Source organism: Cydia pomonella, chromosome 1 (assembly GCF_033807575.1).
Source record: "Cydia pomonella isolate Wapato2018A chromosome 1, ilCydPomo1, whole genome shotgun sequence".
In the NCBI taxonomy this organism is placed as follows: domain Eukaryota; kingdom Metazoa; phylum Arthropoda; class Insecta; order Lepidoptera; family Tortricidae; genus Cydia; species Cydia pomonella.
The window spans coordinates 10,839,843-11,128,200 of NC_084703.1; the positions used below are offsets into that span (position 1 = coordinate 10,839,843).

Here is a 288,358-nt window from a genome sequence, read left to right on the forward strand (position 1 = left end):
ACTGATCAAGTAATCAGAGGAGGTAAAAATGGTTTCGCATAATACCTACACAATATATAAGTATGTTCAATTAACTACAAAACAGTCAATGTTTGAAAAAGAGTTAATATCTTAGCTGACTTTGTTGGTTCTTGTTCTTGTAGCTTAAAGATGTGCTATCATATTTATTCGACTTCTCAAATCTCATTTAGTGACCTACATCTCAACCATGTAATAAATGTTTACAGGTGTTATAATTTTCATTGATGTAATAAAAGAAAGAAATAAATAACAAATAAGTTTTATTTTTAAATGATTACCTGACAACACATCAAAATATCGTGCTTATTTCCGACTAGTAAGTCCACATTTCTAATTTTACTATAAACCCCTTAAATGTAGGAATTTGATAGTTAATATTATTTTTGAGCACCTTGATTATAATGATAACTGCTACTTCCTGCTACTGTTCCAACTAACTTTACTCAGTTGGTCTTTGCAACTATTACCGGCTTCTCTCTCGCCTTGCTCACTATTCTGAAAGTGGAGTTCAATAGAAATTGCAAATAATGTACACAAACCATTGACGTATACTCGTACCTTTCAAATCTTTGAAATAAACCAAACGTTGGGAGTACAACTTAAAATAGAAATGCCCATTTGTATTGAACTCCGCTCTTCGTTGTCACATGCGTAGCGCGACTAGAGCAATTTCATTTTCCTTTGGGACAACGCTGGCTCAGTTACGTCTGAAAACATCGAGATGAACAAAGTCCCAAAAATATATATACACGACCTTATTGCCCATAATATTAAGGTGTAAATATACATGTTTTTGGCACATTGTCGTCCGAATTTATATTTTCAGATGTAACCGTACGAGACTTCCGTAGATTCTTAAGACGTGTTATCGGCTGCCTATTTACTTATACAACTGTAAGTATACGTGCAGAATAATTCTGAAATCGCTCCCACGGCTCGGCTTATAGCTACTGCGTGTTACATCAACAAAGATCGACTTGCAACATCTGACGCCACACACAGGTACGTGTAAATTACAAGCTTTTATTTAACGAGCAATGTTTGTTTGTAATATGTCTGTTCGGGACTCTGGTCAAATCTTGCAAGCTAAATTAGACCCACTTCCCATTATTCGATTGAGCGGAAACTTCACATACCTACATATTAAGTTGTATGACATATGTAAGTTGTGTGACATGCAATATTATGGTACAATCGAGCGGACGATGATAATGATGGACAGCGGAGGTGGACATAGGAACTCTATGATAAAGTAAAGCAATCTTATTGAGGTGTCATGTGAAGGGTTTGTTAAAATTGTATTGATGAGTATAGTCGATTGTTAAAAAAAAAAGTATAGTTGGCGATAAAGCTTGATAAAGCTTGAATAAAAAATTATCAGCTATGAATAAGTTGACTAATTAGTACAATGGGCAACTTTATTTATGGAGCCTGGTCCAAAGACCAACAGAAATGAGAGTTAGGTCATTAGAGAGTAATTTCTATGTACTTGTGTAATTTCTATGTCTTCTACGCTCTATGGGCATCAAGTGGAATTCCATTGCATAGCTGAAATATTTGTATTTTAGTCAAAATGTTACCCTTATTACCCAGGTAACTAAACTAACTAACTAACTGCTTTGGCTCAGCGATCCAAAAAGAATCTTGGCCTCCGAAACGAGAGAACGCCACCTGTCCCGATCCAGCGCGGTTTCCTGCCATGAATTGGCATTCAGCCGACGCAGGTCCGCCTCCACGATATCACACCAGCGGTACCTGGTACACAAACCATTGACGTATACTCGTACCTTTCAAATCTTTGAAATAAACCAAACGTTGGGAGTACAACTTAAAATAGAAATGCCCATTTGTATTGAACTCCGCTCTTCGTTGTCACATGCGTAGCGCGACTAGAGCAATTTCATTTTCCTTTGGGACAACGCTGGCTCAGTTACGTCTGAAAACATCGAGATGAACAAAGTCCCAAAAATATATATACACGACCTTATTGCCCATAATATTAAGGTGTAAATATACATGTTTTTGGCACATTGTCGTCCGAATTTATATTTTCAGATGTAACCGTACGAGACTTCCGTAGATTCTTAAGACGTGTTATCGGCTGCCTATTTACTTATACAACTGTAAGTATACGTGCAGAATAATTCTGAAATCGCTCCCACGGCTCGGCTTATAGCTACTGCGTGTTACATCAACAAAGATCGACTTGCAACATCTGACGCCACACACAGGTACGTGTAAATTACAAGCTTTTATTTAACGAGCAATGTTTGTTTGTAATATGTCTGTTCGGGACTCTGGTCAAATCTTGCAAGCTAAATTAGACCCACTTCCCATTATTCGATTGAGCGGAAACTTCACATACCTACATATTAAGTTGTATGACATATGTAAGTTGTGTGACATGCAATATTATGGTACAATCGAGCGGACGATGATGATGATGGACAGCGGAGGTGGACATAGGAACTCTATGATAAAGTAAAGCAATCTTATTGAGGTGTCATGTGAAGGGTTTGTTAGAATTGTATTGATGAGTATAGTCGATTGTTAAAAAAAAAAGTATAGTTGGCGATAAAGCTTGATAAAGCTTGAATAAAAAATTATCAGCTATGAATAAGTTGACTAATTAGTACAATGGGCAACTTTATGTATGGAGCCTGGTCCAAAGACCAACAGAAATGAGAGTTAGGTCATTAGAGAGTAATTTCTATGTACTTGTGTAATTTCTATGTCTTCTACGCTCTATGGGCATCAAGTGGAATTCCATTGCATAGCTGAAATATTTGTATTTTAGTCAAAATGTTACCCTTATTACCCAGGTAATAGAGAATAATTAATTAATTGCTACAGGATAGATGTTCGCGCACTGCTGCGAGCGCGGCAAACCATTCGCCGCGCTTGCCCAGCGGTGGACTGTATTGCGTAATAGGGGTGATGACATATTGTCAAAAATACAAATAACTTAATTCTGCAATGGAATTGCCCTTGGTGGCCACAGAATGAAATGAAGTACATAGAAATTCCTATCTAATAACCTAATTCTCAACTCTGTTGGTTTTTGGACCATTTTAACGCATAGTCCGTTTCGCCAAATCTTGAGAACCTTTCCACCATCTCTTTCACTGTCCATTTTTCATTCCAAACAATTTTGTATACTTAAGCACTACAGTAGGACTAAGGTGGTCGGCACTTTATCATTTGTCACCATGCCTGTCACGTTCTAACAAGTATGTACGCGCGAAAGTGACAAGCATAGCGACAGGCGGTAAAAATGGAACCATGCTGCCACCACAGGATTATTTAAAGTTGTACATGTTGACTAATTAAGTGAAAGTCTAACTATAAAACTAAACAATTGAGAATTTAGGCATAAAAATTCAGTAAATTTATTACATATTTTGAATAACACATGTATTACTTACGTGAATCATATTAACAACTGTTATGATTATTATACGAATACCTGTAACATCTACCTCTTTAATTACCAAAGCTAGCTTCTTAATACCTAACTACAAATCTCTTATTTTTGTATTCAGAACTAGGAAAAGTTGGTAATCCGAGATTTTTGTAAACGTGTATTTCATGCGATTATCGCTATTATCATATTATTTTTGATGCCTGAACCTTTTTTTTTTTCAATTTTATCCCTGATTTTATTCTTCCTAGTTCTAAATACTTGTTAATTAGTTAGGTTATGTAATATGTATCTATAGATTGACCCAGGACTATCTCATTTCAAACATACTTATAGGCAGAGAGAATCATACTGTATTTGTCTTACGCTAGTACAGTCAGCATCAAAAGTAGTGGATCAAATAACGCTTCATAAGTATCTACCATTCTGTAACAGCTTAACAAAAAGTGATGTCTTTAATGTAGAAGAACTAAGACTATAAAAGATATATTTTTGAACGCGAATTTTAGAAAATTATCTACATTTGGAAAAGTTATACGGAATATCAGATATTTTTGGCGCGTTGTTTTATCCGCTACTTTTGATGCTGACTGTACTAGCACCCAAAAGAAAGGGACGAGTATAATTTTCGTGCTTCTTAGTGAATGACAAGATGTGTTTGCCAGACTATATCCTTGTAAGTGTAATTACGGCAATCAAATGTTTCACGATCTACTTGCACTTCACTTACTCGGTTACAGTCATGTGCATAAAGTTGACATCAACATCTAGCCGCGCGAGATTTTCGAACTAGCGGCACTTGGTTTTGTTTATCAATTTGAACGTTATGAGCACTAGGGACGTCACCGAGTCGACACACAGCACTCACAATGTTCGGTTTTTCAACTTGCGATACTGTAAGCGAAAACAAATATAGCGATAAACAGAATAAGTGCGGGTAGTAGAAAAACTCGCGCGGCAAGAAGATGTTGTTGTCAACTTTAGGCAGTCTTTTAGAGACCATGGACACAACGCCGTCCTCGAACCGTCGGATTTAAATTTAAAACTTAAGAGGCAACAGGAGGGAGGGTTTCCTCCAAGATTTATGAAGCTAGAGCAATGATGTTTTCAACACAGATTATTATCATTTATATCTGTGTCAGACTGTTTTGCTTTTTTTGATATTTTTGTTTATTAAGGCGCTACTGCACTTCAAATATTCGCAAAACGGCCTAATTTACTAGGCTCAAAGAGAAGCATCATATTCAAAACTGACATAAATTAGCCTAGAAAGCAAAACAGTCCGACACAGATAATTTCATTCTCATTTAGATCACAAAATTTCGCTACATTTGGTTAAGTTTTGGAAACATCGTTTTTTGAGATTTTTATGTAGGATTTTTTGCCCAACCTGGCGTTCTCCTTATCACACTAGTTCCGATAGAGCCGCTTCTATTAGTGAGACAAATAAATTCATCTAAAATATGTAAATCTCAGCTCCCGTATCCTCATAATTTTATGCAATTAAGTCCCGAGTTAGTAAATAATGAACCTTTAGTAGGTAATTGGGTTTATGGCCTGGGATGTTATCTTATGGGTCCCCAGCAAGCTCGGTTCTCCTTACATAGGTACTTAGTTACGCTCTCATTCTAAAACGAATAGCTAGATCGCTCTGAAAAAATTCAGGGCCGGATTTAGGGGAGGGCAACCGGGGCTACTGCCCCGGGCCTCCACAAAAAAGGGGCCCCCACAATAGAGAATTCGGTAAATTTACCATTTTATTTGGAAAAAAATTTGGGGCCAGGGGGCCTCCACTCCTTTATTGCCCGAGGCCTCCAGACCTCTAAATCCGGCATTGTGAAAAATTGTACTTACAATAAGATAATTCGTTTATGTAGCCTCAGATACCATATGCAGTTAAAAAAACACAGTGAATTTAGGTTTTTCTTACAAAACTTATTTTTGCTCTATTTCGTTTATTATATTAGGTGGAACAATATAAACTAATTTCAGCCCTTGATTCATTGTATTTGCAAAGTTTCATTACAATCCAACACGTAGTTTTAAACTGAGAACAAAACTCCGTTTCTATGGGAAGGTGAAATTCAGCCGAGCTTGCCGAAGACTTAAATCCTTCTACCTAATCTACTAATAACAGATTCTATGCTAAATAAAAATAGCTTATATACTATAGTTAACTTATTCATAACCTACTAAAAATTGAAATAAAAAACAATGACTTTTTTTAAACAAATAACGGTTACGTAGTGCGTCGCCTTTTTATTTCAGCATCTGTACAGCTAACCTGAAAAAGTAGAAAAAGAGTTTATTAAAATCGAAAACATGTTTAACATTAAGAACTAAGATTGAGAAGGATTTAATAAAAATATGTTTATTATTTTATGGGTTCATTATATTAATGATAAAAGCCTAAACTACTTGGAGAATAAAACGTAACAATAGAGGGCAATTAGACCAATCGTACCTATTCCACAGAATAAATAATAATAGTACTACGTACCTATTCGAGACATAACCAAATAGACGCAACAACCCCATAGTTGCATTACACCGGTTGACCCATAAAGTGACCATGCATGCATACTTAGAACTCCTTCATTCAAAAGTATATACCTAGTTCCACATAGCTCGCATTCTTGTCAAAATCCAATGAGATCCATGAGGAATTGAAGGTATTTCTCAAATATTATATGCTTAAATTAACGTTATGAACAATATATTTTATATACAATATATTTGGTACACATATTGCGTTTTTTATCCTCAAAAAACCAAGCATTTTCATCTTTTCGGGCGCGGAACTCTACATATTAGACGTTTGGTGATTTATCTTTTTCATTAAGTTTGTTAAACAGGGTGCTTAGCCAACGTGTCAATCGTTAACGCTCGTAGCGTAGCATAGTCATCCTATCTATCACTCTTCCACATTAGTACGACGGTGACAGTTGCATTTCGTTCGTTACGGAGCGTTTGCATGCATTGGCACGTTGGCTACGCACCGAGGTAAGGTTCTTAAGGTACAGTTGTATCTAGGTCGCGTCTTGATAGGAATTCTATGAGGAATTGTGAACGCCCACAGAGGAACGTATCTTGCAGAAAGCTGCGTTACTCACAACAAAATCTTGAACCTAAAAATTAGAAAATAAAATTAGCCTTTTGAAAAAAACCGGCGTTAAATAAGGATAAAATAAGATATTACCTATCCCTTTTATATGCGCAAGGTAAATTCATAAAAAGTAAGAGCGAAACACTGGTTGTTTTGAGAAAAGTGTGTCCTAAGCTAGAAAGTGAACGAGTCCCTATTCAATTAAGGACTTAGCGACTGTTAGCCGCACCTTCAAGTTTCACGCAGCAGTTACCTCAGTTCACAGCCATCGCTGCTGCAAGCCGTTAAGCTCCTGCATGAGCAGCTCCGACTCCTGCTTGAGCCGCTCGGTGGTCTCGCTCAGCCACACGCGGTCCTGCTTGACGCCCTCTTTGTTGTTCTTAAAGAAACAACAGTTACCTCCGTTCACGACCACCGCTGCTGCAAGCGCTCGCGCTCCTGCGTGAGCAGCTCCGACTCCTGCTTGAGCCGCTCGGTGGCCTCGCTCAGCCACACGCGGTCTTGCTTCACGCCCTCTTTGTTGTTCTTCATCTTCGTCAGGACGAACACCATATCTAAAATTGGTTTAATGTCATATATTTACTCTGGCACAGCAACCTTGTCAGTAGAAAGAGGTGACAAATAATAAAATTATAGGGGCAAAGAGCTGACTTCCCATACAATTGATTTTCGCGCCTTTTTCTTCTGACAAGTTGGATGTGTTTCACTACCTATATATATTTTCTTCTTTCCACGAATCAAAACATTTTTCAGTTTCTAGCAGCTTAGTTCTATTTAACTTGCTTCTAACATGATGTGGTAGAAATTGTGCGATAAAGATACAAGTATACATATATGTTATCAGAGTAGCAATACAATTATCAGTTAGGAATCATGAATTTCCACATAACTACATAGGACCCTCATAGCGCTTTTTACCATGTTTTAAATATTGGCTACTATTTTATGGTTCTTGACTACTATAACTACATAGATATGATTTTCTCAGATAGTTTTCCAATTCGTGTGAAGGATTTTATTTTATATACTTAAATGAGCAAATATTCTAAGCAATAGCAAAAGCAATAATAAAGTTTGCGTCCAATAATAGGAACCGCCATTTCGCAAAGTCGGATCATATTTCAGCTTCCCTACGTTGCAAAATGCCATTCAAAATAATGTTTAGCACTGGTTTAGCATAATCTGATAAGTTACTTGGATACTAGAAGGACCAAACCACCTAAATATGTTACAAGTTTCTCTTCGCTGGCAGCGGTATGAACACAGGTCTGTACTCGTACTTTCCAGTTAGATGAAGCATATATACTATGTTATTGCCTTTTTCTTGTTTCCTACTCATAAACGACAGAATACCACACGCCGCGAGCCGTGTCGTTGCGTCCCACACTATTTTATACAATGTAGGTACAAAATTCCCTATTCAACCTAGTTGTTCTGGCCGTCAGTGTCGGCGAGCAGCAGGGTGACATTCGTCGATTGAAAACGCCAATAAAAGTTAACCCTTAATTCGGCAACCTTCAAACTACTGAACAACGTAGTGTTTATATGCTCTTTGTACTGAACATAACCTTTGACACTCTTTATTTTATTTCTTAAACATAACCATTGCTAATATAGAGCGCCGAGGAGGTTTGAACTCACGACCTTCCGTGTTTTATGTCGATTTAAAGATGAAATATTTTGATATAGGTTAAATAATGTATGGAAAGAGTCATTTGACTTTTCTTAGCATCTGCCATCCTGGTTATTTTTTTGTTTTCGTTTGGTGTTTGTCGATTGTACGATTATCATCTTGCTCGCACAGTACCTAAAACGCAGTCACAAGAATTGAATGAATAAAATGCCCAATATTGGGGGATCTGGTGAGTACTATCTGTGGGTATAAATGAATAAGTAAGCGAGACACGCGTATCGCAGGAGCTGACTTTCGCTGGGCTAATTTTACAAATCGCTATGCAAATTTACCTGCTCACTCGCGTTGCAGGTGCATATTTAATATATCTTACTGAAATATATATATTTATAACGTACATTCGGAATGCTATATGTCTTAATTAAGCTTTACTAACCAGGTAAGGTAACGATGCTGGCAACTTTGGGAAAGCTAGACGTTCGTCAATTGACGATTAATTATAATTTATTAACGGCATTTGGCAATTTTATTGGTTACAATAAAAATTAACTCATGCAACCTTTAGACTTATAACCACATATAGTCCTCCTCATCGATTTCGATGACGGTGACCTCAGCAATTACGGATTACGCCAATTATGGGCCCTAATGTGGCTGGCCAGGCCGAAGTTGGTCTTAAAGACTCTTTTGCAGGTGTTACAATATAGTTGACCACCAAAGACATAATATTAAGTTATTCAAAAGGTACATATCTCATCAACCGTTTAATATAGTAAGCTTATTCATTTGTTAAATAAATTATTTCGAAAGTTTTTAACCGGAGCACCTGCCAGACAATCGTTCCATTTAGCAAAATTTTTATTTTCGCCTAAATCTGGGCAAAGATAGGTGAAACGAGGCGCGCATTTTTAATCGAAGTGCGTAATGTACCGCGTACGTATATTATTACGTACTGTATTAGCCTAACCGTAGTGAATAGAACACATGAATAAGTCATATGATATGAAAATCTAAAGTAGGTATCTAAATACTTAAAATTAAGATAATCACCGCTGTGGAAATAAAATGCATGTGAAAATAAAGCATGATTTTGAATTTTACCTGCAAGAGTTTAAACAAAATAAGTAAATTTTTAAAGGTGAAAACTACAAAGACAAATGTTTGTAAACACTACATTAGACCGTTAATTAGGACTGCTGCCTGCAGGCCTAATTAGCATGGTAAATGTACCTATATATGTAAATAGAACAAGTAAGCAATAATTATCTTAACGAGGTAAAATTCCAATAATACAGGTGGAAAATAAAAAGGAACAAGAATGAAATATTCAAACTGTAGTAAGCATTTCTTTTATATACATAATGAGCCACCCTCAATGTGTCAGTGTGATGAAAAAAGTTTTTGTCTAATTTAACGCTTACATCACAGAAACCTGGTTTATATTTGATTGTATCGATTTTCACACGAGCAAAAAGTAAAATTCGAAAGATTTTTTTTTCTTTTGCACCATAGCAATACTAGGACTTGCCCTGATGCCCTCCATGTGGACGAGAACTTACGGTCTAGCTCGAAATATAGTGCTTCGTGTAGCAGCAAATCTAAGTTGGAGAAGTCATCAGGCAGCAACAGCTTCTTGTTACGCAGGAAGTTGAGGATGTGCCGGAACATGCCGCCGTCGCGGTCAATGAAGTAGTGCTGCTTCAATGTGTCTAGGACTATGGGGATGGTTCCGTTGAACATCTTCCCGAGCCTCGATTCGGGGTATCTGTAATTAATTCATAAAGAAATATGTAAATATTTTAAGCTTTGAATTAAATAGTTATAAAGCAAATTTCAATTAGACAACGGTATTCCAAAAATGAAATCATGTTTATCATCCCTAGTTACTAGTATTTCTAGGTGATGCAATCGTCCGAACTGGTGTTCAGTGAAAAGTGGCCCACTTGCGTTTTTTTTTTTTTTCAAAAACCATTAACTTTTGGGTTAATTTTATTCAGAATCATGATGACTCGATTTAAAAAGTAAACAAGTTTCCGTAAAAAAATTACAGGTTTGTGACGCATTTTCACATACATTTTGTCTAGAATGTCACAAAACTGACACCCAAAATTTATGAAAAGATTGAAACACTTTTTTCTTTGTTTTAATCAATAGTAATCGTGATTCTGAGTTGAAATAACCCAAGAGTTGTAGATTTCGAAAAAAAAAGCAAATGGTTTTTTTGCTCTAAACCCCCACATACACACATCACATAGCATTACGCACATCACATAGCATTAATTTTATGGACAATTTAATTGACGTACTCGTAAAAACCACTCTTCTATTTTTTTATACATTTTTGTTTATTTCTTTATACAAGTTTCTCAATGCAACTGTATTATTGTTAAACATTGTCATAATAAGTGCTTGTTTATTGCGTAACTTGTATTGTTTTTTTTAAGTTAGCTATTTATAAGTTGTCTTTAAGTGAAATTTCTGTAATTTCTTAGACAACAATAAAGATTCTTTAAACCGAATGTTGATCCTGTGTTAATGAGCTAGATCGTTTGTTTACAAGCGAGTCGTATGTACATTGGCCAAAATACCTGTCGCTATTTTTTCATCAAACTGCTTTCGTTTGGAGTCTATCTGTTTTTGCATTCCTTTCGAAGCGAGACATATTAACACGTGTTATTCAGGTGTATGTAAAAGTTTATATAAGTACTAAGTACACATCAAGATATGTTGCATCTGTATAATATTTTACTTATTAGTTATAAGTAAAGTATTAATAACAGAGATAGCATTGCATCGATTCGACTCAACGAACCTGTTCGAACTATTGGCATCAATAGATAGCAAAACTGAAAAGCAATAATGTAGGTTACAGGCAGTTGATAAGCACAAGTAAACTGTTTTAATCAAATTCACAAGTTTTAATCTAATAACTTATTAGCACGACTATCATTGAATAACACCTCATCAACCATTAAGTAAAAGTATTACGTCCCTGTTTTGAGCTCATAAAAAAGATTATATTGACATAAAAAATATTTAATAAATCTCTTGACTACCCTTTAGATATAGCATACGTATTGTGTATTGTGTAATTTATCTAATCATTACCTAACTGATGCTTCATTACTGCAAGGGAGAGGTGATTTGGCCGTTTGGATTGTAAATTTATTGTTCGATTGATTTCGTCGAAGTGAAAACATGGGTAACGGTCTTTCACAGGTATACAATTGGCAGGATATTTATTTTTGTGCCCTCAAGTGAGTTGATTAAAAGAACCGAACGGGCGGCGGGCTGTGGGCGGCGGCACGCCGGAGCGGAGCCCAGCGCCCGCGGCAGCGCCGCTGGCTCCTCGCTCGCTCGCTCGCAGAAACAACACTCCCCGCAGATAAAACGTGCTTATTTACTACCAGACCTACCCACACACATACCTCTATATAGCAAATATACAACGGGACTTCACTTGAATCTCACAGCAATCGAAAGGAAATTACGATCAAATGCGTCTGCCAAGAGAGCGCAAAAGCGAAAAGTAAACAATTAGGTAATCAAAATCGAAGGCCATGATTATGTGGAGCTGCATAGCTAATTTGACTTCTTTTTTGACAGCTCGTGTCATGGCTAGCTCGAAGCCATTGAACTTAGTTACCTACTTATGGTTAATGTCGCGATACGGATTGCTACAAAAGTTCTTGCAATCTCACTGATATGAGGTGAATGAGTCTTAAAAACCACAATCTGTACTTTTTTATTAAATAATATATTCAAAAATAATAAATATTTGGGGACAATTTCTACCCAGATCGACCTAGCCCCAAACTAATCAAAGCTTGTAATATGGATACTAGGCGAAAATATACATACTTACATATAAAGATAATACATACTCATATACATAGAAACACCCATGACTCAGGAATTTGTTTGTTTGTGTATCCGTGCTCATCACACAAATAAATGCCCTTACCGGGGTTCAAACCCGGGACCATCGGCTTCATAGGCAGGGTCACTACCCACTAGGCCAGACAGATATTGTACCTTAAAGCTTGACTAAATCTGCCAAAGGTGACGAAGTATCACTAAAAAAGTGAAATAGCAGTGGGGGCGGTAAGTGGAGCACGTACGCGGTGAGCGTCTCCAACGACGAGGTGTAGATGGTGCCGCCCACGTCGATATGCACGGGCGCGTTGAACTTGGTGGTGGGCGCCACCCGCGGGATGCCAGCGATCGGCTTCTTGTCCATGGAGCTGCCGTCCGGCGCGGGGCTGCCTGGCTTCACGGGTAGCATCCTCGACTGGAGAACAAAACACAAATTTTGCAAAACAAGAATGAATGGCGTTTCGACTGCAGGTCGTCTAAAAGATGTAGAATAATATAGGTCCTCACTTATTTAGAATTTTCATGACTATTGATTACTGTTATCATGTGGTATAAGTACATATATTTATGTATATATTGCGATCAGATCGAACCCACTTAGGTATTAATTCGTTTGTTTAGAGTTGCATTCAAGTAGGTACGTTAAATACACGTAAACACTTCAAATAGATACAGCGGACTTGGGGAAAACACTGGAACCTGTAGTATGGCTGCGTCGACACACTTCTGGGACTTTCTAGGCGAATAATGGTTATTCGCAGTACTCATCTACAACTAACAGTCGTAATTAAATGAGAAGAAAATCTTAGGAATAAAACTTGACTTCTGTATTTTTTATAAAGCAAATAGGTTGTCGTGTTTCGTTTCTCTATTATTGAATAAATAAGAGGTTTTCTAAGAATCGTTTATACACAACGGCTAAGTACATTTAAGTTAACTATACACAGTGTTTTTTAATTTCCGTTAATTTTAAAGGTACATTCTTGAGCTTAAATGAAGTAACTTTCTCAAAGACACCGGTATTCTAATTTACTCCATTTCGGAGATAATCAATAATTTATTTTTATATAATAAGGCCCTCACGAACGAATACACTTGCCTTAGGACCTGTTTACATATTGATTAGTGTTTAGTACGAGTGTGTACATTTGCTACTAACCGTAAATACTAACTCGGACGATTGATGTTCGAAATGACATTGATATGTCATTGTTTGGTTGAATTAAATGTAATGACCGTGTTACAACAAGTCTATATCCAACATTTTATTACTTTTTATATAAAAAATAATAATTAAAAAAATATATATTTTACTCAATCAAACAATTGAAAACTATGACATATCAATGCCATTGCAAACATCAAAAGTCCGAGATAGTACTTGCGTTTACTAAAAATCTATGAACAGTAATCAATTTGTTAACTTGTCCTAAGGCAAGTATACACGCTCGAAAGGCCCTTAACACTCTTGTAAGATAAAGATAAATTATTGACTATCTTGAAATGAAGTGTATTATAATATTATATTGAAATTTGTGGAAAACATTAAAAACTTAAAAAAATATAGGGAAATGATCAACTTGCATATGAATGCTAAAAAAGCGAGATATGGAATCTTCGATACTTAGGAGTTTCATTTTTATAGTACTTTTATGTGCAGGTAAAACACACCTATAATAATAGGTAATAAATATAATAGGTGTGTTTCTATTTTTGAAATCATCGTAAATTTTAATGTGTTGTGAAACTATTTGGTGTTAACTATTACTACTAGAGTCAGACCAGGCTGAGTTTGATAGCCCAGCCTGTGCAAGTCATAATTTCATAGACGTTTCACGTTTCAAATAATGCTTGCACTGTCTCCGCTATTATAATCGCTGCCAACTTATCTTGGTCTGACTATTAGTGCGTTGTTTTATTTAACTATCGAAAAGCTATGGCGAACTTTCAGTAAAGGGATATTTTTAATAAATACAAACACACTGATACTGATAATAGCGGTAAGAGCGGGCGACTTGCAATCTGGAGGTCGCGGGTTCAAACCCCAGGTCATACCAATGAGTTTTTCGGAACTTATGTGCGAAATATCATTTGATATTTACCAGTCGCTTTTCGGTGAAGGAAAACATCGTGAGGAAACCGGACTAATGCCAACAAGGCCTAGTTTACCCTCTGGGTTGGTAGGTGAGATGGCAGTCGCTTTCGTTAAAATGCCTTATTAGTAGTGGCTACGCCAAATCTTGGGATTCGTTGTCAAGCGGACCCCAGGCTCTCATGAGCCTCGGCAAAATGCCAGGGCAACGCGAGGAAAAAGAAGACATTGATACACGCACACGATGTGGGTACTTAATTATTTTAGAAAAGATGTCATACATTTAACCGTAGAGGAATACGGTTACTTGTTTGACTTAGGTATTCCTCTATTATTTACCTAACGTAGGAATATTCATTAGGGTCTACACTAACTATCCTTTTAAATTTGTCCAAATCAACATTATCAACTATATAAAGGCTGTCTTTAAGAAACCGTTTACAGCGGAACCCAGCAGCAAGTCGCATGCAGGTTTAAATACGCGTTGAAGTCGGTAGCGGGAGGACGCACCCGTCTGGTTTCATTATAAACACGCCGCAGGCTGTGTGCCTAGCGACGTCGACTAAATACCCACCAGGAATGCCGACTCAGCCGCGACAACCACACGCAACTAGCAGATCGTGCCAGATATGCCACACGTCACTGTTAACGCTTTAATAAGCTGCTTAAGAGACAATAAACTTAAAGCCGCCCAATCCTGCCCTGGAGGATCACTAAAATTATCAAAATTAGAGGTGCCATGCAACAAATACGAATATTTGTACTGACCGAAAATCAGCGCTTTTACGAATATTCGTATAAAAAGGTATTAGGTATGTAGTCGTATTATGTATTCGTAAAATTTAAGTTTTACACGGATAATAATAGTAAGTATAGAAAGTATAGAAGTATAGTGTAGAAAAACATTACGAAATGTAATCCAAATTAAGGTTTTAAGTATTCTGTCATTCATAATCAGAATGAAAAACTCCAATCTACCAGCTAGCGTGGAAAAAAGATGTACGTAATACGTTTGCGTATTAGTACTGCCACGGCCTGTAGCCTATGGTTTTTTTATACCACGTCGGTGGCAAACAAGCATACAGCTGCCTGGTGGTAAGAAGTCACCATAGCCATTATTTTTTACACCACTTCGGTTACAAACATGCATACGGCCTGCCTGGTGGTAAACAGTCACCGTAGCCTATGTTTTCTTAATAACACGTCGGTGGTAACCAAGCATACGGCCCGCCTGATGATAAGCAGTACAAATGGCGAACTTAATGCCTTAAGGTATTCTCTACCAGTTAATCATAGGGCAAAACAGAAATTCTCAAACGCAGGTGCAGTGAGAAAAATATTACCATATGTGGCATCCGTCCAGGCCAGGGCCGCGTGTGCCGCAGTGGGGCTTCGCTTGCCACGCACGCTAGCGTGGGCATGGCCGGCATTTCAGGGTGCTTAGCCAACATGCCAATCGTTAACGTTCCATAGCGTATGCATCTCTATCACTCTTCCATATTAGTGCGAAAGTTACAGTTGCGTTTCGTTCGCAACGGAGCGTAAACGATTGTCATGTTGGCTACGCACCTAGAACAGACTACGTTAGCATTGGTGGCGTCATTTTGTTCGTAGCCCGTGCACTGCTGTGGAAGTATCTACCTACATTTTGGTTGGAAGCGTTTTTGTAAACAACCACCCACCCACCTTTGAGATCCAATATACATATATTATAATTGCTCGTTAAAAGGTATAAGATGAAAAAATTAGGCATATATTATAAAATATTACGCTTTACTTCCCGTGCGAAGCCGGGGCGGGTGGCTAGTGTCTAATAGCGCAAACGAAAGCCGAATACTGTACATTTTGTACACTTCTTTGATAAAGGTATATGGCGACAACTGTTAAGTCAGGCACTAAACGTATTCGTAAAATTATTAAGTGCTATTCGATGCATTACTATCCAAAACAGTCAAATACCATTAGCATTATTAAATTTTATAGAGAGAGAACCATTTTGTACCATTTGGCGTTGAAACTCTAGGTCCACGGGGTCCCAGCGCGCACAATTTTTTTGGAGAAATCGCGAAACGTCTGTTTGACGTAACTGGCGACTGAAGAGCTGGCGGCTTCCTCGCACAACGTACCAGTATTGCGATACAGCGAGGAAATGCCGCCAGCAACCTTGGTACAATGCCTCAAGGGCCTATTTTAGATATAAGCTAGTTATAGTAATCATCTGGATATGTCCATTCTGTATATTGTTATTGTAAATAAAGATATATGTTCATAAAAAAAAAGTTTTGCTAGGTGTACCAGACCCCTGCTATGCGAACACTCCGATGGTCGATGCTCACTTTGGCGGAGCCGATGCCCACCACCTGACACATATGTTCCAGCGTCGGAACAATTACCACCCGGCCACAAAGAACCATGGCCCATATGGAAGGCGCTGAACAGGCTCAGGTCTCAGGTCGGCCGTTGTAAACAAAACATGGCCGGATGGGGACTGCTTCGCGGCCACTCTACTCAATGCGCCTGCAACACAGCACCGCAAACCATGGCGCACCTCTTGGCATGCCCCGCGTGCCCGTACTCCTGCTCGGAATCTGACCTGAGGGACGCGACGGTCAAAGCCGTCAGCACTGCTGCTTTCTGGGCATCCACTGTTTAGGAGAACCTCAACACGAAAGAAGAAGAATAAAAAAAATTATTTAAATCATGAACTTGATATCGTGACACTGATAAATTGAACGAATGATGATTTAAAAAAACATAATTTTTCAAGGTCTTTTTAACTGTGCGTGTACGCGCTAACCAAAGACAAACATTCAATAAATAGGTAAGGCGTCATCATTAAGTAATTAGTCACATGCGATTTCATGAATTTGCGATTCCTATTCGGATAGTGACTGTAAAATAAAATAGTTTTCTACTAATATTTCAAATGGCATACCAACACTAGTTAATCTCTCCCTCCCTCTGAAAAAGCGATATGAATGTCGCAAATAAAAAAAAACAATAAAGCTGTCTATAACGATCTAGGTGGGTGCATTGCAAAGCGAATTAAGGAGATTATTAATTAATGGTCCTTGATTAACTATTTATGTAACGACGCTCTTGTCAGTTTTTGCAAAACCAATACATTTAAATGACGATTTAAAACGAACAATATTTTGTAATAACTTAATTCATTTGATAAACAATAATAATCAGTACCCAACTTCAAGTACCCCAGGCAGGAGCTGGCGCTGATATATATGAAAATATTGACACCATCTGTATCTATGTTTTGAATGCAATTTGCAGTAGTTATCACCTGCTCTAAGGTAGAATATTAATGATATCCTATCATGATCTGCTCTAGAGAGTTGAAGTTATGAGAGAATAATTTGTAAGACCATACGCTACTAAATATGACATTACATATTCTTAGTTGACAAACAGCATATAGAAGTGCCTGTTCGCCTTAAAAATGCATAAATCTACACGTGAAAAGACCTCAGGTGTGAATCTAGGGAGATAGCCCGCCGCCAGGCGGCTGCGCGGGAGATGCATTCGAGAGATAAAAAATTATTGAAGTTGGACTTCGTCCGGCAAAGGCCCTCGGGGCTAGAGGCTTGTAAGTGCAGTCCCCAACGATAAACAAGGGAGAACTGTGGCTTATTCCCTCGATATAAAGTACAAAACTATCTTTAAGGGGCTTTTTGAGAGCACCTGCAACGATGGGATGCACTACCTAGTGACATTGAGGACGAACTTCCCGCGAGAAAACATTTGCGAGGCGTTTTTGCCTGAAAATGCGTACGTAGACTTAGGTTACACGGGGGTGCATTACAGTTTATATAATAACTTTTCTTATATTTTAGTTATAACCGTTTATTTAATAATGTACTATGGTACAATGGTAATGTACTTCTGTATTTGTTCTGTATTAACTAATCAAGGGCATGCATAATGTTATTATATAATAGATATTTTTAGATTTTTAACAGTGTCTTTAACGTAACAATTATTTTTTACGTGTCAATAGGTTAGTTATCAAAATTTATAATGTTTGAAAAAAAACTGCCTGTTAGTGAAATTACGTCAATTTTGCGTCAACGGCATGAAATGTACGGGCTCTAGTCATAGGGTGTAGGTATTTACAGTTCGTCTAATACATACTGTTATAAATACTATTAAACATATCAGTTGCAACTGTAATGTTTTTTTTTAATGTTTAGCACACATACATAAAAATAAAGATATAACTCACAATAATATATAACAGACTCAGGTTCATAATAAATATAAAAATATAAACTGCCGAGTTTTTATAGTCAATAAAAAACGGAATAATGTTTTAACATCATTGGAACATTTATTTAACTAATGCCTGATAAAGTGGTAATATGTCGACTATACTAATCCACAGATAAGCTTACACTGAAATTGATGTCGCAATTTCTATGCTAGGTCTTCGATTTTTTTTTCTTGAATTGCAAGACATATATTCTGTTACTTTATAGATATATGTAGTAATTATACATACATGTAGTGTAAAGGTCCCTGGGACGCTGTGGCCTCAGGCCCGTTCATAAACTATTGATAAAACGGAAAGGGCGCTCAGCGCCGCGGGCCGTGCCGTCGGCCGCACATTGTGTTGGGCACCGTCTATTGTGCCCGCCGTAATACTAGCCTTCTACGACCGCGAACGTTTCATATTCAAAAAATCTAAATGCCAAATTTCTAGAATAAAGCACATTATGGTGATACCACCAGTTTTTACATGGGTTCTTATTCGTCTACAATTTTACTACCTACTAAGGAATTTGTTACATTAATTCAATATAAATATATTGTTTTCAAAAAGATAAAGTTAATTAACTAGTTAGTCACTTTTTTGTGTACTCGTAAATTCAGATTAATCTTGTGGGTGGTTGTCTTAAGTTTACAATTATTGTAACTATAATACTTTGAGAGTTTTTAAACATATAATTTATGACGTGTTGTTTTATTTGCGTTTTCCTCTAGAATTAAAATGTTTTTTTTAATCCCCTACGCTAAATTCTCTTCTATGGGCACACCTTCAGATGAAATTGTTAAAATTAGCCTCATAGTTAATGCGTAAGATGGCTGTGACATACAGACAGGCGGACGGACGTGATGAAGCTGTAAGTACATAAATAAGGATTCCGTCTTCGACACTTTGGCTAGGGAACCCTAAAAAAATACATTGTTGAGGACATTAACTCTCCAACAGTTTAATTGTGTAACTAAAGTGACCCATATAAATGCTAGTTACACTATGAAATAAATACATTTTGCAAGCTTTATTTTATTCCATAGAAAATGAAATTCGACCTATTAGAGTTTTGAAGTTGTTCTGAATATTAAGGAATTCAATGGGCTTTTTACAAGCTTTCCGCTTAGTTTTCAGTTTTGTGACCATCATACTTTTTGTATGGACCGTTACAAAACTGACTCCCAAAATGAATATGAAAAACTGTGGTCATTTTTTTCTTTTTTTTTTCTCGTGTCCTCGTGATTCTGAGTTGCAACAACCCAAGAGTTGTAAATTTTTCGAAAAAAGAATCGTACACTTTTATATGTGTCTCAAAGGCGACTATTAAATATGCAAACACATACCTATATAAGTATGTAACTTTGTTTTGGAACTTGTAGCTGTGGAATAAACTTCAAAATTGTGTATATATTTTTAGAGTGGAGTGTATCTGGGTGCGCTTGGCGCCCGGAGCCAGTAATTACAAATTTGAATGGATGCCTGGAAGGGTCGCGCCCGCGGCGGCGCCTCGAGCGCGGCTGTTGGAGCCGGCTCACCCGACTTTAGTTTTTGTTCCATGTACCAACGTATCTCCTCTAGCGATCGTCTATATGAACTTATGTATAAATGCAATACGTTTTTAACACTGCTGATAGATGTATTCTCAATTTGATTTTGTAGCGCTTAGCGCTGCAAGGGCTTTGGAATGAATTTATTAGTCATCAAACTGTTTTTTTTTTTAACTATCAGCTGCACCTTTCAGTGTTTTAGTATTTTAACGATATGTAAATGCGTACTAGTATCTATGAACCAGAGAGCCAATAATTAATTTGCTCTATTATGCTCGGAAATATTAATCTTACTCGTATTGTAGCAAGAATATAGCAGGTCAAACAAGTTTGTCAGTAGAAAAAGGCGCGAAATTCAAATTGTCTACCATAACCCTTCGCGCCATTTTTTTACATTCGCAATTTTTGCTACTGAAGGAAATGGCTTGACAGACAGACAGAGAATTTTTTTTATTATGGTCAAACTCAAATAAAAAAAAAACAAAATCATTGTTATACTGTTTTAGTGGACGGGAAGTTCATTACTGTATTGTTCGTTTTTTTTTTACATTTTAAAAACATCAAAGTGCAAACAGCCAATTATTTAAGCCGCGTCTACACAACCCGGTTAGCTGTGATTTTAAGCTATAGGATAGAGTGAGAAAGGAATGGAAACGACCTTATGTTCCCTTTGTGTATTTCGTTCTTACAAAACTGTCGCCCTGTCGTGATCGTCGATCATATCGTTCGAACTTTGCTTAAAAGAAATTAGAGACTTCCAAATTTCTATATTTTTTTAAGGATCTCAGGCGCTTATATTGCATAATTATATTTAATAAACGAATATTGAATGGTATTGAATGGCATATGAGTTGTATCTTTAACTTTAAAAAATAAATAAAGAAGGTTTATGACTTTTTCAATTTGAGTGATGCTTGATGCATATAATGATAATTTTACCTTATTTCCGATAACCCGTCACAAAGGAAGTAGACAGAATTAGACTTTATTACAGAGCGTTAAGGTGAATATTCTGATAATTATTTTAGACCAACCTGCGTCATAGTCATACCTACAGATATATTTATGGCAACTGTACAATGGCACAAAATCGCGCTGGCAATAAAATTTCACAATGCTAAGCCGAGCCAAGTTTTTGGATTGATTTATGTCATTCACAGAAATGGTTAGAATTGAACGTTCAAAATTGAGGAAGCTTGGTACTAACAGAATAACTGTGTGGGTACTTACATCATATGTTTGGATGCAAAAATCTAGATTGGGTTCCGTACTACATTTATTCAAACCTGAACTCTTATAGAATGTCCGTTTATAGTTGAAGAAATTATTAGTGCTTGCTATTTTAATTATACATGGTGAAGTCTATACAGATATATTGTTTGCCAACCGCGTCACCTCTCTGGGAAAACCCGTCTTTCCTTTTGATTTCTTTACGACGTCAAACTACAACTTCTTTTGTTGTCTGTGGCAGAATCAAGGCCGAGAACCGACTCGGTTTTAGTTTTAGTTTCGAGATCCTTATTACTTAGGCAGTAGAGTTCAACAAAATAATGAAGCAAGCGAGTGGTCAACTCAAACACAGCTACTCTATTTCTGAAAATGTACGCAATACTTTATTCGTAGCCGTACCACAAGTTGACACTTGACGTTAACATTAGCACCTGCGTAAACTCGATCGCAACCCATCTCGCTCACACTGATGTCAAATGCTAACTCGTGCTGATCTGACACCGTTACATTTTTGGCCAATAAAAAACCACGCCTTTTTTGCAGGAATAGCATTAGGGAAGCGGTGACGGTATCTTTGGCGGAACGAGCACAAATATAGGTAATTACGAGTAAATTACATTATCCCATGGTTAACAATCTACTATAACAATTCTATCATTCTTGAAGGTTTCTAAATGAATAAAGACAGTTTCCAAAAGCAAAGGTACTGATGATAAGAATTTAAATTATTACTGTAAAACTTAAGCTATAGAATCATTCTACAGTTTTTTTACATACATTCCGTTATAAGATTTCGAAAAAATTCCTGCTTAATACTTTAACGCAATAAATGAAGCGAAGACCATGGGCCATGTGCTACATCACGATCTTACCATCGCCGTGGGCCTCTACGGATACTGCACGGATGTACAACCGAAGTCAAATATATGTATACAAATTTCATTCTTATAACAATGGAGTAAGCAACAAACGTCTCAACATAATCTGTGACGTCAACAGTACCTTATGTAAATACATCCGAACGTTGGGAGGTCATAAATTATTATTTAGCTGCTTACACGATACAAGGTGCTCACGAGGAACCCGAAAGATTTTAACCGCGCTTTTCTGAGGCTAAAATAAAGGACAAAAATGAATATCAGCTTAGGTCAATTACGCCAAAATAGTTTTTAAGCTCTTGTACACTTAACAAGTTGTCACCTAAAATTAATTGGTACTTTTTTTTCGTAAAACCTAGTTTTTGGAAAGTATTACTTGTCGCTTTTTGTCATCGGTCAATAAAGATATTTACACCACAGAGTAAAGTAAGTATGTGACTAAGCCCCATAGTGGCAACAACGTCATTATCAAAAAGGCGTTATGCATTAAATAACAATAAAAATATGTTTTTACTTAAATTAGTATTAACTCTGAAACTAGGCGAATTCCAGAAAAGTTTACAGAACATTTTAAATATGATCAGGAATACACTGTTAAAATATTTCGGGTTCCTCGTGAGCACGTTGTATACATGCAAATACGATAAGTACATAATTATTATAAGAGTCTTGATTCAATATCGATATACCCTTCGTTTAAAATCGAAATCAGTTCGATATTCGGTATGGTTCGGTGTAACACGATCAGTACCCCTAGTGTAAATAAATTCGATTTTGAAACGTGACGTTCGCGTTTGCGTTTAGTCTCATTTTGTATGGGTTTTTGAACAGCGCGCCAAGCGGGACGTTTTGGAAAGTCAAAAATCTCATACAAAATGACACTTAACGCAAACGCGTACGTCACGTTTCGCTGTCGAAAATATTTACACTAGGGGTACTGAACGTGATGGTATAACGAACGAGTTGGGATACGATAGTAACACCTTTAATCAATTTCCTTTAAGGAATTGCCTAGGTATCGTACCTAATGCTACATTTTTCATATTTTACCTCATTTATATTCCAACATACCTATGCTTTTTTTAATTATTTAAGAGTGTGAGATCGAAAATCGTTTTTAGGTAAATGTTTCCCCTGTTAACGTCTTAAGAATAAGGGTTTCTGGTGTAGTTAAAATATTCGCGGCTTCGCCAAGAGTCAGGGAGTTTCGCTAGGTAGGTACGCAACTGGGCGCGGGCGGCGTAGCCCGCAGCGCGGCGCCGCCGCGGGCGCGCGCCGACGATATTATGGCACACCTAACGCTCGCTACCTCGGGCTACCCCACCGGGCTCTCATCTACAGAACAATCATTTCGAAAAATATTTGTTATCCCCTTAGGCAGGTAGCTTCACCTAAAACTTTACGCCGCTGCTTATCATTATTCCGTTGCCACGATATTACGAAGGTGTTTATCGGAGAAATCCGAGAAAGCATTCGATCTTCTCACGCTTGCTTCCTCAAGTAACTTACCTAAGTTAAGAGATTTTAATAAATCATTGAATTTCTTATGACGTCTGATACGATTTTGTCACAAAGTTTGAGGGGCGTGCCTAATAAACAAAGTAATCTAATAGCAACAGAAGTGGCCAAACGGGTCAGGTGTCCATAAATATCTCTACACGAAGTAATTTTTAACAAGAAAGTTGGTGTTTAGATTATTGTAACAGAACGTTTGCTTAGCAGCTTCTGATTGTATAATCAAACACATACAGTATCCTTCCTTCTTAAGAAGTCAGGTAAACCGGGTAGTATTTTGACAGCTCTTTACCGCAGCTCAAATGCTCACGAACTTAATGATTTGGCCGCCATAATATAGGTACCCAATTTTCATTCGAATTTAATCCTATGTGTACCGAGAAAACTATGACTATGTTGAACCAAGTCGTTTCATAATTTCCCTTGTGAAATTGAACAGTAAACTAGTATTTATGTGTTTTTATGACATCAGCTTCTAGTTGCATCACAGTTGTCTGCTCACCACACAGACATACATTATATCTAAAGAGGTTCCGCATTTACTACTATTATATCGGTACTCGTTAGTAGATATGTATAATGTATATGTGATATGTAACAACTTATGTTCATTCGGTATTTTCGTTTGTACAGCAGGTTGAACTCTGATTTAGATAAAAAAAAAATTTGAAAATTTACGGTACTCAATAATATTAGGAACGCTATTGGGACATAAAGTATCCTCAATATAATGAAATACTAGATGTAATTTTAAGAAACTAATTTATTTAGATGCAATAATAGTTTAACTACTTACTTCGGGAAATTGTAAAAAGTTTTTATTAGTCTGCCCCTTTCATGCAACTTCTTCTAAATGTAAAAACCCCCTGAACTAATTAAGCTTTACCGAACACCGTGGTCTGTAATCATATTTCGTGCGCTAATATGTTATTTGTACTTATCTGAGTTACGTTCATGCAATCGGCCCTAAATATTTAATGACAAAACATTACACAAAAATACCTAATCTACAATTCCTTTCAAGTTCAAATGTGCTCTTCGGGGCAATCATTCTTCGCTCACCGATTTTGAGGTCTCTAGGAAGTCAGATTGCGAGATCTACATAAACGGAATAACAAATACTCTGTCGTCAATTTAAGTTTGGCACAGTAGATATATCTATAAGGTCCTATGGTATTTGTTTAGATTAGATACTAGATATTGTGTACACTGAGGGCTCTGACTGAGGACTTCAAAATACATGTCACGAGTAAAATATATGAGGCGAGGCAGATGTAATTTAAGTTATTTGCACGTGTACACTTAGTTTATTTGAGAAGTAGCATATTAACAGAAACACTCGGTGTGTATGGGATATTGTCAGATTGCGATCAAAAGTATCTCATACAGTCTAAATTATCCTACATATAGAGACATATATTTTTTGATAAGCTATAAGAGAATTTTAGATACTTTTAACGCGTATTCTGATCCGTTACTTTTGATGCTGACTGTACCCACCCACCTAATAACATCAAACGTACTTTCCAATTGCCATCCTACATGTTTGAATGAAAACATTATTCAAATGTAAACATTACGACATCCTGCATTAAGGGAGATATAAATAAATGACAAATAAGTACAGTCGCACAGAATTATATGCATTAGCAAATTGTTAAAATTACAAGTTACAAATGTATTTGTCGCCGCTACGAATAATTTGCTTTATATACCTAATTAATATTATTGTACTTAAATTACGATCGGTGGCTGTCTAGAGGTTAGTTTGAATACTTCTGACTAAATACTAACTTTAAAATTAAAACTGTAGCAAAAAAAGTATTTTCAACAGAGTCGTCTAAAATTGGATATATAAATACAAAACGCCTTTAAGATTTGCTCAATAAGATGTTTGTACTTTTGAACTCTATCTACATAATTAAATTTTATCTCGATAATAAGCTGCCTCAATTAATTATTTTAAAAATAAAATAAACTTAAGGATAAAACAAGTTAAAATAATAATATAGTAAGCCGGTTACCTTGTTTGTGACGGTTCTTTCAAGTCCGGCAAAACGCACGACGGCAGTACAACCGGCACGGCAATCGCGCGACCACACGGCACGGAGCTGGCGAATGTACTAACTCGGGACCTTCACGACTTCGTTCGCGCCAACCCCTTCCGAGCTTTTCTATGGTGTTGCCAACGCGGACGCTATAGTTTCCGTAATGATTATCGTTTTTTCAGTTGCGTACTAAGGCTATATAATATAAAAATAATGTTACAATAAAAATTACACTCATTCAATTAGGCATGGTGGGGGTAAGTAAAGCGATCCCAACGCATAAGGTGGTAAAAATTAAAACTAACTGCGGATAGCATCTTTAACATTTCGTACAAGTTATATGGCTCGGAATGAAACTTTAATTTACGATTTCTCCTAAAATATTCATTTAAATTGCATGGTGTAAGGGACCATTGTAATCTGTATGAAATTCTTAATTTAACGAACGTATTTAATTTAATAATTATTAATAATTTAACATCGCGGACTTTCTTGTAGACCTATGAATGAAAGACAACTCCACCATACATTGTGTTGTTATAGCTCAAAAGGATTAGGCAGCGTTTTCGATTAAAGCTCCTAGCCAGCATGATTTTTTCCGACAACATCGTTATACATATTTCAACCAATTTACACAAAACCTTAACAGGTTATATACCTAAAGGCTTAGGTCCTCAAGAATCACTCTATTGATAGATGAAAGTTGTATGAAAATCCGTTCAGTAATTTTTAGTTTTAGAGTAGTTTTATAAGATGTAGTGAATTGACGTTTTCCCCTAGACTTGCGGACGCTAGGTTGCGTGACAGTCGTGCACATAGCGAATAATAAAATAGACCCTCAATGACTTATCAATTATCGGTCGCATTACGCCCTCGTTGTATAATCTACTGTTAAAGTTCAGGACCGGATTATTGAGTAGGTGGTTTTAAACGTTTTATAGATCTTATTTTTGTATGTGAATTGAAATTTTCCATTTCCAAACTGTCTTTTGTTCCCTGTGAAAATTTCCGGTTTCCGAGATCTTAGGTATCCAAGTTTTCGGATAGGTTCCACCACTTGCACATCTTTAGAAAAAAAAACTCACTAGCCATCATTTAAAAAAATACAACGCTTATTAGTTATTATTACATAGCATATCAAATAATATCAAAAAGTATTGTAGTAAAATTAGTACTCTGGGCACCTAGATACTAATTTTGCTTTGCGATATTGTTCCAAATTACAGAACAATAGTATTATCGATTATCATATTCAAATTAAGCCTTTAAGAAGGAAGTGAGTGTCCCTACGCCTTTTTCAGGTCGGCAATACACACGTTACAGCTCTAGAGTTAAAAGCGTTTCTAGAACGTTGGACTACAAGTTGTGTAATATATTCATACGGGCCGTCTCTTATTTGGACCGTACCGGTGTAAAAAAGTCCGTACCGGTACCGACATGGTGTAAAAAAGCGACAATGTTTATATTACTGGAAACTTCATAGCCAGTGCCATCTAGGCATATTTACTAAAACTATTCAAGAGTTCTTGTGTGTTGCTTATTACAATACAATTTGTTAGATGGAGGCACTATACGTATTTTACAAACATTTCATTATTTTGGAGTGCTACTTACTTTTTCCTATCTGAGTCAAAAGAACTCAAAGGTAAAAGATATCCTTCTCTTTTCAATAAACTACTACATTTAATTTTAAAAAAATCTGTTTAAAATTCTACTTTGATCCAAAGGGCGTAACGTAATAACCGGCTTCTAGCATCAGCCCTGTGACGTCACATCACATGCTGTGTTCCATTCATTAAAAAAACTCCAAAAATAATTAAATTAAGTTGATGCGTCCGTGACATTTATGTAAACAAGCAAAGCTCAAATAGAGTCTGTTCAGAAAGAGAGGAGTCGTGAAATGTATTGGGCCCCATACATTCCACGTCTCTTCTAAGCTCTTTCTGCACAGACTAACTTAATGCACGCGCTTAAATAACTTAGCGCAGTTGTCATTATGTAATTGTCACGTAAATATCAAAACATTCATAATCAAAGTTATTACTGATTTGTTTTATCAAATTATCCATTTATGGATAACAGGTTATGTTCCGTGATCACTGATCACAGACAAATAGTGTAGGTAAATATAATGCCGGCTACACACGCAACTATACATCGCAGCGATTAATCTGTGCAAACTGACTTGCACAGATTTATCGATCGTTTGTATTGTATGACAAACCGTTACAGATTATCGTTCATCGGTCGCAGCTTCAATTTATATTCAACCTTTGATTTATCTGCTCGGTCCAAAATCGCTAACAATATATAATTACGTGTGAAAGCTGCGTAAGTACTTTATAGTAAATAAATAAATAATTTCATTTCTGATACAAGGTTTTGTCGCTGGCTATAGGTACTTTTCTTTCCACAGTCAACTAATACTCATCGAGATAATTCTAACAATCTCAACCACAATAAGATTGCATTGTTTTATCACAGAGTTCCTATGGCCACCTCCTGTCTCCATTACTTATATATGTATGCACATTTTCAGCTTTATAGGAAACCGAGAAATGGGTCAAATTTAACTTGCAAGAGTTGCAAGATTAACATACAGGACAGGTGAAACTAAATAAAATCGTGTAAAAATAGGCATGCCTGTAGACAGATAATTTCATCATATTTAAATGGATTAATTAAGTTCAGTATTTAGTTCATATACTACCCTACTGCTTTTGTTCCATTTCCAAGTGGGGACTAATATTATAAATGCGATAGAATTTATTACCTCGTCACGCTTAGCCCTTTATAGGGTACAATAAGGAAAAAGTGAGCACCCTGATACTCGTACAACGACATCTTTCTATATTTTTTTCTGCGGTTTGGTGCGGGAATTATTTCGTGTATTTATAACTTTGTTTATTGTAAAATAATTATGAAACTATGAATTAAACATAGGTAGTAATAGTAAGCTCCTAAAGTGCTTAAAAATGTTAAAATAGTATCGGTTTTTACAGTTTTTCTCTATTTTTTGACTAGTGTAAAACATTCCCGTACTGAAAACCCCGATGTTTATGACTTAAGGCATTGACTTTAAGGTGGTCATCAGGGTTAAACTGAGGATTTCTTTTAATCTCGACTGTGAAAAGGTTAAACCACTGAACCGATTTGGATGAAATTTGGTATGGAGATGGTTATAGGCCCGAGGAAGGGCAGAGTAAAGTTTTTATCAATCATCATCATCATCCCAAGCATACGAAGTTGCGTTTAGAAGCTAGTTCTGTAATAAAATGGCAGATTGGATGGAAACATAAAGATACAATTAAATAGTATAGAGATGAAAGCCGAGAGTAGCAGGGAAAGCGCTAATATTGTTTGTCCTTGTCACAGTCTCACATTTTTTTTATTCCCCATCGTGAATTTAGTATGATGGGCAAATGGTGGGTAAGGGTAACAAATAACCTGACCAAATTACGTAGGTTGTTTTTGGTGTTGTCAGGAATGTTAAAACGTGTTTTTAATTTTGTCGCATTAGTGTTCTGTTCCTCATGGGCGCACGTGTATAGCTCATCTGTAGGATCCTACCATCTATGGTTGGAAAATATAAGGCAAATGTCACTTTCCTACAACAGGAGCAATAAATTAAACTGTAGGCTGTACTCCTCAAACTAACCAACATTTGTACAGCGATTGCTTATGTTTAGATTTTTATTACACTTTAAAGTTTATTCCACGACGCAATGTATTGTGAATTTTATTATGTGACAAGTAACGTCAATTACAACGATGATGGTGTTAATTGAAGACAATATTTATTTTGTATGATAAATAAGAAATCTAAAGACTTCATAATTTTTTAAAGTTATTGAACAAATGTGTTTTCGTTCAAAGAGTACAATATATGTTTTAATTATTTTCTCTTGTTACAGGAAACACCCGGTAAACAAGGTTCAGTGTAGAGCTGTCTTCACAGTGGCATATAGTTCGTGTCATCCAGGATGACGCGCAGATTTGTCAAATCTAGCCTTTAATACCATGACAATACGAGTCAAGGCGCGCGTCGTCGTGAATAACACGATAATATATAGAAAGAGGAATAAGTAAGCTTAGAGTGCTCACTCCATACATCGATATTTAATAAGTTAGAAGCGAGTTTCTCGAAAATTAATTTGTAATAAAATGTAAGCTTGTATTCAGATTTAAGCGAATTTAAAACTTATTAATAATACGTTTTACGTACTCGTACCTCCCATATATCTTATTATTTAATAAGTAAGGAAACTGATGTATGAAGTGAGCACTCTAATGATAGTGGTTAGGAACACAAACGAAATAAAATGAAAATATTTCTAATGTTTTTTTTAACTCTTTTACAACATATTATCATAATAATTACTTTATTTACAGTACACTCACAGTTCAGAATGCCTTTCTAATAACAGCAATAGGCGGCCGGTAACTCACTCTTGGTTTTATTTCTAAAATGGAAGTATAAATATATCTAATTTCAGACTCGGTTATTTAAGACGAAAATGGAGGACCCTTGCGAATTGGCTTTTTCATATAAAGGTAGTCTTCTTTTTCCACTCTTTGAATATGTATTTACACTTTTTTTTTATAGTTATGCCTCTATGTTTTGTTTTTTCAAATTTTTGATTATTATAAGATATAGGACTGAGCATTTAAAAATTTGTATGAAATCTGTTTTACGCTCCTTATTTTTACAGTAATCACAAAATCGAAAAAAGTCCACCATAGATATGGTTATAATATATCAAAATATGTAAAAATATGTTCCATAACGTCAGTACCCACGAAGGAAAATGGGAACTACGTTTGTATGTAGAAGCGGCCGTCCCCTTACCTCTTAAACGTGCTTAGAAGCTTATTTGAATAAATTAAGTTAACGCGTTTGTAAAACTATACCGAGACCGGGGTGTTACGTATGAAGCTGCATGTAGCATTTGTAGGTGACGCTTTATTTAAAAACAGCGTGTCAGTAGTTTTGCTATGTGTCGTTTTTACAAAACACCCATTTTGTTTAAAAAAATATAAACTAATAGATTCAAATATATCCTGACCAGATTCTATTAGGCATTTGCCATGTTACGGATTTTACAACATATTATCATAATAATTACTTTATTTAGTGGTACTATTTTATTATACTGACAAGGAGATTCTCTGATAACAGGCGGCCACCGAGGTAAAAATGAAAAAAAAAATGTTTGTGAAAAAAAGATCAAAGATGCAAGAAAAAATATTTTGGATACAATAAAAAGACGAACGATTCCAATAAACAATGTTTTAAAATGTATTAGTCTTTGACGTGACCGGTACTGACATTGTATTTGACTATAATACATGACGTACGCACATAAAGGATGACTCATGCTAGACCGGGCTGGGGCCGGTCCGGAGCTTCCGGCGCATCATTTTCTATGGAAAGCACCAAGATGTGATCACCGATCAGCCACCGGACACCTCGGCCCGGGCACGGCCCGTGAGTCATCCTTTATTGCCATATAAAGGATGACTCATGCTAAACCAAGCCGGGGCCGGGCCGGAGCCGATCAATCACCGATCAGCCGTCATAAGCCTGTCGGACGCCTCGGCCCGGGCCCAGGCCGATCTAGCGTGAGTCATCCGGTACGTATTGTAAGCTGATTGTAGAGAAACTATCTCAGGGCCAAATATAATCTTGCATCAGGAGCATTACGTCTAATGGGATGTTTGTACGAATGGATCATTATGTGACCTAGACAATCTATGGTTCGTAACCAATGGAGTGATATACATACTATCTTAAATAATAAACTATAAATTAAATAATAAACTTAATGTACTCTCAGCAGCTGTAGAATCTGGAACAAATAAAAAAGCTCATAAATTATCAATTTATCATCTACGAGATTGAGAACATTGTTAATGGAATATTTTATACAAATACTTATGAACAAAGGATTTTTTCACAGCTGAACCTTAACATACTGAAGATGTATACATAGTTATGTGTCTGTAAGAGTGTAAGTCAAATTAAAACAACAATACCATGAGTGACTTACGAGTAGGCTACATTTTACTATTTAATAAGAAGAAAGAATAAGAAGGCCAAGGTTAAAATTGGTCGTTTTCACGACCTTTGTAATGTCAGACCGAGACAAGTCTTTAACGATGCATACGCAGTGCAAGTGTTATTTTAAACGTCAAACTTCTATATTTTTTAGAGTGAGTGAGTTTTCAGTACCCCTAGTGTAACTTTGATCGACATCATAACGTGACGAACGCGTTTGCGTTAAGTGTCATTTTGTATAGGATTTTGAGTTTCCAAAACGTCCCGCTTGGCGCGCTCTTTCGAAATTCAATACAAAATGAGACTAAACGCAAACGCGTACGTCACGTTTGGAAATCGAATTTATTTACACTAGGGGTACTGAATATACCCAATTAGCGGAAGTTATTAAGAAAAGTTAATCACTATCAGTTTTGCAACGAAATCTTTATGGGAAGCAACTTTTTGCTTTTTTACATTGGAATATCGCTTATAGTTTATGAAATGAACACAGAAATCATTTTTTTTATTGAAACTTAATTCTTAGTTATCGTTACAAAACTAACAGTGATTAACTTTTCTTAATAATTCACGCTAATTGAGTACACTATTTGTTTTCTTAAAACTCCCATAAATAACACTTGGACTGCGTGTGCCATCAAAATCGTTGCATACTTTTGGTCTGACTTTAAGTACTTTTTGTTTAGAATTGTACTTCTATTTTATGTTTTAATACCCATAATAATAAGTAATAATAAAATGATTTTATTTCGGATATCAATCCATAGTTGTTAGTTACACTTACATTTAACTTATAAAATAGTGTAAGTGAAATTACAAACTAATTTTAACCTACATATTTATTTTGCTACAGTGTGTGTCTGTATATTTAATAATTTCAGCCAATCTTACCAAATGAAGTAACAGCATTTATAGCCAAGGTGTTGTCGATTTGGACACAGATTCGGCAGCTGTGACAAGTTGTCAGGATCGCATTCGTTGCTCGGGCGACACAGACCCCCTTGCCGGGCGCACGGTTCTTCCAGATATTCTGTCGATAAACAGTTTAAAATATTATTTTATTTATAGCTTCTGGCCACATCTTCGGCTTCATAGAATGTTGATGATGATTAATAAAATCAATCTTATATCTTTCCTAAAACTATGCCCATTACGAATTTTATCTTAATTGGCTCAGCGGTTTAAGACGAAAGTGGAGGACCCTTGCGAAAGCACCTTTTCATACAAACGTAGTCCTCATTTTTCTCTCTGGATATTAACATAATTGAAAAAAATTAGACACAATTTGTTGTATATCAACGACAGATGCCCCTAGGTTTGTTAGTTCGAATTTTTAATTTTTATAAAAGTTAGGAGCATTTAAATATTTGTATGAAATCAGTTTCTTGCACCTAATTTTTACAATAATCAAAAATCAAAAAATCAAACGTAGGGGCATAATTATGTATAAATATTTTTCATAATTTCTTTACGCTTTAAGAGAAAAATGAGGACGACGTCCCCTTTCCTCTTAAAGCGTAAAGAGGTAACAGAGAGAGTGTTATATTCGCATTAAGTAGGGATAGTTTTTAATAGTATTTATAAACAGAATAAACAACAACCACATGTAAGATGAACCTACAAAACACCATAAAATCCTTCATACTTACCACATACCTATTTAGCGTAAGCATCTACTCCTAGCTCATCTCTAGAACTAGGTAGTGGAGCTAGCAAGGAAAAATGCTCCGCGATTACTGTGCTTCGTTACTCGTCTATTAGTGGATGCTCGATGGAACAAATCGACGTAAGGTCAAAGACAAGGTTTTTAGGGTTCCGTAGCCAAATGGCAAAAAGTGGAACCCTTATAGATTCGTCATGTCCGTCTGTCTGTCTGATTATGTCACAGCCACTTTTTTCCGAAACTATAAGAGTTATACTGTTCAAACTTGGTAAGTAAATGTATTCTATGAACCGCATTAAGATTTTCACACAAAACTAGAAAAAAAACCAATAAATTTTGGGGGTTCCCCATACTTAGAACTGAAACTCAAAAAATCTTTTTTCATCAAACCCATACGTGTGGGATAGTCATACAAAATGAGACTTAACGCAAACGAATAGGGGCTCTGGTCTCGTAGGTGTTAAGACAATTGGTGTGCATGCAATATACCTTCTACGACTAATATCAAATCAAGCTAATAATTTTAAGTTCAAATGCGGCTGGTTTTTTTGCAGAAAGACCATAACGTTTAACGAACATGATATCTAATTTACTTATGTTTATTTTAACCAGTTTGTAAATAAATACGACTATTAACCTCCGTACAATGCCTCGAGAATCAATCAATTTAATATTATTTTCATCATTTTAGTTATTTGCGTATGAAACTGCGGCTGGACTTGACTGACCTCGTTATAGTTACAAAAGTAGATCTCAAGAATAATATATGTAATTCGTGTCATCCACGATGACGCGCAGATGTATCTGCTACGAGTATAATGCATTATGATTTTATAAACCCTATGAAAAGGTTTTATAATATTAAAACTAGATGGCGCCATTAAATAAGAATATGCCTAAAATGATATTCTTATGCTTTAATTTGTACTTTTATGCTTATGGCCGCAATTACATTATTAACAGATATTGGAGTCATTAAAAAATGATAAACCTATGATGGTGTTATTTAACAAAATCGACGGACAGATCATAATTGTAGGATTACTGTCAGATAGGATTCCTTATACATGATCATAAATAGCAATAGCTAGATTTTATACGTACAAAGCTTAAATGGAGACATAGTAAAAAACACACATGCGGTGTTCTGACTTGAATATTTACCAGTCTCTGTTTTGATAAACTTTGTCGTTGGTTAAATTAAATGTCATATTTGGCCCAGTGCGCAATGAACTAGTGGGGAGAAGGGCAAGAAAGAAGTTCACCCACCCAGCAGTAAAATACGTAACATGTATGATATAGTTATATGGGATAGAAATTATGATGCAATATTATTTTATTTTATTTTAGTATATGGAAAACCAACAGCGCTATATATATATCTAGAACTTATTCATTCACTTACTTATTCATTATTTGGGTGAAATTAATTTATTTACAACGAGTATACGTACTACGAGTACTGGAGAGTTGCCTACCCAGTTTACGTTTAGTTGGTAACATTAATTGAATTAATTCAATTCAATCCAACTACGTAAAAGAAGATGAAGTATGTAGAAGGTAATGTAAATATTTAGTTAAGTTATGCAGGTCTGTAACGATAACCTATCTACTTCAAATTATAGGTAATTTAAAATCATAGAAAATGGCTCAAATTTATAAATAAATATTAAATTAATTTCATAAATGTTTATGTTAACTTTAGTAAGTACAGCCGGCCTAGCTAAGGTGACAATCGCTATCGCCTCCACAACTAATCGCTTTGTCTCCCTATCACTCTTCCATATTAGTGCGACAGTTGCGTTTCGATACTTTCGACCACTACGGAGCGTAAGCGATTTGCACGTTGGACAGTTGCTAAAAACAAAAAACAATTTTTTTTTGGGAAAATTTTAATTAAACTTAAAATTTCTCACCAACTGTGGTATTTACAAGATCAAATTCATTAACAATATTGTAGCGCATTTAATTTTGCTTTTTTTTTAATTATCTTTTGGGCCTTATACTTATGACTCTAAGGGAAGCGACTATAAGCGATTTGCATGTTGTACGCGGCCTGTGTAGTATACTATCTGTTACGAATAATTGTTAATTAGATTATTTGGCGAACTTTGTTTTGATTAAATCAGAGATACTTACACATATTTTTTTTTATATTTTTTTTTAACCCCCGAACGCAAAAAGAGCGGTGTTAAGTATATGTTTGACGCCAATGTCTATCTGTGTATCTATGGCATTGTAGCTCTCCAATTTCGATGCGATGTTTTTACGTGAAAGTGAGTTTTCTTGTGGTGGTTCTTATGTTTCATAAAAATAGGTCCAGCAGTTGTTAAGTGTATCAGCTCTTTTTCCGTTCCTTTTTGGCATAATGTAGGTTTTGTTGCTACATGTATAGCGTTGGGGGTTTTAATTTTTTTTTATAGTTATTTCGCCTACAGCAGTCAAATCTGCTCATTAAGTGAATTAAAAAAAAGTACATAGTTAAGGCTACAATTAGTCAAAAGTTAATTGATTCCATTGTGTAACGACATTTAAGCCATTTCTATTTAAGTTATATGTATGCATGAAAGTGTATAAGAGTGTGCTATTGACTTATAAATAAGTGTATGAATTAATTACAATACAATACAATTTAAACAGTACATTTTCGTAACACAAATGAATCAATTAACTTAAGACTAATCACAGCTACTTAACTACGCTTAATTATAGTTTTTTTTACAATTCACCCAATTGACTATTTTTCATCTTCGTGGTTGGCACTATGACGGCCTGTTTTTACGTATTTTTAGTAGGTATTTAAATAAAAGTAATCTACTCTCAAATGGTTCCTTACGTCAGTTGAGAGTAGATAGAAAACATTACATGATCAAATAATGTAGGTTAAAGTCAGGTCGTTCAGTGACAGATCCAGGCGGTTTGTTAGTTGGTTAATTTTATAACTAGGTGCACGAAAATTTACAAATTGTTTGTTTACTTTTATTTAAAGACCTAAAGATACTGAGTATAGTGTTAAGTGCATTTGCTGCTTACATTAAGTATCGAATGCTTGTACTCACACTTAGCCAAAGTGCAAACCGGCCTTTAAGTAAAAGACCTGTCATTAATGTCTCTAATTTGATATTACTATTACATTTAATTCATTGGTGCAATGCATAACCGTCATTATTACGTAAAGCTGTATAAATAACCACTTTGATACTATTCATTATATTTCTTGTATTCTGCATTCTATCTGGTTATTCGCATTTGCGCATTCACTTTGCATTTACTTATATAACTTATATTGGACACGTTTTATTCCTAATTTATGGCATCTTAAAACAATTTATTAATCCCAATCCCAACATGTGTTATCACAGAGTCAAATTGTTAATTATTAATTATTAGTATGTTAGCGTTTAGCGTTACTCGTAGTTGAAATAAATAGTGACGCGTTAAATATGAATTTTGATGAATTAAGTGTTTTTAAGGTAATGCAGAGCAGCAGATGTTGAGGAAACTTTGCATCTACTCGTAATGAACTTCCACCCTCCTATACATTGCAGTCACATAACATGGCCAAGTTTTAAGTATATACACTGAATATATTCCTAAAGTGGAAACATAATTACTTACCAAAAATGACTACATTCCCTGGTTTCGCCACAGGTGTTGGCGTCACAGTAACCAAAAGGAGAGCACAGAGCACTAGAGCTTTCAGGTACATGTTTGCTTAACGTGTAATATCAGTATTATTGAAGTTTGTGTCCGGGTGCGATGTGACAGTACGCGGGTTCTCGTAAGATTCGACCGGAGCGGCGGGGGTCGACGCTTAAATACCAGTGCGTGATTATTGCTAAACGTACGCGGCGCGGTCACGAGTAGAAGTGCCAAGTAGAAAACAAAAACACAATTACATAATGTGGGGAATCCTACACGCTCTTAGGATTTCGGGGAATTTCAGCCCTACGGATTTAATATTACTTTACGCATCCTCGTGGTATACCATATACGTTCAGATGACAACAACAATTTGTGCAACAAGAGAGGAAAGTTAGTTTTTCTTGCGAGTGTTGGTTGAAAGATTCTAATTTAGAATCTTGAGCGTAGCGAGTGACTCAAAAACACGAGATGTAAAATAACTTTGCTCTCGTGTGACACATACCTACAATTTTTCACTTCAGTAGTGAGAACATATTAAAGGTTAAAAAAATTCAACATCAAGTAAAGTTTTTATTCCTGTATTCATGGCCTTCACTAAATTAAAAAGCTACTTTGTCTCAGTCCCTGGAGTGACGAAAGTAGGCTTGTTCGAGCTGATGAGGTGAAAATCAATTTTGCTACTTCTTAAAGCCGTTTCCTAAGTATGATTTACAAACAAAAATGTTATGTGCTATATTACTCTAATATTACTTAAATGTGCAAAGAGTAAGTAAGTAAAAGGTCTAGGTCCATTTTTTGTGAAGAGTATCCCTGGAATTAGCTATCGACGGCCTTCTCGACTTGAGCAATTGGAAACAGAATCAGAGAGCTATACTAATGGTAAACTCGGACAAAACCTACTAGTTAGCTCTATTTTATGAAACTTTCCTTCCTACTCGTACTTATACTAATCAATTAAACAGACCATAAAATGACATCAAATTCACTCGATCCATATTCGATTTTTTCGCGTAGGTTGGTATATAGTATAAGTAAATATAGAAAAAGATTGAATATCATTATTATTAAATTCAAAATCAAAGCCATGTTTCCTAAGAACAGATGAGGCTATCTCTCATAGTTTCTGACTTCTCCATACTGACCGTTTTGGATTGATCACCCTGTATAGCTAGGTCTGTTCGTGCTTAAAATCATTCCGTTATAATTACGCGTCAATTAACGTGAAATAGTTAACTCGATTTATCTCATTAAGTATGTTTCATAGGAAATTATATGTAACGAAATATATTGCCCTCCTGATCTGCGAAGGACATTACAAGTACCGCTGGCGAATTTTAAAACGTACCTACGCGATAAAACAATCGCTAAAACGTGTAAACAAATACATATGCTCGTGATTTGGTACTATCGGCGACTGTATTAACTGGCGATTTGTAAACCTAATTGAAACCAAATAAGGTCCACCAATGATTATATCTATTAAGAGTGTTGCTGTTAGTACACGCGACGCAGTTTTTATGAAGGTCGTTTATAAGGTATGTTGAAGAAAGATAGGACACACCGGAATTTTTCTCGACAAGTTGGTACACATTAAGGATATATGACGCAAGAGGGAGACACTAGAAATATAGTTGAAGTTAGTAAAGATGGTAGAGATTTCTGTTGTTTCAGGTATTCCAGACAACCTAATTATGCGTAAAGTTGACTCCCGATTATGCAAAATACATCACTAGATGTCACTACAAAAGGATATAATTTTAAGGCATGAATACAACATTAAGAAGGTTATATATACCTCGTATATCAAAACCTCCTATTGAGTATTGTATTCTTTGGTCAAAACCCATCTCTATTTATAATGTTTTTGGTTGTTACCAAAGAGTAAGTATATAGGAAAAGACAGCCGTCTTGAAACATTTTAAGGAAACTAATTTCGAAGCGCTATCTCTATTTTGTGTCCGAAACTAGCTATGTATGAGTGCGTGCACATCTACGTATGCAACTTTATGTGTAGGTACTTTCGTACTACATAATATTAGGTCTACTTGGGCGGTTTACAAGTTTATTATTTGTTTGATTTCTTGTAACTTTCATAGTTGTTTTGTTTACAAGATATCAAACGAAATACTAACTTGTAAGCCGCCCAAGTAGACCTAATATTATGTAGAAAAGTTTTAAAATAATGGAATCTAAAAATATACATACTTTATAGTACTGCAAGTATAATGTTTATTGCTTTCAATTTAGTATACAAGATAGCAATAGACTAGGTGTTGTAAGTACTTGCTTCTGATTCTGTTCGGAATTGTTCTTCTTTTTACCTTTGTTCATATTTCATTAGCTTCGTCTTCTGTGATCTGTTGACTTGAGCGTATAACTGACTGGCCTAGTTCACAACTGAGCGTTTCTTCTTTGACCTTAACATCCAACTGGACTTGAATTCAAGATATTCCGGAGGTAAAATAAGGACTGGTAAAGTGCACATTAGGAGAATTTCTGGTAATTTCGTCTTGCTCTCTATAATATATAATCGATAGATGCACTCTGCCTCGTCTAACTTAGCGGAATAAAATCTTGGCAGTGTCATCGGGCATGTTTGTAGTAAACAAAATTAAAAACTCATCGCTTGTTTTCATCGCTGCATGAGCACTAAGTAGGATAGTATTTTCTTCTTACCTTTGAAAATATATAAACCTCCCGGCATTGCTTTTAACACTGTCAAAAATTTAAGCCTCCAGGTTTTGTAACATTGGATCTATTGGGTTTGTAATTTCTAATTTCCCTATTTGAATTTGACTCTTGTTTTTGCTTGCTCCGATTTTACTCTGCTCTGCACATTAAAATTAATAGAGAAATAGTAAGTTCATATCAATCATATCTCTGTTTACATTTTTTTGTCAGTAAACAACAGTTGCTATATTCTGTTTTTTTATTTCGTAGACTAAAATAACTTTTCATGTGGTACAAAGAAATGTCATATCTTACAATATGAAACGTCATTTTAGTCTACGTAATAAAAAAACAGACCTTAGGTAACAACGTTATGAATAAAGATGGGCCTTGAAGGTATATGCAACCTTCTTAAATTTGTATTCATGCCTTTAAATTGTACCAATTTTATAGTGACATCTGGTTATATAGTTTGCACAATCGATAGTCAACTTTACGCAAAAGTAGGTGATCGGATCCCATTAATAGAAATCGCCGCCATCTTTACAAATGTTAACTTCATTTCTAAGTGTCGCCCCCTTAGTTGTTACCTAGCAAAGCAACAGTTGTTTACTGTCAGACAATAAATGTCGTCTTCTTTCGGATCCATTTTCATCAAAACTACATAACCCATTAATATTCTTAATCAAAGAGGAGATTGCGATATCCTACCGTCGGGATTGTGAAATCATGCTCGCCTGAATTCCTAGTCATTCAGGTATTCCGGGAAATGAAATTGCGGACCATACAGCTAAACCGGCCGTAGCATGTGGGGACAAAATTCCTTTCAAAAATTGTGCTTTCGACCTGCTCTCTCTTCCTAAAAAAATCTTTATAAATCTTGGAACGCCCGTTGGCATGTATCGAATAGGACTAAGGCTAAAAATTATAGGTTGTTGCAGCCGGACGTAGGGCAAAAACCCTGGTTTTATAAGTTTTTCTTGAGCAAAAGGGCGACTTCAACTATTATCCGTATGAGATTAAATCACTGCCTATCCCTAGTTCACCTATCTAAGATGCATTATCGGGACACATCCTTATGTGAGTGTGGCCTGGATGATGGAACCCTGAACCATATTTTCCTGAATTGCCCCCGTCTTAATCATTCTCATTTGTACTCTGGTCTCATTTTTCAAAAAATCCCTCTTCCGACGCATATATGCCCTCACTTTTAACTCATAATCCCTCTGTATTTCGAATCCTTTCAAATTTTATCAATATTAACAATTTAAAATTGTAACTATTACCTGCTCCTTAATCTGACCAACACTTTCGTGTTAAATTCCCAATCCCGTTTTATGGGGAAAAATTATACTATATTGACGTGATGCTGGCAAATGCCTCCGTGGCGATAGCCATTAAAAAAAATGTCGTAAACAAATATATGGGCTAATTTTTTATATATTAATTCATCAGCTACAAGAAAGACCCGAATCACGATATCATTACTCATGTGACAATTTTAAAGAGTATCTGGAGCGAACGGCAGATCGTAATGTTCCTGTGTAATGTTTTGACGGTAGTCACATTACTCGTAAACTAATAGATAGTTAGATAGGTTCATTAAGTTTCTTCTGAAGCCCGAAGGCCAACTGTACAGAAATACGAGTCCCGCGTAGCGATACAAAGATTTTCACGTTTCACAATGTGCTTAGTGACGATCTGCCTGATCTTACGATCGGCCGCCGATATCCATAACGAAGTATAGTACAGAGCCTTTGTTTTTTATTGTTCTACTCTTCGATTTTTACTTCCGTTACTACTGTGAAACCGACAATGCACATTTTAAGTGGTTAAAGCTAGGACTGAAAATTTAAGCACCTGTTCTTCAAATGTAGTACCTAGAGAGAGATCAACTGTGGAAGGATGTTTCCAAATCTATTTATTCACGTTAACGACTTCTACATGGACGAAGTCACGGTTTATCTAACAAAAATATATACGCGATCTTGTATCTAATACAAATGGCATTACGGCCATTTATGTGTAATTTGGTGTAACGGGTTAGACACGCACCAAGTACCTAGGCCCATCGGCTTCTTAGAAATTATATTGACGCAATCAATTCGACCTATGTGTGTTACGACAATGCGTCTCAATTATTTTCATGTTTGATCATGACCTTGCCACAATTTGTTTATCGCCGCTGCCTGACCCGCTGGCGACCCCACACATGTGACGACTATTTTGTATGAGGTAAGCATGATCGAGCTGTCGTTCCAAGAATACCAACTATTTTTGTGGTACTAAATTTCACTTTAACCTATTTTTTTGTGTTTACAAGAAAGTGTCCAGATACATTTTACTGATTGTGCAATATCTTACTGCGTAGTTAAGTTACCTACTTGCTTAACATTAGATAAATATAAAAGTCAAGCTCCGTTAATAACAGCACCTACCTATTTTATCTAGAATTTAGTCTACTTACCTCGTTGTGCCTTTCAAGGAAACGGTTATTACAGGAAATAAGTGAGTGCAGACAAGTCACTAAGTATGAGCTGCAATTAAGAGTCTCACGAAAGCATAAAGTTATTGGAATTAAGTAAAACTAATTACGATTATTTATCTATTCAATCAAAATATTACTATATCCAAATAGAGCGCTAGATGAAACTATACTATTTTGTCGTTAACAGAATCGTCGTCACTTCTAATCGAGTTAAAGCTAATACAGATACCAGGGTACCATCAAACTGATGTGATGATAGAGCCAGAATATCTAAATTGGAAGTTTTCGGTAGGTACTAGTACATCCCTCATTAATATGAATCGTTCTGAGAAGTCCAATTCCTTAGAATTAGGGTTTGCTACCGGGAAATACCGGAACCGAAAGTACCGAGAATTCCCGGGATTTAGAGCCAAGCAAAACCGGGATTTCAAAATTAAAATCCCGGTACTTTCGGGATTTTCGGGACTAACATTTCCGGTACAATATTAGACTTTCCTTTTTTCCTGGTAATTTCGTCTCGCTCTCTAGCTCCGTAAACAATTCGCTCCAGATATTCTTTCAAATAAACACATGAGTAATGATATCGTGGTTCGAGTTCTTTTTGTACTAATGAATTTCAGGCATAGGACGTATGTCTTGTCTACGCACGTACCTCCATAGATACTCTACCTCGTCTAACTTAGCGGAATCAAATTGCACAAATCTCGGCAGTGTCATCGGACATTGTTTGCCGTAAACCAAATTAAAATAATCATCGCTTGTCCTCATCGTTACATGAGCGCTAAGGAGGATGGTATTTTCTTCTTACCTTAGAAAATATCTAAACCTCCCGGCATTGCCTTGAACACTGATAAAATTTTAAACCTCCAGGTTTTGTAATATTGAAACGATTAGGTTTTTTAATTTCCCTATTTGAATTTGACTCGTGTTTAATGCTTGCTTCGATTTTACTCTGCTCTGCACTTTAAAATTAATAGAGAAATAACAAGTTCATATCATCATATCTGTCTACATTTTTTTGACAGTAGACAACAGTTGCTAGGTAACAACGTTAAGAATAAAGATAGGTCTTGACATACGAGGTATATGCAACCTTCTTAATGTTGTATTCATGCCTTTAAATTGTACCAACTTTATAGTGACATCTGGTGATGTAGTTTGCATAATCGGTAGTCAATTTTACGCAAATGTTATCGGATCCCATTAATATAAATCGCCGCCATCTTTACTAATGTTAACTACATTTCTAAGTGTCGCCCCCCTGATTCGTGCTCCGTGTGTGGCCCCTATATACTTACTTTACTCATTTAAAACTCTATATTTCACTATCTATGATAATTTTTAGCTGGCCGATGTGCTGTCAATTTGATGGCAGGCAAGTGGCTAATTGACATCATTCAGAATCTGTGTCACATTATTATGATTGTGAAATTAATGCCGTAATATCCTTCAGCACTCCTAAAATATTATAAAAAATATACTAACATGTAACTTTTCTTACAAACCCATATTTTGATTCTAAAGTTGGAATCATGGCAGTCATATTATTCAATAATTAGTTCTTGGTGAGCGGTTCCTTGACTTCGGATGTTCGGATGAGGAAGTTTGATACAGTGTCGTTTGGTAATTAATATTATTTGCATCGTAATTGTATGTAAATAATATTCTGGCTAAGCTTAGAAATGTAAAAAGTATTTAAAAATGACCCTTGTCGTACGGTTGTTACTATATTTTATAGAGATCATTGTGTATCTGGTGGTGACGCGTCGAAAAATGTTGTGGGGAAGCTGCAGCTAATTTTGCTTACCATAGGTAGAATGTGTCTACTTTGCTCTCCACTGGATTATTGTGCTCCAACAGTTTTTATACACGGTGTAACACGAGGAATCCGGAAGATTTATACAACGCATTTCTGAGGCAAAAAGAAGGAAAAAAGGTTATGTGAGTTTAGGTCAATTAAGCCAAAAAACTTTTTTTTAAATGTATTTGTACATAAAAATCAAATGTAAATGTCTCACATAAAATATTTTTTTTAAATTATTCATTTGTCACTTCTATAAATCTATCAATGAGGATACTTAATAGACTACGTGCCATGGTAGCAACATCGCCATCAAAAAGGCTTTTAGCACTAAGTAACAACAAACATATATCTTTTTTTATTGGCATTAACTCTGAAACTAGGCGAATATCAGAAAAGTTTAGTATAGGAAATTTTTGGCCTTTAACCTGCTGAACGCCAAGAGCACCTAAAGGCGTCGTAACTTGTCGTGCCCGCAGCGCGAAGGACAACTATAGGTGTTATGGCGGACGATGTCTAAGTAACCTTCCCACTTTCAAGTAAGATTTACATGAACTCCCTTGCGCTCGGGAGCTTGGCGTTTGAGTGATGTTTGTGTTTATAACATAAAGCGGTCAAAATGTTAAATATGATCAGGAATACACTATAGAAATCTTTCAGGTTCCTCGTGAAACACCGTGTATATCATATCTATACCACCAACTGATTTAAGTGTTACATACGTAGGTATGTACAATATAATAATCTAATAATTTAATATAAATTTAATTTTTTGGAACACAGCAGGCACATTTTACATTATTTTTGCTTCATAAGTCACAGTAAAAATACTCTATATGGATGGTTACTCTAAATAACCCTATATGGATGATTTATTTAAATCTAAAATAAATAAATGTCATATACGAAAGAAAAAGTACCCAAGGCTGGAATTGTACCAGCGTTCTCTGCAATCGCGGCAGATACCTATTAAAACCGCTCGGCCACTTGGGTCACGGCGGCATGGGTCGAACTACGCGACGTTTATGACATTTATTTCAGTTTATAATTTATATTATACACCGTGTTTTTATTGAATTCCGTTAACTTCGGGGTATGTGTAAGTTAACGTTTAAGGAAACTAAATATGTTAACGGCACCAATAATGGGACATTTAAGAGAAAATTTTGAGTATTTTTTATATTTGACCGACACCTGTAAAATGTCTACTATTCCTATTCATCCTTTATGTTTTCTTTAATGAAGCCACTGAAATTGGTTTTAATATTATTAACAAATTATTCTCTAACTAACAAATATCAATGAAAAAATAAACTGAAGCAGCCCTTTATGGTTCTTATTTATGGTAAAATGTTGCCAGCGTTTAAAAACTGATGGTAAATACTTGTTTTACGGGACTTGTCTATACCATCCCATTACTGGTGCCAGAACCATCATAGTTTACTATAGCATTGCTAACTTAATTTTTTTTTTTTTTTTTATAAAAGTAATTAAATGGTTCATGTAACACAGGCATTACATTTAACTCAACCAAACAATTGAAAACTGTGACATATCAATGTCTTTCGAACATCGATCATTCGAGATAGTACTTACGTTTAGTACCAAATATATATAAACTCGTACTAAACACTAATCAATATAAATAAATAAATAAATAAATATTATAGGACTTTATTACACAAATTGACTAAGTCCCACAGTAAGCTCAATAAGGCTTGGATATGTAAACAATGATTGATTATCTCCGAAATGCAGTCAATTAGAATACCGTTATACTTAATTTAAGCTCAGGAATTCACCCTTAAAATTAACGGAAATAAAAAACACATTAAATTATTTCCTATTATTTTATTATTTAGTGTCCTCATAGTAAATTCCGTTAACGTAAATTTTCGCAAATTTGTAGTTTTGTTTTTATTTTTCATACAAGTTTATTAAATGCCGCATGTTGAATGAGCGATGTTGTAACTTGTAACACAGGCATAAATTGAAAAAGAACTATGACATATCCATGTCATTTCAAACACCGACAATCCTGTGTAGTATAGGTAAAAAACTTAAGTAAATCACCTGTTGTATGTAGTTGTGACGTGTTCGAATAGACAAAACCTGTTTAAAAACACACACACAAACAAAACAAATGTGTATTCGAACACGTTACAACTACATATAACAGGTGACTTACTTAAGTTTTTTACCTATACTTGCGTTTAGTAGCAATGTATGAACTCGTACTTTAGAGGAAAGGGGACGGCCGCTTCTCCATACAAACGTAGTCCAGAGTTAGCACCCTGGATATTTACATTAAGAAAATTATTGTTATACAATTAACTGAATATATTAACCATAGCTATAGGAGCAAAAACAAATTTCATACAAAATTGTAATAACTAAAAATTCGAAAAAAATCTAACGAAAAGGCATAGCTGTGGTTGATATAAGTACATCAAAATTAAATTAAGTATGTCAAAATATTTTCAATAATGTTAATATCCAGAGAGGAAAATTGGGACAACGTTTGTATGTAAAGGCGATTTCGGGGCGGCGATCGTCCACTTTTGTCTATATACTTAATCAATATGTAATCAGGCCGTAAGGCAAGTGTATACGCTTGTAAACGTATTAGACAAAAAAAAAACTATTTCAAAACCGAGGTAATTTAAATAGTGGTGTATGACATAAATTAACTTACGGTGTACTTACTTGTAGGTAGGTATACCTAGTACAGGTACCTACCTACCATTGGTATGTACAGTTGTGTGCAATATAATAGCAGTACACTTTGCGACGAAGATCGTCTTATAGAAAAGTTTATTTTTTTCTGGATGACTTGGGTTTAGATGTAAAGCTTTGATTGGAAATAATAGGAAAGATTCTAAATTACAATTATAGTACACAATTGTATTTTTTTCGTAGGGTTTTACGTTTTTATAGGAATTTCCGCAACTTAGTAAAAACAGCCGATTTTCATGATATTTTTTTTTACTTTCAATATCATTTAAGTAAAGGTTACAGTTAATTTTGAAATAATATCAAGTAATGCAGAATAATTATATAAAAAGATACAATATTATTGATCTAAAGTTATAGTTTTCACTTAATTTACATTTTCTTATGTACTGCTATTATATTGCACACAACTGTACATACGAATACTACCGTTACATTCATTACGAAAATTATTTCGATGGCTTGAATATTTAAAATTCGAAAAAGCAATAAACAACAAATTATGTAATAAATGTAGTTAAGTAGTTATTTTTTTATTTACAGTATCATGCCAGAATATTCCCAATCTCGAGATGGACATTCATTTTTCAAGAATATTGATGAATCATACTCTAGAAAACTATTTTTCAATTTGAATGAAATACAACCTGTCGGGTTAGGCGTTTGTCATCCCAAAGAGATAAATTTATATAAGAAATGGAAACAAGGTCGAGAAAGCTCATCTCAAGCAGTTCACTATTCCATCGGAGGGAAGAGCAGCCACATCAAAAGGTTAAAATCTGAATCCATTCAATCGGCACCATTCACCTTGTCAACGAAGAAACGCCAACCAGTAACACACCAAAAAGGTAGAAAACAAAAACTAATCAGATGCAGAGCAGCCGAGATGGAAATTTTAAGACAGTCATTCATGTCTTCCAGCACAGTCACGTCTAGGATCTCTACAGCTGATTCGTCTTATCTGTTGGGTAATTTTGCTCCTATAAAATCATGTTCCTATTCTGTCACCGCTTTGCCAGTTTATTCACTAGCAGACAGTCGTAAACCTTATTTAATAAGTTGTGCCGGATCACTTAATTTACATGAAAATTATACAATTAAAACAGAAAAACCAAATAAAGTCTACGAACTTGTTTCACAGGAATCGATTATCAGTAACTCATTTTCAGATCAAAGTTTTCACCAAGTTTCGATAAATGATAGGGACAGTAAAAGACAGTACACCTATGGGCAACAAAGGCTTAAAAAAATACAAATAAAGAATTTACACCGAAAGCAAAACTCGAATTCTGGCTTTATAATTGATAGCCCTTATGATAACGTTACGCAGACTCATACTCCAGAAACCATGAACACACCCTACGCGAAAACAGTAGCCGTATACACTGTGTTTAACCAAAAGCCCACTAAGAGAGAGCCAAGAAGTACTTTGGGATCAAACGCTTCTTTTAATATAAAATTTTACCGTAGTATGGGTGACGGACGACAAATGTACGGAAATAATGCTCCTTATGTGCCTATACCAAGAAATTACTCGCCTACCAATATGGCAAGAATGGGACGTGATGAAGATGGTTGTATTTGTATGTATATTCCCCAGCAACCAGATTATGAACGTTACCAAATGGGTAATTATGGAGGCGGTGGATTTTTGAAAAGGTACTTTCGCATATTGCTAAAGGAACAGAAAAGATGTTTATGTGGTAAAACGCGTTCCAAGCCCAAACCATGTTCTTATGCGAGTTGCAGTGCTAACTATATTCCACCAACCCACATGGATTATCAGTATAGGTATAATAACGCCAGTAACAATTTTCGCGGAAACGATGTATCATGTCAATGCAAGTGTAAAGAAAGGCGAGACCACAGACCAGATAGAGATATTTTTTGTAAAGATAGAGGAATCACTTGTTGTGTTCCCAAGTGTCCAGGAGTACAAAATAATAACAGTAACCCTAACCCTAACCCTAATACGAACATTGCAAACGTCCCAAATGGCCAAACAAAAGGAATGCCTGACAAAGATGCAGTTAATATTGGATCAAACTTTAGTTTTCAAGTAGGTGTTTACAAAAGATGTCTCGATAACCGACCCGCGCCCTACAGTAACCCAAATCCCAGTAATAATTATTCTTATAATAATAATATCCCTACCAATTACCTCGATAACCTACCTGCGCCCTACAGTAACCCAATTCCAAATAATTATTATTCTTATAATAATAATATGCCTGCCTATGATCCGAAAATACCTTACATGCAAAGCGTGCAACCATCCATAGATAATTGTGGCTTTTGTTGTAACGAAGCTCCTTCGTACCGTGAACCCAGGTCAGCGTCCGTTTTCAGTATTCTGCTTAGAAGTCGTGAACCAAAACTTGAGTCCAAGTCTAGCGACATGCAGAGCACAGACCTCGGTGGGGAAAATGACTGTTGTTCACAGTGTAATTCTAACAAGAAAGCACCATCATCATCATGGAGTGATTTTATAAAATCGCAATTCGAAAGAAATGATATATGTTGTAATAATCAACCTATGTCATACTGTAAACCTAAAAAGAATAAAGCCGTGCGTTGCCGTTGTGATAAAAAACCAAAGTTAATAGGATGTACCGATCAACAGAACAGTGTAGGAATTATTTGTTCTCGAAGCACATCAAGTCAATCTGCATCTACGGAACAAAAACCTAACAAAGTAAAGAACTCTGGGTGTAATTGTTTTAATGAACCTGAAGGCATTCTTGCTCCGTGCACTAAAAAAAAGAAAATTTGTTGTCAATGTGATCTCTTTGGGACCAAAAAATCAATAAAAAAAAGTCGCAAATGTTTTAGAAAAAAAAGTCGCAAATGTGGGAGTAAAAAAAGTTGCGAATGTTGTAGTACAGAATGCTGCAAATCTAATATGGAATGTAGCAAATGTTGTAGTAAAGAAAGTTGCAAATGTTGTAATAATGAATGTAGCAAATGTTGTTGTAAAGGAAGTAATAGCAAATGTTGTAATAAAGAACGTAACAAATGTTGTAGTAAAAAAAGTCGAAAACGTTGTTGTAAATGTAAAATTCTTAAAAGAAAAAAATGTGGTTGTAAGAAAGATCCAACATTTTTTAAGATTCTGCGGGCAGTGAGTACGTTATTACAAAAAGAAAACGAAGGTGGTTGTTGTCGCTGTAAAACCTCTGACGCTAAGAATACATACGATAAGAGTTGCTGTTGCAATAAAACTTCTAAAACTAAATGTAGAAGTATAGTTCGACCAATGAGTATGCTTTTACAGAAAATTTGCAATAGATGTAACCTCGCCAAAGGGAGCACTTGCAAATGTTCCAATCAGAGCGGAGAATTCGATTATAAAAAAGTGTTAGACAGTATAAAGATGAATGAGCAAGCCAAATCGCAACGATGTTTATGTGGTGATTCTACTATGAAAAAGATTTTTAACTCTCAATTGGTGGCTCCCGAACCAACGCAGACTAAAGCGCAACAATGTAAATGCCTCAAAAGTTCCAATATGAAAAAAAAGTTTGGCAGGTTGTTATTATACAATACTGTACAACCAAAACCAATAAGCTGTTCAGGTGTGACGTACGATCAAAATTCAAGAAGCATTGGAACCGGCGAAGACGATTACCGTAAAGTCCCGCCTTGTCGCCGCGCCCGAGTACAGGACGGGAGCCAGGGCGATGGCTTCGCTTTGAAAAAACTTGTGTCGAAATTAATTAATCCCGAAAAATGTTGTACTAGAATGCATTACACTGCGTTTAATCCTCAGAATCAATGCGAAGCCGGTGTACAGCACATCGGAAGGGTCGGACCTGATGAAAGAGCAGGAAGAGAAACAATCTGTAGAAATCAAGGCGTCGAGTGTCCAAGATCTAAACCATTAACAAGGAAAGACTGTGAAAATGTTGCAAATGCTTGCCCTGCTTCGCAGCAGGATTCTGACCGAAGAGCTGTGCGTCTTGGATCGAGTTGTAGCTTCTGCCTTGAGTTTTACAAAGGTGCGCCCCCACCAAAGAATCTTCCAACCTGTCCTCCCACAAGGTCAGCCCCTCCAGCCCTCCCAACAAGGTCAGCTCCGTGCGAGACAGCTACGAACAGCGCATTTCCAGAGGGGGACAATACTTGCTGTCCAACAAAGACACCGTGCCCACCTCGGCAACCCATTATGAAACAGGCACTTTCATACTTAATATTGACTCAGAAAAAGCGCTTGAGAAGTAAGTTTACTACAACCTGTCAAAAATGTAATAAGTGCGTTAAGGTTCCTCTTATCAAAAAGGGTTTCGCCCAATTAATTTTGAAGGACAAAAAACCAGTAATAAACTTAAATGATAGAACCTGTCAAAGAACGAACACCCTCCAGCCGAACCGTAAACTTATAGTACGTAAACCGGCCGCCGGAGCCAAGAGAGGTAAGGGAGGCCTTGGTAATAGTCGTAATTGTGACCCTTATGTATGTTTAAAGCGAATTAATCAGCGTAAATGTTGCAATGCAAAATGAATTCAACTACTGAATACAAACTTCAAAATCCTTAGTTATTTCGATATTAGGTCAGTCAGAAAAACTATTAGCTTAGTATCTCTGCATATAAAAATGTATGTAACGGTGCTAAGCTAATACCTAGTTTTGCTGTCTGTACTTAGTCTAACTAGTGCAGTTTATAACCGGTCGATATTTGAATTTTATTTTCTATGGTTGAGTTTTGTATTCTTCACAACAGAGTGAGTGAGTACATTCAGTTAGCATAAAGCAAAAAAATTAAGGAATAAAATTAGAAAAAATACCGGTATAAAGTAAAAAAAAAAAGAAAATTAAATCGTAATAAATAAACTTCGTGTGAGTTAAAAAAGCTTCAGAAACAAAGTTTGAGAGAAGTTATCGTAGCGTGCCGTCTGTTGACTACTGTTGTGACTTGGTGTCATTGTTTTCAAATATACTTATTTGTTTATTTTGTAATAAAATTATAATATGGGTATTTTCGTTTTACTTTTTTTTATTTTTTCTAATAAGTAAATAACTCAGGTAAATCATGGACAAGGCTAGAAAGATGATGATCAATTGATCAGTGATCGGATTTCGCGGTGCAACGCGGGGTGAATGACCTCAAACATTATACTAATATGGATATACCCCGGGATTCCACAACTTATATTGTAGAATAAGTTACTGGCTATATTAAATTCAGTAAATTTTAATAACATTTTGTCGCGTAAAATAAATATTTTCATATAATAAGCATTAGTATTTTCTTTATTCATCTTAACTGTTAGGTATAGGTTTTTTATAACATGCATATAATAATAAAAAACCAGAACGTAAAAAATGCATACAAACACATTATAAAATACCTAACCTAGGATGCCGCCAGGGCGTTTATTATTATGAAATTTCGATATATGTACTTTCAACAATTACAAAAGATAGGTTGTAAAACTCTGTCTTAAGTAAACATATTTCAGTCATCCAGTCAGTTTGACTATTCACTAATATTTATTTGTTTTCTTGCTTTGCACCATAAGTAGCCAGTAACATTAAGATATCGAATGATATATTGTATACAACGTATTGAAGTATTGATAAACCGCGTATGATAAAATACTGTACGGGTTTACATTAAATTAAAGTAAAGAATATTCAATGCATTGATAAAGATTTAGTTTACGAGTATATATAACTTAAGCTGCCTATCTAAGTATACCTATCATATCGATATAATTTTTTTCAAACGAAATCCGGGAATTTTGGTCATATCCATATTACGATTTCTACTTGGTATCCCACGGTGTTGCACCGGAAAATCCGATCACTGATAATGATAAACGCTCTGCTCGATCATGGACGAATAAGACAAAATCACGTTCGTCCAGTATTCACAACCATATATTGAACAGAAGTAGAGTTGATAAAATGGGTAGGGTGACAGGTGTCATCTCCATATAATTTTGCGAAATTTGGCGTTTTTAGGTTAGATATAAATTGTATGGAGATGACTCCTAGCTGTCACCCTACTCATTGAGTTTGAAAAATCCGAAAGTGTGTGTCAGGCTGTCTGTTACCTCTTCACGCTTAAACCACTGCTGGACCGATTTAGTTGAAATTTGGTATACAGATAGTTTGAATCCCGGGAAAGGACATAGGATATATTTTATCCAAGAACTCACCCCTTATGCGGGTGGAAATTTGTATGGGGAATGAATAACCGCTGAACCGATTTAGATGAAATTTGACATGGAGATAGTTGCAGGGAAGGATATAGAATGGTTATTGCAATGCAAGTGTTATTTATATACACAATCTCATAGAAGTTTACCGTTTAAAATAACACTTGCACAGTGTGCTCGTTGCAGACTTGTCTTGGTTTGACTTTATAATCACGCGTATTTAATTTTTATAATAATTCAATTAAATGGAATAAGATATAGCAAATGACACTAACTAAATTGAAATAGGTTACTTGACTGATGAGTAATGAACTAATGACCAAAAAACACTACGAATAGGGGTCATTTTAGCTCCATATGCGTCGTTTCTAGCACAGAATCAGCGCCATCTATGTGTGTGGCACTTGCATTTCCGAGTAAATAGCTACTTTCTCTATACACTGATATCAAAACTATACAAATAGGTATTAAAGATATAAGCCCCCGCGCCATATACGTTTCGTTACCACTGGTTTTTAATCCGAGCCCCTCTATGGGTTTTTAAAGACGTTCACCTTACGTTTGACGTCAAAAGAAAATGATCCCCGAAACTGGCGAACTTAAGAGGAAAGAGGACGACCAATTCCCCATATAAACGTAGTTACCATTATCCTCTCTGGACGTTTACATTATGGAAAATATTTTTAAGTAAATTGATGTATATTAACCATAGCGTTTGAGTTTTTCGATTTTTTTATTATTTTATAAATTAGGAACGAAAAGCAGACATACAAAATTTGAAATGCTTCTAATTTCTACAATAAGAGAAAATTCTAAAAAAGTCCAACGTAGGGGCCTAGCTATAGTTGATATACAACAAATTGTGTCAAAGTATTTAGAAAAATGTTAATATCCAGAGAGGAAAATGAGGACTACGTTTGTATGAAAAGGTGATTTCATGCGGGTTCTCCACTTTCGTCTTAAGTGTTCGCGGTAGCAAAGCGGCTGTGGATATATATATAATTAATTTATTATACTCTTTGGGCTCTGGCTCCGAACATAATGGGTGGAACTGAGACCTGCTTCAAACAAACTCTACTTCCGTTCTATAGATGACGCTCGACGAATCTGAAACCACCAACATAAAATACGTAATACTCTCTTGCATATATAATAGGTTATATTACTGCAATATTCTGCCGTGCGTGCAGCACTATCATGTCTTAAACAGCCTTTTGACTAAGTTTTCACAGATTATTTGTTACCATGCCATTAAGGCGGTTTGCCTACTGTTTGTGCTAGTGGTGCCCTTTTTTTTTGCGTAATATTCCCTATTCGAGCGATAAAGAAGCGGATAAAGTATTATTTTTTTGCAGTAGGGCCTTAGATGTCTAAGCGCCGCTGAACAAAACGGAATTGATACCTGTAGGCCTAAGATGGTCGGATCTTTATCATTTGTCACCATGCCTGTCACGTTCTAACAAGTATATAAGCGCGAAAGTGATGGACATAGTGACAAGTGATAAAAATGGAACCATGCTGCCACTGCTGCTCGGTTATTGCCGCCGTCTGGCAATAATCTGAATGCATGGCTCTTGAGTATCTCTTGAGGCTTGAAAGCTTGTATTTAGCAAGATCTAAATAACTGTCGTCCTTTACACTTTAACTTATAGTAAAAGAGACAGACTTATGTCTTGGACACAGATATGGCATAGACTCGCTAATGTAAGGTTTGTTCCAATAATTATGACCTCGTTATAACATACATAATTTAATTTCAAATTTACGTCAACATACTGTCTATGGATACTGTCCTTAAAATCTCAAACATCAATCAAATGGTTATAATATGGGTATAACAAAATTTTCCTAGTATTCATTATTTAACATGTAATTCTTTCCGCGTTCTTCGCATCAGTTTAAAATAACATACCTCGATCATGTTAATAATCTACTACACCTAATAGTTTTATATCGTTTCGCCTCTCGTCAAGATGGATCTTTAATAGGATTTCCTTGTGCTGTCCGGTAAGATTATGTACATTTAGATTATGTATATGAAAACCTACGCGACGGTTTACAATATAAATAATATTTATTTAAAGGAGCATCTTTCAATTTAGGTTTCGAAAATACTCTTAAAGTTCAATGTGGCCAAAGACCGGCTTAGAGAATTTGTCGTTGGAAAAACCGTCATAGGGAAATAAATTTTGTATTAATATATAGGTACGTGTATCGCTCAGATATAATCAGAAAGGGAGAGCTTATCTCCTCCTGCTCTAGCGTAGTCCTTCTGTAAGTAGAGTAGGTATGAGTACAAACGCAAGAGTTAGAATTCAAGAAGAAGCTTGTAGGACTTATCTATCGGATCTTAAGACGGTCTTTGTCACATCAACCTTAAAGATCAGGTGATAATAGTAGCGGATTAGCCCTAAGGCCCACTAGGCCCGTTAGAGCGGCAGGCAGTCTGTCTATATGATGGGTGTTGAGAGAGGGGCAGCTAGTACTTACTACAGGGTTTGGGAGCTAGGGCGGCCAAGACTGAAAATCCACCACTGGGTGAGAATAAATTCATTTCGGACCCACAAGACCTATTTTAGACATTTACTCCCTTATTCATAAACGTGTACTAAAGTCACGATGCCGCTAATAATCGTTTATCCCTTTCCGACGTATAGGTATGATGGAAAGGGACAAACGATTATTAGCGGCATCGTAACTTTAGTACACGTTTATGAATAAGGGGGTCAAAGATTAATTGAAAGATTTCATGAAAGAGTCATGAAATAATCACCAGGATAGTAAGCCTATATTTTCAAGGGCAGACTCTAACCTAAACCTTAAAAGGGTAAAGTTGGCTTGGAGAAAAAAATCACGTCATGCCCGCGAGTTCGTACGCGTGGATTTGTAGGTTGGATGTTGTACATTTACATGAACTTATTATATAGAATATTGTGCAGCAAAAGACGGCAGTAGGCTTCAAATTATGTTAATAATTTTATTTTACAACGCATGACATTTATCTGTGCACACAATGTACTAAGTTTTATGCAGATTACTCAAAATAGTACATTTTGATGCTAATGCGGAAATTATGTCATTACTTGAAGAATGACATTTCCGCACGTGTAGCGAACGACGTTTTTTAATACAGTTGCAAAAAAATAAGAATAATAACAAGTACTTTTTTATGCATGTTCCATAAGATAGAAACAATTGTAAATATAAAATATTATACTATTATTACCTAAGTATCGTTATTTACGATTATTTGTGTATCGTATATTTAAATTGTATGAAAACGATATCGAATGTTGCCTTTGAAAACTTAAAACATTCTTGGTAAGAAAAAACGCATCTGCTTTGACAGGCGTTTCGGCAGCTATTCCGTTCCATTCAGACAACTTATTAAGAACGGTTTTTCAATATTCAATATTAAAAAATAAACGTGTTATAATACTGAAGAGGTAAGTACAGTCGAGTTCATAAATATGTATACATTTTTTCATCTTATCACGATGGATTAAGGTGAAGAAATGTATATATATATATTTATGAACTCTACTGTAATAAAATATGAAATATGCTTATATTTATTATTTTTACATTAACAGTAGGTTTATATGTTGATTTTGACTTTTAAAGGAAACTAACATTAACACTCATCAATAAGTAGTCATGAATTGGAACAAGTGGAAAAGTAAAAAGCACTAGTTCGCGAAATCCAACTTTACGCACGCTAAACAACAACGTAAAGTAGCACTTTTTGAGCAACTGTATTAAAAAAAATGTTCTTGAAGTAATCCCTCAACACTCATATTTTTTTTACACATATCTGTATAGATAATTGTTTTTCTTTTATTCATTTATTCTTTATGCATTCTATTAATATAATGCCTTATTAAAATGTTAGAAGTATCTCGTTTGAAATAGTAGTATGTTAACCAAGGGATGAAAGGCACTTATTCCTGTCGAAGTAGTGTAGCGCTCGAACGCAGTGAGACCGCCAATAGGGACCGTGCGCGTTGGAGGGTCTGCCATCTTGTGGCCTGAATCGGAACCATAAACATGCACATTTACACGTCACGTATTTTCTTGTGCATAGTAGGTTCTGCCATCTTGTGGGCTACATCGGAACAATAAACATCACATTTAGGCCTCGCGCCAAAAATCTGACGGCTCCTGTGCTGCCTCCTACAGTTCATGCACGCTCCCTATTGTCCGAGACTGAAATGGTGCCTTTAACCCGAGTTACATTCTAATTTTAATTTCGATTACGAGGAACGTAAAATACATGAAAACACATGTATAAAATAAAAAAAGAACACGACTAGTTATAATAGACTTATACAGGATGATTCAGGAGACGTGAGCAGGATCAAGCTTGAGCATTCAGTAAGTTATAAGCAACTGTTTCGTACCAGTATTTGTGAGATTAACGTTCTTTTATTTTTTACTGTTCGAAAAAAAATATTTTAATTTATTTACGCCATGTATGGTCACCCTCTTTGTTTTATCCATAACAACTGACAAATTAAATGTCTGGTTACTTTTGAAAAATCGTATCTCACTCAAGTGTGACATTTTGTTTTCTTCATAATCAAACTGCTGTCATAACGGTTAAAGAGGTTTTATCTTTCTTAATTAAGTGTTGTAGGGTGTCCATGATTGTAGATTATCAAATTTGTCCTTCCCAAAAAGTTAAATAACAGAAATAAAGCGAGATTGTTTTACTTAAATATGATGATGAACGGTTCATTAACATTTACTGATTGTGTAGGCTTAGTCCTGCTCACGTCTCATGAATCACCCTGTATAGTACCTTTTATTGTGTTTTGAATAATTACCCCTTACATTCTTAATAATTCCTACTACATACTGATTGGAAGTCCAATGTTTTTTTTTTTTATTGTTACCAATTCTAACCATATATAGCCTCTTAAGGCCCAGCCATAGAAATGAAAAATCCAAAATTTGCCACTGGAATTTGAACCTATAGTGCACGGAATACAGTAGATTTTATTTTGTTTGAAAATTGCACGAAACAAAACAAATGCAACTCTGTCCTAATTGAATATGATTTAAATTTCATCGAACTGAATAAGTCCTATAGGTAGGACCTTGGGCCTTACGAGGATATATCATGTAAATTACGACAACGCGTGTCTTGACTCGTATTGTCATGTCATTAAAGGTTATATTTGGCAAAACTGCGCGTCCTCATGGATAGCACGAACTACACGCTTCTTAAAGGTACTTTCAAACAACAATTTAGGTAAAAGTATCGTTATTTATGAAATGGAAAGTTAAATATTAGAATGGAAGTTGTCCAACAATTCTACCTATTTATAGCCAAGTTTTAATTGCTTATCGTAATAATAAAAAAAAACGTATAGAAACGTATTACTTTCTGCACACTTCATATAACACCAATGACCCCTTTTCAGAGCGTGAGAAATGAAAAATTATTTTCAACTCCATTTTAACTCCCTTAAAACATTTTATTCTTCTGTTCTAATATTATGATAATCAAGGAAATTTCAAGTCTCGAACTCAATAAAGTTTTCGTACCCAGTACAAACTTTCAACCCCTTTTTAAACCGTTTATTATCATAAATGCCGAAAATCAGCCATGAGAATATTGAGAAAAGTTAGTAATATTTTTACCAACCTTTAGCACCTTGTACCGGACAAATGGTCATCGGGCCAATATAGCAAGTATGCAGACATTAAAAGTACATACTAACACTATATTATCCCACACATTTTACTCATGAGAAAATAAGTAAGGTCTGGCGGCTCTGCCCGTGTAGCCAACGTGAATATCGTTCACGCTCCGTGGCGTACGAAACGCAACTGTCACAGTCGCACTAATATGGAAGAGTGATAAAGAGAGATGACTACGCTACGCTACGGAGAGTTAACGATTGTAACGTTGGCTACGCGGCCTGGGATCTTGGACTAACCCGCCTCTTGTATGGCGGTGGTCACGTGGGGCGGGCACAGATGGGAATACACCGTAAATGTTAGTGGTTTAAAAAAATGCCAACTAAAATAGTTATATGCAAAATTAAACAGGTTTAAAAAACAGCAAATTTAGACGTTAAAATACTTTTGTGTATATTAGAACATATTATTTTGTTTAAATAAGCATAGCAAAATTTTGAGAGCTCAAGCTGCTTTTCTGGACCACCATCTACTGTGGCACCAACTGGTGAGCACAAAAACGGAAGCCCTCAATCCTCATTGTCGCCCCCTTAGCCCCCCTAAGGGTAAAATTTTTCATAATCGCTTCTTATCTAATATAATCTATAAAAGTTTAAAACCGGTCACTTAGTTCCTTAAATTTTTCTGGCTTTACGCCCTCTAGATGATTACCTACGTACGTAGCATACCTACTCTGATACTCACACAGTTTGTGAATATGTGCGAGTCGCGCGTAAACGCTATGAAATCCGGCATGTTATGAAATCACAGTTTAGTCTTAGCGGCTCCACCTTTGTCTACCTTTCAACTATGTAGTCTTAACTTCTTCTTTTTTTACAGGTAAACTTAGGCATGTGGATTCACATGCTATCAGTATCCGGACGCACGACTAATATGATATTTGTCTGCCTTTGAATAACTTCCTAGTGCGTATTCAATCGTATAAAAAAATAAATTTTAAATCTGTTGTATGGCATACCACGAAACAGTCACAGTTTCATTATTGAGCTAGTTTACATTATACCAAATTAGTATGACCCCTAAATGAGTCGCTCAACTTCAAACTCGGATAAATCCAACTGTCAGATTTAGGGATTTTGTTATTAAGAAAAGATAATGGGGTACTTAGATATTTTTAAGAGCCTCAAATGACTTCGACAATTTAAGTCCGTGACCATTAGAGTTACTTAGAGGTCAGTTGCTATATTACACTTTACGTCATCATTGGTAATAAAGCAAAATCAATATATTACTAATCATCGTAGATTCTACTTACATCTAAGTAATATTTTTCTAGGTGTAAAAGTCCAAAGAATCAGAAACAATGCAACAAATAAATTTCGATGACCAAAAAATAGCAAGTATCGTCAAGGTAGCTGACAGGAATGTACAGGCAATCATGAAGCTTAGTGAATGCTGTATTTGGGATGGTACTGATTATAACACTTGTCAAGACATAGATCGACATGGCCTCTACCCGCGTCCCGACGAATGTGGCTACAATGCGTCACAAGTATCTACAGGGAATACAGCTCATCAGCAACGTGGAGACTTATATCCCAGTCCAGAACATTACAGGAACATTTCAAAGGTCGCACTAGGCCTTATAACCGAATTGCAACCAGAAAAATCTCAACTTAAAATAGATCCGCAAAGTAAGCAAACCCCAAAGCACATTGTTACGAAATATTTACAGACAGTCAAACGTTTTACATCAAGTCTCAAAAAAACGGCAGCTAAAATAAGTTTCTTAAAATGCACACAAAGAGAAATAAACAAGCAAACTGTATCAAGTATAATGCCAGTTTCTATAAGGGAATGTCTTTTCATAAGCAAGAAAAATAAAACAAGCAATAATTCAAATTTGCATTCACCGATAAGGAATTCCGTTAGACTTCATCGTAGCAGAATTTCTGGCCATATATCTGGGAAAAGTACAGCCATTGATATGCTTTTAAAACTAAAGCTTTCCTTTAAGTCATTTATTACCGGTTTTATTGTGAAATCTCAAATTTCGAACAAATTAAAAAGATGTAATCATATGTATTACGAACGACAGCCAGTTATTTTCAATTATATTTTTCCTTATCGATGCAGTTCATCTGAGAGTATAGAAGAAAATGATGAACAATCGGAAAATTCTTATGAGTTGAATGATAGTTCAACAATAATTTTAACATCCGATTCTTCTACTGAATTTTTCAGTGAACAAGATACTCAACACCAAGCGCAAATACGAATTGGTATCCCAATTGTCAATGATGAACCTTGTGTAAGAAATATACCTACGTATAATAACTATAATACGTACAGATCAGATGACGTTTTAATCCGTCATTTAAACCTAGATAATAAAATGAATAGTACATTACGACGAGTTACACTTAAAAGACATCATAAACGTATTACAAGTAAATCATACAGACAGAGTTTTAACAAAAAGTACCAGACATATTTCGCTGAAATTAGTTATATAAACCAGGTATTGGATCTATCCCCACAATGTCGTCAAGGAGTTGGCATTGGGTCAACCTGGGACGTTAATATTGATTTTGGAAGAAACACGACTCAAGACTTATCTGCACATGGTGGTGTAACGCCTAATCTCGGTCAAATAGACGGCGTTAAAACCGGAGCTGATCTCACATTGCCCCAATATCAATGTCCACCTGGTGTCTGCATAGCAAGTAAATGTAATCCAAAAAAATGCTATAAACGATTAAAAAAATGTACCCCTTACGGCAGTCATGCTTCATCTCAAGCGAAAAAGCATAAATTTCGTAACCAAAAGACTTTAAGAAAGAGATCAAATGGGAAACGTGTTAATGATCATATATCGCTATCATCTCGGGGACAGCCTCATCGCCATAAAATTCGTATAGGATCAAAAACTAATTTTAACATACAGTTCTATAAAGAATCTCCTCTAGGGGCGCGTTCTATCAATCGAGCACCAGAAAGAGACAGTGGTAATAAAAAACGTAAAAGAGCAAGGCCAAAGCATAAGGCGTTAAAAACATTTGAATGTCCCCCCGGTATCTGCGATCCTACAAATTGTAAGACAGGAGATTGCTACCAACGTCTTAAAGCCGCAAATATCGGTATCATTACTGACCCCTGTATATTAAGCAGTTCACACGGCGGCAGCCAAGTTGGCACTCAGTCTAGAAAAATTAAAGGACGTCACCAAAGAGCAGGAAGAGAAACGTTTTATAAGGAGGAGGGCACACTATGTATGCCTAGGCCTAAAATGCAATTAAACATGCCTAATCGGCAAGCAGTTCGTATTGGTTCTAAGTGTAGTTTCAACATTGAGTTTTACAGAAGCATGCCCCGAAACGATTTTGCGACGAATGAATATAACCAAGGTGTATTACCTTGTGGTCAGGAAAAGACGGGCTCTAAAAAAAAATGCAAGTCTATCAAAAAGTATCAATGTGAACCCGGTGTATGTGTTCCTGGTCAATGTAACGCAAACACATGTTTTCAACAATTAAAGTCTCTACACAGTCAAACCTCTCTTACTTGTAGTTCAAAAGGGACATCTCAGGGAAGCCAAGCTTCAACTAAGAAAAAAAGGCTAGAAATGGAGAACGCAACTTTCTATAAAGATAAGGGTTCATCATGTATGCCAAGGCCGAAGACGTCACTTCACATGCCAAATCGGCAAGCAGTTCGAATCGGATCGAAGTGTAGTTTTAACATTGAGTTTTACAGAAGCATGCCGCAAAATAGATACATGATGAATGGGCATGACCAGGATGATAGTGGAATAAGACGTAAGCCAAGGTTTCAATGTGAGCCTGGTACATGTATTCCTGGTAAATGTAATACAAATGACTGTTTCCAGATATTGAAAGCTAAACACAAAACTTCTGGTGTAGATAGTTCTCTAACAGGTAGTATGTCGCAAGGTAGCCAAGCATCCAATAACACCCGAAAAAAAAGACAAGCGCTTAAAGCAGAGAATGCTACTTTCTACAAAGACAAGGGATCGTCAAGCATACCAAGGCCTAGGACATCACTGCACTTACCCAATCGGCAAGCAGTTCGGATTGGATCAAAGTGCAGTTTTAACATTGAGTTTTACAGGAGCATGCCGTATAACAGATTTGGGATGAATGAATGTAATCAGGGTGATAGTGGAAAAATACACAAGCCAATTTTCCAATGTGAGCCTGGTGCATGTATTCCTGGTAAATGTAATACAAATGACTGTTTTCAAATATTGAAAGCTAAACACAATACTTCTGGTGTCGATAGTTATCTAACAGGTAGTACGTCGCAAGGTAGCCAAGCATCCACTAACACACGAAAAAAAAGACAAGCGCTTAAAGCAGAGAAAGCAACTTTCTACAAAGACAAGGGATTGTCAAGCATGCCAAGACCTAACATAACACCGCACCTACCCAATCGGCAAGCAGTTCGGATTGGATCAAAGTGCAGTTTTAACATTGAGTTTTACAGGAGCATGCCATACAACGGATTTGGGATGAATGAATATAATCAGGGTGACAGTGGACAAATACACAAGCCGAGATTGCAATGTGAACCTGGAGTATGTATTCCTGGGAAATGTAATGCAAATGATTGTTTTTTAACATTAAAAGCTAAAACAAGATTATCTGGTAGCTCACTTGGAAGTTCAAATGTTACGTCACAGAGCAGCCAAGCAGCCTCTAAATGTCGCACAAAGAAAAATCGACAGTTACAGCCTGAAAAAGCAATTTACTGCAGAGATAAAGGTGTATCTAGTAAGGCTATTCCTAAACATCCGTGTAAACCTCATCGGCAAGCAGTTCGCATTGCATCCAAGTGCAGTTTCAATATTGAATTTTACAGAAGCATGCCCCAAAACGATTTTATGACACGTGGTCCGACTGGCAATTTTTTACCAAACAGTTACCACAAGGGTGATACTTATTCGCCACCTCCACATCAGACAGGCACTGGAAATAAAATAATATCCAGAAACAAAGATGAATGCGAACCCGGTATTTGTACACCCGGTAAATGCAATGCAATTGAATGCTTAAAATTATCGCCAAACAAATTTGTATGCAAACCTAAAACTTGTGTTCCTGGTAAATGTGTTCCGCGTGATTGCTACAAAAGATTAAAGTCTACTCCTACTACTGAAATTACTACTGACCCATCATATACTGGCAGTTCAATCGGTAGCAATCCAGTTTCCACTCAGTCACGCAAATTAAAAGGACGACAGCTAAGAGCAGGGAAAGAAAAAATCTTCAAAGAAAAGGGTATGTCGAGTATTCCACGGCATAAGCAAACACTGCATTTACCAAATAGGCAAGCAGTACGCATTGGTTCAAATTGTAGTTTTAACATTGAATTTTACAAAGCCATGCCTCATAACTCTCATAAGAGCCCTGTGATGAGTGGTGGTCAAAGTTATGAACCGGTAGTAAACTTACCGAATAATTTATACACAGGTCCAAATCAAAAACAAATAAGGGGTTATCAGTACAGTGAACAATATAACCAGGGTGATATACCTGAACAGTTCAAGGCGGCCATCGAAAGAAAACGCCGAACATCAAACATGTTTCAATGTCACCCCGGTGTCTGTATTCCTGGAAAATGTGACTCCAGGGAATGCTATCAACGAATAAGAACTACAAACATTATGCCCGGTACTGAGGGCTCTTTTACTGATAGTTCATACGCCACATCGCGAGGCAGCCAATTCTCCACAAAAAAGCGTAAGAACAAAAGACCAGAACTTAGTGCAGGTAATGCAACTTTCTATAGAGACAGAGGTGCATCAAGTATGACAAATTCCAAAACACCAATGCATAAGTTGAATCGTCAAGCGGTTCGCATTGGGTCCATGTGTAGTTTTAACATCGACTTTTATAAAAACTTGCCCCAAGGGCCCGGAAAAGACATGCCTCATTTCAAACAACCATATGCCGATAACATTCAAAGTAGACAGTACCCGGAACAATATTATCCATCAAGTACTGAAACTGATGGAGATCAGTCGGTCAGTGCTGTTCAACAAATAGCTGACACAGGAAAAAAGGTCAAGACAAAAAAGAAAAAATATATTAAAGGACAATATAAGCAAGGTGATGGAACAGTACAACAAAGAAGGCAATCTCCAGCACCGGACCAACAAGACAAGACCGGGAGACAGGATAGGATCAAGAGACAGGACAGGACCAAAAAACAGGACAAGACCAAGGGACAGGACAGGACCAAAAGACAGGACAGGACCAAAAGACAGGACAGGACTAAGGGACAGGACAGGACCCAGAAACAGGACAATGACCAAGGTGATACAAAAGTAGAAAAGAAAAAAAAATCCTCAAAACAGTTTGACCTGCCACCACCGCCAACCGCTCACGAAACCACGGTAAAAAGGAAGGGAACGAAAGGAAAAACTATGCAAACTAAAAAAGCTTTGCCCAAAACAATCAATAGTCTAAAGCAAAATGAACAAGGTGATACAATTACAGAAGTTACGCCGAAAACTGAAAAAAAGCTTAAAAAAGCTAAAGAAAAGACTACACAAAAACGAAAATCTCCCATATTACAAGACCAAGGTGATACAACTGTCCAACGTGATGCAGGGACTGACATAAAAACAAAGGGTTCGAAAGAAAAAACAAAACGCATAAGACAATTAGTTAGCATTGGCCGTATTAGCGATCAAGGTGATAAAGGTTTTGAGTATGAACTTGGCGTGTGTATTCCAAATAAGTGTGACCCATATTTATGCTTTGAAAGATTGAGGAACAAAGATGAAGGCACTACCACGGACGCATCCTTAACTGCTTCCTCAAAGCACCTTAAAGCCACACCTTCAAGCAGCGGTGTGTCTAAGTCGACGAGCGTTAACTTGGACAAAGGAGAGGAAGCAGAACGACTTAAACAAGCAAGAACACTGCCTGTGTATAAAAATAAGGGTACATCCAAAATTACAATTGATAAAAATAAGGATAATATCGATATGATTCAGCCTATTGCGACACTCCAAAGTCCAGGCCAAAATAAAAATATTAGAAATGTAGTTCGAATTGGATCAAGCTGTAGTTTTAATATTCAGCTTTACAAAGAAAAGCCCCTAACTCCCTCTGAAATGAACGCCATACGGTCAGCTACTATTTCATCACAAGATTTGAGAGAAAAAGAAGTGAAGGAAGAAAGAAAGAGTTTTATATCATCATTGAAAAAATGTTGCTGTAAATTAATAGGACCTCCTAGACAAACTACAACTAGCAGCCAGGGTACAATTGCAAGACGGAGCCAGACAAAACCAGGGCTTGAATGCGTTCCCGGTCTCTGTAATTTTGACAAATGTTATCGTAACGATTGCCCAGCAAAAACGATACTTGTAGATACGGGTATCGGTACCCAACTGGGTCCGAAGTGTGCCGTGCCATGTTGCAGCGCCAACGCCGCTACTCAATCACGCAGGTACCCACTAATGCAACAAATAGCAAGATATGAAAAATCCTTAAGTTCTGCTCTATGCAAATGTTGCGGAAATTTTAGTCCTTCCAGAGCAACAACTGGCTTCCGCAATATGCCTTTATATAGTAATTATATGCCATTAGGGCCTAATGTGGGCTACGGAGACAATTTCAATGGATACCAGCCATGCCAGATAAGAGAACAAGCCATCGTAATAGGTTCCGGTTGTGGATTTAATGTAAACTTCTTTAAAAAGCCTAAAAAATGAGCCTTCTAAAGTATAAGAAACATTAACTTACTTATGGGGATTTATTTGCAATAGACTGTTGTTATTGGAAACAACTTATTGCATTATCTTTGATAAGGTTAAAGTCACTAAGCTAACTATATCGCTAACCTATGAAACGTGTAGATTCTTTATTGTAATACCACCGAAGTTCTTATTTTCTGACCTACAATGTCATAGTTTCTTGTAATGTGCCGTTTTTTTGGACTTTGAATACATGGTTATGTTTAATTTTATTTTATTGCTTTTGTATATCTTTAACTGCAACTACTACTGCTGAAGTGCTGACATTGTAGCAGTAACTTCGCATTTCTTTGTTTCGAATATATTGTAATATCGTGCCCATTAAACTTTTATTGAATTTGAGTGAGTGCCATATGAGTGTGTTTTGTCAAGGATAAAATGTACGGCGTTACGTACCCTCGGTGTACCTCACCTTTAATACAAAGCTATGAACTTTGTACCTCTCCTAAAAAGTTAGGTATAATGATAATTAATAATAGATCTATCCGCCAATCTGTGTTTATAAAGGTTTTACGTACAATAAATCCGATCATTATTCAACTTTATCTATTTTTGGTATTTTATTTGTTATTTTGTCTATTTAGGTTTATGTTCTTAGATTCTTAGATACATACAAAAAAAATTTTTGATACAAGCTATTTTATTGCTGGCTATACTATTTTTTCAACAGGCAACTAATACTCAAAACAATCCTAACGAACCCAAACACAATGAGTTTGCGTTGTTTTCAACGAGTTTCATCAAAGAGTTTCTATGTCCATCTTCTAGTTTCATCTTCACATCATCTCCATTAGATGTCATAATAATAATATTGCAAAATTTTCAGCTTCATCGGAAACCGGGAAGTAGCTCACAAGATTTGTTTGATTTGTTTAAGTATGCAATAAATTAAAACTATATACTCGGGTCCCCAAAAAAAAAACATACATTTAAGTTAACGTAAAAAAACGTTTATGCCGCAAAAAAAACCTATATGTATTTCGACACTCGAGGGCTCGAGGGATTCAAAAATTAAAGGATACTTTCCGCTAAGACGAAAGTGGAGGACCCGCGCTAAATCGCCTTTTCATACAAACGTAGTCCTCATTTTCCTCTCAGGATATTAACATAATTGAAAATATTTTGACACAATTTGTTGCATGTCAAGTATCCAAAGAGCATATAATCACTACGTTTTAAGAGACGGGACTTCCATACTAGCAAGTGGAATCAGTTTGTTTCGCAAATCATTACCAAAATCTACTACAAAGAAATGTCAAGGAACCATAATACCAACATAACCGATTTAAATAGTGTAGTACGCTACACGCTTGCGATTCTTACCGATATCGATAAAATGGGGAGGGTTGAAACATAGGCTCCTGTCTACAAATTTTGTACTCGAAATCAGGTTAGCATCGAGTCCACATTTAAGTTGTATGTTATATAGTGGATAGTTCTTTGAGTAGACTAGTATCTGGTCGGGCTTAATGTGGACCCGAATTATTTTAATACAGTTTTTAAGTCATGCTTTTTATTAAAAGCTTTATTTTCAAAATGATACATTTTTCAATAAATGTAACTTTTCTATGGGAAGATGTATCATCAGGTCTTCGTTGCCAACAAATTTGACCCACTGCCTGCATCTGAAAACATACAGCCTTGGACAAACATGACTTTATCTACAGTTTATATTCCAAGAATTTGCTAATGAGATGATCAACTGATTATTATCATGTTTTTCGGCATCCAGTTATCAACCACCCTTTATCAATGCTCTAACTTTTTATGTATTTATCATCATCATTTAAGAGCATGGCTCTTGTCGGTGGAGTAGACGCCAGTTTTCGCGGTCCTCGGCCAAGTTCTTTAGGTCCCTGTAAGACACGACATTTACTTTTCCTTTTAGTTGCTGCGTGTAACTTTATGTATTTATATGTCTGTTAATCATGAGAACCGGTCTGGTCTAGTTGGCAGTGACCCTGCCTATGAAGCCGATGGTCCCAGATTCAAATCCTGGAACGGGCATTTATCTGTGTGATGAACATGAATATTTGTTCTAGATAAAAAAAATATGTTAACTAATGACCATTAATGCATAAATTATAGATAATTTATGTATTATTAATCTTCGACGAATTAATTATGGTCATATTGCATGCAAGTTCTCAAGAAATTTCACATATTTTATTTAATTATTAAATAAAGTTATTTTATTTATTATTTACACTGATATACAAATAAATACAGTTATCGATAGTTATAGTACATCCCTAGTTCACAACGAAAAAATATAATATCTAATTTTTGATATGTTTATAGCCTGCTGACCCAAAATAAGGTCAAAGGTATCTAAAGCAATACTTACCGGTCTTCATCCAAGGGAAATTTCGCCATAAAATCCCTTTTTTCGTGATTTTGTCGAGTGGCTCGCTTGCCACATATTTCACACTTAGTAAACCGTTTTCTCGCTGGCATTGTAACAAACTCGCTCTTTACTCTGATCACGGTTGACTATTTTCGATTTCTTCACTAAATAATAAAGAAATTACACGAAATACCCGAACAAAAAATCAAAGCCTTCATAACAAACAAAACAATTAGTATGACATTTGACTCGACGTAAGCTTGACAGAATAAATAGCACTGACGTATTCTTTTTCTTCGTTGGCAATGATTTGCGAAACAAACTCCATACAAAACTTTTTTTGTTCCTAGTTGCGTCAGCTCCATGCCACAGCTACGTTTGTTTTTTTTTTTTAATTTTTAATAATTATAAATCTGTTTTTCGCTCCTAATTTTAAAACTTTGTCAAACGTAGGGGTATAGCTATGCTTAACATAACATCAAACTATGTAAAAATTATTAAAAATATTTACCATAACGTCAATGTCCAGAGAGTAAAATAGGAACTACTTTTGTAAGGAGAAGCGGCCGTCCCCTTTCCTCTCATTGCAAGTTGAAATTTATTAAGCTAAGAAGTTTGTTGAACAAACCCCGTTATCAATGTTGCAGTTCATTGAAAATAAAGGGTGGGAGAAATGTGTATACCGTAATTTTAATTGGGCAACAAAAGTTAGAAGTTAGTGTTCCCTACGGTACGGCTTAGTTTAATTGTTCGATCGGGCCCGCGTGCGGGGTGCGGTAGATTTTCATAACGCATGACATGCCCGCATTCGGCGAGTCGTTTTCATTAGTCGACAGGGCCCGCGTGCGGGGTTCGGGAGATTTCCAAAACGCATGCCATTATAAGTTTCACTAGTCGTTAAGGTGGTCCTTGCCGCTTGCGGGGAGTCACCCGATTGTTGTATGTCGACCAAACTATCAACTTATGCCTGTCACTGGTTTCACTAGGTAGTCGTTATATCGCCTTCGGGGTGTTCCCGCACGCTTTATATCGACCGAGTTATCGACCAATGAAACTGAGCTATTAGGTAGGTATATCTATCAAAACTGTCTAGTTTTGTCAACCCTTATTTTTAATGATTAACGAATTCCAACATTGATAACTGGATTCATAAAGGGGTCCACTGATTACCATTTCGCCGGACGATATCGGCCTGTCAGTTATTCGCGATTGTCAGCTTTTGCGATAAATCTAAGTAATTGTGAGTCCAAGTCTCACCCAAGACAGTATTTTTTCCATTTTTAAATTTATTCTAAGCTAGCATCGTTCGCAGACGTTTCTGCTTGTTAAAAAATAATCTAAGTAATGCCAAGTAAATTTTGCGACGTAAATTTTCTGCCATCTTTCGACACATCATTAAAACTTTAAGAACGCCATTTGACATTGATCCTTATTCTTTCACTGATATGTGTTCAATTTACAAAATATCAAAAAGTGGCGCCATCTTACCAGACACTACCTAAAGGATATGGCGCCATCGCTCGAAACGATGCTGCTATACCTTTGGCCTACTTTACTCTTTGCCTTTGATCTATTAGATGCACTAGTCATGATATAATCTATTGATTGGATGGTTTTTATTTCATATTATATTATATTCCAGCCAGCCGGCCTAGCCAAGGCCTATAATCGCTGCTCTATCGCTTTTCCGTATTAGTTCAACAGTGTCAGTTGCGTTTCGATTGCTACGGAGCAAGCGATTTGCATGTTGGGTACACCGCCCTGGAGCGGTAATTAGCACTATACGTGCGTATGTAGTGCGAAAATTAAAAGACCATATGTACTGTAAAACGTTGTACATTACACGTACGAAAAGTGAATTCGCAACTTGTTGCGATTTCCTACTTTTCGCACTTGTATTGTAATGTACTATTGAAGGCGCATGCCGATCTGTATAAAATTCCAAAATGTATAACAATATACTTACTTTACTCTTTGTATGACTACGCTATAGCGTTTTATTTCGCGCTATAGTGCGGCTTATGAGCTCCACTCACTTGCAACTAATCGCATACGATTTTTATACATTATTTGTTGCATATTTCTACTTAGTCAACTACTACTTAGACTATATGTAAAAATACTAATAAAAATCATGTTGCGAGGTCTGTGGAGCTCTTTTTACCATCCTATACATACTTTTCCCGCGTACCTTCACCATCCTATATTTCGCAAAACATGCGCAAAACCATCGCAAAACTCACTTTGACATAATGTTATTATTTCAAATTAAAGTCATTCAAAATATTTGTTAAATGTGTTTAGACCTAAGAAACCCATAATATTTAAAAATATAGACATAAAATGCCCTGTATTCAAAGTCAAGTTATAAGGGATTAGTTTTATTACACCTATATATAATATTTTAAGCTATCCCCAATTTAAATGACTGGTAACATTGATATAGTACAGTATTGGGGTTGCTTTGCGCTAGTCCGGTTGTATGACCGAAGAAAATTGCCCGGTAAGATTATTATATTTTTATTTATCATTTGGACTATCTTAGGTAGGTGGGAGAATTAACTTTTAGACTGACACTTTTCACGTCTTTTGCTTTACCAAAATATCTCTGGAGTTACCTAGAAAACACGTTTTAAATTAGGTCTGTTAGAGAGAAAATCGCGTTTAACTTAACACACAATTAAATAAGAGTAATATATTATTTATAAGCAAAATGTTTTATTGAAGTTTAAAAAATGTTTAAGGAATCGAACTAGCGAGCCCCAATGACACTAGTTCGACTCCAGCCCTGGGCACTGGAGGCCGTGGTCATTTTCCCTTTTTTTTCGTAATATTTAGTTCAGTTCCCAGCCAGTTAAAAAAGGCATCGTTATTTATTAGTTTAGTTATTTTATTGAACTGGTATATGTTATGAAAATTATGTAACAGAATATTAAATTTTTTCAGGTAAATCTCATCATGTGACGAACCTTTCTGTTGATCCGAGCGCATTTGTAGCATGCATATATCCCAGGATGGACCCACCTTAAGCCGGAGTATTTACTGTGCATCTTTAAGTGCCCCAAAAAGTAAACATTTGGTCAATGATAATTCCATACAATTTAACAATTGTTGGAATCAGTTTAATCAAACGAAACGATACCGTAAAAATGCCAAATCAGTACTCGTGCCACACTTTTCTAGTAGCACTTTATCTCTATGTTCAAATCAAAACAAGATATGTAAGCCCAACATTGCGACGGAGAGCACTTACTGTGATCGAGAAAATTGTATCCATGGATACAAGCGGCCTTGCATCAAAAATATCGGATCTTATAAATGTCAGAGAAAAGAATGTATGTGTATAAAAGATTTTCAATTATATTACGTATTCGATAAACCTTTTTATCGCCAAAAGGAAACCCCAATTGCCCAAGAAAGCGTATATAAGTGTACAGCTCTTTGTCAGGTTGATCCTTTGAAAGGTTTGAAAGATGAAAATAAAGCTTTGAAACAACTAGTTAATTTGTTCACAGAATCAGTTGAGTGCAAATGTATCGCAAATAAATTAAAACACTTAATTCCTCATTCATATGAACCCACACCCCAATGTGCATGTGCTGAAGCAGAAACTCGTGCCGTTCAGTGCAAATGCAAATGTGTTGCAAATAAACTGAAAAGATTCATTCCTCACTCAAATGAACTTAAGCCCCAGTGTGCATGTGCTGAAGCAGAAACTCAAGGACGTAATAAGTATGGAGGGCGAGTGCAAAGAGCCGGCCGAGAATCTTTCTACAGAGATAGAGGAATATCAGCTGTTTGCAAATGTCCCAAAGCGGAGAGTGCAGAAAGGGAGTTTTTTACAACAATTATTTCCGGTTTCAATGAACCTCAGGAAAATATAGCCCAAACTGGCCAAAAATGTGTTAAGTCATCAACTCGTTGTCAAGCTGATAGTATGAAAAACGAACAAGAGTCTTTGAAACGCCTTTTTCTCAGACTAATAAAAGCACCTACAACTTCAGTTACCTGTGTCGAAGCAAAGACTCAGTCTCCTTGCTATGAAGGGAGCTATCAAAGAGCCGGTAGAGAATCATTTTGTAGGGAAATAGGCACATCAGGAACCCCAAATCAAAAAATGTATTCCGAAATAGAAGAAAATCCTACAGAAGAAGTAAATTATGAACCCAACGAAGATGCCTTTTACGATAACTATAAACCAGTAACGGTAGACCGACGTATTGGTTGTAATGGTAGACAAATCACGAAATGTTCAAAAGATGTACCCCAATGTACGCGGAAGTTAGCTCAAACGTCTACCAATTGTCACTTAGATGACAAAAATAAGGAAAAGAGTGTTTTTACAGTATTTTGTAATATGATGTTACAACCTACGAATTTATTCCCTGTATCAAAAAAATGTTGCAAAAACAGAGGTACAATTTGTCAGGTAGATGATAATGAAGGTGGCGTTATTAAAAAGTTTTGTGAATTAATAGAACCAAAAAATATTACTCACACAGCTTCCCCAGGTCGTAAAAGTAGAGGTGCACTTTGTAATGTAGATGGCGATCGTGATGAAGATAGTGCTATCAAAAAGCTTTATCAGGTGCTCTTAGATCCTAAAGGCTATAAAAATAAAGTAAAATCACGTATTATCGGTGCCGAAGTGACAACTCAGTCTCGAAGTTATGGAGGACGCCAACAAAGAGCAGGAAGAGAAATATTTTGTAAAAATAGAGGAACGTCCGGAGCTCCTAAGATTAGACATCCCAATGTAGAAAAGGAAGAATATGAGGAAATTATTGAAGAGTTACCTACCTGTTTGGAAATTCAACCTGATACTAATAGAGAAGTTGGGATTGGTACAAACTGCAAGATTAGTTTAGGTTGGTACAAAGATCGTCATGCCTACGGTGAGCCAAAACCTCAATGTGATTTACAAGGGGCAATAGAACAATGGAATGAGGTTCCACTAAGACAAACAGGTACAAAAATTGGGGCTTCTTTAAAGGCTGACTCACGTTTCAATTTCTATAATACTAATGCAGCAACTCAGTCACGCAGGTGTAGAAGCCGACACTTAAGAGCAGGGAGAGAAACATTTTATAAAGATGCACAAACATCGTGTGTTTCGAAGAATAATAAAAACAAAGTGGAAGGAAATTATAATGCTTTTAATCAACCAGTGCAATGTCCAGCTTCTGACCGGAAAGCAATTCGTTTTGGTTCAGATTGTAGCTTTAGTTTTGAAATTTCCAAAGATAGAAATACTGAAAGTCCGGATAAGTTAAAACCATGCGGTGATAAAATAGACGGAAACCAAAATAAAAATCCATTTTACTCCAAATTAATTGGACAATGGCGGTCATCACAAGGGAACGAACAAAAGGCCGGCAAACCTGATAAAAGAGATACTTGTACCTGTACCGATGTTTGCGACGATGAATGTCAATGTCAAAATCTTCCAAAAGCATCTGAACGTCGACCGTTACATATTGGATCTAAAGTTAGTTATGATTTCAATTTTTCCAAAAGTATATCTCCCCCTAAGGCTACGAGCCTGGTGGCTCAAGAGCCTTGCATAAAATCAAGTAGGCAAGAACGAACAACGAAATGCGATGCGGCAATATCAGCAGAATGTGTACCTGATAGTAACAACTACGACAGTCTAAACACGTCGAGTCGAGTTACTAAACGAGTCGACTTTCCAAATCCAATACTTACCAAACTTGACAATAATAAAACAGCAAAGGAATGCTTTTTAGAATTAGTGTCAAAAAAGAACTTCTTGAGGTTAATCAAAGGAGACCAAAGTCCAGAAAGAGAAAAATTAAAAGAAAAAGAAGTATCAGGATCGCTAAAGATGCCTAAGATCGAGATTCCTCAGATTGTGTGTCCAGCGAAATGCAACAGAAAATGTGAACCGGTGGAAAAACCCGATCAGCCGTTTCGCGTGGAATCGAGTTTTAGTTTTGATTATAATATGCGTAATGTTAAGCCTAAACATGACAAAATTACCTACGAGGAAAGTTTTCCTCGAATTGAAGAGTTCTCGGGTTCCGTGACGAAACTAAATTTATTCAGATTGATTATAGGAAAAGTAAGAAAACGAATTAAGCCCTTAGTAACAACTGCATGCGATCCAGTTGAATGTCGATTACGAAAAGAACGACACAGCTCTTGGTTCACTTACATTCTAGATAGCATTAAACAGGCAAGACAAATAAGCCAGATTAAGAAAGAAGATGAAGAATCCAAAAACTTTTTCTCCGACCTCCTGTTAAAACCAAGCTCCTGTTTAAATGAATTCGACAATAATTTAAGAAAATTAAGAAGGGATAGTCGTTATTTATATCTCATGTCCAACCTTAGAGAACAGTTGAAAGAGACCGTCAGGCCTCCGGTTAAAAAATCAACTAACAGTTTCATTTCACAAATGCTAGCTAGGAGTAACGATCATTCTAGAAGACGAAGAAGAAGACGGCGAGGAAGAGGTAAAATAATTCCTAAATGGTATGAAGAAGATATTGATACCCTCAGCAGTTCTATTCTGCCGTCATCTCAAAAGTCACGTACTTCAGATGAAGATTGTAAACCTTGTCAAATTGCGTCAGACTGCTGCTTCAATTGCGATTACAAGAAATTAAATAATAGTGACATTAGTGACAATGAAACACAATCTTCTAAATCAACAATAAATACTGAAAAGTATGCAACGACTTGACTTTTATAAAAAATAATACTAATGCAACATGCCCCAAAATCTGTTAAACGTAACCTCCATGCCTTCAATATTAAATCAAATATATGTACTAAATTGAACAATGTAGTAAATAAAGTATTTTTTTAAAGCTTCAACGGCACAATAATACTAAAACATAGTAAAGTTAAAAAAGTAATAAAAGGAAAAGTTGGTAATTAATAATTATATTAATCTGAGCAGATATAATGAACAGTAAAGGGAAATCTTAAACTGTTTTCTAATTTCATAAATTTCTAAACTTCATTTCAATTTCTACTTGTTACCGCTTAATGCGTACGTTGACGGAATCAATACCTAATACGTGATTCTAGGAATTTTAGGAACTTTTGCATTCAAACGTATCAATTATGTTATGTCATATCTATATATTTATCTATGATGTTTATTGTAAATGTATACCGTGATCTGTTTTGAAATAAAGTTGTGTATTGTTATTAGAGAAATGTTTATTATTTGTGAGGATTTTTTCCCCAGTTGTTACCACTGGTAAAAGGTGGGAAAAAAAATCCCAGTTGTTACCACTGGTAACAAGTTGGTGGTAACTAGTGGAAATAGCCCGAGTTAATAGTTTATGGACTGTCGTAAAGTACCAACCACCAACTCTGTTTGCTGAAGTAACAGCTTCGTGGTAACTATTTAGTGGGAATAACCCGCTTACGCGACAGTCTCGACACCTACTTTGACGTGATTAAACATCATTATTTGATATACCATTCTGTAAGGCTAAGATGGTCGGCTCTTTATCATTTGTCACCATACCTGTCCCGTTCTAACAAGTATGTAAGTGCGAAAGTGACGGGCATAGTGACAAGTGATAAAAATGGAACCATGATGCCGCCGCTGCAGTGGTATCAAATACAGCTCGTATGATGACGATGCCCAAGAATCACAAAAAGTTTTTAAGCAATCCTACCATTCCCTGTTAATAACTTAGCGATAAGAGTGTAAACTTTTGTATATATTGTGTGTGCAATGTTGCCTACCATTAAGAGAATCTGTTACATTAGTTTAATGGCCGATAACACGGGTTTTGCAGTATATTTAATACGTTCAAGGGAGAAAAAACCTAAACAAAAAATTAATAATAAGAATAAGAATAATATTTATTTCAAGAATTTGGCATTACAAGACCAGCAGTACATTGATCCCCACACTAGGCTCAGCCTGTCACGTGGGAATCTCAGAGAAGTATCGAAATGGTGCGGTTCTCATTTTAACAGAATACATTATTGTTAAAGCTAAATTAAATAAGATTTTTTTATTATATGACTAACTATCAAACTAAGCACAAAAACAGTTAAAAAGGTCTTAGTAAGTTGTATGTAAGTGAAAGTGTTTATGTGAGGGTATGTGTGTATATATGTGAGTATGTATGTATGAATATGTGCGTGTGTATAACTACGAAATATGAGAGAAAACAAAATAAAAGAAAAGTAGCTGTAGAAGTAATAAATACAGTAAATATTTAATCACTTTAGTGTACAAACATTACCTTCTTTTACATGCGCAGTTAGGTAAATTATTCGAAGGTTTTGTCTTGGCAACATTTTACACGTAAATGTTTTTATGGAATTTTTAATGTAAAGGGTTGGGGGTGATTTACTATTAAAAATCCTGAAATACGTATCTGGGGGCATCTTTTATACCTACATTCTGCTTTTTTAACTGATTCCCCATACAAAGTTTAACCCATTTTCCCCATAACCCTACTAGGGTGTACTGAATCATCAGTACTTAAACCCGTAACCCTTCTTTCTGGTTAAGTCGCAGTCGAGTAAAATGTTAATATTGAGGTAGATCACATATACCTAAATGTATAGTTAAAATTGGAATTCATATTCCTCCGAGTTTCCTATTAAGAGAATGTCCCCTAGAAGTGTATAAGCGTTAACTTAGATTCAGCAAGTATTTTCTATAACAAGATGTATATTTTCTGCAAAGATACCCAGGACTTTTTTGTGTAGAATTTAATAAGCTTTAATGTTGCCTTACACTATATTTTAATAGAGAATGTTGATTTAGAGTAAAACGCGAATTTCTCCTGCACGGTACACATTTTCCAAGATGGCTGCGATTCCTCGAGGGAAATGTCAAATGGTGTGGTCATAAAAAAGGAGACTTTAATTTATATACATACCAAATTTCATGACTGTTCCAGGGATTTCGAGGTTGATCCTAGTCCGATTGTGCTATAAATCGATTTAGCAGTTATTGATTCTCCATACAAAATTCCATCTTCATTTTCACCCCCTTTAGGGGCAAAAAAATTCAAGTTTTTGAAATTATTTTTTGTTTGTGTACTAATACTATCCTACATATCAAATTTCAGTTTCCTAGGACTAAAAGAAGTACCCTAAGGGTTTTGATGATCATCAGTGAGTGAGTGAGTGAGTTAGTGACGAAATCGGGGTTTTATAGATATAAATAAAATCGAAAGTTTTTTTTTATACTACGTCGGTGGCAAACAAGCATACGGCCCGCCTGATGGTAAGCAGTCTCCGTAGCCTATGTACGCCTGCAACTCTAGAGGAGTTACATGCGCGTTGCCGACCCTAAACCCGCCCCCGCCCACGTTGAGACCTGGCAACCTTACTCACCGGCAGAATAAGTATGAGAGCTATGCAATTGATTTTTTTATGCTTAGTAAGTCTACTATTGACATTAAATCCTGAGAATTTATCTGGTATAATCCAAACTTGCAAACGCCACTATCGGAAGCACTTTATCGGATGTCGGATATCGGTCCTACATCCGATATCGAATCGGACAATGTGAAAACGCTCTTAGGAAGGTAGGAAAAGGCGACAAATAAAAAAAATGTAGGTAGGTGTGAAAGGTTATCGTCCCATAGAAAATTTCAATTTCGCGCCTTTTTCTACTGACAAGTTGGGTGTGTTTAAATTATATAGTTTGTCAAACAGCTTACTCAGTAGAAAAGTTGCGCTTTTTTAATGTTGTATGTATAATAGTTGTATGGAACGATAATCCTTCACGCCTAAATTTTTTTTAAATGCTGGTTTTTTATGTTATTTTTCTACTGACGGAAATGGTTTTACAGACTACAGTCCAATTACAGTCTAATTGTGGCCATAGACAAAAACAGATTTGTGAGCATAAATAAAAAGCCAGCAAGAGTTATCATACATGTCGTTGACTAACTTCATTCATAATTTCAAAATTACTGTCACAACATTATTCCTCCGCTTCTCCAATCCGTTTGTAGGGTGCAGTAAAAGTAATTGAAAACATAGAAAACTACATATCTACAGTAAAATCAAATTTCATACTTATTTACAAATATGCTGCATAACAGTTAGCAGTCATGGATCGTGAAGCGTGATCTACGTAATGTAATGAAACATATTGTACTGTTTTTCCATTCTAGTGTTCGAGCATGAGTTGACGCGACATTCTACAGTGAGCTACAAGGCGAGGTTCGTACTCTGATCTTGACATTATCCCGTCTATTTGAGCACATTCTGTGCTAGTAATCCGATAGTCGGGTGCTTTGTTCGCAGCCGCTGTTTTTACTATACGGGAATGCGAATCTTATCGGCTACGCTCGTAGCGCATAGCACGCACTGGCACTGGATGATTTGATGTATACTTACATTTTGAAAAAAATAGTTCTACTTGCACCTATATCTTCTCGGGGCTGTGTGGTAGAATTATAACCGATGGTAGTTTTATACACTCATAAGTAAGGTCACGACTAAAACTATTGATACGAAAAAAGTGCCAAAAATATGTATACACGACTTATTGCCCATATATTAGGGTAGTGTATACATATTTTTGACACATCTTTGGTATCGATATTTTCAGACGTGACTGTACAATGTAATAATATATGTTACCACTTCACGCTTAAACGCTGAACAGATTTAGATGAAATTTGGTATGGAGATAGTTTAAGGCCCGAAGAAGGACATATTAAGATTGTTTTTATCAAATACGTATTCTATATTTTCCTCTCTTGATATTAAGATTATAAATTATAAAACATGTGTTTACGCAATGTGATTGATTCTTTCGGTTTTTGTTAATTATAATATGTAGTAGAGGGCTATTAAAAAGATATATGTATGTATGTATATTTAACGCTCCTTACTCTTAAACAATAAAAAAACAAAAAAAAGTTAAACGCATAAACGAAAAATTGTGAAATATATTTTCCCGTATCTAAATATCCAGGGAGGAAAATGGAGACTACGTTTATAAGAAGAAGTGGTCATCATCTATCGTCTTGGCCGCATTGAGAAGAATTTTAGAAGAGTGCGAGGTCACCAAATGTAGGCGTGATTTTATCTGTAAAAGCGGCACTACTGAGTTGTATCCTACACTATATTATATTACAGCAACTCATGTTCAGTAAAATCAAATAGATGGTGCCTCAATATAACCATTCATCTGTGGCCAGGGGCAGGCCAATACCAGCTTCTCCCTCTGGACCACATCCAACGAAGAGTGACTCGCGTTGTCGGCGGCAAGCGTATTCGGATCGGCTTGACTCCTTGGCATTTCTATCGCATCTATAACGGGGAGTGCTCCAAGGAATTGTTCGAATTAATCCCTGCAGTTTCTTTCCGCCATCGCTCTACGCGATAGCATTTCCATCTTCGTCACTCGGATAGTTGGAAGTCCTCAACTGGGCCGTTTTTCAGACACTTTTTGCCTCGCACGGCTAAACTGGAATTACCTGTCGTCTGCGGTATTTCGGGACACATACGACTTTCAAACCTTCAAGAAAAGAGCGTACTCCCTTACTCCCATCTCAAAGGCCGGAAACACACTTACAACCCCTCTGGTGTTGCGGGTGTCTATGGGCGACGGAAATCGCTTACCATCAATCGTTTTGTCTGCTCGTTTGCCTCCTATATCATACAACATAAAAACACTTTGGCGGTCACTATCTTTTTCATTCTGACTCTACTGTACCTACTTCTAGAGCTCAACAATTTGTATTTAAATGTTTTCTCGTCAACATATATACACCGTGGGCTGGTAAAACCCGACAGATTTTAACCACGCATTCCTGATGTCATAAGGAGCAAAAAATGTGATATGAGTTTGTTTTATTTTTTTGCATTTTCTGGTCACGGCAAAGAAATACGACATTACAACTAATAAGTAAAGTTTTTATTATTTATAAGTAGAGGCAAAAATGGCAAGTTTTCTTGGAAACTTTAACGTTTGTCAGTAGGTATGTTAATGTAAGTTATTACAAAAATAAATTTTCACAAGAATTGTCATTATCTCTAAAACAAGACCGATTTCCGAAAACTTTGTATGATTTTTAGGGTTCCGTAGCCAAATGGCATAAAACGGAACCCTTATAGTTTCGCCATGTCCGTCTGTCTGTCTGTCTGTCTGTCCGAGGCTTTGCTCCGTGGTCGTTAGTGCTAGAAAGCTGAAATTTGGCATGGATATATAAATCAATAAAGCCGACAAAGTCGTACAATAAAATCTAAAAATTTAATTTTTTTTAGGGCACCTCCCCTACACGTAAAGTGGGGGTGAAATTTTTTTTTCGCTTCAACCCTAGAGTGTGGGGTATCGTTGGAAAGGTCTTTCAAAACTAATAGGGGTTTTCAAGAAACATTTTTTGATAAAGTGAATATATTCGGAGATAATCGCTCCGAAGGAAAAAAAAATGTGCCCCCCCCCCCCCTCTAACTTTTGAACCATAGGTCCAAAAAATATGAAAAAAATCGTGAAAGTAGAGCTTAAGAAAGACATTAAATGAAAACTATAGCGGACATTATCAGTTTAGCTGTTTTTGAGTTATCGCAAAAAGTTTTCCCTTCATAGTAAAAAGACTTATTTTAATTAGGTGCTGATTATGCAAATTTGCCTATTTGTTTAACTCAGGTGAAAGGTACCGTTTCATCCCTTGGTTAACAATTTACTATACTTTAAGCTCCAGTTTAGCTTATTGTGACGGAAGAGTAACTACAGAACCCTACACTGAGCGTGGCCCGACATGCTCTTGGCCGGTTATTTAGTATATAAATGCGGTCTCTATACCTTTAAAATCTGTTGGGTTTTACCAGCCCACTGTGTATGTTTGCATCAACTGAAATCATGCCGTAATACTAAATTAGTAGCATGAAGCACGTAGGTATGTGTGGTGGCCTCTTTATATTAATTTGCTTCTTCTTGTAGGAGTACAGTCAGCGTCAAATACTTTGTAGCAAGCATATATTTAGTATGGTGTACCGAACTATTTAGCCATTTTGACTGCTACAAAGTATTTGAAGCTGACTGTACAATCCCTAATTCTTGGTTTCTCGCATGAACTAAACTGCGACAGCCACACTATTTGCATTTTTTAATAACTATCACTAGTTTTGTTAATTTTTTTCTAGGTGAGCCTTGCCGTGAGATGTAGCGTTACATTTCTTCTGTCTAAACATGTACAAGTAGAAAGTTCCCATATTTAAGAAAATGTGATGTCTCTGTTAAAAGGAGTAGTACAAACAAAATGTTGTCGGCGCGAGATACCCTTGGCGGATGTTGGGTTTGTACATGCAATACGGAACTGTGCTACGAAAAAAATATCAACGAGTTTCCTGGAACGAGACGGAAAGAAAATGAACTAAGAACTTTAATTCCAGTTAATACCGTTAAACACATTGCAGGAATGCGAAATATAAGATGGTCTCCTGAAAATTTCACCAATACAAAAAAATGCAACTACCCAGGTCTTGTACAGTATAAACGGACAGCCTGGATACAGGGAAACGACCAACAATGGTACGAAATGAAACTAATCGGATCGGATCGGATCATAATGTACTTAAGAGACATGAACAGATTCCAAACAGAAAGCACACAAAACAAGATGGACGGACAAGGATTGGACAAAATGCTACTGATATATTTACAAATATTAGCACACTCGACATCAAACTTACTATTTAAAACAGCAGAAAGAAACTTAAGCCAGAACTTTCTTTTAGTATCTGGCCGGAGCGTTGTCAATGAATTATGTCCATCCGGAACATGTTTAGTGAACATGTCAACATATTCATCAATGCCAGAGAATATGTATTTCAAAACGATATCAAATACGGGATTATCACCTCTAATGGAATATTCAAAGTTCAATAAAATAAGCAAAAATTCAAACACCTATTTTAGACCTTATCTAGTTCAATCCAGTTTACTACAAAAAACTAAATCAAAAGAACAGCAAAACAGTTCCGCTAATTCAAAAACAACTAATCCTTCTTCAATAATCACTTGGGTGCAGAATTTTACACAGCCATCTATCCGTTCATATAAAAAAAAAAATGTTATTGATCGGTTTGATTTATCCGTTAAACAAAATAGTGAGAGACCAAAAAATCTGATATCCAAAAATAAAAACCTCAGTAATTTCGCATCATTCTCGACACACAAACCATCCCCATTTTTCAATCTGAAAGGCGTTTTGGGACCGTATGCGCAAATACAAATCGTGTATAATGTTATGGAGCAAGCGGCTACCGAAGTGAAAGAAAAGGGGACATCACAACAATTTAAACAGAAATCGCAAGGTATTGGCAGCGGATCCGTTAGTGGTGGAAATGACAGCTCGAGTGCATCATCCAAACGACGAACGATCAAAATTGAGTCAGGTGTTAGTTTTAGTGTAGAATTTATTGATAAAGGAAAAAGCGGTACTGAGAGTACTGTATCCAGCCCGGAACCAGAGACAGGCAAAAAGAAACGAGGTAAAGAAGGTAAGAAATCGCTGCATCGATGTCTTTGTACCACATCATTTCCAACAGATGATAAAAAACTAAAAAATAGACCATGTGATTCCGGCGTATGTGTACCAGGCGAATGCAGTCCAAGTGAATGTTTTAAACGACTTCAACAAAAGTATGGAAGCAAAAAGAAACAAAGTGACAGTGATGTGTCTTCCAGTCAGGCATCACAAACACGCAAAAAAAAAGAAAAAGAAGGAAAAATACTTAAAGAAAAAGGTTCATCAAGCATTTCAAAATATAAGGAGAGTGTCGAAGAAAAACCTCCCCCAAAGCCAGAAAAATCTAGCATTGTTACATCTTTAATAAAATGTTGTAAAACATTACAATTTTGGAAGAAAGATAAGCATATAGAACTTAAACCCGGGGTTATGGGCACTGACATATCCGTCAAAGATGAAACTAAAACATTCGGTTCTAATGCAGCCAGCCAGTCAGGTAAAACTAATATTCCAAAAAAAGACAAAAAATCGACTGAGAAAGATGGAAAAGGCGAAACAGTTACAGTGGATGCAAAAACGTCAACTGGAAAAAAAGGAAAGAAAGAAAAGGGTAAAAAAGTTACTGAGAAAAAGAAAGATACTACAGAAGAAGTAAAAACAGAAACCAAAGCAACTGGGAAAGAAATGAAAAAGGCCCGACCTTTAAAACCATATGAATGCGAACCCGGTGTTTGTACTCCTAAAGTGTGCAGTCCAAAGGAGTGCTATGAACGAAAATATCCACCTCCACCCCCAGTAGAGCTTACTAACTTTATGAAATTTAAAAATTGTGTATTAAAGATTTGTTGCAAACGACCAGCTGCAGAAGAAAAAGCAGGTTCTCCTTTGGATGCGGCAACTCAGTCGCCAAAATCAGCACCTGAAAAAACAGCAGGGGTTACTGTATACCAAGAAAAGGGAACTTCAGGCCCAAAGGCCGGCAAGAAACAGAAAGGCGAAACTCCAGGAGTAACTTCCGGAGTAACGCCCCCAGTAGGCACGGCGACAACAGCTAAGGTGTCACGCAAATCTAAAAAAGGAGCTAAACAACAAATCGACACAGGCGTTCAACTACCTGTAGATAGCGGTGACGTCCAAAAACCCCAACAACAATCAGCATATCCTGGTATGCAATATTACCAAACTATCGACCCTGAGCGTATGACAAAGCGGCAGGGACTTAACATTGGATCAGAGTGCGAATGTAGTGTTGAATTTTACAAGATGCTTTATTAAATACTTCTTTAATAATTAAGTAATTTTGTCATATTAATAATGTTGTACTTTCTTTCAAGTAAAATGTAAAAAAAAAAGCATTGTAATCCGACTATGTTTTATTTTCGTACATATACCTAGAAACTTACTTTCGGATGTTTTTGCTATTTGTAGCAAGGACCTTTTTATTTAAGCCAGACATCTAACCTGTTATGTAGAGACGCGAAATATGACATCATGACGTAATGTTGGCACAAACCAAGCACGAACGCCGTTTTCCATAGCGCTGTCTAGAGGTAGGCAAGAAAAAGACCCTAGTACGGCTTGTACAGTCAGCGTCAAATACTTTGTAGCAGTCAAAGTGGCCAAATAGTTCGGTACACCATACTAAATATATGGTGTACCGAACTATTTGGCTACTTTGGTTGCTACAAAGTATTTGACGCTGACTGTACATATCCATGGGGCGGCCCTTACTCGGTGAATTGGTGTATTACCCCGGTCCCACCAACATGTCCCCCTGGTGGGTCCACGGGTGTTTTTTTTTACCCGTTGTCCTACCGTTCTAAACAGTGTTCGCCAGTATCTACGGGTATTTTTTTTTACCATGGTCCCACCCTACTACGTGCTAAATTTATTAGCAAAATTAAGTAACGAGCATTGGCTTATTTCATTCATAGCAGGTACTACGTTTTATTACACGTGTAAATCCAAGTCTCTTTCTTCCCCAAGTGTAATTAATGTTTTCACGGTAGTCACGCTAAATCAATAAATAGGCAGGTTAGATTCGTTAGGTAACTTCAGATCAGATGCCCGAAGGGCATACCGCCCAGAAATAGGAGCCCCGCGTTAAAGTGGTGAAGGAAATGTTTTTGTAAAAGAAACGATTGAAATAAAAATCTATAAGCTATTGCCAGCGACTTTTTCGCGTTAACCATGAGGCCAAAAGATGATGCCCAGTCGCGGATAGAGTCCAAGACACAATTAATTTGGGTTATTAGGGGTACTAAATTATCTATACCAGCCGCCGAGTAAATTTGCAGGTCATCTGTATAAAGGTGGTACGAAGAAACAGGCGATTTCGTGATCCCGTCAATGAATAAGGAAAAAAGTACCCGCCTTGAGGGACACCCGCGATCAGTTCACACCACGAGGAAACAGTATCCTTGACCGTGACCCGCTGGCGCCTTCCAAATAGGTAATCACGAAAACAATAAATAGTTAAGGGGGACAGATTGTAATTACGTAAGATAGCAAGAAGTACATCAAAAAAGCATTTAGTGCGGTGGGCCCATGGTAAAACTAAATTACCCCTAGACCGATCATTGGCGGATACTATTAAGAACGGTAGGACAATGGGAAAAAAATACAGGTGGCTGGTGGGTAAAATCAAAGCAGTGAGACCACGGTTAAAACGCGTACGCATTAAGGGCTTATTACATCCATATGCATGATCGCCGCCGGGCACTTGCGAACAGGATCGGCCTGATGACTCTTGCAAGAGTCGTGATCCGATGGCCGGTCTGTTTTCTGATTTATGGAATATTTATGTCAACTCGAGACAAGTTTTTTTTTACATTTCAAATATGTATTATTAACAATGTTGTAATATTCCTTAAAACATAAAACTTTGCCCGGCCATCGGACCACAACCCTTCCAAGTGTTATCGAGGCCGATATCTGAGGCCTTACCGGGAAAAACTATAATTCTTTATCTGCCTCTCTATCGCTAGAATATGCAGAAACGAGGGAGTAAGGCAGATAACGAAATTTCGACTATGTGGATCTAATAAGCCCTAACTTTCGTTCAACCTTAAAACAGATAAAGCCTGACCAGAAATATATAATCATTGTCAAGAGGGCGCTGTTATTCTCATGTATAGGGTGACAGTTCAGTTTAGTATGAAACAATTAGTTCCAATGAAATTCCGCAATATGGCGCGTGATCATATATTACTGGTCAGGCTTTAATTCAATACGAGTGTAGGTTTTATTTTGGAAACTAAGGTAACGCTACCGTTAATCGATATGTAACACAATTTAGTTCTCAAAACTTGGTTTTTTTAATTTTCTCGTCTCTTTTATGGGCGTCATATTAACGTCATATTACGGTCAGTCATTAAGTCTCGTATATGGCCGTCATGTTGACGTCATATTAGGACCAGTCATAATTAGGTCTGACTTAGTATAGGGAGCGTGCATGAACTGTAGGAGGCAGCACAGGAGCCGTCAGATTTTTGGCTCGATGCGTAAATGTGATGTTTACTGTTCCGATGTAGCCCACAAGATGGCAGAACCTACTATGCACAAGAAAACACGTGACGTGTGAATGTACATGTTTATTGTTCCGATTCAGGCCACAAGATGGCAGATCCTCCAATGCGCACGGTCCCTATTTCAGTTTCATGGCATGTATTATACATTAGTATGCAAACCGTTCGTTAGATGGCGCTGGCGTCGAGATAGATCGTGCAAGCGTTTCTCTTTCATCGAATAGTTAAGTTTTAAGTTAGATTTTTTTTTTTAATTTAATAGATTCGATAGGCGACAGGTTTATTATAAGCACTGCCTACTGGTACTGTCTGTGTACTTTCTTTCAGGAGATGCTCGGTGACTAGACTAGCTTTTGGAAACCCAGCAATAATAACGTTGTTACGTTGCGATATAACCGTAATGGGACGTTATTATGACGACCTGTGGTTCTTTTAACGTCTTGAATTGACGTATTTTTTTTTACTTTAGTTGCCCCCCTGCCTGTATCTGCCTACGCCCATGACCAATCGTCGTATTTAAGAAATATTTTTCTTTCCTAAAAGAACTAACTAAACTTTTCTTTCAACAGACAACGAAAATGAGTATTAACTCATCGAGACTAGCCTAACAAACCCAAACACGATTAGGTTGCGTTGTTTTATCATAGTGATCGTTCTGAACGTGCAGTGCAGTGCAACCATATGCAGCATAGCAAAGCATATGTTTGGCAGAAAAATCAATACATGTAAATAATCAATATATTTTTTTCATTATTACACATTTACTACAGGATATAATTCTTCACATTAATAAACGTTCTGCGACCTTAATATAAAAAAATACACCTCAGTATACATATAACATGACAATAAAATGCATTCATGATGTGTCATAAAAATACAACTAAAGATAAAAGTAAACAATAATTGCTTGTAACATTTTAAATACCTACATTACTTTCCCGTAACTTCCGTCAATGTGGAAAGGTAATTTAGTTAAAATGGTTTCTAATCGACGTCAAAAACTGACACCCAAATTCATTGAACAAATTTTACTTCGTCATTTTTTCAGCAAATAAGTAGGCCAGAAGGGCACTTTTACACGTCAACATGGAATTTACGTACAAGCAAAAACAAGCACATCAACAATTATAAAATACAATTAACTGAAATATTAGTGCAAACTAAAGTATTATTATTATTTATTACTTAAAGATGTATAAGGTTTCTAAATGTCGAATTTCAAAAAAACTGAAATAATAATAAACACAAACGGATAAAAAAAAAATTGAGGTAGGTTTAGTTGTTTATGTAGCATAATTTGTACAGTGTGCGTACAGGTGTAATAAATATACTTAGTGGGGAAAATTCGGCGCCAATAACTTCGTATGAATGATTGGCAGACTAGAACGACCTGCCCATAAAAAAATTTGGTGTATAAAAAATATTTTCGCGTCTTTTTCCAATCAGATCATGAGACGAAAGGGGACGGCCGCTTCTCCATACAAACGCACTCCCCATTTTCCTCTCTGTATATTGACATTATGAAAAATATTTTTACATAATTACATGTATATTAACCATAGCCCTACGTTTGACTTTTTTTCGATTTTTTGATTATTGTGAAAATTAGGAGCGAAAAACAGTTTTCATACAAATTTTTGAATGCTCCTAACTTTTATAATAATTAAAAATTCGAAAAAAATCAAACGAAGGGGCATAGCTGTGGTTCATATACACAAATATTTTCAATGTCAATATCCAGAGAGGAAAATGAGGACTACGTTTGTATGAAAAGGCGATTTCGCACGGGGTCGTCCACTTAAAGGGCTACTATTTATGTTACACCCTGTATAATGATAATATTAAAAATACTGTGAGAGTCAGAATCGCGGGTGTACCTAAATAAAATTAAATGAAAACCATACCATATTTTTGTACCTAATTTGTACTATTTAGTACCTCGTTTAAAAAAAATTGTACCTCACGGTACGTAAAGTTATCATCAAAAAACAGGTCACCCGCCATCCTGACAGTCAGAATGGCGGGTGTACTTTATTACGCTATGTTCCCGTGGTTATTGATAAATTCTATAAAAGCCAAATTTTTGTACCTTTTTTGTACCTTCATATTCAATTATAATATGAGTCATTTTATTTGTGCTTTCCCAGTTTTACTCATTTTATATTTTGCTTGCTATTACAATTTTGCAGGCGTTATAATTTTTCAAGTTATCGATTTAATTTTTAAGAAAAAACGCTAAGGTACAATTATTTTTACAGTACATATGGGGCTACTTTATAGCACTAGTGCGAGAAGTAGCATATTACGTTACTGTGTCGAACATTTAAAGGGCCATATGTACTGTAAAACGTTGTACGATACATGTGCGAATAGGTAATTCGCAACTCGTTTCGATTTAAAACACTCCCTTCGGTCGTGTTTTAATTTATCGCCACTCGTTTCGAATTTCCTATTTTTCGCACTTGTATCGTAATGTACTATTATTACACCACGATTTAGTACCTTTAATGTTTAATCTGTTAAGTTCAAATAACTCAGTAAATCATGTCTTACAATACAGACGGGCGGACTGAGTAGCACCATAGGGATTCCTTTTGTACCTTTTCGGTACGGAACCTAAAAAAAGGATAACAAAAACACCAGAATTAGTAAATCCATATAATAAAGTACACAGTATTATGATTACAGTTCCGTATTTATAGTGCAAGTCAGATAAATTCACATTTTATACTTATTAATTGGTGATATGTTACGGTATTATTCGTATCTTATATACTAAGCGCCACTGTCGCTGTAAGGCTTCAAGCGAAGATAGAGATGCAAGCAAACAGAACAGAGACCGCAGCCGTGTCAGTCGTTTCTTATTCTATTGGTGTAACGGTAGCGGTAAGTACATATAATCAAGGTCATTTTTGTCAGACAAAATATGATCAGAATAGGAGTAAGGGTCTCCCCAAACTAGTCGACGCCGTTTCGGCAAATCGCGTACGGAAAAAGCTTTATGTCAACGCAATAAGAGCGAATAAGTCGAAAATCGGCTCGGCCCACGCGAAACGACGTCTTTCGACGGGAAAACGGCGTTTTGCCATAAAGCTGTTCGCATTCGTACGACGCTGTTTGCAGCCTACCGCACACGTTCGCATTCATAAATCTCCTTATACCGCCGTACGGTGCCGGAAAGAGTTGAACGGCTCCGATCACGGCCGAGTACCTACGATAAGGACCGGTCAGAGCTGGCGGAAGCCGTTCAACGTCTTCGACGGCCGAACATAGCTGACGACGGCCGAACAGAGCCGATGACGGCCGAAGTAGCTACTGATGCGTTTGTATTTGTTCATTTGAATTATTACCCACATTAATTTTGTGTTCTGTTTTTGAAGTGTTCGTCTTAGCAAATCCAATAAGAAGTCAAATTTTGTTGCGGTCATTCCATAATAATCGTAAAACATTTTTGGATCGAGTCTCAAACGAGGATATCGTAAATTACCTAATTTCACCTTCACTTAATCTATATCAATGCCGGATTTAGAGGTCTGGAGGCCTCGGACAATAAAGGTGTAGAGGCCCCCTGGCCCCAAATTTTTTCCAAATAAAATGGTAAATTTACCGAATTACAGTAGCCCCGGTTGCCCTCCCCTAAATCCGGGTGATCTATATTGCCACAAAGAATCAACCCACGGTCGCCTCCGCTTTTGCTGCTGTTCTAGGTCTTCCAACAAGTAGGCTACGATAAAAATGCTGGTAAAACTTTTTTTCCATGCCCGTCTACATAAAATATCCATCATCACAGGTTATTATATAATATGTAACAATTACCAAGGAAAATAATCTTACAGGTCTGTTCAATTTCAAACTCAGGTTGTTACTAACAACCAGTCTCCAAAAATGAGATTTACGATTGCCGATCACCCGCTGTCCTACATCTGTTCGTCGGACTCAACGGCTGTACGTGTGCTGTCTGACGTCTCGACGGCAGGACGGAGCACGGGAGAGCCGACCGTCGCTTTACAACTGTTGCGATAGCAAGTCGCAGGCGATCGGGCGTCTCTACGGCCGCAAGGAGGATGAGACTGCTAAACGCAGGTGTCCAACCGCGGAGACGGTCGATCGGCTAAATGCGAATAGTGTGGTGTAAAACACTCGGCGAAAGCCGACTCCGCGTCGACTGGTTTGGGGAGACCCTAAACCTTTTTAAACGGCGCCCCACCTCTCAACCTACTGTAGCTGCAAAAAATCTATCATATTGTTTTTTTTTTGTAGGCGGTCATTAGAAAAATTGTGAAATTAGACTTATCATGTAAACAATGATTGTATCATCATCACACTTACACCGCGTTAGTACAATGCGGATTGGGGACTTCACACACCAATTGCCAGTGTTGGCCGAAAGTTACAGTTTACGGTTCAATTTGTAATGGTTCATTTTCAATTCTAGTTAAGTTTCGGCCAACACTGCCAGTTGATAATGTTGATATATGTTATAAATATTGAATTCCAAACATTCTGAGTTTCCTTATTAATACACTCAAAACACAAAAGCGAGTCTTATCAACAATAAAACCTAGATGGATCGATTTTTCGCCTTCGGTAGCCTCTAATATGAAAATTAAATCGAATCATTACTTTGTAATTTAATATCCTATAGTATTTTAAACATGTACCCTAGTTTGATCGAATTGTCGTTTTCATACATTGTAAATTTCATCAGAAATGCTAGAGCCGTTATTGAGAAATTACCAAAGAATTATGCAATGTATCTGAAAAAAATATGATAGATTATTTGCCTCTACTGTACGTAAACATCTAAAGTAATAATAGTACATAATAAACATACCAAAAAGTCGTCACTTGTGACGTCTGTGTGGGCTACCTTTAAGAGGGCGCCTACCGTCTAATGGCGCCCTCATTAGGAGGATCGTGTTTTCTAATAAACCAATCCATTTCTGTATAATTCAGTACATTTAAGTTGTAGTCCTACTGGAATTAGTAGGAAAGGTTCCCCACCTTTTGGTCTTTGTCACATAGCTTTATTATGCTTATTTTATGCTTCATAAATTTCATAATCTAAATGGCAAATACTGGCCACTTTTTCCCGTATAGGTGATGAAGTCAAAAGAAAATGGAGAAATAAGTAGTATTAGAGTTATACAGTAATTAATACATAAAAGAATATAACTAAAGTAAATAAAGATATCTAAATACATATATTTACAAATAGAAAATGGGGGCTAGCTGGTCGCCCGATGGTAGGGTGCCCAGAAGGCTGGTGGCATTACCGCGCTGTATGGCGATGCCAATTCGCTGGGCAAGGAAAGAACCAGCCCTCTGGTCACCCGTAGCATCAATGAGACGCTTCGCCAGCTCTCTGAATATACATGGGTTCCGGGTCCCCAGGGTCCGAGGGTCTCCACCCCAAACGGCTCAAACATGCAACCAGAATCAATGGATGCATATTTGCTCCGTTTGAGGCGCTCGGCTGCTTCGGCCTTGGCCGAGATCCCTGGAAGGTGATACGGCGCAAAGGTATCCACACATGTGGCGACCCAAACTAAAGGCCGTCCCAGCTTCCAAGGAACCAGTCATGCCGTCCGTACAGTAATGAATTGTTTTATTAGAAAACACAATCCCCCTAATGAAGCCACTGGACGGTCGGCGCCCTGTTTAAGTATAAGACTAAAATTATTTTACATATACATAGGTCTAGGTGCGCTAGGCTGAGGGACGCAATTTAAATATGGTTTATCTCTATTCTATAAGATACTAGGAGGCAACGTTTAAACGGATCTAAAGTTACGATCTCTTTCGCTCTCATATTATTGAAGCTGTGCATAGATCGATAGAAATTGAAATAACTTAATTTCAGTATAGGTGGCGGCACTGAAGCATCAAATTCAGGCACCTGTTAAAGCACCTATGTTTCTAAAAAAACCCTCATTACAAAGTACGTCACATATAATATAATTTCCAGCATGTTTTCAGCTATAGTCTATTTCCACATAGATCTTTAAATCATCCAAACAAAAACAAAAAAACACGTGACGCGGTCGTTCTGCCTACGAGATACAAAGCTGCGCACGAATGAACGATACATCAACGTGGTCATTGTTTATTTTACTTTCTTTTAATTGAATATTCTTAAGGAACAAAGTATTTATAATAATGAGTAAATTGAATATTTTGCCCGACATAAATTTCCTTGACTGTAGGCCTATTGGTATTGCAAAGCACACATTCATTTGTACCACAGTCATAAGAGATTCGCTATAGAACACCTAGGAAAATATCTGCGGAATCATGGGATTATCGCAGTATGCGTTTCATCTCATCTATTTTTTCTCAAAATTTAGTGATGGGAAGAGATAACAATAAGCAAATATAGGGATGCCTGTGAGAGGCAATATTATAGTCAATGTGTTTAAAGTGACAGAAAAAAAACTTCGGTGTTTGCGGTAGGCCATCAGATTGTCTTTGATTTTTATTTATATTTTTATAACTAGTTCTCTCTCATTCAAGAGTTGACCACTTATTTCGGGTTATTGTAAAAGAAAAACAACGTAAACAGCATTTGTTAAAAAAATCTCTTAATATTGGATAAATGTAACTGTGCCTCGCTTAAGCTTAGGTAGGTTCTACTTTGTTTATTTTCATTACCACTAAATAGTACAGTTCCTTTTAAACGTAACACAAGCCGTCTAGCAAATTAGCTTTAGTATTGTATATTCTTTTACAGTACATATGGGGCTACTTTATAGCACTAGTGCGAGAAGTAGCATATTATGTTACTGTGTCGAACATTTAAAGGGCCATATGTACTGTAAAACGTTGTACGATACATGTGCGAATAGGTAATTCGCAACTCGTGTCGATTTGAAAACACTCCCTTCGGTCGTGTTTTAATTTATCGCCACTCGTTTCGAATTTCCTATTTTTCGCACTTGTATCGTAATGTACTATTTTATGACGAGACGTAAAAAAATTTGGTGACTGAACAAAATCCTTTTGCAATTTATATTTTTAGTATAATAAAATTGTCTTCAAAAGTATCGGAGCGAGCTGCTCACAAATATTTTAATACGACCCGATCTTGTTTATACTACTGTATTATGAAAAACTTTACGCAAGGTGTAGACTAGCGAGAACTTAAAGAACTGCATTCAAGTTAGACCAGATACCGCAATGTAATGAAAATCGCATGTAAGTTCTTGCTAGTCTAAACCTCGCTTAAAGATCGTGAAAACTAGCTAATATGCTAAACCACGAGCGTATTGTAGCTATCAACGAGTATTAGCGAACGCCTGAATCTCATTATTAAGATATTACATTACATTTATTCAAATATATTTATTGCTTGTCTTACATGCGGCCTTGAAATTAGCAGTGGGTGCTTGAATAAACTGAACATATAAGCACCGATCACCTCGACTTGAATCGACTAATTAAATATAACTCATTGGTCTTTAATCTATTTACAAGAATCTTACGATAAGCAGAGTTCGCGTCGTAAATCTTACTCTACGTAACAATAGTCAGTCCAAGTTTTATTACATCATTACTCTTTATTTTACAATTGATAACAGTTCGACGCGACGCAGCTATATCACATATTTTCATTTTCAAGTGACGGTTTGCATGTGTCTCCTATAAGTTCATTATAACTTGTACATTTTGTGCGAACTTCATCTCTATGTTTGAAGCATTTCAGCAGCGCGAAAGGGAACTGAACTACGCGTTCGATAACACTCGTTGACTACCGATCCCTACAAATTGCCATAATATATACCTTTCCTTTTAGCGCAGCTTCGACGCTAGTATTTTATCCATCAACACTGCTTACTTTACCTTTTATCCTATAGTTTATTGTCTTCGGGTTCGAAAACCATAGACAATAGAAGAAATATGAGGAATGAGCGATGAAGTCAGAGCCTACGTAGATAAATGTAAAGGTGATGATTTAGTAACTGATAAATAAGTTACTGCCGTATGAATGATTGTCTTTGGTGAAAGGAACAATACTAATATTCCTTAATTAGTAAAACATAAAACTTAAATACATTTGAATGCGGTGACAGATTACATTTCAATGTCTTAAATAATTTTAAATAGATACATTTCATATTATTATAATAAAAATCAACTTTAAAATAACACATTATCGAGCATATGTTGCGTGTGGCTCTATCAAATCAGGAATTGTAGTCGAATGTAATATTTGTCACTGGTCATGTGGCCTCCTAAGCTAAAAGGCGGTATCTCAAAAACAAATGAACTTAAAATTAACGTATGTTTGCATGCAATATACTGTTTTTTAGTTTAGCTGGGCACAATTTTTTTTATTGTTGATTTACAGATCAGTAAAACTTTCCTTGGCATTGCCTAATATATAACTCTTCATATCGTACACTTGACAGAGTTGTTTTATAAAATCTTTGCAATTGTATGATATACAAGTGTGTAACATAAAGGGATTAAAAATATGGAGTCGTTATACCAAAGTTGAACTGTAAAAAGATTTGTGACAGGTCAATTTCACGCTAATGTTGTCTAATATTCATTAGTCAAGTTATTGTCACCTATAAAAATATAACTTCATCAAAAAAATAACATAAAATATAATCTTCTATGAATGTATTTACCGATTCTTCAATATGCGTATTTTAAAAGGAAGTAAATACACTACAATATAAGTACATTGAGATTCATTTATGATAACCAAGGTTTAAAATAGGTGAAGTCAACCGTCAACATAAGGTTATAAAAGAAAACAAGTTAGTAAAGTATTAAGGCCCTGCATCGAAAAATAACGGGATCTTTGAAGCGTGGCAGGGGCTAGCCCCGGAAACAAACAGACGTGATTTTCGGATATATGTATCTTGACTATATGATAAGAGGTATGATACTAGTCGAAACAAAAAGGCTTAAAATTTTCTCGATAGAATATAATTCCAAAGTTACATCTACATTTTTAGTGTTTACCTCAGTGCAACTAGAAAACACATCTTCATCCAGCATAATCCACTTTAAAGTAAAGGTTTTCATCTCGTCTTAAACCTCATTCAACTAAATATTAACTTATTATCTTATACAAACGGATTTATTCTCGTTTTTGATTTTATGAATTCAACAGAAAACGCCCATTTTACGCAGTTCGACTTCTCTTTTTGTCATGCGTCAAAGTCATATATGCGTCCTTTATGCCAGTAATGTTAGATGGCCGTGGTGCCTCAAAGAGGTAAGACCTATGTCAAATCGCGCAGCGCTTCAAATTACGTAAAATCGACATATCCAATAAACGTTGAGTCGTAGCTCTATTAACTAGTAACGGAATCCGAGGTCTACTACGAATGGAGCTATCTTTACAGGCCTATACGTTACGCATGTGTGCGTGTTTGCTTAGCTACGTCAAAGTCAAATACTCTTTGAACAATTACAACGGGTAAGGAAGTTTCGACAGCATCTGTAATGTATCGGTAGCTGTGTGGTCGTGTAGACACCAAAGAAAAAATGCGAGACATCTATAGACCGATCGAATCTAATCGTAACTTTTTGTTTTCTTTTTTTGTTACTATATAATATCTTTATTGCTTATTTTCTATTTCATTGTAAAAGTTAATCTTGTCTGTCTTATACAGAAATAAAGTTATTCTTTTAAATATGTGTATTAAAAACATATTTTAATGACACGAATAATTTTATTTTATTCATACCAATTTTTCTATAGAAAAATCCTAGGTAATCTTTATGTAAAAAAAATATACTTATTATATAAACAAAATAAACGAAAAAAATCAACATGTTTATTAGAAAAAAAAAACTCGTTTGCACGGGCCGGGGTTTGAACCAGCGACCTCTGATTTGTAATCCGCATGCCTTAAGAACAATTCACATAATTGATTTAACAGGATACTATCAAAACGTCAATGACTAATATGACTTTTCAGCAAAGAGTAAAGTAACTATGCTTTTCAGTTTGATTTTACTTGACAAGGAGCAATAAGAAAAACGTACCGAATCGTCCCTTTCTTAAAATTGCCATTCAAAAAGAGAGATGGGCATTGTGATAAGAGAGGTATGGGCATTGTGAATTTCATCACGCTTTGTGTGGTAGGGCACAGCCAGTACAGAAAACCGCAGCCAAATAACACTAGACCCTACTCATAGTGTTGTGTTCCTGCCGGTGAGTAAGGTTGCCAGAGCTCAACGGGGGGGGGGGGGGGGGGGGCGAGTTTAGGGTCGGCAACGCGCATGTAACTCCTCTAGGCGTACATAGGCTACGGAGACTGCTTACCATCAGGCGGGCCGTATGCTTGTTTGCCACCGACGTAGTATAAAAAAAAAAGAAAATTCAGCTCGTGTGTGGTGCTATCTATATTTTTTTTTATATGAGTACGCTGACAGCTGTCGTTTCAATACGATTTTGCGAGATTTGGCGTTTTTAGGTTAATAATTATATAGAGATAACACATGTCACCCTACCCATCGAGTTTGAAAAATACTATAAATGTTAACATATACAGGCTTACCATCAGGCGGGCCGTATGCTTGTTTGCCACCGACGTAGTATAAAAAAAAGAAAATTCAGCTCGTGTATGGTGCTATCTATAGTTTTTTTATATGGGTACGCTGACAGCTGTCGTTTCAATACGATTTTGCGAGATTTGGCGTTTTTAGGTTAATAATTATATGGAGATAACACCTGTCACCCTACCCATCGAGTTTGAAAAATACTATAAATGTTAACATATACAGGATGGTTTTTGATAATGTATATCTTAGAACTTACACTGTTTTTAATTTTTTTTTTTTCAGATTTTAAAATTATACTTTTTTACCTTAATAATATATCTTAGTCTTGGCAAAGACGATTAAAGTTTTATACTTAGCAAAATCGCTTACTAACAATGTCTTTCCTGTAAGTTTAGGCAACTGCTATAGCAGATACCACCATTTAACAGCAGTATCAGTTCATTACACTTGGTTCGGTGCTTCAACCTCTTGTCTAACTGTCTGATAATTAAAGTAGTTCCTAATAGACGGCGTTGTGCAATTTTGGATATCCCGATCAAACTTTTCATTTCAGAGGAACGCGATTCTGTGTTGATAATGTTAGTCAATACTTTATTTGTCCATGCTCTTGAAACCATTAGCCAACCAATTAGCTTATGGCGGGCATTGAAGGGTCGTTCTTTGAAATCAGATTATTAAATATAATTTCAATATAAGCCCATCAATCGAATAGGCATACATTTTGGTAAATTTCTTACCTATCAGTGGAATAATAAAATCGATAAAAAGAATGTAAAAGCGACGAGGGAATGAAAAAAACCGATAAGGGAATGACAAGGAATGACATAATGACAATGAATTTCGGAACAATTACTTCCAAAATAATACACTGAATCATAGAACGCTCTTAACAACTTAATGTTATTTTTAAGATCTATAGAACGAAGTACCAAACGTTGATTTTAGTTGAAACCCCAGTCCAAAGGCATTGAATGAGAACCAGGGGAAAAGAAATAAGTATGTCTTTGATCGACTGTTATGATTACGATAATTTTTACTTAATCCATGAAAGTAAATAATCATTTACTTGACATATGATTTTACATTGTACATGCCCATGAAGAATACATTTTATATGAAAACACACGGGAATGAAAATCACAGTGAACCAAAGCCACGGGAACGATATTATGAAATCGTTTATTTCAGGTGAAATACCCATAATTACATCACAAACAAACGAAAATACAATACAAATTAACTTAAATTAAAAACAGTCAAAATAACAATCATAAATACATACGTCAATTTTGTGTTACCTGTAAGAATAGCATATATTTTTAAGAAAATAAGTAAACTAAATATCAATATCCTTAGTAATTTACCTCTAGTTTTATGTCAACCTAATATCCTAAGAGCATTTATTAGAAACATATTAAGAAGTTCTAAATGTCACGGAACGTGTAGTGTGACTTCCTCGGATTTTATGATATTTTATTTTTCTTTGAAAGTGTTTTTGGAAGAATTTTATATCAAATGTTAACACTTACACCTATTCCACAATACGGTTTAAAAATTGTATGGATATATAACGACTTTATAACAATTTTAATAACATACATCTTGTTATCAGTTTACGTGTCACCGCCGCGCGTGGTAACATAAACATGCAGTACTCGGTAGAAAGTTACCTTTACGTCTGGCAGCCTTTTTAACGCTTTTTTTTTTAGAACAGCAATACTGTGTTGGTGTCAGATTTGCAAATTGCTGAAGGGAGAAATATTGTCGAAAATTATTTTTTTGTGTTAATTTAAAAAAAAAGGTCAACCTTAACGCGTCACCGCCATGTTTGAGTTTTTAAAAGTCAGTGCTCATTTCACGTTATTGTTTGTAACATAAGATATACCTAATACATTCGAGATTGAGCTAATTATTTAATATTTGCAAAGTCAAAGGTAATTTTTAGGTAATACCGAACATGTTTCAAATTGTCACGACAGTGGCCTCAAAATTCTCTCCCCGCCACGGACTATTGAATCCACGTTCGTGTCATATAGATACGTGGTCGTGACATTCTCAATTTGTTTGATTAATTTAGAGGCATATTCACTTTTAGAAATGGATTTTATTAGCTACGTTCATTTGTTATTATTGCCCAACTGCCGAAGCAGAAAAATGGTTTCCGCGTGTATGTGGATGTATGATGTGTATCCGATTCTTTGTCACGCTCTACAGCGTTAGTTTGACGAATTTCAACGTATGAGCTGTCATTCGATGTGTCGTAGTCATGGGAGTAACTTAGGCTATATTAAAAATATTGTATAATTCAAAATAGTGGAGTTGGCCGCCAAAATGCCGAAACGTCACGGCTGAGGGACACTTTGTGACAACCGTGATTATGTACTCATTTTATTTACCTTTCCTGAGGGTATTAAGCTTGACCATATGCATCAAAAAATGCTTTTTATACGTAACAATATGTGAAAAATATTTTTCTGGACACAATTTAAGAATCACCCTGATTGTTTGAGTAATTGTTTAAAAGTTTCACTTTTTTTGTAGTTTTCGTTGTTACCATATACTTACTTTTTTCTTTTTTATATGTAGGTGACAACTGTGATTCACTATCATCCGAAAAATTGGTCGTCGGAAAACGGCACCCTGTATTTCCTGCCTCAACAATATATTACTAAATAAAATATGATAACTAACAATGTAAGATACCGAATTTAAAAAGATAGGTAGTGTTATACCTACAATTATCTATACTATTGACATCTTCCAAAAATCAACAATAAAAATTGGCTATATTGTAGTCTCAGATTTATTACAATTTACAACAATATAATTTTTTATTTTCTAGTAGCAAGTAATAACGCCATCTTTTTTATTTTCTAAGAATTAAGTTTCTGGCCGACCGCGTATAATCGTAGTTAACTTTTGTAACGCTAGATGGAGCTTTCACCTTCACGTGCGCCGCGGACTCCGCGGAGCGCTTCCATGTGTGCGTGCTAGCGGGGAGTGAGGAAGCTATCGGGCGTGGCTTACGAACCGGTATTCACGGCTTTAGTAGGCCCTTAACTTGTTTTCTTTTCAAAATTTATCGATAATCGAAATAAATAAATATGTGTATTTTAATTAGATTCGTCATTCAGTTTGCCAAATATCATCTGTCACAAACCTTTCAGCATCTGAAATTTGTAACGACCATCGATGTTATTCTTTTCTTACGGCCCTTGCGCACAAAGCACTGTTAAAAATCATATAGTCAATGCCTGTCCTACAATGTTGGCAATAATAACAAAATCGACAATAATGGCAATACGTCTTTTTACTGTCAGAAAATGATAGTCGATAACTTTTTATATTTAGCTAACAAATATCCAATTTGGTGCCAGTTTTTAAAATGAAAGACTTGAAAATGAGCGAATAATAGCAACAATTGTATCAAAATGTAAGACTATACAAGTGAGACTTTCAATAGGCCATGATTCATGACACTGAGTAGGACGCGTAAATTTTGATCAATGCTTCGTGAAATATAATTTTAGTCGTTCACAACTGACTCTCACAACTGGTTCCATTACGATTACTCGATACTTCGATGTCAGTCCGGCGAGCACCTCGCTGAGCAAACCACACACTATCCACAAGTCAAATCATTTTATATTAAAAATCTAATAATACAATAACATTACATTGAATGATTTCTATATACAACCATTAATAAATTTGAACATGAGGCTGTGCACTTTAAGATTTAAAGCGCATTACTCGAAACTGTATAAATAACAACTAGAACAAAGTTTAAGTTGACTCATAGAACATATATTATTGCATTATAATTAATAATTAAATTAGCTTAGTAATACGTTCACAGGCGACGTTACTATAGAACATTGTATTATCGATTAAGGCAGTAACCCTACTAACCGGAGGGGAAATAAATAGCTTCACATCTCTAGAAAACCTATCAACCATGCCATCGTACTTAACACCACGGTTATACTAACTTCCCAATTGACACGTTTTCCAGATCATTACGATTAACAATAAATACATCTACATTTTGCGTCGTTCATTTTAAAACTTAACATTAAGTATTGCTGGAACATGATACGCGTCCCAAACGCCCGGGACATTTTGGCAGCTAACAATCATCTATGGTATATCATAATAGGTACATCGCCACACAAAATATAAAAGACTTAAGTATCTACTCTGTATATAATATGTACTGAGTTTGTACCATGACAAACAGATTGCTTTATTATGCGAAACTTCAGTCGTGAACTTAGTCGCTAGAGCTTGTAAAAGCGTATGTTGGCATCACGTAGTTTCCAGTGAATAGAAGGCTACTTATCTAACAGATTGTTTACGCGAATGTGCGCGGTAGACGGTAACCGTTAACTTCCGTCATTAAGCAATACTTATTAACATATTGTGCACGTTCACAATGAAACGCACGATACGGACGCAATATAGTCGAGCACGGAAACTGCACGGACAAGACGACGGGCCAGACTTCGCACGAATAGCACAACTCTACCGGGATAACATAACAAAACGTACATAAAGTACCAACATTTGAATTTTCAGAGATAAATATATACACGGATTCGTGTTCAGTATGGATCCGACGGAGACCAATGCTAGAGGACCTTAATAGCTATCGATTTATCCCCATGTATTTTCATCGAAAATTAATGGTTTCAAACAAATTATCAATTTTATGTCCTTTGTGATGAAAAAAACTAGACTAAATGAAAAGTTGTGAAGAGTAGTAATATTGGATATTATATCTCTAAATTTCTTGGACTTGATTATTTCAATAAGTATGAATGGTCAGAAGTCCAGAATCTATTACATATAAACCACATATAAATTAAAACTTGTGATGGATTACAATGTTAGGAATCAAATTTCGATGATATCTCCGAATGTATTAATTTGCGCTAAACATGGAGGTCAAATCTGTACCTGTTGAGGTCCTCTATCATAACTATCATTAGGCTTTGTTTGAACGCAGCATCCCGTACAAACAAACAAGTCTACTAGTGATAGCAATATTATCAGGTACATGCACAGAATGTGTTGATTGTCTATATATTGCGTGAAAAAATATTATCAATTAGAAAGCTCAATAAATGGAATGCAAAACGATTACATATGCATCGCTTGGCTATGGATATACGGATGTGACTTTCCCAAAAGAATAAAATCGTTCGCCATTTGTACCTACCACATCCCAACATCGATAAATAACATCGTGGCAGTCGCTAAAAAATCTTAAATCTAAGTACAAGTCAATGATCACAAATGTTTCCTTTTGTCGGTTGTCAATCGATGTCGACGGGCTAGCGCGCGTTTTACAAATAGGACTAACCAACATACAGGTCCTATATTTCGGCAAGGAGTTCTGAGTAGTAGTGCGTGGTGTTCAGGTAGTCCAGGAGACGCCTCGGCAGCGGCAGGTTGCTTATCAGGTCCCGTCTTACGTATTTTAATATCACAAACCTGGAATCGCAATAAAAATATGTTATTATTTCATAACATGTCATTAGTGCCATGCAAGAAAAAATTGAACTTATAGTATGGAGAAATAAGCAAGCTTAGATTGGAGTTTCGCGGTTGAATGATCACATTCACATGTACCCTGGCGCTACAAAGCCATGTACATTGGCCACCCGCACATACACACGGCTCCTTACAAGCACCCTGTATAGTGCTACCGAAGCTACCCCACAGACGTAGTCTGGTATTTTTTTTTTTTTTTCGTTAAGAGTAGAATTAAAAGTAAAACTAAACTCGTTCATCATTTTTGAGGTTACTACTCGTATTAGGCTAGTATTAACTATCATAAGAAAAAGGAAGTATGGTTCTCTCTGTGTTTGCTCCACTGACAAACGACTCTTGCAATCAATATTGCAATTCATTGAAAATAAAGGGTGGCAACTATCTGCCGTAGGGAACCCTATCTTTACCACCGGTGCCCAGCTTCGTCCAAGTAAAATAGTAGAATAATAAATTTACCTACAAATAGATGTCCATTGAATTAACAATAAATAGCCTAAATACTAAAATAACCTAGCTTCGGCCCCAGCCCCCAAATTCGCAGATACTTTTTAATAATGAAATTTGCGGTCATGATACAAGTTAACTTATCGATACATGATACAAGATATAGGAATTATGATTTAATAGTAACTAAGGCGAAGTTATGTATTAAGGGCGAAAAAGTACGTTGGTAGAGCACCTGCACGCGCACCGGCCGCAAGAACAGGTAGCGGCCGCTGCGCGACGTCTCCACCGCGTTTTCTGCGAACTCCACTATTGTCTGGGCTTGATATCGTACACCACACACCTGCATGTGTGCTGCAGGCTCTGCACGCATTTGAACCGCTAGACAGGGTAGAGCAGTTGCACGCGCACGGGCCCGAGCACCGACCGCAGGTTCAGGAAGAACACGTAGCAGCCGCTGCGCGACGTCTCCACCGCGTTCTCTATGAACTCCACTATTGTCTGGGCTTTATATCGTACACCACACACCTGCACATGTGCTGCAGGCTCTGTACACGCTTGAACCGCGATACGGGGTAGAGCAGCTGCACGCGCACGGGCCCGAGCACCGGCCGCAGGTTCAGGAAGAACAGGTAGCGGCCGCTGCGCGACGTCTCCACCGCGTTCTCTATGAACTCCACTATTGTCTGGGCTTTATATCGTACACCACACACCTGCACATGTGCTGCAGGCTCTGTACACGCTTGAACCGCGATACGGGGTAGAGCAGCTGCACGCGCACGGGTCCGAGCACCGGCCGCAGGTTCAGGAAGAACAGGTAGCGGCCGCTGCGCGACGTCTCCACCGCGTTCTCTATGAACTCCACTATTGTCTGCGCTTTGAACATTGTGCACCCGCCGAAACAGAAATTACCTGAAAACATTACTGGGTTAATTGTTGCTGTAATAGAGAGGTAAAAAGCCTAACGGCGTCATTCAAAAATGCGCTACAAGCCTCAATTACCTAACAATCGTTTATCTTTGACGACCGGTCTGGCCTAGTGGGTAGTGACCCTGCTTACGAAGCCGATGGTCCCGGGTTCAAATCCTGGTAAGGGCATTTATTCGTGTGATGAGCATGGATATTTGTTCCTGAGTCATGGGTGTTTTCTATGTATTTAAGTATTTATAAATATTTATATATTATATATATCGTTGTCTAAGTACCCTCAACACAAGCCTTATTGAGCTTACTGTGGGACTTAGTCAATTTGTGTAATAATGTCCTATAATATTTATTTATTTATTTATTTATTTATTTATCTTCATGTGTCATTTTGAATTATGTTTTTGTAAGAATGAGATACAATATAAATTAACTAACTGAGACATGTAACATTAAAAAGGGGGTAGGAAAATACGTGTATACGTATCCTCTAATTTGACAAATGAAACAGATGCTATGATGCGCCATATGTTTTGTGGTCTCAAACGTCAACTTTTGAGAACCAGAGTCATAAAGTACGGAGCCGTACAGCGCCATATGCATCACCTGTTAAATTAGATATTAGATTAACTCGTCTAACTTAAATTTTCATGTTGATTATGTACTGATTTATCACCTACTATTACTGTTACTGTGGGCTTGCACACTTTCACTTTAAATATTACTTTGTTTTACTAATAATACATCTGTATAATATTTTACAACCAACGGATAACGGCTTGGCGCAATACTATGTAAAAATACTTATGTAAGTTGTATATCTACGGCTGTTGTTGTCCTGAATACCAATAAAATAAATTAAACAAAATTTCAGGAAAGTAAGAAGTAACATAGACAAATAAAATTTAGTCTGTACGTAAAATCTAACCATGTCAAATCCTGAACTTTAATTACACCCCAAGTATCCAAGTCAACTAGAACTTGGCGCCTATATAGTCTTAAATCTAAATTATTAATACGTAGCATAATTTCGATTTAAGACTTGCTGTGCCCTATCAGGGTCCATGTGAAACTTACTATTAATATGTAACACCTAATATAACAACCATGGATGCAATAAATAAATAAATGCATGAATAGATCTCAATTTTTTGCTGGCAAAGTCAATAATGACCCATATTTTTAACATTGAACTTGGCTCTAATTTTACATTTATGTTTTTGATGGGATGAAATACTACAGGTTCGCAAGTTACGAAAGGTTTCCAGGAAAGTCTCATATAAAATTAAGGAAACTTTAATTTTGCTGTCATACAAAAAGAAGTTTACATACAAAAAAATAACTTTCTGAAATTTTCCAAAGTGAAAATTTCGCAATAATGTAAACTTTCCATGTAACATCAGTATGAAATACTATTAATTCGTTATTTACCCTGTGGCAACGAGCCAAGCTTTGAAATTGAAATTTTAAGTGATAAACTTGAAACAGAACTTACCCTGATCATGTTCAATCCTTACATGTCTCATTCCGTTTAGCTTAAAAGTTAATGTGAATATGTAATGGTCGTCGCTACTGTCGCGCACTATGAACGAGCCGTCCGGTTCGTTCGAAAGGATCTTCTCGGCCGCCTCCACCGATATAGGACCCCAATACCAGCCATACTGAAATGCAAAAAAAATAATTATGAACAGCACTGATTTACAGATTAGACTGCCTCGAAATATTCGACCATCAATGAAACATGCTTTGTAGAACTGGTACAGGATGTATTATGAAGAAGAAATTAATAAAACCGCCTACTTAAAGGACCAGTGACACATCCTGACACTTGCTTTGCCAACAAGTCACTTGTAATAATGCGATAGTGAGGCACTCACGTCTTTGACCCTCTGTATGGAGGTAGCGAAGTCCATGACGGCGTCGTCCCCCTCGCGGCGTGACGACTGCGGCGCGGACGGTAGCGGCGGCAGCGCACGACGCACCGCCGCCGGCGGCTCCACGACCACCTCCTCCCCCCGCTCCCGCTCCAACCCGCCCGCCCGCCGCCAACGAAACAGATTACAAAAACTCTGCTTCAAGTTCAACGACAAAATCCGCACCGGCGACATCTTCTTTTGACTCTGACGTGGCGTCTTAACACTCTTATCGGCCGTATCGTCCTTAGGAACCTCTTTATGTTTCTTATTCTTAATATTCATACCAAAAGAGTTTTTATGAGGCTTTTTATGATTATTATTCGTTTCTAACGCACTGCATATCTCATTATCCTTATTAGATTTGGCGTCTTTCGGTGGCCGCACGTGTATCTCCACGTTCGTTATATTATTCTTCTTGTTCAGCGTGTTCCGGCACTCGGAGTCGCTCGAGCTAGAGTACAGAGTATGCAAATATTTTCGCATTTCGCGCAACGTCAGGTGGAGCGAGTCCGCCTCTGAGTCAGATATATTCTTCCTACAAGACGAACTTGGCAAGCTGTGCCTTTTATTTTTGGAATCTTTATGTCGGTTCGTTATTTCCTTTGGCTTGTGATTTCTGTCCGTCTGCACGTGATTCGTTGTCAAATTTTGTGATGCGTTTTTGCCGCGTTTCTTATTGGTTCTAGGTGGTTTTTTGCCTTTTCTCATATTGCTCTGACCGGGACGAACCATGTCGACGGGGACGGCGTAGATGTCGCTGTCAAAGGGCACATTGTACATATCAGTGATGTCGGAGGTGTTGGCGGAGAGCGTATCGTGGGAGATGGCTTGGGTGATGAAACTGGAGTCGTCCTGGAACTGTGTGATGAGGGAGTTGTGGCTGCTGGAGAGGCGGGAGGTGAGCGAGTTCCGCGAGGAGGGGCGCGTGCCGCGGCACGGGCTCAAGTGCAGCAGCCGCGGACTTGCGAACCGGTGGTTCAGGCACTGCCGCCGCTCGTACAATGATTCCGGTTTCAATTTTTTCGCGTATAATGGAGACAAATGTCTCGTCATAGGAATTTCAAGAACCGACGATTTTGACTTTACAGAGTCATTATTATACACAACGGTTGGAGGAACAAATAAAGTTGCAACTTCCACAATATTGAGGGGCACTGGATTATCCTGAAAAAATAATCCATATTAATCGAAATATTATAAATATGAAATATATCAACATGCATAAAACCATCAATTCCTAAAAAAACGGGCAGTGATCACCTTTATTCCATCATTTAGGAGTTACGCAATTTTTAAATGCATTATCGATTCGCACAAACGGTATGGATTTAATGAATGTAAGAACATTTAGTACCTGAAATTCAGGAGGTGGGTCAATAGTCGTTAGTAAGACTTTTCCTGGGCCTTTCTTGACGGTGTTAAAAAAATCGCCACACATTCGCTCCGATGTTTCCGTCGACTCGCATAGTGACAGAGATTTTTCATCAAAATCACTTTCTTGTAACTGCACAAGAACAACATACATGTTTATATTATAACATACACACACATTGCATACACATACATTGCAGCAACAGACAGGTAATTAAAGAAATATTGTTAAGAGTTGAGATATTGAAAGGGCTACATTAATTTGCCCCTTAAAAAACTAACTCAATCAAAATTGGTTTATGAAAACAAAAATGACAACATAAAACATACACAACAGAAATGTAAGTATATTTAGCACTAAGTTATTTAGTTGTTTATAACTAGGGCATAACCACTGTTAACACTAACCAACTGCTTTATCTCAATTGGCTTGTTATTCATAACTTTATAACATTTATACAAGATAAGGAAATCCGCAGCTCTCAGAATAATAATAAGTTATTATATTACACACTTATGCATGTGTATGTGTAGGTGACTGGGAATAATGACAAATAAACTTTAAACAACCGAAATATTTGAATAAAAGTGCAGCAAGTCAGCCGTTTCTACAAAAAAAAAAAGAAATGACGATTAAAAAAAAACTTCTGTCGATAGACCCCCCTAAGTAATGTTTTTTATCGATAATTTTGCGCAAATAATCGACCTACTTCCGCCGGTCACTTCTCCCTGGGACACACTGTATAAAAAGTCAGCCTAATTGCCCTAACAAAGTAAAGGAGTGACGGCTATTTTTACGTAATTAGGCGGGTCCACACGGAGCGAACATACGCGCGAGGCAATTCCCTCGCGCTCAAAAAGGCCAGTATAGACGCGCGCCGCCTCGACCGAGGCGGCACGCGCGTTTTCCTCACCTGAGCGCGCCTCCTCTACTGAGGCACATCTACAGTCTACACTGGCCAGTTTGCGCGCGTGGAAATGGCCGCGCGCGTATGCGCGCGCTGTGTGGACCCGCCATTAATATCTGTGGCATGTTGAAAATCCTAATGAAAGCGTAATAGCTTCAGTAGCAATAATCAACAATAGGCAGAAGAATCTTATGTACTATTCAAAGAGTAGTATAATATATAGGACAGTACTATTACTTATTCTGTAACTATAATGACGAAGTTTAAATATTTAGAAATTTGTATTCCAAGGACTTGTAAGCCAAATAATTATATTAAGCTTGGGCTCGTCTGCTGATATATATTTATATATATAAAGTAAATCCAATTTCATTAAAGTATGGTTGTCATAATTGTAGTAGTAAGTACTACATTAATAATTACTGCCAAGGCTGGTAAATAGCAATTGGTTGGCCAATTATGACATAAACAGGCTAATCCAGCAATGTATGATGATTTGATGATGTTGATAATGATGATATGATGTAAGCATTTTTGCATTTCACCCCTATCATTATCTTAGGTATGTTGTATACCGCAAATTCATATGTAAAATTTAGTATTTTAAAAATCGTGACATTTACGACGACGCGTCTTGCCTTGACTTCTATTGTCATGTTGTTAAGGGTTAGATTTGACAAATCTGCACGTCATCGTGGATGACACGAACTATAAGGTGCTAAATAAAATATCATATGCATTCAAGCAATAAAAAAAAGCATTTAAAATATTCAGTCGCCATTGCAAATTCCTAACTAAGCAAAAAACGCACTAATATAAAAAAACCGGCCAAGAGCATGTCGGGCCACGCTCAGTGTAGGGTTCCGTAGTTAATACTCTTCCGTCACAATAAGCTAAACTGGAGCTTAAAGTACCTATAGTAAATTGTTAACCAATGGATGAAACGGTACCTTTCACCCGAGTTAAACAAATAGGCAAATTTGCATAATCAGTACCTAATTAAAGTAAGTCTTTTTACTATGAAGGGAAAACTTTTTGCGATAACTCAAAAACAGCTAAACTGATCATGTCCGCTATAGTTTTCATTTAATGTCTTTCTTAAGCTCTACTTCTACGATTTTTTTCATATTTTTTAGACCTATGGTTCAAAAGTAAGAGGGGGGGGACACTTTTTTTTTTCTTTCGGATCGATTATCTCCGAATATATTCACTTTATCAAAAAATGTTTTCTAAAAACCCCTATTAGTTTTGAAAGACCTTTCCAATGATACCCCACACACTAGGGTTGAAGCGAAAAAAAAAATTCACCTCCACTTTACGAGTAGGGGAGGTACCCTAAAAAAATTTTTAGATTTTATTGTACGACTTTGTCGGCTTTATTGATTTATATATCCATGCCAAATATCAACTTACTAGCACTAACAACCACGGAGCAAAGCTTCGGACAGACAGACAGACAGACAGACAGACAGACAGACAGACAGACAGACAGACAGACAGACAGACGGACATGGCGAAACTATAAGGGTTCCTAGTTGACTACGGAACCCTAAAAAACAACGGGTTGCACTCTGGGAGTGCCGGCAGAAGTGAAAACCTGAATATGAATGGTGTGCATTTTTGATACTTTGGAATGGTTAGGGAATAATTTTGCACGAATTGCTTTAATTATCAGTATAAAAGTACTATTATTTATGTGGTAAAATACAATATTCATTTATTGCACTATCGTACACACATGACAATTTATATTACATTAAAAATTTTACACTTCAGAACTATTACAATTATTGAACATTAAAAAGTTCATCTCTCAGAATATCAACTTCCATCCATAATTTCAACGACTCTTACACCATCATCATTACTAGAACCATCATCGCCAATCTTTAAAACTGATACAATAGGTTTATGGTAGCTGAAATAAGAAACTAACAATATTGATTCGAACCTATTTAAATGTCTAATAAAGATCGCATCAATAGCCTACTGGCTTCAATAACATTGTAACAGTTTTTCAATCAGGACACGTGTCCGTCTTATGAATTTTCAATCTGTCTAATCTCTCGGTCACGTGACCTGTCACGAGTTTAACATATTTTTCCCCATCACAAAAATTGCACAACACCGCTAAAGAAGTTTTCACTTCAAAAAAATTAGGTACAGCATCAAATTAGTCAGTAGCAACAAAAGTTACCAAATATATATCTTAACATACACACATGTCTTACATGTCATGTTCTTTATTGAATTACATTTAACATAGGAATTGACATTTTAATGACTTAATAACAATATTTCAGTTGCTACACTTGCTACTATTTGATCCTATTTGAGGGAGTGTTTGAAGTGAAGCAGTTGCATAATGATATGACCTACACAAATGTACAGTCAGCTCCAGTCAGTTGACCCATAGCAAACAAATTTCTATGCAGGGGTGGGTCAGTTATCTCTGCAGCTGACTGTACATACAAACATATAAACAGTAGTGTTTTACACACAAACAGATGTAGAAGCTAATGCCAAAAATATAATATCTTTGTTTCTTTTCAGTTGAACAAAGCCATCGCCCAATTCATTATATGAACATTTGACAGAGCCTAGAAGATGTAACAGAGAAACAACTTGTCAAAATTATTTTCATTATCTTTATTTTCCCCAAAAAATTATTAACTGATGTGATGCTTGTTGAGTGTGGTGTATGGTCATAATGAAACAAATATAAAAAGGAATATTTCATCAATAAGCACACACAAAAGGTGCTAAATCAACAGGGGAGTATTACAATAACAAACATAAAAGGATAAGAAGCAGTAGTGGGAGAATGAATATGACAGATTATATAGTAGCAGCAATGCCATTCATTATATACATTCGCAGACGAGAAATAAGAAGAATAATTAGTAAATCTGTTATGTACATATTAAAAAAAACTATGAAGTAAAACCACAGGCACCAATTGTGTTGATTAACTTCAAATCCAGTTAAATTCATTCAACCCTCTTAGGAAATATCAACCCTATTGCCGTTTCTGGATGGATTTATCTGAGTTTGAAGTTAAGCAACTCAATTATGAGTCAAGTGAAAAGTAAAATTATTTTCCTCAAGACAACAGTATTCATGCCATATTATATTGACATCAAAATAAATAGCACAAGATATGTCAACTAATTACAATATTTTAATTATGAAATATTACAGACTTAAGATATTATGAATTTACATGAAAATGGCATTTATCAATGTTCAGAGAGTAAAAATTGGAGAACAGATTAGTTTACCGTGCAACATTATTATAATTTAAAGATTTAGCAAGTGATATACGGGAAGTGAAGAGCCAAGTTTCGAAACAACTGACCTCGGATGTAACGTGATGCCAGCCGCTAGCGGAATCGCTCGAGAAGGATCCGCTGGTGATGAGTAGACCACTGTCTTCACTTAAAGGAGGCACCTCGGAATGTGTTGAAAACGAAGGCGGTGACTCCATCACCCAAACATTACTCTTCTACACCTCTCGCGGACATATATTGGCCGTGTTATACATTAAATAAAAGACATCAAACTGTACTTATAGTAAATTAAACAACACAAAATGAAAGAAGATGCCTTCCTCCCCGTTTCTTACTCATTGCGAAATTCAGTTATCAGTCTGTGCTCGTTTCATTTCATTACTTTAATTTTATTAAAATTTCTACTCCACCAATGTTCATTGCTCATACCAAAGACAAGACAACTTTTTTTTAACCATGTTCATGGAATCGGCTTCCAGTAAAAATAAATTAAAGTATGTGCTACATGATCGGGCCCGGAGTAACCCTGACGATTATCAGGCCTGAAACTCAAATCAATCCTGATTTCGAGCCTAATAATCGTTTTCCGTTTCAACGAATACCACCACATCGTTAACAATATTTGAAATGTAAAAAATACTTTGTCTCTAATTGCCAAAAATGTTCAATGTTTGATATTGATGTGTTGATATTTGGTGAAATGGAAAAATATTATTTCTAGGCCCAAAATCGGGTCTGATAAAGTGTGGATGTAATTGGCACTTCACAGTTCTCCAAAATCGGAGAATTAAAAAATATCACCCGTCATCAAGACTTTTTTCCAATGCAAAAACTTCTGTGTGTACTTAGTTTTACTAACATATTGTCTATAGTCTATGGCAATTTACCTTGAAGGACGGACAAAAAAAATAGCAATACTACTGTTCAGGCTGACGCAACTAGGAACAAAATCAGTTTTGTATGGAACTTGTTTCGCAAATCTTTGCCAACGAAGAAAAATAAAACGTCAGTGCTATTTGTTCTGTCAAGTTTACATCAAGTCAACTGTCAGCCTAATTGTTTTGTTTGTTATGAAGGCTTCAATGTTTTGTTCCGGTATTTCGTGCAATTTCTTTATTATTTAGTGAAAATATCGAAAATAGTGAACCGTGATCAGAGTAAAGAGCGACTTTGTTATAATGCCACCGAGAAAATGGTTTACTAAGTGTGAAATATGTGGCAAGCGAGCCACTCGAGAAAATCACGAAAAAAGGGATTTTATGGCGAAATTTCCCTTGGATAAAGACCGGTACGTATTGCTTTAGATACTTTTGACCATATTTTGGTGCAGCAGGCTTTAAACACATCGAAAATTTGATATTATTTTTAGTTGTGAACTAGGGATGTACTAAAACTATCGATAATTGTATGTTTATTTGTATATCAGTGTAAGTAATTGAATAAAATATGTGAAATTTCCTGAGAACTTGCATGCAATATGACACAAAATTAATTCGTCGAAGATTTTCAGTGGAAAATTATCTATCATCTAAGCATTAATGGTCATTATTTGACATATCTTGACATATGGGTTGTTGATAACTGGATGCTGAAAAACATGATTTATAGATGCATATTAGCGCTAAATAATCAGTTGATCATCTCATTAGCAAATACTTGGAATATATACTGTAGATAAAGTCATGTTTGTCCAAGGCTGTATGTTTTCAGATGCAGGCAGTGGGTCAAATTTGTTGCGAACGAAGACCTGACGATACATCTTTCCATAGAAAAGTAACATTTATTGAAACATGTATGTCCAGAACATTTTGAAAATAAAGCTTTAAATAAAAAATAAAACACGACTTAAAAACTGTATTAAAATAATTCGGGTCCACATTAAGCCCGACCAGATATTAGTCCACTCAAAGAACTATCCACTATATAACATACAACTTAAATGTGGACTCGATGCTAACCTGATTTCGAGTACAAAATTTGTAGACTGGAGCCTATGTTTCAACCCTCCCCATTTTATCGATATCGATAAGAATCGCAGGCGTGTAGCGTACTACACTATTTAAATCGGTTATGTTGGTATTATGTTCCTTGACAGTTCTTTGTCGTAGATTTTGGTAATGATTTGCGAAACTAACCGAGTCCACTCGCTAGTATGGAAGTCCCGTCTCTTAAAACGTAGTGATTATATGCTCTTTGCTACTGTTTGTCAATCTGGTCAATCAGTCAAGTACATAAAGTACATATTAAGTACATCACATCTTTTGGTTTGCAATAAAGTGGAACTAAATTTCGACCGTGAAACTGTAAATAACATATTATGTCTTAATGAAAGCCGCCACTAGCTTGTATTTTACGATGGCGGAATCGCAGGTTGCTAACATAGTCAACGAAATATTGGTAAGAATTATTATTGTTTTGTTGTATACTATAATTAAGTAATATAATATGAACATATGAAAACAGCAAAGAGCAACATATTTTTATAAGCAATAATAACATGCATTATGGAGGCTTCATGGTTTAACATAGAAGTAGTATATTAAATTTCTTTCCATTATTTTTATTTCTAGATAAGTCTATCATGTAATTTAGAGATATTAATGTTGCGACCGGTATGTCAAATTTGGTTTATTATTTGTAGAGGGTCGAGGCAGTTGAAGAAGCCTTTAGCTGCTTCTTGGTCTATAAGCCCGACCAGGAGAATGAGAGGTTAGCGACCTATCAGAAGAAACTATGTGCAGTCATGACTACAATCAGTGCAGACGTGCAGGAGTCTGCCATCAGGCAGTACCTCACGCTGACTGCGGTTCTCACCAACAGACACAAAATGAAGCAACTTCTGACACTCATGGAAAATTTAGTTAACACAAATATCATACAGGCCCGGTAAGTACAATTGATATAAAAAACGTCTACCTGTCTTTTGTGTTAGCATGAATATTTGTTCCTGGGTCATGGGTGTTTTCTATGTATTTAAGTATTTATAAATACTGTAGGGCTTATTCAATTTATATAAAAACATCCTATAATATTTATTTATATAAATAAGGTATTAAATGCCTCTAAAGAATTTTAAAATGCTATATTGGTATTTAATTATTTGAATGAATAACTGTCCACTGAATTTACAACAAATTCATGGTTGGTCATGGTATAGTCCTAAGTAAGTAACCAGTGCTTAAATTAAGCACTGGCCGGGATTCAATCTCTATTAATGGATAGTCTTGGCTTTGCCTTACACATTTTAGTATGATCAAATGTCCTATCAGTGTGACCTAGGCTCTACACAGTAAGAATGACATCCAATAGCATGAGTATTGTAGAAGTAGAACTAACCAGGGAACCATTTCCATAAATCATTAAGGTACTTGAGTGAGTAACTTGTGATGGCATGGTATCCACATGTATTTATAAGGTTATAATTTTTTTATTTTATTATCATCAATCTTGCAGTTTTTTTTTTGTAATTTTTTTTTTCTTTCAAAGTCTTTTCAAAGACCTGTCAAACAGACTCAGAGATGCCACAGGAGACCGAAAAGCTGGCAGCTTCCTCGATCAGCATATTAATTGCATTATCCTGATTACATTATTGATTTATTTTTATAATAATACAACTCTTATAAATCTTATAATACAGAACAATTATCATGATCACATTACTTGTGTGTGGGTTAATACTTTGCACCTACAGACAAGTAAAGTTTCTTATACATATTGACAATTATCATTTTATTTAAAAAAAAAAACAGGCTCCTGAACAGACAAATGTACTACTAGTACTTTTTGTAACAATACCTGTGTACAATAACTTTCATAACAAAAAGACTAATAAGTATCATTCAAATTGTTAGAACAATGTTGTAAAACTCAATTACTAATATGTTTATAAACAAACAGATCTTGATCTTGCATATTTAATAATAGTGACTGATAAAGATATTTGGTTACATGTAATTAAGTTCATTCTGTAAATACCTTGTCTAACTATACTGGGTAATGAATGAATGAAAGACGAAAATCTTTATTTCAGGCAATTATTGGCTCAAAAATAAATACATATTATAACAATTTTTAAATATAACAGTTTTAAAATATAAAACTAGACACTACAAATCACATTATGGTTGCGATGCATTACGCAATCCTGCAAAAAAATTATTGTATTATTTCTTAGGTGATAAAAGATATATTATATATGCGATTGTACTCATTGCTATGATCAACTTTTACGATAGTAGCTTAACTCTGAAATCACAAAATATAACCCGGCCTCCATATAGTTGTCAAATTAAACTTGAGTATTGAGCACATGATCTTTTTTTGGGATTTCAGGGTTGCTCTCATAACAAAAGTTGCTCACAACAATGAGTACAGTCCCAACCCATAATATATTTATTTTAACTTATCTTATTTACCCATTTGATGTTGCAGGATGCTCTGTGACTGCATACTGACCAGTGAAAAACTTTCTTATCAAAATGCAGATTACTGGATCGAATGTTTCAATTTAATCAGAAGAATTATAGGTGGTGTGGATTACAAAGGCGTCAGAGAGATCATGAAGGTATGTCATTTATTATGAATAGGAATGAATATTGCTTTTTATATGAATATAATAAAATATTCAAGATTTCACATTGTTTTAGAATTAAGTCATTCACATTTATTCAAGAAACATATTTGCAAAAATCATACCCGTTTTCTTCGTAATGTACCTTACAAGATAGGTACATAATTTTATACCCTGTATTTGTATAATTTTCTAAGAGCAATTTTTTCGCTCTATCAGGCGCGAGTTAGGCTTGAAAGCACAATATTTTTGAATTATGTCAAGAAAAGGGGAGTCGCTATCAGATATATCGAAGTGGCGAAGGAATCTAAACAAAGCCTGTACTTTATTATCAAGTCACCAAGTTGTTAAAGTGCTTGTTGAGGTAGCTTCAATCTGCCAATCCAGAATTTGATTTGTTGGCAGATTATTGGTTTATTAGCCCATGTGATATCACATTTGAGTCGATTTGGTTCTTAGCGGATCCCACAGTTGTAGTCCTAGCATTATGTTACCTATGTTTGTCCTTATGTTTTTCTCTTTATGTTCTAGGGCTGCAGAGAAAAGGCACACACATTACCTGTGCGATTAAATTCTTCAACAATGCCTCAGATGAAGGCCCTGTATAATGTAATAGAGTACATATTTGACCGCAACGCGTCCTTGCTGCCCGCTTACTTTATTGTGACGGAAATACAGAAAGATTACCCTGACAATAATCATTGGCCACATTGGGTATGTATTAACACTATTAAATGGTTGACTGGTAGAGAATGCCATTCGGCATTCAGTGCGCCATTTGTACATTGTTGTATATATTTTGTGCAATAAAGTTTAAATAAATAAATATAGTTGCGGTATCCATCCATCTCACCAACATGGTTCAGCTTTCTAAAAGCTGTATGGTTGATGAGAATTTTACAAGCGTTTATTGAACACACAATATTTGATTGAGCTGAAATTAATTATGTCTATGTAACTTTGGTGACAAATGATAGTTAATTAATGTTTTAGTACCAACTACCATCAAGCTAGTTTGATACTTTGATGATGGAGACCGATGTTGCACATAAGTACCTACTTTGTAACAAAACCAAGCCACCTTATTGTGTTAAGGTTTGTTAAAATTATCTTGTTGAGAATGATGAGTAATAACTTGCAATACTGATTAAAAAATATCAATGTTATTTTATATCGATTTTTTTTACATATATTATTCTGATCGAAACTACTGTAGTTAATGGTACTCTAGGTATATTATATATTTTTTGCTTTTAGCAACTTGCAAAGCTGCTGACAAGCTTTGTTCAAAGCTTCAAGCCGTGTGCACAGATGGTGTCAATTATTGGGCACTCTCATATGTTGCCAGTAGTTGAGTACTCTGGCTACGCTGACCACTTAGTCAACCCATGGCGACTGGATCCAACTACATTAAAATTCTCCCTCAAAGGAAGTTTGCCATATGATGACAAACTATTGAAGCCACAAATAGGCTTGCTAAGACACGTTTTGCAGCAGCCATATTCCAGAGACATGGTGTGTTCCATGCTGGGATTGCAAAAGCAGCACAAGCAGCGTTGCATCGCTCTGGAAGACCAACTAGTAGAACTCATGATACTAGCCATGGAGAAGAGTGAACAGGAAAACGAAGACGACGAAATGTCGTCAACACACTGGTGCTGGTTACACCTATCATCACAAGTTATTTATTTAATACTTTTTCAGTTTGCCTCATTCCCTAATATAGTAATGGGTCTTCACAACAAATTGATTGGACACGATATGAGGAAGGGCAGAGATCATTTAATGTGGGTGCTGCTTCAGTTTATCTCGGGGAGTATACAAAGGAATCCGCTATCAAACTTTTTACCCATAATAAAGCTTCATGAACTGTTGTATCCGGAGAAGGAGCCCTTGCCAGTCCCCGATTGTACGAGAGCCCACTGCACACATCAAATGGCTGTTGTGTGCATTTGGATGCACTTGTTGAAAAAAGCGGAGTCGGAACATAAAACAATGCCTATGCCACAAAACCTAAAAGTGCAATATGAGTAAGTACTATTTTTAAATTACAAAAATTAAGGGGCATTGTTGCTTTGACAGAATGAAATTTAACTATAGTCAGCATCAAATAGTGACGCCCAAAGTAGACAAATTTATCGCAACGGAGATTCGTTATGATTACTATGGTAACAAAGGTGTGTTACGCTATATTTGTCCACTGTGGCCGTCACGATCTATTTCATTCTGACTGTACTTGTAAACTCGCTGTAAAACTATAAGTTTTCATATCTATCATGAGGCCATTAAAATCTTGACAGATGATTTAAGCAGCGTCTGTATGCGAGCGACAATGTTTCTCGTGGCTGTATAAGTAATCCAATGCAGGGCAGGCATTTGCGAACGCATTTGTGGCAGCTGAAGTAGGGAAGCCGTGTCGGCAGCAACTTCTGGTGAATTCTGTGACTGATCTGTAGTCTTGGAACCAGGCGTTGTCGTGAATTTCGTGCCTTTTGGCGATGGTACCCCTCCATCATCGCGATCTGACGCGAGCTCCTCCCAAGTCTCCCAATCAATGTCAAAATATTCAACAATTATTAGTTTCGATAATCTGAATCAGAATATTACATTACGATATGCTTTCGATAATTTAACTATAACACCAGCTTCCCCTTCGGCCAACTCAGTCAAATGGTTATATAACTACAACGACTTCATTTCAGCTTCCTTCAGCACTTCATGACATCGAACAACACGCCGAACCTCATGGGCTCAGACTACCGCATAGCTTTGCTCTGTAACGCGTATTCAACCAACCAAGAATACTACGCACGGCCCATGGGCATCATTATAGAGACCCTCTTCGGCAGTCAGAAAGCTTTATCCAATGGGAATCCTGGGACACCATTGCCTACAGTGCCACTGTCGATGTGCATACTTGACAGTCTGACGTTGCACTGCAAAATGTCTCTGATACATTCTATAGTGACGCACGTAGCGAAACTAGCGCAGAACAAGACCAGTATACCCGGGAGCAGTATGATGGCGCCGGCGCTCGTGGAAACGTACAGCCGCCTGCTGGTCTACACTGAGATTGAGTCGCTTGGAATCAAAGGTTTCGTTAGTGAGTGTCAATTGATTATTGCTAGAGAGTAGCCTTATAATGGAGGCACTTCAATATGACCGTAGTTGTGCAGAAAACAACCAACTCCGCTTTTTTATCACTGCAAAAAGCGACCAAATCCACTGAGTTATGGTGTAATTCACTTTGACAAAAATAAATAGTTGGTCGCTTTCTACAAAACTACTGTCATATATGGATTGCAATAGATGACGTTTGCGGATTGTGAACGCCTTCTAATATTTTTTTTATAATAACTACGCTCTTATGTCTTCATGTGAAATTAGTTCTAGTCAGTCCACATAAAACCAAAAAAAGTTACTTCTATTCTAAGATACTAATTTACACGCTTCTATTTTGGCGGCTCAACCAGATGTCGCTGTACAGCTCCGTACATTATGTGGTAATTTTGGTTCTCAAAAGATGACGTTTGACAATTAAGTACCCACAAAACATTGCGCAGTACAGCGCCATCTGTTTCGGCTGTCAACCTAGGACTACTTTTCTTAGACTTTACTTCATTATTTTATTTTTTATTTTCTTTATTGGGGGAAAAACAGATACAGGCCAATAACATTTACAGGCATGATTACAAAATGGTACATATAGCCTACATTCAAAGGCTCCCACTAGGAGGTCTGACGGTATTTTTAGGACAGCATTGTGATCGGAACAAAATAAACAAACGTATACTATACTTACACTAATACTTAATAATAACGACATTTATCACTTCTAAAGTATATGAACACAATGTGTTCATCATATACTATGTAAATCAATAAATGTAATAATTATCTCTGTACTAAGATTATTATAAATGCGAAATTAATTCGATCAAGTGCCTTTTCTCAGCTAAACTACTGAGGATTAGAAAATTAGGCATGTAGGAAGCTTAAGCTAAGATAGCTTTAAATTAGCGTCCTGTGGAAAAGAGAGCAAATCCATAGCAGCCGAAGTCTAGCTAGTTAATTATAAACCATGTTGAATGCGGCTCTAAAATGAGTTCCCAAAATTAATTAGTATTTGTAATGTTCACAGTCCAACTGCTCCCGAACGTGTTCAAGTCGCAAGCGTGGGGCATCCTACACAACCTGCTGGACATGTTCTCGTACCGCATCCACCACATCCAGCCGCACTACAGGGTCACGCTGCTCTCCAACATACACTCGCTGGCCGCGTACCCGCAGGCCAACCAGACGCAACTGCAGCTCTGGTAAGACGGCAATGACAAAGATAAATTAGATATTATTAACTCGATGGTTTACGAGGCGAAGCCATTAGTGTTCTAAGCTTAAAGCAAACATAACACCTGAGAGTTTCGGAACTGGTTTTTTATGGTTTTTTTTTGTGAAAAGTTTGCTATTCCGCCATTTACAAACATAATAAATACCTAATGCATAAGGCTCTTTCGAAACCCGGCTCACGCTTCATGCCACTTTCTTCCCAATATGTTTATGTACTACTAAAATCTGGTTCAAAGTGTTCAAACCTCAGTCGTGCCCTATTTAGATTCAGATCCATGTATAAATACTGCAGTACGTGGGTAATACTGAAAGTTTCTGGAATGAGCCACTTAGAGGTCGCGCAATGAAAATGGTTATTTGTTGAAAATATAACTCATTGTTGCGACCTGTAGAGTTAAAACGGAGACATTCGCTAACGCTTCAGTCAATAAAAAAAAAGTTTCGTATCTACTACGTTTTTAAGAATCTAGGAACTTTCAGTATGACCTGCGGGTTGAATATAGTTGTTACTTTTACCTAGTGTTTTTTTTTTCAAAGTTCGTGATGGGAACGTAAAGTGGAGAAAATACCTCGCTGTCAAAAACTATTCACGTCACGTAACGCCACGGTCTCGGAAAAAATAAAAAAATCATCCCTTTTGGGGTTATAATTTATAATACTAGCATAACAAAAATAAAGTATAATACTCCCTTAGCTCTACTGACGAGCGATTACGATTTCAGTTTCGAAAGCACCGCGCTACGACTGATCACAAGTCTGGGCAGTTCAGGCGTGCAACTACAGATGTCGCGAGTGGTGTCCGAGCCGAAGTCACTCGTGTCACAGGACAACGAGGAACTGAACCGTGTGCTGGTGCTCACGCTGGCGAGGGGCATCTACATGAGCGGCACAGGTTAGTCGTCACTCTGAAACAACCACCAAACACGTTTATAAACTTCATTACTACAAGCTTCCGGTGGCCCGGATCATCTGAACATTTCCTGACCCGGCATTGAATATTTTGTGGTGCTTATACTGTCTACTGATAGAGCAAGAGGTAGGTATATTAGGGATTGGGTGGGAAGAGGTGACCCAAGCTGCCCAGGTTCGAAGTCAGTTGAAGAAAATTGGTAAATTGTCTGCTTGAGTAGACTACTTGTTTCTTTTTAGTATATCGGATCGTGGATCCATAAACGGACTAATGATATTTTTATTTTATTTGGCCTGATATATAAAAAAAAACCTTTAACCAAAAACAAACTAAACAGCAATGTTTTATGTTTTTTTAAATATTTATCATAATATTTTATTTATTGTCAGCCAACGACGGAGCGGCAGTAAAAGAGTTACTTACCACTATAATGACGAACACACCGCACATGTGGTCTCAGCACACGCTGCAGTGCTTCCCGCCGGTGCTGGTCGACTTTTTCTCACAGGTGAATATTCGCTATTCCTCTCGTACCAGAATTGTGGCACTCCATACTTTATTTAGGCCCGTGAGAATTGATAGGGTCTGTGAAAACTATTAATTCGAATTTCATAATTTACAAAAACGAGCAATTTTACTTGGAAAATGCTACGATTCGAGCATTTAAACCGAGTTGTATTCAACACCATTTAATACTAAAATAGCTCAGGTACACCAATAAAGCTTAATTTTTGTAATAGTACATTACTATAGAGGTCGGAAAACGGGTTTGCAAGCCAAGTAGAAGATCGGATAGGGATACGTGGCCAGCAACCCCCGTCTCTTACCGAGATCTGTACAGTGCTTTTCTCAAACTTGCACTGAAAAAAAAAGTATTTGTTTCATTCGTAGGTTTACACAGCTAAAAACAAATTACGTATCTATTACAATTACGTGTCACAATTTGATGTTTAGAAACAAAAGAAGTTTGCTTTACAGGCGTAGGTGTGTAAGGCAGTATAAAAGTGCGTCCTGACCTGTGGAATGAGGCGCTGAAGCGTTACATAACTTTGTGAAGCACTACACCAGCTGTATATGATCTCTTTACACTTGACTATAATACGAGAACTTGTTTTAATATTGATTATTGTGCAGAATCCAGCACCCAAGGAGAACAAGCAAGTGCTAAAGAAATCCGTAGAGGAGGAGTATCGCAAATGGACGTCAATGGCGAACGACAACGACATAATATCGCACTTCTCCGTGCCGGGCACGCCGCTGTTTCTCTGTCTGCTGTGGAAGATGATATTCGATACGAATAGGATCAATCCTATTGCTTTCAAGTGAGTTATTGTATATTTAGTTGATAGTAAGTTAGCAACAGAATTTAGTAAGTGTTGATAAAATACTTATCATCAGTTAAGACATATTTGGGAACGCCATAATATACCTATATATTATTATTTCTGGGTCATATTTAGCCAAAAATGTGGAAAGCATTTGGGAATTGTAATTTATCGATTCTATTTAATATATTTTTAAAACCATTTTTGGTTATTTTAATTGATTATAAAATATAATCAAATAAATAATGTCCAAATTAGTATTAAATCTTTACTTTAGTATTTGATAAGTACGGACTTATGGTTAGTTGCAACAAACCGTCTGTCACCGCGTTCAAGAAAGCGCTCGATAAATTTTACTTTATGGAAAATTTCATTCAATCAGTCCGACAATAGAGTTGTTTCCTGTGTTCAAAATAAATTATTTCACACCATACGGCGAAATAAAGCACAAAATTAGGAAAACGTAAAGAACACATAATGTTTGACACAATTATTATTTATTAAATCAAATAAAACTAAAAAAAGTGGTTGACCGTGACATTACAGTTCAGTTTTCATATAAGTTCCATAGTAGCTAATCGTTTTGTCAGTTCGAAAAAAAGAAACTGATTTGACTAGTAGGAAACTACCCTATTATGGTTGATGCAACTTCCCCTAGAAAGTTATTATTGTGTGTACAGAATCCTGGAACGCATCGGCGCCCGAGCGCTCTCAGCTCACCTTCGCAAGTTCTGCGACTACCTCGTGTATGAAGTGACCAACCCGGCGGGCGGGCCGCACATCAACAAATGCGTGGACGCCATCAACGACATCATATGGAAGTACAACATCGTCACCATCGACAGGCTCGTGCTGTGTCTGGTAAGTCCATCACTTAGTAGGGATAGTAACAATGTTGGCCTAAGGAAGTGTGACTATCGTCTATGAAGAGACCAACCCCGAGGGCGGGAACATCAACAAGGGCGTGGACGCCATCAACGACATCATATGGAAGTACAACATCGTCACCATCGACAGGCTCGTGCTGTGTCTGGTAAGTGCATCACTTAGTAGGGATAGTAACAATGTTGACCTAAGGAAGTGTGACTATCGTCTATGAAGAGACCAACCCCGTGGGCGGGAACATCAACAAGGGCGTGGACGCCATCAACGACATCATATGGAAGTACAACATCGTCACCATCGACAGGCTCGTGCTGTGTCTGGTAAGTGCATCACTTAGTAGGGATAGTAACAATGTTGACCTAAGGAAGTGTGACTATCGTCTATGAAGAGACCAACCCCGTGGGTGGGAACATCAACAAGGGCGTGGACGCCATCAACGACATCATATGGAAGTACAACATCGTCACCATCGACAGGCTCGTGCTGTGTCTGGTAAGTGCATCACTTAGTAGGGATAGTAACAATGTTGACCTAAGGAAGTGTGACTATCGTCTATGAAGAGACCAACCCCGTGGGCGGGAACATCAACAAGGGCGTGGACGCCATCAACGACATCATATGGAACTACAACATCGTCACCATAAGTCCACGCGACTAAAGGCACTTTGGCTCGACTTTGGGGTCATCCATAAATGACGTCACAGGTTTATGTGGAGGGGGGGCTAGCCAAATGTGACCAGGTGTGACAAGGAGGGGGGCGGGGTCAAAAAATCTTCAAATTCGTGTAATGTAATTTATGGATGACCCTTTTGCACTGACTTAGAACTAAGTGAGGCCATGTCATTATAATATAAAAGTCATTTATTCTCATATTTGGCATTAATGGTGATATTATTGCTAGCTTTACAAAAATATGTTCAATGTCTAGGTGCTGAGGCCAAACCCCGATGGCAACGAGAGCCAAGTGTGCCTCTACATCATCCAACTCCTGCTGCTCAAAGGGTCCGAGCTCAGAAACCGGGCCCAAGACTTCGTCAAGGAGAACTCGCCCGAACACTGGAAGCAGAACAACTGGTAATGTCACTAAACACATGAGAGTGCTTACGTATGAAACGTGACGTTCACTTTAAGACCTGGGTTTTCCTTTCATTCATGTAATTCATTTTGTAGAAATAACTAGAATACTTTACTAATATTGTACCTGTGACAAATTGTCACGTCATCGAGTGCTATGGGCGTATAAAAAAAATGTTTTGTACCAAAGGGTCGTACTCCACCTGTCCAATTTCTTAATCCAATGATCTCACTAAGCAATACCACCCTAAGTACTTAAGGTGAGGTAGGGTAAGATATACATGGTTTAGTTTGCTCGGGACAAGAGAAATAGCATGAGGAAAGTCCGTCTATGAAAGTATTTTTAAGTTAATTTTTTATTTTTAGTATTATCATTTAATAATTTTAAATATTTTAAGCATGTCTAACTATTTATTTTCCCTATGAGAGTTTTTCTTGTCTCATAGGTTCTCTTACCCTACCGACCTAACCTGACATCGTTTGATTTAAAGCTTCACATAATTAAATGTATTTAAATTGAGTAGAAATGTGCTCAGCACCAGGACTAGTTACAGAGCAAGAGTTTTGTTTTGAAAACAATATTTATTTATTACAGAATTGACTTTCATTGTCTCGATTGGAGGTCCCGATAACCACTATAAGAGTATCAGTGACTCTACTTTAGGGTTCAGTATCTAATTCCGTCTAAGATGAATATTTTAAAGTGACTAATTGTATAATAACACAAATCTTGTCAGGTACGACAAGCACCTGGCATTCCACAGAAAATACCCCGAGAAATTCGCCCCCGAAGAGGCGAGCAGCGCCTACGGCGGGCCCATACCCGTCTACCTCAGCAACGTGTGTCTTCGCTTCATCCCCGTGCTGGACATAGTGGTGCACCGCCACCTGGAGACACCGCAGGTCAGCAAGAACCTGGAGCAGCTGCTCGAGCACCTGGGATACCTGTACAAGTTCCATGGTGAGTTATCGTCGGTATATCAGACGCAAGACTTAGCTGACCATGTTACACAACTGGTCGGTTGTGCGCTTTCCACATCCCACGGTAAACAGATTCTTGAATCTATAAATTGTACATGCAGATGTCAATCACAATGAAAAAAAACATGCATGTACAATTTATAGATTGTAATGTAATGTGGTACAGTCGCAATCAGATATATCGGAGCGGTAAAATGCTCACAAATAGATCCACGCCTCCATTGTCTAGGCGTTAGAGTGCATGTTCAGAATTTTTTTAGGACCTCGGTCGCTCCGATATATCTGATGGCCACTGTACGTCCCGTGTAAAAAACGGAAATAAAAATATTAACATGTAAGATTCTTGAATATTGACTACAGGTTTACTAGAGTCCGACTAAGCAAACTTTGCACTGATTTGAATGGAACAAAGTCAGAAAGTGTCATTATAAACGTCATATTATCAATGATTTGCTCAAACAGGCACAATCGATTGCGTCGCTTAAAGAAACTACGGTTATCTGACAGATTAATTTACCTATATTTCTGTATAGTTGCTTTATATGTTTCTACTTATTTCCAATTTTTAGTGTATTTTCCTCCTTGTGTAATTCATGTTTATCCTATAAAGTGTGTATTTATAACCTTTGTCTCTCTGGCACCTTATTGTACATTTTGCTGCATTTGTCACCCCCTTTTCACTCTCTCTCTCATATACTCAAAGGTTAACTGGAAGAGATCTCTCAGAGGGATAAGTTCGCCTTTGTACTTCTTACTAATAGTAAATTACTTTTAATATTTGTTTTTGTACAATAAAGAGTTTACTACTACTACTACATTGCCACACTGTGTCATTGCAAATGCCGTGCATAGCTTGTTAGGTCCGACTCTACGTTGTTTTTTAATGCGGGGTCACTAGTCAATAGACCCTCTCTTCAATAATAAAGTGTCGTCAAGGCAAGGCCGGCGTTACCAGGCTGGTAGCCTGATCTGATCTCATATCAACAAACACATACACTCGACTTATGCGGCAAGAAGTGCCGTGCAGCGATAGACTTGTGTAGCCATAAGCGAAAATGTATTGGCCGTCTCAACCGCTCTTGACACAACATTGCAACAATCATCAGTCAGGGATGCAGTGTCCATTGATGATTCTTATTTCACTGTCCACCTTTTTAATGGTCCCCGTCATTATGGATTGATTTACTTGAGTGGCAATTATTTTAAATACGGCCTAAGAGACATAATAAGTGGTTCATAAAATAAGTAGCAGCACATTATATGGATTATTCATTTTCCTAAATTTTCTATACAATTAAATACAATCGTATTTAAAATAAAAGGGCGAATTGAAGTGTTCACCTTTTATATTACATGTCTTATAAGGCTTTTTGAACAGCGTCTTCTGAGAGGATTTATGAGGTGTTTCTCATAAACATATTTTTCTTTAAGTTTGCTAAGCTACTTAATACATTATTAAATTGTCTTATGTTCGATATTGCACTTTTTATTTATTTGACTTCGCTTTGAGGTAGTTACATGGAATTTCCATTCTTGGGTATTTGCGATTTGTACAGAAATTTGTCTTCCATAGAAAAACCTCTGTCAGAGGTTAGATTGGAGAGACTTCCTGACTACCGAAGATGAACTTCGGTTTATTGGTATAATTTACTGGTAAGATGATATTCGTAAAACCATATAACTAGTTGTGAAAATTTAAATTCAAGTGTGACATTATGGAAAACGGCAGGTGAAGATTGTCAAATTGTGTTGTACAAAAAGTTACGAAGTACATTGCAATAAAAATGAGAAAAATCAAACAATCTGATATTTCTCAATATGATTTTATTGTTATTATATAGTATTTTATCTACAGATTACTGAAAAAAATAAACTGCTTCATAATTAGTAAAAAAATAAAAAAAAATATACAGGATAATTCACTGCCACTGTGTTACTGAACCACTCCTTAATACACTATAGTACAACATAACTTCCAGATCGACCAGTAACCTTCCTATACAACACACTGCACTACTACGAGACGAAGTTACGCGACAAGCCGCCACTAAAGAGGAAGCTCGTGAACGCAGTGCTGGGGTCACTTAAGGACGTGCGGCCCGCGGGCTGGGCCACCACGGAGGCGTTCCAGGCATACTTGGTCAAGACGGACGCGGACACCACGACGTGGACGCCGGACCTTAACTACTACCTCAGCCTGGTTAATAGGATGGTTGACAGTATCCTTTTTAAGTCAGAAAATAGTCCCCTGCTTAGCACACTCCTAAGCTAAAAATCATTATTTTCAATGAAAATTTAATACAATCCAAACATGTACCGTTTTTTTAGGTACCTTTTAGCTTTGTAGGGTGGACAATAAGTTTTGAGGATTTTTTTAACTTATGACTAATTTATTACGTATCGTATTTTTATGAATGCCAATTTATAAGTGGGCTCCAAAAGGCCATCAGAGGCGACTTGAACCAATGAAAATGTAGTAATCACGTTTTGAATCGTGTCATTCAGGATGACGCGTGCCTTGGCTCCTAATGTCATGTTATTAAAGGTTAGATTTGATAAATCTGCGCGTCATCATGGATTACACGAACTCTAGTGCTTTAGAAGGTCCATACCAAAGATAACCGATTGTAATAGAGAGTTAAAATCTAAGAAAAAAACGTGCCCCTTAGTTTGACATCCAAAACAGATGGCGCTGTACTGCACCATATGTTTTTCGGTCACTGAATTGTCAAACGTCAACTTTTGACAGTCAGAGTTATCGCAAAATGTATGGAGCTGTTCAGCGCCATCTCGTTTACCTGTCAAAGCCGAAGCACGAAATTAGCTTTGATTTTACGCAGCTTACTTAATAAATGTATCTTTGTCCATACGGGTAAGTGTGGCTGCGCGGCCTTCACATTGGGGCCTGTTTACACATTGATCATTATTATATCGTATGGCTTTTCCTGGATATAGATTTACAATATTATTTACACAAAAATTAATATACTCGTATATATATATATATATAATAATCATTTTACATCTAAATTAAGCAGCCAATCCCTTGCATCCGCTGTGAGGGTCTTACACATTTTTCTACGATGTGAGGGATTGTTTGGATAGGCTCCCCACAGTCACAGGCATCTGTGGAGGGGACATTGATAATGATTAGTGATTATCGCGTATTTATGAAGGGCAATCACACTTACCCCGCAGGCACACTTATCCGTATTGATCTTTCTTTAAAAAAAACTAGTCTATTAGTTTTTACGAGTTTCAACGATTCTTAAAACGCCTCATAAGTCTCATAACACCGATATATATTCTACCCTAAGTAAATGCTTCGTAATTTCCTGAACAATCCACCAGCAATGACAGGTGTATCCCACTTCCCGAACACCGATTGGCGTTTCAACGAGTTCCCGAACCCATCAGCGCACTCCCTCTACGTAACCTGCGTAGAACTCATGTCCTTGCCTATGGCGCCAGATGCTGTCGGGAATAGCTTGCTGGACGTGGTCACTAAGGGCTTCGTAGTCATACCGGCGACCAAAATTCAACTTTGGATTAACGCAATAGGGCTCATAATGGCTGCTCTGCCCGATTCGTACTGGACAGTAATTCATGACAGGTAGGTTATAATATTTTATTATGGTTATGCTGTGTCTCGAAGTACACTGAAAGATTCTACTCAGAAGTGTCAAGTTTTCATGCATTTTCCTGCTTTCAAGCTTGGTCTATGCGTGCATGCAGCGTAAATCAAATTTCAAAGGCGTTCAAAGGGTTAAATGCTCTAATAAACGTTCAAACTACATATCCTTTTTCTCGCCAGGATACTGGAAGCCATGACCCACAGCGATATGACCGAGTGGCCGTACCAACACTCGCCATTCCAGTTGTTCAACCTGGCCACGACCAACGACGCCATGTTGGAGAACAAGTACAGCCTCACGCTGGCGTTGGCGCACGCCGTCTGGTACCACGCCGGAGCCGGGCAAATCATGCAGGTTCCTCAGTAAGTAGCTTTCATTCCTTTCTATTGTACACTTACAATTTAAACCTGATTAAGCGGTGCAGTGGCCGAGTACAAATCCTGACTCATACAAATTACTTTTTCGGATTTTATGTACGAAATATCGTTTAATGCTGAAGCCTGCATACATCCGCAAAGGAACTCAGAGGTAAGATAAGGTATGTGCAGTCCCCAACCCGCATTGGGCTAGCGCGGGGACTATAGCCCAAGCCCACTCGCAGGAGTGGGACGTATAGGCTGATCTTTTTCTTATTTTAAGCCTCGCCTCACCACGTCAGATTTGTATGTGGGTGCCAATGAATTGTAAGCCTAAAAAAGATGTGCAGTTGGTGCATTTGAAGCCACTTCAAGGCCGCAAGATACCTAAAGGAAGACCCACCGCATTGTTAGATGTGTTGCTCTCCGGTTGACTGTGTACACTACATATACAGCTACGTTATATAGAAATGTCTCCGTCGAACCAGGGCCTAACAGTAACAATACTATAGAGATGGCAAGGTGGAAGGGGGAGATTACCGATCGACAACGAGATGGTCTTAAAGAGCTTTGAGTAGGAGTAACAGAGAAAACGCTGTTTGTGTGTCATAGTCTCACTTATCATTTCTGCCTGCTTCAAAATAGTCCTAAGTGCCATGTCAAAACAGTACACGCACTGTTGTTCCCCACCAAAGCTTGGTGGGCATCAATGAACCCGACTAAATTACGTAGATTGTTTTATGTATGTTGTCAGGAAAACGTGTTTTAAGTTTCATCGCATTGCTTATGTTCTGTCTGTCGTGGGCGCACGCTTGTGGCAACTCTACTTACTTGCTTTGAGTATTATCCGATGCGATTCCAGGTTTGTGAAAGAGAAGCTGTCACCCGAGATCCACACAGAGACGCAACTAGTGTTCCTATGCCACCTGGTGGGGCCGTTCCTGCAGCGGTTCAACGCGGACGTCTCGCGCGCCGTCATGGACATCACCATCGCGCTGTACGAGCTGCTCGCGCACATCGACAAGACGCAACCACATCTACAATACATTGATCCTATATGCGATCTACTGTATCCTTTTTACAATCTCATATTTAACTTAAGTTGTTACAATTGGTACAGGTCAATTCACAAGAGCTAGCACGAATGGAACGAATGAGTGTATGAAAATATGTAAGTGTTTATGACATTAACTAATAAAATGGCGGCTCCGATATATACCACCGATACATGAGTCGTTTAGCTTCAAACTCAGGTAAATCCAACTGTTAGATTATGCTATTTTGGTATTATGAAAAGGTAATAAGGTAGATATTTGCTGAGAGGGTCGAATAGATTTATCTGAGTTTGAAGTTAAGCGACACACATGTGTCACTCATACAATGAATGTTTCGTTTATTCCGTTCGTGCCAGCTTTCGTGTAACGAACTGTACTTGTTCCCAATGTCCGATTTTACAATACGATGTCTTAGCACCAAAGATCTTGTCTGTGTCTAAAAGTTCTTTGTTTTAATCAATTTTGCTCGTGGCATGTCCACTAGATGTTTACATTTATTCTAATTTGATGTGGTTATGGTCCATTATATTTTATGGACTGCCTTTTCATAATGGTTCAATGTCTGGATTGTTATCCGCATAAGCGTGTACGTTTAGTGAACAATTTCTTTAACTAACAAATCAGCTACCACATAAAATACATGTTCGTCGGCGACACACTCAAAAGCGAAGTAGAGACCGTAATCCGCAAGCTCCGGCCCGCCCTGCAGATGCGGCTGCGGTTCATCACGCACCTCAACGTGGAGCAGATCAACACCGCCTAGCAGAGCGACTACTACAGCTACACGCCGTCTAGCTCGAGCTCCAGCTCGGAATAGACGGCCGAGCTGTAGACTGTGGACATTTGCACGCGAGACTATCTAGCTCCTAGGTGACGGCTTGCTAGTGCAGTCCAACGCCCTATACGAGTATAACCTTCTTCAAACAGACGAGCTTCGAGAGGAGGTAAAATGGAGCTAGGATAATTTTTAATCCTTCATTGGGTCTTAATATACCATTCAAATAATGGAAATGATTTAAAAAAAGGCGAGACAGGCAAATCTATTTTACAGTTTTATATTAAATAACAGATAGTTTCAGTATTTGGTGATATTTCTCAGACTTTTTAGTCTTTTTACTTCTTTTAGTTGTACTAAAGTGATTTTATGTTAAAAGTTGGGAATATGGCAGATAATTAGTTGCACGTTATTTACTTGAAAGAACCTCACGCCAACCCAAAACCTTTCTGATATGTTAAAAGGGATTTATTAGGGAGTTAGTTTTATAAGATTTACTTATTTATTTTAAGATTAGTTATCGTCCTTTCTATAACGGATTTGCCCTAAATACGATTTTGTGTAAACCGGCATGAAAAATAACTCTCATTCATTTAATTTAAATGATAGTGATATAAGTAGTCGAGGACAAGAGAAAAAAGGGCGTCGTCCTTTAATTCCTAAGAGTCATTGAGAACATGACAATGATGATGTCTAATTTTAAAAAAGACAGTCAACGTCATACAAAATGATGATATATGTAGTCATTATTTATGTAGTATGGTAAATGTATACAATCAATGAGTTTATTGAAAACCTACCTATTGAATTTTCTTGTATAGAGACTTTGTATCAAAACCATGTATTTGTTATCTAAAGTGCAACATGAGCACATTGTTTTTTTTTTTTCACTTTTTACGTGTGTATTTTTACACACACACATTTTTATAGTTAATTTTTATTACTTTAAATGATTAATTTTAGATCATAACTACGCATCGTGACTACTCTCGTGTCGTTCAAGCTTGATTTCTTATTGCGAAAGTAATTAACTTATATTACTTTTTGCTGCTGAACATAATTATGCTTTTTACAATGGTTGTATTTTAACTGGTCAAAGTAGTTTTTTTTTTCTTAGTTGATTTTAATCCTTTGGACGCCAAGAGCGCCCGAAGGCACGCTTATAAGCGTCATGTTTTTAAGGTTTACATCACTAGAGCCCATGATCACGGCATGGAGTAACGCTTTTGTAAATGACGTGTGGCGTTGAAATAATTAATAATTACATTTTGTTTTAGCTATTCTCAGGTTAGGTAGACTGGTCAGATCTCCTGTAAACTAATATTTAAAATAGTGTATTTTCTCATCAGTCATCACACTATATAATATAATAGGTAGTGTCGTAATCGTTATACAGTAGGTAAACGTTTACATTTATGATAAAACATGTCGTGTATATAAATTGCTTTTTCTATATGTGCATGCAGGTGTAGCTATGTAATTGTAAGTATTTATGAATTTTATAATGTAGTTTCTGGGATTGGACACTTTTTAATTTTGTAATAAGACGATAATTGCATTAATTACATGTAATTTCTGCCAGTTTTAGCATGTAGGTTGGATATTATTTAACCCATTCTGACTAACAAGTTTAAAAATATATGCAGATATTGTTAGCATCGTGTTCAAACAAGAATTGAGAAAAATAATATTGGTAATGAAAAGACCTGTACTGCATGACTAGAACATAAGTTAATTTCTATCATCACAACCTAATTATCACAATTGTAACCCAAGACATTTTCAAAACGCCAGTATGTAAATATTATACCATTTATAATACTTGCAAGAATGCGTAGGCATATGAGTTATTCGAATGGTAGTTTTCTTATTACTTATATATTATGCTTGTACAGTCGCCAATGTCGCCATCAGATATATCGGAGCGGTCAAGGTGTTCACAATATGTGAACACGCACTTTAACGCCTTGGTAATAGAGGCGTGTTTAGATATATATATATATATATATATATATATAGATATATTTGATGCCGACTAACAAGTGCAGTTATCGTAGGCAACCGGCTTTACTTGCGTGTCTTATACTGTACTCTATTCGTGTTTAATCTTGTTCCATGTGGCCGAAATGTTGAATTATAAAATGCACTTTCATGCTGGGCATGCCGACTATCGTGTTGCATTGCATCTAGGCATATTTCATTAAGTTTATGATCGTTGCCTGGCAGAGATAGGACTTTAGCCGTGAGGGTTGACCATTTGGACGACACGGTGTAAATGCGTAGAGTTTGAGAGTCATAACAACTCTCACCGCTATTTTCATGGAGTTCCTATCTTTGCTGTAATGTTGTAACAATTACATACATGGACTGACAAAGTACTTTTCTCTTTATCACACTTTTGTTAATTGACTCAGAAAAGTACGATAAATTGTTATATTTTTTTCAAGTTGGTCAAATGGTTATTTTTGGATGGTTGATAATGTTGATATGCAATGAAAAATATTGGTGCACTTGGCGTACTGTATGTTGTGACTTGTATCAAAGTAATTTATTTTTCAAGATTTGTTCGCTGATATAGACATATTGTACATAACACAGTAAATAGATATGTATCATTATAGGTTAATATTACAGAAGTTATGTAACAACCCAATCAGAGTGTTAATAAGAGTAATATCTAATTGAAAGCATTTTTATGGCAAAAGATCCTTCAAAGAGGTTTTTTGTTTAATATTTGGGTATATTAAGAGGCTGTCAATACCTAAAGCGCGCACACTGTCTATTTGTATCGGAGTAAATGAGAAAGCACTGTCGCATGTTACTGGGCCTGGGCAAGGGAATAATAAGAAAATTATTTAAATAAAAAAAAGTGGATTATTAGTGTAATATTTTACTTATTAGCGGTTTAGATATAAATGTTTTGAAATTGTGATTTGAATTGCAGACCCATAAGTCAAAACAATAAAGACATAGAACCGTTTAATTGTGATTTTAAGACCAATCTTTGCAATTATTTTCTATCGAGCCGATTTCGTTCAATCATGTATCGAGTACAACCACGGTCTTTGAAATATAATTAATATGAACATATATTTTTCTTACTTGACTAAAACAAATAGTCTTTCTTAACAAACTGTTTAAGTAACATCAATTTCAAGGACATTGGGTGTTGACAGCCCCTTAACCACGTACCGAATATGCAAGTAAAAAGATTTTTAGGCGAACTCATGAGGTATTCTATGGAACATTATTCAGTATTCATTACCTAAAAAAAATCGTTCGTGTAAAAAATAATCACATAGTTACATCCATTGGTAGTAACAAAAAGTTTTAAGATGGTTTAGTTACGATGGTTAGATACTTTTTAATTAAACTGTCCTAGAGACTTATCTAAAGTATAATATTAACGTTTTATGGTTAAATGATCAAATACCATTTATAATTTAATAAAGACAGGTTCATTGGTATGAATTCAAGTTAACATATTTATTATTTTTTTACAACTGTATTGTCAACATTCAATGCAACAACCCATCACAAGGCTTAGAATTAAGATTGTTAGGTTTATACCGATACCTATAAAATATACTCGTAATTAAGTTTATTTTACGGTCCGTGTAAATTTTACGTTTAAAACTCACAATACAAATTGTGAATTGTTATACACGATACCTTATGTAACAGGCCCCTATGGCCAATGGTTGTAGTATTAACGAACTATAACTAATGTTACACGTTTAATTACTTATATGAATGTAACTCGCGACACTCGCGTATTTTTTGTATCGTCCTGTAGATCAAAATTGTGACCGCAGCCGGCAAAATGTCCCACTTTGTCGCTTGCCATAAGGACGCCTTAACAGGTTATTCGTATAAAGATATAAGCAAATCTCGTCCTTATGGCAAGCGACAAAGTGAGACGCTGTGCCGCGGTCACAAATGTTTCTAGTTTACTTAGGTAAGGTAAGGTCCTAAGGGTCCTAAAAATGAATTGCCATTAATATGTTTTGGCAAAGGCCCTTTTCTACTACTGCTGCGGACTACTGCCGAAATTCACTAACTACCGGCTGTGAACAGTGTGAACTACCGCTGGAAATTGATGAAAAAATTAAACAGTCCAAATAATAAACATCAAAACTAGGTCACGTTTATATACTAGACGAGCTTATTTCGGTCGTTAGCCTGTAATCTTTGAATGTAATTACCATTTTCAAATTGACGTGATTCCGAAAAGAACAAAATATACCTACCGTAGGTTCATGTAGAGTCAGATGCCGAGACAGTTGACCCCCCCCCCCCCCCTGCAAACAAATTTCTATTAGGAGGAAGGAGGGTCAGTTATCTCTGCAGCTGACTTCAAGATTTCCACATTACCTTTTCAATTGCTCAGTGTATAGTTGTATACGATGGAATCATTATTGTAACTGCTTGTATCAATCAAGTGATCACACAATCAGCAATCTGGATTGCTATTTAATACAGTTAAATACCTAGAACGTGTGATTACTTTTTGAGTACCTATCTTATAAATACAGTATGTAAATATGAAGATACATGAGTATATTATTTTTATGCCTTTAATGATGATAAACGAATAAAGTGTAATATTTTGTAAATCCGATTTTATTTTATTTTAAGCGTATTGGGTTTCCCTAAATGGGGTAGTTCCAAAATTTCGAAATGATTGCAACACTAGCCATACGTACCTGATTATCCTATCTCGTAACCAGACCATCAATTAAAATACATAACTGACCATAATAGTGACCATCCTCTGCTATTCGCTGGCAGTAGATGTGTGCTGAGATCTAATATTAAATTGAACAGCTTTTGGTTTGGTTTTGGTTACCTTAAGGGCTTGTGCACAAATCACGCGACGTTCGATAGGAGGAACGAAAAAAGCGGCCAAGTGCGAGTCGGACTCGCCCATGAAGGGTTCCGTACCATTTATGACGTATTAAAAAAACTACTAACTAGATCTGGTTCAAACCAATTTTCGTTGGAAGTTTGCATGGTAATGTATATCATATATTTTTTTTTGATTTTTCATTCCGTTATTTTAGAAGTTACAGGGGGGGGACACACTTTTTTTCACTTTGGAAGTGTCTCTCGCGCAAACTATTCAGTTTAGAAAAAAATGATATTAGAAACCTAAATATCATTTTTGAAGACCTATCCCTAGATACCCCACACGTATGGGTTTGATGAAAAAAAATTTTTTTTTTAATTTTTACGACGTATTAAAAAAAAACTACTCACTAGATCTCGTTCGAACCAATTTTCGGTGGAAGTTTGCATGGCAATGTATATCATATATTTTTATTAGATTTTTCATTCTGTTATTTTAGAAGTTACGGGGGGGGGGGACACACTTTTTACCACTTTGGAAGTGTCTCTCGCGCAAACTATTCAGTTTAGAAAAAAATGATATTAGAAACCTCAATATCATTTTTAAAGACCTATCCATAGATACCCCACACGTATGGGTTTGATGAAAAAAGATTTTTTGAGTTTCAGTTCTAAGTATAGGGAACCCCCAAAATTTATTGTTTTTTTTCTATTTTTGTGTAAACATCATAATGCGGTTCATAGAATACATCTACTTACCAAGTTTGAACAGTATAGCTTTTATAGTTTCGGAAAAAAGTGGCTGTGACAGAATCGGACAGACAGACGGACATGACGAATCTATAAGGGTTCCGTTTTTTGCCATTTGGCTACGGAACCCTAAAAACACGACATATCACGTTTGTATAAGGAGACCTCACTTGTAATTTTCTACAGTGAACAAAACTACCACTTCAGTAGATACTTTTTCTTAGTTTCGTTAAACATAAATCTTCACTTTTCGCAATTCAAAATAGCGAGTATATTTTACGAAAATATCATCACATTCATAACGAAAATAGAAAAAAATAATCATGATTTATTACTTTACCATAAAATGGGCCACCAGTTAAATATTCACGCTCGAGTAACTACAAAATTACAAAAATCCCCTCTTGGGCTCCCGGACTATTGCCTTTAACCCGTTGGAAACCAGGCATGCATATACAATATCTTATACCAACTATATAAGACTCAATACTGAGAAACACATCTATGATGTCACTGTGTTTAATTTTCCACATAATTTGCCAATTTCACCGCAGTCCTGAAATCCATCGTCGTTTAGTACTTAAATATATTTCCAATTCCAATGGAATTACGCGCGAAAACAATATCTTCCGGTCCCGCAAACAATCATTTGTTAATGGTATTTTTTTAATAAAACTGAATAATAATTATTTCTATAATACTTAACTGTTTTTAATCACAATCTTTTACACACCAAATGAGATATAATACCTTTTTTGAATAAAAAAGACATGAAATGTGCTTCATAATGGCTTCTGTTGATAGCTGATTGGACGGAACGTAACTGCCATTTTAAGCGTTGCTTAGTAACCAGTCGTTCATTTGATTTATCATATGCGGCAGATCGCCAGCGGCAAGCGGACAGGATACCTTTGTTAACTTAATGCTGCGTTTGCAACGCGCTCTACCATAGCGGCTGTGAACTAAATTTATTTAAGCGGCGCTGTCTCTCGGGTCGGGCTTGTCTTGTGAGTTCAGTGCGTGAATAATAAAGTTTTTAAAAAGACTATTAGTTATTTGTAAAAATGGCGACAGAGGTAACGAATAATGCACCAGTTATAACTGAAAAAGAGAAAGAACTGAAAGAAGATGCCGCCGTAGATAATGGTCAAACTAAAGAAGAGGCGCCGGCTGTGGCAGAGAAAGTAGAAGAAAAGGCTGAAGAGAAAAAACCTGAACCGGCACCACCAAAACCTACAGTGCACAAAGTTAATTTCGAAAAAGATATCGTATATTTGTATCAGTTTTCGCGAACACCGGTGTTGCCGTCGACGTCCCCGTACTGCTTGAAGGTAGAAACATGGCTGCGTTTGGCTGGTGTAAAGTACGAGGTAAGTGCTGAATGAAACATAATGGCATTTTATGTGTTTTGTTTTTATTAGAAACTTATGAACAGGCAACTGGCTGGCATGTGATAAAAATCCGATATTCTAACGTCGGATATGTCGGGTACTTACTTGGAATATCAGGACCGGTTTTAGGGCTGTTGCTGATTATCGTGTATCGACGAATTAGTATTGTAGTGAAAATTACGACTTTATTGAGGGATTTTCTAAATATTGCAAAGCTTCACATCACAACATTTGTTACAGTAGTTGCAAACGTTTAACTTCGATATAGCAACTGCGAATTTTGTGTCTTCTGCGAATGTCATATTTTTATTCATCGAATTTAATTTATATGTATTAATCTTGGGGTCATACTGAATCATTTGATATAACTATATCACATGAAAATGGTAGATTTTTGTTTAACTTAGTTTTTGATTTAAAAATAATACCACTTTTATATCTATATACTTGAGATACACATAATTATATAAGTTAGCATATTCAGAAAAAAGTGTACCATTTACTTTTCTCGAAAACCATCAACTACTATCTTCTTCTTCCTCCTGCCCTTCAACTACTATCTATCAATTTAAAATGGAAACAAGTGTCCGAAAACAATTGTCCGTTTTTTGATGCATCTTCACATACATTTTGTATGGATGGTCACAAAACTGCCACCCAAAAATTTGTATGAAAAACTGGGGACCAATAATCCTCGTTCTGATTCAAAATAACCCAAGTTGTTAGTTTTTTCTAAAAAACGCTGATAATCCCTAACCCCCCTAAGTATTAATTATAAGTTGAAATAAAGAACAGTTAGTTACTTCAGATATCTTGTAAAACTAAATAATAATGTAGGATAATTCAAGAGCAATGTAAATATTAAGCTTAAAGTACCCTATTTTATTAAATATATTTAAACTGTTCAAAACAAAGTAATAGCTTCCATCTAATTCCACTATAAACCTGAATTTACTTATGTTATAACTAAACAAGTGTATTTTGTATTTTTTATACATGCATTTATTACTGACTGCAGTACCTCATCGCATACAATTCTTAGGACCTCATGAGCTCAAATATGATTTTGAGATTTGGACACATTTGTTTGATGAGGAGTTCTAGGGACGACCCTGTATCCATGGCTAGACTATACCATAGAAAACAATAGCACAGGGAACATTGCAAGACAACTATGCATATTGTAAGAATAAAAATGATACATAGAAAAACTATGATAGCTGATTTCATTTTTACCTGGCCTATCCTCCTGGTGGCTGGGTATTTTTAACCAACTTCAAAATTTTTGGTTGTATTGTTTTTTAATGGAATTGTTACCTCGGAACTCTGTCATTTGCCAACCTATTTGTGAAATTTATTTTTATGATTGATAGTATAAACTACTTGCAGTTCGGTCCAATTTTTGACAAAATGTAGTTTGGATGATGGGATCAATGAGCAATCAAGAGAACTCCTCAAACTTATAGGCAACATACAGTAATTTCAATAAAAAACCAAGCATTTACTTTTAAGAGGCTTTGCAATCCTAGCGAAATAATGGTATTTTTTTTATGAAATTCCATTTTGGGAGAAAATGTTTTCCACTTACTACTACATTAGTATTAACTTTGACATTGATGAATTAAGCAAGATATATGTTTGTACAATATTAGAAATGACATTGGTAAGTGAATATGACATTTAATACAGAATTTATTTATTAGCTTCTTATCAAAGTGTAAAGGTGTTAAATTAGGTATGCATGAATTTATAAGTAAATTATTGGTTTGTTGATGAAAGTACTAAAACCGCTACATGTATGCCTATAAGATTTGAGGAGCTCCCTAGATTCCTCATGGATCTCATCATCCAAACTGGGTTTTGATAAAAACGGTACCAACTAGGGACTATATACATAAAAAATTTTTTTTCAAATAAGTTCAGAAATGACAGATTTCTGAGGTAACAAACATAGAAAAAAAAAAAACGTCGAAATGATAACCTCCTCCTTTTTTGAAGGCGCTTAAAAATTAGCTTTACACCCTTCAGGCACAAATCTCTCCGAGTTTAACCATAATGCAATATGTAGTGAGACTAGTGAGTAGTTAGTTTGAGTTGGGTGTGTCAGATTCTGTAGATTTTGTGTCAAACTTTTTAGTCAAATTTATTAACACTGAAAAACTGTTATTCAATGATTTATATTGATGAAAAATTTCTCTTCTGTTCTTTCTATCTTGTTACCCCCTGCTGGGGTTAAGGACTCGAATCGAACCATTTTCTTCCACTGACTCTGGTCCTGGGCAGCTTGGGTAACCTCCTCCCACCCCATCTCTATTACACCCAACTCTTGCTCCCGGAACGGCGCCTAGTATATGTAGGGAGACCAAGAGACTATATTTCCCTTTGCCAGGCACCTTCCAGGTCAGGGCCACTTTGCTTTGGAAAGGTGGGTGTCAGGCTTCCTGAGGATATGTCCGTTCCAATGCCATTTGCGCGTTTGGATCTACTTATGTGATGAAAAAATTCTGCAACGGTTAACATTAGACAAAAGTTTAGGCAGCATTGCCCGTATCCTGTATGTCCTATGTTACTTTACTATTATCCTTACGTAAGTACCTACCTAAAGTTATGGTTTGTATGTACCAATATGATTAAAATAAGACCACGCCTTACATTACTGGGCCGTATTAATTACATCGGTCCGCATAATGCACCTAACGGTAATTGTTAGATACCTTCATGGAAAAACTTACCTAGTAATGAATTAAATGGAAACAACCAGCAAAATCCTAAATCATAATCAATATACTAGGTACCTGGCAGTCTAAACTAAACAGCCATATCTCGCATTCTACCCCCTATTTCACTGACGTTTATGAATAGGATAATTAATTATAATGCTAGGTTTGTGTTCATGATGAGTATGATAACGTTATTTACACTCGGCACGTATTAGAATGGGCTCGTACGTTGAGTTGACTTTCTAGAAAGTAATCGACCATAGTCAAGCTCTGAAGGGGAGAATAGGCAAGAGATATAGAAGCTGTGCCAACATCATTAAGTACGACTATCTATCTAGTAGGACTGTTTCTTAAGTAAGCTAACAGTATAAAAACCTATATGTATAATATAATACTGCTTTGAATTGCGTTAAAATTGGTTGCATTGTATGATTCGAACATCCACTCCTCTAGTCCATTTACCAAGATATTTTTATACCTATGACTAGCTAACCCTGCGCCAGGTTTAAGTTGGTTGTATGGGCAATAAGGTTGTGTATTCATATTTTTGGCTCTTTTTCCGTTGTTGATATTTATTACCTTGACTGTACATAGACGTAGCCTTGGAATGCCGTTTGCGCGTTTCGTATTTGTATACGACTAACGATCCCCTTCCCTATCCCTATCTTCTGTTCGTTACCGTACATTAACCACCATTTTACCTTCCTACGATGATTAATTTCTGGATAAAATTACTACTAGGTGCCAGGCTCTGAAGTATCTGCCTGTGCAAAGTTTAATTTACAGCCGTGCTACCGATTTGGAATGATTTAGCTACAAACATAAAAAATTAGTAAAAGTTTTAAGTTTTTTAATAAAAACACGAAAGTGATATCCTTATCCCAATCATTGCGCCTACTGCACGAATGATTGGGAATACCTAAGATAAATAACCCATAAAGTTAGGAAAACGAAAGTCTGGAATTCTTTGCAATGAAACTCATAAGGGTCATTCAAACCTGAATAATCTAGCAGTGTAGCTTTTATTCGTGAACAATAAGACTTGAAAATAAAATAAGCCAGCTGTAGTTGGATTTAAGTGCCCCATGCGTTTAAATTATTATTGAGTAAATACTTAATTAAAGACGACTATATATACAACGTGTCCCAAAACTCAACGATAAGCCGGCACCAGAGGATGGAGCTGCTTATGATTAGTCGAGAAAAAATAAGGAAAAAAATATATCTCAATTATTTTAGAAATTACAGAAAAAAAATGAAATTCATCGAAAATCGACATCCCTAATGGTATTTTTAACGACTATGTCACAAATATTCAAATATTACTGTTTTTTTTTTGTTTTTGGAAACTTAAGTAGCCCTGCTATCTAACACAGTTCTTAAAAATACCATAATACATGTAGTTTTTACACAAAAAATAATCAAAATTCATTTTGTCCCTACAATTTTGAAAGATTTTTTCTTACAGTCCACTTTCAATCATCATGGTGTAAAAAAATAGTATCGACACCTCTATGGCAATTATTTTCAAAAGTTGACGCAACTAACCAAGATTCCAAAATGGTATAATACTTTAGGAAACCTAGTCACAAAAAAAAACAACGAATTTTTAAACAAGAATCGACATTATTTAATGTTGGCGGTAATCACTTTTACTGTACCCAAAAAAGGATTTTTGTTGTTGAAAAATGTTGAATAAATGCAAAGAAATGGTACAATTTTTTTTCCTTTTTTTTAAATTCATTTACTACATTATTAATACTACAGTAAATGTTCAAATTGCCTGCCACCGGCATTAATACAGACATGACATCGCCTTAGAAATGATCGTTTTATCCGTCGTGCATATCTTCTACCATTGATATGATCCGCAGCTTGTGTGATTTTTTGGCGAAGCTCGTCCAATGTTGCTATGGGTTTTGAGTAGATTTTGTCTTTAAGACAGCCCCAGTAGAAGAAGTCCAGGGGGTTCAGGTCGGGCGAACGGGGTGGCCACAAGATAGGACCAAGTCGCCCGATCCAACGCCCTGGATACTCTTGGTTTAAGTATTCTCGCACTGCACGGGCATAGTGAGCTGGGCAACCATCATTTTGAAATCACATGTTTTGTAAATCACGTAAAGGCACGTCTTCTAATAATTCAGGCAAGTCGTTTTGTAAAAAGGTCAAATAGCCATCACCATTAAGGTTTCCTTGTAACTCAAAGGGTCCAATTACATTTCCATTTAAGATGCCCGTCCATAAGTTAACCTTGAATTGATACTGAGATTTGTCTTCTCTCATCAAGTGCGGATTTTCATTGCTCCAACTATGTAAGTTGTGTAGATTTGAATAGCCATCTTTCTTGCAGGTTGATTCATCCGACCATAGAACTTTGTCTAAGAATTGGGGATCTTCCCTGTGCTTTTGCAGCATCGCACGGCAAAATGCGACCCGATGTGGATAGTCCCGCGGTAGTAACGTCTGCACACGCCTGTAGTGATATGGGTGAAGTCTGTGACGTTTTAGAATTCGATGTGCAGAACTTTTTGGTATTCCCGTAGCTAGTTCTATGGCACGTACCGAGGTAGTTGAATCGTTTTCTATTTCATTGAGAACTTCTTCATCGCGTTCCAATCTAGGTATTCCAGTGTGTCTCCTGTCAAATGGTAAACGACCTTCCGCAAAGGCTTGATGTACATTAATAAACACTCGATAATCCGGATGTCTTTGAACATTTGGGTACCTTTCTCGATACAATCTGCTAGCAGCGTTAGCATTGCATCGGCATTCTCCATAAATGAGATGCATATTAGCGTATTCCAACGGTGTGTACGGTAGCGGCATGATAAACGCTAAACAATCCAGAATACGGAAAAAGTCCAATACACAAAACACAATCACAGTCCAAAATAATGCCAGGTCAGTACAGTTTGCAGATCACCAGTCCAAAAAGCAAAGCCAAGAGTTGTTAGTATGAGAGCCACATCAATTAATACGGAACGGTGCACAGCGAACAAAGGATCAGAGTGTACTGACTTGAAAATTGTATTAACTACCCACATTTTCCATTGAAATTTTAAAACTTGCAACAACAACCCTTTTCAAAAGTGATTAATATCAACATTTAAAAATGTCGGTTCTTGTTTAAAAATTCGTTGTTTTTTGTTGTGACTAGGTTTCCCAAAGTATTATACCATTTTGGAATCTTGGTTAGTTGCGTCAACTTTTGAAAATAATTGCCATAGTGGTGTCGATACTATTTTTTTACACCATGATGATTGAAAGTGGACTGTAAGAAACAATCTTTCAAAATTGTAGGGACAAAATGAATTTTGATTATTTTTTGTGTAAAAACTACATTTATTTTGGTATTTTTAAGAACTGTGTTAGATAGCAGGGCTACTGAAGTTTCCAAAAACAAAATAAAAAACAGTAATATTTGAATATTTGTAGACATGGTCGTTAAAAATACCATTAGGGATGTCGATTTTCAATGAATTTCATTTTTTTTCTGTAATTTCTAAAATAATTGAGATATATTTTTTTCCTTATTTTTTCTCGACTAATCATAAGCAGCTCCATCCTCTGGTGCCGGCTTATCGTTGAGTTTTGGGACACGTTGTATATATACCAGGAAATTTTAGTTCCACAGTTTCTACTTCTGTAGGTATCTGTTAATTAGCACAGACTGCACAGGTGATGAAATAACTAGGTATGAATTGTATTCTGATCATAGCTGGCAAGCTGGTATGCACTGCATCAGTAAAGGTCTGCTGACGAATTTATGCAAGTCACGTCTTACCTGCTGCAAATAGGTTTGACATGGAGCAACAATCAATATTTGTATACCTGTCCGATGCTCTCTACTGATAAGGCGAGACCGAAAGGGCCACGGAAATAAAATGTTTACTTAAGTATGCAAACATTTCCACCATAACCGCTGCATAGGTCGGTGATCTTATACCGAAGTTTAGAAATTATTGCGTGAAAGTACAAACGGTAATAAGCAAGCGATTTCCCGGACGAGCACGTATTAGGCAGGCGGTGGTGGGTGTATTAGATAGGAATGCGTGTTACGAATAATGATAACTTACCTATAACGAGGTGCAAGTTATTAGGCACCATACCTACTGCTTTCTTAATGTATAAGCCGCGACCTTTCCGGTGCATGCGACATTAAACTCAAAATACACCACTGCTCAATTACTACCAATATTATAAAAAACTATTCTCATAACGAATGAAACTCAAATAAACTTGTTACCAAAATGAACCGTTCTCGATTTGCACTTTCCTCAATATGGGCCAATTCCAAATTAACTGAAGCTCATAAAAACCGGTACACAAAAGGCTCTTTTCCCAAAATACCCTAAATTTGAAATACGGGAAAGTATCAGAACACCCGATTTTCATAATGATTGATTCACAAAACGTCATGTTCCCAAAATACACCAAATTCACGATTGTCATACTTTATACGGGTATGTTGCTTTTTAGGGTTCCATATGAAATATGTATACATACTTATTACAATTTGCTGCAAAATAGTATCGATAAATTGAGTGAAATTAGAAAAAAAAACGTTTCCGGGCTCTTTAATTCGTATCAAATTCACGCCACTTATATTTAGGGAAGAGAAATTTTCAGCAAAAACTATTTTTGTTAAAAGTACTTGTAATGCACTATTCCCTAGATTTTTCATATTTTTGGTAAGCTCGGTATAGTAGTAGTTTTCTAAGATGTCAGTATTGCCTTATAGAACTTTATAGGGCAATGCGGATGACTACTACTGCTCAAAATTTTTCGAGGAAGGCGATTTCCTCCAAACATATACACTGAATCAAAAAACTTTCTTTGTAACCTCCCTATCCTTACTATTTTTAGGGTTCCGTAGTCAACTAGGAGCCCTTATAATTTCGCCATTTCCGTCTGTCTGTCTGTCCGTCCGCAGCTTTGCTCCGTGATGGTTAGTGCTATTAAGCTTAAAGTTGACATAGATATACAAATTAATATCTTCGGCCACATACACGTTAAGTGGGAATTACATTTTTTTTCGCTTCAATCCAATTGTGTGGGTTAAATGATGTCGCGGATGCGAAGCAACCTATAGTGCGATTCGCACATTTCCAATTATTAGAATTTTTGTTCTCGTGACTAAAATTGTACCTGTGCCCGTCATAAAGGAGAGCGGGCGCCCGTTTTGGTTCTCAATAAAAATAATTTCGATGCTGGAACTCCTCTTGGCCATGGCGAATCTCAAGAAACAATAAATGATGACATCGATTCCTTTCCTAAAATATGACAATCAAGAATTTAGTGTATTTTGGGAAAAGGCCGTTTTGTGAATCAATCATTATGGGAAACGGGTGTTCTGTGATTGAAATTTAGAGTATTTTGGGAAAAGAGCCTTCTGTGTATCGGTTTTTATGAGCTTCAGTCCATTTGGAATTGGCCCATATTGAGGAAAGTGCAAATCGAGAACGGTTCATTTTGGTAACAAGTTCATTTGAGTTTCATTCGTTATGAGAATAGTTTGTTATAATATTGGTAGTAATTGAGGATTGGTGTATTTTGAGTTTAGTGTCGCATGCACCGGAAAGGCCGCGACATGGCCGATAATTCTACTAGGTACTTGTTTGAAAAATACCGTCTTTGATCACGTAGGTAAATATAAAGCTTCTCGGATTTCGTCTTGTTTTTGAATTTAGAACTTTGTCTAATAATTGTTAAAATAAATGTTGGAATTAGTGTGAAATAAATGTCGAAGTTAAACGTAATCCCAACAAAAACTTACATGTGAAATAAGAGCCAAGTTCCAAATCCTGAAATTATCAAGGGTTTGACTTGGCTAGTTTTTACCGCAGGTTTTTACCAACAAACCGAATTTTAGAAAAGTGACATAGACAAATATAATAGTAGCCTATACGTAAAAACTAGACAAGACAAATCCTTTATAATTTCAGGATTTTTGTATTTAGTATAATGTGAAGGTGGTGGTAACAAGCTTAAAGTATGACTCACGCTAGACCGGCCCGGGCCCGGACCGAGGCGTCATTTTCTATAACGGCTGATCGGTGACCACGTGGTGCTTTCCATAGAAAACGAAGCACCGGAATCTCATCCTTCGTAGTGAGTCATCCTTAAAACGGTATACAATTCCCTTAGGAGCTGGTTGTTTTTGCAAAGTGTGTACCGTAAATAAACCAATTGTCCAAAACTACACCACACATTACACAAATTCAATATAATAATAATAATAAATAATAATAATTTAGCCTATATACGTCCCACTGCTGGGCACAGGCCTCCTCTCATGCGCGAGAGGGCTCGGGCTATAGTCCCCAAGCTAGCCCAATGCGGATTGGGAACTTCACATACACCTTTGAACTTCTTCGCAGATGTATGCAGGTTTCCTCACGAAATTCAATACGTAATTAAAATATATTTACCAATATTGTTTTTATCAAGGGGTATTCCCCAATTTATGAAATTGTATTACTTCAGAACTGCGTCGTTCAAGTAATAACGGCGTCTTAACTAAGATATCGAGTTAGTTTTGGACGACAGATGGGAAATTTTGGACTAAACTTGTTTTACGGCCGATAAGAAATAATTGTGAGTTTGTATTGCAGTTATTTTTAAATTTACAGTCAGTCCAACCTACTCGTAGGTTACCGTCTTCAAACTTGGTACTTGTTCAATGGGGTTGGGCTGCCAGTTTGAATTAAAACGTATGCTGGCGCAATCTGTAAAAACCTTTGACAGTTGCCCAGCAGTTGCCATTGTTGCCAACCCCATTGCGATCGCAATTAAATGACAGAGAAACGAATAAATAATTTGAATTAAGTAGGTATTATGAGTAGTAAATAACCGGCCAAGAGCATGTCAGGCCACGCTCAGTGTAGGCTTCCGTAGTTACTCTTCCGTCACAATAAGCTAAACTGGAGCTTAAAGTATAGTAAATTGTTAACCAAGGGATGAAACGGTACCTTTCACCTGAGTTAAACAAATAGGCAAATTTGCATAATCAGTACCTAATTAAAATAAGTCTTTTTAGTATGAAGGGAAAACTTTTTGCGATAACTCAAAAACAGCTAAACTGATCATGTCCGCTATAGTTTTCATTTAATGTATTTCTTAAGCTCTACTTCCACGATTTTTTTCATATTTTTTGGACCTATGGTTTAAAGTTAGAGGGGGGGGGGACACATTTTTTTTCTTTCAGAGTGATTATCTCCGAATATATTCACTTTATCAAAAAATGTTTCTTGAAAACCCCTATTAGTTTTAAAAGACCTTTCCAACGATACCCCACACTCTAGGGTTGAAGCGAAAAAAAAAATTCACCTCCACTTTACGTGTAGGTACCCTAAAAAAAATTAAATTTTTAGATTTTATTGTACGACTTTGTCGGCTTTATTGATTTATATATCCATGCCAAATTTCAGCTTTCTAGCACTAACGACCACGGAGCAAAGCCTCGGACAGACAGACAGACAGACAGACAGACGGACATGGCGAAACTATAAGGGTTCCGTTTTATGCCATTTGGCTACGGAACCCTAAAAAGGAGGAGACAAATCGCCCGTATTTTTTGTGTGTGTTTCCTCAAAACTCCATGAACAGATTTGGATAATTATTTTTTTGTTTGACACTACATACATATATAGTTCCAAGTTGGTGCCATTTTGGTCAAAATCAAGTTCTGATGATAGGATCAATGATGAAGAATTGAGGGAACTTCTCAAATCTGATAGACATCGATTTTTGTATTTTCCTTGCAATCTTTCCATATTTTTTTCACTGTTCAACCCGTCCCTAACCTAGAAATCATAGTTTGGGTGGTTTAAATAAATTGACTAATCATGGTCAAACGAAGTTTTGTTGAAGAAAACAGACCTAAGTATTGCGTATTTTACAATAATTGTGGGGTCATTTTTAGGCTGATATTTTGTTTGATGCTAGTCTTTCTATGTTTTTTTCGTTCGCTGGGAAATTAGGTTTTTAAGGAACGTTTGACTCAAACTCCAGTTCTGGTGGTGTGTTACATAAGGAATCGAGGGAACTCCTCAAATTGATGGATTCTGATCCAGTCCTCCAGACCGCTATTCTTGAAACGTACCCGAAGCGAGAAACTATTTATCGACGTCACTGTTTGGCTAGACAGTCTTAACAACTAAAAATAAAATTAACTTTAAAAAACCGACTTCATAATAGTATTTGATGCATCCGTTGTTTAAGAGAGGTCAAAAAAGGCGAGTGGCGTGAATAACAATTTGAGGCGAAACCGAAAATTGTTGACAAAGACGCTACGAGTATTTTTTGACTCAGTTGAACAATGTTGCATACAATAGTTATTCTACGACCAAGCACTTTGAAATCAAATTGTAAATTTAACAAAAAAATTTCATGTCATCTATCGCGATTTGAAGGCAGCAAATTTTTAGTTCTTGGGCCATCAGTCCATCACTGATATTTCTTCAGGCGTAGACACGAAGCTTTCGTCTTCATCCATTTTAACTTGAAAGACACTGTTTTTTTAACACAAAAGTGAAGCTTTTATTCGACAACCACAATAACCACATTCAAGAAGTAGCAAGGAATAAAAGGAGGGTACGGGCGGGAAAATGTATGAATAAAATTAAAGAAACTTGTCTATAGTTCACTAATTTGTCAGAGATGAGATGACATTTAAAATAAGGTTGGCTACAATGTATTTCATTCAATATTTTTTAAGTGTTCATTACACGAAGTATCGAAAAGTGCCAAAAAGATACTGCGTGTATGCACAAATGCGTTTTTGGGGAATAGACTAAAGGCTTATCTTGACAACTATTAGGTAGGGTTTTAAAGATGTGTGCACGACCCTTTAAATGACAAATAGAAGTACGGGGGTAGAAAAAGGAATAAATAAAATATCCCTTTTATATGCGCTAACAACTGATAAGTTGCCAAGCCATATATACCTATAATTACAATACTGGTCAATAATAAAATAACCCCAAACAACTTTTAGTAACTGCACCGGGGTCGGCATTTAGTTCGACAATGTGTTGACGCTTTTAAAATTTGGCTTAGCACCGACCGCCACCACTGTAAACATATCAGTTGCTAGCGCATATAAAAGGGATAATATTTTATTTTACCCTTTTTGAAGCCCCGGTAATTCTTTTTTTTAAGTTTATTCTTTATAGAGTGGTAAAAAAATCCATGTCCATTCCATGTCATTTAATGTAAATATTTACAAAACTTAAAACTAACATAGATGTAGTATGTTATCATTTCAACATTAAACTTGTAATATTTCAACATTAAACTTGTAATAAAACATTGGTCACAATGTTTGCGCATTCTTTAGGTAGGTAGGAAACGATACCTTTGTATGCGTCAGAACATGGCACAACGCACGTCGGAGGGGCTAAAGAATTCCTATCATGCTTGTTTTTAAGTTTGTCGTGGCTACTAGAAGGACTAATGAATGCGTGCGTGCATTGATAATGCTCCAGCCTGCGCCGGACATATTGTTTAACATTGTTTAACATTGTTTAATATCATTCATGGTTATTTTATTCTAATTACGTTTACATCGGTAGGTGTACTCAACAAGTTATCACACCTAACGCAGGATGCAGATAGCACCTACCTACACAGACGTGAAGTTATTTTGGATTTAACTATTATGATATTAAATATTTTTTATGTTCTTTGAATTGACAAAGCTAGTTAAAATAAAAACCGGTCAAGTGCGAGTTTGTTTACCTCGCGCACCGAGGGTTCCGTACAAAATTTAAAAATTTTCATGTAACTACAATCACGAAAGGCTTGACTAGAAGTATACTATGTGAACCCATTTCAATAATTCTTGTTTTATTTGAAAGATGGTGCCTTTACCGTAATCTCATAGGAATTTCAACTATAATATACACTATAATACACAAACGGGAATAAATTACAAAATGCATTTTTTTATTAAAAAAAAGTTATCAAGGTAGATATAATGTTATTATTATGTAAAAAAATCATAATTTTTCATTCGTAAACTTCAGAGATAAGGGGTGGGGGGGATGGTATCTTATTCACATTTTCCTTCCTAAGTCAATTTTTTTTTCACTATGAAAAAAAATTGTCTTGTAATGATCAATTTGAGCTCTTTCAAATGATACCCCACTTGACCTAATAGTAACTAGACTTTGAAATTATGCCGCCTCTTTATATTGGAAATATTCCATAATTAATATAATTATTTTTAATTAGTTATTATTTTATTTATTCCTTAAATTAACACTTACAGTCAAGCTACACATGTTAAAAGGAGTGACATTATATACGTATTGATACTAACAATTTACTTACTGCTAACTATACATTGATTGAGCTTGTCGTTATTGACTCTAGGGGTATCGGCTACTAACTGTCAAAAAACTAGCTTCAGTGCAATATAAATAAACCATTCCAATATGTCTGTGTTAGCGTTATCGTTATATTTCAAATCGATAACTTAAGTACGTCTCGAGATATTTAGCAATGTGACAGACGGCCGGACAGAGTCGCACTATAAGGGTTACTTTTGTACCTTTTTGGTACGGAACCCTAAAAACTCCGATTAAAAAAGCTGACACAGTTACAAGAATATACTGCTCTTGTTTATTTCAAGGAATCATTCTTTAAGTTATTTAACCATGACAAGTTTTATTTAACATGGTAGGTACCTATAAGTAAAATATATATCAACATTCAACATGTTTCGAAAATATATTTACAGTACATATGGTGCTACTTTATAGCACTAGTGCGAAAATTAGCATATTACGTTACTGTGTCGAACATTTAAAGGACCATATGTACTGTAAAACGTTGTACGATACATGTGCGAATAGGTAATTCGCAACTCGTTTCGATTTAAAACACTCCCTTCGGTCGTGTTTTAATTTATCGCCACTCGTTTCTAATTTCCTATTTTTCGCACTTGTATCGTAATGTACTATAATCTCATTCCGAATTCACGAAATGGAACAAGCCTCTCTTTCAATAACTTCAAACCTGAGGACAGTGAGCATGTCCCATCATTATTATTACTATTATTACCTATAGCTGTATATGTAGGAATGTACTTGAATATGTTTATTTAGCTCGCTCCAGAGGGAGGGTGTAGGACGAACGGTATTCAGGCCGTTGCCCTTTTGCATTTAACCTTGTTCGCCATCAACACGGCTACAATAAAACTAATGACATGAATGCGGTACCCCTATCAAATTGACGCTCTCTCAATCTGTCCCGCACTCCGTGTATAATTAGTGTAGTGTAAATATTTTTGAATACTCACTTTTTAAATTCAATGATAAACTAGTTTTATTTTTATCTTTTAATTATTACAGCGCCATCTTTAACGCCAAATTGAATTGATGATTCTTGAGGTTTATGATTTGTGTAATCGAGGTTCCGTTTCAATGTATCTCTTACCTAATTCTCATTATATTACTTTGTGTTTGGGGTTGTTAGAATTGTCTTTATGAGTGTTAGTTGCCTGTGGAAAGAAAAGTACAGTCAGCGATAAAATCTTGAACCAGGCAATAATAGTTTTTCGACACAAAGTTATTTCAGTGGATTTGGCTATGACATGGATTAGACCAATTATTAATTAAGTATGCCGTTCCTTAGCCCAGATGCAGATAACTTAATACATTGTTTTATAATGGTGTTACTCTGGTCATTGTATGGTCTAGAACATTTAAAATGAATGTCATGAAATGGTACTAATTAGAACCCAAATGCCTGGTTTTTAGATAAAAACAACTACCTGATCTTTCGATAAACTATAATAATTAATAATAAAAACCCTCGATTCGTCATGGACTCCATCATCAGAACTCAAGCTTGACAAAAATGTGCCTTGAAAACCTAACTACTTGACAAACATGTGAAGAGAGCAAATTGCGAAACGTGGACTATGCCTCGTTGAAGTTCCGTTCTGTTCATCATCAGCAGTTCCACTTCATCAAATGACACTTTTTTTAATGTAAATGCTTGATTTGTTAAAGAAAATACAAAAATCACTATATTTAACATTTGAGGAGTTTCCTCGACTCCTCATAGATTCTACTATCAGATCACGAGCTTGACAAAAATTTGTCTTGAAAACCTAATCTGCCTAACAAACATAACGAAGACGACAAATCGCCAAGCGGGAACTATGCGTCGTTGAAGAGTTCCATTCTGATCAGCAGCAGCAGTTCCACTTCATCGAATGTCCCTTTTTAGGGTTCCGTAGCCAAATGGCAAAAAACGGACCCCATATAGATTCGTCATGTCCGTCAGTCTGTCCGTTTTTTAAATGTAAATGCTTGATTTGCTGATGAAAATACAAAAACCACTATATGTATGCCTTTCACATTTCAAGAGTTCCTTTCACGGATCCCATCAACAGAACTGAGTTTTGACAAAAAGGGTCCAATCTGTATATATACATATATATAAATCTAATCAATTTTCAGAATAGGTTCAGAAATGACGGAGTTATGAAGTATAAACATTAAAAAAAAAAAACATACAACCGAGTTGAGATCCTCCTTTTGAAATCTTGAAGTCGGTTAAAAACAGCTGCAACGGAAAGCCACTGAGTTACTTGTTGTTTAACCATTAACTCCATGGTGCTGAATGGAACCTGCAAAGGTTATTAATATTTTTTATTTTTCTCTTGATGGAGTGAACATTTAGGGAAGAAGCTGCAAAAAATGAACTGTTATTCTACAAAGGAACACTGTCGTGTACAAAGTATGTCTACTGTCATGTTAATTTATGATCACATTCGAATGACTAACAATTTAAATAGGTGAAGAGTTCGAGAGATAAAATGTCCCCTTGCTGGCCTAAGGCCCAGCGCAGCGGTCAACGACCCAATTCCAGTGGGCGACGGCTTAATAGAGGCACGCAATCATTAATCTCTAAGATAGCAGTCAAAGAGTAATTTTACTGGCCTCAGAGGATTCATATGTTATTTGAACCGTTTCTTTTAACTGCGCACTTGAGATTTTATGTAGGTACTTATTATTTCCTCTTGATGACCAAATGCAGCAGCGACTGGGATAAATACACTCTCATGTGGTCAACACCTGCGTCAAACATCTGACTCATATTTTCGTAAATATGTTATGTACACAGTAAACTACAGACAATAGGAGGAAGGAACAAATAATACTATAATATACATCTTATATTACTTAGTCCTACAGGCTTAGTATGTTATATTCGTTAAAACTAGGCGATCTGTACCCCTAATGTAAATTTATTCGATAGCGAAACTTGACGTACGCGTTTGCGTTACGTTTATTTAGTTTTCATAACGCTATCGAATAAATTTACACTAGGGGTTCTGATCTAGGTCGCGTTTTACAAAAGTACAATTTGGCTGTTAGCCAACAATTTTTGTTAGGATAAGAGTCAAACAGCGAACTTGTAACTTATAGATTCGTCATGTCCGTCTGTCTGTCCGTTTTTTAAATGTTTGCTGATGAAAATACAAAAACCACTATATGTAAGATGAGACCAAGTCTATTTTTTCCCTAACCCCTGTTGATGAAAATTATTAAATTGATATCTTTGGTAGATTCTATAAAATAACCAAAATAATTCTTAAAGCTTTCATTACCTCAAAGTCAACCAATCAAGGAAACACGGGGTTCTAAATTTCTCTATTTCTCTACCGATCAGTGTTGTTTTTGTTGAATTTTGGGGCTTAAATTTCCGTGCTACAAGAGAAAATCTTAAGAATATTACCGTATGACAAAAAAGTGCGGGATAATGTAGGTATGGGAGATACAGCAATGGAACTGCTGCCGTATGCCGTGTTTTTGATCAGAATATTCAGACTGCACGTGAATTGCCGTATTTTGTAGCAATTACCGTATAAGAAGAACATAACTGCTGCTGATTGGCTTCCACATAGGCTAGCAGAGCACGTCTCGGGGATCATAAAAACATTAGTCTTAAAGGCCATGCGTTGAAAAAAGCAACTAGTTTCTTTAATATTTAGATTTATAAACTTTTCGCGTTGAAAATACACTCGTAAAAGCGCTTAGGACTTCCTCTACTCACTTTAGCTTTGACATACTTTCTTACAGTGCCTGTACCCGAGTTAGTTGAACGCGAAGAAAGTGCACTTACGACGAGAGCGGCAAATAGAAAACGACTATTTCCATTCGCAATTAAGTGATTTACGTGATCAATAGATATCTTAACTTGTAAATACAAATAATGTGCTGCTGAAGTACTTAGTTAATAGTTAATGCCATAACAACAAAATTGTTTGTTAGGACTCATTTCAAACTACTAACATATCCATGGTGCTGAGTGCGTGTTTCAAAGATTCAAAGAATCGCTTTGACCAGGGAAAATCTCAATGTTTCCATTGAACAGTATTGTAGCTATTTAGCTTGGCGCCGACTTCAAACATATCAGTTGTTAGCGCAAATAAAATAGATAATAATTTATTATATTTTTTTTATACTACGTCGGTGGCAAACAAACATACGGCCCGCCTGATGGTAAGCAGTCTCCGTAGCCTACGTACGCCTGCAACTCCAGAGGAGTTACATGCGAGTTGCCGACTCTAACAATCCTCCCTCTCCTCGTTGAGCTCTGGCAACCTTACTCACCGACAGGAACACTACACTTAATTAATCTTATTTTTATAGTTTTAGTTTTTGTTATGGCTGACGTAGCATTCTGCAGGACTCGTTCCTGTCTGGGGGAAAAATCATAACACACTTAACAGTTTCGCGTTCCAGGTACGTTTCAAGATCTAGATCGAAATTCATCAAGATTCGAGGAGTCCCCTCAATTCCTCACGGAACCATTCAGAACTGGACCTTGACAAAAATGTTCCTCAAAAAATCTTAGGTACTTACTTAGCAAACTTAATAAAGAAGACAAATCGTCAAAGTTGAAATACGTGTCGTTAAAGAGTTCCTTTCTGGTCTTCATCAGCAATTCCACTTCGTCAGCTGGCACTTTTTAAAATTCAAATGCTTGTTTTGTTGATGAATTCAAAAATCGCTGTGTGTATGCCTATGACATTTGAGGATTTCCCTCAATTCCTTATGGATCCCATCATGATGATGGGATCATCACAACTGGATTTTACAAAAATGGGACTTACTTGGAACTAACTACCTAACCTAACTGCATAGGTTAATCTTGGCAAGGTTAATTTTATCATAGCTACTATTCGCTGCACCTATACGACGTAATAGTACTGTATATATGCTTCGGCTTTCCAATTGCCTATTGGTAGATGTTCATAATTTTCATTTGTATTAGCCTGATTAATAATATTGAAACAAATTTTTCCGGGAAGTGACTTAATTGGCCCAGGTAGGCCATCAGGTAGAGCTGGCTATTTGTCACGCGACCTAAAGATAGAGTTAGCGCCTACATTTGTTTTATATCGTAAAAACTCCAATTGATTGATACCTAAAATACTTCAACTACCGCAAATACGGGTAAACGTGCCAATTGTAGTTAACTGTTAATGAAAGAGATCAAAGTAACCCACTCATGAGGTAAATATAAAAATTTAATATGAGAATTATACCTAAGTATATGAAATATTTTTAGCTTATTACATGTTTACATTACAATTTCACAATTTTCCTAAAAAAATATTGGGTTGGATATCGATAGCTAATAGTTGCACGTACTCGTAAGCAATTGATGTTTGTTTCACAATGGTAATGATGATTTATGATAATATTTTCGAATAGCAATCAGTAGGAGTAGAATGTAATCGATTTCGCTGACTTGAATGGGTATCGCCAACACTTATTATTCTATAAGGGCGCTGCGTTTTGTCCGACGTATTTGGTTATGGAATGCGACAGGAGAGCGTGTCCTCGTAAGACGAGGACTGGTGACATATATAAAAAAATATTTCAAACAACCGGCCATACTCTTGTCACATGCTGTTATAACAATTTCGTATGTATTGTATGTATATGGTGGATCAATTTAAACCGAAATCTAAAAATCACGCTATGGTTAAAATCTTAATAACTTACAAAAGTCAAATGAAAATAATAATTAATTTATTCATTTGAAACCTTGTCATATCACTCTTGACCTTTTATTTAATACGACCCAAAAATACCTGAGCGCTAGTAAGCCACCTATTTCAGTTACACCGGAAGTAAGTAACCGTTGCATTATGCAACTGTCACGATCGATCCCGCTTATTCGTATTCAGTGCTGTCCGTCTTATAGTAGTCTCATGAACCGTTAAAGCCTCCTAAATATAAGGAATTGCTAGTCTAATTTGGAACGTCAGCGCCTACCTACTTGTGAGTAGCTTTCTATACTTATCTAAAATAAATAAATAAATAAATATTATAGGACTTTATTACACAAATTGACTAAGTCCCACAGTAAGCTCAATAAGGCTTGTGTTGAGGGTACTTAGACAACGATATATATAATATATAAATATTTATAAATACTTAAATACATAGAAAACACCCATGACTCAGGAACAAATATCCATGCTCATCACACGAATACATGCCCTTACCAGGATTTGAACCCGGGACCATCAGCTTCGTAGGCAGGGTCACTACCCACTAGGCCAGACCGGTCGTTATCTAGTATGGAAAATGGTAAAGTAACATAAATACATACATAGTACTCGTATATAAAAGTAGTAAAAGTTTCTCACAAGTAATCATCTTATTGTTGTTAGTAAATTAAATATATATTTTAAATAACCCAACCGTATCCCATTTCATTTAACAGAAGGATACTAAGTGGCCTAACAGGAATCTATTTTTATAATCTTAATGTCCTTTGGCGGCGACACAACGGCAAGTGTTGAACACATTTAGTAAATCCAGCGTTTTGAACGCGGTTAATACGGTACTATAGAAGTATCCGTAGTATTTCTACTTCTACCTTATGCATATTGGGATGTACAATAGTGGGTATTGGACAAATATGTACTTATTTGATATTCAAGACATCTGTTTAAGAAATTTATAAAAATGTCACTTATTGCGACCTAACGTATATTAATCCAGCTCTCAATTAATAATATACTTATTAATATCAATTTAATAAGAAAACAAGCAACGGAGTAATCGTAACATATATGTTAACAAAAAATTAAGCAGTATTTTGTTCAAAGTCGATTGAAATAGTCACCTACTTATATGTAAGTAATGCACCTATATACGTATTTCTTGCTTGATATTGTGGCACCTAATTAGAACTTGCTACATCCAAGATATTTTGCAATACAAAATTAACTGGTACCTATATGTTTTTGGTGATTCATATGAGATGTACATATGGAGTTCTTGATGTAAGTTCCACTTCTAAATAAGCGTCACTTAACGTTTAGGGTACACAGTCGCGTAATCTTACTTGATCATTATTTGTTAATGTATATTATGTAGATTAGTCTGCCTATCAACGTAATGGGAGATCTGTTTGTAAAAAAAAGGTTTCCCCGTCGCCGTAAAAGTAACGCACGCCTTGGAACAGTCGCGCATTTTGCAATGAGATCTAGAAACCGCAGCCGCGAGTAAGCCAGTGAGCTATGAAATCATGACACGGTATGCCGACTGCACTTTCTCAACCTACTGCACCACGTCGATGCACCTAATGTAGCCTACAATAACAATCAATTATACGAAACTAACCAAAAGTCTATTATTATGTTAACAAATAAAATAGCAATGTGGACATTCTTTTTATTTACCTAATCGGTTCTGTAGAACCAAACCTATCTTGTCTACGGAATGCGTGAGTCAGTCTAACAATTTTTTATAACTTACACCGTGGCCCAAAATTACGTTGACAAAATTAAAAAGTAAAATTTTTGAATTTGGAACGCCAAACGAATTCGGTTCATTTTCTGTTACATTCTTACACATATTGGCAACGTTTTATGAATAATAGCTTGTTTGAATTATATGAATATTTTTGGTTTTTATGATGTCTACGCAGCGTAAAGCAATAATTTCCTTGCACGAAGCGGGAAAACGACAGTGTGAGATAGTTAGATCGCTCGGTGTCAGTCGTCAACTGGTGTCCAAGACTATTGGGCGGTATAATGAACTCGGGCATCTTGCTGACCGCCCAGGAAGAGGAAGAAAGAGGACTGTTAGGACTCCGAGGCTTCGAAATGTTATAAAAAAACGGCTTAGTCGTAATCCACGGACCAAAGTGCGAAAAATGGCTCGGGAACTGGGTGTAAGTCGATCAACGGTCCAACGTATTGTCGCTAATGATCTAAAATTAAAGGCATATAAGCTACGTAAAGCTCAGCTTCTAGAAGATAAAGATAAAAAAGTTCGTCTACAGAGATGCCGTTTGATTACGCGACGTGCCGCTACTGAAAAATGGAAAAATATCCTTTTTACTGATGAAAAACTTTTTTGTATAGAACAGGCCCACAATCACCAAAATGACAGAATTTACTCTTCTAGTCGCCCCGGAGAGGTCGCAGTCATTCCCCATCGTCAAAAACCGGATTCAGTTATGGTTTGGGGTGGTATTTGCTCTACAGGCAAAACTCCTCTCATTTTTATTGAAAAGGGTGTAAAAATAAACCAAGAAATATACAGGAGAGATATTCTGGAAGCTGTAGTTCTTCCTTGGAGTCAACAACATTTCGGCAACCAGCCGTGGATATTCCAGCAGGACTCTGCTCCATCTCACAGGGCCCGAAGTGTGCAGCAGTGGTGTAAAGACAATTTTCCAGGGTTCATAAGCTCGAAAGAGTGGCCGCCCTACTCACCTGATCTAAATCCAATGGATTATAGTTTGTGGTCTATCTTAGAAACAAGGGCCTGTGCTACAAAACACAAGAGTGTAGACGCTTTAAAAGCGAAACTTACCCAGGAGTGGGCAAAAATAACCATGGAGGAGCTGCGGCATATCGTTGAAAATTTTACCAAACGTTTGCGTTTGTGCATTAAAGCCAAAGGGGGCTATTTTGAAGACAATTGATTTTTCTTAAATAAAAAAGGCTGTATTTTTAATTTTAAGTTGTATTGAATAAGTTATGTAAGTATTTAATATTAAAACTTAAAAAAATCTTTGTCAACGTTTTTTTGGGCCACCCTGTATATTCACACCATCTGCCTGCCTATCTTATTATGCTTAGTTAAACTAACTTATTATGTTCTGAGTGGGTTGTTTTGCTCCCATAGTTTATACACTAAGGTAACATCATCGAGTAGGACGTGTAGTAGCTTCGTATGTATGTACGTAAACGTACGAAAATTATTACAAAATTCTCTTGGCAATGGTGTCACAAATTATGCTTTTGTAAATATTGATATTATAGGTATTACATACACGGTGTTTTTTTATGCATTCCTGAGCTTAAATTGAGTAACTTTCTCAAAGAAACCGGTATTCTAATTAACTCCATTTTGGAAATAACTTGCAAATTATGTAAACAAACATGACAGTTTTTTTTTAGCCTTTGACGTATAACATAAAATATTAATAATTAATATATATTTTAACTGGTAATTGAATAAATAAAAGATAGACTTAAGTATATCGACTGTTGATAAAATCATGGTTGAATAAGGCCTGTTTTCATATTGTTTAGTGTTTTGTATGAGTTTATACATTTGCTACTAAACTCAAGTACTATCTCGGACGATCAATATTCGGAATGCCATTGATATGCCATAGTCATACTATTGTTGAATAGTTTGGTTGTTTTAAATATACTGTCCGTGTTACAACTAAACTGCTAATTACTTTTTACGAAAAAAATGAAACTACAATTCAGTCTCCTTAAATGTACTTAATAATATCCCGAAATTAATGCAGTTTAAAAAAAACACTGTGTATACCTAGTTGGTTACTAAGTTCTGTTACTCGATTTGCAACCTCTTTATTTCCGTTAAAACAAATGCTACCGCAAAAAAATTATATAATGTGGTGGATTTGTGAGTAGGGGTCACAAAACCGCTAGTATTTTTGAAAACCGGTTTTTCGGTTTTTGTACATTACATATAGAGATATTCGTTGCAGGGATAAGTTCACATTTGTTTGCACACATATAATTTTCAATTTTTCATAGTTTGCATTTACCTTGTGGTTCGTACAATAAAAAGTTCGACTGCTAGTATTAGACTATACTCGTATTGCTAATAACTTTACTAATTGGTAGGCTAAATCAACTATCAAGGCAAGCGATTATTTTTGGTTTTTCTTTACGAATTGATAATGGGATCTTAGGATAGAGAGAATGTCTAACGGAAGACCAGAGATGTTGTATTGAAAAACAAACTATACGTAGGGTAGGGCAATTAGATATTTTTTTTTAATTCAATTATATGTTCTATTCTATATTTACTGATAAACTAAAAAGTAGAAATTACAAATAGAAGAAGAAGTTATAAGTAGTAATAAACTGATAATAAAAGTAATACTTACAACTATCAAGTATTTAAGTGTAAAACCGAAAAACTCGAAAAACCGGTTATTTTAAATTTTAAAGCCGGTTTTCTCAATCGACGAAAAACCCGGTTTTTTCGGTTTCGGTGAAACCGGTTTTGTGACCCCTATTTGTGAGCTATAATTATATACCACACATAACGCTTATATCGACGTATCTATAATGAATTGGGGCCTAAAAGAGAATCGTATCGCAGTAATTGCGTTGCACAAATGTGGGCACCCGCCAAACATGATTTTGAAGTTGCTTGAAAACCTAAAAATCAACAAACAATTTGTTTATAGCACAATTAATAGATACAATAGTACTCAGAGCTTTGATGACCGCAAGAGGTCTGGAAGACCACGCACCGTTCGGACCCCAGCTCTAATATAGGCAGTGAAGGCGAGAATTGCACGAAACCTCGTCCGGAAGCAAAAGTTGTTGGCAATACAGATGTCTGTGAAGAGAAGCTCCCTAAAAAAAGTTATCAATGAAGACCTTGGACTACACGCTTACCGCAGACAAAAAGGTCATTTGCTTAATGGACAATTAAAGACTGAGGCTAGAGAGAAGTCGCGTGCTATTGAAGGGGTACGCACAAAATGGCCACGGAAAAATACTATTTACAGATGAAAAAAATATTACCATTGAAGAATGTTGTAACCGCCAGAATGACAGTGTATGCCGGGTAAGTAATAGAACGTATACAAACCTATAATATATCACTCTGAATGTATAAATTCAATTTGTATAATTTTGATCGGAATAACATTCAATTGCAATAACATGCAATATGTATAACAACGAATTCTATAATTGTAAATTGTATAATAAACACTACATATATCATTGTTTACGATAACATTAGAAAGGTATAACGTTGAAATAATATAACATACAAAACAAATATCATACATTAAAAATAAGCGCAGCTTTTTTCTGTGGTAATTCTGGTGCTAATTTCTTTATCTAGAGGGTCACAGTTCTAACCTAACCTAACCCACTTTTAGCAGTTTTTTTTCTAGTAGTGTGTTTTATGAGGTTTGAAATTCTAGGTCATCCTACTAATTTCACTACTTAATTATATAAGATGATATTTATATTTTAATATGTATATATTATGACAGTTATATGAAATGAGCTTAACTTATATGTATATTATACCAAACAGCCATATGTATGTCGTATGTTATATTATTTTTATGTTATACTAATTGAAAGTATACGTTTACTTTATTATACATAAGATTAGTATACATTTTTAACGTTTGTAAACTGAAATTATTCCAAAAGTGCGTATATATTATAGGACGCACCCGTGTATGCCAAAAACAGTCAAGAGGCGATTGCGGCTGTTCCGAGAGTGTAACGAGGCCATCATCCCTCTTATGTGATGATTTGGCTGGGTGTGTCATACTCAGGGCTAACACAGGTTCATTTCTGTGAAACATGTGTGAAAACTGGGGCCAAAGTTTACCAGGAAACCGTTCTCGAACCAATAGTTGCCCTTAAACCACACTCTATTTCAAAACCAGCCATGAGTCTTTCAACAGGACTCAGCTCCTGCACATAAGGCAAAAACAACTCAAGCCTGGTTTCGAAGGAACAAAATTGACTTTATTGCCCACGAAGACTGGCCGTCCTTCAGCCCGGTCCTTAACCCCCTGGATTATGCCATATGGCAGGTTATTGAGGAGAAAGCCTGGGCTAAACCCCACACAAATCTTGACTTCCTCAAGCGGGCCATAGTTAAGACAGTGACGGAATTAGACATGACAATCGTGCGTGCCGCTATTGATGACTGGCCTCGTCGTTTGAGGGCCTGTGTCAAGGCCAGAGGAGGCCATTTTGAATGTAATTGTCTTATGTAATTCCTGATTTTGTGTACTTAATTTTAATATATAGTTTATTCAACTTTCGTTCGTATATTTTATGTAGATAAAGGTTATTGCAGTAACAGAATTTAGTAACCAACTAGGTACGCAATGTTAAGCAATAGTACATAGCCGGAAACGCTAAAGATGCACTCGTATTATTTGAAACTCACTCGTCCATCTTTGAGCGGTTTTCCGGCCTCTCCTACAATGTACTATTTACCATCACCAATGACAGATGATGATAACAATGAAACATTGTAGTAGTGGTGGTTTAGGTGCTACAGCTATTGCCTACTTTCCAGCTTGGTTTTAGACCATCTATCTATTGCCACATTTCCGAACAGTGGCGTGAAAACGTATTTTGCTGACTCTTCTTTCCGAGATAACATTACTCGAAACAAGAACTTAAATTTACAATTATAAGGAATAGGATGAAAATACAGGTGAGCAAATAAGAGATATAGAGTTTGTTTTTATTTTTAACTATTATAAGTGTAATTTTTTTTAAATATATTATTCAGTGCCATAGAGTAAAGATATTATCAGAGGTAATTTGACTTATGACAAACTGTGACACTGGAATGGCGGATGGTTTTAAAGTGTGCGTGTAGACGAGTGATACCGTGTAAAACATATTCTCCCTGATGTAATAATTATTTTTAAAATAAAAAATGCACTGTTTAATGTTTGACAATAAATATGTGCCTGATTTAATAGGTCTTGAAAATGCGTAATGTTACTTTGTGCAAACATTATTTAAAATAATAATATTTAGCATCGGGATGATATCAGTTCGTTTTTTTTTTTAATTTATACTTGAAACATATCTTTAAACCATAAGTTTTAAACAAAAAATATGTTGCAGATCGGAAATTATGATAAATTATGATATAAAAGTATAAATAATCCTGAACTATTTTTTAATCAAATATAGACTAAATTACAAATATCTGCATAGGCTTTTATAAGTCTTAACACATGCGCACCATATCTACGGACTTAAATTACATGCACCGCGTGCAAACACTTATAAAATCATAATATTTAACATTAGATGGATACAATTGTTAAAATACATTAGAGTTATTTGATTTTGAACAAACATATAATATTCATAAAAGTGTCTTTAATCTCATTATTTTCGGGAAAGTACCATAAAGATTTATTTTGAAATACGCCATCAATAATTTATCCAGTTACCTAAATAATCTCTTATAAGTACATAAATATTTAATAAGAAGGGCATCAATTACCCTACTTTCGGGAAATTACCCTATTCAACATACTGGTCATACTCCTGTTCCGCAGAAATTGAAATTAAAATATCGTGATTTTACGTACGATAACATGATAATTGATAAACTGACCTATGAAAAGTTACCCATCTCTTTTTTTCGTCTGATCTGTATAATTCTCATAACATAACACTTGACCACGCATGTCTGCATATTTTTTATTTTTCTTCCACCAATTTACTCAAATGACATGTCGATCCGACTGACGGCAAATTGGTGGATGAGGGCATAGAGATAACTGTCAATAGTGTCAATGTCTGTGTGTCACGCGTAAATACTAGGAAATTGGTGGATGATGGAATCCTAGTTGTGTTTTACCGATACTCCGTCCGCAGTATTTTTAGTCCAAGTTCAGGGCTGGCAATTGTATAAGATAACTTCTCTCTAGTAGCAAGCAATTTATTCTCAAATGGCTATCTAAAATAACATAGACAGTTGACAAGCTGATTAAATGTAAACAAGTAAAACCGACCATCAGACAGAAAATATGCAGAAATATGCTGGAAATTGCGATGTTAAGGGCTCACATTTGCCTGCTGTTACTTGCGGAACATAATGTCTGACAAATGTACACCACATTTGTCAGACATTATGTTCGGCAAGTATTTGCCAACCCTGAATAATATATATTTAAACCAATACTTAATAATCTTTGAACTGCCAAACATATAATTAATGAGGATGAAATAAATGATTAGACGAACAGTTTATAATATTAATGGCAGCTTTAAATTTTTTCGCCATATCCTAATTTGCGATAACTCAGTACCTACATGAAAACAGTCTAAATGAATTATAAGATGGCCCAACAGGTGAAAATATTTATATGATTTATCATAATTCTAAAAAAAAGTATTTGATGTAAAAGCATGAAATTTTTACTTAGTGATATCAATAAACAAGTTCAAGGGCGCCTCGTCTATAAATGGCGTGTGATTGATAAATAAAAACATGACATACTTAGGTACTCCGAATTTAAAAGGTAGTTACTTTTACAGGTATCTCGCCGGGTGCAGCCTTACTAATGTGAATTTACCACCTAAAAATATTCACACAACGCTAAGCGATTCCACGAATGCTTCTGTTTAAGTAACGGCGGTACATTGTGTTCTGGCATTGTGTACATTTAACACCCTACTGAACAGTAACATACATTGTTAAAATTTACTTCGATTTGATGGTTGTTGTTTCTTCCACCTACCAGACCGCCTTTTCGTACTTAGAATGTGCATGTTAATAGCAGGGTCGTGGATATCTTGCATGATTGTATTTACATACCATTAGTTTTATTAGTATTATTTGTTATGGGAAATGATTAATTACAGATTTTGCAGTGCGATGGCCGACGTTTGCGCTTATCTCACAAATGTGCTGAGCATCTGGCAAATCGCATACTTATAATAAAATATATTTTTTTACTTCGAGGAGTATCCGACATGTTCGCTACGTATTGATAAAGAAAAATAGTAATAATATTAAATATTACCAATGAATTATCAGCATTTAATTAATTATACTAGGGTTAAAAATATTAAAATTTTATTCGTATAGTATGCGAGTACCTGTAACTGAGATAATATCTAAAACCTACTGAGACGTTAATTGTTTTAGGCTCAGAGTAGGCACAATTATTTAATGAAATTGCATTATCGAGTAGAGGGAGAAGTATCGTTCGGGATTTAGCAGAGTGCCGATCCGATACATGGAGGTGGTGTATTATGTTATGAGTGGGAGCCTAGACGCGCGGGTCGGCGGCCGCGAGGGCTTCGACCCGCGCCGTGGCAGCGCCTGCGCGACCGCGCCCGGCGCTCCGGCCATCGACCAACCCCGCGCCTCGCCGCGCCCGGGTTTCCGCCGCTCCCGGTCCCGGCGAGCTCCCGCACGACCCACACTCAGTAGCGTCCTTTACTGCTTAAAATTGTGTTAGCTTCCAATTTGGTCCTGATTCGTTGCGCGCACTCTTATGAATTGTCTGATGCCGTCATAAGTACACTTGAATGAACTTCATTTCATATAGGCATTCGAATTCATAATAAAATAAAGTATAAAAAATCGTATTATTATTTCGGGCTTACTGTACTTGCTATTATTTATTTCCCAAAAAAAAAAAAAAAAAAACAAATAGAGATGACAGGTAGAGGTATAATCTAAGTAGATAAAGCTCCATCTGGACTTTGACCAAATCGAGTTTTTTGATAACTGAACTTATATTACTACAGCTACCTAATATAAACATTGATTAACTATTAGGTAAATTATCTAAAAACTGGGACTCTCAGTACCACAGGAAAACATTCCTTCAAATCAGTGTTCGCGATCAGAGGTCAAAGAAAACACAAATGCCTATCACCACTCTCATTCCGATATGCATAAATATTTCGAGTTTACGAGCTAACTGCGATAAAAATATCTCTGTCGTTATCGGAGCTTCGAGCAATAAATGTGCACCAGTTAAGACTAGATAAAGACCAGCCGAATGTCCTGTTGCCTGCGCTTTACATGTTGCTGTTTGCCCCTTTACGAGCCTTATTCCCTCCTGGCCTTGCCTTTATGTGCGTTAGGTTGTCCGGATTTCACCTAAAGGTTTATATAAATAACAACTTTCTATTTACATAGGAACAAATACATACGTCTCTATCGATTATTGGGTTAGAGAAAGGAAAGAAAGTTTTTGTGGAGAGTATAGGTACAGTCAGCATCAATAGTAGCGGATGAAACAACCCGCTAAATGTATCTGCCACCCTCTAATACTTTTCTATTTAGAAATTAAACTCTACAGTTATCGTTCAACATTATTTGCGTACATAAGTCTAATTTATTCTACATATAGAGATCATCTTTTTTTGTTAAGCTGTTAGAGAATGGTAGATTTATACGGCGTTTTTATTAAAGTCCGTAAATTTCCAAAGTTGCATTCCTAATTTTTTTGCATTAAATTCTAATTAACTCTATGTTGGAGATAATCAATGACTTCATTTAATTTTATTAAGGCCCCTAGGAGCGTATTCGCTTACCTTAGCCTGTTTATATATTTTGATTAGTGTTTAGTATGAGTTTATACATTTGCTACTAAACGCAAGTACTATCTCGGATGATCGATAGCCGAAATGTCATAGTTTTCAGTTTTAATCATAAACTCCATTTTAGAACCACGCTATTAATCATTTTTTACGAAAAATTGTTGATCATTAACTATGCCATTCACACCAGTTTCTTTAAATGTACTTACTTAGCCATACCCTGAAGTAATCGGATTTATATGAAACACCGCGTATAGTTTTAATGCATAGTCTTAGTCTGATCCTCCTCTTTAGATACAGCCTGTACCTGCCCTTGCCTCCTCTATTATTCAGAGCTATAATAAAGGTATATGAGGCACCTACATAATTTTGTGTAATTGTGTCTCGTTCCTTAAATAACTACATTTTTTTACTATTATAAGCAATACTCAAAATTGATGTTATCCTTATACGTAAAGTTAACATACACAATTCATCTGAATTAACGGAAAGATAGATCTTATGTCTCTAGAGCCTGTGTCAAGCATAAATACATAACTCAATACGCTACGCAACATGTATCCAAAGATTTCCCTATAACTGCGAAAAATATGTATTGGATTTGAGGAGACCTGGCACGATGGGATCGAACTAGTGAATGATAATATCTAACTGCCCAAATGCAATAAAAAATGTTACTAAAATTATAAATTATGGCGATCATTTCATTAAATACATTCAAAGTTATTTCTCGAGAGAACATTGTAAAAGAATACGCCACGAGCATTTTCTGACCTACTTATACAACGTTGCATACAATACTTTTTATATATATTGTTATTGTAAATAAATGTATACCTGCTTTATATAATATCTTGAAGAAAATAAACTTTTTCTACGAGTCAACAAAAATAATACTTTAAACTACTAGAATCATATACAGTTGTGTGCAATATAATAGAAGTACACTCTGCGACGAAGATCGTCTTATAGAAAAGTTTATATTTTTCTGGATGACTTGGGTTTAGATGTAAAGCTTTGATTGGAAATAATAGGAAAGATTCTAAATTACAATTATAATACACAATTGTATTTTTTTCGTAGGGTTTTACATTTTTATAGGAATTTCCGCAACTTAGTAAAAACAGCCGATTTTCATATTTTTTTTTTACTTCTAATATCATTTAAGCAAAGGTTACAGTTAATTTTGAAACAATATCAAGTAATGCAGAATAATTATATAAAAAGATACTATATTATTGATCTAAAGTTATAGATTTCCCTTAATTTACATTTTATTGCACACAACTGTACATTCGTACGCGCCCGGCCCGCCCCGACATGTCTGGTCAGCGACACCTCGTAACTCATGAGGCCTTGTGGGCCTTGCTGCTTGCCTAATTGTCTCTACTATATAACCTAATTAATATTTTGTAAGTTGGCAGCAATACACTTAGTTTGAAACTGTATTCATTTTGATTTTGTTAGATTGGTAGCCATTAATCGCAGTAACGTTTTAGCGATTTTAAAGCACAAGTGCTGTTATGAAGAATAGACAATATAGTAGACTTTTTCTCAAAACTATTATGTATTATGCTCTTATATTAGTGTTCACGAATGAATAAATGCCAGATAACGGTAGAGTAGTAGAAAAAAAGCTTTAAATAGTATAAATCAACGGTAGAGTAGTAGAAAAAAAGCTTTAAATAGTATAAATCAACGGTAGAGTAGTAGAAAAAAAGCTTTAAATAGTATAAATCATGTTTGACGTTTGATCATTATATCAGTCAGTATGATGCATTACTCGTATGAACCAAAAACCCTGTGTATATGACCTCGTTTGCACACTGACGTCGTGAACTCTGGAAAGCGAAACAGGTAAATTTCGTATCGTTATTCCATTTTTTTCTTTGGATTGAGAACTCCATGATAGCAAAATCTTTGCACCAATTTATCAAATTTAATTTCCATTCGGGCATCTCTGCTGAAAATCCTCCTCCAGAAATACCCAAAGGAACATTACAAAGAACTGCCCATCACTAGTTTTGGATCTAGTTTCACTGTTGTCACGGCCTACTGGCCATTGGACTAAAACAACGTATTTCACCCACCGCCCCCGTTTCCACCCTTAGCACCATAAGTTCAATGGGTGACGTCACGTTAGCTGTTGCTACTCGCACTTCGAGAGTGAGGTAGTTCAAGCGTGGGCGAAACTCAAATTATCGCCACACCGCATGCTCGCAAAAGCGCATAATTTATACATATACACAAACTACAGGTAAACTTTTCATAAATCATTAATTTATTTTTTATATTTATCGTTTTTATCCAAATTTAGTGTATCAATTAAGGTTTCGCGTTGCCTAATAACGTGTACCTATCAATAAAACCGGCAAGTAGATAAGTAGCTTACGTTCGGGTGGTATGGCGTCGGGCTTTTTATCAATGATACTCGTCCCGCTTGTTCAATCCTCAACTTAATGGGTTGATTGTTAGCTTAGACAAACTACAAGCTGCAACAAATCATTCAGTTAGATGCGGGTCACTTACCCACTCACTCAATAAAGTGAACGGAGATGCAGGATACAATTATCTATTATCTTTTATCCTAGGCAAATTTTACTTGTATTGACTAATTATTTTACAATAAAGGATAATTTAGTCATAAATAGCTACCGAAGAATACATTTGCTAAAATCAGACATGACAGATTTAAAGCCACAGTTGTTCAGGGCGAGGGGAACGAACTTAGCAACTTTGAAAAGTGGAACATTAGTCCTCGTCAGTTGTCGGTAGTTCCTGGGAGTACGCGTGAGTTATGGTAATTAACGCCACTTGCATCATCTCACTAATCCGGGGTTAACCGGTTAAATCGTTGACCCAGTGTACAGGTAACCATGGTAACTCCAGACATAAGTGGCCCTATTGTTATTCTAGCCTCGCGAGTCACTAATGCTGTGCATAACCGTCAAACCTATTACAATAATGTCAACAATTACATTTTCACCACACCAACTGGTAAAGGCCCTCTTGATTGTTCAAAAACTAATGAGAAAGTTGCGTTTTATCCACATGTGGGGCAAAGTAATCAGATGCAAATTTTGAGTCGTTTTCTTATGTTAGTTGGTAGAATTGACTTTTAAATGATGATTTTGGATGATAAATATTTCATTACGTTCATTTGGATTTGATATGGTTTATTTTTTTTTTGGTATTTCTAAGTTATTATTTTCCTCGCGTTAGTGTGTTGACGCTTTATGGAAATAACGCCTTATTGACAACCGAAAACAAGTACAAGTACAACGAAGGCACATATGTTTACACTCTGTCACGAATAAAATAAAAGTAATTTCAGTAATCGTAATTAAAACGGGAATTTTGCATGTAAATATATATTACAAGTCAATAGGGATGTCACTTGAATTGACAGATTGGGGCTAGGTCTGTGCGGCAGAGTATAGCGGGACGAGTGAGGGCGGATGGCCTCGGAGGGGCGGGAGGGTAGCCGGCCGCTGAACCTCGCCAGTCGAAATCAATACAGCTGCTCTCCCCGCTCGTCTGGAGCCCGTTGCCATAGCTACGCGGGCAGATAAACGCCGCACCCCCCGGCGCCGGGCGCACGCCACGCGCCTCTCGCCTCCCCCCTCGCGGCGCCCGCTTTGTCCGAACTCGAATACCGTTCTCTTACACTTACAGCCCTTTATTAGACTTTAACTGCTGTGTTGAAAGCCGCTTATTGTGACAACCTGTTGTTGCCACGTAATTCGACTGATCGACTCATTCCTTCCCTTGGATAACATTGTTATTGTTATAGACTCATATAACATAAAGAGTCAACAATATGTTCAACTTTAAAACAAAACTACTTTATTGTAAACTTATAAGCGGTTGAACGTTGCTCAGATAGCAAAAAACGGAGTGATGATATCAAAGACAATAGAACTTGCCTCAAATCATTTCATAAAAAATGTTATATATGAACTACTAGGTTACGCACGATGTGCAGGTGTATTTTCTATTATTCACCTTCCTAAGAAATTGTATTGTACATTTGATACACTAATATGATAGCTAAGGATTAAATGAACATTGTTCTACTATTTAATCGGATTATATCGCGTAGTTAACCTCCAGTGACCCCGGTACAATTTTTTGTAAATATTCCACAATATATTTTGAACTTTCCTTGAATAACAGAGTTCCAAATTCAAAACCAAAACAGCTGCTTTTGGGGTCTCAGGAGGATAAATCCATACCGTCGTTTCAAACCCTTTTCAGCGGTCGTGGTTAACGGGAGACTGAGGAATAGTTATTTGTTTTACAAGGGGGCAAAGTTGTTGTTTAACCGCTCGTGCTAATATTGATACCCGAGTAAGCAAAAGATTCTTGAGTGTTGTGAGGGTTTCAAGGCACGAGGGTTAAACAAAAGGGTTGCCTGCGAGTGAAACACTATATTTTTCACCACACCGACGCGTAGAATATACTAACTATGAAATACCAAAAAAAAATACAAACCAAATCAAATACAAATGAACGTAATAAAAACATAATCATTCAAAATCATCATTTAAACTCAATTGTACCAGCTACCGTAAGGAATCCCTCAAACTTTGCATCTGATTACTTTGCCTCACATGTGGACAAAATGCAACTTTTTCACTAGTTTTTGAACAATCAAGAGAGCGTTTACCAACAGAGGGCCAAGTAGTGTGGTAAAAAAAATATATCACCTCTGTCAACATTACAATGTGTTTCTATGTCGGTAGTTTTGCACATGGTGTAGTTTTGCAAATGTATGAACTAGCACTAATAAACACTAATCAATGTATAAATAACATTGAGGTATAGTACTAGAGCCGGCATCTATAACAAAATGTTTCCGCACCTCAATGAAGTGCCGGCAGTTATAACATTGGAAACCCACACAAACATAGGATGCTATTCTCAGTCGCAATTTGCGTTTGCACGGGCCCAAGCCGTCGTTGAACTTAAAAACAAGAGAGGACAAAATTCGACAAAAATGACAGCGAGCGTGGCTGTGGGTGGATGTCGCAGTTGTTGAGATAGGGTGGCTATTGGGGTGTAATTTGGACGCTTTGTTTGACGCCGGCGAAGCGTAAGTTGAAACTCCACACCTATTTATTATGCTCTGAGGGACTTGTTTAACACACCTATAGAAACTTCATGAAACTTAATTATGATACGACATAAAATTAGGTTAAAATTATTACTGTTTTATATTCTACCAATAACTACCTCCTACCATCACAAAGAGACATGCCAATCCTCTATGCTAGCTGGGGAAGAAGAGCCTATAGGCTATACTCATATAAAAACTAAATATAACTTGGTGTCCTATTTAAGGTGAAGCGGTATTTCACGCCGAATCAGCTTCTCTCCCTATACCAAGCACAGGTCCGCTCGTGCATGGAATACTGCTGCCACCTATGGGGCGGTTCCGCCAAATATCAACTGGCTGCCCTGGATTCGATAGAGCGCCGGGCTCATAGACTCTTTGGCGATGAACACCCATCTATCAAGTCAAATTTACAGAGCCTTGAGCATCGCCGTGGAGTCGCTAGCCTATCGGTGTTCTATCGGACACATTTCGGGGAGTGCGCACAGGATCTGCATGAGCCGAAAATGGCTGAGTTATTCAAGAAAAACCGTTTTTCGAATATACACAGGAGCCTGATTCAGTCTACTTTTTGAATTTACACTCCCAGTGACCCCCCGAGGGACCTACAAAAAAAAATCCAAGAACTGATTATTCACGGGTAGGGTTGAATTTCGAGTGCTCGATTTCGTCACTCGAAAATCTGTGGAAAACGTTAAACGTTTTTTAAATACGAGCGATAGAAATTGGGAATTCCATTAGGAGAATTTAAATGCCTAATAATGGAGATATTATTGAACAAAATAAACGAAATCGAGTGGTCAAAATAAAAAAATCGGCCCCCAGAACTGAGTTACTCGATGAAAACAATTGATTGTAAATTTTTAGTTACTTTAGGCATATTATGGACACAAAGTTTTAAGCATCATTTCAAGTGATAATGACTAGAAAAAGCGTTTGTTGTCTTACTACATATTAGCTTTGTCAGAAACGGAACATTGTTCTACCTTGTCGTTATCACGAGCGATAAGCATGACCACCGTTCCATGAATTGACAAGCAAGAATCGAAACCGCAGTTCCCCTTTATAACACCAATTTTGACTTTTACAAATTGACATAAACTTTTGAGATTTTTATACAAGTTTCATTGAGATCATGTCAAATGTATAAATACCTATTGCTTAAATTGAATACGACGACACCTTTAGAGGCATTAGCCTTAACAGTTTAATACTATTTGCTGAAAATCTTGATTAATTCAATTCAAACTTAAGTTTTGGTTGTATATCTAGAACTAGATCGTCTTAGGTAGAGGACACTCAGTTGTAGGAATTAAATTTTGTTAATACAGTCGAGTAGTATGTATACATAACAGTCTTGTACAAGTTTGCATTATAAATTATAATAGTATAAATATGTCCAGACATAATATGTACATATATATTCAAACAACACTTATGTTGTTTATACGAAGAGTACTAGCTCATCAAGAAGAGTATCAAGCTGACTATTCTGAGAATATGTCGTGGTGTAAACGGACAAAGCTTATCGTACCGTACGCACTCTATAAACAAATGCCCTTTATTTGTAAATTGCGTTGCGACGAGTGGAATGTTATATCACCATTCATTAACCATAAATGTGGAATGTTTGTTTCAGAACGTGGATCACAAGGCGAAATTCCGTTCCAAAAAGGGGCAACTGCCGTTCGTGGAGTTGAATGGTGAAGAGATTGCCGACAGCACTTTCATCATCAAAGATCTTTCTGAGAAATTCAACAAGGATCTCGATGCGGGTAAGCACTGCCTTATCATTACCTCATTAGTTATTTATATCGCTCATGTAGAGCCGTCGCAGTAGGGTTGCAAGGCTCCTGTTACACTGTTATTTGATAACCCTTGCATTCATGAGTCGCTCAGTAATGTATACATAGGCACGTTCAGGAAAAAATGCTTATATTACTATATATATATTACTAGGGTCATCGTACCTTGCGAGTGCAAGGTTCTTTTTCATATAAACATCGGGATCGAGAGCCCGGGCGACCTAGAATCCTAGATTTATCAGGCACGACGCGCATGTGCATTTCGGAGCGCAGCGTGGGTGCAAGAGACTCGCAGCACCTGACCTATTTGCTTTATACACAGCGCTGACGCCGGAGCAGCGGGTGCTGTCGCACGCCATGATCTCCATGATCGAGAACCACCTGTCGTGGGTGCTGCTGTGGTGGCGCGCCAAGTACCCCGACAGTGTCATCAAGGGCTACCAGATCAACCTGCAGAATGCGCTCAACACCCGCCTGCCGAACCCCATCCTTAACTTCTGCTACAAACTCACGTCTGGCCGCAAGGTAACTTTATTATCAATTTTTACATTTCCACATATAAGAAATACCAATACAATTTTTAATAATGTCATATTTCATATTTATTTAATTTTGTTTAATAATGTCATTACAATGTGCTGTTCGAATGTATGCAACTGTATACTGAAAGCTACTTTTGTACCTGTACATTTGTGTCAGTTAAATATTCCTTATTTTATATATAAACAAATATGAATATTATCGGCATTAAAATATTATATAGGTACCTACATTAAGTTTTATGAGTTGTTAAATATATTTCCAGGGTATGAAAAAGGCGAAGGCCCACGGCATCGGCGTACACAGCCAGGAGGAGATCATCGAGTTTGGCAAGAACGACCTGCGCGTTCTCTCCGACCTTCTGTCCGACAGGCCCTTCTTCTTCGGCGACGAACCCACCCTGGTGCGTCACAACTCTGCTTACTTATACTTTCAACCGATATCTACAGCCGTTTCGACCTACCGTGAAGTAAAATATTGCGCAGTGGTATTGCAAGTAGCTTAGCATTAAATTGGAATTAGGACTAAGTAAGGCTAGTTTAAGTATTAATATGTACTTACTGACCCAGGAAACTTTCAACAACACCGTGTCGTCGAGCAATAATAACGCTAACGGTGACCTGCTGCTGTAGCACGATCGCATTTTTATCGCCTGTCACCATGCATGTCACGTTCTAACAAGTATGTAAGTGTGAAAGTGACAGGCATAGTGGCAAGAGATAAATATGCAACCATGCTCCCACCGCTGTGTAGATCTGTGAACATGAGGTGGTATTCCCACTAGTTACCACCAAGTGGTTACCACAGGTATAAGTAAATATTATTTACAGTACATATGTTGCTACTTTACCATATTACGTTACTGTGTCGAACATTTAAAGAGCCATATGTACTGTAAAACGTTGTACGATACATGTGCGGTCTCTCCCTTCGGTCGTGTTTTAATTTATCGCCACTCGTTTCGAATTTCCTATTTTTCGCACTTGTATCGTAATGTACTATTATTGTGCACCATACAGTTAAAAATAGACAGGAAATGTAAAACACTATATATAGTACACAGGTATATTAGTATTAAACGCAAAAAAAAAAATGGTGGTAACTACTGAGATTTTTTCTCAGTTTTCTCCACTGGTAACAACGTCGTGCTAAGTTACTAACTAGTGGGAAGAACATCCGTTGTCTTTTAATAACAATACTTCATTGGTAAACTTACAAGTAAAATGTTATACCTCTCATTAAACAACGTTATTTGTTGAATCCCTCTTATCTTGACTGTGCCCGAAAAATGTCATGATATAACGGGTGTGGCCTGTAACACGAGCAATAAATTTAACTGTAGCCTGTACTCCTCAAACTTACGAACATTTGTTCAGCGATTTATGAAAATTATGAATTCCTTAGACTTCCTATTTTTCATAGAAATTAAATATTACCTTCCATGTACGCTGTCATCAACTCATCAGTGTAATTGACGATTGTCACGCTTTAAACATAACAAAATTTGCAATACATTGTGCCTTAGAATAAACTTTAAAGTGTTCTAAAATTTGTAATATTGGTGCATTTGAGGATTACAGCCTACAGTTTAATTTTTTGCTCCTGTTACAGGCCACATCCGGTATGTAATTCGGATGTATATATAATTCAGACTTTGTTTGAATAGTTTCTTAATAGGTTCTTGTAAGATAAACACGCCCTGAGCTAAGCGTTGAGTCATATCATTACTTCGGAGAACTATTTATTTAGTCGCAAAGTTGCAATGTTGATTAAACAAAGATGAATAGCATATTTTAACCCATTGCAATAAGTCTATAGAATAATATTACAATGTAAACACTATACACTCAAGGGCCTGGACGTTTTTTGACGCTATAGAGAGCTATCGTTCTAGAGAGAGAAATTAATATTAAAGTAAACCAACTATAGCCAAGTAATGTCGACGTTATATGGAGTTAACATTAAAGCGGAAAATGTAATTGTAATGTAATTCGTTGTTGGTGTAATTTTCCAATAAATAAATGCTATGCATTTTTCAGCAAGTATATATTTAATTTCCCCAAACAAAGATAAATGGAAACAAGTGGGAATATTTCATGAAATTTAATTAGCAATCAGCCGCATTTAGTTAGCACAGACCTTTACATTAGTAAAATCTGTAGAGAAAACCCCATCCCTCAGCATATGCGACGTAATTGAGGTAATTCAGTCAACTAATGCCTACATCACGTTCCTTTGATCACTGTAATGATATCGCGTCGCGATCATTACCGCAGCGTCCCGTCATCTGTGACTTAATCACAATGTCTACTAATTTTAGTAGACCACGTGAAAGTAGAAAATGCAATTTACTCATTTCATAGCGACTAAATAGAGCATTAACTCGTGGAGCTTCTTTAGTATTCGGTCAACAATCGGCTTGTTACGGGAGTAGGACACGGTAGTAAGGTTTGGAGTTTAGAATTTAGGGCTGTATTGTTGGCACCCGTAGGCGATATTTACTTATCAGTAGGCGGCCATATAACCTCTGGTATTGATTTTGAGTAGAAGATTATTTATTCAATAACATAAGATAACATAATACATTATCATTAAAATATCCCTTTGAAAATATGTACATAGATAGGCTTACTGAATATGTTTGTCGTGTCGTGAATTTTACATTTTTTAGTTGATTGACAGCCAATTAGAATGTTGGGTTACCCTGACGCACCCCGTCCGCACAACGTCGCAACGATACCTTCTTCTTCATGTGATTGATTTATGATTGTTATCCTCTACAGCTGGACGTCGTCGCGTTCTCCAACCTCGCTCAACTGAACTTCATCGACAAAGAGGTCGCCCACCCGCTGCGCGACGCGATGAACGACAGCTTCCCGAACCTCGTGGGGCTCGTGTCGCGCATCAAGGAGCGCGCGTTCCACGACTGGGACGACATCTGCACCACGCTCGACCTCAACGCGCACCTACCCAAGCCCGTCAAGGACACTAAGGAGACCAAGGAGGGCACCGGACCTGCCGAGAAACAGCCGCTCCCAGATGAACCTGAAAAGGGCAAGGTACGTTGTAAGGAACATAACAGGTCAGCTTTTAGCTTTGTGCGAAGTGCGCGGTGGGGAAACGAACATGGCCAGGTACTTACTAGTTGAAGAATAGATATAGTTTTATTTCAAACATATACATACTACAAGAGCGCCGTTACCAAAGATTAATTAGTACGGACGATTAATTGCGGCCTTCATAGATATAAGAAGTAAGGAGATTTATAACGAAGCATAATTTCAACGAGTCTCGCTGTCTCCAACAGCCCCCCACTACATCATTGAAGGCGTGGCCAGACAACCAAATCACGCGCTGTGATTGGCCAAACCGCGCGGTGTAGGAGCCTAGAGCGGCGGCACTAGAGTGAGGACAATTCGATAGAGCTATCGATATTTTACATGTTCTGAACATGACCTTAGAGTTTTGACATTTTTGTTTTAAGTAATAATTGCATTGACTTAATTTATATTCCTTTAAATTTTTGACCTTATTTACGAGCTAAGAATTTTAAGGTACGTGTAAGGTATATTAGTTGATCCATAAGTTCTCTCACAAAGGTTTTTACTGATAAAATGTAATACAAAGCTTTTAATTTAAAAAAAAAAAAAACATGTACCATGATGCGAAAGCTTGTTTATGCTTAACTAATCAAATTGGTTTAAATTTTAGTCATTATTTGATGTAATGTTTGTTTAAATTGTTTACTTTGGGATTGTCGTTAGACGTGAGCGCTTCATTAAAAAAATAGTTTCAGTTTATTATAGCATATTTCGTCACCAATTAAAAGCAATTCCAGCATGTTACATAGAGTTATGAAGAACTGCGAAAGCAAGTTATAGTTAATCATATTATAAATAAAGTAAGTAAGTATAATGCACCATTAAATAAGATTTTAAATCATATGTACGAATAATAAGGAAAGAGTAATCATAATTATCAGTAAAAATCTTTCTGATAGAACTTCTGGATCGACTAAGTATACAATATACTATTATTTTAAACATATTTATATAAATAAATAAAATAAATAAATATTATAGGACATTAGCACACAAATTGACTAAGTCCCACAGTAAGCTCAATAAGGCTTGTGTTGAGGGTACTTAGACAACGATATATATAATATATAAATACATAGAAAACACCCATGACTCAGGAACAAATATCCATGCTCATCACACGAATAAATGACCTTACCAGGATTTGAACCCGATATTTATATTCTATCGTTATATGTATAAATGAGGCGAAGTGTAACTGGAAACATTTTTCTTGAAAATGATCCAAACAAATAACACTTTTCTCGCTTGTAAACCAGTTAGGGCCCTCTCCCTGTAGCATCTATCCATTTTTCTTTAATATTGGAATTTTTCGGGAAACTGAAAAAAATTGCAATCATGAACATATTTGATTATACCTTGTGCAGTTATTCGAATCGTTGCTAAGAACCTGAATAAAATATACTTATAGGTATAAACTATAATGTTATAAATAAATTGTACTTAATTAAATCAGTTTATTTTTTGGCTTACCTATTCGATTTTTAATCCAAATTAATAAGTATCAAATTAAACATTAGGTGCATATAAAATAATTGTAAAATTTTACTTGAAAAATAATTACTTTTATACACACTATATCCAAACATTTTTATCGATAACGCTCAAAGATCAATTATATGCACGAGCACCACTCTACTTCGCGGCGTCAATGAAGGGAGCGGTTGGCGGTCGTACCAAGAAACAATAATGCCCCTGTGAATATTGTTAGCGGTTTAATGCATTGCGCCGTTGCTAGGGACACTACAAATAGTTTTCCATGCCAAAGCGTCAATGTAGGATGCATAGACAAATTGCCACGCGTTTGTATGACAACATGGTCTGACTCAGAAAAATCATATTTCACTGGATTTATTTGTTAAAATGTGTGGTTTTATTGACTAATACGTGAAAAAAAATGTGGTATGTAACTCCATGATCCTTATAGTTTTTGGATGCACTCCTATTTCGACACAAAATAACGCTATAATTCGGCATTTCAATAAAATTGACGCGCACATTGTTCAATGACAGCTAATTTGCTACTGTCTTACGGCGGGCCGGTATGGCCACGATGTGGCCATGTCGCGGCGACACGCGCCACGCCTCCGTCAGCCATCTAGTACTTTCTATGATCTGAGGCGGCCTTATTTTAAAAGTTCAATCTCACTCGAATTTCTGAAAAGCTGGATATAGGAATTAGAGACATGCTCAAGTCATCTTACTTTAGAATAAACAATATATTTATCTCTTTATCTACTGCTTTATCATAACGTCCCTATAATATGTTCAGAAATGATAAGCTAACGGCCCGCCTATATTAAGTATCCTGCATACAGGTGATTCAGGAAACGAAAGCAGGAGCAACACTGCGCATTCAGTAAATTATAAGTAACTGTTTCGCAGCAGTCTTAGTGAAATTTACGTATTTTTATTTGTTGCGTTCACCGTACAATTAGAATACTTCCATACCGACTCTGGTTACTTTGAAAAATTCAAACATTAGTTTTATTCGAAATGAAGTGTCAATTGCAAACAGTTCTGACAAATCTCGCATGTTACTTGATATCGAACGATACGTCAGTTAGCCCCCGACTCTATCCCTGAATTAAAAAAATATCTACGGCTGCATGACATGCGTGAAAAAGTTTTCATTTGCCGCCATTTGACGTTCAGTTTATCTTTTAATTAGTTTGTTGTGTTGTTTATAAACTAACTATAGAAGAAATGTGTAAAGCGATACAGATATTTTGGAGACGCCACCTTATATCCGTGAGTTACGCGAGAGAACAACGATGCCCCAATGCCGGACAGAAAATAACGGTCCCTGAATACTTCATAGAAGGCCTATGATATATGTGTAGATAAAGCAGTGTATGTAACTACATAATTATGCATTAAAATACTCGTGTGATCCTCACACGCCGTTTCATAAACTCACACTTGTATTTTATTATGAAGCAGTCACATAAACTACAAATCAATTACTATCGACGTAAAGTAACATTCTAAAAACGCATTCAAACTGTTTGGCGTACCTATTGTAGCGCTATCAATTCCAAATTCAAACTGTTAAGTATACAGTCAGGGCAGCATACTCTACTTTTGTAAAGTTGATTTGTTTAAGATTATTATTATTACTTATTAGGTTCTTACCTTATTTTTTGACTTATTTCGACTGCCCTTATAACTTTATACACGTCTATTATGTAATGGTAACAAGCACAAAACTATTGTAATGTAATCTCTGCTTACATTGTTATTGAAACAGGTGTATTAGTATGCCTTACTAAACAAGTGTAGGTATCTTGAATTCTAGGAACGTATATTGAGTATCAAATGACGCGGGATACTTGACACACCTATATCCGAAGCTATTTCGTAGCGCACGCGACTCTTCTGTTACGTTCAAAACAAAGTAACTAACCGTAAAACCGTAACTGCTACCATTATTAATAGGTTGTTCATATGGAAAACGATATACAAAAATGTTATTATTTTAGGGCGACGAAAAGGAGAAGGAGCTCGAGAAGGAGCCCGAAGAGAAGAAGGAGAAGGAACCGGAAGATAAATAAATGGCGACCACACCAGTTGAATATACACTAGAGTCAGACTCAGCATACATCCTGTATATTGTAAGCGTGTAAATCCATTTGTCTTTCCCGTTTTTTCGTTGACGAGGACGCCCGTGCGCCGATCGATATAGTGTGCTTTTAATGTTTCATTGACATTATGTGTTCGCTCGATGTCGTGTCGTGTAGGTAATCTGAAACATAAATGATCTGTCCTGTCCAAGATATTAAACGCTCTTTTTATTGTGACTGACATCTTTTGTAATTATTATTAAATTGTATTTCTATTAGTTTCATAATTATGCCAATAGGAAATTGGCTAAAGTAAGCTCTAAGATGTAATATTGATATGATTGTTTAGGTACTTACAGGATTAGATAATCTTTTTATTCAGATAAATTATCTATGTAATCAGGGTTACGTACGTAAATAATATTAATACTCATACTCCATGAAATGTTATAAGGATCCAAGAAACCGTCAAGTAATTGATCTGTAATAAAGTTTGATAGGGTTTTCGAGGAAATCTGTCGCCCTTGCCGGCGCCGCGCGCTCCGGCCCTCGTTTCGTAGTGTCCGTCTAGTTGTAGCACAAACAATACTCAAGCCACCTACTTATCGACACACCTATTTCCTTTCCATTTAATTCATTATGCATTTCAAATATTTTAAATAAGCTACAAAGTTTAGTCTAGAAATATTGATACCAAAAATTGGCTGATGTTTAGTAGTTAATTGGGTAGTGTTATCAAATTATAAAGTTCGGCTCGTCGATTAGAAATGAAATGAGCTGGTAAATAATTAGACTGTTTTGAGATTCTTGTACTTTATCAGTTTTTACAAATAAAAATTTACAATTTACAAATTTTTGATAAACGAAAAAGCCTGGAAGACTGTTTTTCATGTTATTATGTAATTCATAGTCCATAAAGTTTTTGATATTGTATTAATTGTTAAGGTTAAGAACGAATCTGTACTCAAATTTTAATATTTACGAATTAGAATCCCTTGTTTGATAAGAGTAATTTGTTAAGCGCACGAGTCGGCCGTGTGGTATGCGTACGGGGCGCGAGGCCGGCTCTTGCACCACATTCCACCGCATTCGTTTCGACGCATGACACAGAGATGCTGCCTATCAGCTCCTAAAATGGCCCATTTGTTTCGCACATTACTTAGGTACTTATTTCCAAGGTTTCGTTATTGTAGTAACCACTGAAACAGGCTTATGATCACGTTTCTTACTGCCTCCAGAATGACGGCTTCATGTGTGGAATACATGCTAGCACGATTAATCGCCCTGCATGTTCTTGGATATGAAACATTTTAAACATGTCATCTGGTTGCAAAATAATACCGGGCTGATAGTAATTGTTGGAACTTGTGGGCTTTTAGTCGTAGTAGGATGTTATAACACTCGGCATGAATATTTTTTTGCTGTCAATCTCTGTAGTCTCAGTACTACATTACTCATGTTAGTATAATAAATGATACTTGTAAGTCTGTAGTAGGTCTGAAGATATTACATATATCACTTATAGATAAAGATAGGATTATAATTATTAAATAAGCATAACCAAATACGGTTTACGGTAGATTAGAAGGGAAGAGCGAGTTGATGAAAAATGAAAAACTTCGTTGGATCACTCGTGAATTCGATAATAGGTAACTCTGTATACAATAAGGTCAAAATTTTATTTGACGTAATATTTTGATTTTACAATTTTTGGGGAATGGTTGACTACGTCCCTCCCGACAACTGCTGACCATCACTGCCATTAGTCTCACAATAAATATAAGGATTAATATAAGAAGATTTAATGGTTTAGGAAACGATTGTTATTCATAAGCTATATACTCGTTTGAAGAGTTTTTTGATCTAACGCATCCCGAATAAATTATCAAAAAATAATAACAAACCAGTTAAAATAAAAAAATGTAGAAGCTAGTGAGGCTTGTCTAAACGAGTCAATAGTAGAGCCTGTTTCAGTGTGACACAAGAACTGGAAAGAGGTACGCACGATGCTGTAACTTATGCCCACATCACTGCACACCCTCAGATCATCGCGCGTCCAATATGGGGCGAGTCTAGCTGGGCCGCTGACATTAGTGGGGTGAGCGTCGCGTCGCGAGACCACGCGCGGGCTGTCTATTTTAAATATAACGAGAGATTTTACTCAACATCACTTTTGAGTGGAATTGCCCTATATCTAGCTAGTTTTAGGTGTCAGGAAGCAACTTTACGAATGAACTAGAGAACTGTAAACGCGAGATTATGGTCGATTTCGAGGTAGGTACCTATAAAATGATAATTTTATCGAACATGACATACTTTGACTTTTATTTGTGTTGTTGTAAGTTAGTACTATTATTACAAAGTAATTATAATTACCATACAATAGTGATAAGACTTTCAAGTATGTTTATATTATTATAGAATGTAGCAGACAATTTTGAACAATGAGTTGTAATATTCATATAGTTGTTTTTAATTCATATAATCATTCTTAATTCACTTAGTAATTGTGGTTTTCAATTATCGTGTCAATATTCTAATATTAAGTAATATTCAGCTAGTTTATAATGGTTCGCCATAAATGTGCCGACTAAGTAATACATACACAACTGAGCTTTCAGTGGACACAATGTTCTCATTAGGATTTCAGTGTTATATATTCTGTCGCCATTAAAGTATATATCTACCAAATCCTAACTGTGAGGTGCCTCGACTAGACTAGACCACTAATACTAGACCTAGTCGACATGCACTGAACGGTTTGTTTTATTGCTACATCTATTGAATATACTATAATTTACAAGGGCAGACTCCAGACAAAACCTTAATAGTTATTTTTAGTTTAATTTATTTTCCCTTGTATAACAACAGTAAAATTTTAGTATGAATTAGCCTGTGATATAGCCGAGGGATCTGACACGCAAAATTTCAGAGTAATTGTGATAAAAGTAAAAATTTGCACGACATATCTTCTGCCGCAAGTTTCGCGCGACGCGCCTTATCATTTGTTTAATTCCTGGCTTTACGCCCATTTAAAAGGAAGTCTGGTGGTAATAGATAAAAACTGAGGACTGTTCTTTGAGGATGTTTTGTATAATCAGTACCAAAAAACTAATTTTCTCTCAGACATACCCGCTAATTTTATATTAATACGTGTATCTTGGGGAAGGGTAACAGATATTGTTAATAAAGGAGTAGAAAAAAAAGATAAGACCCACAGCGTCCTCGCGGCGAGTGCGTTGACCGGTTGATCGTCTCGCGATATAGTTCGTGTCCTCCACGATGACGCGAAGATTTATCAAATCTAAACTTTAATTAGATGACATTACGAGTCAAGGCATGCGTCGTAGTCCATGGAATTGGTACATTTTACCTAACATCAAATGACGTAGTTCTGTTTTTTTAATATGTTGGTAGTGATGAAATGGTGATAACAAATCCAAGTTTTCGACCTCGAAAGCCCTTGGGACCATTGTAAAGTACATGAAAATCCATTCAACTTTAGGACTTTCGGTTTTTGTAAAAAAAAAAACCACCGAGAACCGGAGTTACGGCAAAAGTCACTAATGTCACTATGCACACTTTCAAGAAGGTGAAATTTGCAATTAATTGTCAATATAGTCTTAGAGAGCCAAATAGTTTCTACGGCTTTTCAAAGGTTTGCAAAATTTTGAACTAACTGTAACTGCAAAAAAGGTTGTACCAGCAGTTGTGGTTGCAGGGAAGCAGGACTCAAATGCTCAGCTGTTTGCAACTACAGCAATTGTCAATCCTGCGATAACGTACCAGACCGGAGATGTGTGCCGACATTGAAAAACCATTCATTGATGATCCACCATCAGATGACGATTTCGACCTGCCTGATCAGGTTGACGAAGAAATGCAAGAAACGCTGGGTGCAAAAGTAGTGCTGTGGATTCAGAGGACAAGCGTGGTCCGTCAAAGATATACAAGAGATGCGAGTTATAATAAGTTCCCTCGCTGTACTGTATATTATACACAATGATCCGAAGGACTTTCGAGGTGGATTTGTCATTACTATTTAATCACTAATAACATATATAAATAAAACCGGCCAAGAGCATGTCGGGCCACGTTCAGTGTAGGGTTCCGTAGTTACTCTTCCGTCACAATAAGCTAAACTGGAGCTTAAAGTATAGTAAATTGTTAAACAAGGGATGAAACGGTACCTTTCACCCAAGTTGAACAAATAGGCAAATTTGCATAATCAGTACCTAATTAAAGTCTTTTTACTATGAAGGGAAAACTTTTTGCGATAACTCAAAAACAGCTAAACTGATCATGTCCGCTATAGTTTTCATTTAATGTCTTTCTTAAGCTCTACTTCCACGATTTTTTTCATATTTTTTGGGACCTATGGTTCAAAAGTTAGAGGGGGGGGGGGGGACACATTTTATTTTTCTTTCGGAGCGATTATCTCCAAATATATTAACTTTATCAAAAAATGTTTCTTGAAAACCCCTATTAGTTTTGAAAGGCCTTTCCAACGATACCCCACACTCTAGGGTTGAAGCGAAAAAAAAATTTCACCCCCACTTTACGTGTAGGGGAGGTACCCTAAAAAAATTTTAATTTTTAGATTTTATTGTACGACTTTGTCGGCTTTATTGATTTATATATCCATGCCAAATTTCAGCTTTCTAGCACTAACGACCACGGAGCAAAGCCTCGGACAGACAGACAGACAGACAGGCAGACGGACATGGCGAAACTATAAGGGTTCCTAGTTGACTACGGAACCCTAAAAACAGACCTACCTCATTTGATGTAAGGCAACACCTCTTTTTTGGTACGATTTCCATGTATTACCGTAGTGAATGACACGATCTATACGCTAAATAACATCCTGGCAGCTTCCCTTTGTAGTTAATGTCATCTGTTGGAAACCTTAAATAGAGCAGTTGCGTTCGTATCCGTAGTAAGTACATATGATACGGAATCGCGGGGAAAATTTATCAATGACTATCCCGTTAAGAACAGTCATTAGGATTTTTAATTTTATTATAACTATCGTCAAAAAGAATTTGGAATAGAGGTGAATTGTCAAAGGACTTTGTAGCCACGCCACAGTATATTTACTGCCATCTTTTGACACATGATAAAAACTCTTAGAACGCCACCATTAGACTTAGATCTATGGAGTGTGGATCCACCTTCCATACTTAGATCCTTATTATTTTACTGATATGTGTTAAATATCAAAAAGTGGCGCCATCTAATAGATCAAAGGCCAAAAATATGGCGGCATTGTTTGGAGCGATGGCGCCACAGCCAATGTCCGGTAAGCCACTTTTTGGTATTTAACACATATCAGTTCTACTCTTTGACAATCTACCTCTATTTCAAATTCTCTGCTATCGTACACCATAAGTGTTATCTATCCCTACTTTTCTATGAGTGCCATCTCGCGTCAGCTCAATTAGGTTGTCTACATGACATTTCTCAAAAACTTAAGATTCGTTTTGTAGCTCCGACACCTAGTTACAGTAAGTGGCGGTAGATGTCACTGCGGATGTAAACATTTAAATATCTTTGGATATTCCCTTTTACCAGTCATAACTACCAACTTGGTTTGGTGGTAACTACTACTGGGATTGTTTTCCCAGTAGTTACCACCAAAATTTTTGCTAGCGTTCAATACTAATAAAAACAGTATAAATATAGAGTGCTTTAATCATATCACTTTTAAGACAGTTTACTGAAACACTTATTGATATGTAATTATTTATTAAAGCACTATATTTTTATACTATTTCTACTGTATTATTAGTGTTGAAATCTAACAACATTTTGGTGGTAACTAACTACTAGGAAAAATAATTCCCACCTTTTCCCAGTAGTTACCACTGGGAACTATTGGGAATAACACAAATCTTTTTAAGGCGCACTTCGCACGGGCTGAAATTATAAGTAAAAACTCGGCCAAGTGCGACCATTATTTATAAAAACGGCAATGAATCACATTTCTTGTACATAGGGGAGGAGGAGTACATTTATTTTATTCTGTACTATAGTATTTGTTGTTATAGCGGCAATAGAAACACAGTATGTGTACTAATGTCAACTGTCTAACTATCACGGTGCATGAGATACAGCCTGGTGACAGACGGACGGACAGCGGGGGTTAATACTCGTATTAAAAGAGAAATTGACGTTTGGATGAAATTTATCTTATTAATTATACGAACGAACAAATAAAAACCGATTTTTGATCATTTTAAGAAAGTTAACTGGAACACTAATCGACATATCATTATTTATTAAAGTAAGTACTCTATATGTATACTATACTATTTCGGCTCGTGATTACAAATTCATTCATTATTATATAATGGTTTTAATATATGAAATATCTATGTATTACCTTATCTTAACCATAAATCGTACAAATACATTTTTGAGTGAATTTTTTTACAACTACTATCAATAGGGAAGAGTGCACATGAAATTGGGGTACACTTATATATCCACGAAAAATCGGGCATTATTATTCTTTAATAATAATTCTATTAGGAACAAAATAATGAAACTAGAAGCACAAAACTAATATAAATCTTCACGCAAAAAGAGAAATCCCTGTTTTTCGAATTGTAGTCAGTATGCAAAATATTAGGTAATAAAAATACAGTAAAAACATATTATTTCTTCAATTATTTTCAAATGAGACTTGAAAGAACTGCCATAGGGACCATCATTCGACGCGAGATATATGCGGCGCTATATGTATCGCGCCTGCATGTTTCCGCCACGGCAGAAGATGTGGTGGAATATGTCCGCAAGAAGATTAGTTATGAGCTGAAAGCATTCCAGCTGGGATCGCGGCATTACGTGCACTTCAGCTCGTTTGTGGTGCGCGTCCCGCGGCCGCTGCTGGAAACCATCGCGAGCGCGGACTTCTGGCCGAAAGGTGTGATATTTCGGCGGTTTCGTGGGAATCTGCCGAATCCCGCACCGCACCATAACAGGTGGCGCAACCGAAAACTGCATCGTCAAAATGATATTTATATTTTAAGATTTTTATTATTGTATGTATGTTAGTCTGTAAGGTATGTATATATGGGTCATAGTTGCCTGAAAATAAATTATATTTGATTTATAACCGCTCTAAGTATAATGGGACGCGAGAGTTGATAGTGTAAAGCTATTGTCACACTATAGGCATAGGCACGTATTCGCTCTGTCATGACTGTGGAGCTGTCCTGGCGGGTATGGGTCGCATTAATTATCTGACAGTTACCAAAATTGTCTGACGATATTATAATATTGTCCCAAGACATGACAGTTCACATTTTTCCCACGCCATGCGTTGGTGTCGTTTCTCTTTGATGAAATGGAGCTAGTGCCCTGAGTGTGGGTGGCTTTATCGTGACTTTCCAGTCCGAGGCGTTATGCCTTCAATTAAAATAAATGCGAGGACCTCAGAGATGTATTTGCCATTTGACGCCACTTTGCTTGGCTCGACGAAAGTTTAGCGAGACTGTCTGTAGATAACAAGCGAAAGGGAGTCTTAAAAGAAATAATCTGTTTATTTCATAAAAAGCATTCATTTTTAACACGCTTTTATTAGGTCGACCTGTATGTAACTAACTATGTAATGGAATCTAAGGTAATTTAACCATCTTCCAAGGATCGTAGCGTCATGAAAATTGGCAGCTGTATGTCATTCTGATGACAATACAATAATATGGTACTGTCGAACTGATGATGGAGTCGGAAGATATGAACTGGAACTTCATGATGGAACATCATATTATAGCTGTGTTTGGATTTGTTAGAACAGTCGTAATGAACTTTGACCATGATTAGGTTTCAAGGTCTGATGATGAAGCCGGAAGATAGGCACTAGCATTCCATGATGGAATATCGTATCATAGTCGTGTTTGCACTTGTGAGAAAAGGTCACGTAATGGACTTAGAACACGATCAGGTTTTTTTTACGTGCATTTATAAAAGCGTGTTTTTCTAGTGTTTTTTAAACTATTAATTTATTACAAACTCAACTACTTAGTGAGTGAACGGTAACCTATCGATCTTCCGAAACTGACTTGTCCGAAAACAGTTCCCCGATTTTTTAAAATCCATCTGCTTTGTTTACCATACTTACGAAACGCCGCTGGTTTGTTTCCCCGAATTAACGTTTTCCCGAAACTCAATAGCCCGAAGAACGTTTGCCAACTTTATTGGTTGACAACTGATTTGTTACCCCACTTTTCATAATTCCGATGCTACGTTACACCTAAATTTCATTTCCCCTAATATCATTACACCGAATGCCATAAAAAAAATTGCAACAGATTTTATTAATTATTCCCGGCATTTGGAAATTTGTTGCTTGTCGCTTTTTTGTGTTATGATTTGGTTTTTGCGACTCTCGTGCTAGAACAGTGGGTTAAGTAGGTTACAACTGCGACTCCGCGGAAAAAAACTGGCACGAAAAGTGGGTTAGGTTAGGTTAGAACTGCGACCCCGCGGAAACAAACTGGCGCTAGAAAAGTGGGTTAGGTTAGGTTAGAACTGCGACCCCGCGGAAACAAACTGGCACTAGAAAAGTGGGTTAGGTTAGGTTAGAACTGCGACCCCGCGGAAACAAACTGGTGCTAGAAAAGTGGGTTAGGTTAGGTTAGAACTGCGACCCCGCGGAAACAAACTGGCACTAGAAAAGTGGGTTAGGTTAGGTTAGAACTACGACCCCGCGGAAACAAACTGGCGCTAGAAAAGTGGGTTAGGTTAGGTTAGAACTGCGACCCCCGCGGAAACAAACTGGCACTAGAAAAGTGGGTTAGGTTAGGTTAGAACTGCGACCCCGCGGAGACAAACTGGCGCTAGAAAAGTGGGTTAGGTTAGGTTAGAACTGCGACCCCGCGGATACAAACTGGCGCTAGAAAAGTGGGTTAGGTTAGGTTAGAACTGCGACCCTGCGGAAAAAACTGTTACTCTAGTAGATGGGTAAATAAATCTATAAGTGCATTTTTTAAATTTTATTAGCAAAATCAATATTATGCTCATTAAACTCATGCGATTCGATGTTTTGACACAGCGGAAAAGTAATATTTCGGAAGTAAAACTTTACGCCAAATAAATTAGTTGGCAAATGAAACTTCGGGATTTCAATAAGTGGCGATTCGAATCATAAGCGAAATGAAATTGCGACGAAATAAAAATAGGGGACATAATAATATGGGAAACGTAATTTCGGGCAAACAATAATTATCTACGCGAAGTGGAAAAAAGGGAAACGTTTTCGGGCTAATAATATTCGGAGTAACGAATTTCGACATTATGATAGGTAACCGAGTGAACTATTGAGAGAGTGAGTGAGTGTGTAGAATTAATTATACAATACTATTACATCTTTTTATATAAATTGTTACAAGATAAGGATTACATTCGCAGAACTTGTGTAAATTTACTACAAAGAAGTGGATGATTTTTTGCGAAGAAATAGTTTTATAGCTTTAGTAGCTTTTGCCCGCGACTTAGCGTGGAATGAAATTCTAGTAATTTTTACAGCTCCGTAGGCATCACGCAATGTTTATGATTGTCATAAATAAATGTATTTCATATCACATAATATAATATCAAAGTTTTATCATGTCATACACCATACCATACCATGCCATGCCATACTAGACGACCGGTCTGGCCTAGTGACCCTGCCTATGAAGCCGATGGTCCTGGGTTCGAATCCCGTTAAGGGCAAGTATTTGTGATGAGCACAGATATTTGTTCCTGAGTGATGTTTTCTACGTATTTATGCAAGAAAGCGCTGCGTTCTTCGTTGTCTAAAATTTTGCTTTGGCACCGACTTCAAAAACTAAGTAATTACCCGGATGGTCATTAATTTTCTTATTATTAGGTATAAATAACATTTTGGCAGAAATTTGCTTTACGACGGGATAGGGATTGGACTAGGATAGGGGTGGGGTATATAAACCAACCCACACACACCAACCAACCCACTGAAAAACACAAAAAAAATATTTTGTGGTTTTCAGTGGGTTGGTTTTTTGAAGACGGTTCCATTTTTTAAAGAAATGAAACTAAGTTATTTTGTTTTTTTTCCTGCTTGTATTTGACCACTTTGTTGACTGGATTGATTGCAAATTGCCCCCCACAAACGTCTGTTGGGCATGTGTGGCCCTAGTCTTACAACAGGATTTAACGTCTGTTGAGTGAGTGCATAAATAACAATTGCTTTCATTGATTTGGCTGTGATCTTTGGACGCCTTAAATAACTATTTAGGTAAACTGATTTTATTACTGTCCTATTGTAACATTTTATCAGCCACTTAATAAATGACTGACATGATTTAAATGCATTCTAAAAAGGTGGTTCTCAGTTTGAGCCGTATGTTTATTCGCGATTATCTCGCGTTTAGCAAACCCGATTTTTATACAGTTTTCAGAAAAGTGTTTGCTTAATTCTGGAGTAGGTTTTGGTTAGGGATTGCAATCCGGTCCGGCGGATCCGGTAATCCGGCCGGATCCGGCACTTTTCAGGAGCTACCGGATCCGGTAAAAATCACCGGATCCGGACCGGATCCGGTATAATAAAAAAACGCCTAAATACAGCACGCGCTGTGCGTTTCAGATGAAGAAAAGGCAACGGATACGAGGTATGAAGTTGAACAGAACAAAAAACGAATGAAAAAGTTTAAATTTAGTAAGATAAAAATATATTTATTATGACGATGACTGGGAACAGAATAGGATTTCTTCTTTTTTCATGTTGGTGGCACGATATGACGATTACATTAAATACTTTAATAGAAGGAAAAATGAAAGGATGGAGATGCCATGGAAGGCATTTGTAATTTATGCTAAAGAGAAGGTTCATGTCGTGTCATAATGTTGTGATAGGAGATTAACCGACTATAGTTGGGCTCATCAATATGTGTGAATGAAGAATATATGATAATATTGATAATCTTTAGTTTTCTCCGATATATGTATATATGATAAAATATAGATTATTTTCTATTCAAATTTAAGAGAGAATCTTTTGTCTTTACAATTTCATCCAATCTTATGCAATTTCCTTCATCTCCTGGTACATGCTACTCTACGTCCAGCCAATTCTTTATTTGATCTATGTAACTTTCCCTTTCCGCGATGGTTTTCAATCCTACATTCTATTATTTTTCGCATGAGATCGTCGTGTCGTGTGTTGTTCCTTATAATTTTACCAATATACTTTTCCATAAATGAAAAAAAAGTACAATTTTTTTAAGTCATACAGTCTACTACTTTTTCGGACAAATAAATTAGATCAAGATAATACTAGAGCGCATTTAATATTATAATTGGTTAAAAGTAAAATATCTTCGTTAAAAGTAATAAATAATAGTAAGCGTAGGAGTTGAAAATAGAGTTCCGGTTACTCTGATTATAATATTAGCGGAAAATCATTGAGCATTAAGACTTTTTGTTTCGCGCGATATCTATTGTCGAGTAACAGTCCTGAGAGTTCCGCTACTCGATGCTAAATGTCGACTACGAAAATAATAAGCGTTTTGGTACCAAAACTGATGTATGGAGTGAGCAATCTATGTAATTCTTATTTCTCTATGCTAGAATGGATGTCAATGTTAGAGTTTGTGAGGAAAGAGAAGAGACGTGGAATGTATGTGGCCCAATACATTCCACGACTCTTCTCTTTCCGAACAGACTCTACAAAGTATTCAATCAAAGAACAGTTACGAAAACTTGTCCTTTCAAGGAGCTCCAATTCCCACCCCACATCCCATCATCAGGCTTTGGAAACTAAGCAAATTTATAATTGTAAACAAAAATATGAGCACTTTTGAATGGTTAAATATAATAAATTACCGATTTCAAAATTTTGTTTTTAAAGTGATATTGACATTGTGACACTTTTTACTACCAAGTTCTATTTTATTGTTAAGAAGTTATTTATTAACTTCAAATTATAGATTTAGGAATACGTATTACGCAAAAAAACTAGAAAAATATGTCATTTAATTAACTTTTATATCCCTATACCAAACCGGATCCGGCCGGATTTTGGCCGTAGTCCGGCCGGATCCGGCCGGATCCGGCCGGATTGGAAACCAATCCGGTTTGCAATCCCTAGTTTTGGTGGATGGTTTAAAAAAAAAATGAACCTGGTAGGTTGCGCTGCTGTCGGTATATCACCAAATTTGATTTGCTGTAATCTCTATTATTGTCGTACTCGTAGTTAGGTATAATCATACTACTCTTTGGGTATAAACAACCGCATGGCTATCTTGGTTTTTATCGAATCGGTATTTGAATCGCACAGGGCTTTTCTAGTATTTTCTTTTTCTTTCTGGAAACATCGTGAACGATCTTATCTGATTATGGATTTTTCTTGGAACATGGATTCTTTTTAGATCTATGTTCACCAGTAACTTATTACTCAAAGTGGAAATATTCCCAGTAATGCTACCAGTAAGATTACCCCCGATCGATTGAGAAATTTTGAAAAAATGATTAGAATTGTATACGTTATTTTCGTGTTAAATACTTAAATAATAATGCTATTATTTACAGTCATAAAACAGTCAAGGATTCTCTGAGAAAGTAAATTCCCAATGTTGCCGGTAATATTCCCAATACTGCCAGGTATTTTTACACAGTTACAGGGAACACTACTATCTGGAAATAATGATTAAAATAATTCTTAAACTTATAACTGCACAAAATAAAATAAAATATGTGTATACATCAGTTTAATTAAGTAAGTGTGAAAATATAATAATAATAATTCAGCCTATATACGTCCCACTGCTGGGCACAGGCGTCCTCTCATGTGCGAGAGGGCTCGGGCTATAGTCCCCACGCTAGCCCAATGCGGATTGGGGACTTCACATACACCTTTGATTTTCTTCTTTTAATTTGTGAAAATATAACAATCAATATTTTGTATAATTTTATAAAAAAAAACCAATTAAATTATTCAAAATGAAATAAACTTTGTACATTTTTTGTATAAAAATACATATTTAGTACCAAATCATATCATAAACAAAGTACAAATTATATCAAAGTACATATTTAGTAGTGTCCGACCGAAAAATGTGTTTTTTCCTTCGGTTTTGGTTCTAGTTTCAGCTAAAACCGAAACTTTTATAGACGTTTTAAAATTGCGGAGTAAAATATCTACCTATGGCATGGCCCAATGGCCGTTCTTTGAGGCGTATGAACAATGAAATATTTGTAATTTGCGTAGACGGTACAAAGTTACAAAAGTTACAAATAAAATCTAAGTTTAATTTTAAGAGATCTCAATCAGCTAAGCTTCAATAAGGCATATTCAATTTAAAAACAATTGGTGTACAGATTACTACTAATGCTACATATTTGTTCCCTAATAATCAAATATTTTACTCGATGGAGCGAATTAATTTGGAACATTGCAAGTTAGCTGTGCAATCATCAACACTGCACAGGCAAGTACTAAAAAATAATAATAAATCGTTTATTAAAAGAAAAAAGATAAAATTACATAACTAGCTCAGTGGTCCCACACTAGGCTAGGCCTGTATCGTGGTGACCGCTCTACAGACTGCAACTGCAACTCTACTAACTGCAAAAAATCGTAAGTAATATGTTCAAATTCTCCAATTTTAACGTGAAATATAAAATATTTAGAGAGCATCGCCAAGCGGCCCGACCAATCCACAAACCGAAGTATTGACATGCGGCTGTTAAAATCAAAAAAATACCTATCGATTCCTGAAATTCATAAGAAAACAGGCGTTAACGTAGGCACAGTTTAAAATAGACTTTAATTGTTGACTCACTTACGGTTTAAGCTAATTTAATTGTCAATACTAACGCTATGGCATCTCCAATGTAAAGTAAACCCTAAATGGCTCAATGATTAAAATCTGTGTACATAACTTGTTGTACTAAGAAAATAACTTCTGAACCTTATTTTATCTCATATAAATCATGAGTTTCGTATCTTACCATATTTAGGGAATGTTATCGGTAACATTGGTAACTTACTCGTAATATTCCCAAATGGAAACTTACCCGTAGCGCGAATGTTTCCGCAGCCCATTACTAATTCCTCCTTTTATTAATTAAGGGTCATCTGGGTTTTTTATGTGTTAATAGTAATAGAATGTTCTTGTTTAATTAACTATTATTTTCCTGACCTCGGAAGCCCAAGTCCTGGGTAAGATTTATCAGTTTGGTTGGTGTTGGAGGTGCGAGCGCGCGGTGCGGCGGGCGCCGGACGGGATTTCTCGCGACACAGGCTCGGCACGCGCGCGGCCCGCACTCGCCGCTGCGCTGCCACTGCACTCCTGGCGCGTCCGCCGGCCGGCCGGTCGTCTTTCCTCGGCCTCCGAGACCGCCCCCGCACCTCCAATTGCATACACGGTGTCGCAACGAAAAAAACTTATCTGAACTTTGTTCCGAAAAATTACAATGAGACTTCTAATTTACTTTAAGTTTCTTTTACTTTTAAAGTTAAGTTTAACATCGGGCCAAGTTTGCCCGCCAAAATGCGAGTGCGTCCGAAACGCGGTGCGGTGTCTGCGCCAGGGGCTGACTGTCGTGCCGAAAGTTCCATCAGACATACATACTCTGTAAGTATAGTGTTTATATCAGCGTTGGTCCCTTCTATTTATAACCTGTTGTTAGCCTGGTTATATGTGTACTTATGATGTTACATTGTAGAGCGCGGCGCGAACGAGTCGCAATGTTTTTGTTGCGAAACGTATCTTAAGAAAACATGTTTTTATAGCTACCAAATAATTCCTAGAAGCTTGCGTTTGCGAATATGCTTACATTAAATTAGTTTTGGCAGGCGAGTCAAGTTTGCCGGTGTCGCAAGTTGCCGGCGGCTGGCGAAGACGGCCGGGCGCAGCGATTTTATCGGACTATGCCTGTTTAAAAAAAAACTTTTTGCGATCCGATCAATCTTAAAACTTGAGTTTGCTATACGAACTTTCCTCTACGGCTCTTAGTAGTCAAACCACCCAACGTATTGGTATAAATATAATTATGTCGTAGTTGTAGTACTAGTACCTATATAGGAGCTATAGCTCTATTAGCATATTTTAACAACCTAGGTACCAATGCCACAATTTAGGTATATCTAATTTGTGGCATTTCTAATATTATGAACTGATAAAGTACTATCTCGTAGTTTCATAGGTTAGATTATGAATAAATAAATCTGAGTAGATTTATATTCGGAGAACAATTCGCGGTAGGGGTACTCGCCCCCTACCGCGAAACGTGGCACTTAACATAAATCTTGCTCGAAATAGGTAAGTGCCTAAGCTATTACCTGCTTGCACAACTTAACATTTACTTATTTAGCTATAAGTCGGTTTATTTACATATTTAACTCTAGAGACCTTTGTTATCAATTTAATGGTATTATCTAAGTACCGACTACCGAGGTCACTAAAACACCGCAAATATCCAAGGAATTACTTTGAATACGACTATTTTAGTAGACACTCATAATTTTTTTAGTCTTAGGTATAGTTCGAATAGTGTAAGTATTCACATATAATTTGGTCCCTATCTAACCTATCTTACCCATTACTACTTAATCATTCTTTTGGTTGGTTGTCACCAGAAAAAAGACAGAATTTACAATTTAAATATACCTAGATATAACTAGGGTTGCCATAATTATTCGAAACGGATACGGGAAAATGGGGCAGTAATGGCAGTAGGCACAGAAACAATGTGGTTGAAAATAGTTATTTGTTTTACAAGGGGGCAAAGTTGTTTTTTAACCGCTCCTGCTATCGTATAGTATTGATACCCGAGCAAGCGAAAGATTCCAAAATTGAAACACGAGCGTAGCTAGTGTTTCAAGAAGTGGAAACTTGAGCGTTGCGACGGTTTCAAAGCACGAGGTTTAAATAAACTTTGCTTCGGAGTGAAACACAACATTTTTCACCACACCAAAGCGAGGAAAATACTAACTATGAAATACCAAAAATATCAAACCAAATCAAATCCAAATGAACGTAATAAAGAATTTATTATTCAAAATCATCATTTCAAAAGTCAATTCTACCAGCTAACACAAGGAAACAACTCAAAATTTCCATCTGATTACTTTGCCCCACATGTGGATAAAAAAATACAACACGGCCTTTACCAGTTGGTGTGGTGAAAAGATAATTGTGACCATTTATATACGTATTCCACAGCGGTATTGATATACGGGATAAAAACGGGACGGGTAAAAATACGGGACGCGATACTTAAATACAGTGACAGTCCCGTGGAAGAGTTCCACAATTTTATTAGGAGGGAGGACGATAGGATTAACTGTAAAGTATTCAGACAAAAAATTAAACTAAATCTACCCAGCCGTCTTCGGGAAAAGGAAACATAAAAAACAAAAGATCTTGGCGAAATGAAAACCCTCATGTTTTCAAAGTCTGTTACAAAACTGCTTAAACCCTGATAATAACTATGTTAGCGCAACTAGAAACAGACGGATCGATCGGTGAAACTTCACATCCAAATATTATCAGTCGAATTAAGACAATTATTTAAATCTCATTTCAAATTTACATATTTCCAAAAGTACATCAAAATGCATGAAGAATTTCTTTACAAAGGGTAGGTACACGTCTCCGGCGCTCTTAAGTATTCTAGGTAGGTAGTAAAAGGTTGTAAAATGATTGTTTCATAATGCCTGCGTACAAACGGCACTGTACATTTAATGTACAAAAATGTTGATCCCAAAACTGGAGTAGGTGGTAATCTTCCTAAGTAGGTATCTTAAAATAAACAACGGGTGACGAAATCCCGCCGCCGGACTCGGCCAGGAGATAATGACGGAACAGTTACGTATGATATTTATCACTCTTATCACTGCATAGATAACACCAACTAAAAATTAATCTTGACACCGTCCGATAATATTAAAGGACATTATTACACAAATTGACTAAATCACACAGTAAGCTCAACAAGGCACAGTATTGTGGGAACTTGGTATAATTGTTGGTGCAATAAAGAATATTTACTTACTTAGACAACGATTTATAAAATAATAAATATTTATTAGAAAACACCCGTGACTCGGGAACAAATATCCGTGCTCATCACACGAATGAATACCCTTATCAGGATTTGAACCCGAGACCATCGGCTTCATGAGCAGGGTATCCACTGGGCCAGACAGGTCATCATAATCTGATCTCATCTATCGTCATCGTCTAAATCTGATTTCTGAATACACTGACTATTTTTTTACCATCTATGCATTAGTTTCATAAAGCAAAAACAAATACGGTTTCATAACAGGGCCCTTATTCGACATGCTAAAAGTGACGTTTCGTGTTGATTTCCATTTGATGTGAGAAATATTGTGACTTGTCGAATTGCTATTATCACCACCTGTCAGTGAACAATATCCACACTAGAGGCGGGGCGTTGTACCGGAATAGTTTTTGGAACAGGTTATTTGTAATAGACTACTTTTAGCTTGTCGAGTATTTAAAAGTACGGACTTTGATTTCTGAAATAAAACAAATATGAAACTTTTATCACCTCGTACCTCCATTCTTACCGTTACTTTAGGTAAAATAAAATTTTGTTAACAGATGGTCGTCTGGGTGTCTGTTGTATCTAAAAATAATGTAATAATATATAACAAAAATATGACAATAGATTCATAGCCTTCACTCAAAACGTCACCATATTTCCGACCCTTACCGAAATAATAAGTCGATATTTGTATAAATAATCCTTATTTGTAAGACGCCTAAGCACGGCAAATACGTAAACTGCCTATTGGGGGTCATACTCGTAAAACTGGTATTTTAGACGTAGGTACTTTTGGTACGAGTAACAGAGACGTACTTTTGGTACGCAGTCCCAGCTCTAGTCAGGATTCTAGTTGTCAAATATAAGCGTGTCGAATACGTATTAGTTAACTGTCAAATGAAATTAGATCAACGGTAGACTTTTTTGTCGATGGGTATGGCTGCCATGTTTGGATTTATGACATTTAAAAGGGGATCCTAAGGCAGAGAGTAGTTTTACCTGTACGATTTTGATTCTTCTACTGGACGCAAGATGGAGTTAGCTGCCAAATTCCAATCAGGCTGACGCAACTAGGAAGAAAAAAGTTTTGTATGGAATTTGTTTCGCAAATCATTGCCAACGAAGAAAAAGAAAACGTCAGTGCTATTTATTCTGTCAAGTTTACATCAAGTCTACTGTCAGCCTAATTGCTTTGTTTGTTTTGAAGGCTTCAATGTTTTGTTCGGGTATTTCGTGTAATTTCTTCATTATTTAGTGCAAATATCGAAAATAGTCAACCGTGATCAGAGTAAAGAGCGAGTTTGTTACAATGCCAGCGAGAAAACGGTTTACTAAGTGTGAAATATGTGGCAAGCGAGCCACTCAAGAAAATCACGAAAAAAGGGATTTTATGGCGAAATTTCCCTTGGATGAAGACTGGTAAGTATTGCTTTAGATACTTTTGACCTTATTTTGGGTCAGCAGGCTATAAACACATCGAAAATTAGATATTTTACATTATTTTTCGTTGTGAACTAGGGATGTACTATAACTATCGATAACTGTAGTTTTATTTGTATATCAGTGTAAATAATTAAATTAAATATGTGAAATTTCCTTAGAACTAGCATGCAATATGACCATAATTAATTCGTCGAAGCTTAATAATGCATAAATTATCTATTACTTATGCATTAATGGTCATTAGTTAACATATTTTTTTTATCTAGTGATTATTTAATATATTAACCTAAAATGTAACAAAATTAATCTCTGTTTTTATGATAAATAAAGAAATATTATAGGACATTATTACACAAACTGACTTAGTACTAAAGTATGAATGGCATGTGTTGTGGGTACTTAGACAACGATATATATATATACCCACAACACATGCCATTCATACTTTAGTACTAAGTCAGTTTGTGCAATAATGTATATTACCATTATAATGTACATAGACCTAATTTATAAGTATTTATAAATACATAGAAAATACCCATGTCTCAGGAACAAATATTCATGCTCATCACACTAATAAATGCCCGTTCCAGGATTTGAACCTGGGACCATCGGCTTCATAGGCAGGGTCGCTGCCAACAAGGCCAGACCCGTTCTCATGATTAACAGACATATAAATACATAAAAAGTTAAAGCATTGATAAAGGGTTGTTGATAACTGGATGCCGAAAAACATGATTTATAGATGCATATTAGCGCGAAATAATCAGTTGATCATCTCATTAGCAAACACATGGAATATAAACTGTAGATAAAGTCATGTTTTTCCAAGGCTGTATGTTTTCAGATGCAGGCAGTGGGCCAAATTTGTTGGGAACGAAGACCTGATACATCTTCCCATAGAAAAGTTACATTTATTCAAACATGTATGTGCACATCATTATGAAAATCAAGCATTTAATAAAATAAAAAAACACGACTTAAAAACTGTATTAAAATAATTCGGGTCCACATTAAGCCCGACCAGATAGTAGTCCAATTAAGAACTATCCACTTTATAACATACAACTTAAATGTGGACTCGATGCTAACCTGATTTCGAGTACAAAATTTGTAGACAGGAGCCTATGTTTCAACCGTCCCCATTTTATCGATATCTATAAGAATCGTAAGCGTGTAGCGTACTACACTATTTAAATCGCTTATGTTGGTACTATGGTTCTTTGACAGTTCTTTGTCGTACATTTTGGTAATGATTTGCGAAACAAACTGATTCCACTCGCTAGTATGGAAGTCCCGTCTCTTAAAACGTAGTGATTATATGCTCTTTGACAATGACATGCAGTTGCGTCGATGTAGATCTATCATAAAAACGTACATGTGACGCATGTGACAATTGTCCAGGATGAAAGAAATATCTTGACAATTAACATAAAGCAATACAATACCACAAAATGTCAACAAGAAAACAGATTTATTATAAAAATACAAATTATATACAAAGCTTCATTTTAAAACCAATGGTCGTGGGTTCTATCCCCGGCTCTTAACAATGTGCATCTTGTATCATGTACCGATTGCTTTTCAGTAAAGTAAAATATATTATCATGAGGAAGATGGAGTAGCCCCAATAAGGTATATTTTCCCCTCTGGGTTAGAAGGTCAGATAGTAGTGAGACAGGGAGATATAGTGAAGAATGCGGAAAAACAAGCATTTATTGTGTTGTTAGGCTAGTTCTTTTTTTCAAAATTTGAAAACGAACGCAACAGCATGCTCAAAGCCCCCTGTGAGTCAGAATCTGTTAAATTCAGGCTTAAGACGAAACAGGAGCTGAGCCCGTACACAAATTTGAGATTTTTAGGTAAAAGGTAAAAAATATCGCCGTCGCGCTGACGAGTGTGGCACCCCGTACCTAGCTAGAGACTATCCCTTGTGTGTGTACCAACAAACCAAATTTTAGACAAATATGATACGTCTTCTTCTTCTTTGTCGTTGTACTCTTTGCAGAGCGTCGTGGTCAACTGCTGATATCAGGCGCAGATGTTGCTTGCCGTACGATTTCTCGCCATTTTTCGCGGTTGGGGGCCATTCTGGCAAATGCGTTCAGGGGACCCTTCATGGCAGATTTGATTTGGTCAGTCCATCGCATAGGTGGCCTTTTGCGCGGTCTTTTTCCGTTTGCTCTACCCTGCACCACTAGACGCTCTATGGAGTCGTTGTTCCTCCTCGAGACGTGACCGAAAAAACTGAGTATGCGGGTCTTTACGAGAGTCGAAAGGCGCTGCTTGATACGGAGTTCTTTAAGGATGGAGACATTAGTCCGAAACTCGGTCCAGGATATCCCCAGCATTTTCCTCCAGCACCATATTTCTAGGGCGACTATCGTCTTCTCCTCTGTCTTTCGGATAGTCCAGGTCTCCGCAGCGTATAAGAATATAGGAAAAACGAGGGCCCGTACAAGCCGAACCTTCGTGGTGTTTGTGACGTTTCGGTGATACGTAGCCTATACGTAAAATCTAGCCAAGACAAATCCTTTATAATTTCAGGATTTTCTACACAGCACAGAACATGGCACCCATATAGATCTCAATTCCGTTGTCGGCGAGTCAACAACGACACATATTCTTAATATTAAACTTAATTGGTTCTCATTTCACATTTATGTTTTAAATTAATTATAGGCATAGACATACCATATCCTATTGTAAGTACAAAGTTTCAGAGCAATCTAGCAAGTCATTTTAAAATGAGAGCGTAACTACATTTGTATGGAGAACCGAATTTGCTGCGGACGCACAATGTAGCATAATCGGATTAGGACCAACCTCGAAATCTCTGTAACAGTCATGAAATTTATTATGTATGTAAATTATAGGCCCCTTTTTCATGCCCAAACCATTTAACATTTGGGGACCTCGAGGAATCCGAACCATCTTGGGGCTTAAATGGAAAAACTAGGCATTTAGAAGTATTGCTGTGTGACGAACTAACATGTGATATACTAATTCTCACCGAGCACTTTCTTCGCAATAACGAAATACAATCCGTAACACTAAACAATTACGACCTTATGTCGTACTATTGTAGACCCACAATTGAACGCGGGGGTAGTTGCATTTACGTAAAGTCAAACATCAGGGCTATAAACAGACCGGATTACTGCGACCTATCTCGCGAACAAATATTTGACACCTGCGCAATATATCTCGTAGATGATGATATCCTTGTCGTAGGAATCTATCACTCAAACCTCACTAGTAATTCAGAATACTTAAAACTGTTCGAAGACCTGTTGACCAAAATAAATAACGACAAGATGACAGCAATTATAATGGGAGATATTAATATTGATCTCTGCAATAACACTTATATAAAACGGCAATTGCTAGACGTCTTATCCGCACACGGTTTCACTCAATATATCCAGGACATCACTAGGCGGGATGGCGAAAGTGCGACTCTGCTAGATCATGCTTATTCAAACATTCGCGACGGGCGAGTGTCCGCGGCCTGTGTAAACACTAATCTAAGCGACCACACGGCACAGCGCATAGCTGCGCCCCGCCCCCCTCGCCACCGGCCACCTGTACCGATAAGGAAACGAGTATTTAGCAACAAAAACAGAGCGTCTTTTGTCAATGCGCTTGAATCAATAGACTGGTATGAGCTGGCTAATAAATATCACGGCGAGTGTGAACCATTCGCAACAAAAGTTATTAATATAATGAGATATTTGCTTGATATATACATCCCAATTAAAACCATAACCCTACACGCAAAAAGTAGTCCGTGGATAGATTCCGAAATGATAGATCTGAAACTATTAGCATTCGATTTTATAAATCTCTCAAAAAAATACCCCACTAATCTTTCCTTTACCGATTCTTCAAATAAAATATTAAATTTATACAACCTGAAACTCAAAACTAAGCGTACAAATTATTTTAACAACTTAATTAGCAATAATCCAAACAAAAGCAAAGCAATGTGGAATGCTATTAACACCGAGCTGGGACGTACCCCCCGTGAGCGAGTTGACTACACGGACCTGCTAGTGGACTGCGCCGGCAACCCGTACGCCACGAAACAGCTCGCGGTGGACGCGCTCAACCGTGAGTTCGTGACGGCCGCCACTGCGTGTGGCGCGCCCGCCGCCGACCGCACCATTTCCATCACCACCTTATCACACGAGCGCATTGCCACCGACTGCTCAATAAGGCTCAGACCTTTCACACCAGACGAAGTCGTTCAGATCTTTAGAACATCTATAGCATCCAAAAACAGCACTGACGTGTACGGCCTATCCGCCAATCTCCTCAAGCAAGCTAGCCCAGCGATCTCATATGCTTTGGCTCAGCTATTTAACTGCTGCATGAGAAAAGGTGTATACCCGGAGAGCTTGAAAAAAGTCAAGATAAGTCCACTGTATAAAGGTAAAGGCCAGAAATCTGCTATTAAATCTTACCGTCCCATATCTTTAGTACCGTGTCCAAGTAAGTGTCTCGAAGTAGGATTAAATAAAAGACTTCTTGATTTCTGGTCGCCTAGGAATGTATTCACTGACAGTCAATATGCCTACCGCCAGGGTCGATCTACTACCGACCTGGTGCGTGAAGTGGTGCGCTGCGTTATGCTGGCTCGCGAGACAGGACACAGCGTGGCGGTGATCTGCTGCGACCTGTCCCGCGCTTTCGATACGGCGGATCACGCCCTCGTTGCCGACAAACTCGCCCATTATGGCGTACGGGGACCAGCTTCCCGACTATTATTATCATTTATGAACGAGAGAGCCCAAATTGTAGTCGGCGATGGCGGGAAAGTCAAATCCTCAGAATTACAAAACTTAATGGGTGTCCCGCAGGGATCGTGCCTCTCCAACACATTGTTCAGTATTCTGCTAAACGACTTGCCGAAAACTATAAAAGGCGCTCAAATTTTTATGTACGCCGACGACGTAACGGCGGTAGTAAGTACGACTTCTGGACGGGAGTTGGAGAGAGCACTAAATGACGTAATGAATCAGCTGCACGAGTGGTTCCGCACAAACGGCTTGGCACTAAATAAAGAAAAAACGTCCTTCATGACGATCAGACTGAACGGCCACGCCAGCTCACCCCTGAGAGTGTGTGCGGGCGGTGCCCCTATACAGCAGGTGACCTGCATACGACTTCTCGGGTTTCAGCTGGACAATGCTCTAACTTGGGAAGCGCATATCAACGAGCTGTGCGGCAAGCTTGGGCGCGCGTGCTTCGCGTTGCGGAGGCTTTCGCACACCGCCGGAAGACCCGCGGTGCGAGAGTGCTACTTTGCCACAGTACACTCGCTTCTCACCTACGGTGTGGAACTGTGGGGCCGCGCAGCAGACTGGAAACGCGTGTTCGCCATGCAAAAAAGAGCTGTCCGCGCTATGGCCGGTAAAGCAGCGGATACCCCTGCACGTGACCTCTTTCGGGATATAAAGGTCCTTCCCCTCCCATGTCTGGTTATACAACAGATAGCGGTGTTCACGCGAGAAAATATTGCCAGGTTCAAATGTAAAGGTATTAACGACAAGTACAGACTTCGCAGTAACAAACATAAAAATAGGCTGGTAGTCGAATCACACCGACTCGCCAAATCAGCGAAATTGATCCATATTTTGGGACCATGCGTCTACAATCGCTTGCCCGACACTATTCGAATAGCAGCTACCACCGCAGCTTTTAAGAAAAAATTAAAAATGTGGCTCATGACTCACTTATTTTATAGCTTTGAAGAGTTCCTTAACCTACCTATTCTAATATAAATCATAAGTAAGTGTTGTATACTTTGCCTTACGCGTAATAATGTTTAAATCATGAATTAAGTATGTATAATACCAACAATGGTAGCTGACCTGTAACTATGTTATGTTATTAATAAATTATTTGTATTTGTATTTTGTATTTGTATCTTGGAAAATGTGTACCATCAACACAACAGTCAACATTAAAACTTATTAAATTCTACACAAAAAAGTCCTCGATATCTTTGCAGAACAATACATCTTGTTATAGAGAATACTTGCTGAATCTAAGTTTAACGCTTATACACTTCCAAGGGACATTCTCTTAAAAGGAAACTCGGAGGAATATGAATTCTATTTTTAACTATACATTTGTACGTGGTCTACCCCAATATTAACATTTTACTCTACTCTGACTAAACCAGAAAGAAGGGTTATGGGTGTAAGTACTGATGATTCAGTACACCCAGTAGCTAGGTATTAGGATACTGGACGGATTTTTTTAAATGACGTATCGTTAGATTCCTCTTACCATTCACAACCTACTTTTACTTGTTCTATTAAAAAAAAATCAATACAGCCGCCTTGAGAGGACTCCGAATATTAAATCATATTTTTTCTTCTAGCGCCTAAACTATTGAGCGGAGTACAGTAAAACAGACATCAGTAGATCTACAGTTAGTATACAAGTGCTATGCAATACAAAGTTACTAAAATTAACGGAAGAAAAAGGTTTAGGGCTAAATAATACGTCATTTAAAAAATCCGTCCAGTATCCTAAGCTACAGGGTGTCCTGAATCCTCAGTACTTATACCCATAACCCTACTTTCTGGTTAAGTTGCAGTCAAGTAAAATATTGATATTGGGGTAGATTATGTACAAATGTATAGTTAAAAGTGGAATTTTTATTCTTACAAGTTTCCTATTAAGAGAATATCCCATGAAAGGGTATAAGGGCTAAATCTGGGTTTAGCAAGTATTTTTTAAAGCAAGATCATTTTTTTTCGCAAAGATGTCTAAAACTATTTTATGTAGAATTTTATAAGCTTGAATGTTGCCTTACACGATTATTGAATAAAGAACGTAGATTTAGAGTAAAACGCGAATTTCTCCTGGATGGTCCACATTTTCCAAGATGGCTGCGGTTCCTCGAGGTCCCCAAATGTCAAATGGTGTGGGCATGAAAAAGGGGCCTTTAAGGGGCGTATATACATACCAAATTTCATGACTGTTCAGACATTTCGAGTTTGGTCCTAATCCGACTGTGCTAATGCCACTATGTACGTAAACTGTAACTGTACTGCGGACTTCACGTTATAATTTTTTAAGTATTAACGTTGACATAGTAACGAAAATAATAAACACGTCAATTGAAGTAAACAGTATTATTATATGCAAGAAAATTTTGCAAAATAGGTACATTAATGATTAATATGTAAAACACCATTAATTATTGAATTATAATTATGATTTTGTGTTAAAAAATATGAGACCAATTTTACAGCCCGATTACACGGGCTACATATTAAAAATGATTATCATGGAAACAGTAAATATACACAGGTGAACAAAGTTATAGTAAAATAGGTGCATAATTTCAGAGCTTGCCTGGCCCACCTGTACCACCTACCATGACCACGGCCGTCTCCTACTATTATTTTTTTCTAATACCTATGGCCTTACTAGCGAATAGTATTCCATGTTCTTGATCCAGAATTTAAACCCTTAACTACATATTTGTGGCACTTGGGGTTGAATTTGAAACTCTAGGGCACTAGCGTGGCTCTATGAGAGCGCCTTATATAGGCTTCTGGTGACCAGAGGATCAGCATTGTTAACCAGCGCGGAAATGCACCCAGCCTTCTGGGCACCCTACCGAGCGACCAGAATATAGGGCAAATATTTTATGTATACGTTTTTGACTTAAGTGTTTTTATCATGTTTTATATTTAAACTTACAGATGTCGAACTACCAGCAAAGTTTTTGAAGAGGTGTAGTTTTTATATTTCCTGGTACCAAACTGATACAGGAAATTGGAGCATCAGTAAATAATCTACACCGAAGACAATGAAATATAGTCACATAATACTTTAATGATTTATTTTATTAAAGAAATCGGTAAAAAAATGTGTTAACTGAAAAAGATAAATTTTATTTTATTTGTAGTTGAATAACAAAATATGTATTTAATCTCCTTTTAACATAGGAATTCTCTTTGTGTAGGTACATATAAATAATAGGTACTTAGGTCTTGGTAAGTAATATAGACAGTACAGTAGGTCTTATCTTAATAATTTGAGATCTCATACATGCGTTCCGATATATCTGATGGCGACTGTACATACAATGGGGTCGCGTATACGAGTACAAAGAGCATTAAAATAGTTGTTGATAGACCAAGTGAGCGAGCTACTATGGTACCTATCTTTATATCAATTTTATGCATTATGTAATAGCGCAATACAGAATTTTTTTTTGACAAATGTAGTATTATTTTTATAGTAAATAACCGGCCAAGAGCATGTCGGGCCACGCTCAGTGTAGGGTTCCGTAGTTACTCTTCCGTCACAATAAGCTAAACTGGAGCTTAAAGTGTAATAAATGGTACCTTTCACCCGAGTTAAACAAATAGGCAAATTTGCATAATCAGTACCTAATTAAAGTAAGTCTTTTTACTATGAAGGGAAAACATTTTACGATAACTCAAAAACAGCTAAACAGATCATGTCCGCTATAGTTTTCATTTAATGTCTTTCTTAAGCTCTACTTCCACGATTTTTTTCATATTTTTTGGACCTATGGTTCAAAAGTTAGAGGGGGGGGGGACACATTTTTTTTTTCTTTCGGAGCGATTATCTCCGAATATATTCACTTTATCAAAAAATGTTTCTTGAAAACCCCTATTAGTTTTGAAAGACCTTTCCAACGATACCCCACACTCTAGGGTTGAAGCGAAAAAAAAAATTCACCCCCACTTTACGTGTAGGGGAGGTACCCTAAAAAAAATTTAATTTTTAGATTTTATTGTACGACTTTGTCGGCTTTATTGATTTATATATCCATGCCAAATTTCAGCTTTCTAGCACTAACGACCACGGAGTAAAGCCTCGGACAGACAGACAGACAGACAGACAGACAGACAGACAGACAGACAGACAGACAGACGGACATGGCGAAACTATAAGGGTTCCGTTTCATGCCATTTGGCTACGGAACCCTAAAAAGGTTATTCATGAACCATCTCGTAATTTAAAAAAAACGGACTTTATCTCTAAATCATATGCCTTATATTTACAGATGTGTTAGGTTACAACTTGGTTCGTGAATGTGGTTTAGAAGCAACTTGAGACTGGGTGCGGAGTAAATTGCATCATTTTTTTTTACAATTTTGAGCGTTTATAGGAGAATATGTGGAGCGAGCATTATTCGACGTGTAGGTGTGGGTTCAACAAAAAGATCGCATGTCAATAGTTCTTTATTGTCGTTAAAATTCAATTAATAATCGCCTTTATCGACCATCAACTGTGTGGTCACTTTTTAATTGATTGACGTTGTCAGGTACAGTTTCACTACTCGCCGCCGCATTGTTCATAGCGCATTACTTATCCTATCGAATACAAGATGTCGCTGATTCCTGTAAACTTATGTTTAAAAAAAAAGACGCTTTACTCTATGCCATATATTGTAGGAAAGGAAGGGTATTCCCTGTCGTACGTCAAAAAATCCAAGATGGTGCCCAAGTCCATGGACAATAAAGTCTAGCAATAAAATCAACACTTGTCAAAATTTGACATTAGCAATCCACAGTCAGGTGACAATCAAATCAAACCGAACCACTTCGAGTTCAGAGCCATTTCAAACTATATAGTAGTAATAAACAAAGTTGATTTTTGTTTGATAATTTGTTCTATGAATGAGTTTTGATTGTTCCAAATGATAATATCCACAGTTGATAGAATCAACACTTGATACAATCAACATGCGATAGAATCAAGTGTTGATTTGATGTGGACGCGAAATTTGACAGTTGTGCATCTCGAATAAGGCCCCAGCTCATCTCTTTCTGTAACGAAACTATATAACTGACCCGCCCCGTTTTCGTAGAACCTTAACATATCAAGAAGCACTCTATTGATAGGTGAAAACCGGAAAATCCGTTTAGTGGTTTTTGAGTTTATCGCGAACATAGAGACAGAGAGACGCGGCGGGCGACTTTGTTTTATAAGGCGTAGTACAAGCCTAGTATATGAACCTATCTTAATGAGTTAACTAGACACCACTAAAAAGCTCAAGTTGCCAATATTCACCCTTGCGCGACTTTAGACTTAAGACTCGAAGATATAAATTGTTACTGACTGACCTTAAGCTTATTTTTAAGACTCGATTAAAGGCGACAAAACTGCTACCTACCAAAAGACTATCAACTAAAAGAGAGTCTCTAAGCAAAAGATGATCTTTAAATACCCTTTTATGCCTATGTCTTTTGCTATTTATATATGATGTGCCAACTACAATAGTCGAGAGTTACTTAATTAGTAATTTCTTGCTGAAGTACCTGTAAAATCCCGGTGTAAGAAGACTAAGAGCTTATTATACAAGAAATTGAACTTATTATTTCCATGAAAACATATAATTACTTTATTCTTGTTTTGAGACTACAAGACCGACGAATTTTAACCGAGTTCAAAAAAAGGAGGAATTTATCATTTCGCCCGTTTTTTAACCGACTTCAAGATTTCAATAGGAGGTTATCAATTCGGTTGGTATGTTTTTTTTATGTTTGTTACTTCATAACTCCGTCATTTCGGAACTGATTTTAAAAATTATTTTTCTGATTGAATCTATAATATACAGATCGGTCCCCTTTTTGTCAAAACTCACTTTTGAAATGATGATTTTGAATCAAATGTGAAGAGCAGACATATAGTGGTTTTTGTATTTTCATCAACAAATCAAGCATTTACATTTAAAAAGTGACATTTGATGAAGTGGAACTGCTGATGATGATCAGAATGGAACTCTTCAACGACGCATAATTCACATACGGCGATTTGTCCTCTTCGCTGTGTTTGTGAAGCAAATTAGATTTTTAAGACAATTTTTTGTCAAGTTCGAGTTCTGACGATGGAGTCCATGAGGAATCGAGGGAACTCCTCAAATGTTAACGGCATATATATAGTGGTCTTAGTATTTTCATCATCAAATCGAGCATTTACATTTGTAGAAGTGACATTTGATGAAGTGGAACTGTTGATGATGAACAGAATGGAACTCTTCAACGCCGCAACGTTTGGCAATTTGTTCTTATCGCATGTTTGTGAAGCAGTTAGGTTTTCAAGGCATATTTTAGTCAAGCTTGAGTTCTGATGATGGATTCCATGAGGAATTGAGGGCACTTCTCAACTCTTTTAAGCAAACTTATAGCCATTTTTATTATTATTTCATGCATGGTGTGAAATAATTTATTTTAAATACAGTCTGTACCGTTCGATGAGAGTTGTGGGAGAATTAAAACTGCAGCGTTCATGCAGATAGGTAGTGCAAGACAATTTATTAAAGTAAACAACTATACTCGATGACATTTAGAACCCGTAACGCCATCTGTTCGCGGTAATGAGTTTTAATACATAAGATAGATAGGTTCACATGCAAAATTAGGACTTTATAATTATAGTGAATACATAGTAGATGGCGTAAACAACTAAAAGCATTAATTAACTTGAACATACTCCCCCGGAAAGGACGGAGTCCTTTACACAAGGTAAAACACATAATTTAGTTATAGATCTTTGAATAACACCAGAAATTGTCCGTATTTCCTATGTCCGAGTTAAGCCATCAGGTCCTGGATGCTTCCCTATAACACGGCCCATTGGCCAGCTTCCAGGCGGGAGTCGTTGATCTTTGACCAATACCAGATCGCCTATGTCCAGATCTTTGGTTACGCGGTTCCATTTATTTAGGACGTTGCTGAAGACGGGTTAAGAACTCCTTCTGCCATTGTCTCCAAAAATCTTGCAACATCTTTTGCGTAAGCTGCCATCTAGATAGCTGGTGAATCTTAGAGTCCGTATAGTCATCATCAGGGATACTAACAATAGTAACAATCTGTTCAGTGGTCAGAAAATGACCTGGGGTTAATGGTTGTAATGACTCCGGATCGTCATTGAGAGGGTATAAAGGCCGAGAATTGAGGCATCCTTCAATCTGGGCGAGTAACGTCGTCAATTCTTCAAAGGTGAGGGTTGAGTTTCCTATTACCTTTTTCATATGGTATTTGATTGATTTTACGCCGGCCTCCCATATACCACCAAAATTAGGAGCTGCAGGAGGGATATATTTCCATGTAATCCTCATATTATCTAACTGGGCTGCAAACTCATCTGGGATTCTTGCTTGACCTTGGCGCCACATGGCTATCAAGTCCTTCTTGGCTCCAATGAAATTTGTGCCATGGTCGCTCCACATCTCTGCGCATCGTCCTCGTCTAGATACGAATCGCCTTAAAGCCGCTAGAAATGCCTATGTACTTAAACTACTCACGAGTTCGATGTGAAACGCTCTGGTCACCATGCAGACAAAAAGAGATATGTACGCCTTAGTGGATTTTGCTCCACGGCCTTTGCTCATCCGCACATTTATAGGTCCTGCAAAATCTACTCCGCTGATCAGAAAAGGCTTTGCGGGTTTTACTCTTATAGCAGGTAGATCTCCCATTAGCTGATTGCTAGTTTCTCCTCTCTGCCGGATACAAACGATGCAGTTGCGTACATATTTCTTTATTTTATTAGTCATGTTGATTAGCCAGTATTTGGATCGAAGATACATCACCATCAACTGTGGACCGCCATGAAGAGTGCTGCTGTGTGCTTCTGCTAGAAGAAGAGGTAACAGAGCATTGTCCTTCGTGATTATAATGGGGTGCTTCTGTTGGGCTTCTAAATCAGCATGGCGAAGTCGGCCGCCTACTCTCAACACACCCTTTGGATCTAAAAAGGGGGCGAGTGACAACAATCGACTTTTTCTTTTCAGCTGTTTCTTACTCTTTAAATCATCAATTTCTTCTTGAAATTCGATTTCCTGGGTTCGTCTTAAGCAAATGGTAAGTGCTTCATCTCTCTCTTTAGTCGTCAGGTAAGTTGGTAAGTGATCTTTATTTTCTCTCTTTCTTTTCAGATGCAGCATCCATCTTCGACAGTATGCGATTATTCTCACCAGTTTCCCGAGCGACGAGTATTTAGCAATCAAGGTAAGTATTAAATCCTCTTCCTTTTCTTTAGTTGTAGTAACCAATGTTTTAATAACTTTTCTGCATTCTAAGTCTGTTTCAGGTACTACTGTTCCCGGCAGTTCAAGGGCTGGCTCTTTGAGAAACGCCGGTCCATCCCACCAGAGTGTATTTTCCAAGAGCTTTTTTGGCATAACTCCTCGTGAGGCTGGGTCTGCAGGATTGTGTTTAGTATTGACGTAATACCACCCGTTTATCTCATTCATTTTGTTAATTTCAGTGACTCGATTTTTTACAAAAGGAGTCCATCGACCAGGGTCTCCTTTTATCCATGACAGAACAACTTGTGAGTCCGACCAGGCAAATACTTGATGTTTTTGAACTTTTAATATGCTTACAACGTGTTTCAGGAGTCTACACAGCAGAACAGCTGCGCACATCTCTAATCTTGGCATGGATATTTGCTTCAAAGGGGCTGTTTTCGTTTTAGCCGTGAGTAGAGATACTTGTACTTGCCCGTCTGTGTCGATGGCTCGGATGTATATTACTGCTGCGTAAGCGCTCATCGAGGCATCAGAAAATCCATGAACCTCAATCGAACTTCTGTCTGCATTTGTATGTACCCAGCGATTTATCTTTACTTCTGTCAGTGCAGGAATCTCATTTCTAAACTTCATCCACTCTTCCTTCACTTCAGCTGCGAGTTCTTCATCCCAACCAACAGCTAATTGCCATAATTTCTGCATGAATGTTTTAGCGATGACTACTGCAGGCGCCAGCCAACCCATCGGATCAAATAATGATGCTATATCTGCTAAAACATTCCGCTTCGTGACTGGTTGTTCAGGTAAGTCTTTCAAATTATTCGTAATTTGCAATTTGTCTTCTTTAGTGTTCCAAATTATACCCAAAGTCTTAATACTGTCTCTTCCATCTACTTCTCTTTGGGCCTTTGGAGATCGTTTTACAGGTTCAATCTCTTGCATGAATGCTTCACTATTTGAACTCCACTTTTGAAGTTCAAACCCACCCTTTTTGAGAATTGCTGTAATTTCTTTCTGATTTCTTTTAGCTTGCTCTTCTGTTTCATGCCCCGACAGAACGTCGTCCATGTAGAAATCTTCCAATATGATACGCTGTGCTTCAGGATACTCTTGACCCTCATCTATCGCAACTTGACGTAAGGTTTTGATGGCCAAGTAGGGAGCGCAAGAGGTCCCGAAGGTAACGGTAAGTAATTTGTAATCTTCTATTGGTTTTTTAGTATCGGTTCTCCAAACGATGCTTTGATAATTTGTATCTGCCTCATCAACTTCAATCTGCCGATACATTTTAATGATGTCTGCGACATATGCGATTTTGTGTGTTCTCCATCTCAGCAGTATATCGCGTAAATCTTGTTGAAGAGTAGGGCCTATGAGTAATGCATCGTTTAAGGTAGCCCCGTTAGTTCCAGCACATGAAGCATGAAATACAATTCTCACTCTTGTAGTTTCTTTGTCTTCCCTTATAATAGCGTGGTGGGGGAGATACACGCAATTCTCGGTTATTTTTTTATCATCTACTTTCTTCATGTGTTGTAGTTCTAGGTACTCTTTTAAGACGTCGTTGTAATCATCTTTCAATTTTGGATTCTTATCTAATCTTCTTTCTAGCGACATCCATCTCTTCACTGCTATCTCTCGTGAGTCACGTGGTAAAACAGGTGTATCTTCTCTAAATGGCAGCCTGACCACGTAACGACCATCTTCTCTTCTTTTGTGCGTCTTCTCATAAATGTCTTCTGCCTTCTTTTCGTCTGAGGTTAGTGTATGGCTTTCTTCTTCTATGGTTTCTAACTCCCAGAACTTCTTCAGCATGTTATTAAGATCAACATTAAGATGCATGCTGACGATGTTTTTTGTGGCTGTGTGCTCTGTCCTCACATTCCCGCAAATTATCCACCCCAGGTGACTGTCTTGTGCTATAGGTGTTCCTGAGGGGCCATTGATCACTCCAGGTTTAATAACTTCGCTCCAAATTTCGACTCCTAAAAGCAAGTCGATGTGACCTGGAGTGTGACAAGTTGGATCTGCGAGGCACAACTTCTCGACATGTTTCCAGTTTTCCATCTTCACTTCATTCTCCGGCATAATGTCGGTGATGTGATGAACAACGTATGTAGTTGCTTTCATTTTCATTTTCAGCTCGATTCTTGATGAGAACTCTATTTCAGTTACATACTTAAGGGTAGTCTTCATCTTCTCAACCCCTGTTACATGCCCACCGACTGAGGTACGTCGTAAACGAAGCCTTTGTGCCGCGGCCTCAGTTATAAAAGACTCTTGTGAGCATGGATCCAACAGCGCTCTCATCAAGTGTTTTTCTCCGTTCTCAGCGTATACTTGCACTAATGCAGTTGGCATCAGCCGCGCGTGACTCCCCGTAGTGAGGTGAGATATAATTATCTTTTTATTTTTATCTTCTTTTTCTTCCTTGATATCTTCTTTATTCTCTAAAAGCGGCGCTGATGACTCCGGAACCGGCGCAGAGGTCTGAGACTGAGGGCTCCACGTGCTATGCAGCAGAGAGTGGTGTTTTCTCCCACATTGGCGGCAAGAAGATCGATGTTTGCAGAACTTAACTGAATGCCCCGGTACTAGGCAGGCATGTGAAAGCCGCCAGCCTTGCACATATTCCACTCTCTTTTCTACTGCAAGTTTCGTAAATTCCTTACAAGTGTATAATAGGTGGTCTTGGTTACAAAAAATGCATTTTTGTTCGCTTTTATTTATATGAAAACTTCTTTTATTTACAGGTGCAGTCGACGACGGAGCTTGTATCATTTCCAAAACACGAAATCTTTTTTCCAGGAACTTGGTTAACATGTTTAGTGTTGGTAATTCACTGATATCTAGGGACCCGAGCTCGAGTTCCCATTCTTTATGTGACTCCGAGTCTAATTTATTTACAATTAAATGAATTACCAGTGTATCCCATGTATCAACTTGTATATCTTGATTCTTCAATTTATTCAAACATTCACTTGTGGTGTCTAACAAATCTCGTAACCCTTTCGATGTTCCCGTAGCTAATTTTCGTTGATTTACTAATCGTGTCAAAATTGTGTTAACAATTATTCGTTTATTGTTGTATCTTTTTAATAAAACATTCCATGCCATGTCGTAATTACTCTCGCTGATAGGTATATGCTTAAGTAACTGTTCCGCCTCACCCGATAAACAACTTTTTAAATAATGCATTTTTTGCACTTTATTGAGTGTGGTTTTATTGTGTATTAGCGATGTGTACATATCGTGAAACGAAGTCCATTCGTGATAACTGCCAGAGTACTGTGGGATATTAATTTTCGGCAGACGAACTTCATCACTCATACTAGTGGCATTTGGAGGGTTATGTGAACTCGATGCACTTTCTCCGCTTCGTGAATTTAACTTCAATAACAAATCCATCATATCTGACCGTAACTCGATGTATTGTTCTTCGACTTCCATAAAATAATCTTTTGTGAAATATTCATACTGTCCGCGATCTTTTTTAGATACTAATTTCAACATTTCCATGTGATTGCTGTGAAACCGAGTCCAATATTCGGTCAATATTTCCATCCGTAACTGTACATAACCACTAGTTAATCTTTGTTTCGGTGATTTCTTGTAATTAGAAATAGCTTTCACCAACAACGCGTACACGTTTTCTTGTTCCTTTATATAGTCTTCCATAATGAAGATATACGCACACCAACGTTTGTATACACTTATCAAGTCTATTTATCACTTATTATACAGTTTTTTCACTTAAATTTCTTCATTAATCCATTTAAATTCGTTAAAACGTGAACAACATTTGAGGTTAATTTCGCTGTCACACTAAAATAGTTCTTATATCCGGTTCGAAGGACCACTTTTGTACACACACACAGTCGAATACCCTAATGCGGGTATTTTACCAGTCAACCAGCAAATCTGAAATGTGTCAAGATGGGTGCAGTGACAAACCTTCTTTTACATAATTAGGCGTAGGACGCTGTCTTATTATTTTCATTGTATGAAATCCAAAATCTATCTATCTGTCTTCTATCTATCTATCTATCTTCTATCTATCTATCTATCTATCTTCTATCTATCTACGATATCATTGCCATGCTATTAAAGGTTGGATTTGACAAAAGTTGATGACACGAACTATATCTGACTAAATATGTAGTTAGCTTCCATAATGGCTTTTCCGACTTTAAAATGTGGTTGTTAGATATACAGTTGACATATCTAACAATTCTTGATGTTTATGCCGATAATGCTGAGTCTTGAGATTGACCAGGAAGGAAGTGAATGGTGTGATGACGAGCGACGAAGATTAGAAGTCAGTATTTGCGCCGAAGTCCAGTCAAAGGTCCCACTTCGTCGCATACCATAAGGACGAGATTTGCTTGTATCTTTATATGAATAACGGGACGTTTTGCCGGCCACGGATATATTTTTACAGATATCCAAATACTCGGTATAAAGAAAAATCAATTCGATGGATAAATCCAGCTGCGCCAATTGCGCCATAGCGTGAAGCGTGCGTTTTTTACTCCCGTCATTCCAGTATATTTTGCGTTTATATTCGCTTAATATTAATAATAATACTTTATCTATGCACTGTATAAATAATAATTATGAAGTTTATGTACCTTTTCATTATATTAAATAGAAAAATGTTTTTCATATAAGTGAAATGTAAATTTCTTTTTGAGAAAATGAAAAATTCTTTAACACGAAGTATGTTCGCCTTCGGGAAGGCACGCACGACGGGATATAGCCTAGACTTCTGGTATTCATTCTTAAAGTATGTATACCGTCAAATAATATATTAGTATCGTACTGCTTTAAATTTGCCTATAGGTATAACGTTTCTATAGAGTAGAACCAGGCTAATTTTGAATGGCATTTGTAATGATAAAGTGTTAGAAGTTTAATTTCGGTCAAGTAGTATAAAATCTGTAATCTTGGCCGACGATGTATGATATGACAATGTGTTTGACGTTGTTTTTTACTTTCGATTGTTGTTTCTTGTGCTAATAAACTCTGCTACATATTTTGTTACAATATAAAATATGTGTTTAAATTAACTCATACATTAGGTTATTATGGAAGCACTGGTGGCTTAGCGGTAAGAGGGTGCGACTTGCAATCCGGAGGTCGCGGGTTCAAATCCCTGCTCGTTCGAATGAGTTTTTCGGAACTTATGTTCGAAATATCATTTGATATTTACCAGTCGCTTTTCGGTGAAGAAAAACATCGTGAGGAAACCGAACTAATCCCAACAAGGCCTAGTTTACCCTCTGGGTTGGAAGGTCAGATTGCAGTCGCTTTCGTAAAAACTAGTCCCTACGCCAAATCTTGGGATTAGTTGTCAAGCAGACCCCAGGCTCCCATGAGCCGTGGCAAAATGCCGGTACAACGCGAGGAAGAAGAAGAAGAGACATTAGGTTATGGGCCCAGCATGCTTCCACTGCGCTGTGGCAATGTAATCATGTGCATTAGAATAAGGATCCTGATCGAATTTCTAGTCATCCTTTTGCATATTTTTTTCATAATCGTGATTTGAATCCACTACCACACACATATGAAAGGTTAATCTTATTTCCAATCGCGCGGGTTCCAGCAGGATTTGCTAGATGTGATGATGTTACGAGTATGTATGTGAGCAATGTCGCTTAGAGCATCGTTAAGAGCAATTCCTAGCTGAGCAACTTTTCAAATCTCGAATTTTTGAAGCTATGTTTCTGTCGCGCTGCGGTGGGCGGGAGCGGGAGCTATCTAAGTGTGAGTGCGCGCACACAGATGCGAGACGCGACCGCTCGCTCATTGCGCGCCGCCGTTCCGTTGACATTGCCGGCGAGCCGGCCGGAATTCATCCTGCGCAAGTTGTTTTTGATGTTATCACATAATATTGTTTTTCATTTTTATATTATACTGTATCTATTAATTACCATTTAGATAAAGACTGCAAAAAAGAATTATGTCCTTGCTTCGGTTGTCGTCGTACCTATCCGTGACAATAAGTTGGGTGTTGTCATGGTGTGTGGTGTGTTACGAAATTTCACATTTCGTAAGTAGAAATGGTTAACCTACAATCTAAATAGTAGTAGTAGTAGTAGTAGTACGATGGGGCTAAACTTGGGCCGCCTTATTGAAGAACGTATCGCAATGACAATCTAGGTATGTTGGGATAATGCCGGACAATTTTGGGACCAATTGAGAGACTTGCGATTTTTTTTTCTAGACCGTGTCAGATTCTGGAAGTATGGAGCACATCGTTAAATAATAACCGTATATTCGGCCTGAATTTTGGTAATCTTCAATATATAACGGTTTTAGTTTTGTACATGTGTAAAGATGAAACATACTTTTTTTAGGATAACGAGTGTTTTGCCATCAAGGGCAAAACATCGGATGGTGAATAAAAGTTGCTTTTAATGGAAAGAGAATAAAGTATCACAAAGAAATAGGTCCGGTGTTTACCCTTCTCCTACGTATATAAATTGCAGCCAACAATACAAACTTAAAAGTTGTCATCGAATGTTTTATTTTTCGTATTTTTGTATCCGATCTTAACCCTAGTACAAAAATTTGGTAAAATTGTGGCTCTCAAACTTTGATACCTATGTCATAAGGCAATTTGATAAGTAAACAATGTGCTAACAATTGCAATTTTGACGGTAAAAGTGGATATACAATCTTTTTTTGGATAAAATGTAAGGAACGTATGCAAAGAGTAAAGTAAATATATAGGAAAAGAGAACCCTCTTGAAGCATTTTAAGGAAACTAATTTCGAAGTGCTATCTCTATTTTGTATCCGAGACTAACTATATATGTGTGCGTTCACATCTTCATATGCATCCGTATGTGTAGGTACTTTCGTACTACATAATATTAGGTCTACTTCGGCGGTGTACATGTAATTTTTTTGTTTGATTTCTTGTAACTTTCATAGTTTTTTTGTTTACAAGATATTAAACAAAATACTAACTTCTAAGCCACCCAAGTAGACCTAATATTATGTAGAAAAGTTTTAAAAAGAGTGGAATAAAAAAAAACATACTTTATAGTAATGCAAGAATATGTTTATTGCTTTCAATTTGGTATACAAGATAGTAATAGACTAGGTGTTGTAAGTACTTCAACTTCTGATTTTGTTTGGAATTGTTCTTTTTTTTATCTATGTTCATCTTTGTGTACAAAGCTGCATTAGCTTCGTCTTCTGTGACTTGTGTCTCAGTCTGACCTAGAACTCTTTGTGCTCATAACTGACTTGCCTAGTTCTCAACTGAGCGTTTCTTCTTTGACCTTAATATCCAACTGGACGTGAATTCAAGATATTCCGGAGGTAAAGTAAGGACAGGTATAGTGTATGTTAGGATAATTCCTGGTAATTTCGTCTCGCTCTCTAGCTCCGTAAACAATTTGCTCCAGATATTCTTTAAAATAAACACATGAGTAATGATGTCGTTATTTGGTTTCTTCTTGTACTAATTAATGTCAGGCATAGAGTGTATGTCTTGTCCACACACGTACTTCCATAGTTGCACTCTATCTCTTCTTACTTCGAGAATCAAATTGCACAAACCTTTCAGAGTTTCATCGGACATGTTTGTCGCAAACAAAATTAAAATAATCACCGCTTGTTTTCATCTGATGATGATGATGGTATTTTCTTCTTATTTTCGAAAATATCTAAACCTCTCTGCATTGTCTTGGACACTGTAAAATTTTTAAACTTCCAGGTTTTGTAACGTTGGAACTATTGGGATTATAATTACCCTATTTCAATATGACTCGTGTTTAATGCTTGCTCCGACTTTACTATGTTCTGCACTTTAAAATTAATAGAGGAATAATAAGTTCATATCAATCATATCCGTTTATTTTTTTTGACAGTAAACAACAGTTGCTAGGTAACAACATTATGAATAAAGATAAGTCTTGCTTTTGACATACGAGGTATATGCAACCTTCTTAATGTTGTATTCATGCCTTTAAATTTTATCAATCTTATAGTGATATCTGGTGATGTAGTTTGCATAATCGGAAGTCAGCTTTACGCAAAAGTATGTTATCGGATCCCATTAATAGAAGTCGCCGCCATCTTTACTAATGTTAACTACATTTCTAAGTGTCCCCCTCCCTGATCGTATGTTACTATACTTACTATTACTTAATTCCTTTTTGAAAGTTGAAAAAAAAAAAAAATTTGAAACTTTTAGGTCCTGTATTTTTAATCATTTCCATATATTTAAATATTCATTTTATTGTGAATAATTTGCTAATTTGCTAGATTTTGTTATAAAATTCAACATGTATAATCATCCCTATACAATACAAATACTCTTTGTTACACACCTCAATAAAAGAAAACAATACAAAAGAAAACAGAAACATAAGCACAGGTAAACAAAATGCGGTCTATAATCGTTAAAAAGCAATCTCCAGGCAACCTTTGGGTAGCGGAAATTAAAAAAAATTACATTGTCAGTAAGTAGGTGTACATACACATACATACAAAATAGACTGCCAAAATCTTTTCCTTTTGATTTACCGTCGCGTTGGTACTGGATAATAATAACGGTACGAAAGTGTGATCAAGAAAACAATAAATGGGATAATTAAGTAGGTTAATTGAAGAAAATTTAAAATTTGACAATCACTGCTGTTTTTTAAATGTGTAAAGATCGTATTGTTTCTTTCCGATCTTTACCTGGAAGGGTCAAAATCGGATATCGGTCTACAGCAATCCTAGGTCTGTTTTTGATTGGATTGTTTTATAAATAAACATCTAAAATGAAATTATACATTAACACAATTACAAAAACAAATACATTTTCATCACAATACACAAAATAAATTACAGGGCGAAGATCGGATACACGAAATTTACCTTGCTCTATGTGATTGCACATAGCACAAGCCCGACATCCCTGAGCGGCGCGGGGACACTGGCAGTCGAGGCAATGAAATTTGTTATTAAGTAAAATGGTATTATTATGTTACCTAATACTCTAGAATAGAATATGTAGAATAATAATATTGTGTGCCCTTACAGGGTGTCATGATCTAACTTTATATAATGTAAAACCTATTATGTACATGACAATACAGTATTGAATAAATTTAAATTGAAATGGCGTCTTACACAATGTTGCCTACATTAAAAAATAAAGCCAAATTAGGGAGAAATGAATTTGCTACGTTCTTCACCCACATCCGGTATTATCCCAACATACCTTAATCGTTGAACCGCCGCATTTCAAAATGGCCCTTATTTTGATATCGGCTAGCAGTAATGTAAATTTGCTATCTAGTGGTTTACTTGTGACGCACAAGTGTGAGCTATGCAAGACAATCAAATTGTTAATGGGTATTTATGATGTCTTAATCAAAATAGGCAGGTTGTACCTATTATCCTACTTAGCTTTATTTACAGGCCTTTAATAGTAAACATTACTAAACATAAGCACTACATGACCTGCAATGTAAAAAAATACAAAAAAACGGTTTGAAGTGACAGGCCATTACGGGTACATTTTAGAATAGAATAGAATATAAATCTTTATTGCGAAACCATAGTACATAATAGTTGTTACATTAAAGAGTGAAAACACATAGCACCCGTTTCTTAGAACTACGTGGTATTTTGGTTATATTACGGCGATCGACTGTTGGTTGTTGGTGTATTTTTTCTCATTTTAACCATTAACATTTTATGCCCATCACTATTCCTTCTGTGTACGTATATTTAGCAACTGTCTCCGCCTCCAATTCGTGCGATAAGGACAACTGCAGCTCAGACTAAAATTCACACGCAAAAAACTCAAAAATCGAGGTTTCGCTCTCGACTGTTTCCTCCTCCAAAACGCAATCAATCTTTATGAAATTTTGGAAACTGCAAGAGGAAGAAATAATCTATGCCGCTATGTTTTGATTTTTTGGATATTTTTTGTCATATTTGTATACTGTGCTTTTTTTTACAGCCAATTCAATTGAGCCGTTTTTGCGATTTTCGAGGCGCTGTATCTTTCTTCAAAATAAAATAATCCAAAAAAGCAAAACATAGCGGCACAGATATTGATGATATTGATCTTATTTGAAAAAATCACTGCTCTAGGTTAAAAATCCAGGGAGGAATCAGTCGAGAGCGTTTGTATGGAAAAATCGCAACTAGGAATTCCTCTTAATGCATTGTATTCGGGATTACGCTGTTTCTCGTGAAATATCCTCAGTATCTACCTACTTTTTAGCCGTACCATCAGTTGACACTTGACGTTTACATTAGCGACTGCTTAAACTTGATCGCAGTCCATTTCGCTCGCACCGATCCACTGGTGCGATAGAGAGGGAAATTGCGATCGAGTTCACCCAGTCGACAACGTAAATGTCAAATACCAACTCGTGGTAACCGAGCATGTTTTTAAGTATATCTACAAGTAAATGAAAATGAAACGTGCTTATTAGAACGTATCGGTTATAAACGACCGTGACGAGGCCACAGGACTAAAATAGAATGAAACACTGTACCTACATACTGTACTGTTAATGCAAATGACGGTGCGTTTGGTACCTACATTACAGTAATAACGCAAGCCCAGGAGTACTAAAACAACGTTATTAATGTCTTGAATGTTGATAATAAATGTTATATACTCGTAGATACCTAAATTACCTAATATTATTTAGTTACCTTACAAATCAACTTCACAAATCTCAACCTGGGCCCATGGCCGCCCGTACTCAATTGCGGGGACCATGGGTCCATCAACAGCTAAATCACAAAAACAACGCCGGGCCTCTAAACTGAGCATCACCATTGCTTTTCGTCTGATGGTGATGCCGGGCCCGGCATCGCATAATTCACTACAGCCATTCACAAATGTCACCTCGGGCACAGGGTCGCCCGTATCCTTAGCGAGGGCCCTGTGTCTTCAACTGACACAACAAACCTTTAAAAAAAAAAAAATATTTAGTATGAAATTCAAAGTATACAGCCTTTAAGTAGTTTTGATACGACCGCATAACCAAAGGGTAGTTATATAGTTTAGGCTTTAATGAACACACTTGGATAGCTAGTACGACGCTACAGACGTAGCTACAGACGACTTTTTTCCGTGTAAAATAATTCAACAAACAATGTATCACTACTTTCTTTTAACTCAAAACGTACCTAACATTGAATGACGTGACGTCACAGCGACCACAAGTGATTATGATGTACAAAATAAAATACGTTTCCGCTTCAAAAAAAAAGACTAAATAAAATAAAATAAATTCCAGTATCGTTTTATAGCACTAAAACCGACATCTAGTTTAAGTTTGCGGTTGTGTCAAAAATACACTGTATAAAATGGACTTGAATAAAAGCTGGGGCCTTATTCGAGATGCACAACTGTCAAATTTCGCGTCCACATCAAATCAACACTTGATTCTATCGCATGTTGATTGTATCAAGTGTTGATTCTATCAACTGTGGATATTATCATTTGGAACAATCAAAACTCATTCATAGAAAAAATAATCAAACAAAAATCAACTTTGTTTATTACTACTATATAGTTTGAAATGGCTCTGAACTCGAAGTGGTTCGGTTTGATTTGATTGTCACCTGACTGTGGATTGCTAATGTCAAATTTTGACAAGTGTTGATTTTATTGCTAGACTTTATTGTCCATGGGCTTGGGCACCATCTTGGATTTTTTGACGTACGACAGGGAATACCCTTCCTTTCCTACAATATATGGCATAGAGTAAAGCGTCTTTTTTTTTTAAACATAAGTTTACAGGAATCAGCGACATCTTGTATTCGATAGGATAAGTAATGCGCTATGAACAATGCGGCGGCGAGTAGTGAAACTGTACCTGACAACGTCAATCAATTAAAAAGTGACCACACAGTTGATGGTCGATAAAGGCGATTATTAATTGAATTTTAACGACAATAAAGAACTATTGACATGCGATCTTTTAGTTGAACCCACACCTACACGTCGAATAATGCTCGCTCCACATATTCTCCTATAAACGCTCAAAATTGTAAAAAAAATTGATGCAATTTACTCCGCACCCAGTCTCAAGTTGCTTCTAAACCACATTCACGAACCAAGTTGTAACCTAACACATCTGTAAATATAAGGCATATGATTTAGAGATAAAGTCCGTTTTTTTTAAATTACGAGATGGTTCATGAATAACCTTTATTACTATAAAAATAAATCTACATTTGTCAAAAAAAATTCTGTATTGCGCTATTACATAATGCATAAAATTGATATGAAGATAGGTACCATAGCAGCTCGCTCACTTGGTCTATCAACAACTATTTTAATGCTCTTTGTACTCGTATACGCGACCCCATTGTATGTACAGTCGCCATCAGATATATCGGAACGCATGTATGAGATCTCAAATTATTAAGATAAGACCTACTGTACTGTCTATATTACTTACCAAGACCTAAGTACCTATTATTTATATGTACCTACACAAAGAGAATTCCTATGTTAAAAGGAGATTAAATACATATTTTGTTATTCAACTACAAATAAAATAAAATAAAATTACCGTTTTTATTTAATAAAATAAAACATTAAAGTATTATGTGACTATAATTCATTGTCTTCGGTGTAGATTATTTACTGATGTTCCAATTTCCTGTATCAGTTTGGTACCAGGAAATATAAAAACTACACCTCTTCAAAAACTTTGCTGGTAGTTCGACATCTGTAAGTTTAAATATAAAACATGATAAAAACACTTAAGTCAAAAACGTATACATAAAATATTTGCCCTATATTCTGGTCGCTCGGTAGGGTGCCCAGAAGGCTGGGTGCATTTCCGCGCTGGTTAACAATGCTGATCCTCTGGTCACCAGAAGCCTATATAAGGCGCTCTCATAGAGCCACGCTAGTGCCCTAGAGTTTCAAATTCAACCCCAAGTGCCACAAATATGTAGTTAAGGGTTTAAATTCTGGATCAAGAACATGGAATACTATTCGCTAGTAAGGCCATAGGTATTAGAAAAAATAATAGTAGGAGACGGCCGTGGTTATGGTAGGTGGTACAGGTGGGCCAGGCAAGCTCTGAAATTATGCACCTATTTTACTATAACTTTGTTCACCTGTGTATATTTACTGTTTCCATGATAATCATTTTTTATATGTAGCCCGTGTAATCGGGCTGTATAATTGGTCTCATATTTTTTAACACAAAATCATAATTTTAATTCAATAATTAATGGTGTTTTACATATTAATCATTAATGTACCTATTTTGCAAAATTTTCTTGCATATAATAATATTGTTTACTTCAATTGACGTGTTTATTATTTTCGTTACTATGTCAACGTTATTACTTAAAAAATTATAACGTGAAGGTTGAGTCCGCAGTACAGTTACAGTTTACGTACATAGTGGCATTAGCACAGTCGGATTAGGACCAAACTCGAAATGTCTGAACAGTCATGAAATTTGGTATGTATATACGCCCCTTAAAGGCCCCTTTTTCATGCCCACACCATTTGACATTTGGGGACCTCGAGGAACCGCAGCCATCTTGGAAAATGTGGACCATCCAGGAGAAATTCGCGTTTTACTCTAAATCTACGTTCTTTATTCAATATTCGTGTAAGGCAACATTCAAGCTTATAAAATTCGACATAAAATAGTTTAAGACATCTTTGCGAAAAAAAATGATCTTGCTTTAAAAAATACTTGCTAAACCCAGATTTAGCCCTTATACCCTTTCATGGGATATTCTTAATAGGAAACTTGGAAGAATAAAAATTCCACTTTTAACTATACATTTGTACATAATCTACCCCAATATCAATATTTTACTTGACTGCAACTTAACCAGAAAGTAGGGTTATGGGTATAAGTACTGAGGATTCAGGACACCCTGTAGCTTAGGATACTGGACGGATTTTTTAAATGACGTATTATTTAGCCCTAAACCTTTTTCTTCCGTTAATTTTAGTAACTTTGTATTGCATAGCACTTGTATACTAACTGTGGATCTACTGATGTCTGTTTTACTGTACTCCGGTCAATAGTTTAGGCGCTAGAAGAACAAATATGATTTAATATTCGGAGTCCTCTCAAGGCGGCTGTATTGATTTTTCTTTAATAGAACAAGTAAAAGTAGGTTGTGAATGGCAAGAGGATCTAACGATACGTCATTTAAAAAAATCCGTCCAGTATCCTAATACCTAGCTACTGGGTGTACTGAATCATCAGTACTTATACCCATAACCCTTCTTTCTGGTTTAGTCACAGTAGAGTAAAATGTTAATATTGGGGTAGACCACGAACAAATGTATAGTTAAAAATAGAATTCATATTCCTCCGAGTTTCCTTTTAAGAGAATGTCCCCTGGAAGTGTATAAGCGTTAAACTTAGATTCAGCAAGTATTCTCTATAACAAGATGTATTGTTCTGCAAAGATATCGAGGACTTTTTGTGTAGAATTTAATAAGTTTTAATGTTGACTGTTGTGTTGATGGTACACATTTTCCAAGATGGCTCGGATTCCTCGAGGTCCCCAAATGTTAAATGGTTTGGGCATGAAAAAGGGGCCTTTAATTTATATACATAATACATTTCATGACTGTTACAGAGATTTCGAGGTTGGTCCTAATCCGATTATGCTACATTGTACGTCCGCAGCAAATTCGGTTCTCCATACAAATGTAGTTACGCTCTCATTTTAAAATGACTTGCTAGATTGCTCTGAAACTTTGTACTTACAATAGGATATGGTATGTCTATGCCTATAATTAATTTAAAACATAAATGTGAAATGAGAGCCAATTAAGTTCAATATTAAGAATATGTGTCGTTGTTGACTCGCCGACAACGGAATTGAGATCTATATGGGTGCCATGTTCTGTGCTGTGTAGAAAATCCTGAAATTATAAAGGATTTGTCTTGGCTAGTTTTTACGTATAGGCTACGTATCACCGAAACGTCACAAACACCACGAAGGTTCGGCTTGTACGGGCCCTCGTTTTTCCTATATTCTTATACGCTGCGGAGACCTGGACTATCCGAAAGACAGAGGAGAAGACGATAGACGCCCTAGAAATATGGTGCTGGAGGAAAATGCTGGGGATATCCTGGACCGAGTTTCGGACTAATGTCTCCATCCTTAAAGAACTCCGTATCAAGCAGCGCCTTTCGACTCTCGTAAAGACCCGCATACTCAGTTTTTTCGGTCACGTCTCGAGGAGGAACAACGACTCCATACAGCGTCTAGTGGTGCAGGGTAGAGCAAACGGAAAAAGACCGCGCAAAAGGCCACCTATGCGATGGACTGACCAAATCAAATCTGCCATGAAGGGTCCCCTGAACGCATTTGCCAGAATGGCCCCCAACCGCGAAAAATGGCGAGAAATCGTACGGCAAGCAACATCTGCGCCTGATATCAGCAGTTGACCACGACGCTCTGCAAAGAGTACAACGACAAAGAAGAAGAAGACGTATCATATTTGTCTAAAATTTGGTTTGTTGGTACACACACAAGGGATAGTCTCTAGCTAGGTACGGGGTGCTACACTCGTCAGCGCGACGGCGATATTTTTTACCTTTTACCTAAAAATCTCAAATTTGTGTACGGGCTCAGCTCCTGTTTCGTCTTACGCCTGAATTTAACAGATTCTGACTCACAGGGAGCTTTGAGCATGCTGTTGCGTTTGTTTTCAAATTTTGAAAAAAAAGAACTAGCCTAACAACACAATAAATGCTTGTTTTTCCGCATTCTTCACTATATCTCCCTGTCTCACTACTATCTGACCTTCTAACCCAGAGGGGAAAATATACCTTATTGGGGCTACTCCATCTTCCTCATGATAATATATTTTACTTTACTGAAAAGCAATCGGTACATGTTACAAGATGCACATTGTTAAGAGCCGGGGTTAGAACCCACGACCATTGGTTTTAAAATGAAGCTTTGTATATAATTTGTATTTTTATAATAAATCTGTTTTCTTGTTGACATTTTGTGGTATTGTATTGCTTAATGTTAATTGTCAAGATATTTCTTTCATCCTGGACAATTGTCACATGCGTCACATGTACGTTTTTATGATAGATCTACATCGACGCAACTGCATGTCATTGTCAAAGAGCATATAATCACTACGTTTTAAGAGACGGGACTTCCATACTAGCGAGTGGAATCAGTTTGTCTCGCAAATCATTACCAAAATGTACGACAAAGAACTGTCAAAGAACCATAGTACCAACATAAGCGATTTAAATAGTGTAGTACGCTACACGCTTACGATTCTTATCGATATCGATAAAATGGGGAGGGTTGAAACATAGGCTCCTGTCTACAAATTTTGTACTCGAAATCAGGTTAGCATCGAGTCCACATTTAAGTTGTATGTTATATAGTGGATAGTTCTTAATTGGACTACTATCTGGTCGGGCTTAATGTGGACCCGAATTATTTTAATACAGTTTTTAAGTCGTGTTTTTTTATTTTATTAAATGCTTGATTTTCATAATGATGTGCACATACATGTTTGAATAAATGTAACTTTTCTATGGGAAGATGTATCAGGTCTTCGTTCCCAACAAATTTGGCCCACTGCCTGCATCTGAAAACATACAGCCTTGGAAAAACATGACTTTATCTACAGTTTATATTCCATATGTTTGCTAATGAGATGATCAACTGATTATTTCGCGCTAATATGCATCTATAAATCATGTTTTTCGGCATCCAGTTATCAACAACCCTTTATCAATGCTTTAACTTTTTATGTATTTATATGTCACACATGAGAACGGGTCTGGCCTTGTTGGCAGCGACCCTGCCTATGAAGCCGATGGTCCCAGGTTCAAATCCTGGAACGGGCATTTATTAGTGTGATGAGCATGAATATTTGTTCCTGAGACATGGGTATTTTCTATGTATTTATAAATACTTATAAATTAGGTCTATGTACATATATATATATACATTATTGCACAAACTGACTTAGTACTAAAGTATGAATGGCATGTGTTGTGGGTATATATATATATCGTTGTCTAAGTACCCACAACACATGCCATTCATACTTTAGTACTAAGTCAGTTTGTGTAATAATGTCCTATAATATTTTTTTATTTATCATAAAAACGGAGATTAATTTTCTTACATTTTAGGTTAATATATTAAATAATCACTAGATAAAAAAAAATATGTTAACTAATGACCATTAATGCATAAGTAATAGATAATTTATGCATTATTAATCTTCGACGAATTAATTATGGTCATATTGCATGCTAGTTCTAAGGAAATTTCACATATTTAATTTAATTATGTACACTGATATACAAATAAAACTACAGTTATCGATAGTTATAGTACATCCCTAGTTCACAACGAAAAATAATGTAAAATATCTAATTTTCGATGTGTTTATAGCCTGCTGACCCAAAATAAGGTCAAAAGTATCTAAAGCAATACTTACCAGTCTTCATCCAAGGGAAATTTCGCCATAAAATCCCTTTTTTCGTGATTTTCTCGAGTGGCTCGCTTACCACATATTTCACACTTAGTAAACCGTTTTCTCGCTGGCATTGTAACAAACTCGCTCTTTACTCTGATCACGGTTGACTATTTTCGATTTTTGCACTAAATAATAAAGAAATTACACGAAATACCCGAACAAAACATTGAAGCCTTCAAAACAAACAAAGCAATTAGGCTGACAGTAGACTTGATGTAAACTTGACAGAATAAATAGCACTGACGTTTTCTTTTTCTTCGTTGGCAATGATTTGCGAAACAAATTCGATACAAAACTTTTTTCTTCCTAGTTGCGTCAACCTGATCGGAATTTGGCAGCTAACTCCATCTTGCGTCCAGTAGAAGAATCAAAATCATACAGGTAAAACTACTCTCTGCCTTAGGATCCCCTTTTAAATGTCATAAATCCAAACATGGCAGCCATACCCATCGACAAAAAAGTCTACCGTTGATCTAATTTCATTTGACAGTTAACTAATACGTATTCGACACGCTTATATTTGACAACTAGAATCCTGACTAGAGCTGGGACTGCGTACCAAAAGTACGTCTCTGTTACTCGTACCAAAAGTACGTCTAAAATACCAGTTTTACGAGTATGACCCCCAATAGGCAGTTTACGTATTTGCCGTGCTTAGGCGTCTTACAAATAAGGATTATTTATACAAATATCGACTTATTATTTCGGTAAGGGTCGGAAATATGGTGACGTTTTGAGTGAAGGCTATGAATCTATTGTCATATTTTTGTTATATATTATTACATTATTTTTAGATACAACAGACACCCAGACGACCATCTGTTAACAAAATTTTATTTTACCTAAAGTAACGGTAAGAATGGAGGTACGAGGTGATAAAAGTTTCACATTTGTTTTATTTCAGAAATCAAAGTCCGTACTTTTAAATACTCGACAAGCTAAAAGTAGTCTATTACAAATAACCTGTTCCAAAAACTATTCCGGTACAACGCCCCGCCTCTAGTGTGGATATTGTTCACTGACAGGTGGTGATAATAGCAATTCGACAAGTCACAATATTTCTCACATCAAATGGAAATCAACACGAAACGTCACTTTTAGCATGTCGAATAAGGGCCCTGGGCTGGCTCTGGATAACGTTAAAAAAAGTTTTCACGTTTAAAAACCGGTCCAGATGTCGGAAAGCGCATCATGACGAGTTCCGGTTTTGTACCCTAATACAATATCAAAAAACTGAAAAAGAATATATATATATATATATATATATATATATACAAAAACGGAAAAGGCTAAAGTATCTTTGCAGCACTTTTTGGTGCATCCTTGTTTTGAAGATGGGTGATTGAAAAACTGTACGGCCGAGACAGCCGATGATATCAAAATATTTTTCTATAAAATTATTTATTTTCTTGAATATACTCGTATATCATAATTAATAATTTATCATAGGTAATAAGGGCCGGATTTCCGCTTAGGCCCACGGGCCCACGGTCTAGGGACCCAGCTAACCTACCAATGGTTTTGAGATGGAGAATGGGGGCCCCTAAATTCTTGGTGGCATACCAAATGCCTGTAGGTTATTATGTTTTAAAGTAAATTCTGTTTTTTTTACTCCGTAGACTAAAATGACATTGCATGTGGTACTAAGAAATGTCATGTCTTACATATGAAACGTAATTTTAGTCTACGGAATAAAAAAAAGACCTGTTGCATTACAAAAACCGTTTTTTTTTTCAAAATCATTCACTTAAAAGCTTTATAAACTAGAGTTATTTTTTTTACATTCATAGAGTTAAACGTTTTCATCACAACAAGATATACATTGAGATATTTCCTTTTTAATAATGAGAACCTTATTCATAAAATGTAGGTGTCAAGGATCGAGCTGCCCATGATCTCCCATACACATTTTGAATTTCGTACCTTTTCTACAGAGTTGGCATAGCCCAAAATGTTGGAAGATATGGTTTAGCGTGAGTCATCCACCCCTGAGGGCCTACCGCGAACCACGTTCGACGTGTTTCCTCTCTGTCGCACTTGTAAATACGTACGTAAGTGTGACAGGGAGGCAACACGCAGAACGTGGTTCGCGGTAGGCCCTCGTTACAGGGCTATGGACGGAACTATGCCGTGTAGACAAGCAGTTAGATATAAGACTTAAACAAATTCTGTAAATAACTTGGTTCATATTTTAAAATCAAACAGAGGAAAACATTGAGGCAATTTATGTTTCGATTGAGCTAGATAAATGTTATGTAAGGAATTACCTCCTGAAAGATAGTTATAGCAGTTACGCATAAATACATGCTTATTTTTTGGGTTTACATTGCGAATGTAGTCAAATTGGTTGAAGGTTTTATCAAATTCATCGATCAGCAGAAATGAAGCTTAGACTTCTCGTCTAGTCAGAGCATTTTCTGAAAATCCCCCATATGTAGGGGAGACCTAGGAGAGTAGAAGTAGTAAACACTTTATTGCACAAAACAAGTACATAACATAGAGAAAATACAGTAAATGTGTACAAAGCGAACTTATCCCCTTAAGGGATCTCTTGCAACTGAGAGAGATCCATATGAAATGGTAGTCAAACTATGATAATATGTGCATGACTGCAAGAGAGTTGTATTGTATTGTATAACTCTGTATTAGAAGCTATATGTATTTGCAAAATCTGTGTCATCTAACGGAAAATTTCAGTAGAATATAAATACCATATTGTCGTAAACATCTCTTCTTAGCATCAAGTCTTTTTCAACTCTCCTACTACCGAGGTAACTTGAAACAAGTGCTGAGATAAGTTGACACACATACCTGTAATTTATGAATTAAAAAAATAAAAAGCACACTGGTGTTATTGAAACATTTTCATCGTTAACAGCAGCTCAATTAACAACTTTACTTTTTAATTTCGTCTTTAAGATGGTTATATATTTTTCTGCCCTCCGGGCGGAAAGCGTCAACTTTGCTCACGCTGCGCTAAACAAAGTTGCCGCTTTCCGCCGTCGTCGAGCAGAAAAATAGTATCGCACCACGGGAGGAAACGTAGGACATTCCATCCCGCGTTTTTGCCACCCTCGCCTTCGGCTCGGGTAACAATTTTACACGCGGCACGCAATTTCCTACTTTTCCTCCCTTGGGACACAAATAACTATTTAAATACCGATTGTGGTAGCGTATTTGTCGGTGACTGGAGCATTATAAACACACTTATTTTTTTAAACCTTTATTGACAATCAAAGTTCTAAACTAAAATAGAAAAATATAATTTCAGCAGTCTGATATGAACAGCTTCTGATAAACGTAAACTAAAAATACGAGGTGAGTTGCAACAAGGTGTCTCAACCTGCCTTGTATATCTCAGATGTTTACCAAATATATGACACAGAGCACTGCCAGAATGCTCCAAAAATATAGTAATAAAAAAAGAAGAACTGATAAACGGCATTTGAAAAACTCAAAGATAAACGGCATTTGAAAAACTGTCAAAAAACTTACTTTTAGTAATATTTCGGCTTTTGGGCGTAGATAAAGGGCATCCGGGTATGCCCGGAAATGTTAACATTTTCAATTGCAATTTCAGATCATCCGCAATGCCATGGCAGTCAATAGCATACCTACAGCTTTTATTACGAGTACACTCGCACGCCGTTTTAATTTTTATAAACACACTTGTTATAAAAAGATGTTGTCATATATTTATTTAAACGTATGGCAAACAAGATTTAAGTCACTCAAAATATTAGTAATAAAGAATTAAAGAGCTATATTATATCGCTGAACCAAAGCATCTCCCTAAAATTACTTATTATCCACATAACACCATTTATAGTAATAGAAATTAAAATTTCTTGTATTTTTAATGGCATATTTGTATCATTATCGAATTCTACATCTTTGGTTTCATTGAAAATTATACCAAAATTGATTTACCAGGTATCTAAACTTAGACAGTTACGAAACCTCACAAGTCGCCGAGGCTGAAAACCCTTTTTCCCCATCTGCATCAAAAAGCTGCCATAGGAAACCATCCGTTCAGAGAAAGCCGTATTTGACCTTTTTATGGCGTGTACAAACGAAACTATAATAACACAATTGAAATACAAGAAATATCAATTACACGAAGCGAAAAATATACATTTTCTTTTTTAAATTACTATATGTATAGTGTATAGTACACTATGAAATGTAACGCGGCTCCGTCAATGTCTACCTTCTGTCAATTTTTTTTCGAGCCCATATCTATTTTTTCAACAATAAAAGTCTTAAGTATGCAATTTTATTATGCGACTGGATTAAACATTATTGAGTATTATATGAGTCCCATTACTAAGTCAATTGATTACAATGAGTGAAAATTAATAAAATAAACAAACATTTGTTTTTTACATCTCAGCTGCTTCCGAGCCAGTAGGTATGGTATGGATGTCAGAAAAGATGCATGGTTTACCCCTTTTAATTGTCACGGCAGCGGCACCATTTAACGTTGGTTTCAGCAGAGCTTTAATGTTGAATAGAGCAGCAGCCGGCTTGTATAAGTCTATGGAAATCCGTTGAACCATATAGGCCAATGCACATATGTACATTGCAGAACGTAAACAAGCATCCAAAACCACATTCTGCCTTTGACACCCCCAGTAATCAGGCTTCAATACCGAGTGTATAGTTTCAATGGCGTTTTAGTTACATGACAACCACAGGTCTAGAATGACGATTACGCTTATGAGGAAAGAGGATTACCGCTTCTCCATACATATCAATGTAGTCCCCATTATCTTCTCTGGATGTTGACATTATGGAAATCATATTGATATATTAACCGTAGCTATGCCCCTTCGTTTAATTTGCTTGTATCTTTTTACGACAAATGGGACTTTTTGCTTGGAAACGACACAAATGCTTCTTAACTCTTATAATGTATAAAAAAAAAAAGAATAGTCATAGCTGCGGTTGATATATTTACGTTAAATTGTGTCAAAATATTGTCAATAATGTAAATATCCAGAGAGGAAAATGAGGATTACGTTTGTATGGAAAAGCGTTTTGGCGCGGTAAGATAAAAATAAGTAATTGGAGTGTTAGTTTCAGTTTCGGCTAACTAACTCGATTTAATTCGCTGCCATTCATACATTAGTTAATAATCTACTATTGCAGACGTATGTAGGTACAACGGTAAATGCCCTTTGACCAGTCGAAATTATTCCTGGGAAACCAGTCCGACAATCCCACAGACACGGATTAAATTGTGCTGAAATTGCTGGAAGGATAACATTTCCGACTGTTAAACGTACAGGTTGATTCACGAAAGCTGGCACGAATGGAATGAACGAAACTTTTGAGTGAGACCTGTATCGGTCAGGTCAGAGCAGAGCCACCATTTTATTGGTTAACTTAACTAGCGACCCGCTCCAGCTTCGCACGGGGAGTAAAACGTAATGGGTATAGGATGTCTTAAAGATAATGCCATCGCGGATTTTTTTGTAGAGCAATGAAAGAGAGATGATACATTGTGTTGTTATATTTCAAACGACAAAACCCTAACAAATTATACACCTAAACTTTACTCGAGAATCACTCCCGCAAACCGCATGAAAATTCGTTAAGTAGTTGTTGAGTTTATTGCGAACATACAGACAGAGAAACGTGGCGAGGGACTTTGTTTTATAAGGAGCATGATGTGATAGCCATTTATCGAACGGTATTAGACTAGGGCTCATTTACACGGTGCGAGAACTCGCATGCGAGTTTCATTACATTGCGGTATTTGATCGGTCGCCGGATTAGTTGTAACCTCAATAGTCCGCAATGTAATTAAAATCGCATGCGAGTCCGCGTGCCGTCTAAATCGGCCCTATATTATTAGTCCATGAACTGTCACGTCGTATGGGTTACAATGGCAACACACTAATAATATTAGACTAATACCGTTAAGAAATGGGCCCCCGTACCTATGAAATTAGAGTATTTTCCGATTTTAATAATATAACATTGATTTGTTAATAGCTTCATTGCACCCCTCCCCTCACAACACCGATTGGAGCAAAGAAAAATAAATTAAAATCATATTTTTAAATAGGAATAAATGCGAATATGTATTATGCTTGATACATGATCCATCTATAAAAACCGGTAATATTATCCGTTCTCTTCATTTCAACTATGATTTACAAATAATAGCTACATATTTATGCATTTTCTGATATTAAAAAAAATATAGAGAATGTACTTACGGGAGAGTCAGTAACAAGTAGCACGTCAGTAGCAGTAACACGAAACCCAATGAGTAATCGATACAGTGCCATCTATGGCTAGCATAGTTCTCCATCATCAGTCCGGCTTGATGATACCATATACTCGTATAACATAATATCACCGAAGTTATGTAGTATTTTTTTTATTTTTAAATAAGATTTTAGTTATTTATTATATTTTTTACTTGTGTTCCTTACAAAACTGTAGGTACTTTAGGCATCTTGATTTTTTAGTTTACAGGCATGCCAGCCTGCGTAGCCAACATGCCAATCGTTAATGTTCCGTACGACACGCAACTGCCACTGTCGCATTGAGCTAACACTCTTCAAAGAAGCAAAGAGTTATCACTCTTGCGACAGTGACAGCCGAGTTTCGTTCGCTACGGAGCGTTAACGATTGGCATGTTGGCTACGCGGGCTGATATGATTACCTATAAACACAAAAATCCGGCACAAGTCAAAGTTTGACTTTAGGTCCAATGTAATACGATCCTCGTCTATTTAGCTTTGAACAACCTACTTTTAATAATAATACGGGGGATGTACCCCGATGTAAGCTGAGTTTAACCTTGACTAGAGGATACCTTTGGCTATAATACTGATTACTTTGAATCGAAGGCCACAAATAATACGCATTGTTGTGTATGCTCTCAGCCATGTAACAGTTGACAATGGCAGTGAATCGGCTGTCTGAGGCGCGGCGGCGGCGTGGCGCGCCCTGATCCATGCCATATTAACCAACAGATTAAACCCCACTAGGCCATATAATATATCACTCGGTCACTACTAGTCAACTCAATAGCCATATTTATAAACTAGTTAACTATGAGGGCGTAGGTAGATCACGGTTATAGAACCTTATTGTATTCACCACATTTCACGATAATCAGTTGGAGAGGCAATCTGTAGACGAGAACATCCGGACATACGAAATAATTTTTGCTCAAGCTAAAACAGAAACCTTTGCTTTCGCTCGGTCAAAAAACCAGCCGTGTTCGAAATTTTCATAGAAATTATATTCCATTTCACACCATGCACGAAATAAAGCACCAGAAAATATTAGAAAAACGAGACACTAGGTAGTAATTTATGTAAAACAATTTGTACCTACTGGACTAAAACTAGACAAGTGGGAGTTGGACTCGCCCACCGAGGGTTCCGTACTTTTTAGTATTTGTTGTTATAGCGGCAACAGAAATACATAATCTGTGAAAACTGTCTAGCTATTACGGTTCACGAGATACAGCCTGGTGACAGACGGGCAGACAGACAGACGGACGAACAGACAGCAGAGTCTTAGTAATAGGGTCCCGTTTTACCCTTTGAGTATGGAACCCTAAAAAAGTAGGTGACTTGACCGTGACGTCACTGTAGCAGTTTTCATATAAATTCCATAGTGGTTAAACGTTTTGACAGTTCGAAAAAAGAAACTGCCGGCCTAGCCAAGGTGACAATCGCTATCGCTACGACAACGAAACGCTTTGTGTCTCTCTATCACTCTTTCATAGTACGAAAGTGGCAGTTGCGTTACGTTCGTAGTAAGCATAGTGACGCAGCGCAGGACGTGACGCTGGTAGCGACCGATGGCGTTTATAGGACATCATAGCTTAATTGTTTTTATTATAAACTGACCATCGATTGATCTCGGTCTCACCTCATACCAGCTTCACATTTAGGCTCTGTCGTCACTTTCTACCAGGCTGATGATGAGCCTAAGGCCAAGCTTACAGGTTTTAGTTAGGCACTTATGAATGCATATTTGACATACATACATTGAGTAGTGTAGTGTCGTTATATCATTACCAAACCCCGTTATCAATGGTTCAGTTCAGTTCATAAGTACCTACCTTAAATTCGTCTTTAATACATAACTTCGCCTTAGCGAGCATTAAATAAATCACAATTTCAGTACAAATTAGATTAGAGAGCGTATTCAACATTTAGGATTTGGAATAAGTTTTATTATAATAGATAAAGACCGGGATTTATAGGCCCGTGAAATCTAAAATGATAATGGTCAAAACCCCGTTGGGTTTGATTATGAATGCGGCCTTGTGTAAGACGTACCTTGTTCTGTACCTGTAACTTGCACTAACATGTTATACGTACTTCTACGTGCGTGCAAATATATCTGTAGAGATAGTATAGGAATAAGTAAAATAATGCGCTGAAACTACACGGGAGAACCAGAAGCTTATAATTATAAACAGTCAGATGGAGATTGAATGCAATACAAACACTTTAAAGTAAAGGTTCACAGAGCGTATTTATTTTTAGCTATTTTTAAAAACGAAACTATGCGGATTTATAAAATTTAAAATGAAACAGAGTGGAGTAATCTGACTGAAAACATAATATACGATTATGTCTGGTTTATTTTCCCCATTACCCATCTAACGCTCTCGTAGCCACCAGTCTGACCACAAACTAAATTTATTGTTAATGAAAAAGGCAGTTAGTTATTGCTGTTGTTAGTTAGTCAATACATTTTCATTATAGACTGAAAAATTATTATGATAGTATCTACTTAATGTGAAGTAGGTAGTTACATACGTATGCTTAGACCGATTAGCGGTATTTCGAATAATTTCAATAGTTATATATATTTCACTGGCGTGAAAAAATATTTTTTTTCTCGCTGACTGCACATTTGTTGGGTTCAGTATTGAACAAGGAACTCTTTAATTTCGCCGATCGTCTATCTGTCTGTCTGTCCGCGGTTTTTTTCCGATCTTTAAGGTCAATGTGGGCATCCGGCATAGATTATGTTATTACCTATTTAATTCAGGATAAACGGCATAGGCCTATATGATAATAAATATAATGTTTTAAAATGTTGGCTTAACGGACTGCCAATATAAGCATTCTTGTTGTAAAATAATAGGATATCGTTGATACTTACCGACCAAGTAGTGTAACAATATGTTTTTTATCACACTTGCTCGAAAAAGATCTTATTTCATGTAGGTGTACTGAAGGACAGAGGTCTATATTGTTCCCGCGGGAGTTATGGATTGTGAAAAAAAAACCTAGGGCTCACTAGGCAGTTATAGCTTTTTTTATTTTTAAATTATGTCACTTATTCATACGTACCAAGTAGCATAAATGAGTTTTACTTTTAAAATACTGACGTTTATAAATTAATATTTTTGTTTATGTTGAAAATTATTTAATTTGATTAATTTAGCAGCCGTTTAAAATATTTTTACATAATTTTCAATTGTAGCTGAATGCCGAATAGGTCTGTGCCTTCGATGCCTCACCTGCCAAGAAATTATATATCTATAATATGTCACCGTTTTTAAGAATTATTTCACTTAAAATTTTAAAATTAAGTTAAAAACATTGTGTGTAACTCCGGGGGTAAGAATATTGCAAACTCGGGTTTTTAATTCCCTCGCTTCCAAAATTACACTTATCCCCCCGTTGCACAATGTACTATTAGGATTCCTCCCGTTGTTGCAGTCAGAGGTAGGTAGGGAGCGGATAAAACAACGCGCCAAAAGTATCTTCTACCGTTACTGTGCATGTGGGTATACACGGTGCCACACGAGGAACCCGTCAGGTTTAAACAGTGTATTCCTGATCACTTTTAAAGAACAAATAGTATTTTTTTTATTATAAAAAAATATCTTCATACTGTTACATGGTGATAAACGCCTTTTTGATAGCGATGCCATTATGAGGCGTAGTCTAAATAACCTTATTGATGGATGTCAAATAGTGACAAGTAACAGTTAGCAAAACTAGATTTTATGATAAAGTGAAAATTCATTGAAAATGCTAATTTTACCAATAACATTAACTTTTCATATACAAATACATTTAAAAAAATAGAAATAATACATTTTTTTTCATAATCTCATACAACATTTTTTCCTTCTCTTGGCCTGGCCTTGGCCTGTATATCTCTACAGTTCGAGTTCAAAAGCGTTCGCTGACTGTACATAAAGAGAAGAATAATAATGACTTGAAAATGTTGAAAGATTCGACACTTTAATTCGTTTAACTGGAAAGAGTACCTAAATATTTTTATGGAATGGAATTTTAAGCCCACATACTCTTAGAATGAATTTCTATTGCTATTAGTTTAACGCCTACATTCCACCTCAAATAATACCAACATCTATAAGATTCAGAAAGCTGATCCAAATAATATTACGTAACACTTTTGTCACTTTTACGGACCTTGTAATCGTAACCCAGAAATTCGTATCCCACGATTTATTGTTTCTGACGAAAGTAATAAAACACGCCAAACTTATTGTACTATAAATATCTTCACATCAAGACGACACTACGGCTTTGTTTGCTATTCGCTATTGAGTAATAGAAGAACTTTTATGACAAAGCTAGTTAAATACATACCTATCTACAATACTACGAGGTATAACAAAAATAGTGGAGTGGATGGAAAGTATATTCGGTAAAAAGTAGAAGATAAAATTTTATGACGAGAAAAAAATTTTGGCATAAAAAATGATTTCTTCAATCTTTTCCTAATCAGAACACGATACCGGATATGCCCGCTGAAACGGATCCCTACTATTATGTTACACCTTGTATACAACAAGCAGCCGTTTCAAGCAAACTCTTCATGGCATTTTCAGTGACAAAGTGTAACAAGTCATTAAAAATGACAAAATATCTATGAAACTATGAGGTTTTTCACGAGTCTTCACGCTTTGTTTTATAAAAATCGGCGCAGAGTTAGCTTAGAAGTACTATCATATTATCTACAAATGGAGTAATTGCATAATAGTATTTTTATACTTAAGTCCCGGATTTTTTACAAAGTGATTTTTTTATTGAGTGTATATTTTTTTGTACATAATCGCTTAACACAGTGGTGGGCAAAGTAGGTACGGCCCGCGGGCCAACTCCGGCCTGCGAAAGGATTTTATTCGGCCCGCCGCCGCTCCTATGAAATAATTAATATACTTATGGAGTTGATCCACGATAACCGCACATCAAAATACATTTTTGCTGCAATTCTGGCCCTACTTTTAAATTTCCTAAACTTTCTGGCCCCCTGTGTAGAAAGATTGCCCACCACTGGTTTAACACATGAGTGTCGTGGCCAAAAAGAAGACAGCTAACACTTTTTTCAAATACCTACCTAACTTTTTTTAACTAGCAGGTTTTAACCAACTCATTATAGTCTTACAATAAAAATCGCATATCATTCGCGTACTCGACTAATTATGCTATGCATACCTAAATGTGTACCAGAACGTGTTGTCAGTGGAACCAGGCGCTCTGGTGAAGCTACAAGGGGTTGATTGCAATAATTAAGGTATTGTTTTGGGTGTCACACCAAATTGGTCAGCCGTTACGTGTCTGGAATGTTTCTGCGATGTGCTGGTCTGATTGGGTTTATTATTGTATTTGTATTCCTCTTTTCACGTGAGAACGGACGATTTCCGTTCTCACGTGAAATTTTATGTATCGTTTTTATTTTTGAATCAAAAGTCTTGACAACATTGTTCGCTTTAAATAATGCGAGATATTGGGAACTGTCTGTAACAATGCTAAATCGATACACTTTTATTTTACAACCTCTGGACTAATAGATATTAAAGATAATAAATACACAATTTATTATTATATTTAATATAGATATTAAATATAATAATAGTCTTACTTTATATGTTTAGTTAGATCAAATATCAAACATTTATTCAGCAAATAGGCCACAGGGGCACTTTTACATGTCCATTTTTACAAACATTAAATTAAAAAAAAAACAATTACAAATATCGAATCTATGAAATAATAAATACTTTATTAGAGATGTATACTGTCTCTAAATGTCAAATTACACAAAAAAAACTATGATAAAAAAATAAAACCATAAAATACTAAAATTCTTTAGAGATGTATAAGTCTCTACGTGTCTGAGATAAAATATAAAAATATATATTAAATTATCCTTAGAGATGTAGAGGGTCGCCAAGGCTTGAATTCTTATATAAATAATTAAAAGACAAAAAAATTAAAACAGACAAGAACCGAATGAAGTGTCTCACGTTAATGTCACTCAAAAGTAAAGTTACATACTTTAACATAACCTGTACCCCGTGTAAGCTTAAACAGACCGGTCTCCACAAACAGCACCCGTTCACGAGTATGACGTGTATCTCAGCCATCGCCTCCCTCAACCTTCATTCGGGAAAGTGGCGACCCGATCAACGACGCCACCGTAAGTAAAGACTTTTAAGCGAGCATGACATGTTCAAGCTGCCGGGTTGTATTAATATAAATATAATAAAAAAAATGTGAGATACAACATTTGTGCTTGTAAGTTACATTAAAGACGGCATAGCGCTACATAAACGCGACTACATATTATTCATAAGGAGTGCCTACCTATAAAACTAAATTATAAATTTAAATTGACTTAGAGATGTACAGGTCTCTAAGTGTCCAAATCATTAAAATAGGTATTAAAATAAAATGAAATTTAAAATAAAATAAAATTTAAAATAAAATAAAATCTTAGAGGTGTATAAGGTCTCTAAGTGTCCAAAACTAAAATAATACAATCAAACGAGAACATGATGTTCTCTTGTGTCACTTTTTAGGGTTCTGTACCCAAAGAGTAAAACCGGGACCCTATTACTAAGACTCCACTGTCCGTCTGTCACCAAGCAGGCTGTCTGATCTCATGAACCGTGATAGCGTCTAGCAGTTGAAAATTTCACAGATGATGTATTTCTGTTGCCGCTATAACAACAAATACTAAAAAATAGAATAAAATAAATAGTTATGGGGGCTCCCATACAACAAACGTGATTTTTTTGCCATTTTTTTTCGTAATGGTACGGAACCCTTCGTGCGCGAGTCCGACTCGCACTTGGCTGATTTTTTTAAACCGATAAGTGTCAATTATGTTTTGTTATTTTATAAATCATTAAATAATGATTTTGGTCAAAAATGGATATGGCACAAACGTATGCTCAGCGATATTTGGATTAAGGTGAAGAGTTAATGAGACTCATCGCAAACTAGGTCGTGTAGATTTAGAAGCTTGATGGCTCTACATGTGATCTGATAACTTTTTGACAGTGCGAGCAATATGGTCTCGTCTTGGCAACATTTTCATGAAGATGTTTTAGGTAGGATCGTCTTTTGGGGTTTAATAAGAACAATACAATATGGTATTATCAACATTATGGTAGATAGGTGTACTAATTTTTGAATTATTCGAAGACACATTTCTTTCCTAGTTCTATTCTAACAAACTCATCTAGTTACATTATATCGTAACTCTGTGGCCAATCGGAACTTACTAAAACTCGGGAGTGTTCAAATTGTTCAAGTAATCATTCCGGTATATGCATTCTGTGTCATTTCCACTTAATTTTGCAATAAAATAGCGCCTACCTGGTTTAGGCGGGGTTCCTCTCCCTTATATACAGTAAGGCGTCGATAATCCGTACTTCAAAAAACATTCCCTGTTCGGACTCACGGAGCGTTCGGATTATAGTATGTCAGATATACAACATAAGTATATTAAAAAATATAATCAATGAGACTCCAAAATTACAAAAAGGAAGAAACTTATTAACAAAGTTACTTAACACTACATAATTGTGATGTGAAATGCGAAATCATTTTAAGAACTCATCTAATTTATTCTGTCGGGTTCTATTTATTGACCAAGCAAAGGCTTTGCCTCTCAAAGAAAGGCGTCACTCGGCGGTTCGGATTACAGCGACGTTCGGATTAGCCTGTGCACGGATTATTGAGGCTCTACGGTATTGCTATTTCTGCTGATCATAAACTGTATTTAAAATAATTATCAATTGATATTTTATTTAGTTTAGATGTGATTGCATGATGACTTAGTGTAATTATTAGCGTGTTAATTCTCTAAATAGCTTAATTTAGATATAATTAAATAAAATATATCTTATTTGTATGTAAAACCTGACTCTACGTTACTTTGTAATTTGAACTATGGTACATTTCATGATTTAAATAATGCTAAGTATTTTTAAAATGAGATTCCGGGAATTATTGTATTGTTTGGAATAATACTGTGATTAAAAATATGAACTATTCGCATGACAAAGACACAATTCACATTACATATTAATTAGATTATACATCTTTGAGGACTGTTAAGTACGAAATAAACAAATGAGCAGTTCCTGGTAGATTTTATTTAAAAACCGGCCCAGTGCGAGTCGGGCGAAGGGTGCCGTACCATCTGTGAAAATTTCAACTGCTAGACGCTATCACGGTTCATGAGATCAGACAACCTGCTTGGTGACAGACAGAAAAACGGACAGTGGAGCCTTAGTAATAGGGTCCCGGTTTTACCCTTTGGGTACAGAACCCTAAAAAGTATCTAACTAAACATATAAAGTAAGACAAATAACGTATGCACCGCCCTTAAGTCCATACAAAGAAAAGAAAAAAGTAACGTGTGTTATTTTGTATATGTATTTCTACTGTCTATTGATAGAATTAATCGCTGGTGACGCTAGCCTTACAATAAGGACGAAATTATTGGCAACCTGGAGTGCGAAATGAAAGCGTTACAGATGGCGACATTCTTTGGTGTCCATTGTACCTTAAAGTTAATATATATATAGTCCTCCTCGCCGTATCCGAAACGAAATCCATCGAAATCGGAAACATGGAACGCTCTAATATGACTTGCAAAGCCAAATTTGGTTTTGAAAATGCGATCGCATGGTGCGCAATGAAGCTGGCCAGCTGTTGTAGGTATGTAGGTATACGAGGGCCTCGGTCGCGTCTTACGGAGATGGCGCTTGGCATCCAGGTCTTCCAAGCGCCGCTGCTCGTATTGCTCTACCTTTTTATGCACAGTTTCGCGCCATTCCGTTCTACGTTCAGAAAAACTTATCCTACAGAAGGCGGACTGAATACCAAAAAGCGTTTAAAATTAATTTTATTAGCCTTTTAAATTGTCATTTTATAGTTTAACGTGCAATCTGGCCGTACATACGATAAAATATAATGCTATACTAAGTTGTATTCCCCTACATTTCAACGAATAACCATCACGTTAGTGCCGCGAAATTAACACCACGTTGGAAGGACCGCCCCTAAGTTGATGTTAATGTTGCAGAGATCTCCGTTTCAACAAGATCTACGACGTCGGGGGAGGCGTGTTCTCGCACATGCACCAGCTGCGCTCGCTGCTCCTCAACGACAACCAGTTGCGCGCGCTGCGCTCCGGCGCCTTCCACGGCTTGCGCCGCCTCAAGTACCTCTATCTCTACAGGAACCGCATAAAGACTATCGACCCTGATGTCTTTAAAGGCTTGCCGCATTTGGAACAACTGTAAGTTAACCCTTCTAACTCTAATTAAATGTACAAAGAGGAAATTAATGTACAATCGCCTGCGCTCGCGGTGTTCCAGTTAAGAAAAAAATCCGTTAATGCCTACCTACTGCCTACCTGCAAGGCATTCAATAGAGTATCGCAGAACACGGTGAACGCAGGCAATTGTACATATGTCCTCTATTTCTGGCAACTTACTTTGTAAGAAGATAGACTATATTCATATACGGCTACCACCAGTTACATATTTGCTAGCCTGAGCGTAACTTAATTTCGTATTGGCATATTAGTGCGAGCGAGATGTATAGAAAGTAAGTTACGCAGACGTTAGCGAATAGGTATGTCAATTTGACACTGATAATATATTTGTGGTTAGGTGACTAAGTAAGAACGTTTAAAAATATAATATATACACCGTGTTTTTTTCCGTTAATTTCAAGGATGCATCCCTGAGCTTAAATTAAGTAACTTTCTCAAAGACACCGGTATTCTAATTAACTCCATTTCGGAGATAATCAATATATAATTTTTATCTTATAAGGCCCCTACGAGCGTGTACACTTGGCTTGTTTGCATATTGATTAGTGTTAAATATGAGTTAATACATTTGCTACTAAACGTAAATACTATCTCGGACGACTGATGTTCAAAATGACATTGATATGTCACAGTTTTCAATTGTTTCGTTGAGTTAAATTATAATGCCCGTGTTACAACAACGCTATATGCAACGTTTAATTATACATAGAAATATAGCTACAGCTTGCTATTTCGGATCAATATAGTGCCCTAATTGATAACTAAATGTGGTTGTTTACCTAAATTGTAATAACTGCAGTTAGTATCGATTTGTTTACCTTGTTCGCAAATGCCGAACGCAATGTTATATCATACATTAATTTCAACAATTTTATATAGCGAGAATTCGCCTCAAACTGAATTTTGAACAAAAATGTAACGAAAGCACAGCGGAAGTACCTAGGGCATAAAATAAAGTTCAGGGCGGTTTCAGAGGAATTTCCTCCCGCTGTGAAATTTTTCCGAGGGACAGACTGGGGATGTACAAAAAATATGCATGTTTTTAAAGGATCTGTAATGCGACGCGCATAAAATTCAAGCGTCCATAGGCCTACCGCTTACCAACAGGCAGAGTGTAAACTTTTTTCTAACTGATTGTATTAAAATGTTCATTATTTACTTAAAATCATAATATTATCAATCTAAATATTTTTTTAATGTATTACATGTAGTTTTTTTTTTTCTTTATACTATGTCGGTGGCAAACAAGCATACGGCCCACCTGATGGTAAGCAGTATCCGTAGCCTATGTACGCCTGCAACTCCAGAGGAGTTACATGCGCGTTGCTGACCCTAACCCCCTCCCGCTCCTCGTTGAGCTCTGGCAACCTTACTCACCGGCAGGAACACAACACTATGAGTAGGGTCTAGTGTTATTTGGCTGCGATTTTCTGTAAGGTGGAGGTACTTCCCCAGTTGGGTTCTGCTCTAGATCTGGAATGACATCCGCTGTGCTGTGCCCTACCAGACTAAGCGAGATGACATTCACAATGCCCATACCTCTCTTGTGGACGTAGTTTAAGGACGTACCCGGGTCCGGGGTCGGGTCGGGTATGTATCAAGGGTAATTCATACCTGACTAATGAAAAGCGCTTCGTGACATGGCATGACAAATATTACATCAGCAGCTGAGCAGGCATCGTAACCTCGATAGGCGCCGTGATGAGATAAGAGACTCCTCCGTAAAAGGAGCCAGTCGATGGCCCCGCCGATAGACTGATACAGAAACTGATGCCATTGTCGCGCTCAAGTTACTACCGCGAATCCTTTCAAGTAGGCACTATATTATTACCCACCTAGGGATTTGTAGTTTAATCAATCGCGTCATTGGAGCTCAAAGGATAATCAGATAATCACACAAGCGTGTGCACTCAGCTACGTCTAATACGAATACGATTCTACTATGAATGACTGGAGAAGTGGTAATTACAAGTAAATTGCACATTTCGATAGTGTAAATTACTTGAGTAAGCACTTAGCTTGAGTAGCACTACAATTAATCGAGTAAATTTCAATTATAATTTAGTATGTTAATTGATCCTTATGGCATGTTACTGTTTTTAAGAGGAAAGGGGACGGCTGTTTTTCCATACAAACGTAGTCCCCATTTCCTCCCTGGATATTGATATTATGAAAAATATTTTTTTCGATTTTTAGGGTTCCGTAGCCAAATGGCAAAAAACGGAACCCTTATAGATTCGTCATGTCCGTCTGTCTGTCCGATTCTGTCACAGCCACTTTTTTCCGAAACTATAAAAGCTATACTGTTCAAACTTGGCAAGTAGATGTATTCTATGAACCGCATTATGATGTTCACACAAAAATAGAAAAAAAACAATAAATTTTGGGGGTTCCCCATACTTAGAACTGAAACTCAAAAAATCTTTTTTCATCAAACTCATACGTGTGGGGTATCTATGGATAGGTCTTTAAAAATGATATTGAGGTTTCTAATATCATTTTTTTCTAAACTGAAAAGTTTGCGCGAGAGACACTTCCAAAGTGGTAAAAAGTGTGTCCCCCCCCCCGTAACTTCTAAAATAACAGAATGAAAAATCTAAAAAAAATATATGATATACATTGCCATGCAAACTTCCACCGAAAATTGGTTCGAACGAGATCTAGTAAGTAGTTTTTTTTAATACGTCATAAAAATTTAAAAAAAAAAATTTTTTCATCAAACCCATACGTGTGGGGTATCTATGGATAGGTCTTCAAAAATGATATTTAGGTTTCTAATATCATTTTTTTCTAAACTGAATAGTTTGCGCGAGAGACACTTCCAAAGTGAAAAAATGTGTCCCCCCCCCCCCTGTAACTTCTAAAATAACAGAATGAAAAATCTAAAAAAAATATATGATATACATTGCCATGCAAACTTCCACCGAAAATTGGTTCGAACGAGATCTAGTAAGTAGTTTTTTTTTTAATACGTCATAAAAATTTAAAAAAAAAATTTTTTTCATCAAACCCATACGTGTGGGGTATCTATGGATAGGTCTTCAAAAATGATATTTAGGTTTCTAATATAATTTTTTTCTAAACTGAATAGTTTGCGCGAGAGACACTTCCAAAGTGAAAAAATGTGTGTCCCCCCCCCCCCTGTAACTTCTAAAATAACAGAATGAAAAATCTAAAAAAAATATATGATATACATTACCATGCAAACTTCCACCGAAAATTGGTTTGAACGAGATCTAGTGAATAGTTTTTTTTAATACGTCAATAAATTAAAAAAAAATATTTTTCATCAAACCCATACGTGTGGGGTATCTATGGATAGGTCTTCAAAAATGATATTTAGGTTCCTAACATCATTTTTTTCTAAACTGAATAGTTTGCGCGAGAGACAGTTCCAAAGTGGTAAAATGTGTGTCCAAAGTGGTAAAATGTTGAACAAGATCTAGCAAGTAGATTTTTTTTTAATACGTCTTAAATGGTACGGAACCCTTCATGCGCGAGTCCGACTCGCACTTGGCCGCTTTTTAATTATTATAAAAGTTAGGAGTTATCTGTTTTTCGCTCCTAATTTTTAAAATGAATAAATCGTGGTACTACAAAGTGTGTTAAGATATTGTCAATAATATTAATATCCAGAGAGGGAAATCAGGACTACGTTTCTATGAAAAGGCGATTTCACGCGGGTCTTCCACCTTCGTCTTAATAACCAGAAATGTTCCGTGCCGTTTTCATTTCGTACACGTTTCATTTTTCTCAGTGCGCTACAATGAAAAATCATGAAAAGTTTTTGAATAATAGTAAGTTTTTCTTCTATTTCAGGTGATGGTCTTTTTTATATCTATACATTTTATTCATTGTCTGGTTCTATCTTTTTGTTTTTATTCTTGTTTGTAATTTCAGCTACTTGCACGTCAACGAAATCCATGAGATACAAGCAGATACGTTTTCAAACATGCCCCGCCTGGAACGCTTGTAAGTACACCATTTCTTGAAACATTGTCAAAATTCTAAATCTGCCTTTACCTACTCTACATACTGCAGTGGTTCTCAAAGTTGACTGAGCTCCGACCCGCTTAAAAATACTGTCAAATTCAGGGCCCACCTCTTGGCCGTCGTAAAAAGGAGGCAAAAAATGTTATTGATGACGCTCAGATTCCCTAGTAGTTTTAGGGCCCACTAAATATTCGCTCGCGACCCACCAATGGGTCGGATAGTTTGGGAAATGCTACTCTACAGCATTTAAGATTTACTTAGCTACAGTAACATAAAAAATGACAATGATAGTTGCCTATGGACGATTTGTAAAAGGAAAGATAATACTAGTGGCTCCGTGAGCTGTAGACCTCGCGATAAGATCGATAAGTTTCAAACATGTAAAAAAGAAATAGTTCATTGAGACATTTTTACAACGTATTCACAATGGTCTTAAGTAAGTCCTTTATGCCAAGTTCCACCAATTTAAACATTTTCCAAAAATCTAAACGACAGAAAAAATCTATGTAGCTACTGGACCTGCTTACAAAATATCACGAGATTCAGTTGAGAATTGCGACCTGTAGATGAGAACCTCCGGACATACGACAGCAGATTGCCCGAGGCAAAACATAGACCTTCGCTGACGATTCGGTCAATAAAATGAATACGCTTGCATAATATACTATATTGATATGAATAACTAACTACAGCCTCAAAATAATTTGTCAAATTACCTGACTAGCAGCAAACTCGTAAATTAATTTAAAGTCAGCACGTTTTAAGTTTTATAGAGCACAATCTTAAAAAAAAATTAAGTACCTATTTATTAATAAACTATACCCCTTATTCATAAACGTGTAAAGTTACGATGCCGCTAATAATCGTTAGTCCCTTTCCATCATACCAATACGTCGGAAAGGGACAAACCATTATTAGCGGCATCGTAACTTTAGTACACGTTTATGAATAAGGGGGTATATCTTTAAGATCCTGTAATTGGATCTGCATTGCTATTTATAGTACCTACGCCCATATTTACACATACCATGCCCCGCCCTCTTCTCAGGGTGCGTTCAAAAACCGCATATTACGGCCAGCATAAAGATAAATTGTTCTGTTAGAATATAACTAATTTCTAAGCCCGCACTCTGTTCTATTTAGTATTTAGTATTACTCTATCTATTTTAATGAACTTCAATATGTGGTAGTCTATAAACTACTATTGAAAAGTTAAATGATTTGATTATAGCTCTTGGCATGCCAACGGCGTAGAAATAATTTTATTATAATTCCAATACCGGGTAGAGCTCGTAACACGAGCAAATAATTAAAGCATATATCAATGGTACTTTTCAAACGATATATCTTTTGCTAATAATTTTTAAACGTTATTTATTTATTAGTCTTCCTATTTTTCATAGAAAACAGGTAATTATTAGTATTATTACTTATCTTCAATGTACACTAACATCATTGCATTGTAATTGACGTTGCTTGTCTGCCGTGCCTTATATAAATATAACAATATAAAATCTAAGAATAAAACTTAAACTGTACTAGTAATAATCAAAAGACAAGTTATTTAAAGTCGCTGAACAAATGTTGGTCAGTTTGAGAAGTACACCATACAGTTTAATTTACTGCTTCCATTACACTGCCCCTGCCCACCCGGTATTGTACAAGATGTAATAAAAATAGTGGGGACCCCTTTAATTTAAAGGCATATTCAGTATAGTGTTATGATTAGGAAGAAGAAGATTTTAGGCTTGTTTATTTTCGTTATCGTACACAAAAACAAAAAATATTGCGAAGAAAAAATGTTCCACGTTTTCCTAATCAGAAAACGAATGTGTCGCGCTTTTCATAATTATATTATACGTCGTTTACATGCCAAAACGACCAAGCCCACGACGAAACCAAAATGATCATAATAGCGCATTCTCGATTACCTTTGGCTCGAGATTTAGTAAAATTCAGTCAGATACGAGTAGATACGCGTGCTGCTGTGGCTAGGTAACATAGCAAATTAGCAGGTGCCATTGACTCCGAGTAGGTGGCGTATGACTATCAAGGTTTATTTAACAAAATTATTAACCAAGTTTAGAATAGGTGGATGCTGGGTATTATTCAAATCTACTTTACTTTGGCATCATGCTATTTTTAGTCTTTTTAATACTTATTATGTATGACTTAATGGAAGTTTTGGACTTAAAAAGGTAAATTCCATCTAAAACGTAATTACGAGAGACTCTGGAACCAGTGACATAATCATAATCGTTATGGTTTTTTTAATATGTTTTTCCTTTTAATAATGATTGTTTATTTACAAAAAACATGACTCAATTAATACTGATTACAATTGTATTAGTGTGCGTTAAGTTTATTTATTTATGCACGGTTGTCATTATTATCGCTTACAGGGAACACTTCAGACTAATTACGAGTGTGATATGATCTTTTATTAGGCGAACTCCGGGAGACTTGCCTAGGTGAAATTCGCAATAGTAAATGAATACAGCTCTGGTATAGTCACCTGCAATAATGTGGCCATCATGTAGTAGTAAATTTTTCCCATTAACCCAGGAATATATTTTTTCACGATTTTCATTTCGGTCCCGTGGGAAACCTAGTATTAGTCACTCAGAAGAATTTTGCTACGTTTCCCGGACTTCCCTTTACTTACATTAGTTCTCAGATCACATCTATGCTAGTTCGTTTGAGGCGAGCACTTGGTAGGTGATAGGAACTGAGCTCCAGACGTCGTTATGTTTACGTGCGGAGAAACGGGCGATGACAGAGTTCAGTCTCAAGGAAGTTGCGCGTGTTTATTTAACTTATGCGGTCGCTGGCTGATAACTAACAGGCACTTTTCAATAGTTCCCGGTAACTATATAGCACATAAAAAAAATCGCCTCATTAAATGTGCCTACTTTGCTCTCCACTGGGTTATTGTGCTCCAACAGTTTTGATATATAATAACAATAACTATATCATAAACTCATTTAAGTGTTCCATCAGAGATATACAAGCCGATATTTAATAACATACTTACCTACCACAATACATATACTAATTTTAAAACTTAATTACGTTAGGTACATTTTACTGTTTTGAGTTTAGGGCAGCTATTCATTTATATAGTTTTCCATTTAAGTTATGTTGTCATTTTATCTACCGTATCTAGGAGTTCTGTGGTTCACAAATCATTCAGAAATACATAAATAACTGAAAATTAATACACTAAACGAAAATGCATGTCGCTAAAGCCAAAGAAATATATAACTCCGTATAAGATAAATAAAGTCTCAGAATAAGAAAAATACGTTCTTCGAGAAATCAAGAACAATATATGCTCGGATAGATGACGACATACCTTTGGCCTATACTCGAGTAGATGGCGATACCGTTTGATATTTAACACATATTAGTGAAAGAACATGGGTATAGCCATGTGTTATTCTAAGAGTTTTAGCCCTGTGTCGAAAGATGGCAGTAAATTTAGTTGACTACAAAATTTACTTTGACAATACGCCTCTTACTCAATTCGCTTTGCTAAAGCATATCACATATAGACGAACGAATAGACTATGAAGACTTTATAGAAACTGACAGCAAAATTAAAAGACAAGTGTTGATATAAATGCTTTAAAAAAAACTTTTCTCCACAAGGTATCGCTAAAACTTTGTATTTAAAGGAATAGAAGCTTTCACTGGAAAAGTCGCTCCTCGTGATATCAAGATTTGAACCACCCTGATTATAGTATGACTGATTAACTAACTGACAGACATAACACTATATAATAACTCACAGTCGAGAAATAAACGTTTTGTTTAAAACACTAGTATTTTGCACATTGCTTGAGTACGGTGAGAGTTGTTATCTCCATACAATTTAAAACGCAAAATATGTATTAAAATAACAGTTGTCACCGTACACAAGCTATGTGAAAAATAGGTATACAGTAGGGGCCAAACAGGCAGTAGTAATGCAGGCTTGTGCTTTTAAGGCTCCTTTTGTGACTAATAACAGTAATAACCAGAAAATAGACAAGCCGTTAAGAATCGAGTTCTATAGACACCCCGCAAGTAGGTAATGCAAAGATAAGCAGTCACCGACAACCTAAATGGGTCACTCAATGTCTCGCTACTTTTAGATATCTGCACAACAACCGCCTGGAGCACGTTCCCTTCGGCTCGTTTACTGGCATGCCGAAGCTGCGCAAATTACGACTGGACAGCAACGCGCTGGTCTGCGACTGCAGCGTGCTGTGGCTGGTGCGTATGCTGCGCGCGCACGCCGCCATGAACGTGGCCGCAACCTGCTACGGCCCGCCTCACCGTCTCGGCACCTCGCTCGCGAGCCTCAGGGAATATGACATGCATTGCAGTGAGTAATTTAGGATAAATAAGAGGATGGACTGCATAAGAAACTAAATCGGCCGTGCATGATCAAAACTTGCAAGGCAACCAAGTGATCGATATAGAAGACCATAAATATAGCCAAAATAATAATAAATAAATGATAATAAAATAAATTTTATTGGCATTAAGGGAAATACATTTTAGTGTGGAAGTCCCTGACTTCTGAGCTAGGTAAAAACCTGTGTTACAGAAGTCAGTGTCCTCTCCCAAACATAATAGTAACTATTAAGACTTATTAAACTACATTTACCATTTTCATTTTAGACTTAAAGTAGATAATTAAGGCTTGTTTTAATACTAGAAAACAAGTGCAATTCTAATAAAAATACAGTGCAATTTATTTTACATATATATTTTTTTACGTAGATGTGTGTGTGTGTGCGTGTGTGTGTGTGTGTATGTGTGTGAGTAAGTCAGGGTAAGATGCTTTCAGTTTGTACATAGTCTAGTGACCAGAGATGTGAAAAATAGTTTATAAAAAGTATTTAAATACAAAATACAAATACTTCCTTGATATACTATTTCAAATGCAAAATACAAAATAGTTTTCAAATTTGTGTTTAAAATACTAAATACAAAATAGGTATTTTCAAAATGCTTTTTTAAAATACAAATACTTTGCGATAAAAGGTACTCTTAAATAGTGAATACCTAGTCTGAATTTTTTTTTATTTAATCGTATGGCATGTTATACAGATACAGAGAAATCATAAGTCGACCTCCAAAGAATTAATCCACTTGATAGCTTCGTCGTTCAGTTTGATCAGGTCTTCCGGGGGGCCTCCAGTATATCGAGTAGATGGACACTCTTGGAAAATATGTCGGATACTCTGCTCCTCGGCACCACAGTGACAGGCGGGAGACTCCACCCACCCGCAACGATATTTATATAGGGCACAGCGACCGTGGCCGGTCCGCAATCTATTAAGGTTACACCATGTCCGCCTCGGCAGCTCGAACCCGTCTATTTTCTTACCCGGAATAATCCCCGATCCAAACCTTCCATCCATTGCAGTACTCCAAAGTTGCATCCACTCCCGGTTGTCTGAATTAAAAAGTTAGTATTGCTCGGAATTTACAAGTTGGAAAGGCTTTCTTTATTCTTTAAAAATAGTGTGTATATCAGTCCTCTAGAGTGCAAATTTTGTGTCTCCTCATGTTTACCAGTTTAATGGAGTTTTAAGTGATGGTTTTTAACGGTCAATTATTAAAAGCATTAATTTAGATTTGTAATGTTTTACAGCTATTATATCTCTCGTTGGTTGGTGAAAACGTCTCGTTTATGTTTCACCAGGGCAGAAAAGTTTGTTTACCTCTCGTGCCTTGAAACCCTTGCAACGCTTAAGATTCCACATTTTTAATCTCTCGCTACGCTTGTGGTCATTTGCGGCGTTACTAAACAGATTCACCAGTTCCATGTTAAAATAATAAATAAATAAATTGACTAAGTCCCACAGTAATAAAGCTCATTACGGCTTGTGTTGTGGGTACTAGACAATGATATATATAAATATTTATAAATACTTAAATACATATACATAAGGTCGATATTTAAACGATAGATACAATAACAGCTTCGACAGGAAAACATAACTAAATATGTAATAAATAATAGTATTAAGCAAACGCGGAACGGTCCGCGCGATCTCGCCAACGATTACATAAACCCTAGAGGTTTTCAATAGTGTCTTATTGTGTTAAACCCTGTTTCAAAAAATTCATAGTGAATAAATAAACTAAAAAAAAAAACAGAAAACACCCATGACTCAGGAACAAATATCTGTGTTCATCGCACAAATAAATGCCCTTCCCAGGATTTGAACCTGGGACCATCGGCTTCATAGGCAGGGTCACTACCCACTAGGCCAGACCGGTCGCCATAAAAGAATGAGAGAGTTGCAAGGATTGTAACGTCAGAAGAGATTGTAACTCCTACTTTACCTAATAAAAAGTATTTTGTATTTTGAAAATAGAAAATAGGTCCCAAAAACTATTTGAAATAAAATACAAAATAGTTTTTTTTAAAAGGTATTTAAATACAAAATACAAAATAGGTATTTTGCATTTTGTATTTGCATTTTAAATACAAGTATTTCAAATAAGTCACATCTCTGCTAGTGACAGCAACCAGGACTTAAGTTTTTCCTTACACTCATGTTTATTTAGGGGATAAATGTTTAGGGTTTTGTTAATCTTATTATATAAAAAGATGCCCATAAATCTTTGTTGCCGTCTGGCCGTAGCCGTAGCTAGTCTACATTTATATGGTGCACATACATTAGTCAAAGATCGTTTGCTTGTAATTTTATATTCATCGTAAGGGGTAAGCTTATGCTGCTTTAGCACTAACAGAAGTATATATAGTTGTCTAATAGAGAGCAATTGACATTGTTTATATAATAGACTCGTTGGATATCTATATGATCTACATGTCAAACTTCTACAAGGATCTCTGAGGTCTTTATAATTTTAACATGTGGGTTTTACAAGCGCCACCCCATACAACATTGCAATAACCAATCACTGGCTGAACCAGAGCAACATACACTGAAAAATGTAGGTGTGACAAGACAGGGTCCATAGCCATCGTGCCAATCGTCTCCGTAGGGAATGAAATGGAACTGCCACTGACGCACTAATATGGCAGAGTGATAGAGAGACTCAAAGCGTTTCGTTATCGTAGCGCATGCGATTGTCACCTTGGCTCGGCACCCAGTTTACCTAAACTAAACACCCGTTTCTATTTTTAGAGCAACCCGAAATACACGAAGGGCCCGAAGACGTAGTGGTGGAATTTGGCAAGGATGCTATATTTACTTGTACCGCCGCCGGGGACCCAAGGCCCGAAATAGTTTGGTTTCGCGACTCCATGGCCCTTCCTCTAGACGCGACCCGATATGAAGTGCAGTCCAACGGCAGCCTTATGATACATAACGTGGATGAGACGGACGTCGGAATCTTCGAGTGCATGGCTAAAAATCCCTCTGGAGAAGCGCGTTCAAGACCCGCGAGGATGATGATGATGATACATGACGAGCCTAAAGAGAATGGTAAAACATAAATATTTCCATTATATGATTATCTGTTTGAAATTGTCTTCCATCTTATATTGTCTCCATATTAAGGTACTTGTGTAAGTCCTTACACTTTTATGGATATGTTTTGTAAATATTGAACAAGAATCGTAAATATTCAATATTGATATTGATACCTGAGCACCGAGTTCACTGTTTTTTATAAAGATTTTACATGATTCTTGGTATCTGGTAGAAAAGTAGCATAACGAAATTTTCCAACCACAGAATGGATGCTCCGAGAGAACACGCTCGACGCTGACGCCGACCACCATACGTTGGTTTTATTAACCATGCCGGTCGGCGTCAGAATCAAGCGTGCACCATCGGAGCGTACGTTTCGTGGCCGAGGCTTTAAAAAGAATAAAATAAAACGATTAAAGTTGTAGGTGTATATTCTAGTACAACGTATGCCTTTTCAGAGATTCCCGTTTTCAAGATCAGGCCTAAAAGTCAAGTGGTCAAAAAAAGAAACGTTCGAGTTAGGTTCGATTGCGTAGCTAAAGGAAATCCACCGCCTCATATCGCCTGGTACTTCAAAGGCACTAGGCTTTTACTTGACCCTCGAACGGATTTAAAGCTGAACGGCTCGATTTTCATCGATGACGTGCAATACGTCGACGCTGGAGAATACACATGTGTAGCGGAAAATATACTTGGCAAAGTGAATGCATCAGCTGAACTTCAAGTATTAGGTAACTGCTCTATTGCTTTTTATGTCTCCTTATATATCTGTATACTATAAATGTGACGTCTGTTTAGCAAATATTTATTTTTGTTGCAGTTTCCCCTTCATTTAGAAATGTACCAAAAGACATAACAGCTTCTGAAGGTGATAAGGTTGAATTCACTTGTTCGGCTCGAGGATCACCAAAACCTGTCATAAGCTGGTTCATGAACACCATGACACTACCAACAAGCGATAACTACGTCTTCACGAATGAAAATGAAAAGTTTACCATTCTCGAAGTGACAAAGGACGACGCCGGGATTTATCATTGCAGAGCGGAAAATTCCGAGGGCATTACAGAGATTTCCGCAGTTCTAAATGTAGAAGAGTTTAAAGTTATACCGCCTCGCATAGTTCTTAAACCGGTCGACACTGATGCTTACAAAGGAACATCAGTTCAGTTACCGTGTGATGTTGAAAGTGACCCTCCTGCCTCCGTGGAATGGACCAAAGACGGGTCGTCAATTTTGTTGGAGGACCGAATTTCGATAACTTTGATCGGGAGTTTAATTATAAATAATTTAACCCTAAGTGACACCGGCCGGTATGAATGCTTGGCATCTAATGAAAACGGTAAGGATACAGCATCTCTGTTTTTATCCGTAAAAGATCACACACTTCCAGGAGAGCAATATGTAAACATAGCATTGACTGAAGCCACCAGAGACATAGATCAAGCTATCGCTAGAACAGTTAAAGAAATATTTCAGAACACCTCGGCAAAAAAAGATGTCCACGAACTTTTTAGGATAGCTCACTTCCCAAACGCACCCGCACGAGAACTAGCTCGTGCAGCTGAAATTTATGAACGTACTTTAGACAAAGTAAGAGATTTTATCCAAGATGGCTTAAACGTAACTTCGGTAGAACCATTTAATTATAATAATGTTCTTGGTCAGCAAAATTTGGACTTAATTGCACGGCTATCAGGCTGCACGGCACACCGGGAAAGTAAAGATTGTTCAGATATGTGCTTTCACAACAAATACCGCAGTATCGACGGCAGTTGCAATAATTTTGTCCATCCTATGTGGGGTTCATCTTTGACAGGTTTTCGACGAATACTTTTTCCTATATATGAGAATGGTTTCAGTCAACCAGTGGGTTGGAATAAAGGGGTGAAATATAACGGATTTGAACTACCAAGTGCTAGATCTGTATCTACCTCTATTATAACTACAACAGAGATATCTCAGGACATTGAGATTTCCCATATGGCTATGCAATGGGGCCAGTGGCTGGACCACGACTTGGATCACGCGCTACCGTCTGTAAGTTCACAAACATGGGACGGTGTAGACTGCAAAAAAACATGTGATTATGCAGCACCATGTTTTCCCATTGATGTTCCAAATAATGATCCTCGTATCACTAATCGCCGGTGCATTGACTTTATTAGAACTAGTTCGGTATGTGGATCGGGACTGACGTCCGTCTTATTTGGGAGCCTGCAGCCGAGAGAACAAATTAACCAACTTACTTCATTTATTGATGCTTCACAAGTATACGGATTCGAAAGTGCTGTTGCTACTGATCTTCGAGATTTGACTAATGAGAATGGATTATTGCGTGTTGGTGTTACATTCCCTGGAAGAAAGCCGCTATTACCTACCACAGGGATAAACGGTATGGACTGCAGACTAAACCTTGCAGAAAGCGACCGCGCTTGCTTCGTTGCGGGTGACATCAGAGCCAATGAACAAATTGGCTTGGCGGCTATGCATACTATCTGGATGCGGGAACACAATCGTCTCGCCTTGCAGTTGAAATCTTTGAACTCATTTTGGGACGGAGACAAAGTGTACCAGGAGGCAAGGAAAATAGTTGGAGCCGAAATACAAATGATAACTTACACACACTGGTTACCGATTATTCTTGGTAGAGAAGGTTACAAAAAGTTGGGAGATTATAATGGATATGATAACAACTTGAACCCTTCAATTTCAAACGTGTTCGCTACAGCGGCACTAAGATTTGGCCATTCCATGATTAATCCAATATTGCATCGTTACGATGAGGACTTCGAGCCCATTCCACAAGGGCATTTGCTGCTGAGAAATGCATTCTTTGCTCCCTGGAGACTTGTCGACGAAGGCGGAGTAGATCCCTTAATCCGAGGTATGTTCACAACACCGGCTAAATTGAAAACTTCTACTCAAAATCTAAACTCGGAACTAACTGAGAAGCTCTTTTATTCGGCCCACGCAGTTGCACTAGACCTTGCTGCTATTAATATTCAAAGAGGACGTGATCACGCTATTCCTCCGTACACGAAATGGAGACAAGTTTGCAACATGACAGAAGTTAAAGATTTTGATGACTTGTCTGTTGAAATATCTGATCAAAATGTACGAGACAAACTTAAGGAACTTTATGGATCTGTTCACAACATCGATGTCTGGGTAGGAGGAATTTTAGAAGATCAGGTAGGCGGAGGTAAAGTTGGCCCCCTTTTTAGCTGCCTTCTAATGGAGCAATTTAGGCGTTTGCGAGATGGAGATCGATTATGGTATGAGAATCCAAATGTATTTAAACGTGAACAATTAGATCAAATAAAAAAAACAAGTCTAGCTCGCGTGTTGTGCGATAATGGTGACAATATTGATACGGTCGGTGAAAACGTATTTTTGATTCCTGAAGCACAAGATGGAATGGTATCCTGCGATGACCTGCCTTCAATAGATATTCGATTTTGGGCGGATTGCGAATCGTGTGGAGATTATAGAGAAAGTAATACTTTGTCGCGCTCGCGTAGGGCTACGGTGAACGAGACATTCCACGATGAGCGTATATTTGATTTAGAACAAGCAAATGAAGACTTAAAAGAAACTGTGGCCGCTCTTTTGAACAGGATTGAACAGCTCGAGGAAATTGTACAGGAAAATAATAAAAACACTGACAATTAACACCTAATAAGACTCGAAGAAATAACATATACAATTAACGTAATATATAAAAATGTATCTCTACATAATGAGTCATAAAAAATAAAAAAAATTAACGAGCGTGACCGATAAAACTAGTAAATTAGACACGCCAAAAGCACATTTTTGGTAACTACTGCGTCATAACCTTTAGATGAGTACCACAAGAGCAAACCGAGGCTAGAATTGAGACAGTGCAATATTTTAACACTGTCTGATTTTTGTACTTCAGTTTCAAGTTGGTTTGTTACTTACTCACAAAGCTTTTCTAGCCAAATTACTTTTATCGGTCCCGCTCTTGTCATACTTGTACACAATGCATATTAAGAAAAACTAATATTAATCAATAGTCCACATTTGTAAAATAATATACCTTAAAAAAGACCTTTGGGGTAACTATAATAAATAAATAAACCAACCTATACTCCTGTTCGTAACTTGAGACTTTATAAAGGATTAATTTGGCTCGAAATCCTTTTTTGATACCGCGAGGTACTTTAACTTGAATTGAATAGGATTTATTATTAATTACCGATATTATTTACCTGTCACTAGTAGTATATAACGGTTTTGTAACTATTAACTTTAACAATTTGTCGTAGCAATTGCTAAATATTGGTTAACACATTGTTACAAGTTTGAAATGATTCTAGGGTCCGTCTAGTCTACGTCAAGTCTGCAGCAACTTGGCAGCGATAAGTGGGGCAGCGTCACCATAAACGTAATATTTATTATTATGTTTACGGTGGCGGTACCACGTGTCGCTGCTAATTCGCTGCAGAAAGATTTCATGCCACGCGCCAAATACGGCGCTGCTATGAGATAGCGTGGTCGGAGTCTAGACGGATTTGATTTTTATTTTTAATTACTTAAAGTTGCAATACGTTGCCTTCATTTGCTTTCCATTTTAGCGGGTAAGTAGTCTAGTCTTTATCTGTAATAGTGTTTAAGATTGACCTTACAATAACTTACGCATGTGCTAATATTTACAGGTTATTTTATAAATCTTTATCTCTAATTATATCTTTTTACATGTTTGTTTCGTGGTCTTGGTAATATATGAGGATGACTCGGATTTTATCATCAGATAAGTATTTATTCATAATTACGTCTAAAATTATACCTACCAGTTTTATATTTATATCAACTAACAGTTAAAATACAAAACAAAGGATAGGAGGGGTGGGAGAAAAATTGGGGCAATGTATACTTATATAATATACTGTTTCTCTGTCCGCGAGCAAAATAAACTATGTTTATCTTACCCCACATGAGCTTGTCTTGAAGTTAAGTAGACTAAGAGAGAAAGTAATATTTGTATTTATTTCTGTTTCTTTTTGAAATATAATTTTTCGATAAAATATTAGTCATCCGATCATTTATAGATAGGTAAGTCTTCTTCGAATGTATGGTCTAATATCCAGCTTTAACAAAACTGTATTAGGTACTTAATAACTGGATTATTATATACAATAATAACATATTATAGTAATATATGTAAATTTGTATAAAAAATGAAATGGTAACACGGAATGACCACGATTACTAGCAATGGATAATACCTAAAGTGGTTACCAAACAAAAAATAAAATCTAGATTTATGTCAAGTTGAGACAAAAAATTGAGTCGAGAAAAGTTGTTGGCGAAACAACTAGAGAAAAGTTGTTGGTGTTGGATTTGTTTTACTGGAGGGGTCAACTAACTTCTGTAGAGAAGTACCACAGTAGAAACCAGCAGTTTTAGGAATGTCGTAAAGCTAGAAAAGTTGATTTGACTAGTCTAATTCTAAACTGGTCTAATCTAAGTGTTAATTGTTTTGGTGCCTTGAAGGGACGCAATTGCTGGTCCAAAGCACCGCATGAGACTCCCTCGAGCCTCGGTTTGCCATCCCATGGTTTAGCGTGAACTGAGAAGCACTAAGACTGCGTAGTGGAAACTGGTTGCAATACTAAAAGCGATGCATCACGTTGTGGCAATAAAAAAACTTTGGTGGGCCTACATTTCATATAATGTAACATACATTAACTGTCCAGGCGGCGCCACAGTCGTGCACGTATCACAAACATCTTGTCATGTAGGAGTTTTTTTTCGAGTTAGGATATGAGAAATAGTAAGTAATTTGTTAATTAAACAAAAAACTCGTCTTGTTGATGTTCAACATTAGAATTAAAAAAAAACAGCATTCAAGAACTTCAGTAGGTATCTAAAGGGGCCCAATGATTAACAGTCCACCGGACGGTATCGGCCTGTCAGTTGTTCGGACCTGTCAACTTTTGGTTCTAACTGACAGGCCGATACCGTCCGGCGGATGGTTAATCAGTGGGCCCTTTACCTATTAAATCATAACATATATCTGGTACTGACTGTGTACTACATACGTAAATAACGTCTTTCAGGTTAATAATTTTGTCCTGATTTTTCTCTTTGACGTTAGAATGCCACTGAGAGCCGAATTATCATGTAGTAATTTTTTTTCTGTAACTGTGTTCTTGTTATCTCTTCTGTCTTGTGTACGTATTTAGGTAATCTTTACATGTAGGTACAGTACAAAAGTATCTGCTATCCCGGATAACTTTTCCACATACCTATAGACAGGTCTCTAAAATTCACGTTCAAAAGTATCTTTTATAGTCTCAATTGTTCTACATATAAATACATCACTTTTTGTTAGGCTGTTACAGATTAGTAGATATTACTTTTGACCCTGACTGTACATGTAATAACCCTGCGATAAATATAGCACATCCGAATTTCGGCTTCGTAGAGCGTTGTCTTTTTCTCTCTCTTTGTCTCCAATAGTCTATTTCTAAAGACCGAATAGACCGACGTGCAATATTTAACGCCGCGGGTACTGTGCGTCCGCACTAAGTCAAAAATAAATAAATAAAAACATATTTTTATAATCGTCTCTTCTAAATTCTAAATTGTCCATTTCATCATTAGTACGATTACATTACAAGATATGTGTATTGCATGGACGTGTTTCTATTTATTAGTAAATGTAACAACTAACAACCATTTACCTAGAATAAGAAATCTATAGTAAGGTCAATGCAGATACAAATCCGTCTGTGGGAAATTCCATAAGTAGCCGAACGAGTATTTATAATTACAGTTAACTTCATCGATAGTCGCTATTGCTTCTAGTTCCAGCTTCCAGCAGTCAAAATAAGACTCGTCTGTCTTTGACGTTTGAAACAACCCGCAGACGATTTAGCCGCACTGACCTTGCCTATATTTTAATTCCTAAATATTATCTGAAAATTCAAAGAATAAAATATACAATAAATAACTATTTTCGTTTAGTACTTACTTACAAACGGTCTCAACGATGAATGATGATGAATAATAGGGCATTAAAATGTTTTAATAATTCAGTACTTAAGTTAAGTACTTTTAAAGTACGCAGTAGATATGCCAATAATAAAACATATGACGCAACACCTACGTTGGGCATTGAGGATTTAACAACTGGGCTATAACCGCGTAAATCGAAGTTCGTCAATTGCGGGCATTTTTCTCTGTCACTCTAATTAGACAACTATATATTTTTTTTAGTTTTTAGATTCTGTTATTTTAGAAGTTAGAGGGGGGAGGGGACACACATTTTATCACTTTGGAAGTGTCTCTCGCGCAAACTATTCAGTTTAGAAAAAAATGATATTAGAAACCTCGATATCATTTTTGAAGACCTATCCATAGATACCCCACACGTATGGGTTTGATGAAAAAGTTTTTTTTTAATTTTATGACGTGTTAAAAAAAACTACTTACTAAGTAGATCTCGTTCAAACCAATTTTCGGTGGAAAGGGTGTAGCAGGATAGCCTAGGAAAAATTGCCCCCAGCGATTTTGGGCCGAAACTGTAATCAAACGATTCCTTTTGGGAAGGTTATACTCTGCACAAAGTTTCATCCCTCTGTTACCCCCTGGGGGTGAAAAACACCCGACTAATCCCAAAACTGTTTTAATTATTTTTTCGTAAACTATGAAAGTGACGAATTTCAAATTTTGTACAAATATTAATAAGACTAAAATCTATGTGCTAAAAAAATATTAACCCCCTAACAATTTAAACTCTTGTAAAAAAAACAAAAATAAAAAAAGAATCGCCCTGTATATCAAGTTTGGCTCATGGTACACACACCATTTTTTTTTTCAAAAATGAACCAGTTTATATTCTACATGATACAAAAGTTTCATGGACCTACTCCAGAAGGAACATTTCGAAATTAATATATATTGGCTCTTTGGTGCGTACTATTCATTGAACTCCCACTAAGAGCCTTGCATTATTAATAAACAATGGCTTGCGATCGGACCGCTGCTCGTGCCCGATTTGAAAAAGGTGGGGATAAAGAAGTATGAATCAAACTCATTTGTATTTATAAAAACATTTTTAGGGTTCCGTAGTCAACTAGGAACCCTTATAGTTTCGCCATGTCCGTCTGCCTGTCTGTCTGTCTGTCAGTCCGAGGCTTTGCTCCGTGGTCGTTAGTGCTAGAAAGCTGAAATTTGGCATGGATATATAAATCAATAAAACCGACAAAGTCGTACAATAAAATCTAAAAATTTAATTTTTTTGAGGGTACCTCCCCTACACGTAAAGTGGGGGTGAATTTTTGTTTTTTGCTTCAATCCTACAGTGTGGGGTATCGTTGGAAAGGTATTTCAAAACTAATAGGGGTCTTCAACAAACATTTTTTGATAAAGTAAATATATTCGGAGATGATGTGTCCCCCCCCCTCTAACTTTTGAACCATAGGTCCAAAAAAAAATGAAAAAAATCGTGGAAGTAGAGCTTAAGAAAGACATTAAATGAAAACTATAGCGGACATGATCAGTTTAGCTGTTTTTGAGTTATCGCAAAAAGTTTCCCCTTCATAGTAAAAAGACTTACTTTAATTAGGTACTGATTATGCAAAAAAACATGTAGCGGAGATTTACTCTCAGGGGGATGTAATAATAACCTCGCTACATGGATCTACACATATACGAAGCACAACATAATATAGCTACTGCACCGACCATGAATTAACACTCGATGGGCGCACAATTCCATCTCCTCTCAATCTCGTATCTCTTTGTTATGAATGTAACCTCAACACTCTCGGGGAAAATTAGAAGGGCCCCAAGTCCCGTGGCTATTATCGGTGGATGCACGGCACAACTGAATCTCCACAAGAGAACTCATCGTGCATCCCGCAGACTTGTATACTCTCCTCACGCGATGAGTACTGAGGTGGGGACCATGTGGTCCCCGACGAGCCTCCACAACAACCCCTACAGCTCTTAGTGGGAGTTCAATGAATAGTACGCACCAAAGAGCCAATATATATTAATTTCGAAATGTTCCTTCTGGAGTAGGTCCATGAAACTTTTGTATCATGTAGAATATAAACTGGTTCATTTTTGAAAAAAAAAATGGTGTGTGTACCATGAGCCAAACTTGATATACAGGGTGATTCTTTTTTTATTTTTGTTTTTTTTACAAGAATTTAAATGGTTAGGGGGTTAATATTTTTTTAACACATAGCTTTTAGTCTTATTAATATTTGTACGAAATTTGAAATTCGTCACTTTCATAGTTTAGGAAAAAATAATTAAAACAGTTTTGGGGTTAATCGGGTGTTTTTCACCCCCAGGGGGTAACAGAGGGATGAAACTTTGTGCAGAGTATAACCTCCACAAAATGCATCGTTTGATTACAGTTTCGGCCCAAAATCGCTGGGGGCAATTTTTCCTAGGCTATCCTGCTACACCCTTTGCATGGTAATGTACATCATATATATTTTTTTTAGTTTTATCATTCTCTTGTTTTAGAAGTTACAGGGGGGGGGGACACATTTTACCACTTTGGAAATGTCTCTCGCGCAAACTATTCAGTTTAGAAAAAAATGATATTAGAAACCTCAATATCATTTTTGAAGACCTATTCATAGATACCCCACACGTATGGGTGTGATGAAAAAAAATAATTGAGTTTCAGTTCTAAGTATGGGGAACCCCCAAAATTTATTGTTTTTTTTTTCTATTTTTGAGTAAAAATCTTAATGCGGTTCATAGAATACATCTACTTACCAAGTTTGAACAGTATAGTTCTTATAGTTTCGGAAAAAAGTGGCTGTGACATAAACGGACAGACAGACGGACATGACGAATCTATAAGGGTTCCGTTTTTTGCCATTTGGCTACGGAACCCTAAAAATAGCTGTGTCAGATAAACTCCAGTCCATACAATACATATGACGATTGGCCGAAGTTTTCGACAGAGGGGTAAGCTCTTAGAGGCGACCCCAGTTGTTAAAACCTCCAAGACGTTGGGTGCTGGTATCACAGTAAGTAACAAATGCATATAGCATTGTTTTAAAAAGGTTTTTAGTAAAAGTGTTTCTCTTGTACGTAGTTGTGTACAATCCTAATTCCAACACGTCCATTTTTCATGAAATGTCTGTTGACTTAAATAGATGTTTAATAAATGTTATTGTTGTGCTTCCCTTCAACTGTAACTAGGTGTAATATTAAACATTTTATAAATCTAAGTGTTGTGATACTGTATTACATGTTACTTGTCTATAGCAAAATGTTAACAAAAATGCGGCAAAAAATAGCAGCCACTAAAATATTACACTACCTTCTCTACTTATTTTTTTATTAGCATATGGGAGTATCCCACTGGTGGGCAAAGGCCTCCCCTCTTTCCCGCCATTTGGTTCTAAAATGCACACACACATTTTCTACTTGTATTAATTATAAAACAGCAGATTATTTGTTAAGAAATATTGAATGTACATTTTTGTTTACTTGTCAATATTTCACAAGTAAAAAAAAAAAAAGGTGGTAGCGACTCGACTAGGGGTAGTTCAAGCCGAAGACTTTGTGGGTCTTCTAAAAATATAGTCAAGGAAACAAGGAATACCTATATGATCTATGTACTATAGGGACCGTGCGCTTTGGAGGGTCTGCCATCTTGTGGTCTGAATCGGAACCATAAACAGGCACATTTACACGTCAAGTGTTTTCTTGTGCATAGTAGGCTCTGCCATCTTGTGGGCTACATCGGAACCAAAAACATCACATTTACGCCTCGCGCCAAAAATCTGACGGCTCCTGTGCTGCCTCCTATAGTTCATGCACGCTCCCTATTTCGTACCTACCTTGTCACAGTGACAATCAGTATGAAAGCCATTACGTATGGAAGGTAGAGGCAAGGAACAGAATCTCCTTAGGTAGAACTGTTGCAAAAGTGTCCAGCTATTTGCTATAAATAATAGTTCCAAATCTCTCCAGAGTAGCGCTAGAGTAGCTAAGAACCTAGGCGTTATTGACGGAGTGAAGTGCGCTGTCTATGATTAGATTTGTTTGTCAAGTATTCTAGGTATTGTAGCGCCACCTATTTATGGTTTTTTGTCGGACACTTTTTGGTATATGGAGATTCTGTTTCTTGCCTCTACCTTCCATACCATTACGGTTATCATACTATTGTCACTGTGGCAAGGTATGGTTTTGTGCAGAAATTTAATTCCTTGATTCTACCTATAGTATTATTCATCGACCAACACGGAAAAATTTGGAAAAATCTATTGTCAAAACTTATAAAATGTGGAATAAAAATGTATGTACTTGATTCTTTTCGTAAGATGAGTACATCGTTCAGGCCTTAAACACTGCAAGGATATCATTGATTCCATTGCACGATTGAATTAAGTAAGTTTTACTTAGATGACAATTTAATTCCGTTACGCCAAATTCCAGTTTACTAGTTCAAAGTGTTCAAACATTTCGGGAGGCAAGTGTGAGCACATCTAATGACTTATATTTTTCAGAAGATATAAACGAATTGTATAGGAACTTATTCAAGAATTTAATAATGTTATATTATAAAATAACATTTATTGGAAATTGTATTAGGATTGAAATATTCGGGTTATTCCCACCCGTCACCAACAAAGTTACGGTTAAAACTGGTACGTAGCAGTTCGATTTTTTCTCTAACACCGGGAAAAAGACAAAAAAATCATATACTATGAAAAATAATTATCAGTAATTACCACCCAATTATGTATTTTTAATGTTCAATATGAATAATGGTATGTTATGTATCTTTATTAAGGAGGGGGTATTTTTTTGTTTAAAAACGTCGACAGGTTGGTATAAAGGCAAATAGGTATATTAGAATATTTTAGTGGTAACTACTGGGAATTAAATATCCCACCTTTTTGACCTTTTACGTACGGTAAGTATTGAGAAAAACAATCTTTGCTGTTGCCCGTGGTAACGATTTGGCGGTTGCATCTGGGAATAACGCAAATATTCTAGTATGATGAGGATGGTGGTAAATTAATGCATTGCATATAGCAATGCCTGTCCGGTGTTATGAGACTACCAACAAATGAAGGGATCAATTTCGTAGAGTAGGAATTACGGAATATAAGTCATAATTAAATTTTAAGGGGTTGAAACCCTAGCAGTAGGTCCTACCTACTTAAAAATATATGTATGTTTTTTTTAAAGATTTACACTACGAAGCCCTTTACACTCCTATTTTTTTTTACATCATTATATATTGATGCTATGAAATATTACTATTTAAATTTTAGATGACTAAGTATGTCAATACATTTATACCTACTATAAGTATTTAATACGTTCGAATCCACCGTAAGAATGACAATAACACATTATATCTCGGAATTACCCTTAGTTTAAATAATATAAAAATTGGGTTGTGTGGGATGAGGTGGTCGTAGTCGTACAGTTAGCAATAAATAAAGAATAAAATTTCTATGATAACAAAGATGTGTTACGATACATTTTGCCACTTTGATAGTCACTATCTATTCGGTGCTGACTGTACTTACGATAATTCACGCGGGAAAACGTGTATCATTAATTATGTATTAGTCAAAATGGGGACAGGGAATTTGTTTGTGTGTTTGGTAAGATTTTACTATTTTTATCTAAATCTACATTAACTTACCAACTTACTATTTGATGTGTATTTCCATCCATTGTATTAGGTGTTTGTGTATTTGCTGTTCAATTTAACTGTTCAATAAATATCATGAATGTCATGTTTGTGTTTTATTTTAATCACCGTGTGATGAAATAAATTAGACGATTGGCCTAAGACTCCACGTTTGACCAGTATATCTTGAAGTTAAGTCTTAACAAACTAGGAATTGATAAGTTAATCCATTAAATAACATCCAAAATATTGAAATTTTTGAATTTTATTCAATCTATAATTATTTTTACTATCAAGGAGAATTGAACTCAACACCTTTCGAGTTTTGTGTCAATTTAAGGGTTAATAGGTCAAATATATATATTTTTAATTTTTAATTCTTATCACACTTTTTAGGATTCCATTGACAGACTGACATGGCGAAACTATAAGGGTTCCTTTATAGTTTCGCCATGTCAGTCTGTCTGTTTGTTTATCCGCGGCTTAGCTCACTGACCGCTAGTGCTAGAAAGCTGCAATTTGGCCTGGGTATTAAAATAAATGAAGCCATAGCCAAAAAATATAGAAATAAAACCTTTTTTTAAATTACTTCCGTTTACATTAATGGCAGTACTTACAGGACTATAATGAAACTATGCAGTTATATATCTACATAACCTTTATTTACAAATTATACACCTATATATTTGGTATGTCTACCTGAAGCTAATATTTTATTAGTGGCTTTGTTCCGTACTTCTACTTCTAAGAATGCAATCTTCTTACCCAACTTCTTTGTTACTGCTTCTACTTCTATTTCATCTCCTTCTTTGGCTGCAGTATAGTATCTGAAAAGACAAAAATTCACAATGTACAAGAGTTGTAACCATTTTCAATTCCTATATTTGAAATTATTGTAGGCTGAATCAAGAATAAGATTAAAGACAATCCATATTTAAATTTGGTTTTCACTTTTTAATGTACATACCTATGTTCACCACTTACAATAAAAAGTTAAAACCTCTGGATTTTAAACAACCTCTGCTGGGTTTGGAAGTGAATCTCCATAAATAAAATTACCAATGTGTATTTTCCTTTGAAGTTAAAAGCCAATTCTTGGATTAAGATGCAAGGCAGGTCCCAATAGTGTTTTGAATAAATATTGTGCCAAATGTTCTCAATGAAAGATAAAAAAAAAACTAGGTACCATAGTAATTAAAATACTCACGATACACTAAGATCAATGGACACTCCCCTGGTGTCTACATTATCATTGGCCGTGAGGGCATATGTGGATATGGCATCAACAAGATGAGCGATGAATCCACCATGCAGAGTGCCCCGCTGGTTCAGGTGCTCTGCTCCTACTTGGAAACCAGTGAGGAGTCTGCCATTGCTACATGATATCACTTTAACCTGTAATGTAATCACTAAGGTTAATGGGAAAACTAGTATGTCAAATTTATTGCCATGAAGTGTCATGTCATGTCTAAGACATATGTATAGAAATACGAAAGTTCTTGAACGTACGCCTCAGGCACAGTCAGAAAGAAAAGCTTCCCTCCTGCTTTACAGACCATCTGTAAGTGGAGTATGTGTACAAACTGTACAAAGTGTTCAAACACAAGAGTTAAAAAGTGATGAAAGCGCTTGTAGACGGTCTTCTCCACATTGACCTTAAAATAGCAGCAGTACTAAGGTACAATGGAGATCACATTGTGTTTTATTTCACTCTTGTACTCTTTGGCCCCGTGTAAGTGACCTCAACCGTCCGTTTGTACTACCTATTGCTCCTATTGTTATAGCCAATCAGGCTCACCTAACATTATTTCAAGGCAGTTGAATTTTAACTCGATTCAAACAATAAAGCCAAAAATTACATAAACATAACAGAAATACCTTGCGAAGGTTGTGATCGAAGCACTTTGTAGAAGCGATTACTTTAGTGAAGAGCTCTGCAACTTGTGCAGCCTTATTACCACTCATAGTGATTAATTATACTATACTTTTCTTACATCATCTCATCTGATCAAACTGAGCAGAATATCTTAAATCTAAAATAAATACACGCATGTCATCAAAGTGCAATAGCATACATACGTCATACGTCAATGTCATAATTGTCGACAAAATAAATGTCAATCCAGAAGATATTGTTCCAAATCGGGCCAAGAGAAGTCAGACTATCAACAACATCCGGCACGCCCAGCTTGTCCGTAGAAAAAGGCGGCAAATTTTAAAAATGTAGAATAAGCGCTAAGCCCAGACATATCAAACGCTTCGCTTGACAGACAGATGAAGTGTGCGAAAGGGAAGCCATCACGTATATGAACATCCCATGAGTGCGAAAGAGGCAGACTACATATGAGAAAACGTGACCATTGTAAAAATCCAGTTTATACAGTTCATTATAAGTTTTTCTTCAAATTGTGTTAATAATTCATCATATTAGTCAATAATTTAGAATATTTTGTGTAAAAACCTAAACTGTTACTTTACGCTAGGGCTTGACAAAATGTTCATATGACTGTATCGATAACTTGTCGGTATATTAGTAGATATGGAATTCGTTGTTCACGAGACATCATTAAGATATTAACCTTTATTTTAACTGACTTAAAATAATAACGATTGTTATAATGCCTTTTTTGAAGGTGCACATGTTTAGCAGGAAATTTAAATTTCATTTTCCAACACAGTACTTAAATTTTGGCCACTTTCTCACGGCTTTGCCGCTAACACAAGGAAACACAAGACAGCGTATAATTGTACACAGCGTATACACACCCAACCCAACTTGTCGGTAGAAAGAGGCACTAATGTCAACTTAAAAAAATAAATTAAAGGTACTATAAACGCTAATAGGGTCTAATAGTAGGAATAATACTCATACCTAAAACATTTTTGTATAAAAACAAACACATTTGAAAAAGTAGTCGATAAAGTAGTCAAACACCGATAGATTATTAATATGTTGTAAAATGACATCACTATTTTTGATCTCACATAGACAATTTACGCACACACTTGCATTTCATTTTGGTCGCACTTTTGAAGTTTGACAGTTGTTCTTTTACATCCTATTTCTACGGCGCGAAGGGTTGACTGTCCATACAAAAACTTATTAGGTAAAATATTTATTTAAGTAAAGTAATACATAAGTAGTCCAAAAACATGATGATAAAAAATTTAAACTAGAAATAAACCTAAAAAATAAATTAATTACAACAAACTTAACTGTATATCAAAAGACGTATGTCCCGTTCAGACTGTCCCTGATCCAAACGGGCCAAAAACAAAAACGCTAGCGGCATTGCCGCGTTGCACAGCCAGCGATATTTGCTGGACCAGGTAAGAGCCGGCACGGGGTCGCTGCCCCTCATACGCGCCGCTCCAAGTAAGTACAAAAACTGAAATTCTTTTCTATTGACAAGGAAATTTAAATAATATAGTTGGTCAAACAAGTTAGTTAGAGTCTGTGCGGAAAGAGAAGAGTCGTAGAATGTATTGGTTCCCATATATTTCACGACTCTTCTGTTTCCGCACAGAGTCTAGTAATACAAATGTTTTGGTGGCAATAAATAAGAATCGAGCTACAAGACTTGTTCAGCAAATAATTCACTAAAGGTCAACAATAGGTATAACCAATATTGATTTGTGATGAAGGAATGGTAATCCGATATAATAAGGTGGACGTTTGATTTGAAAAATCGCCAGAGTTGCAGGTCGAGCGAAATCATCCCACGTGACCACGCCACCATCCATCCATCAAGGTCATCTAATACCGAATCAGAGCACCCCAGTACCCACGTGGTCTTGTCTGTCCTACCCCTAGAAAGCAATTGCGAAAACGGAGGCGCGGAGGGAGGGCAGCCTTCGCCCGCTGTGACGGAGCGCGGGAAGGAGCTGAGTGTAGTTACGTGGCCGGAGCTACCCAGATACAACAGCTTTATCCTGCCGCAGTTGCGTACCAGGCCGGGCCCCTCACCCCTCACCATACAGTCCATATTGTAAATTTTTACTCTTGAATACACCCTCTCCAACCAAGAGTTAGTTGCACCCGTTTTGTGAATGTGAGTTTTTTGAAGGACAACAAGAAAGGGAAGTAGTCAAATGTTGGCAAATATATTGTTTGTTAAAAAAATCTGCTGATCAGCAAATGGGGTAGGTTGACTTGCTTAGACATTTGCTGATAAACTGATTTACCGGCGAATAATTTTTTGTGGATCAGGTAAATTGTAATCCAAAATGAAATAATCCGCTTACCCACTGATTGTTTATCAAAATTTGATAAATGGTGGATCGCTTACTGCCGGTCAAATAATTAATTTGCCAACCAAATCAAGTTAGAGCAGCTCATTATGACATTAATTGCGAACTGGCTTAGAAATACTTGCTAACGTTAAGTTTCTGACCAAGTATACATTTTGGATCACCAAATATATAATTATCTTTGTTAATCAAAATAGGAATATTTTGCTGACCGATTATAAATGACACCCTTTAAATATAAGAACAAATAATTAAATGCCTTTATAGAATCAATTAGCAATAGCATTATTATGATCCGCAACAACTTTTTAACCAGGCTCTATATATGCGAGAAGAATTTTTAATACAGTTTATTACATTTGAAGTACATTTGAATTTCGCGCCTTTTACTAGTGACAAAGTTGTTTCACAAGTTATATATAAGGTGCTAACAAATTGGTTACCAATATTGTTACAGCTGATAGTACGCGGCTCCTGGAGTATGTATAAGTATTTAAGTATTAAATTAAACATTATAGGTTTTATGATGTTTTTTTAGAGAAAATTGGAAAACAAATTTGCTACGTGATATAGTTAAATGAGACTCATTGAACAGATTCTAGAACCTCTTTTACCTAACACTTAACTGGCCACTTCACGTTGATAGCCTCCTCCACGACAAATATTGTACGTCTTTTAGTTAAATATGACTGGTATGGGATGGAATGCAATATGGTCGTAAATAATTGTAATGGCTTTTCAAACAGTTCTGTGAAGTCGATTTTTAGGATTCCGTATTCCGTACCTCATAAGGAAAAACGGAACCCTTATAGGATTCCCGCCAAAGAAACAAAGTTCATCCAGACTTTCTCGACACTTGGCAAACAAAGAACAAGCGGGCATCTCGCTCGTTTTTGCCCAGAACGTGCAAGTTGTGGAATGAGCTACCTTCTGAGGTGTTTCCCTTGCGCTATGACATGGGGTTTTTCAAGAAGCAAGTATTTAGGGTTCTCAAAGGTTGGCAATACATAAGTTGCTCCGGTGTTGCTTATGTCCATGGGCGGCGATGACTGCTTCCCATCAGGCGGCTCGTCTGCCCATTTGCGACCTATTACATAAAAAAAAATCACTCTTGTGTTTGTTTGTCTGACCGTTTGTCATACGAGTAGCCTAATTTGCTCCCAAACGGAACGATTACGTTAAAATTTGGTCTGTGAGTTCTGTGACCCAAAGACGAACTTGTAACTTAAATAAATGAATTTGAAAGCTCAATTTTTTTTAATGATTTTCTGGTAAACATAGTCTGTCCTATATAAGTTTCCTACAATAAAAAAACAGCAAATTTTAAAAATTTTGCTGCGAAAGGTAATCGTCGTATAGAAAATTTGAATTACGCGCCTTTTTTAACTGAACAAGTTGTTTGACCGTCTACGGGTAAGATACGGCGAGAAAGCCCTACCATATTTATAAAAATACCGTTATGAGCTAGTGTGATCAAAAAGATAATTTTGGCCGCCGAATGATATTGAACAATGGACCGAAAGCACACTTGATCTGGTTAGTCGGGCATTGCGTACCAGTGCAAGAAACATTTACGTAAGTTCAAAACATGTTTGTATAGTTTGTAAGCGTCCACCTTATCCAAAACAAGTGCATAATACTTGCCCACTGACAGTTAATTACCTACCGGACGAACGATAGAGAAACTTGTTGTCCAAATTGGTGATTGATGGACATAGGCTGATCGGGCACTGTATATTAAGCAGTCGAATTGGTGCAAATAAGTGCCACAGTGACGTGGGCATGATTTGTTGTGCGAATGCTTATGAGTACTTTTTGTAAAACGACTTTGAGATAGGTATAAGTACCACAATGAAAATGTTTTAATAGGTACCTAACAGTGTTCTCTGAATGTCCACTCCATCCCAAGTAGGACATGTAGGTATTATCCTATATATGAAAATGAAAATGAAAATGAAAATGTTTATTTGGGTAATGAAATGAAAATGTTTATTTGGGTAACAAATAAATTACAATTATAATATAATGGCTGGAGTTTCCTAGTAGATGAATATATACATCTGTGTCAGGAAACCCCGCTCTTCCGTTTGAGGTTTACAATAACTGTTTCCTAAATAAACTAGGTACATATTTGCAAACTGAAATTATGAATTTGTTATGTTAATTAGTTTATGTACTATGAGTGCATAATGACAATTTCACATTACATGTGTATGTGTGTGTGTGTGTGTGTGTGTGTGTGTGTGTGTGTGTGTGTGTGTGTGTGTGTGTGTGTGTGTGTGTGTGTGTGTGCGCGCGCGCGCGCGCGCGCGTGCGTGCGTGCGTGCGTGTGCGTGTGCGGATGTGTGTGTGTGTGTGCGTGGGAGATTGTTGGATAATTGTTTATTTTGAAAAGCGTATAACGTGTCCTTGTAGTAAAGCCTCTGTTTCATCATAGTTTAGATTTTTAAGCCACTGCATAAGGTTTTTTCTACAATCAAAAAATGTCATCGGGTATATATTTGTTTCCGTGTTAACTTTATTGTACAGATAAGCGGATTGGTATGAGAACTGTCTTTTTGCAAAAACGGACTTGCAGGCAGGTGAGGGCGCTATATTAGTGTTTCTTCTACGATTTTGGGTGACGGGTTTATAGTTAAGTGTCTTGTGTAGCTTCAGTAGTATATGCAAAATATAAAGTTTTCTCATGGTTAATAAGTCGCAGATACCATATAGTTCCTTTGTAGAGTATCTGTAGTGTTTAAAATACATTACCTTTAACAAGCACCTCTGTCCTCTCTCAACTTCTAGAAATTTAGTTTTTGTTGCGCCTCCCCAGACAGTTATACAGTAGGACATTATTGATTGAGCCAATGAAATATAGAGTTGATTTAATAATTGTTTTGAGGTAATGTATCGTAGAGTTTTAAACACCCATATTAGTTTACGTATTCTACTATTTATTTTCTCGATATGATGGTGCCAGGACAATCTCTGGTCTATGTGGATTCCGAGGTATTTGACAGAATTTTGTTTTTCAATTATGGGACACTCGCAGAGTGTTGTGTTGGGGTCGCAGTGATGTATTTTGAGGTAGATATTATCAGCTGGCTGGTTTCTATCGTACTTAGAGAAGCATATAAAATTAGTTTTAGACGTGTTAAGAGTTAGGAGATTTGATGCAAGCCAGTTGGAGACCTTAACTAGTCCTATTTCCGCATCCCTATATACAGTTTCCCAGCATTTGCCCCTGAACACAACCACGGTATCATCAGCATAGGAGAAAATCCGACCATTTCTTACACTGAGGTTTGTTAAATCGTTGATGTATACAAGAAACAGAGTGGGGCCAAGAACACTGCCTTGCGGGACGCCAAACTGCACCCGCGTATCATCGCTTATTTGATCTCCAATTTTCACCTTTTGCGAGCGATTTTGTAGATAGTCCTCAAGCAATTCTAGAATTTTATCTCTAAGACCTATCCTTTCTAGCTTGTTGACAAGAATGGGGTGGGACACCGTGTCGAAAGCCTTTTTGAGGTCCAGAAAAAACTGCGAGGCATTTTTCACCTTTATCCACGATGTCCGTAATTAGAGAAGTAAGTGCTATCGCTGCGTCCTCGGTTGATTTGCCTTGTCTAAAGCCGTATTGGCAGTCTGAAAGTATGTTAAATTTATTAAGGTAACTTATTATACGTTTGTTAATTAGTTTTTCTAATATTTTAGACAAAGCAGATAGCACAGAAATTGGTCTGTAGTTATTAGGTTCCTCTCTCTTCCCACTCTTGTGCACAGGGGTCACGATAGAGTGTTTGAGCACGTCAGGAAATAAACCTTTATGAAAACACAAGTTCACCAGGTGGGAAATTACTGGGACTACTGCCACTTTAGCCTGTTTGAGGAATTGCGTAGGAATTTCATCACACCCAGGCGCACTATTAGATTTAAGTGACATGAGGATATTTTCTACTTCTTGAACGTCTGTATCTAGTAGTACAAATGAAGACGGATGTATGATGTTACCTTGGGTGTGGTTGCCAAGTAACATAGGATGTGCATTTATAATGTCCTCTGCAAGGTTCTTACCAACGTTTGCAAAGTAAAGGTTTACGTGGTTAACAGAGTCTAGTGGTGTTTCCTTACATTTTAACAAGTCCTGGTTTGGCGTTTTATTATCCTTATAATGCGTTATGGATTTAATTGTTCGCCATAGTGCCTTGGGATTTTTTGCCACTTTAGCAAGTTCTTGACTTTCGTACCTTCTCTTGAGCTTTTTGATAAGGTTATTTAAGTAATTGCGATATCGTTTAAAAGTGATTTTCAAAACCTAGTTTTCGGGATCCGCTCGAAGTCTAAGCTGCATTTTGTTTCTGTTTTTTATACAGCGAAGTATCCCGGGTGTAATCCAGGGTTTGATTGTACGACGACTTTTTGGTAATTTTATTACAGTTTTGCTATCATTTAAAGACTCTTTAATTTTTATTATCATTTGTTTGATTACAATATTTGGGTCGTCACAAGTTAAAAGGGTATTCATGTTTTTCTCTAGAAGCTTATTGACAGCCAGCTCTACTACAGTTTGTTTTTCAATCAACTTCTCCTTTTTGAAGCTAGATAATAATAAGATAACTGTATTATGATCAGACACGGATGTATTCAAGACAGCTACAAAGGCATTATATTTATTATTGTTTATTTTTAACATTACATGGTCAAGGCAACTACCACCTCTAGTTGGTAATGTGTGGCCAGGTAATATGCCATGAGTAGATAGCATGTTGAGATAGTTCAGTCTGTTTTCGCCTTCATAGTTAGATTCTTGTACTCTGGAGATTAAGTTAATGTTTATATCTCCACTTAAGATGATGTTATTGTTTGATTTAATAGATTCTAGATAAAGGCTAAGCGAATTGATAAATTCAAGGGCATTGCTGTTTGATGGGGAGCGATAAATGCCAAGTATAATAGTATTGCCCATTTTAATCTGTAAGCACGACGCGTGGACGAGCTTGACTTCTCTAATACTAGCATTAAGACAGGTTTTGACATAAACCACTACTCCGTCGTTTTGATTTAGGTTGTTTTCGGTAGATAGAAAGCTGTATTTATCAATGTAGGGGATGGGTTTGTTTGGGTTTAGTCGGCACTCAGTGAGAATTAGTATATCGATATCAAATGTCAATTGTGACAGTGTTATTTGAAAGTCAGTCATATTACTATATATACTTCTGATATTTTGGGTGGCAAGAGTTAAACACGTGTGTGAAAAAGGTATAAAATTTGATAGGTCTTCAAGGTCACAGCTAGTAGACTGCGCAATCACAGTACAGTCTATATCGTTTATTGTTTGTAGCTGACTATCCATAATTTAAGTGCATCATTTCAAGGTGTAATCTAGATGTTTCTGTATTTTTAAATTATTGGGTTTTAGGTATACGAGTATGCAAGCCTAATAACACGCAATATATAACCTATGAAAACCAGAATATCACGCAAAAAGCATTCAGGTCTGTATTTCTCATGATGTAAAAACCCTCTAAATTACAACATTTTTAGGGTTCCGTGCCAAAAAGGCACAAAAGGAAACCTTATGGTGCAACACTGTCCGTCGGTCCGTCTGTCTGTCTGTCATATCGCTAAATATCTCGAGAACCACTTAAGCTATTGATTTGAAATTTGGAATACTTATGGACAACGCTAACACAGATACTTACTTTGAAAGTATTATTATTATTTTTAATAACTACCTATGGGAAATGCCCAATATGAAGAGAGGGCGAAATTTCAAAATCTAGTGACGTTGATCATTTGAAAGAGCTCAAATTGACCATTCCAAAACAATTTTTATTTTGGATAAAAAAAATACTACAATACGAGATAATTCAAAGTTTGTACGGAACCCTCGATGCGCTAGTAAAACGAACTCGCGCATGACCGGTTTTTTTACAAAGATGTCAATGGGCTATTCGCTAACGTCTCAAAGTATCATCTTATATTACTTAGTTTACTTGCATATGAGAGCGATAAACATGCTAATGAATGTATTAATCTGAACACCGAAAACAAGACCCGTGATGGGTGGCCGCCAGCGCCACTTGAAGAGTTAAAGTCATCCAAAAAAAGAATACTTAGGTTCCTTTGACCGTTAAAACCAACATTCGTGGCTCTTTGATGTTCCGATAACTGGCAATTACTACTGCGGATGGCTCTTCTTTGAAAAAGATTGCCGATCTCTAAGGGTCTACCACCAACATCGAAACGAAACGAAAACGTCATCTGCCTCTCTGTCGCTCGAATATGCAAGAGCGGTAGAGAGGCAGATAACGACTTAAATTTTTTCGATGTTGGCGGTAGGCTCTCTGAACTGAGAATAAAAAATCATAATTTGTTTATCTACCAATACCTACATCGTTTGAATATGCCAGAGTGATAGAGAGGTAGAAAAGATTTCGATTTTCGCGGTAGGCCCTCTGAACTAGGCTAAGGTGGCCGTCATCGCAAGTTATGTCATAATTTCGGTCGCGAAGTGTGCCACGCCACACCAGTTAGGCGGTGTGCCACTTATTGCCCGGATTTGGTATTCCCTGTTACGCAAACTTGCGCAAGGCAACTGAATAAATGTGCGCCAGTCCGTGTCTCGACTATTTGACATTATGATTATTGTATTGTCCTCGTAACTGCGAGTATGCTGGCGAGTATCTGATAAATGTACTGTCAACCAAAACATCTACCACACTTTTTAGAGTTTTGTACCCACAGATATCACCTGTTATGACTAAGGAGTATCTCGGTAACGTCTGTAACCTTTACAAATTGGCAATGCAATAGAAAGTCTGATATAATACAAGTATTTAATATGCATCTCATTTTCTAGGCTTGGCTTGGACTCGTCCACATACCACATCACAATACAAGTGTATGTATAATCAGGCAGTCATTACACCGTCCCCGTGTGATGACCGCCTTGTGTCGTGCACGGCACGGTGTAACGGTTGTAATCACCCTTAATCCAATTATGACGTCGGTTGAACACTTTTTCACTTCCCGTACGTATGTTATTTTGGTTAGTCAGTAGCGAGTGTAGCGACGTGATGAAAACTTTATAAGCCTTTATTTTTTCATGAAAATATATTGCAGCTTTTCCCCACAGCGATATTAATGTACGTAAATACGGAAACTCGCTTTAATGGGAAAGGGCTTCAATTTTATCAACAAATATTTACGGATTAACTTTCTTATTTTTCCTGAATGAATCGCCGGTAACGAGACAGTTAGCGGTCTTCTTTACGACAAATTACGATACTCAGACGATAGTACTCAGACGCAACCCGGTCGCTGGAATACAAAAAGGCCAAATCTCAACATGAATCTCATACAACCTAAAACAGAAGGCTCGTGGACTCGTACGTGGGACGTGACACCGGGCAACAGACTCAAAGGTCCTACGGCGAAATTTCGATTTCCGATTTTAGCAGTAGACCTTCACCAATCCCATAGTTAACGGACCAAACGCAAGTCGAACGCTGAAGCGGACCGTTGTAATGCGATTTCGAGATCTACGAATCAACTTAAGCAGTGTAGACACTGGACAATTTTTCGCAAATCAGATGAAATAGACAATTTAATTAAAAAATAATTAATTTCAAAAATACTCGCCGACCTCCTATGAAGTTGTGGACGTTAGATGAGACTAACAATAAAATTGCCAATTAAATCTTTGGAGGTTCGTTTGGGGGTCTGGACTGGACGCCCACATATAGTTTTTTTTTCTGATAAATTGGTTGGGTTCTTAAAATTGTCGCATAGAGACTAACACAAGGTAAATAAATATTATAGGACACTATTACACAAATTCACTAAGTCTTATAGTAAGCTCAATTAGGCTTGTGTTGAGTGCTTAGACAACGATATATATAATATATAAATACTTAAATACATAGAAAACACGCGAAGATTTAATGGCTATCTATGAATTAGTCTATAATTCTGTGATCAAAAGACTGGTGAATCGCGAATTCGTTCGGGGCGAACTACTAGGTCCGTTTAGGTCTTTGTCTTTGCACTGACTCGAACGAAACAAAGTTTGGAGGTACAGTCACGTCTGAAAATATCGATACAAAAAATGTGCCAAAATATGTAATCACTACCTTAATATTTTTTTATGATATAGGAGGCAAAGCGGTGGTGGCCGAGTGGATATGACGTCCGACTTTCAATCCGGAGGTCGCGGGTTAAAATCCTGGCTCGTACCAATGAGTTTTTCGGGACTTATGTATGAAATGTCATTTGATATTTACCACTAGCTTTTCGGTGAAGGAAAACATCGTGAGGAAACCTGCACACATTTGCGAAGAAATTCAAAGGTGTATGTGAAGTTCCCAATCCGAATTGGGCTAGCGTGGGGACTAAGCCCGAACCCTCTCGCGCATGAGAGGAGGCCTGTGCCCAGCAGTGGGACGTATATAGGCTGAATTATTAGGAGGCAAACGAGCAGACGGATCTTCTGATGGTAAGCGATTACCGCCGCCCATGGACACCCGCAACACCAGAGGGGTTGTAAGTGCGTTGCCGGCCTTTTAGATGGGAATACGCTCTTGAAGGTATATAATATATGGGCAATAAAGTCGTGTATACATATTTTTGGCGCTTTTTTCGTATCAATGTTTTCAGATGTGACCGTATCATTATAAATTCCATTATTTCATGGAAATTTTACATTAATAAAGACATTGTCACACTTTGTCAGTGCAAATGAAATGCCATGCAGTCAGCTTGGTCCGGCTATACTACTGTAGTTCTGCCAGGTTTACAATAATTTTAAACATTTAAGTAACACCCGTACTGACGTTATCTAAGAAACCAGTAACTTTCCGTGCGCTTGTTGCCTACCTAATCGTAAATAGAAGTGGTCATCACATGACAAGAAAGTGACATATCGCGAGCATGTGGAACACTAGGTATAAGTTACATAGAATCTGTTGCTAGGTATATTGAAAACTATTTGCGCTATGATAACCCTTGGCCGGGGGGCGGTAAGTATGTACTTACTTGGTCTTACGGACCAGTCACAAATAGATATGAATAATATCATAATTTATGTACTTACAGAAACATGTATAAACAAAGTTTAGAGAGGTGCAAGTATGTACTTATCTGCTAGATGTGCCAAAAATTCTTCTCAATTTATTTTAGGTAGGTATTTTAAAAATAAATTAGTGGTCGTACGACGAAGGTACTGTCGACAACTGTCAGCAGCCTATATAGTAGCGGAAGAAACAACGCATCAAAAATATCTGCCATCCTCGAATCCTTTTGAAAATAGGAATATATCTTTCCAAAGTATGTGTCACAGTCTAATTGTCAACATATACATTAAAAGACATATCTTTTTTTGTTAAGTTATTACTTAGAGAACAGACACTTTCGATGCTGACTGTACCTACTCTTGACTTGACTGTCTCTTTAAATGTGTATCATAAAAAAAAACCTGTTAAAGATAACCCTTTATGAACAAGTTACTATTAATGAAAATCTTTTACATTTTGGTGGATGCGTTAAGCTGACAAAGGGGGGTGGGGGAGATGAACGAACAAGATAGCTTAATGGAACTTTCAGCAGGAGTAGCGATTTCTTTTATTATTCTGATTGAAACTTTCACGATTTTTACACATTATTTACTAATACAAACGGGGCTTAATCGCGTATTAAGTTTTAAATTTACCTGTGACGTTTCGAGAACGCCGTTGTCAGCGTGGTCTCGGAGAAGAGAAGACGGCTAAATTTGACATCAACATCTTCTAGCCGCGCGAGTTTTTCGAACTAGCCGCACTTGGTCTTGTTTATTGGTTGTTTGGTGGTTTATTGGTTGGTTTTTCTCTTATTATCGTTTGTTCTTATCATATTCTCTCTTTTCATTTCTACCTACTTCTAAAAAGTCTTCTTAGTACCACGTCAAAATGGTAGACGTATATTGTTGTTCCCCACTAAAGCTTGGAGGGAGTACAACAATGAACCCATAAATTACGTCGAGATATGTTGTTAAGAATGCTCAAAACGTGTTTTTAGTTTTTAAGTTCTGTCCCTCACCGGTAAACGCATATGGCAACTCTATCTATAGTATACCTATTACTTGCTTTGTGCAGGCTTCCTATTGTGGTATAGCGTTTAGTCGCTGTGTCACCTTTTTGGCATATTGAGGAAAAAATCCAACTACATAACAAACCGCAAAATCAAATTGATGTCTATACTCTCTAATATAGCGAGGGCAAGTTATTTAGTCGTGTATCATTATTACGTCTAGTAATCACGCGTTCACGCTTTTAGTTTGCCATATAAATATCTCATTCTATAAATAAATGACCGCAGTTTACAGTGTTTATCAAACAAAAGACAATGAGGCCGGGCTAAACAACACTGAGCTTTTGTTTCCACTGCATTGCGTAACCGACCACAGACATTATATATAAATAGACGTTGAATATACTTACCGCGATTTGTAACTAAACTTAAGGTGCCCAAGGGACGTCATCATGACAAACATGTGAGATTTCCTATTCCCATATCATACCATAGCCCATAGCTGTTAAATGTGAAAATACAATCAAATTTTTTTATTTAAGATAAGTTTCTTATTAAGGAACTGGCATAAGACATATACAACTGGAGTAAATAATAAAATTGTATTGCGAGTACAGACAGCTCTTCTTCGTTCATTACCTACTGGAAAAAACCAATTGACCACATGTCTTCTAAAGTTTCCAAAAAGATTTTCCATATCTGTGGATAATTACGCAAATTTGATATTTTTCTTCGGCACCGCAGTATGTAGGTATGGCATGTGTTTGATATACTTGCATGGTCTGCGCAGATGTCTGTGTGTTCGACAAACTACAGAACGAGCGCGTATAGGTGTAGGCGATCTGAGAAAGTCGACTCGACCCGTTTCGCGGAGGAACCGCTTCCGCGACAGGCCGCGAGTATTCGTGGTAAGCTTCCTGCATCGCACTTCCTGACGCGGGGACAACTCGTCACATTAACATTTACGACAAAAAACAATCCGCCATCGATCCTACACTACACGAGCGCTACCAGTGGTTGTTGTATTGTAATGGAATTAAATTATGTACAATCCTGATACATAAGAATATGTTTAAGTTGTATATCATAATAATAAATTACAGCAGCCTTAATTGCTAGATTAAGTGTGGTTCTTTGTAATTCAGAATATTGACAGGTGATATTTCGATTTAATTTGGTTTGATTTTGTTTCATATTTTACAGATAGAATTTTCCACGCTTTGGTGTGGTGAAAATGTTGTGCTTCACTCGGTGGCAACATTTGGTTAAACCTTATGCCTTGAAACCCTTGCAACGCTCAAGAAGAACTTTTCGAATCACTCGCTACGCTCGTGGTTCAATTTTGGAATCTTTCGCTTGCTCGGGTATCAATATTGCCACGAGCAGTTAAACAACAACTTTGCCCCATTGTAAAACTATTGTATGCCTTTTGCATACCATGCAGGAGAAATAAAATTATTTTAAGTCTGTCTGTTTTCGGTTGCAATCCACTGTCTGGAGAGTTTGTATACTACACTGAAAAACACCGATGCAGTACAGAACTTGACCACACATTTTGCTGATTTTTGGTACTTAGTTGGGTCATAAGTTCTGGCACAAAGGTTTTGACTGATAAAATGTAATATAAAGCTTTTAATAAAAAAAAATGCCATGAATTGAAAGCTTGTTTTATACTGGTCAAAACGTAATATAATTAGTTTAAAATTTAGATCGCGTCTTAATTTACTACTTGTTTACTTTGGGATTGACGTTAGACGCAAATATGCGGCCGGATTGTGAAAAATTATACTTTTCCAAAGGGGGTAAAAATCATTGTCTCATTAATAAAATAGTTGTATGAACCTACTTTATTAGAACGTATTGTATCACCTGCAATTAGTTTTCTGATAAGTCTGTACTTCAGGTAATATACCCATCAAACTTAGGGTATTATTCAGTTTCGATAAAAGATCCAGCTTTAATTTTATGTAAGATGTGACCATGTAAACAAGAAAAATGAATAAGGGATCAGAATCACTCACAGGGATCTTAACCTATAGCTTTTTTATCAGTTAAAACCTTTTTGACTGAATTTATGACCCAACTAAATAGGAAGTACCGCCTGGAATACTTTGATATTTAGGCAAGTAGTAGGCCAATGTATGGTCTGTAACTAGAAAAAAAAGAGGCGTCACTACTTTACAGCCACATAAAAAAAAATGCCTTATTTTTTATTTGCCAACTGCTATTCGTTTTTTGAGTATCGATGCATATTTAGCTAAAACACATCATTTTAAAATTTTAAGCAAATCACTTGAATTCATCCCGAAATACAATACATTAAAGAAAAAACTTCAAAAAATAATAAGTCAAAAACTGTCACTAGTAGGATGTTGATACTTAGCATAAATATCTTTCACCATAAGATGTACTCACAAAAATCCCTGAGTCAAATCGATTTAAGGGCTGACTTACTATGGGAACCCCCTCTATGGCCTTTATTTATTTTATCTACACAAACATCATAAATGCTTTATGATGCGTTCAAGATCAGCAAATTACGTCCAGCATAAAGATAAATTGTTTTGTCAGAACCAATTTGTTATCTATGAAAATGTTATTATTGCATAATTATAATATCGAATTGGATTTTATATCAACATTAAAATTTCAAACAAATTTGAAACATAAAGAAATTTATATTTACTTCTTTTTCTTATCAGCCGATATGGGCATTTTATTGGAAATGAAAGAAAAGAGTTTTGACAAATCTCGCATGGTTAATCAAACAATATTGCAGTTGGGGCCGACTGTATAATGTTTTTCACATAGCTTGGGTTCTGTGATAGCTGTCATCTCAATACAATTTCTAACCTTAAAATGCCAAATTGTATTGAGATGACAGCTGTCACAAAACCCAAGCTATGTGAAAAACATTATAGTTTGTCTCTGAAGTAAAAAAAATACGGTTGCGAGATATGCGTGAAAAAGTTATCATTTTCCAGTGTCATTTACTGCCATTTGACATTAAGTTTATTTTTAACTTAGTTTGTCTGTCAGTCAATAAATAATATAACTAAAATAAAGTAAATCAAATGAAATATATTTAATTTGTGTTTCATAGTATAGTATTTGAAAATTAGGCACGTCGTCGGTGGGAATCGAGTTCTATAGCGTAGCCACAGACGTGCAAGTTGTGAAGTTTACAAGAAGTTGTAGAGTAACGGAAACTAGAAATACACTAGAAATAAAGTTTACGGTTTAGAAAGAGGAACATTTGTATCCCATAGAAATTTGTGAAGGTTTCCAAGATCTTTTCATGTAAAACATAGTGGTATTTTTCCGTCTTCACACCGGTTCAAAGTGTTCAAACCTTCAAACATATATTATATCGTATGTTTATAATTTAAAGTAATTAAATTAATGAATATGACTAGCT

General features: G+C 36.6%; 8 protein-coding genes across 18 annotated transcripts; 5 read left to right on the top strand and 3 right to left on the bottom strand.

The window, feature by feature from the left end:
* Nucleotides 1-3,394: 3,394 nt before the first annotated feature.
* LOC133534482 (BTB/POZ domain-containing protein Tiwaz) lies at nucleotides 3,395-26,159 on the bottom strand. The gene is made up of 5 exons (XM_061873639.1): nucleotides 25,611-26,159; nucleotides 12,303-12,472; nucleotides 9,741-9,946; nucleotides 6,948-7,102; nucleotides 3,395-5,726 (listed from the first exon to the last, which is right to left on the bottom strand). The coding sequence occupies exons 2-4, from the start codon at nucleotides 12,464-12,466 to the stop codon at nucleotides 6,954-6,956; spliced, it is 519 nt and encodes a 172-aa protein (XP_061729623.1). The 5' UTR covers nucleotides 12,467-12,472; nucleotides 25,611-26,159; the 3' UTR covers nucleotides 3,395-5,726; nucleotides 6,948-6,953.
* A 17,394-nt stretch (nucleotides 26,160-43,553) lies between these two features.
* On the top strand, nucleotides 43,554-75,824 carry LOC133533659 (uncharacterized). Of its 8 annotated transcripts, XR_009801937.1 has the most exons (5): nucleotides 54,555-54,861; nucleotides 59,380-59,465; nucleotides 59,837-65,982; nucleotides 71,583-71,971; nucleotides 72,152-75,824. XR_009801937.1 is itself a non-coding variant. In XM_061872791.1 (4 exons), exon 4 carries the CDS (start codon nucleotides 59,864-59,866, stop codon nucleotides 66,245-66,247), a length of 6,384 nt encoding a protein of 2,127 aa, XP_061728775.1. In that variant the 5' UTR covers nucleotides 43,554-43,781; nucleotides 47,236-47,684; nucleotides 59,380-59,465; nucleotides 59,837-59,863; the 3' UTR covers nucleotides 66,248-66,606. The 8 variants fall into 8 exon arrangements, 7 of the variants coding, with proteins under 7 accessions (XP_061728775.1, XP_061728700.1, XP_061728851.1 ...); XM_061872791.1 differs by lacking the exons at nucleotides 54,555-54,861; nucleotides 71,583-71,971; nucleotides 72,152-75,824 and adding exons at nucleotides 43,554-43,781; nucleotides 47,236-47,684 and having other exon boundaries at nucleotides 59,837-66,606; XM_061872867.1 differs by having other exon boundaries at nucleotides 71,583-75,824.
* A 2,370-nt stretch (nucleotides 75,825-78,194) lies between these two features.
* Nucleotides 78,195-84,438, top strand: LOC133534166 (uncharacterized). The gene is made up of 3 exons (XM_061873263.1): nucleotides 78,195-78,649; nucleotides 78,767-78,815; nucleotides 81,750-84,438. The coding sequence occupies exon 3, from the start codon at nucleotides 81,866-81,868 to the stop codon at nucleotides 84,350-84,352; it is 2,487 nt and encodes an 828-aa protein (XP_061729247.1). The 5' UTR covers nucleotides 78,195-78,649; nucleotides 78,767-78,815; nucleotides 81,750-81,865; the 3' UTR covers nucleotides 84,353-84,438.
* A 15,802-nt stretch (nucleotides 84,439-100,240) lies between these two features.
* On the bottom strand, nucleotides 100,241-112,459 carry LOC133534422 (uncharacterized). Of its 4 annotated transcripts, none has more exons than XR_009802024.1 (6): nucleotides 111,609-112,459; nucleotides 107,326-107,475; nucleotides 105,933-107,135; nucleotides 105,551-105,716; nucleotides 103,660-104,043; nucleotides 100,241-102,627 (listed from the first exon to the last, which is right to left on the bottom strand). XR_009802024.1 is itself a non-coding variant. In XM_061873544.1 (6 exons), exons 1-6 carry the CDS (start codon nucleotides 111,735-111,737, stop codon nucleotides 102,510-102,512), a joined length of 1,965 nt encoding a protein of 654 aa, XP_061729528.1. In that variant the 5' UTR covers nucleotides 111,738-112,459; the 3' UTR covers nucleotides 100,241-102,509. The 4 variants fall into 4 exon arrangements, 1 of the variants encoding a protein (XP_061729528.1); XR_009802026.1 differs by lacking the exon at nucleotides 111,609-112,459 and adding an exon at nucleotides 108,141-108,189; XR_009802025.1 differs by lacking the exon at nucleotides 111,609-112,459 and adding an exon at nucleotides 107,673-108,069.
* Nucleotides 112,460-113,361: 902 nt separating this feature from the next.
* On the top strand, nucleotides 113,362-136,069 carry LOC133534102 (mediator of RNA polymerase II transcription subunit 23). Its single transcript, XM_061873215.1, has 18 exons — nucleotides 113,362-113,937; nucleotides 114,182-114,426; nucleotides 115,972-116,104; nucleotides 116,642-116,824; nucleotides 117,368-118,140; nucleotides 118,813-119,213; nucleotides 120,252-120,426; nucleotides 121,180-121,349; nucleotides 121,757-121,875; nucleotides 122,502-122,689; nucleotides 123,373-123,553; nucleotides 124,506-124,651; nucleotides 125,389-125,612; nucleotides 127,612-127,851; nucleotides 128,984-129,245; nucleotides 129,447-129,629; nucleotides 130,486-130,692; nucleotides 131,303-136,069. Exons 1-18 carry the CDS (start codon nucleotides 113,866-113,868, stop codon nucleotides 131,439-131,441), a joined length of 4,041 nt encoding a protein of 1,346 aa, XP_061729199.1. The 5' UTR covers nucleotides 113,362-113,865; the 3' UTR covers nucleotides 131,442-136,069.
* A 1,848-nt stretch (nucleotides 136,070-137,917) lies between these two features.
* Nucleotides 137,918-184,601, top strand: LOC133534469 (failed axon connections). The gene is made up of 6 exons (XM_061873615.1): nucleotides 137,918-138,421; nucleotides 174,541-174,676; nucleotides 175,029-175,231; nucleotides 175,512-175,649; nucleotides 178,030-178,305; nucleotides 181,830-184,601. The coding sequence occupies exons 1-6, from the start codon at nucleotides 138,116-138,118 to the stop codon at nucleotides 181,899-181,901; spliced, it is 1,131 nt and encodes a 376-aa protein (XP_061729599.1). The 5' UTR covers nucleotides 137,918-138,115; the 3' UTR covers nucleotides 181,902-184,601.
* A 10,756-nt stretch (nucleotides 184,602-195,357) lies between these two features.
* Nucleotides 195,358-265,397, top strand: LOC133534500 (peroxidasin-like). Its single transcript, XM_061873659.1, has 7 exons — nucleotides 195,358-196,513; nucleotides 246,286-246,501; nucleotides 250,441-250,512; nucleotides 254,670-254,902; nucleotides 257,688-257,987; nucleotides 258,434-258,706; nucleotides 258,796-265,397. Exons 1-7 carry the CDS (start codon nucleotides 196,353-196,355, stop codon nucleotides 261,645-261,647), a joined length of 4,107 nt encoding a protein of 1,368 aa, XP_061729643.1. The 5' UTR covers nucleotides 195,358-196,352; the 3' UTR covers nucleotides 261,648-265,397.
* A 5,876-nt stretch (nucleotides 265,398-271,273) lies between these two features.
* Nucleotides 271,274-272,711, bottom strand: LOC133534509 (acyl-coenzyme A thioesterase 13-like). The gene is made up of 3 exons (XM_061873668.1): nucleotides 272,512-272,711; nucleotides 271,841-272,028; nucleotides 271,274-271,460 (listed from the first exon to the last, which is right to left on the bottom strand). The coding sequence occupies exons 1-3, from the start codon at nucleotides 272,596-272,598 to the stop codon at nucleotides 271,304-271,306; spliced, it is 432 nt and encodes a 143-aa protein (XP_061729652.1). The 5' UTR covers nucleotides 272,599-272,711; the 3' UTR covers nucleotides 271,274-271,303.
* Nucleotides 272,712-288,358: the final 15,647 nt, after the last annotated feature.

Excerpts from the sequence above, each read along its gene's own strand:
- LOC133534482 (XM_061873639.1), bottom strand. The coding sequence starts at position 12,466 with ATGCTACCCGTGAAGCCAGGCAGCCCCGCGCCGGACGGCAGCTCCATG. Across the intron at positions 9,947-12,302 it reads TCGTTGGAGACGCTCACCGC|ATACCCCGAATCGAGGCTCG; the intron begins GTACGTGCTCCA and ends AATTAATTACAG. Across the intron at positions 7,103-9,740 it reads ACTATATTTCGAGCTAGACC|ATATGGTGTTCGTCCTGACG; the intron begins GTAAGTTCTCGT and ends AACCAATTTTAG.
- LOC133533659 (XM_061872791.1), top strand. The coding sequence starts at position 59,864 with ATGCAACAAATAAATTTCGATGACCAAAAAATAGCAAGTATCGTCAAG.
- LOC133534166 (XM_061873263.1), top strand. The coding sequence starts at position 81,866 with ATGTTGTCGGCGCGAGATACCCTTGGCGGATGTTGGGTTTGTACATGC.
- LOC133534422 (XM_061873544.1), bottom strand. The coding sequence starts at position 111,737 with ATGGAGTCACCGCCTTCGTTTTCAACACATTCCGAGGTGCCTCCTTTA. Across the intron at positions 107,136-107,325 it reads ACCCACCTCCTGAATTTCAG|GATAATCCAGTGCCCCTCAA; the intron begins GTACTAAATGTT and ends TTATTTTTTCAG. Across the intron at positions 102,628-103,844 it reads AGCCTGCAGCACATGTGCAG|GTTTGTGATATTAAAATACG; the intron begins GTGTGTGGTGTA and ends TTGCGATTCCAG.
- LOC133534102 (XM_061873215.1), top strand. The coding sequence starts at position 113,866 with ATGAAAGCCGCCACTAGCTTGTATTTTACGATGGCGGAATCGCAGGTT. Across the intron at positions 118,141-118,812 it reads AACCTAAAAGTGCAATATGA|CTTCCTTCAGCACTTCATGA; the intron begins GTAAGTACTATT and ends ACTTCATTTCAG. Across the intron at positions 122,690-123,372 it reads ATCAATCCTATTGCTTTCAA|AATCCTGGAACGCATCGGCG; the intron begins GTGAGTTATTGT and ends TTGTGTGTACAG.
- LOC133534469 (XM_061873615.1), top strand. The coding sequence starts at position 138,116 with ATGGCGACAGAGGTAACGAATAATGCACCAGTTATAACTGAAAAAGAG. Across the intron at positions 174,677-175,028 it reads CAACAAGGATCTCGATGCGG|CGCTGACGCCGGAGCAGCGG; the intron begins GTAAGCACTGCC and ends CTTTATACACAG. Across the intron at positions 175,232-175,511 it reads AACTCACGTCTGGCCGCAAG|GGTATGAAAAAGGCGAAGGC; the intron begins GTAACTTTATTA and ends ATATATTTCCAG.
- LOC133534500 (XM_061873659.1), top strand. The coding sequence starts at position 196,353 with ATGAGACTTCTAATTTACTTTAAGTTTCTTTTACTTTTAAAGTTAAGT. Across the intron at positions 257,988-258,433 it reads TGACGAGCCTAAAGAGAATG|AGATTCCCGTTTTCAAGATC; the intron begins GTAAAACATAAA and ends ATGCCTTTTCAG. Across the intron at positions 258,707-258,795 it reads AGCTGAACTTCAAGTATTAG|TTTCCCCTTCATTTAGAAAT; the intron begins GTAACTGCTCTA and ends TTTTTGTTGCAG.
- LOC133534509 (XM_061873668.1), bottom strand. The coding sequence starts at position 272,598 with ATGAGTGGTAATAAGGCTGCACAAGTTGCAGAGCTCTTCACTAAAGTA. Across the intron at positions 272,029-272,511 it reads TCGATCACAACCTTCGCAAG|GTTAAAGTGATATCATGTAG; the intron begins GTATTTCTGTTA and ends ATTACATTACAG. Across the intron at positions 271,461-271,840 it reads TCCATTGATCTTAGTGTATC|ATACTATACTGCAGCCAAAG; the intron begins GTGAGTATTTTA and ends TTGTCTTTTCAG.